This window comes from Leptidea sinapis, chromosome 32, assembly GCF_905404315.1.
Source record: "Leptidea sinapis chromosome 32, ilLepSina1.1, whole genome shotgun sequence".
Classification (NCBI taxonomy): Eukaryota; Metazoa; Arthropoda; class Insecta; order Lepidoptera; family Pieridae; genus Leptidea; species Leptidea sinapis.
Window position 1 is genome coordinate 6,839,836 of NC_066296.1, and position 222,793 is coordinate 7,062,628.

At 36.6% G+C, this 222,793-nt stretch overlaps 10 protein-coding genes across 16 annotated transcripts; 5 read left to right on the plus strand and 5 right to left on the minus strand.

Annotated features, from left to right (window-relative positions):
- The first annotated feature begins 4,872 nt into the window (after positions 1–4,872).
- LOC126974409 (SR-related and CTD-associated factor 4) lies at positions 4,873–39,795 on the plus strand. Of its 4 annotated transcripts, XM_050821891.1 has the most exons (23): positions 4,873–5,029; positions 5,102–5,392; positions 7,434–7,572; positions 8,028–8,125; positions 8,699–8,967; positions 9,054–9,135; positions 10,203–10,271; positions 10,643–10,764; positions 12,314–12,439; positions 13,266–13,372; positions 16,831–17,039; positions 19,311–19,502; positions 20,960–21,119; positions 21,156–21,330; positions 22,213–22,265; positions 24,432–24,556; positions 25,209–25,310; positions 27,219–27,559; positions 28,429–28,530; positions 33,032–33,216; positions 34,728–34,844; positions 36,745–36,792; positions 37,015–39,795. In XM_050821891.1, exons 1-23 carry the CDS (start codon positions 4,994–4,996, stop codon positions 38,580–38,582), a joined length of 4,716 nt encoding a protein of 1,571 aa, XP_050677848.1. In that variant the 5' UTR covers positions 4,873–4,993; the 3' UTR covers positions 38,583–39,795. The 4 variants fall into 4 exon arrangements, with proteins under 4 accessions (XP_050677848.1, XP_050677845.1, XP_050677846.1 ...); XM_050821888.1 differs by having other exon boundaries at positions 20,960–21,330; XM_050821889.1 differs by having other exon boundaries at positions 20,960–21,330; positions 34,740–34,844.
- Positions 39,796–56,127: 16,332 nt separating this feature from the next.
- On the plus strand, positions 56,128–60,171 carry LOC126974480 (tubulin-folding cofactor B). The gene is made up of 5 exons (XM_050821993.1): positions 56,128–56,344; positions 56,462–56,661; positions 57,240–57,383; positions 58,214–58,372; positions 58,857–60,171. Exons 1-5 carry the CDS (start codon positions 56,222–56,224, stop codon positions 58,972–58,974), a joined length of 744 nt encoding a protein of 247 aa, XP_050677950.1. The 5' UTR covers positions 56,128–56,221; the 3' UTR covers positions 58,975–60,171.
- Positions 60,172–61,557: 1,386 nt separating this feature from the next.
- On the minus strand, positions 61,558–71,428 carry LOC126974453 (pleiotropic regulator 1). The gene is made up of 8 exons (XM_050821948.1): positions 71,126–71,428; positions 70,863–70,990; positions 69,485–69,706; positions 68,896–68,982; positions 68,574–68,659; positions 66,129–66,323; positions 63,790–64,110; positions 61,558–61,777 (listed from the first exon to the last, which is right to left on the minus strand). The coding sequence occupies exons 1-8, from the start codon at positions 71,239–71,241 to the stop codon at positions 61,586–61,588; spliced, it is 1,347 nt and encodes a 448-aa protein (XP_050677905.1). The 5' UTR covers positions 71,242–71,428; the 3' UTR covers positions 61,558–61,585.
- Positions 71,429–73,084: 1,656 nt separating this feature from the next.
- Positions 73,085–82,612, minus strand: LOC126974474 (uncharacterized). 2 transcript variants are annotated; one of them, XM_050821987.1, is made up of 4 exons: positions 82,530–82,612; positions 78,392–78,594; positions 75,261–75,366; positions 73,085–74,804 (listed from the first exon to the last, which is right to left on the minus strand). In XM_050821987.1, exons 2-4 carry the CDS (start codon positions 78,591–78,593, stop codon positions 74,333–74,335), a joined length of 780 nt encoding a protein of 259 aa, XP_050677944.1. In that variant the 5' UTR covers position 78,594; positions 82,530–82,612; the 3' UTR covers positions 73,085–74,332. The 2 variants fall into 2 exon arrangements, with proteins under 2 accessions (XP_050677944.1, XP_050677943.1); XM_050821986.1 differs by having other exon boundaries at positions 75,261–75,369.
- A 7,775-nt stretch (positions 82,613–90,387) lies between these two features.
- Positions 90,388–147,999, plus strand: LOC126974459 (potassium channel subfamily K member 1-like). 2 transcript variants are annotated; one of them, XM_050821964.1, is made up of 7 exons: positions 90,388–90,518; positions 100,450–100,554; positions 108,260–108,364; positions 134,247–134,387; positions 141,696–141,905; positions 145,129–145,317; positions 146,782–147,999. In XM_050821964.1, the coding sequence occupies exons 2-7, from the start codon at positions 100,455–100,457 to the stop codon at positions 147,078–147,080; spliced, it is 1,044 nt and encodes a 347-aa protein (XP_050677921.1). In that variant the 5' UTR covers positions 90,388–90,518; positions 100,450–100,454; the 3' UTR covers positions 147,081–147,999. The 2 variants fall into 2 exon arrangements, with proteins under 2 accessions (XP_050677921.1, XP_050677920.1); XM_050821963.1 differs by lacking the exons at positions 90,388–90,518; positions 100,450–100,554; positions 108,260–108,364 and adding an exon at positions 114,349–115,034.
- Positions 148,000–150,638: 2,639 nt separating this feature from the next.
- Positions 150,639–153,623, plus strand: LOC126974425 (bifunctional lysine-specific demethylase and histidyl-hydroxylase NO66). Its single transcript, XM_050821914.1, has one exon. It carries the CDS (start codon positions 150,791–150,793, stop codon positions 152,555–152,557), a length of 1,767 nt encoding a protein of 588 aa, XP_050677871.1. The 5' UTR covers positions 150,639–150,790; the 3' UTR covers positions 152,558–153,623.
- Positions 153,624–171,025: 17,402 nt separating this feature from the next.
- Positions 171,026–174,480, minus strand: LOC126974496 (protein PBDC1). The gene is made up of 3 exons (XM_050822012.1): positions 174,304–174,480; positions 174,111–174,209; positions 171,026–174,038 (listed from the first exon to the last, which is right to left on the minus strand). Exons 1-3 carry the CDS (start codon positions 174,304–174,306, stop codon positions 173,649–173,651), a joined length of 492 nt encoding a protein of 163 aa, XP_050677969.1. The 5' UTR covers positions 174,307–174,480; the 3' UTR covers positions 171,026–173,648.
- Positions 174,481–178,142: 3,662 nt separating this feature from the next.
- Positions 178,143–200,299, plus strand: LOC126974417 (nucleolar protein dao-5-like). Of its 2 annotated transcripts, none has more exons than XM_050821901.1 (8): positions 178,143–179,928; positions 181,183–181,298; positions 184,436–184,599; positions 186,482–186,655; positions 190,187–190,293; positions 193,787–193,963; positions 197,765–197,873; positions 198,524–200,299. In XM_050821901.1, exons 1-8 carry the CDS (start codon positions 178,717–178,719, stop codon positions 198,604–198,606), a joined length of 2,142 nt encoding a protein of 713 aa, XP_050677858.1. In that variant the 5' UTR covers positions 178,143–178,716; the 3' UTR covers positions 198,607–200,299. The 2 variants fall into 2 exon arrangements, with proteins under 2 accessions (XP_050677858.1, XP_050677859.1); XM_050821902.1 differs by having other exon boundaries at positions 178,147–179,928; positions 193,787–193,933.
- A 162-nt stretch (positions 200,300–200,461) lies between these two features.
- On the minus strand, positions 200,462–203,635 carry LOC126974421 (zinc finger BED domain-containing protein 4-like). The gene is made up of 2 exons (XM_050821910.1): positions 202,838–203,635; positions 200,462–202,271 (listed from the first exon to the last, which is right to left on the minus strand). The coding sequence occupies exons 1-2, from the start codon at positions 203,055–203,057 to the stop codon at positions 200,566–200,568; spliced, it is 1,926 nt and encodes a 641-aa protein (XP_050677867.1). The 5' UTR covers positions 203,058–203,635; the 3' UTR covers positions 200,462–200,565.
- Positions 203,636–213,879: 10,244 nt separating this feature from the next.
- LOC126974500 (60S ribosomal protein L26) lies at positions 213,880–216,245 on the minus strand. The gene is made up of 4 exons (XM_050822016.1): positions 216,111–216,245; positions 215,717–215,898; positions 215,086–215,226; positions 213,880–214,048 (listed from the first exon to the last, which is right to left on the minus strand). Exons 2-4 carry the CDS (start codon positions 215,882–215,884, stop codon positions 213,911–213,913), a joined length of 447 nt encoding a protein of 148 aa, XP_050677973.1. The 5' UTR covers positions 215,885–215,898; positions 216,111–216,245; the 3' UTR covers positions 213,880–213,910.
- Between the last annotated feature and the right edge of the window lie 6,548 nt (positions 216,246–222,793).

Below are 222,793 nucleotides of genomic sequence, written 5' to 3' on the forward strand. Positions count from 1 at the left end.
CCACAGGCGTGCCACTATATGGACAGATGGATGGTGGTTACTGGGCTGATGAGTCATGGCTGGTCTTAACTGGAAGTTGGGATCAAAGCAGTGTTCACAAGCTGAGGCCAGCTATCGAAACCAGGGCCGTAAAATTATAGTACATGGATCAAAAATCGTACCCATATGGATAATGACTTAAAATTTGACAGTTGAAATGACTACATATGAAATATGCCAATAATCGAAACATTGAACGACCATTAGTTTTTTTTTTAATATTAAATGGCTCCGTAGACTGAATGTCGACGATTCGGACAACGTCAAGGTGCAAAGATTTTTTATTTTAATTTAACTAGTTGAAGTATATAAAGAGCTGATTAAAAGGAAATGATCGGTTGATATAGCTGTGGTTTTTTTGTGAACTGAAGAATAGGCAACAAGAGTTAGAACGGTTAGTAATAAACACCCATAATATGCCTTGTTAGTATCTAATCTAAATTTAAGGGATGTATTGGGATGGATGGGGATGGATTTAAGAAATGTGTGAATGTATGTGGGAATATGTGCCTAATAGAAGCGTTGAAAGTATGGAGGATAGAAATTACACTTTAATTAAAAAAAAATATTGTGTTGATGGGGCGAGGGATATCCTTCGGAAGAAGGTCATATAAAGGAATTGACAATTTAGGGCAATAGAAAAAAATATGTTCAAGAGTCCTCAAGGGCACATTCACATATAGAATGGTTCTTTATCCGGATCTTGGCTAAAATACTGGGGAACAGACAAATCCCAAGCGAAGTCGTGATGACAGAAGTGAAAAGATTATTTTGTTTTTTTTTTAGGAAAGAACCAGGGCTTAGAGGAGATAAAGGGTTGGATAGAACCATAGAATTTACCATTAGTTTGTTTTATGGTTTGCCATAAAACATTTCATGAATCAACCAGAATGGGTTTAGATATAGCGCGTAGATCTCGAGGAAAACAGAAATTAAATTTTAATGTTCCAGACTGAATCGCGTCTTTAGCGCACGAGTCTGCAATTTCATTGCCAGTTATCCCTAGATGGCTAGGTATCCAAGCTAATGCAACTTCTATTCCCATTATGTGACATCTGTACATGGATGGCTTTGTTCTTAAATTAATTATGAAGTTGTTTAAAGATTTGAAAGGATCTTTTGTTAGGCCCATCAAGCAGCTTAATGAGTCAGACAGGATTAAAGCCTTGTTGATCTAATGTGATTCAACATATGACACCGCCTCTGACAGGGCAATTGATTCGCTAGTAAAGATGGAATTCTGCGGGGGCTTTTGTAATTTAAAATTATATGGTACTTAGGGATCCAAACTGCAGACCCGACCCAGCTATTGTTCCAACAAATTATCCATAATTTGGATGCGTCCGTGTACAACGTCACCCAATCATACCAATCAGAAGATATAATGGAATTAAATTTTCTAATGGCTTCAGGGCAGTGTTTACTAATTCCAAAGTCAAAGAAAATTTTAGGTTGGAAAATGAGAGACTGATATTCTACTTCAAAGACTGACAAGGCTTTAAATTTAGTATAAGAATTAATTAACGGAGGCGGATCTTTATGAGACCAATATAAAGAAGTTTGAATAGTTAGAGACAAAGAGTGCAGAATATCAAGAAGGGGGTGTGCGCTAAATTTGATTACGTTAGTTAGGAATCTATCGGCTAGGTACTGACGGTGAAGTTGAAGAGGTGGGTCTACACACTCCATTTGGAGAGCGTTGACGGGAGAACATTTTAGAGCACCAGTTATGATTCGTAAGCATTTGGACTGTATTTTCTCCAATTTGGACAAAGCTATTTTGCTACACGGCTCACGTAGAAAACTACCGTTATCAAAATTACTACGAACGATAGCATTGTATACAAAGGTAAGACCTTTCCTAAAGCCATATTGGCTACTAGAAAGGAGATTTTTATTTTCTTTTATCCATTCTAATCTGTTCTTTACCAAATTTTACCAGAACTGACGACAAAGCAATGGGACGATAGGAGGAAGAAACCAATGGGTCCTTGCCAGGTTTAGTATGGGTATAATAATTTGTGTTCTCCAAGAATTCGGGATTACACAGGGGGAGTAGAACGGATTGAGAATATTAAGAAGGACTTTTTTTTGCTAGTGGTAGAGGATTTACAAATGAAGGAATAAGGTGTACCATCCGCGCCAGGAGAGGAATCACGAAGGTGATCAAGAACAGATGTTAGTTCGGAGAAGGAAAAAGGATCGTTCATTTTGTCTGAGTCGGAAAGGGGAGAAATCTGATCGGGGGTAAAAAGGCAATCAGATTCAGGGACGTTGGGAGGAGCTAGATGGCAAAAGAAGTCATTATTAAAAGAGTTTGGGTCATTTTTTGAAATGTCCGGCATGTCAAAACCTCTACGATACGTTTTTATATTTTTCCAAACGAAGGAAAGGGGGGAACGAGGAGATAAGAATTCACAGAATTGACGCCATCCAAGGGATTTCTTTTTTGGAAGATGTCTTGATGTGCGAGCAGAAATCTGTTTAAAGGAAATAAAATCTACAATGCTACAAGATGTGGAGAATATTTTCTCAGCTTCTTTCGCGAGCGGACCATGGCGGTCTTGGCTTATTAAACCTGGTTGAGGCTTCCGAATAACTTATATTTTCCAGTGACATAACAAGTTTAATCCATTTTTGGCGAGCATGTTCGGGGCATTTAGTATCGATGGCCTTATGACTTCCACCACGACAAAGGAAACAGGAAGCCTCCAAGTCACTAGTTGAGTCTCCGGAATGAGGTTGAGCGCATTTATAACATCGTGGCTGAGAATCTGCAGCAGTTATGGCATTGAATCGTGGGAAGCTGGTAAAAGGAAACTGGGAGAGAAGCATGGTGGCAATATACTTTATCGGGCAGGGATTGGCCCAAAAAAGTTAGTACCACTGAGTTGGAAGGTACCCATGTGGTGATGCCATCATTCCTAACCTTAACATTTAGCCTTCTCGCTCGAATAACCTCACCACAATTTAATGGTAACACTATGACTAGAATAAGTTCTTCGAGGGACCACCCCCATACGAAATATTTGAAATTTCGGAATATACGCCATAATATTTGTTACATTCTAGAATATCCAAGTCTAAGAATATTTTAGCTTTTTCAGCTGAAATAAAATCAACTGATATCTTATTGCGGCCAAGTTTCTTATTAGCAACCTCTTTTATACCGGTTATATTACTTTTATGGAGGAATTGTGCAAATTTAAGTATTTTAAATACATGTATCCCGACGCGGGGTCTGGTTTAGTTTTAGAGACATAGACAGGGAATGGGCCTTTGTCTCCATCAGAGTATTTAATTTTACAATCAGAGTCAAAACCAGGTTTGGAATAAATTGATTGAATTGATTCTGCCGGTGTCCTAATCTTCTTGCCATCGGGTTTAGTTATCTCCATCTCTGCCGTTCTTTTCAAAACTCTTGATTTGTCTGGGGGTATCCCCCCCCCCTATCATCAGGCGGCTCCTCCATACTCACTTCCACTTATAATTACAAAAATACCATATACTTACCTAAAATAATTATACCACCACCAAAACAACACTAACAATTAAATTCAGATTCACAAACTTCCCGATCAGCATTAACCGAAAGATTAATGATTTCAACAACCTTTAACCAACCAACAAAGATTAAAAATTCAACAACCTCTCTCAACCACGCGTTGAACCGAACTCACGATAAGTTTAACCAGGGGTGGGACAGACGCCTTAAAGTGACGTTTTCAGAAGACTGTATTGCCTGTCTGTTGTTGGCCCGAAAATGAAAGCTTTGTCAGCTGTCACTCGCTTTGAAACAGTTAAACTTTTCTATAATTGTGTCAATGCCTACTGGTCATAAAATGGCGGCTACTAATAGCGTTTGCACATGCATGTAGCTCTCGTGTTCCATTTTGCATATTTACACTACTAAATCTATCCTTATGTTCTATGTTGTGACAAAATTAAACAACTAACTCTACGCGCAATTTCAACATGTTAAAAAACTGCAATACCTTCATTAAAAAGTAGAGTTAGCTATTTAATGCGTCACAAGTCACATTAAAAATGAATTTTATAATTTGGAGCTTATATATAATTACTTTCGGGGCCAATCTCCAGATGGCGCTAGTTTTCAAATAGACAGCTCATAATGCGGGCTAATAAAGAGGGCTCTCTTTTCCCTATATATTATTATACTCTTTCCGCTTTATTCATAATAGTCTGATAACTTAATGCATTGCTAATTCTCACTCTGTCTTCTTCTATTGACCTAAGTCAGAATGAGAAAAAACCCTCCAAAGCGGCTGTTTAAAGTTAGCGGACCATTATGAATAAGGGGGTTTGAGTTTAACAAACAGTGTTCTGCAGACGATATCGATCGCTGATTGGCAGAACGTAGCAAGAGCATTGAGCAAACAATGACAGGATTCGCCATAAAGCAGCAGCATGACGTTTTCACCTAACGGTTGTTGTTCCCACAAACTTAGTATACCACGTTCCTAAGGACGAAATGAGTCAATAGATGGCGCTGACTGGCAAAAACAACTGTAATTGTTATATTGGGCTATTGAGTAGTAGTAAAATTTTAAATTTTTGCATAATGGAAATTATCGTATACCCTGTGTACGATAGTAGTGTACTATCGTACATCGTAATTCGTATGTAGAATATGAAATTATCGTACATTTACGATTATTACGCTGAATCAAAGACGAACCACAAAGTCAAGGTGACATTAAACCACAGACTATGTAAACTAAGATCAAATGCCAATGGTTCATTGATATGATTTGTCATTACTCAATAGATTATTTAATATATAGTCTTTGGTAAACTGTAAAAACTCGCCATCTTGTAATATTTCTGAACAGTGAACATGTTGATGTTCATTCATAAATTAAAATGTTACTGTATATGAATTTAATATATTAAATGTTGTAGTTAAAAGTTAAATGTATTGTAGGAAATAAACATGGATATGTCTGAAGTTAAAGCATTCAACGCGGAGGTAATTTGCAGTGTATCTTATTGAAATGTCGTATCCCGTGGCATCTTCTAAATATTTGGATTTTTCTTTCAGTTATCCGCGTTGTACGAAAATAAGCCTCCTATATCAAAGGCGAAAATGAGTGCTATAACTAGAGGTGCTATCAAAGCCATAAAGTTTTATAAGCACGTTGTACACAGTGTCGAAAAATTTATCCAAAAGTGCAAACCAGAATATAAAGTTCCGGGCTTGTATGTGATAGATTCAATTGTAAGACAGTCGAGGCACCAGTTTGGGCAAGATAAAGATGTGTTCGCCCCCAGATTTGCTAAAAATATGCAGCAAACTTTTGCTAACTTGTTTAGATGCCCACCAGAAGACAAGGTTAGATAAGTAAATTAATATTTTAGGTTATAATCAAATAATTATACCACCATCATTAATTGTTATCAGTTACTTTAGAAGATGCATAGAAGCACAAGAAACCGAGATAAGGCTCCCTTTGGCTGATCTATTATTGTATCATTGATAGTTTTTTAATTGAAATAAATAATGCACTCTATTTGAATTCATTCAAAAACTAAATAAATAAAGTCAATTAGATAATTGATGAATTAAGTACAACCATTTGCATTGATCAAATACATATATTGGTTTGAAGGGTGCTAAGAGTTATTTTATTAGGTATATACCCAGACTCACTTCATAGAAGAAGCCAAATGTATATTCTGTTGAAAAACTTTACTTATTTTAAGATCAATGACTGTTAATAATACACTATCTGAGTACATTTTGATATTACAAGTCTTAACAGTAACATCAGTTATCAATTCTAAATATTTTTATCTAAGTAATTCGTAAAGTCGTAAGAGTCGTAAATCACATATGTATATAGGAAAATGGTTTTAACATTGATGGAATAGGAGTAGAGTGTACCATGGTATAAAGTGATCACCTCAGCTATTGATTTGTCACTCATCAATCAAAATCTTAATCTTCATCACCATACAGGAAATAATACTTCATAATATTCTCTACAATTTAAAGCTTATTCTTATTTGAAATATTTGTTGTGAATTTATATTATTATATAAAGTATTTTTTTTATGGAATAGGAGGACAAACAAGCGTACGGGTCACCTGGCGTTAAGTGATCACCGCCGCCCACATTCTCTTGCAACACCAGAGGAATCACAAGAGCGTTGCCAGCCTTTAAGGAAGGTGTACGCGCTTTTTTTGAAGGTACCCATGTCATATTGTCTTGGTAACACCGCACTGTGGAGGACCGCCACACATCCAGATGGTGGGGATGATATCCTAATTTGTGGCGTGTTGTGCAAAGGTGGAAGTATATTACTTTTATTGAAATACATATAGTTCTATTCTATTCTTCCTTCTGTGGCTTCTGTGGAAGAGACACCACAGAGATTTGCCAGTATCATGTTTACCTTCCGAAATTGGCAAGAGTTCCCACACCGCAATATACCCTAGATCTGCATGAGTTTGGTGTGCTCACAGTGGTCTGTCAATGCATATTTTTTTACGTGTATTAATAGATAGCTAATAATAATAATGATTTGAGTGAATGTATCAGAATGCTATTGAAACAATCTATAAGACCATGCAAAATAAACCGTCTTATAAACAAAATAAGGGTCAGAACTTGGTCAGGGTGTAGTGAGCCGTACAGCATGTTCAATTTTGGTGTATCTGAAAAATCTAGTGCATTGCGGTACTTGCCAATTTCGGAAGGTTAAAGTAGACTACCAAGCTTTGAGTATGTGTATCCTAAGCTTAATGGTAATGACCTGTGTTAAGATTACAGGATAGGATTACATTACATAAAAAATATGATAGTAGTTATCTACTCTGTGGTAATCACTCACTCACTCAGGCCTCTTCTGATCACTTACAAATGATTAAGTACAATTGTACATTGCATAGGAATCTCATTTTCCAGATCAATGGAATATGGTGATTTTGTTCTTGCAAGGAATGCATTATAGTTCCTAATCTATGCATACTAGTTTTTATAATTTGACTAATGTTTTTGAGCTTGCTATAAATCTTAATCTACATAAATCTCCATGAAACTTTACACACCAGACTTCATAATTTTATTAATATAATTATTAAACCTATTTATTTTTGTTCTATAGTCCGAACCCCTTCTAATCCGAACACCTCTATAATCCAAACTCTTTACTCACCAAAGACATGCCTCGAATGGGCTGACCAAGTAGACATTCCTCTGCAAGAAATAATGAAATGAAAAAAGAATTTTCAGAGTTCGGATTAAAGAGGTCATGCTCTAAATAACTAAAAAAAATATTATAATCTCAATATATTTATGAAATAAACTACCTAGTAAATGAAGACTTGACTTTAAACATAAAGATTTAGACTAATAAAGTTTACATTTCAGCGCAACATAATTCGTGTGCTGAATCTATGGCAGAAGAATCATGTGTTTAGTTCAGAAGTAATTCAGCCACTGTTGGATATGGCAGATCCTAATCATCCATTACATCAGGAAATACAGCAGCAACAGAATAATACAAATGGTAATCAACAATTCTTCTAAGACAAGCATCTTAAGAATCTCTAGGCAGTTTTTTCTCCTTTGCCATACTGATTAGTTTTTGTGATGATTGCCAATTTTGTGTCATGTTATATTTAAGAAATGTGAAAACGATCATAGTAATAAATTTAGTTTACAAAATCACCCCTAGCTTTGGAAAGTTATAATATGACTACGTGTTGCAGAGACAATTTTAACACACTTGCATGTTTCAGCACTAAATGTGTAAGTTTCTCTTAATTTTCTGAATCAAAATCTGCCAAAGATCAAAATTATTTGAGCCTTTTATAACAAATATTCAGAAAAAAAATTAAGAATCTAAAATTAAGCTAATGTGTATTAGCTTTACATTATTTGTTGTACATTTGTTAGGAAAAAAGTGATACAATTTAAATGACTATGAATTTACATAAAAATCTGAACTTGACGTTATTTCAGGGAGTCTGCTTAATGTGACACACAACACAACAGACAGTAAGCTATCACCAGCTGCTGCACAACACACTCCTCATGCGTCTACACCAATGGGTGACCAGGTTAGTACATCAGGAACTTGTACCTTATACAGCTGTTGTTGTTGCTTCTATTACCCCAGTGCATTGGTACAAAATGCTATCACTTATACAACTGCATAAAATTAGCAGGCAGTTGTCTAACGGTGCTTCTGATTGGTGAATTTTAAGTTTGTGAAACAACAAGGGTGTAGAATCTTATTTGGACGTAGTTAAGCAGAAAGGACTCAAGCCACACAAAGGCACTTTTGAGTTATAGGCATTTCAAGTTTCAGCTTTAATCTTATCCATATAAAATATATCCAATAAAAAGCAGTTTCAGTACCTATAATACATTTTAAAAATAGTGTTTTCACTACATGACAGATTCGACCGTCAGGAGTGTGATGGCATACTTAACTCATTTTTTACATACATACTTAACTTATTTCCAAAGTGTGGTTTGAGTCCTTTCTGCATAACTATGTCCATTGTAAAGTTTGATTTCAAGCAATCAATACTAATTTTTAAATATAATAATTTTTTTACAATATAATAATTTTTTAAATAGAATTATAATATATTATTCATTATTTAATTCAAATTCTCTAATTTCAGTTTCAAGATCAATCTTCAGGGCCTCCGCCAGCTAAGTTTAACAGGAAATTATTGAATGATTTTGAGTATGAAAGTGGAGACGACTCTCCAGGCATGGAACATTCGCCTCCATCACACTCACACAATCAGAGCAGCCACACACACTCTCAGTCACACAACTCGTACTCAACGAATACACACACACAATCCCAATCACATATTAACACACACAATATGCAAAATAACCAAAATACTCAGTCAATGAATAATCCCGCTGATGCTCTTGGAAGGTATGTTATATTTTTTTGTGAGAAGTCTTGATATTTAATTTATTGACGTTGAATAAATTGTTGACCACTTTTTTGTCCTGTTGCAGTATTTTAACGAATCCAGAAATAATGAGACAGCTCCAGAGTCTGCAAGCACAAATGCAACTTGTTACTGGAATGCAAATACCTGTAAGTATCATTTTGTGGTTTTTGTTCAAGTAAAAGTTTTCTGCCTTATTAATTTACAAAATACTGCTATCACACCTCTTGAACATGAAATCCCACTAAAAAAAACATAATATCCGTAGTAATTGAAATAGGAAACAAATAGTTTTCACAGCTGTCACAGTACATCAGACTTATATATGATATCATATAGTATAGCATTATTCATTAGATCGTTTTGTTTGGATCATGAGCGTTGATTGAGCTGATGATAGGGCTGCTGTCTCACATCTAGGAGGTGCCGATTTTTAACTCATCTCATACAAATGTGCTTACGAACACATATGTATGTTTATTCGCTATATTAAATAAAATATCGTCAAGGACACAAAGAATGTCAGTGGTTGTGTGTGAGGTTGATCAACTCACACTGGGCCATCATGCTTGACTAGAAACTAAATGCTCAAAAGGGCTTACTTAAACTCAGGGCAGTTTCCACTCACTATAAGTGTACTATAGACATTGCATTGAGGAAAATAGCTGGTGAAGAATCTAACTACCTAATGCTTGAAAGATTAAATCCAATAAAATGGTCCTACTACCAAGTAATTATATGCTGGCGATGTTGCTCCCTTGTAACATATAGAATAACTAGCTGGCCTCACAGACATTGTTATGTACATAATAAACTAAAATACTGTTTTTTATGTAATTGTCAATAATATTTAATAACATTAAGAATTATTTCGTAATATATGCTCCCTGTTGTTATAATGAAATTGTTTCACAGCAGAACTGTCTGTGACACACAGTCAATACATTCTCTCATGGAAAATAAATATTATGTCAATATAAAAGAAATATTGGAAATAATTATGGGTCCAAATCGAAATAAAAACTATCCTATCTCTCAAGTTGGAATAAACTGCACTCCATGAAGTAATCCCCTTTAAAATCCGTTCATTAGTTTAGGAGTTCACTGGGAACAAACATCTGGATGTTGCATTTATACCTATATATATTAAGATATATGTTGATTAATTTAAACTTATTGATTTTATTATTATTGATACATCAATTGTATTTTTCAGAATCTGATGCCAATGATGACAGACATGCAGCAGATGCAGCAAAATCAAAACCAAAATGTTCCATTTCTTGTGAGTCTATGTTAATTTTATTTTATTTTCAAAAGGCAATATTGTTACATTTTGTTGTTTTGGGATAAATGATATATATTTTACAAACGCAAATAATCATAGAAATTTCAATATGACGGTAGTAAAATGCCCCAAAGGTAATTGATAGATAACTAGCGAGTGAATAGAGATTTAGTATTAATCAGAATGATGAACAAAATATGGATTTTTTTTAATGGTAAAGGAGGAAAACCAAAGTGGTTGAAGTAACCCACTTCTTATTAATCAAAACTTATCAAATAATTGTAGAGATGTGCCCACAGTTTAACTTTTGAAATTTATTGTACCATGTGTGGTAACCATTAATATGTTAATTTATATACATTTTTCAGAGTTCCCAGAACGACCAACAAAAGCAAATGGAATCGAAAGAAGATTTAGCAAATGAGTCCGATATAGAATTTGTGGATGCCGGTCCTCAAGTTATTGAGATACCCGACGCTAATGATTCTAGGTAAGCCCCAAATACCCTGGATATTTGTCGAATGTCTTATAAGCAAAGAAAAAAATTAGATCTTGCTCCTCTGGAGGAAAGACACCTCTGTAGTGACCTTGTAAAAACATACGAAATTCTGGCCTACCAGTACAAACTGCTTGAAATACAAGTTCTTTAAAAAGACAATCATGGGCATAATCATTTTTTTTAGCAATAGGTTAATTAGGTTAATAATTAATAAAATATTAATATTAACAATGGATGTGAACAAATCAGTCAACACCAGCTTTTCATAATAAAATACTAATATTTAAGTATTCCATTATCAACAGCAGCCATCGCATTTATAACAAGTTCAAATCCAGTTATACAATCCATCCACCAACCAATCCATCCATCAATCAGTTATAATATCCAGCTGGCAAAAATGCAATTTTTTTTCTGATGCAAAGAAATCTTAATAAAACCTGATACCTAGCTACCAAGTCCGCGAAAAAAATAAGTGAAATGGCGGGCTATGATTGAAATAACAACAATTAACGCCTTTCAAGTTTCATTTCACAAAAAATAAAAATTAGAAGTTTTTTTTAAGTTGTAAGAATATTTATACACTAGTATATAGTTATTTTATCTGTATTTGTAGTCTTTCGTATGTTAAAAATAATAACGCTAAGCAACATACGTGTTTACTGTTAAAAGAATATTCCTATAAGATATAGGAAAAACGAAACATTTTTTGTTGAATTATATGGGATAAATAAGTACACAGTAATTAGTTAGAACAAAAACAAATCTAGTTAAACACAACGACGAGTGTGACAGCTCAGCTTCATTTAGTACTTACAAAATGAAGTGTAAATAACTTTAACTGAAGTTTACCGCTAAAAAACCCTATTTGTTGTATAACCGCTCTTCGGCAACACCTCCCTTAAAGCCTCGCATAATATCGGAATACTGGGTCTCGAAATCTCGAGCGTTTGCCAATTCTGCGATCATCTGGAGGGCAAAGCCAAATTGGCTTCGAAGAAACTGGGCGTCATAAATAGATTCAAGCCAGCTCACATTCTAGCGCTCTACAAAGCGCAGGTCCGGCAACACATGGAGTATTGCTGTCATCTCTGTTCTGGCGGTATCAGACCCCAGTATCAGGTCGAACCATTGGACCGTGTACAACGCAGATCTCCTCGAATTGTCGGAGACCCAGTACTCTGTGATCGGCAGAGACATCACTTCATTGTGAGTCTTGTACGGCATTTAACACGGGGAGTGTTCCGAAGAGTTGTTTCACTTGATTCCTGCCGCTGAATTCCACTTTCCCCACCATCTGGATGTGTGGCGTCCACCAGTTTAGGTTTCAAGGAACTTTCTTCCACATACTACAAAGCTGTGGGTACGATACGACATTTAAAATAGAACTTTTCCTGTAATGCCAGCAACTCTCCTGTGATTCCTCTGGTGTAACAAGAGATTGTGGGCGGTGGTGATCAATTAATACCAAGTGAGCCGTACGCTCGTTTGTCCTTATTTTCCATAAAAATACTTTAATAAACTAAATTTGTTGACACAGGAGTCCGTCGCCGAAGTCAAGGCGGCGAGGTTCAAGGTCTCCGCGCAGACGCTCTCGACGATCCAGGTCGAGGTCACGCTCCCCGCGCCGCCGCCGCGACCGGGAGAGGGACAGAGATAGAGACAGGTAAGTTGTGTTATTATTAGAGCTATTTGAAGTTACACTTCTTTTGTCGCGTTAGTGAAAAATTATCAGAGTGAATTTAAACGACGTGTAACGAAAATTCGACACCCTGACGTTAGCTGGTCAACTAGGACCATTTATATAATACTTCAGCTACCAAGCCTCTTGTAACTCATATGTCTAAATGAACCACAACCAATGGACAAGAATTTAATAAATTTTATTACATAATTTTTATGATATAACAAGTTTTTAAATGAAAAAAATATTCTATTCTATTCTTTCTAGTGGCTTCTGTGGAAGGGACACCACAACTCGCCAATGTCACGTTTCAGTAGACCAACAAGCTTAGAGTGTGTCATTTGATCGGTGTAAACGAATTTACAAGTGATTATAGTAATGACCGGTGCCCAGAATCAAAACAGATTTATTTTCTTATTATACCTGAAACAAATATACATGCTGTTAGATTATAATGGACAAACACTGATAAATATTTCAGTCCAATTGTATAAAAATAATTTAATTGTATTTAATTACACGTTATTTAACTAAATTATGCGATATAATAATATGTTCATTTGTTGTATTTAATACTTTCTTTATTACAATATTGTGTTCATACATTAGTACACACACACACATACATTTTCTCTTTTTTTAATCACTAAAACGTTTGTATGTATCACAATATGTTTTCATATATAAATAAAATGTCGCTTTTACAACCGCGTGCTACCATTTATGTAATATGCATACACTATGTGTACACTAATGTGACAAATACTATGTTGAATACTAAGTATGAATGTGGATATAATCATTTCAGAGAAAAAGAAAAAGAAAAGAGTTACAAGGACAGAGAAGCTGAAAAGGAGAAGCAGAGGGAAAGAGAGAAGAAAGGGCTCCCACCAATCAAAAAGGAGAATTTAAGTGGTGAGATTTTAATGCATAACTTTACGAATGATTACAGACACAAAGAAACCGTGATCTCCTTTTTTCTGCGACCGAGTTTCAAATTCTGAATTACATTCTTCTAATGTGCGAGTTTTGCGTACAACGTCTTTTTAGGCAAATATATCATGACTTATATTTACATTAAACGCGATTCCTCTAAAAGGTATGGGTGTCACTGATTATTGCTGTTGTTTAGCATAAATAGTAACAGGATGATTTAGGATAGTGTTTCCCAAACATTGTTCTGCCATGGAAAGTAATTACACGCTTTTTATTAGCTTCACCTGTATGTTTTTATGTTTGTATGTTTGTAACCGACTTCTTTGGGCGCGATTTTGACCCACTTTAAACGGCTAGATTTCGTTCAACCTTTGTAGATTTATGGAGGACCGATGATATTACACTAATTTGATAAAATTATTAAATTTTTCAATTTGCAAAATATGATTTTTCTTAATTTATATAATTTTTAAATAAATAAATCACTAATAAGCGCCATCTAGTAATTTATTGTAAACTACAAAGGAAAGGCGCGACATGTCAAGACAGTTCCACAAAATTAAAGTATCTAATTCGTTTAGAAGCTAATAGATGGCGGTGAATTTATATTTCCATTATACATTATTAATGCGTGATTTAACTGAGCTAATTATTATAAGAGCTAGTTCGGGGATCTCGGGCTAGCTGAATTAAGTGATCTTTCAATATAACAATAATATATTTATTCGCAAATATTAAAATCCCTTCATTCAATCTAAAAAAATTAACTAAAAAATGAAAAATAAATAATAGTTTTAATAATTCTTCTACATCCCACGCTTTTTTTTTTAATGAAATATATAATATTATTTTACACTATTTTCAATTTAAATTTATTTTCTATTTTTTTGTTGAATTTTATATAAAGCGTGTTCTTTAGTTTTTTAAACTATTATTTATTTTAATAACTTAATACTTTTTATACAAGCTTCAATTAGGTTCCAAGTTCCATTAGGTAAAATAATACACATTGATTAGTAGTATAACTGCTATAAATACACTGGCCTGCAAAAGTATCACACTTTTCATATTATTTTTTTTCTTAACTATAGAAGGTAGAGATTTAAGATTAAAAACGTTTTGTTGCAAATTTTATAGGCTTTAATTCTTAGAAATTAAAATTATACATTAGTAACATTTTTAACTTAAAAAAGATAAAACAATGAAAATAGATATTTTTAGTTTTGTGTAAAAAAATTCAACTAAAATGTATTACATGTTATTTAATTTTTAATAACTGGTATTGCCTCCTCGAGCTCTGATTACAGCTTCGAGCCGGTTTGGCATACTGAACACTAGGTTTCGGAGCCGATGTTGGGGAATATTCTCCCATTCTTCTACCAGGGCCTGCTTTAGTGCCCTGAGGGTAGTAGGTGGTGGTCTGCGATTTCTGACTAGCCTCCCAAGCTCATCTCAGGCGTGTTCAATCGGGTTGAGATCAGGACTTCTTGATGGCCAAACCATCACGTTGATACCGACCTCCTGAATATACTCTTGTACGATATGAGCCGTGTGTGGCCGGGCATTATCATGCATCAGCATCGATCCATCACCCATATTTGCTAAATACGGCCCTGCATACTCATTGAGAATCTCTTGAGCATATCTTTGCCCAGTGAGGGTGCCATTTTCTATGGCTACTAGCTCTGTGCGACCTTCTGAAGATATGCCAGCCCATACATGCACACTGCCTCCACTGTATTGGACTCTTTCTGAGATGCAGGCTTGAAGGTATCGCTCACCAGGTCGCCTGTAAACACTTCGCCTTCCATCAGAAGTGTAAAGGAAGAATCGAGACTCATCTGCAAACAAAATTCTTGACCATTTTTCTTCATCCCACTGCATGTGTTCACGGGCGTATCGCAGTCTCGCTACTCGATGCTGTCTCTCGAGTTTTGGGCCACTCGCTGGTCTTCGGGGTTTCAAATTTGCTTCAGCAAGTCTTCTTCTCACTGTACTGTCACTAATGTAGTCCCTCCGGGTCTGAAGTAGCTGTTGCTGGACTTCAACTGCATTTTGGTGGCGATTTCTTAACACAGGCGAAATAATATAACGATCTTCTCGGGCACTGGTACACCTGGGTCTGCCATTACAAGGTCTCCTCAGATGTTGTCCAGTCTCTTCGTACCTCCGCTTTACCTTCTGGACCGTTCGTACCGTCACACCCACCATTCTTGCAGTGCGACGCATACTGATGCCTAGTTCCAGAAAAGCCATGATCCTAGCACATTCTTCAACTGAAAGAGGCATGATAAATAAATGTTATGTGCTTTTTAGCATAAATTTTTAAAACAAGACCCATCGATCTTGGAAAAAATTTAAAACAGAAAGAAAAATGTGAATGGTAAAATTGTAATTCGGAAACGTCCACTTTGAAAAAGGAATGGTTTTGTTTTTGAAGTTTTTTTTCAGCCAATTCTTAAAAGAAGGTTACCGACTATAAAGTTTTTATGTACAAAATTAAATTCTCTTAGGAGTCCTTTTTATTTCGAAAGTATATCTTGTGAACTTAAACGTTATCCCAATTTTAAAAGTGTGATACTTACTTTTGAAGTCCAGTGTAGTAAGAAGCGGGGAGTTCATTGCTTTTCATTTACTTTTTATGTACGTACCTTACGAATGAATTTACTATGCGCCGACCGGCGAGAATGACCCGGCAAATGGGAAACGCTGATTTAGGATAGTCTTTTACCGTCTCTTAAAAATATTTCTATGAGCAATAAACTGGGTTGCTAATGCGAAACGTTGTCGTCTGAAAGAAGATGTTGTGACAAAAATTGAGAAAGGTATGCTGAGATGGTTTGGACATGTCGAGAGAATGAATGAAGAACGATTGACGAAGAAAGTGTATAAGGCCAGTGTGAATGAAAGTGTTGGAAGGAGTAGACCTAGGAGGACGTTTCAAGATCAAATCAGGGACGTCTTGAAAAAAGGCCAGGTCAAGAGTACGCTAAACCGGAGAGCATGTATGAAAAGAATAATGAAAGTGGACGAAGCGAAACAAGTATGTAAGGATCGTAGCAAGTGGAAAGAAGTGGTCTCTGCCTACCCCTACGGGAAAGAGGCGTGATTTTATGTATGTACGTATGTATAATAATTGCAAGCTACTTAGCATATTGTATTAGTGATAATATCATCAGGTACTGTAGGCCACAGTGGCACAGTACAATTAATAGAACAGTTGCATAACTGATCGGTTTCCTTGAAATTTAACTCGGATAGCGGCCAGTCTCGATGGCGTACGGCGTGGCACTCATTACTTTTGTCTCCCCAAGATTGCTTAGTGGCCGTGTAATAGTGTGTATGTGTGCGTGCGTCTGTACTGTTCTATTACTGTATTGTGACTATTACCCAACTTCATAAAAAGGATCTATTTTATCTATTAATGTTCGCTACAGTGTGCAGTACAACGCTATGGGTGGGACACCTATCAAAGCTAGCGACCCAAGAAGAGCTGTCCGACCTGTTCGGTGGTTTTGGTGGATTGGTGTCTGTAGACCTGGTGCCACCGCGGGGCTGCGCTTTCGTGGTGATGGAACGTCGCCGTGACGCCGCTCGGGCCAAGCAGAAGCTCGACCGACATAAGCTGCACTCCAAGGAGATCACTGTAAGTGCCCTTATCCAGAAAGAGGATGCCTTTTTCTGTCAGTAATGTGTAAGCATTATTATTGTGTTTCGGTCTGAAGGGCCGCCATAGCTAGTGAAATTACTGGGCAAATGAGACTTAACATCTCATGTCTCAAGGTGACAAGCATAATTGTAGTGCTACTCAGAATTTTTGGGTTTGCGAGAATCCTGTGTGGCACTACATTCCTCGTCTCGTCCCTTATTGTCATAAAAAAATATCTCAAGAGAGCCAAGTTGCTATCTTAAGGCATGTTAATAATCGTAAAAATAAAATAGTCTGTTGGCGATACATACTGTTTGTCTTTCCAACTACTAGAATTTGAACACACACCACCGGCAGTATGTTACACCTCAACAGTGTGACACTGCAGACCCAGTATCTTGTGTTGGTGTGGTTTTTGTGTACATTTACGGCTTGAACACAATTTAGTGAAGGTTTTGTCCATTTATATACACATTTAATGCTTTATTTTGGACTTACATCTTTATTCCGTCACTCCTGAAAGCAAAATGTATTTCCAATTTTTCTTCTGTAATTATTTGCCCTTCATGTAAGTTTTTACTTTAAGACAGCCAAATGTTGATGAAAGAAATATACTAAAGTAAACAACATAAAACTTAAGTTCCAATGTACAGTGTTATTATTGTGTGATGGTCAAGTTGAGTCTGTACTGGCAATGAGTTTCTTGCTACTTCTTCTCATTAGCTCAACCCTTTACGAAGTAGCGGTAGATTCAATAAGAAAAATATTTTTTTGACATTCATAAGTGTCATTTCCGTGACCTACATGAATAAAGTGATTTTGATTTGATTTGATTAATTGGAACACTTAAATCATATATACGTCTAGATAGAGTATGACAGCTGTGAAAATGTCGCAAAAAAATTGAGTTTTGAATCTCTATTATGAGCAATGCACGCACACTAGCAAAATCGCGAATGTAATGTAAAAATAAATGTAAGACCTAGCTTGTCACGCACACTAAAACTAGTATTTTTGGCCTATTTTTATCAGTTGTCTAACTTTAAGAGGCTTCATCTAGACATATAAAATATCTAAGTTGTACAATTAGAAATTTCGCTGAATTAATGATTAATAAAATAAATACCTCTAGATTAAAATGTAGAGTCATCATCAGATTATGACCATGATCATTTGCCCACTAGCACGAAGATGGCACCCCATTGGCCTTTAATTATAAATTAGTATGTTGGCCTTCTATACAATAAATAACGGCCCATAGAGAAGAAAATAATGACCACTGTGTCACAATAGAGCTTCAGTATAATTAAAAAAAATATATCCAGAGGAAGAAGAAGTTGAATCCTATCTCCATGTCTTAAAAATGTAAAGCTTATAGTCCCTAGAAATAGACCAAGATTCCCAATCAATTATATTTTCAGCCCAACAATCATCAGAACTAACATAGCTAAACATACCCCCTTTAACAGACTAATGAGTTCATATCACTGCAAAAAATGGTAATATAGATATTTTTCATTGTTAATATCAATAAATATAAAACCTACTGCATTGAAATATTAAGATCTAAATTATGTGAGTTAAATATTAAAAGTGAATTATTATAACCCCGTCTTAGTTATATTCATACTTCTCTTTTTTTAAAGTAATTTAATTAACTCATTTTTCATCATAATTTTTGTTCAATTCTTCATTTCTTTAATTTATCAAGTACTTGCTGACCCGACAGACGTTGTTCTGTATATGTATAATAAATGAAATAATGTTTTTATATGAATTTGTCAATAATATATCATAACATCAAAAATTACTTCGTAAAATATGCACCCTGCTGTCGTAATGAAATTGTTTCACAGCAGAACTGTCAAACCGTGCGTCAATAAATTCTCTCATAGAAATTATGTATGGACACATCAAAGGTAAAACAAATTTGTTGTTTTTATTTAATTTAGTAGTTCTCCTTTTTATTCACCTTTTAAACCTTGTCTGGACTTCTACAAATAATTCAAGACCAAAATTAGCCAAATCGGTGCAGCCGTTCTCGAGTTTTATCGCGAGACTAACGAACAGCAATTCATTTTTATATATATAGATAAATTGTTCAACATTGTTATGCTTATCACACTTATTGTAAATGCTGTTTATATCTGTAAAGACATGTCTTAGTATACTATCCAACAAGTACTTGCTAAATTTTTAATTGTATAATGATGTGTTATTGGTGTAACTATCTACATAAATAAAAGTAATAATTTGTTTGTTGCGCAGGTGGCGTGGGCGGCGGGGAAGGGTGTGAAGGGTCGCGAGTGGAAGGACTACTGGGAGGCGGAGTTGGGCGTGGCTTACCTGCCTTGGAGCGCCTTGCACGCGCGCTGGACCATGGGAGCGCTGTCTTTGGACGCCCTGGAGGAGGGCGGCGCCGTCGACGAAGACACGCTGCCGCCTTGGCTGCCACCCAGGGTTAGTATACTATTAACTGAGTAAATTGACATTTACTATGGAATAGGATGACAAACGAGTGTATGTAGCGTGTTAAGTTATCACTGATGGCGAAGGAAGCAGCAGACTATAATTAAATATTTATTGACAGCGCAAAGTAACTGTTTATCGTATGCGGAAATATTATAAATGGTTGCCTCCCCTCTCCGCCGGCCCCCCTCTGGCGTCTGGGTACACAACCAGTTCAGCGGCCGCAGTTAAGGCGGCTCCAAAAATCACCGCCGCCCACGTTCTCTTGCAACACCAGAGAATTCACGGGAACGTTCCCTTTTAGCTTAGCTTAGCTTAGCCTTTAAGGAAAATGTATGTGCTTTTGTTGAAGATACCCATGTTGTATAATCTCGGAACGACACCATGATACAATTTTCTGACTTAGTATCATTTGGAACTTAAGATTGATATATTATGATGCAGATTCAGGATTGATAGTTGGATTGCCATATAATTTAGATTTTAAAAGCGGCTCTTTGATTTAGCAGTCAACCTTCAATTAAACTTCATCTATAAGTATGATATGTTTTGTATCAAGTTTCATAACATAACTCATTACCCCACATTGTTTTTCTAATGTTGGTATTCAGAAAGTATTCCACCTTCGCACGACACGTCACAAGTTAGGATATAATCCCCACCATCTGGATGTGTGGCGGTCCTCCACAGTGCGGTTTTCTAGGAGCTTTCTTCCACGTACTACAAAGCTGTGGAATGAGCTTCCTTTTGCGGTGTTTCCGGGACGATACGACATGGGTACCTTCAAAAAAAGCGCGTACACCTTCCTTAAAGGCCGGCAACGCTCTTGTGATTTCTCTGGTGTTGCAAGAGAATGTGGGCGGCGGTGATCACTTAACACCAGGTGACCCGTACGCTCGTTTGTCCTCCTATTCCATAAAAAAAAATTATTAAGTCATGCTGAAAATAGTTGTACATAAAAATCTAGCTAGACTATATCTTGTGTGATGTACATTCGAGTTAAATTTCTATTCGAGTAAAAAAAGTTGTTCAAGTGCCAATATGGTTACCTCGCTAGTAAAGGTGACTTGTATCATGCCATAAAATTTGCCTAATTAATAAGTATTTGAACCAAAGACACCATGTATTGTTTGGTTTTATACTGATGCAAGGGACACATTCCTTGTCTAAGGCCCGGTATCCACCAAAGAGGAGAGGAGATTTATTTTGATAACCAATCAGATTTCGCTATTTCCACATCTCTCCGCTGTGGTGAAAATAACCTGACATCTTCGCGGTTTATCTCCTCCGCTCCTCTCTCCGCTTTGGTGGATACCGGGCCTAAAACATGAAATGCATAACCTGCGCATAAGTTTTTACAACCTGTGTACGATTTTCTATAGATTTATTTGATTTACTTAAGGGAAAATATAATTAGCTTAATCGAGTACATTTATTTTTGTCAACAGATTATACCCAAAACTATCCAAGAGATGCCGATAATCGGCAACATTCCGCCAGTTTCAACAGGCATGATGATGCCAGTAATGCCCAACATGCCACCCGGCATGCCCAACATGCCACCTGGCATGCCCAATATGCCTAATATACCCAACATGCCCAATTTATCTAACATGACCAATATCCCCAACATGCCCAATTTACCCAACCTCTCCAACTTACCCAATCTCTCAAACATACCCAACTTATCCAACCTGTCAAACTTACCCAATCTATCCAACTTACCCAATATAGCAACGTTGCCTCAAACCAGCATAGCAATGTCGGGACCGCCGCCGGCTTCAATACCTTTGCCTGTGCCTAGGATGCCTCCACCAGGGTAAGATTGACAACCTTCACTTTTTTTTATGGAAGACAAAGAAAATAGTATAGTCAGCCTATATTTAGTAAAAACCGCCATTCTCTCCTGCAACAACAAATTAATTATTACAAATATTACCTCGAACACTTGGCCTTATGGAGAGTTCTTACTCTACCAATTTGTGACTGAGAGTGTTCCGAAGAGCTGGTTGACCCGATTTCTCCATTGCACAACATGCCACTAACTCAGGTATCATGTTAACAATCAGGTTTTCTGGCTTTTCTCGACAGCGTGGTTTTCTGGTAAAATATTTTGCGAGAGTTATTACCTGCTATCAAGTGAGCCTTAAAATGGTACATTGATAGCGAACAAAAAAAAACTATAACTATAAGGTGATATTCAACTTTTGAAAATTTTTGTTGTTTCAACTATTAATATGCTATTTTTTTTGTTAAATTATTTTGCCTTATAAATTTAGAAGGAATTAGTTTTATTTGATTATTCTTAACTTGTAAGTGAATCGAGATTTTCAGCTGTGTAATATTATTAAAGATATATTTTGCAAGAGTTATCACCTGCTATTAACTGAGCCTTATGATACATTCAAATCAAATCAAAATCACTTTATTCATGTAGGTCACGCAAATGACACTTATGAATGTCAAAATAAATTTTCTTTTCAATTTTCTTATTGAATCTACTGCTTCTTCGTAAAGGGTTGAGCTAATGAGAAGAAGTAGCAAGAAACTCATTGATATCAAACAAAAAAAAACTTGTAAGGTAATATTTGACTAATTCGAATTTTGTATGTTTTTTACAAAATTGATATTCATTCTTGATATTACAAGGAAGTGTGACAATTATACTTTTTTAATTCTCTCTTAATTCTCCAACTTCCAGCATACCAGGATCATTGCCCGGACTACCGCCAGGAATGAGACCACCTTTACCAGGTTAATATAGATATTTTATAATCATTCTACTGTTAATTGTTTTTAGATGCAGCAAGGGATAGGCCCGAAATTGTGAAGTCCGCCAAACTTCTGGTTCTCTCTGAAATTGTTCCAAATAGTTGCGCACTAACAAATAATAGGGGTCATGGTGGCGTGAATACCGAATGTTCTTGTGCAATCAGGTGCGGGTTGTAACTTCATAGTGAACGAGTAGTTCGGCGTGGTATATAGATGCCGAGAAGAGACTAAAATAAGCCTGAAATGAGGCACGGACGGAAAGAAAGCTTTACATCTTGCTCAGCTCTGTTCCAAGAATGATAAGCCAAAAAACGGGGGCCTAGCGAAACTCTAAAAAAAAAGCGATTGTATGAAACATGCAGCCATTGATAGATTGACAGATAACGGCTATAATCTTGTAAAAAACGGAGATAGTGGAAATATATTACGTTTTTAGCAGCTGTTCGCTTTCAAACTTAGCCGGATTATACTTCGTCGCCATAATATTGTAATAACTATTTCAAACTTATGTCAAATGACTGCATGTTTAATACTAAACTAAATTTTTTGTTTTACTTTGGCAATCTTTCCTCTTATTATTATTATATTTATTGATTTTTTTTTAAATTTGTTTGATTATGAGTCAGCATTAAAAAATATATACAACTTCAAATTTTCACCCATCTACGATCAACAGTTACTTTTGTATCGCGATTTTAATATCGGCAATACAACGTTTGCTGGGTCAGCTAGTGTAAATATAAAAATTGAGTTCAATTGAAAATGATGACCACAAACCATTCTATGAGTTATGTGGCCAGGTGACTTGCGCGGTGTTTCTGAGGTTTTCTCTGGATCATCTCAATGGTGACTGGCTCCACTGCACCTTGATATTTTCTGATGGCTCTGATTCTCTTAAAGTCAATTTTGATGTCGTATGTAGACTCTTAAACTTAATCCTAAAGAATCATTGAGAGATATATATAGATACCAGTGGGAGGCTCTTTTGCACAGGATGCCGGCTAAATTATCGGTACCACAACGGCGCCTATTTCTGCCGTGAAGCTGTTATGTGTTAGCATTACTGTGTTTCGGTTTGAAGGGCGCCGTAGCTAGTGAAATTACTGGGCAAATGTACCTAACATCTTATGTCTCAAGGTGACGAGCGCAGTTGTAGTGCCACTCAGAATTTTTTGGGTTTTTCAAGAATCCCGAGCAGCACTGCATTGTAATGGGCAGGGCGTTTCCATTACCATCAGCTGTACGTCCTGCTCGTCTCGTCCCTTATTTTCATAAAAAAAAATCATTGAGAGAAAAATTTAAAGAAATAAACATCTTGACTGTTGCCTCTCAAGCCTCTCAATTTATTCTTGATAATGTAATGTATGTTCATAGGCACATAAGTGAATTTTCTAGAAACTGTCATAACCATAATGTTCACACCAGGAACAAACATAAACTTAAAATGCCTAATACTAGGCAAAGTCGAGTTAGTAAGTGTTTTTGGGGCGTTGTATTTGCTTCTACAAATTTAAAAGAATTGTTAAAAAACGTTTGTGTTGTAACGGATACTTAATGATACCACAGATTGGAAATCGAGCGAACGCCAATAGTCTATAAAATAATGAATTTTATTGTACGATTTTACATTGTAACCATATTATTATATCAAAAAAAAAAGAAGCCCGCTGAGTTTGTTGCGCCCGTTCTTCTCAGGTCTGAGGCACACCTTTTGGAATGGGTGGTAGTTTTTGACTTTCAATAAGTGATTTTATATGCTATTTTGAATAAATATACATATTTGAATTTTATCTTCTATCTTACCAAAAGTGGACTGTTTGGGATTAAGATCGAAATAAGACAATTTATTTCTACCCTTAAACGGTATTGACTGACCATTTTTTTTAGTAAAGTAGGTAATGGTTATGGCTCTGTGCCTATATTTTTAATGGTATAGAACAGTCAGTATGTATGTTGTGACTAAGTAGACTTCTGAAAAAAAACTTTAGCCGTTATATGTTGCTTATGTAGGGTTCACTGAATGGCCTTTTGCTCTAAACTGTCAAAAATGACAATATTAGACCAGTAAGTTATTCCTGGTCTAATATTGTTATGTTAATTAGAATAAATTTGTATTTTAGTGATGGTACTAATAACTGTTAATATCAGGTATGGTGGGAGGGTTCCTGAGCGGGCTAATGGGGATGGGCGTGAATGTCGGCGGGCTCGTGTTGCCCATGGCGCACGCGCCACAACCGCAACCGCAGCCGCAGATACAGCAGTCGCATAACAATGTAAGTACAACGCTCATATTAAAAAAAAATAACAAAAAAACAACCGACTTCAAAAATACTATTTCAAAACAATAGATGTAATAAAAACTAAAAAGTATAAAAATATGTGCTTATTTTTATAAAATCTAATTAATTAATCTAATTCTAGTAACAGTTATTGTTATTTTTGGAATGGGTGTCCTTCCGTCGCGACCCGCTCTCGCCTCACGTCTCCTCACATCGGACGTGCGACTCAAGCACATCTCACCTATAACTATGTATGTAGGTTACATTTGCTGACACCGACTCCAAAAATAACAATAATCGTTACTAGAATTAGATTAATTAATTAGATTGTATAAACATACGCAATTATTTTTATATTTTTTAGTGCATATTATATCTTTTGTTTTGGAATAGTGTTATTGAAGTCGGTTGTTTTATTGTTAAATATTTTTGATTTTTTGATTTTAAGTGAATTTACTAAAAATTTGTCTAAATATGTGAGATATACTAAATTTTTCAATGCAGCAATGAACGTAAGCGCTATGCAATTTGATTACAGACAGAAATTCTGTCGCAGATCGCACCCTTACAAGACTGACTGCGGCTATCCTATAAAATATAGTCTCACCCGCATTTGACCTGTTTTTATGAGTTTGTTTTGTTACAGGAGGCGACGATTGGAGGTTTAGGTGGCGGCGGGTCGGTGAGCGATGACGCCATGGAGTTAGACACTGAAGACGCCCCGCCCGCCGACAGTATGCCTGATCAGGTACCGTATTGTTACCATCACAGAGTAGTAAAAAAAGGGGCCAAGTACGAGTCGGACTCGCCCATGAAGGGTTCCGTAGTAGTAAGTTAGGTTTATTTTTATGCAATTAAATGATTCTTTGTTCTACTTGATTTTATTGAAGGAAATGTAAATTGCGGCTTATGACGTATTAAAAACCAATTTTCCGTGGAAGTTTGCGTGGTAATGTACATCATATATTTTTTTTTAGTTTTATCATTCTCTTATTTTAGAAATTAGGGGGGGGGGGACATTTTACCACTTTAGAAGTGTCTCGTAGGAAATCAGAAGCATCAAGATCATTTTTGAAGACCTATCCATAGATACACCACTTACTTAAAACGTATGGGTTTGATGAAAAAATTTTTTTGAGTTTTAGTTCTAAGTATGGGGATCCCCCAAAATCTATTGATTGTTTTCTATTTTGGTGTGAAAATCTTAATACGGCTTAGATATATTCTGAGATATATCTACTTAACAAGTTTCAATAGTATAGTTCTTATAGTTTCGGAAAAAAGTGTCTGTGACATACGGACGTCCAGACAGACAGACATGACGAATCCATTAGGTTTCCGTTTTTTCCCATTTCGCTACGGAACCCTAAAAAAAATTACACCTTGTCATTTTACTAAGAGAACTAATGTCGCTGAACTTTCAAATTTATCTATTGAATATTTAGTATTCACACTTTTTCCGATGAGACATAACAAGAGTAACAAAATTACTTAAACCGCGCGACTTACTGAAGTGAAAAAGTAAAATACAAGGTATAATGCTTAGATAATTAATACGTCCAGATAGTCTCTTGTTATTAGACAACCGACAAAAAACAGGCCACGAATATTAATTTAGTGTGCGTGACAAGCTACGCCTTACACTCGCGATTTGTATGACACGTTGTGTTAGTGTGCGTGAATTGCTCAAAACAGAGATGCAGCTAAAATTATAATTTTTTCGACGATTTCAATGCTGTCATAGTCTTTAGGTATATAGTGTGTAAAATAGTACTAGACACTAAGGGAAACATATTTTGGCCTTTCAACTTAAATATTCATTATTTAGACGAAAAATAAAAGGATTAAATCGCGGGATTATATGAATTAAAGGATTTAAACTGAATTTTAATAATAATATTTTTCACTTACCTGATCTTTAATTAGTGTGTTGTTATTGCCTTATTATCACATTAATTTAAGCTACGAAAAAGGTTCCCTAATTAAATAAGTTATACATCGAGATAGATTCATTTTTATCATTATTGAGATAGAGACAAGCTACGTCTTACACTCGGGATTTGTTTGTCACTTAGTGTTAGTGTGTGGACATTGCTCAAAATAGAGGCTAACTGTCAACCTCAATTTATTTCGACATATTCACAGCTGTCACAGTCTTTCTCGATGTTTAAATGATATAAGGTTCCCTTATCGTGTAACGTAATAGACAATAACGTCCTATGCTTTTATAATAACTGAATTCACACAAAATCACTCAATTTCGTATTAAAAATCAGAATCTATTCAATTAGAATTTAAATTAAATAGAATGCACCATGGCAACCATTGTTTATCGGGAGCCGATGAACTGGGTCCAAACAAAAAAACAAGTAACTCGGAAAACGAACGAAATTAATTCAAAATGCGGAAATACTTCAGCGTATAATACGTTCCTTCGCAGCCATTATTATTATACGTCAAAATTAGTTCTCTGGACGCTGGCGAGTGGCGCTTCAAATAGGCACAAAATGACGTATCTATTGTTCATGTTCAATCTACGCCTAATAGTGATTCGATGATTTACGTAGCACACTCACTGGTTATGACACACAAACAGAAACTTTTGACGACACTTTGAAATGTATATCGTTGTTGCTGACACATACTATTTTTGCAGTTGCAAGCGATGATGTCAAAGCCGCCGCCGAACTTCAACAGTTCTGAGCCGCCGCCCGGCTTCAACTTGGAGAAGTTCGACTCGTCGCAGCCGCCGCCCGAGGACCGCCGAGACGAGCGAGAAAGAGACAGGGATAGGGACCGCGACAGGCGCGACAGAGACCGGGATAGACGCGACCGAGATCGGCCCGATCGCAGTGAACGGACAGATCGCACTGACCGCCCCGAGCGGACAGATCGCACCGACAGAGCTGACCGCCCTGATCGTGCCGACAGGAGGGACCGGGATAGGCGAGAACCACGCGACCGGGACAGGGATAGGCGCGACAGGGACAGAGATAGGTAAGCTATTGTATGTTATTGCTTTCGTAAAAATTGAACACTAAAACGTAATCCACGCCGAGGCAAGGGTAGTGCGGTAGAAAATGATACAACCTGTACTTTCCCTTTTGTAAACAACAGAGAGGCTACTATTATTTTCAGGAAACTTGTATTTGAACAATTTGAATTAAAAAAAACAAAAAATTAAAAAAAATTGTTTTTGTTCTTAAACTCGATGAATGTAGTAGTAAAAAGACGGAGGACTTTACTACGCAATGAGATTTATCTATATCACAATTAATAAACCAAACCTGAATCCACACTCGTGTTGGATGCCGTTCCTTATTTACACATACACTACAATTTTAGAAACAAAGTTAATATAAAAAAAAAGCGTGCGTACCAAGTACACATGTCAGAAGTGAAACCTGTATTGTGCATTAACCTCCAAACTGCATATGAAGTCCTGGTACATGTTGCTAGGATGACACAAGATTTCGACCGGTACGAAAGACATTACTATCACCGCTACCATATTTATATTCTCCTGGTGTCTATGTATTAATATGTCGTGGTCATGACGTCAGAATATATTAATGTATACTCGCGGCATACATAAGACAACCTCTTCTTCAACTATGATCGCCTGGTACCAAACAATGTATAATTATTCCTAACTCATTTTATCCCACGTTAAATCTTATGAATTTATGTGTCTCGCTTTTTCGTTGCATTGACTTTCAAATCACAACGATCCTAAAAAAGTTTTTATTTCAATAGCACCTACTTCTTGGCTGAATGGTATCTCTTTGAAATTGTGTAAATACTATGTGACGCAGCAATAGTAAGTAATACGTGAAGCAGTTTTAAACTATATTATGATGGTACAGGGGCGAACGAGATGAGCGGCGGGATCGTGACAGAGACAGAGATCGCGATCGTGGTCGGGACCGCCGCGATAGGGACAGGGAGCGAGACAGAAACACCAACAGGTATATTGTACTTGCTTTATGACGTTAAGGGACGAGACAAGCAGGAAAAACCCTTGAAAAGACCCAAAAATTTGCGGCACTACAATTATTTCTCTCGTCACTTTGGGACATAACATGTTAGGTTACAAGTAGTTTTTGAGGTAGATGTGGTCAAATACTTTATTTACTATTCGTTACTGGGAAGCCTGTTCAGCGTCTGATGTGCGCTGTAATAGTATATTATAATACAGCTACTGACATACTATATAACGGAAGTGGGTCATTTCAGAGAATGTGGGCGGCACTTAACACCAAAGTCAAAGTTTTTATTTGCATTAATTTGCACGTCATACATGTTCGCCACATGTATGACGTGCAAATTTTACAAAATACATTTCTAAATCATTAGTTACAATAATATCAATTTAACAAAAGATTAGTAGCGGTATTATTTATTAATATTAAATTATTTAAAAAAAAAATGTCAAGTTTTTAATTGAAAATATTCCTCTAATGAATATAAGCAGTTTTTAATAAGGTATATTTTCAATTTAGATGAGAAATTCCTATTTGACGATACCTCTCTTATTATCTTTGGGATGTGATTATAGATTTTTATGCATATACAAAAACAGTTTCTCTGAAATAATGTAGTTCTACAGCAAGGTACTTGTAGTTTGGTGGGGTCCCTGGATGGGAAAAGAGAAGTGTTTGCATGTTTACAGAATTCGCTAAAATTTTTTCGAACACACATACAGCACTCAAATATGTATAATTCAACAATTGTTAATAGGTTATATTTTTTAAATTTGCCGATTTTAATGACTTCATCATTTATGACCGAGTCGTAAGGTCTTTTTGAGTTTATGTCAGGGATAATTATTGTAATGTCATCAGTATATAACACACACTAATTTTCTGTCATATTTGGTAGGTCGTTGATATATAGTAGAAATAATAATGGTCCAAGTACACTTCCCTGAGGTACCCCGGCTTTAGTTTGATTCCAACTTGATTCATATCGTAGTATATTTGATCTTTTCAATCTGGACACACTGTTGCCTATTTTTAATATAACTTTCCAGCCATTTTTAAGTGACACCTCTAAGTCCATATAAATTACATTTGTTTATGAGAATTTCAAAGTCGACACAGTAAAAAGCTTGGGTCATATCAAAGAAAGTATTCTTTGTTCTTCCTGTTACTCTAATTTTTTTATCTATTTTTGTTATCAGATTTTTAACTTATGTATATGCGGCCATTGTGGTAGATTTATTTTGTTAAAATGCGTATTGTTCCGCTGTAATGACGTTGAATTTCGTAAAAAATAAGGTTAATCGTTTATATATTATTTTCTCAAAAACTTTTGATAGAATGGATATAAGAGTTATTGGTCTATAATTAATAAGTTCCGTATGAGTACCTTCTTTGTGAAGTGGTTTTATAATGGATGACTTAAGAGTTGTGGGGAATTGTCTTTGTTCAAATGATAAATTGATTAAATATGTCAGTACTGCAACTATTGCATTTTTGCATGTTTTTATAACATGGGTTGTTATGTTATCATGACCAACAGCCTTGGGTGTTATTTAAAGAATTGATTGCTATTATTACCTCGTTTTCCGTACAGGGTGCTAAGAATATGGAGGAATTCACCGTATTTATTAATTTGTAGTCTGGTTTTATTCCATTAATTTCTTACTCCTATTTATAAAATAATCATTAAATTCATTTGCAATCTCATTTGTATTTTGTATATTTTTCCACTATATATAATCTTGTCAAAATTTTTAGGTGTTATAATATTTACATCAACTTTATCTTTAATGAGATTCTAGACTGCTTTACCTTTATTTCTTGAATTTTTTATATATTCGTTCGCTACTATTTGTTTTGGCATTGTATATGCATTTCTTAAGAATTTTATATTGCTTATAATTGTTTTTATATTTAATCTTTCTAGTATTGTTTTTGTTTATGTAATATTGATGTATAAGTTGACGTTTTGTGTTGCAGGATTTTCTTATCCCTTAGTTATCCATTTTGGTATTATATTGCTTATATTTACTTTTATAGTTTTATAAGGAAAACAAACACTGCTTAAAAAACAGAAGAGATGTGTCATTAAAAATATTAAATGCATCTTCGCAACTGTTCTGAATATATACCTCAGACCAAGATTAGCGTGAGATATAATTATAAAAATTTTCCATATTTTCTTGGGAGAAATCTCTCCTAGTGAAATAATAGTGTGATTGAGGTTAAAGGGAAATTGTTTAGGGGATATTTTAATATTTGGCATGTGTTATGATCTGAGAGGAACGATGTTAATAGTTTACCATATGCCTGTTTTATATTACCAATTATGTGGTCAATACATGATTTTTTCTCGAGTAGGTTTATCAATGTATATTTGCAAGTTGAAGTTTAGAATGTCAGTATAAAGGTCACCACATATTATTATTTTTTTATTGTTAGTCATAAGCTTATGCAAAAGTAGCTGCAAACGTACAAATAATTCAGATTTATTTAAGCTATGAGTTCTATATAAGCAGATGATAATGTAATATCCAATATCTCTATGCCACAGTATTCAAATTTCTGATTCAATTCACTTTTGAGAGTTCATTACATAATTTACATAGTGGAGAGTATCTAATATAATCTTGTGTCATTATACAGACTCCACCTCTGTTTTCATTCTGTCTACAGAACGCCGATGCTAACTTATAATTTTTTTATTTTTATAATATTTGTTTCATCCCCTGTTTTGACAAATGTCTCTGAAAAGCATAATATATTTATAGCCATAGATTTGTCTTCCAATTCATTGAAGTATAAATCTATTTGTTCCCTTTTGTTCAGGAAGCCTGCTATATTTTGATGTAACAAATATCCATTTATTATTTCACTATGTAGGTTTGATTTTGATAAAAATCCTGATTATAAGTACTTGTTTGTTTCATTTTTATTTTTTGGAAATAAAATCGTATTGTTCCTTTGCATAGTGAAGATTTTTGAGTATTATTAACCACTGTTGTATATCGATTGTCAGCTACTATGGGGAAATAATAAAGTATGGTACCTTTGGCTGGTTTGTTTTTTATATAACGAATTGTTAGGCTAGATTTTTGAGGACCATTTGATTATTTTATCGTCAAATTTTTTTTACATTAATAGCCGCTGTTGTTATTTTTGAGATTACCCTCAGATCGTATATCGTCGTCAGATTGTAGATTCAAGTCAATGCAGCTATTGTTTATATTGTCATTATTTGTCTTTTGTGCAATAATGTGGCTATTGGTGTATTTATCATATTTTTACTAAGAAATTTTTTTGTGGAACTTCTTGGATGACCTTCGCACATTTTTTAAGGTTAGTGATTGTAATTTCTTGTTTTATAGATAATTTTTTTTAAACGCCAGGTCACCTCGTTTATCTCCTTTTCCATTAAAAAAAACTGAGATATTACAGGGCGTGTAGATTCCATAATAGTGCAGATAAAAGTCGTATACTTAAAGATTGATAATTAAAATATCGTTTAAAATTAGAAAGTATTACAAACATGGTTTTTGCCTGAACATCACCTTATAGCCCGCGTCAGACATTGTTTTAAAACTTAATTACACCATGTTTTACATAACAATATTTAGATATAAATATATCACATTATTAAGGAAATACGTTTACTTAAACATTTAATTTTTTCAAAACGTACGGACTAGTCGATTAGATGTGATGTATTTGAAATCATATGTCTATCCCTTAAGCTGCCCTGCCCTACTAGCAAGCGCTCAATAATTTAAAGCTGTTGATTATAACAACTATTTAACTGTTCGATCACGATATTATTTTGTGCACCAACGACGAACACTAGTCTTTCCGAATCCTCCGCTAGTGAGACCCGATTTGTACCACAATTGTTCCGTTATTATGTATGTTCTTCTCACGGGTTCTTCTTATTCTGAACACATAGATTACTATATTAACTGAATACTTTAGCGTACTCCTTGTGTTATGGCATAAAAACTATTGTAGTAGATATTAACTTGTAAAATTACCTACTATGTACTTTTTAAAAACTTTTGTAGAGTAGGTACCCTTTTTTAACATGGCGGCTATTTTGAAAATCGCCATCTGTTTATTATTTTTCGAAATAGGGGTAATATTATACACACTCCGTCAACAATTGAACTGTATAACAAATGCGGTTTATAAAATGCAGTCCGCTGAAGACTGTTACTTAGTTGTTGTTACCTTAGGGTACTTTCACAAATATTATTTAAAGTCAAAAACTACCACACATTCGAAAAAGTATGACTCACTTGAGAAGAATGGGCGCAAGAAACTCAGCGAGCTTCTTTTTTTCATAAAAATATGATTACAGTGTAATATCGTACAATAAAATTCGTAATTTAATGACCTGAGGGCTGTGGCTCCATTCATAATACTGTTACCCATTGCAAACAGATGTTTTTTTTATGAGTAAACTTTTAATTTTTTTTATTGTTTTGTACTGTAGTGTACAAAATGTTAACAGTGAACGCCATAAAGATAAGTCTCCGCGGCGCAACGAGAAGAGTCTACAAGAGCGGCTGTGGGAAATGGCCAACGGCAACGAGAGCTCGCAGAAACAAGAACAGCAGCAAGAGACGCCCAACCAGCCCGAGCAACAGCAGCAGCAGCAACCATCCGAGACAAACACTGGTATATATTATATTTATAAGGCACGGTATCCACCAAACCGGAGAGAAGAGGAGACGAGAGGAGAAATGAATGAAATGAATGAAATTAATGAAATGAATGAAATGAAATGAAATTTATTTATTGCGTCGAATACAGTAGATGTTAAATTTATTGTAGTGTCTTCTATTCGGCTAATTAAAATTAGCATGCAAAAAGTTTACTTACAATTTAAAAAAATCCTTAACACTATCAAAATTTTGTCGACTAACCATTTAAACAGGGGTCTAGTAAATCGTCTCTGTGGTAAGTTTTTTATTTCAAGAGGTAGATGATTAAATAATTTTATACACTTGCTTGCTTAAACATTGTAGCTACACAATAGCTACAATGTTTAAGCGGTCTAGAGTTACGATATTTAAGTCATTTGAGAAGACACCGGCTCCAGTACTGTGTGGTGTGTGGCTTTTGACCTATCTCTGTCACATCCTGACTTCATTGATACCAGACTTAGTTATCTTTTGCTTCAGCAGTAAGTCGAATAATAATTGTCTTTGATCGAATGCATGATGTCACAGTGTTCTGTCCATGGGTGCAAGTGTATGTGGTTTTTGTGTTTTCTTTTCACAATCCGTTTCCTCTTAGTGTTAAGGCGGCTTTCTTTGCCTCTTCGAGCAGGTGATGGAGGGGTTCTCACATATCCAGTAGCTTAATACTTTGGAGTTTCGCTTTCATTCGCCTCTGTATGTCCTGGGTCACCATACAATAGATCCGTAAGTCAGACATCCTAGGAAACATATTTTTTTTTTTATTCAAATGTAAAATTTGTTTTGTCTGACGTCTAATGTCGTTTCTGGGGGATGCGTTTGTATCTCCTGGTGATTGAATGAACTGTACAATGTGAAGCAACAAGAAAGATAATTGTTCATCAGAAGATAACGAAGATATTGTTAGTTCGCAATGATTTCCTAAAAATATTTTTTGTTCCCAGTTTAGTTCTCCTTAAATACCCTCAATAGTATAGTTTTCGATAAAGTTTCAACAAACATAAAGCAGACGTGAAACTGGCAGGATACGTTTTAATTTAGGCATCATTTGCTAACTTCTTGAGCCATTTAATACGCTGAATAGTTCCAATCGACACACTCCAAATATAGTATTGATATTATGATGATACACCAATAGTATCCAGCGTGATTGCTTCTCGTGGAATATGTTACTTAATTTTATTACCTTTTCTATTTGGAAGCTTGAGTCTTGAATGTTAAGGCTATGTAATCTATGTTGACATGATAGCGAATAGATAGTTGAATTACCGCATTGCTTCAGCCAGGTTTTCGGCCGTATCTCTGTAATGTGATAATATAGGGCTGACGACAATTTTACAACACACATACTGCATAAGCAATGTATGCAAACCGTCAGTAGGGATTGATCTATAGACCAAATCAACATCTGTGAAATAGTGATATTAACTTGCAGAATGGATATTAATGGGGTTTTGAATGGGTCAGTAGCCAAAAGTAATATTGCAGTTGATATTTCAGGTTCAGAAGGAGGAGCGGCACCGGCGGAGGTGACCAACGCTGAGGGTGAGGGCGGCTGGAGTCAGCTGCCGCCGCCGCTACAGGCGCCACCTATGTTCCGAGCGGGTGAGTGGTGGCACATTATATAAACAAAATATAGTACTTAATTATTAAAGAACATAGCTAATAGGTAGCGATGTGCCGACTACTCGCTTCTGGTACTCGAGGCAGGAAAATCGACTTTGCACTCGCTGACTCGATTCTATAATAGCTTCAAAAAAAACTTTTTTTATGTAATGAATCTTTTAGAATTTGATCTCATTTCTGGTTCCTAGACACCTCCTAAGTATGTGCTACAGTGTTTTTTTTGTAATGTTTAAAAATATTTTCATTTAAACTCCATTTCGATTATTTTTCTTGTTCTAAAATTGGTAAAGGACTCAAATTTCCAGCGTAGAGTTCTGGATTCGAGTCAACCCAAAGGCTCGAACCGCTAATTCGAGTCAGACTCGTCCGGATTACCCGTTTTCACGATTTTGGAGACATCCCTGCTCTTCTAAATTATGCGAAGCATAATTAACCGCCTGCTCTTGGTATACTTAGAGGGTCACCAGTAGTCACCCGAAAATGAGGCTTTCAACCATGTTCGGTCGGACCGCGATCTTCTTGTATACCTAACTCAAAGATGGGCGCTGGTTATCGAAAGCAAGGGAGAAGGTCTGGCAGTAAGTCTGGTTATAGGAAAGGCCTTCGATCGTGTATGACACAAGGCGCTCCTCTCGAAACTTTCATTAATTGTGCTTTTCGAGGGCTTATGCAAGTAGACCACCAAGTTCCTCACTGGTGCAGCACAGAGGTCGTTGTCGCGGATATTGCTCTAGCCCAAAACTTCTGTGTGCTTTCTCCTGCACTGCTTCTTGTGTATATCAATGATATCTTGGACAATTCCAACGCGCATTGCTATGCCCACTATGACACCACTGAAGATGCCTGCAATGCCATGCAAGTCTCTCTCAGGAAATCGTCGACCATTGGATGAAACTTGTCATAAATCGAGTCGTCTCTTGAGAAGGTCGCGGAATGTGGTAAAATTAACATGAGGTTTGCATTAACTATAATTCACCCAATTTGTCGTTTAAAGTTTTTAATTTTTTAAATTTAAAGACTCGTTATTAAGTCATCCGCAAGGGACAGCCAAATTTACTTCGAAGAAACTAGGGGCTTCAAATAGAGCAAAGCAATACTTCAAGCCCACTGCCTAAATCGGATTCTCAAAATCTTGAGTCATTTCGAAGGCAAAGCCAAATCGGCTTCGAAGAAGAAAACTGGGTGACTCAAATAAAGCACGGCTTTACTGCAAGGCTTTACAACAAAACGCTGGTCGGGTCACATAGTTATATTTTCTTCCCTCTCAGGGTGCTATTTGTTTCGGAGTGTTGGCATAAAATACAAGTGAAAGCACTAGCTTTTACTTGTATTTTATCAACGAAATTAAGAGAAAATTAAACGCCTTTCGTCACCTGTCACGTGTCATTCCACACTGGCCAGCTTCTGAGCTTCGGTGAGGTTGTTCGGCACACAGCGCCTAACCATCCTTTTCACTCGTTGGTGCTCGTAAAGAACCTTGTGAATGCTTCCCGATCCGATCTAAAATATTGTAATTCGTTTGTTTTCTTGAAAATAAATTTTTCACTGCTAGCACATTTGCCTTGGCTATTGCCCTCATGCCAATGTTAAAATATAATTTAAAAATTTAATACATAATATTATATTCATAAAATATCTTTTATGGCGTCATGTCAATACTGTCTGACAGTCAAATTCCCGTTTACTTCTGTATATCAAAATAATATATTAATATCTACTAGCGACATCTAGTATAATGTATGCAAGATTGTTCTTTTATCTACTCTGTAATTAACTTGAATAGATCTATTACTCTGTGCAAAACCAGTGTAGTTTTAATAAATCTAATCTCATAATTGTAATTAAGTAAAGAATAATAAATAAATAATTTAATTTACAGAGCTCAGAATGCGCGGTCCACCGCCAGGAATCAGGCTGCCAATAAGAGGTATGAATTAATAATTATACGATTTAATTAATATTTTTCTATTCGGATCTATCTTAATTTTTATACTGCATATAATTTACTGTAAACAGCAAATTTCTCTTTTTTATACTACCTTGAATTCTTATCGTTACAGTGTAATATTACGAGATATCTTATCATTGTGTGGTACTCATATTTTGTATGATTTGGATCACTTCCTAAAAAAAAACCTTCTTATTTCAGGACCTTGGATGGACCAAGGGCCACCAGGCTTTGGGCCGAGGTTTAACGGTATGGGACCTCCTCCATTTAATAGACCGCCATTCGATAGGCCGCCGTTTGATGGGCCGCCCATGTTTGATCGTCCACCTATGAATAGAATGCCTTTTGATGGATCAAGACCACCGTTCGATGGATCAAGACCAGCTTTTGATGGATCAAGACCACCTTTTGATGGACCAAGACCACCATTCGATGGACTAAGACCACCGTTCGATGGACCAAGACCACCGTTTGATGGACCAAGACCACCATTTGATGGATCGAGACCTCCTTTTGACGGGAAGCGGCCACCATTTGATGGTCCTAGACCTCCATTTGATGGACAAAGGCCCCCATTCGATGGGCAACGCCCTCCTTTTGATGGACCAAGGCCAAACTTTGATGGTCCTAGACCACCATTTGATGGCTCCAGATCAAGACCTCCATTTGACGGTCCCAGACCGCCGTTTGATGGTCCACGTCCGTCAATGGAAGGTCTTAGACCATCCTTCAATGGCTCTAGGCCGCCTTTCGACGGTTCTAGACAATTTGATTACGACGATAATAGATTTGACGGCCCACCAGAATTCTTTGACCGTAACAGGAGATTTGAAGAGAGGGACTCATACGATAGAAATTGGAGAGAACGGGATAGAAGAAACGAGTGGGATGATAGGAGAAGAGATAGAAGGAGCGGAGATGATGACCGATTCAGGGATAGAAATGATAGAAGAAGACAAGATGATAAAGGACAGCAAGACGATAAGGGAAGCGAAGAAGATAAATCTAGACAAGAAGATAAAGAAAAGATTGAAGATGCAGACAAACAAGAAGATAAGGGAAGGAATGATGACAAAAACAAACAACGGGATGAAAGAAGCACAAGAAGGGATAAAGATAGAAAATCTCGATGGGGTGTCGCCGACAACACTGTCGAGACAACTGAAGAACAAGCTCGGGAGCAAATTGATAATCTTAATAAAGTGGAAACTAGTCACGACACTACAATGGAGTTTGGCCACAGTGAAACTGTTGCCGAAACTGACCGCAGCGAGGCTGCTCAGAATATCGAGGATATTCCTGAAGCAAATGATGATACAAACAAGAATAGAGATATCAGTGAGTTCAACTTTTTAACAAGTAAAGACGATACACTCAGAGAACAGCAACAGTTGGATCAGTCACATAAAGAGGAGCAAAAGTTTGAACAGACAAACTTAATAGAGCCATACTTAGAACAAAAATGCATAGGTGAGCTACAGTTGGACCAGAACGAAGAGCAACAGATAGACCAGTCACAAATAGACCAAATTCGTAATGAATCATGCCAGACTCATCCACAGACGAACGAAACAGAACCAGTTAACACTGAAGCCGAAGAAAAAAATTTGCAGGCCGTCATACCAGAACTGTATGACGCTAATGTCGCAATAGATACAAGTTTCGGGAAGGCAACAGAAGTGCCGTCGCCAAAGACGGCCGCTCTAGAAGAACAAACCGACGAGATCTTCAATGAGGTGAAACCAATTGAGGAGAAAAAGGGTGTCTGACATCGGCGAATCAAATTCGGGTACTTCCAGTGGAACTGATTCGGGTGACGTCATAAGCCGGGGGTTTGCCAAGGGTCAGTGAGCATTATTACGCTATAAAGTCGCACAAACTCATAGAGGCGATAAGGGCGGTTGTTGATACAGATTTATAACGCCAAAGATTTTATACAATATACGTTTGAAATAAAGCGAGTGCCTTATTACTTACATATAGTGTTGCGGCGGAAGAGGAGACTCGCCTCGGCGCTCAAGTCGAGTGACCCGGGCCAGGTACGGTTATACATACATACAAACATACACACGCTTGTCTAAAACAATTTTTTGTTTACCGAAATCGAATTAATATACGATGCTTCATCACGGAGCTAGTCCGCACAGGCGAAGTTGGAAGCATAAGTTAATAATTTGGGAATTGTTTTCGGCGAGCGTTATTTGGACTGTTGCGTCGGAATGGTGTTTATGAAATGTACAAATTGTATTTAATATATTATCGTTGTTTGATACTAGAAACGCACCTTGCTTGTTTTGGATTAATTCTAAGAGATTTTCAAAAGGTTGAGGATAATTTTATCGATTGTTGAAAGTAAGGTGTGTTTACATTGAACAAAGTTGCGCTGATAAATAATAGAAATATGTCGAGTTTATGTTCTGTATAGATTGTGTTTATTTGAATGCTATTATTTAAAGGCGCGTATTTGAGATCCATTCTGACGTGACATGTCTATTGGCAGTGTGTGCAAAGGCCCCGGCGACGACTTCTACGAACTGTTACCCGAATCGGCACTGGAATTACAAGAATATGAAGAAAACGCCCGGATTGGATTATATGAATTATCACAATAAGATAAAATAATCACGCTTAGTGTAAATTCAAGGCGCTTTATAAGATTCGTCCCTACTTTGTCTAGGCAAGTTTGTTTATAATCGATCAATTTATCGATATTAACTTTTGGTTTCTTTTTTTTTTCTATTTTGGTGAAGGTAGGCGAATTCTTTTATAATTTTAGTCTTGTAGTACTAACAAAACAGTGTAGTTTATTTCAAGTGTTAGATGTAACTCTTTATTTTTTGAGTATTGATAAACGTTGTATAATAATTATAATATATCAATAGGAATAGGTTTTTTCGATAATGCAATAGACGACGTAGCTAATGAATAAACCTTAAGGATTGTCATATTAATTGTGCTTAAATAAATATTATTGAAATATGACCGCGAAACTTTTATTGTCTTTCTGAGAAGGTATTGACGGTGTCTTTGCACACATTTAAATTATTTATTTGCTTGTTTCTTGTGTGATTTTCAGCGGAGAAGCGGATGGAATGCCTGGGACCAGATCTGTTGGTGATTTTTTTTAGCAAAAGAGTATTCACCATCATAACGCATTGTCGTTGATCACCACAATTCATGATAAGGAATTCATAGAGTTAGTTACTTTAAACGTTGAAAATTAAAATGAGAAATTGTTGGGAAGTGTATTGAAATTTATGAAAGGTGTTTGCAATTCTAATTGATATTTACTCCGGCCATAAGCTATATTACAAATCAAACTGCATCGATTTATGAAGTACAGTCATCGTCTGAAAGATAGTGTCACTCATAGTATTCAAGAACATGCCAACATAAAACGATTCACGGAAATCACTTACCTCTACTATATACCACTGGACTGGCTGCTGTCAAAGTGCTTTTGTGCCTGTTTGATATTCGTCTTTTGGCGCTGTTTGCCATGTAGCGAGAGTCTGCGGTACTAAAACTATTGAAGACAACCTCAGCAAACATCGATAGATGATAGGAAACTATTTAAAAAAATGTGTACTTTATAAAATACGCTGATTCTTGATGTATAAATAACGCGGAAAACGAACAAATTTAATTCAAAATGCAAAAATACTTAAGAGTATTGTACGTTCCTTTACATCCACTTTGATTATAATCAAACTAATATACTAATACTGATTTTGACGTATACGTCAAAATTAGTTCTCTGGACACTTGCGAGTGTTGAGAGGCACAAAAAATTTACTGTCAAACATATGGAACAGCCTGTCCAGTGGTATTTATACAGGTCAGTGACCGAAAGTGACCCAATAGATAGCGTCCATCTGACTGAGTCGGGATTAGCACTTACTACATTATGTATACAATTTTTCAGATCGAAGAATGTTACCTAGGTAACTGAAAATGAAAAACGGCTTAATTTAGAAAGTTGCCAATACTCTTATTGTTTTTCGAAGTAATCTCCGTTCCTCTCTACACATCGTCGCATTCGATGGAACCACTGAGAAAAACCATTCTACCTTAGGGGTCTAATCTATGGCATTTTCGTACGCTTTCACCGCATCTTCAGGGCTCGTAAAGCGAATACCTCGAATTTTATCTTTAGTTCTTGGGAATACCTAAATAAAAGTAGCTGGGCGCCTGGTCAGGACTGTAAAGCGGATGACTTATTATCTCGACACCTGCCATAGTCTAATATTCAACAGTCCGTTTTGCGGAGTGCGATACTTGTCGTGCTGAAGGAGAATCCTGCTTCGAGGGCGCTGCTGTCGAATTTTTTCAAGACAACAGGCAAACAGCGATTGACATACCAGTCTGCAGTAACTGTCCCTCCATCTTCTAGCACAACTGTCACGAAATGACCGTTCCGACCAAAGAATGAGGCAATCATCTTTCCTTGACTTCTTCCTTTCTTTACCTTAGTTGGCCGATTCTCGAAAGGAAACGCCCACTGAGGTTTTGGTTTCGGGCTCGTAGTAATATATCCAGCTTTCATCACCTGTGACGATGTCAAATACAGCATTTGAGTCACCGCCGTTGAACTTATCTAACATTTGGCGACACCAGTCCATGCGAAGGTGTTTCTTGTCGTCGGTTAAAGTATGGGGAATCCATCTGGTACAAAGCTTCCTCACACCTACATGTTCGTGTAATATTTTTTGACTCATACCAATGCCTAGGCTTGCCCGTATCTGCTGATGGGTCACTCTTTTATCTTCCTCTATCATGCGTCGCACAGCACTGATGTTATCTTCAGTAGTTGCTGTTAAAGGAAGTCCCTCACGCGGATCATCATTGAGATTGCTACGTCCACGCTTAAACTCGGTAAACCAATTGTAAATAGTGGCACGAGATAGGGCTTCATTAAGAAATACTAATCGCAACCTATCATAGCTTTGTTGTTGAGTAAGCCCACAACGAAAGTGTTGCTTACAAAGTTGTGAAATTAAAACGCAAATTAATAGATATAGTAGCAAGGAGATCTTAAAACATCTCATTGTAACACTGTTGGACGCATTGGTACCTACTTATGTTCCGATATGCACTGAACGTAGTGTTTTTAATTCTATTTGAAATGCACTGCGAGCACTGCACAGTGTTATCACTAGAACATTTTGTTACGTTATGGACTGCCAGTATACTGCCGCAGTACCCTAGGGAAATATATGACGTCATAAATCGCTGCCATATTCTACTGTGAGCACTGGCGTTTTCGAGGTAAAGTACTCGCAGTACTTTGATCAGCTGATCATTCAAAACCACTCCTAAATTTTACCCTACACAACCTCTGCACATCAACACAGAGTTAATTTATATTAACTTACGTTAAGTAATGAAAAACTACCTACTTTTTTTATAATATTAATTCAATTTACAATTATTAATATTAAAATATTTTAAATTCAACAGTAGTACATTGAATGCTGCGTCAAAATTGGCGCTGACTTTACATATACAACCCCATGGGGTTGGGGAACACTAAAAGTTTTGCATTTCTATTTTTTTTTTTTTTTTTTTTCCTTCTTTTGGCAATAGCGTTTACTTTTTGCCAATAACGTAAATTAAAAGATTGGGAAACTAAGTTAAAAAAGGATACGGAACACGGGAAATGATCAGATAAGTAAAAGAGGATTGAAACGGATATTAAAAATTTCATAAATATATATATATACTTGCTACTTACACAACATTACAAATATTTAAACTTTGATATGATTCTGAAGAATGAAAGATGACAATATTTTATAAAATTTACATGGATACATAATTAGACAGGATATACAGGTAGGAAAAGGAACATTAAGAGATATTAGATCATTCAGGAATGAGGAGCGGTCGTATAGAGAACATGAAAAGAAAATGTGATCTAGATCACATTTATCGGATTCACATTCACACATGTCAGTAGATACAATGCCTAATCTATTAAGATGAACAGGAGTGCAAACATGACCCAAACGCATTCTTATGATAGAAGAACATACTAACTTATTGCATTTGGCACGGAAAAACCATGGTTTAAATGAAATAAGTGGCTGAAGGTTAAAATATTTCCTGCCTTTTGATTGACCAGTTTCAGTCCAAAGTCTATTCCAACAATCCTGAAGGTGAACTATAGGAAGAGCACCTAGATCCTGGCAAAAAACTTTATAAGGGAAAATGTCGCCATCGACCACGGCTTCATTAGCTAGTTGGTCTGCTTTTATATTACCAGGAATGTCGCTATGGCTGGGGATCCATACAAACAACACAGAAAGACCAAAGTGATTGCATTTATTTAATAGATTTCTTATTTCTATGACAACAGAAGAAATGTTTTTTGATTTAAATGGGAACCTATTGAGAGACTGTAAGGCACTTTTTGAATCAGAGAAAATTATTGTTTTTGGAAGTTTAAATAGAATAATATATTCAATAGCCTTAAAAATACCATAACATTCCCCAGTAAACACCGATGTTTCCGGAGGTAGTTTAATTTTCTGTGATATTTTAAATTGAGCGTGATAGACACCTACACCAACGGGATCCGAGGAGGAATGTTTAGACGCGTCTGTGTAAATATGATGGTAATCAACCCAAACAGTATTTTTAAGAAGATTAAACGAAAAATTTGTACTAATATCGTGCTTAATTAAATCTGAGTTAAAATTAATTTCTGGAAGCAACATTAATGCTTCAAAGCTAGTACTGAAAAGAGGATAATTAATGGATCGATGAATAGGAGCTTTTATGTTGATAAATTTCTTAAAACTATTGATTAGACAAGGTGGTTTTTTATTTGACCAATATGCAGATGAATCTATATAATGAGAAAGTTTCTGAAGTTTGTTATAAAGAGAGTGGTTAAGGAACTGAAAAGATCGGAATATAAATTTGTCTGCTAAATATTGACGACGTAGATGTAGTGGAGGATCACCACATTCTACTTGAAGAGCATTGATAGGACTTGACCGCATAGCACCAGAAACTACTCGTAAAGCTTTGGACTGTATGAGATCTAGTTTTTTAAATGCCTTAACACTACCAGGCTCCAGCAAGAATGTACCATAATCTAATATACTTCCTATAAGAGCATTATATAACAATTTCATGCAAAAAGGGTGCGCACCCCACCAAACACCTGACAGACATCTTAAAATATTAAGAGTACGCTCACATTTAGCATTTAGGTAATCACAATGTGGGATACCAGTTAGTTTCGAATCTAAGACAATTCCCAAAAACTTAACATTATCTTTAACTGGAATCTGATAACCCTCATAAAATATAGAAATAGGAGGAGGAGTTCTTGATCTCGTGAATAAAACTATTGTACTTTTTTCAGGTGATAGATCAAGGCCATTTAAGTCCAACCAAGTTTTTAAATTTATCAGCGGTTGTGTTATAGAAGAACTAGCTTTTTCAATAGAAATATCACGACAGTAAATTAATAGATCATCAGCATACTGAAGAACATTTACACAATTAAGTGATGATTTTAAATCGTGTGTATAAATATTATACAATATTGGGCTAAGTACTGATCCCTGGGGGAGGCCCTTTGAAACAAGTCGAGTAATTGACTTCCTGTCATCTAGTTTCAGGATTATGTATCTTTCGGAAAGCATGTTTATGATAAAATTTGTTAATAGCAGAGGTATATTAAGTTGTAAAAGCTTACTCTTTAAAATACTTATTACGACATTATCATAGGCACAATTTATATCTAAGAACGCAGCTATTACTGATTTATTATTTGAAAATGATAATTGAATATCAGAAATGAATATACTTAAGCTATCAATAGTACTTTTCCCACGTCTGAAACCGAATTGGGATTCACATAATAGACCGTTATGCTCAACAAACCATTCTAAACGATTTTTTATAAGATGTTCTGTAATTTTCATCAAAACAGAAGAAAGTGCGATTGGGCGATAGGCAGAATGGTCTGAAGAACACCTATTAGGTTTCAGTACGGGAATTATTTCTTGACGTTTCCACGTGGAGGGGATGTTACCAGATGTCACTATGGAATTTATAAGAGATAAATAATAAAATAAAGCATCATCATCTAAATGAGAGATAAAGGAATACGGAATACCGTCCAGTCCAGGAGCAGAATCCTTAACATGAGACAATACACCTTTTAGTTCAGTGAGAGAAAATATACTGTTTAAACCAAAACAGTTATCATTATTTATATTTATTACAGGGTAACCAATTATTAAGTCTTCAGGAACGAAAGGTGGAGCCAATTTATCTAAAAAGCTATTAACTAAATGAAAAGGGATTGATTTTGGGGATGAATCTTTGTATGCAGATCTAAACCTTCTTATATTTTGCCATACAAGAGATGGTTTGACATCAGGTGATATTGAATAGCAGAAATTTTTCCAGCCATCAAATTTCTTTTTCTTTAGAAATTTTGAAGTTTCTGACATACTCTTTGTAAGAATTTCAAAATTCTCATCAGTGGAACATTGACAGTATGTAATTTCAGCATATTTTCTTCTCTTTACTGCCACAGTACATTCGTTATCCCACCAAGGAGGAGAAGGAATAAAACCCAAAGAGCTATTTTTACTTGGAAATATCTCATTGGCAACCTCAATAAAGATTCTTGCTAAAGAAACTGCACACTGAGATTCTGTACCTGGATTAATTTTTGGAAGTGTAACAATTTTGTTTTTTATTAGATCTTTATATAAATCCCAATCAACATCATTAAGCTTATATTTTAAACGAGGAGAATAAGTTTTATGTAATACTTTATTGTTATTATTGCAGGTTGGAAATGATAATAATAGTGGGAAGTGATCACTACCAAAAGTAGATCGTAATGGATCCCAGGACAAAGAAGAAGCAAGATTAGGTGTAGTGACTGTTAAATCTGGAGCACTTGGGCCCTCGTCAGGATGAGAACGTCGTGTAGGACGACCATCATTTAATATACACAAATTCACTGAATCAAATATATCTATTAATGTGTTACCATAACTATTAGAAGATAAGTAACCCCAGGATTCATGGCGACAGTTAAAATCACCAAGGATCATAAAAGGCTTCGGAAGAATGGAAATAATATCTTTAATTTCATTTAAGATTGCAGAAGAAGGATGAGGTATATAAATAGATACATAACAGATATTTTCAACTAAAGCAGCAATAATAGAAAAATCATTACTGTGAGAAGGAATAGAGAAGAGAGAAAAGGAAAGAGGGTGTTTCACAAGCATGGCTACTCCGCCATGCCCATCCACACGATCTTCTCTGAGACATGAATAACCACGAATCTTAAACAAAGATCCTGGTTTCAACCATGTCTCTTGAAGAGCACAGATATAAGGTTTATATTTATTTAATAAATAAATAAGATCACTTTTTTTAGGAGTGATGCTTTGACAATTCCATTGAAGAACTTTGTCCATTATTTGGTTTATAAATTTGAGTAATTGCAGAAACTAATAAGGCAGCGTTGGACGGTGAAAATTCATTTGATTGACTAAGAGATTTTATAAGAGAAATAATTAAATCAATTACTGAGGATTCCAAAGGATTTTCATTTTCTTTGTTAATTAATGCACATCCATTAGAGGGTTGGGGAATATTAAAATCCCTTAAAATTTCTTGGTGAGCAGATTTGTCATATCCTTTGCTAAGTGTAGGTGGAGGCTTTGGTTTAACAAAAACAGTTTTTTTATATGAAGTATTGTTTATAGTTTTAGGTGTTGAATGTTGATGCTGGGTTGGAAAAGTATTAGGAGTGATGTTAGGTGATGAGAGTAATGTATCTGCATATGAAATTCGAGAGACAGATGGATGTATCTTTGAAGCTTCTGAATAGGAAATACAGTTTTTAGCCATTGATTCCTTTATAGCTCTTTGTCTTTCATATTCTAAACATTTTTTATCAGTTGCAATATGGGAACCTTTACATAAACAACAAGATATAAAATCATCTTGAACAGAGCAGTTATCACCACTATGTCCTTGACCACATCTAAAACATCTTGGTTTAGATCTGCATTGAGATTTCACATGACCTAACCGACAACAATTGTAGCATTGAATAGTAGGATATATATACAAGTCTACAGTAAGAGAAGTGTAGCACATATATACTTGTTTAGGCAAAAACTGTCCATCAAAAGTAAATACCACAGACTCAGTACATTTAAGATGGTTTTGTCCATCAATCATCATCTTTCGTTTTATTCTCCTAATTTTTATGATTGGACCACAGCCAATAGGAACAGAAACATTATCTTTTATTTCTTCTTCAGACCACTCAGCTGGTACTCCTCTGACTATTCCTATTCTACTCACAGAAAATGATGGAATAAAAGCCTTATATTTTTCATTTTCTAAATTTTTGTTTTCAACAAAGTCATTTGCATCTTGGTACTTAGAAAAAGAAATAGATAACCTATTCCGGCCTATCCTTTTTAAACTTCCATTCACAATATTTTTAATAGAATTTCTTTTGAGAAAACGACCAAATGTAACTGGATGTAAAGTAACATTATCATCGGGAGATGAATACTGTTTCTGAATGTGTACAACAAAAGGAGCAGCATCTAATGAGTTATATAACAGCCTTGCAACAGGGGGCTGTGGCTGTTGTGGAGTGTCTGTGTTATTTTTTTGAATGTTCTCTACTACTATAGAAGAATTATTGCAGGAATCGACTTTGGAAAGAATTTGTTTATCACTAATGTCTACACATTTGCAATCACTTTCCTTAATATCTTTCTTATCACCACGGTGTTTTCGTCGTCTTTTATTACAGTGTCTGCATATTCTGGGTCGAGCTGACACTCTTTTACGGCCACTAGATGTCTGAGACATAGAACCATCTGTATCCATCGTGCTACCTTCGTCATTATGAGAAATTGTCACTACATGACCTATATCAGGGGCTGTCCCCCCAGGATCATCCGGGGGGTCCATCATATAATAGAAATGTGAAGAAAAGAAGACTTACCAATAGGATGAAATTTACACAAATTAACACTTTAATAAAAACTAACTACTAAAATATATACAATCTACAACTTATCTGATCAAAATATCAAAATATTTACATGAAATTTAAAAATAAAATGAAAAATTATTAAAATTACGTGCGACCGATCTTAAGTTTCCCGCCCTTTTTTCTTTGCATTTCTAGCTAGTCGGAGCTATTTGAATTTCGAATGTTATATTTTTTTGAGCACCGTGAGGCGATGGTTTGCTGAATTTGAGAGAGGTCGGGTTTCTTAAATGACGAATTTCGTGAAGGGCGGCCTTCAACTGCCGTCAACGAAAATAATGTGGATACTGTTAAGCGGCTAATTGAAGAAATCCCGCGGATGACATAATATGAGAAAATTCTAGGACTATTGGGGATTGGTATGAGTCAAATTCAGAAAATTTTACACGAAGAATTGGAAGTTCGGAAAGTTTGTTGTGTTCGGGTGTTTGTAAATGAGAACAGACTAACAAAAGTGAGGCAGGCGAGGAACGTTGGTAAAAACTTATCGCATTTTTTTCTCAGCTACAGGTCCCATCTGCACATTTCCACTTTAAGATCAAAAGAGTGTTAATGCTGAGTGGTATTCTACCATTTGTTTAAAAAAATTCGCGAAAGACGATCAAAAAGCCGCGTTCTCCTACATCATGATAACGCTTCAGACACGACCAACAAAACTAAGTCATTTTTAGCTTCCGAAAAAGTACAACTCGTCACCCATCCCGCACATCGCCCCGACCTAGCACCCTGTGATTTCTGTATTTTCCCCAAAATCAAAGATTTGATGAGAGTTTTCCCTTTTACCAATTCCGAAGAGGCAGTGATAGCGTTCAAGCAGCACATAGAAAACATGCCTTCAGATCTGTGGTCCACATGTTTTAAAAAATGGTTCGATCGCACGAAAAAATGTTTCAAATGTAATGTAAAATAATATATTGGCTATAACATGTTGTTTTTTTAAGTTACGCAAAACTTTGAGTGTGCTCTGCGTATAGGGGATTGCGTTCCGTTATAAATCGTAACCAGTATAACTGACTATAAATGAATGGCTTCACAGTATACTAAATTGACGTCACAATGTATAGTGGTCGCAGTGCATATCGGAACATACCCTTAGATAATATTGTATTATACAGGGCTATTGGGAATTTGACGTATTCACATCCTAGTTTGCGTACGCAATAGGGGAAGTCCCTTCGAACAAGAATTTTAAATAAGCTAAATTGCAAAATGTAGGTACTAATAATTATAATTTATAACTACTAAACTGTTACTGATTCTACATTAATTGTATTTATTTTGGGTAGGTATTGTTTTAAATTAATTTTATGGAAATTTTAATAACCTTAAATATATTTTTTTTTCACTGTTTATTTGAATTGGGTTCCGAGTTTGTATGCATTGTTGGAGAGCGAAGCAAACGGTTACCTACATACGTTTTTAAAATAAACTGCAAATAAAGTTTCATAACGTTTTGTTTGATTACATATATATTAGTAGAAAAACATATTGCAATAATATCGTTTTATGACTCGCATTATTAAATTTTGTCTTATAATTATTGTTTTATATTGATAAATAAGCAGTGTTAAATGGTGAACGTTACATGTACCTACAAATATCGCACTGTTTTCGAGTCGTATAACTTTGTCTAATACTTTTTCTTAATAAGTTGCATGAAACGCTGTTTGCCTCGAATATGCATCTGGTCACTGCTTACCATAGGCATTTAGTACCAACTTAGCGTAAGAAAAATCTTACTGGCGGGTACATATTAAATAACTTTAGCACTTAGTATTGGCATATTTATTTAAGTTCTTATTGAGGTAGGCACTGCCTAATATGGCCCATCACCACCATGGAACCATCGTTTCTAACGTTTTCTTTGTTTTTTTATTGATTATGTATTTTGGAATTTTGTGCCTATATTCCATAAATATTTATGAAATTGGTTCTAAATTCGAGGCCTCTCAAAACAGTTATTATCGTAAGCTCACGCTTAATGTGTCGACGCAAGCTATTTCTTATTTATTTCTTTTTTTTTTAAGTTTTTCATATGTTTTATATATTTCTGAGAATGTCATTTCATTGCCATTATCATGACATAATGTGAAGGATAAAAAATTTCTTACCAATTCTCCTTTTTTACCTTACTCTACGTTTTGCTTCATAAGGTATAGTTTTCTTTATTAATGATCGGATCTAATATTATTTAATAAAAATCTAGACTAAATTTCCAACCATATAGTGTATAAATAAAATTCAAGTTACTAAGATCTATTCATTAAATGTTTTTTTTTGAAAAATGACTAGCTTTCAGCTAACTAGTTCATTAGCTTTTACATATATTCACTGAAAAAATAATATGCAATGACAGAACGCTACGCGACCGCCAAAATCGCGCCAATCTACACCATACTGCGCGGATAATAGAGCGCCGATCAGAATAGCCAAATATGATAAAGAACAAAACTTACTGATGTGCTATCAAAAATGGATCAGCTCAAATTGAGATGGACAAGTCACATGATGTGAAGCACCTAGTACAAGTGGAGGAAATTGGTGACAGAATAGCACCCCAGAAACGATAAAAGAAGTAGAGGCTGGCAGCACAAACGATTGTATGACGAGCTCGAGCTCACAATTAGTTCGAGTTGAATACAAGTTGTTAGGATAGGGTTAAATTCAAACTGTAAAAGGAGGCCTTTTCTAAGAAGCACACTGACCTCAGAGATATCCTGTAATTTAAGGTTTATTGAGTACAGTGGACGAGCCAATCGACGTAAATTATATAATACAAACATTTTAAATTCCTATTTAAAAAATTCGTATCGTAGAAATCGTATAGTATTTATCTTAATAAACTAATATATTATATCTTTTATTTTACCAAAAACCAGGATTCGACAGAGTCACCAAAATTTATCGAAGGTCACCCGCCCCACATCATCACCACAGGCAATAACTTAAACGAGCATAACGTAGTTTCCGGTGAAAACAACCAATTTTGAATGTTAATATATACCGGCAAACTACATTAACAGTACATTACCAGGAACAGTTACATGTTGTTTTTGGATTCTAAATATTTTCACAATATGATTCCAGCATCACGACAGTTGAAAATCATCCTTTCAGTTTTGAGAATAATTACGATCTCCTGATCCTAGAATCTACCGGCCAGCAAACTAGTGTCACTCAAATAATGAACTCGTGTCCTAGTGGAAATTTCATTAATCATATATACATAAACATCACTTTTGTTTTCACTTATACCTAACATGTACGACATTTTATTTTTTATTTTATTTATTTATTGGTTCCCATACAACATACATGTATTAATAATTACAAAATAACGCTAGTATAAGTAAATCATTATTAACATATACGTCAATTAAATGGAAACACTTATGATGGTAACACGTGATATTTAACTTAAATAAATGTAGAGTTATATAAAACAATAAATAATTTTATGTTACTATCACGACTTAGGAAAATGCATGTAACTTGTTAACTAAGATAAAAGAAACATTAATTTAAAACACACAAACTAAAATTATATCCTACATATTATAAGTATAACATACAATAAAGCGAAACTGATACAAATTTCAAAAAACATAAATATGAAGCACATAAAGATAAGCTAAGGCTCTAACAGGCGCAGAGTGTCTAAAACTAGGCGTCGAAAACTGCACAGACTATTAGAAAAAATATCTACACAGTTATTGATATTTGCTAAGTCATTATATGAACGAGATAATCTATTAACTGGTGCATTATGTGATGTCCACAAGCGAGAAGTTGGAACAAAGAAAGTCCTACAAGGATTACAGTATAGAGAAAACCTGGACAACAGTTTAGTATGAATATGATGATTTACAACTTTATACATGTATATTAGATCAATTAATTTACGGCGCATTTCAAGTGAGTCTAGATTAAAATATTTTAATCTAGCTTCATAACTATGCAATGATTTTCTAAGTTTGAAACGGTTACACAAAATTCTCAAAAAACGTTTCTGAACATTTTCCATGGTATCAATGTGGTTTTTATAAAAAGGTGACCATGCTACTGAACCATATTCTAAAATACTACGAACCAGAGATGTATATAATATTACAACACTATGCTGGCATTTGAAAGGTTTTGAAATGCGCAAGATAAAACCTAGCATCCGATTTGCTCTTTCAGCAGTAGTATCAATGTGTTCAATGAATGATAGTTTTTTATCAACAATGACACCTAAATCTCTAGTAAATTCTTTATGACTTAAAACTGAATTCGAAATGTGATAGGAAAAATTTACGCTATTTATCTTATTAGTGAATGTGGCAACATGACATTTGTCAACATTTAGTTTCATTAAATTATTATGGCACCAAGTACTGAAAGCAGAAAGGTCACGCTGTAGATTGAAACAGTCTTCAATGTTTTCAATTTTTCTGTATAGTTAAAGATCATCTGCACAAAACAGATATCTACTATTGCAAGTAAAACATGATGAGACATCATTAATGAACAAAGCAAACAATAAAGGACCGAGGTGAGACCCTTGAGGTACTCCAGATGGAACCAAAGTGGCTACAATTTGTGTGCGATTTTTAATATATGACGTGATCCAACGCATTAAATTACCATGTATACCACATTCCATTAGCTTTATAAGTAAGAGCTCGTGGTTGACCTTATCAAACGCTTTTTGAAAGTCTGTATAAATAACATCTACTTGTCCCTTGTCATCGATGGTCTCAAATAGATAGTCAATATATTCAGTTATGTGAGATGTTGTTGATTTACATGATGCAAATCCGTGTTGTTCAGGAATCAGTATAGGTTTAATAAAGTTGTAAATATGTCTATATATAACGCGTTCAAATATTTTCGCAAAGCAATTAAGTATACAAATAGGTCTGTAGTTACGAGCATCTGTCTTTTCACCAGATTTGTGAACAGGAATTACATGAGCAATTTTCCACTTTTTAGGAAAAGCTCCAGATGATAGGGATTTATTAAAAATAATAGAAAGGGGTGCAGAAAGTTCAACATGACATAATTTAACGAAATGTGACGGTATTCCATCCGGACCGGGTCCTTTATTCGGATTTAGGTTTTTCATAACTCTACTTAAATCATCCATTTGAACAACAATACTGCTGAGTCAGTCTAAATTACTATTATGGGCGTTAGTAACAAAATCACATGACATATTAGCCTCATACACAGTGTGAAAATAGTCTGCAAAAATTTGACATATCTGGTTACCATCTGTAGCAATTCTGTTATCTAATTGAACAGTAGGTGGAATAAGTGAGCATTTATTTTTATTTTTTACATAATTCCAAAATAACTTACTGCTACCTTTTTTAAGACTAGATTCGATATTACTTATATAAGTGATGTAACAATCTTGCATCATTTTCTTTGATCTTTTACGCAGAAAAGAAAAGGTATCATAATCCCGGGGGTTTTTTAATTTTTTGAACTTTTGGTGATATTTATCCTTTTCCTTTAAACATTTAATTAAAGAGTTGCTAAACCAAACTGGTATAGATGATCTACGTTGCTGTTTGTAAGGTGTATTATTTTGAATTACATTATTTAGAACTTTATAGAAGTTAGCCAGATCATTATCTATGTCAGTAGATGAGAGAAGTGAATGCCAATTGATATTATTAAGTTCTTCTTTACACTTTTCAAAGTTACACTTCCTAAAATTAAGTGTCTGACTACGTTGACAATATTTAAGTACTGGTTTAGAAATACCATGATTCACACTGACCTCAAAGGCAGGATGGTGTACATCTTCTCGAGACAAGGCTTGAGATGGCTCAAGTGATACGGAAATTTGGCAGGAGAAAAATAGATCAAGCGTATCATTATTTCTATTTTTAATATAATTATGTTGTTTAAGGTTGCCAATTGACATTAAGTCCAATAAAAATCTAACTCGTGTGTCCATAATTGCAAAATTAGACTCTACAGTTTTTGATACATTATCTATATGCCAGTTTAGATTGGGCGTATTGAAATCACCTAGTAAAATTAAAGACTCATCTGTGTTTGATAGAATATCACTAGTTTTATGATAAAACATTTTTAACTTTTCTATAGATAGGTCCGGCGGCAGATATACAAGACCCAATTTAGTACTTATGGTTTTGTGCTTATCTTCACTTTTAGTAACAAGATTAAGCCAAATACATTCAACATTACATTCCCAATCAGTAACCCTATTGGCTACAAAACATTTTTTTATAGCAACCAATACCCCTCCACCAGTAATTTTATGACTAGTGTTATCATCACGGTCTCTTCTGAAAATATTGTAACGATCGTCTAAGAACTCATTATCCCTAATAGAAGAGTTCAGATTAGTCTCGGTTAAGCAGATTACATCATAGTTGTTATTTAATACATTTATATAAAAATCATATAGCTTCTTTTTAAATTTGTTTACATTCTGATAATTGCTTATTATCTAAGAAATGCTTTTGAGCTTATCTAAGCTGTTAATATTAATAGCTGGAGAGTATTCGTCCTTTCTCATGTATACCTTACCGAATTTGACCCATACATACTTAAAATTCAAAACTTTTGAGGCTTTTCTTGCTTCCATATGCAGATGTTTAGCTTCAGGTGAAAGATTTTCAGCGACATATATTGGCTTTCTTTCTCCTATAATTCCAAGGTCCAAAGAACAAAGCATATCTTTTGGGTTAGCTTTATTATATCTATTAACCGCTGATAAAATTAAATCACGATGTTTCGGTGTCATAAGAGTAACTACAATGGTGCGGGGACGATCAGATACAGTACGTTTAGCTACTCGATTGCATGAGATAACAACATCATCTGGAAGTGACACAGATATTTTATCAAATATATTTTTTATAATTGTATTTAAATTTTCGTTCTTCCTTTCTGGCACAGCTTGTATTTCTATGTTGTGGCTTCTTGATATTCGTTCCAGTTGCATAACCTTACTCAGAAGGGATTTGAAATTGTGATCGAAAGTAGAGGAGTCATTCTTTAAATCTGAGATTATATAAGAATGGGATGAAGATTCAACTTGTAGTGCCTCAATTTTTTTGGAAACAAAATCTAATGAGTCATTGTGTTCTTTAATTTGACTTTGAATGACTCCAATTGAATTTACTGTGTCATTAAGAACTTCTGTATTACGATTGTTGTTTACTTTTATGTTATTTGAACATTCAATAACCGAATCGAGATCAGTTTGAAGTAACTGAAAACTTTTCCTCATATCAGCCAACTCAGTCTGCAAGGAATTAAGGCCATTACTGAAAGCATCAAACTTCTCCTCCTGACTGGTTAGTCTTGAATGCATTTCACTACGAAATGATTTAAGTTCCGACAGTATGGTAGAGCAATCGTTTGATTATTTATTATACTCGATGTCGACGGCGATGTCTCTATACGTAGGCCACTACGTGCAAGCTAAGAGTGCCAACTCTTATAGGTGTATTAGTGTTATCAGCACCCTTCCGAGTAACAGCAGTACATGCAGGGCACACCCAATTGATACGGGCTATTTGTACTGAATTTGAGGATATGCATTCAGTGTGGTATAAACCATTACATTTAGTGCATCTAATTCTTTTTTGTGTTACCAGAACACCAATATTACATGCCAAACACTCTCCAACCATGATTATTTAGCAATTGTATGGATACGGCATTGACGACGAAATAATACTAATATTATTACGAAAATTGAGGGTACATGAAAATTTTTTGTTCACTATGTGATTGTTTGCAAATTTAATAAAAGTTTATCACTGTAAATACTGTACACTTTCACAATATAACATTTACCAAGGTTCACAACACTTTATACTACAAATACTGACAGTTGATAAACGATGATGATAGACGATATATTTGATATTTAAATTTAACACAATGTTTTCGACTCGAAAATCCGATTGCTCACAATATAAGTACTATGTACCTACATATTAAGACGCTCATTAAATTTATCATATATCTACTATTCCAGATTACGTATAGCAACCAAACAATAAAAACCACTAAGCATGCACGCCTCTGCAATCACCCTTGGGTGGTGCTTGGACTGATACTTTCGACAATGACCTGTAATTTGCATCCTGTGCCATAATAATAAAAAAGTTTGAAGTTGAGGCTTGATTCTTGATGTCTATTGTCAGGACTGTCCAGATGGACGAACAGAACAAAAAAAAATATGTCTATTGTCAGACAGACTGACAGTAGATAAATGACAGGTCACAGCCCACAGGAAAATAAAAAAAAAAGAGTTGTTTACTCGTTTATAATCGTTTTCGTTTATAAATATAAAATCATTCTTAAATCATGGAAGATATTCAAGTTATAACTCAGGATTATGTTAACGTGCATATAACTAAATCAGATGCTGAAGACACACCCTCTGTAGAGCGACGATTTAAAAAATCTATTACAGTTGCCGATTTTAAGGTTAGTGTGATTCATGTTCAATTGTAAAACTTTTAGTCTACTTGGTTGCTAGGGTAAATTACTTAATCTGAGTTCAGATGATTCGCAGATTCTCAAAGGCTGTTTATCTTATTCCAGACGAAATTAGAATTAGTAACGGGAGGAAATGCGAAAACCATGAAGCTAAAGGTATACGACCAAAAAAACAATTTTGTATGTGATATTGACAATGATAATGCATTACTGGGCTCGTATCCCATAGATGATGGTATGAGGATACATGTAATTGACAAATTCACATTGGTCAAAGATTTCGAAGCGTCTGACAGTACTGAACGGTTTGTACAAATTTTTTTATAATTTATAACACGTAATTTTCCAGTGGGATATAATAAATATACATTTTCACATGATGGCTTATGACAACAAATATTAATTTACATGATACCATGAGACATGAGTATAATAGTGAGTTCCAAAGCTAAACATAAAATTGATATAGTTAGTGAAAGTATAGATGGAAATAGGTTTGAATTGTTTAATACAACAAGAAAAAATTTAGAAGTGAATATAAGTAGTGGTGTTCAAGGGTAGTAAAACTGTCACTATCCATAAATTAAAATGTTTGTAGGGGTTCTCAGTTCCAGGCAAGCTTAGATGGTATATCTTTGTCATCCTCAGGAGATGTTTACTCTCCAAATTCTAGCATGAGACTGAATTGAATGAGCTGGTAACCACTCTTATACCCTCGCCCCATGATTTAGTGCTCTGTGATTGGTCGGCTGTTCTTGACAACATTTGGTGAGTCAAAATCTCCTGAGGATGCCTCGTGTATAATTGAACAGTTATGGATTTCCGCAAAATAACACCTAATTCAGTAAATTTTCAACACTGTAGCTTGTAATACAATTTTTAGATTCAAGTTATCTGAGGAAGAGTATGAGAAAAAAGGTGACACATTAAGATCATTCTTACAAAAGAACAGACTGGGGAAGTATAATGAAGAAGAGATGAACAAAATGAAAGAGCAGCAACAAAAAGAACTTGAGGAAGAAGCAAAGTAAGTAATAGTGAACAATTGTTTGTGTGTTATTATTTGTTAGTTAGTGAAGTTATGGTGTTCACTTAAGGATGAGGATTTATGAAAATTCAGTTTAGTATGAAACATGCAGTGATTTGACATAAGTTTGAAAAAGTAATTACAATTGACTTGAAGAAAGTATAATCTGGCTAAATTTGAAAGCGAAGAGTTCCTTAAAACATAGAATTTGGCTATCTCCGTTAATTTATACATTATAACCATCATCTGTCAATCTATCAATGACTGCAAGTTTCATACAATCCCTTTTTTTAGAGAGTTTCACTAGGCAGACCATAACTTCCATAATTCTTAGTCAAATTTAATGATTCAACGGCACCAACTATTTTAATGAAATTTACCATACAGGTAGTTTCGGGGGCGAGAAATTGATCTAGCTAGGTTTGAATTTTAAAAAATGTTGTTTTATCCGTGTTTTAATGAGAAACTGCTACAATAACTATAGAATACAAAGGTAAATTTCGCCACTATATACAAGACTATAATCGCTCAGATGGGACATCGGGTGATTCGGAAAGCAGAAGACACCGGTTCGAATCTAGATGTCCTGTTAGTTTTTTTTTGTTCAAGTGTTATACCTTCTTAAAATACCGAGCATGGCTCGATCGTCCAGGTACTATTATTTTAAATCATTTAACCATTTATTTTCATATTATCATAATTCATTATTATCTCTGTTAGATAGGTTAAAGTCCCTTCTTAAGGTACACAAAGTGGTTAAACACATCTGTTTCTATTGAACAGTTACTTTTCTAGATAGACAGTTACTAGACAAACTGTGTTGCTTTCAGACTAGCAGATGCAGTACTTGTTGGGGCTAGGTGCGAAGTTCGGGTTCCGTCTCAGCCACCGAGGCGCGCCACTGTTAAGTACAATGGGCCATTGGAGGGAGCCAAGGGACTATGGATTGGAGTGCAATATGATGAACCTAGGGGGAAGAATGATGGATCGTTAGTATTTTACTTATAAAATAGTATCTTTAAGTACCCACATGTGGTTTATGTCTCTGGTGCTTGACAACTAAATGTTTCTCCACCTTTTCCATAAAAAAAAAAACAAAGTTATTATTTTGTATTATTAGGTACCTACTTATTACCTTAGATCATTTATATGTCTACATAGACTGTGACAGCTGTGAATAAGTCGAAAAAAATAGTGTCAAACTGCAAAAGTGCGAAAAACAAAGTGACTAATGTATGGCCAGTGTAAGACGTAGCTGTCATGCCCACTAAAGTTATAAACCTGGCCTGTTGTCTTGCTTTGCCTAACAATAGCAAGAGGCTCTATCTAGACGTATAAATTATCTAAGCTAATTACTTCACATATAATAAAGTTTTTTTTAAAATATTTTAGGTATATAAATATTTGTAATACTTATATTAACTCATATGTCTGACTTCACAAATACATTTTGTTGTGTTTAATTTGTTTCAGTGTAAATGGAAAACGTTATTTCACGTGTCCACCGAAGTATGGCGGTTTTGTAAAACCAGTTTACATTACCGTAGGAGATTTCCCAGAGGAAACATTTGATTTGGAAGACGAAATATAATCATAAAATTATCATTATTTATTGCTTTATAAATAATTAATTTTTGTCGCTGAGATCTAAACATGTCCATAAATTAAAAGTGGTTAGTAGCTTCTATTTCGCTTGTAATTGAAAATTTAACAATTTTTTTTATTTTTCACTATTGGTGATTTTAATAATTATTCTTAACTATAAAGTTAAATGGTGCAAATTTATAGTATTCGTGTAGCAATTGTAACTACATATTAGTCGATTGGTCTTTTTAACAATGATGGTTTTAAATAATAGCATATTTCCTGCGATATTTATATGATATATATACTAGAATATGTCAATTCCATTGTTGTTTTGTTTGACGAATCCAAATAGTGGTTATAATAAATGCGAAAAGAGCTTTGCTTAATATTTACTTCTTATCAAAAAATATAACCATTTCTGAAGTTTAGCATAACATGTGGTATTTAGTTTGACTATGCCCGTGGTCGAGGATAAAACCATTTGTGTTAGAAATCAAATTGGATATGTTGCACAGAGCTTAGTGAACAATCACGCTCAGTAAAAAAAGATATTGTATGCAAAAATGTGTGATTAAATGTAGAAATTCCGACGGAATATAATTAAAAACAATTTGTACATTAATATTTTACTGGATGAAAATTTAAAATCTACTGCTACTAAATACTGAACTGCCATCTATTTATTGGCGTATTTTTGAAGTAAAACTTCTTTAGAAGTAATTGGACGAGAATGCAACGGAAACGGAAGTCGGTTACGGCAAGATGGCGTTACGTTTCTGTACCGTCCATTATAAGGGCAGGCAAAGGGTTCGAGCCCATTCATCCATAATCGTTAATATTCAATAACAACATCATATTGGTAATTAATAATCTAACCTTCAATTTCTTATTTTTTAATTATATCAATCCTCTTTTAAATGCCGCCTAAACAAGTAGGTACCTCCCTAGTTGCAGTACTTCGATTTTTTGATGAGAAGTTCATTATACATATATTGATAGAAGACTGATGCATTTTTATAGGATCATGAGTTTTGTTTAAAAATCATGACAAATTATTTTTATATTTGATAGATTATGTTGTGTTTTAAAACTATTGCAGTTCGTTGATCAATCAACAAGCAAGTGTAAAAATATTATGTTTGCAATACATGTGATATCATTTTTATTTAATTAATTAAAAATATAACAATATAATCTGAAAGTCTCTGCATTTTTATTTTATGTCTTGTCTTCACAGTCGTTTTTAAATAATTAATAAAAACTAATAATATTTCTTTAAAATACAATATGGTCCTTGTGATTCCTCGGATGTCGCAGGACAGTATGGGCGGTGGTGATCACTTACTGTCAGGTTACCCGCCCAGTCGTCCTCATATTCTATTAAAAAAATAAAGTGTTATTTTCTCAACTGATGGACACTAAAGCTGCATTTGATTATAAGGTCCTTAGGGACTTATTTTAATTTTGTAGTGGCAGCGAACAGATGGCCGTGTTGGTAGGCCCAAGATGGACTGATGATCTGGTCAATATATATGAGATGGAGATCTTTGTCTAGCAGTGGAAGTCCTCCGGCTGATGATGATGATGACAGTCTCTTCTCGTTAGAAAAATTGTAGAAACATCGGACCGAAGTGAGGTACACGGGAAAGTAAAGACGCCTCCCGAAGAACTTCTTTCCATAAATTATCGAACAAGGAACCTTATAACCAGATTGTGCGTATGGTTACAAATTTTTGGTGTTATGGTGGAATTCAGTGGCAGGAATCGGGTCAAACAGGATCTTCGGAACTCATCGTGTTAAATGCGGTAGAAGACACACACTGTAGCGAGATCTCTACGCAACGCCAAAGAATCAAGACCTGGATCTTGGATGGTTTGAGTAGCGTGGCACGCTTTCAAAGGCTCGAGTTGGGGTGCACTAGTACAGAGATTATAGGAATAGGTATCTACTCCGTGTGTCGGAGGTCCGAACGGTATGTTTGAAGTAGTTTCTCGCTGTATTCATGATCTCTGAGTTTCTTCGACGCCAAACAGGCTGTGCCTTCTACATTACCTAGAATTAGTACTCGCTCAGGATTTCAAGACCCAGTATAGGTACCAGATACTAGACGAGGCATCTAGAAGTGTTGTCGAAGTACGGCGAATGTGTTTGAAGATCTTAAAGCCCATTTCTTTACTTTGTGGGTATTGAGACTAAGCTTTTACCGTCGTTCGGGTCAACTGAGCAGTGTTAACACCAATACTAGCTTTGTAAGCGATAGTTGAATTTGGTATTAATAGGCTCGCCTCACTGAAGTTTTTACCTATGTAGTGCGCTCTTAGCATACGTCGTTTAAATGCGTACCTCACACACTTGAGTCTTCTGGGGTTAAAACAAACAAGGTTAATTAGCCGCATTCCTTAACCTGCAAAAGATGTCGACAATAGTTTCTTTCGGCACTGGTCGACGATTTCTTTAGAAACCTGCATGGCAGGTGTATAACAACTCCAGTATTGTCATCTACATAAAAATGTATGTTGGAGACATCCAATTATACATTACCCTTTCCAGCAACTTTTAGTTGCTAGAAAGAATAAAACAAAGAAATAAAAAGTATAAACATCTATTTATTTTCTTAAAACTTCCTCCTCTTAAGTATTTCTGGTCTCCAGTTAATCGGGTGCGTTTCTTCACTAGCCGTGTCGTCCTCTTTGTATATCTTGATAGTTTTGTCAGCTTCTGTGGTGATGAGTCTCGAGCCGGACATGTCAAACGTCATCGCGAATATTCCCGCCTCGGAGTCCATTGACCCCGGTTGTACTGCCGACTGAAAAGTAAATTTGAATTATGGTTTGTGTGTTAACATACATGTGATGGATTTCTATAGATGTTCTTTTATTTAGGTGACTGAGTACTTAACATACGCACTGAACTAAGCAGCCAAACGAAACATACCAAACCCTGGAGGTCTACTCGCAAAATCGACAACGATACATTCGGAACGATACGATAATACTCCGAATATATCGCAACTACCCTACTCTAACAAATGTTCGAATTCCTTATCGTTTATCGTTACCATACCTAATATTTTGATTTTTTTACGTTAGTGTGAATAAAATATGTTCAAACCTAAACATAATCTGTGCTACGACGCTGTTCAGTGTCAAAAGTCAAAACATAGTTTAGGCGCTAAGGACCATGCCCGACTTTGCACCACCAATTTGGTATCATTAACACATAATGTAAATGTTAAAAAAATATGTAATGAATATTATATGACCATTTAAAATTGAATAAATAATACAAAACTCGCGGATAATAAAATGTAAAAAAAGTAACTCAACCCTTCTCGTCGACTTCCTATTTATCAGGCGGCCATTTGCATTATTTCTACGCATAAACGATCAACAAAATGACTTAGTAGTAAAAATATCCTGTTGAATAGTAAATCACATATAATTATTTCAATAATATTTATTAAGTATGTATTTTGTATGGCAAATATATCTATACAACTTGAAACGATATTAGTATCGACAGCCTAGAAGGTGTCGTTGAGATTATCGTAAAAGTGACGTTTGATTATTTGTGAAATTCGAATATTTGTCTCTGACATTTTCAACTAAGAGTAGGGTTAGGACCGATAATATCGAATAATATTTTGTTCGTTCAATCATCGTTTCGACATTGAATACGATGTAACTAAGAGTAGGATTCGACACGACTAATGCCACGATTTATCGAATATCGATTTTAGGAGTAGGCCCCCTTGTCCGAGTGTGCTATATCTATACATAATATCGTATTATTTATTACATATCCTATGTAATAATCCCCTCGCAACATTATCAAATTTAAATATTCAAAATTAAGCAATAATATACGGCTATAATACACGATTCCGAACCAACCTTAAACTTTTTATCCATAGATTGTTTTCCCAACAATCGCCGCATAAGTTACATCTACAAACTGTAAGTATTCATTTTTTCACAGGATTGTGCAAAATACGTGAAAACCGCACCTCTTTTATCGTTAAGCATAATAATATCTTGCCTCACTACTAGTTTCATGAAGTCCAATGAATAATCTATCATATCATATTATCACTTGTTTTTTTTTATTATTTTATGTATCTTGATTGTAATTACTTATAAATTTTATAAACTTACTGCTACTATACTTTAAAAGAGCATGTATTCGTTCTTTAATGTTCAATACTTGTAGTACTTATAGTATTTTCTTTGATAAACGCGAGTGTTACACATTTAAATAAAACTTACATTTTTATTTTAGCTAACCCGAAGTTTCAAGACCTTTCCAGATCTCATTTTCAGGGGGACGCAAAAATCTAATGTAAAAACACAGTTACAATTACACGCGTTTTAATCCTTTAAAATTTTAAAATATAGTTCCAGGATTACTTAGGATTATTAAAATGTTTTTTTAGGTTTTAATTTAATAATTAATCACTTTACTTAATAATGGCGCCCTCAACAAAACTTCCCTGGGGATATCCCATACGAGACTATATAGATAGTATATAGGACTGTTACCTGCCACAACGCGACTGTGATAAACCGCCTTCGTTGGTATGGGGACATGTCAAAAGACGAGAAAGAAAGAGACCACATAGTGCAAATTGCTCTAAACCTACCGGAATAGAAAAGAGGTAGAGGGTGTCCGCCATCGACCTGGTGGTCTAACATAAAACGAGGTCTCAAGAAAGCCCAATTGCCAGAACCGACAACCCAAGCTCGCTCGATTTGGTGCAGGAGAGTGAGGAGACCCGACCTCAAATAATTCAGGGAAGGCAGAAGAAGATAGGAGTTTTACCTGCAGCCGCTGGAAGTTGTAGCCAGTCCTCCAGTCCCAGAAGTACATGGTGCCGTTGTCGCCGCCGCTGACCAGCACGCCCTCGGGGTTCACGGCCATGCAGTTGACGATCGCGTTGTGGCCCGACAGGTTCTGGATGAACTTGCCCTCGGGACACTTCCACTGCTTGATGTTGTCGGGCGAGGCCGACGCGAACGTGTAGAGTGTGGGGTGGAGTGCCAGCGCGCGGACTGACTTCTTGTGGTTGGTGAGGGTGCACAGCGACTTGCCCGCGGCCAGGTCCCACAGCCGGACCGTGGAGTCGTGCGAGCCCGTTATTATCTGAAGTCATATCATAATAGTTATTTATGCAACTGTTGTGTAATAAGGGGTAGTAAAACACGAATGTGGATTTATCTTTATCTACACCCAGAATATGAATCCTCTAAAATATTCTGGAACAGTTAGCTTACTGCTAACATTAAAACACCAGTCCTAGTAGTAACCTAGTATCATTCATTACTGATTATATACAAATAAAGTAAGTATTAATGAAACAATTATTTATTTTAGTAGTAATTTACATTTTTTGTATAGTGCAATAATTAAAATTCATTCGAATATAATGTTCTTTCACAGCGTTTAAAATGAATCGCTCATTTTTTGTAATCAAAATAAAAATATCGATGAAAAATGGCGGGGATTCGAATAACCTACTTTTTTTTTTACGGCGCGCGACGTTCTGGTAGTGTGGAACGCGCGTAAACGAAAATGTTATTTTTTTGAAATTCATACAGAAACCACGCATCGTGCAATAAGAATGTGGCTGTCTGTTGAAACTATTTGCACGTGAAGGGATAAAAAAAAACATAGGAGTGTTATGAAATTCAGTACAACATTACAATACTCTTTTGGGTGATGTAATGGTTATTAGAACATTGGGTGTTTTAATGTTGGCAATAAGCTAACTGTTTCAGAATCTTTAATAGAGGATTTAAAGCATGGGTACAGATAATAATAATAATGAGAGAAGCGAGAGATAATACATTTATCATCTCAAGAGGCTCTCGCTTAGTCCAGTTAGGATTAAGGGTCTGATACCTGGGAGATAGTGGGAGGCCTCTTTGCGCAGGATGCCGGCTAGATTATGGGTACCACAACGGCGCCTATTTATGCCGTTTTTGAATAATTTAAATCACTGAATTTCATTACAACACTCGTTTGGATGATGTAATGGTTACTAGGACTGGCTTTTTTAATGTTGGCAATAAGCTAACTGTTTTAGACTTTTTAATATAAGATTTAAACTTTAAAGCATGGGTGTAAATAAAAAATATTGAATTCTTTTTTGTTTTATTTACATATTTTAACAATTAAACCTTAAACTAAAATGTTCCCTCTGGTAGATAGCCTGTTTTTCTTAATTGTTTTGTCTATTTATTGCCAAGTGCAGCTATACCATTTTGGATAACTTATTTAAATAATTTGTACAACATTTTTTTACCAAACATTTTTTTAAAAGGAGTGCTTCAAAGTTAAAAAGTCTTAGTGAATATTCTTCAATTCCGTACTTGCTGGCATTTTGAACTGTTAGCAATAGCTTCCATTATTGTTATTCATTGATATGTTTTGTAAATAAAAAGTGTGCTTTTTATAAATAACTTTATATAATACTTTACCAGTGGGAGTCTAGTTCTGCCTTGAAGCAGTAACGTATAAGCATTACTGTGTTTCGGTCTGAAGGGCGCCGTGGCTATTGAAATTACTGGGCAAATGAGACTTAAGATCTTATGTCTCAAGGTGACGAGCGCAACTGTAGTGAGAATCAAACTCAGAATTTTTGGGTTTTTCAAGAATCCCGAGCGGGACTGCATTGTAATGAGCAGGGCGTATCAATTACCATCAGCTGAACGTCCTGCTCGTCTTGACCTTTATTTTCACATAAAAAAAGAAAAAAACTCAATATCTCCAAAGCGGTTACGTTTCGGACACCATATTACACAATCAAATCCATCAGAGATGACCTGAAGAATAAGGGTCCTTCAATATTCTGTACGACTTCACTATAACCCTGTATTCTCATGCGAGAAGAGGCTGTGACTTTTTTTTTTTGAAAAAAGAGTACAATGAAAACTTAAGACTAAGATGCGCCACAGAAACCTGTGTAGGTTTATGCGTGCTGCAAATGCATCACTTCGCTCACAACTACTGTACTTAAGAAGTATTTATATCAATATTTTATTTTTATACATAAGAAGGTATACTGTTAAATAACAAAAGATGAAATAAAAAAAAATACCTAATAAACATAAATATTAAGAACAGTTAACACCAGCCATTACATCCCCTTTATTACTGACCTGGGGCTCGGCGGCCTGACATGCCAAGGCTGCCACGGTGTCGGTGTGGGCGGCCAGTGTGTGGACATTGGCCTTAGTGCGTACGTCCCACACGCGGGCGGTGCCGTCACGACCCGCTGACACCAGCACGTCGATGGTGGGGTGCAGCGCCAGCGAGTACACGGCCGACAGGTGCCCGTGGTAGTGTCGGATCACCTGACCACATACACAATATGATAACACTAGCTGACCCACCAAACGTTGTATTGCCAACTAAACTAATAAAAAAATCATTAAAATTTTTGGAGTATAAAAAATAGATGACGACCGATTCTCAGACCTACAGAATAGATCGTACATAAAATTTATCGTACTACAACAATTATTGTATTCGACTGCCATCTTGCAACCCTATTGCGGATAATAATATTAAAATCGCGACACGAAAATAGAAATGATTAAGGTGTAAGTATTTTTCAATACATGATCATTATAAAATAAAATAAAAATAACATATTTATTTAGGCGTGGGTTAGCCTTATCATTTAGGATGGCCGAGCCAAGCACACCGGTCAATGGGAAGAGTACAATTAAGCCCAATTCCTGTACAAAAATCTGCCGCGGAAAGGGTCGTTAAGACCGTAATCTAAGGATTCAGCTCTGAAATCAGATTGAACTAAACTTTACAGAACTGTGGTCGCAAGGTGCCTCCTCGCTGAAAATGCCGAATGGGCATTTCACCCACTCCGAAACTCAAGAGTCCCATCTCAACGGATGGTGCAGGAGCACAAATTGAACCCAGGCGAATAGTGGAAGGTGGCGGGTACAGTACGCTCTCTACACAAACTAGCCTGGGCGATAAGTAATTTCCTTCCCTTCAAATCCATGGGCCTGGAAAGAATCTTTCCTTCTCTTTACAGAAATGGCATTATGGGAGCATGCCCAACGGCAAGTCTGGCGTACGGATACGTCCCCGACACATGGAAATGGTCATTTTCATCAAAATATAAATACCTTGTCGAGGACCGGAGGCCATCCCTTCCCCCCCATATGTTGGACACCTCCAACATGCATTGCTATGCAAACGACAGCACTGGTGATGCCGTATACACGGGCCATGCAGGTCTCTCGGGAAATCGTCGACCAGTACCGGAAGAAACTTGTGTCTTCTATCGAGTCCTCTCTCGAGAAGGTCGTGGAATAGGGTAAATTGAACCTTGTCCAATTTAACCCCCAGAAGACTCAAGTTTGCGCGTTTACTACTAAAAAACCCCATTTGTCGTACCACCGCTTTTCGACAACACTTCCCTTAAAGCCTCGCCTAGTATCGGAATACTGGGTCTCGAGATCTCGAGCGATTGCCAATGTCGTGGCCATCTGGAGGGCAAAGCCAAATTGGCTTCGAAGAAGCTGGGCGTCATCAATAGCAACGCGTGCAACGCAGAGCAGCTCGAATTGTCGGGGACCCAGTGCTCTGCGAACGGCTGGATCACTTGGCGTTGCGTAGAGACGTCGCTTCATTGTGTGTCTTCTACCGCATTTATCACGGGGAGTGTTCCGAAGAGCTGTTTAACCTGATTCCTGCCGCCGAATTAAACCTTCGCACGACTCGCCACAACTTAAGATCATCCCCACCTGGATGTGTGGCCGTCCTCCACAGTGCGGTTTTCAAGGAGTTTTCTTCCGAGTACTACAACGCTGTGGAATGAGCTTCCTTGTGCGGTGTTTCCGGGACGATACGACATGGGTACCTACAAAAAAAGTGCGTACACCTTCCTTAAAGGCCGGCAACGCTCTTGTGATTCCTCTGGTGTTGCAAGAGAATGTGGGCAGCGGTGATCACTAGCACCAGGTGACCCGTACGCTCGTTTGTCCTCCTATTCCATAAAAAAAAAAGAAACCTCCCCAGCTTTGGTGTACATATCTGCCTTTCGGACTTTGACGCAAAAAGACTGGAGAAGCATTATACCTATTTTTGTATTTATTTATAGCAATAGTGTTGATAATTACAAAAAATGGCGAGTTAGTGTACCCATCCCATCAGTATAATTATTAAGTATAAAATTGTAATTTGAAAAAAAGATGTTTCATTTTGTGACAAGGACTGAGAAAGGGATGCCGAAATGGTTTGGACACATGGAGCGAATGAGTGAAGAAAGAATGACTTATCAAATATATAAGGCAAGTGTATGTGCGCAAGTCTGTCGCGGGAGACGTCCGCGTCGTAGGACATTCGTTGACCAAATTGTGGGCGTTTTAAGAAAAGGAATGGTACCAGGAACCGGCGAGCATGTATGAAAAAGAGTAATGAATGTAGAGGAACCGCGTGAGGTGTGAGTGTGTGCAAATTAATTTTCACTCATATATTCTATTTAAAACTGAAAATGCAATGAGGGTAGTCTGTTATTTACAATAATAAAATTAAATCATAATAAATAGAAATGAAATTGGATTAGATTACAATACCTTATTATATTCCAAGTCCCAACATTTGACTTGTCTGTCCTCACCGCAGCTGAACAGATATGGGTGCCGAGGTGATACTTCAAGACCTGATAGCAGAACATAAGAGCTGGGAAAGATTCTAGGTGTTTACAGTTATATTATTCAAATTCACAGGAGCTAATGTTTGACATGCATTCATATCATAATTTGGAAGGCTTTGAGCTTTACTAGATATATTTTGACTGTAAATACTTAAAAATTAAAACTTTATAAAAACAAAACTGTTATGTTGAAAGAAAAAGCTTTTTAAGTTTTTCATTAAAATATATGAAATTAGTAATACCTCTAACTGTACTAACATGTCCCGTGAGAGACACTTTCAATTTTCCGCTTGCCAAGTCCCAGACCTTAATAACTCTATCAGCAGCACCTGTAAATAATTTAAATATAATAAATAATACTTCCAAACAAAGAGTTACCATACCAATTGAATTACTTTTTAAAAAAACTAATGCATTACTAATATGTATTGACTACTGATTGGGAATGGGAACCCACCACAAAAGCAATTAATCATGGGAATTGTCTCGATAAATAATTGTTATATTATTTAAAAAATGTAGTAATCACACGCCTTTTAAGCTATTATTAATAAAATTGAGCATTTAAAATCTGAGGATTTTATCAAAAACAAATGATTTAAGTTTTCTTTAGTGTTAATTCCGCCAATATTTGTTTTACTACTTAACAAACTGAACTAACGATTAACTGATTTCATTTCAAATATCTTTTTAAGAGCTTAACCAAAAAAAATATTTTGTTTAGGAGTTCGGTCTCGCACACTGTGACACAAGAATTTAATATATTAGATATCAAAATAATCAAGGGCTACAAACAGGCTAAAAGAAGCTTTATTATATTTTACAACATACCTGTAGCAAACCATTCATTCCCTGGTTCCACTGCCACACATCTGACCCAACCCAGATGGCCTGATATCACTCTGCACAGTTTCCATGGGGCATGCCACTTGGGCCGGGGCATCACAGGGGCTTTCCGTGGCAGAGGTGCAATAGCTGTGCTGGGTGGTGGAGCGGGTCCGCTGTATGGCAACATTGCACCATCAGATGGTATAGCTGCTGATTCTGCTATTTCTGTTTGATTGTAAAACAAATTATTAAATTACTATTGTTACAAGATAACCCTCCTGGATGCTGGATGTGTACACCTTCCTTAAACGCCGGCAACACTCTTGTGATTCCTCTGGTGTTGCAAGATAGTGTGGGCGGCGGTGATCACTTAACACCAGGTGACCCGTACGCTCGTTTGTCCTCCTATTCCATAAAAAAAATGCTACAAAAGCACCCAAGCAAAATATAGATATAGTTAGCCAAATAGAGAATCACAAATGTCTCCAAATCAGTTCATTTTAAGTTTTACACCCTTAACAAGATTGCTCCACAGTCACTCTTAATGGAATTCAATTTCTACATCATGTACAATTAAGTACTAGGCATTCACTTGGACCCTAGAATTACTTGGAGGAAAAACAATTGAGACAAAATTAATCTCAAATACAGAGGTCTAAACTCTAAATTGTCAATGCATAATAAACTGCTAGTCTACAAAACTATCAAAAAAAAACAATCTAGACATAATATGCAGTATGTAGCTACAGGGTTTTACCCCCTTATTCATAATGGTCCGCTAACTTTAAACAGCCGCTTAGGAGTGTTTTTCCTCATTCTGACTTAGGTCAATAGAAGAAGACAGAGTGAGAATTAGCAATGCTTTAAGTTAGCAGACTATTATGAATAGGGGGGTTAGCATGTAGTAGTAGGGTAGCATCATGATCTTATTATGGAGAGCACAAAGATCTACATTCTAAAACTAGCATCAAATCAATAAAACCTATTTCTGCAGTGAAGCAGTTATGTGTAAGAATTACTGTGTTTCAGTCTGAAGGTCTAGTGAAATTACTGGGCAAATGAGAGTTAACATCTTATGTCTCAAAGTGTAGGTGCACAGTTGTAGTGCCACTCAGAATTTTTGGGTTCTTCTAGAATCTTGAGTGGCACTGCATTGTTATGGGCAGGGTGTATCAATTACCATCAGCTGAAAGTCCTGCTCGTGTTGTCCCTTATTTTCATAAGAAAATGCACCTTGTTTTACCAAAACAAACAGAGACTGGAGAAAAGTTGTAAATATTGTTTTTTATGAAAGCTCAACTTGTTCACTGGTTTAAAAAATCAAAATTTTGACATTTGTGAGTAATTTTTAGGCGTAAACGAATAAACGAACTCAGCATACCAGTGTTATGTGGAGTCTCCGGTCTACTCATTGATTCCTGTTGTTGCTTTACAGCTTGTGCCTTTTGAACAGCTGACATCACTTGTCCATAGCCATCCCTCGTCTTTATTGATCTCAAAATTGCCTCTCTACAATTGTAAACGTTTGGAAAATATAAAAATAATCTCCTTGAAACCAAACATGCTATTGTAGTTAATCATTAAAACACGCATTAGTTCAAGCAAACCAATTTTATTTCAGTGAGCAACTCTCGTTAAACTTACGCTTTGTCATCAATTGGTGGCAACAGTCCTTGGTTGGAGAGAAACATATCATGAGATCTCTTCAAAGATCTAAACACTAAAGTGTGTACAGAATGCTTAATTACTTCGTCAGTCATTGTGTCTTGTGATATAAACTAAAACTTCAAAATTAAAATGTGGACATTACCACATTACTTAATTATCACTCAAAGAAACATTATTTATTTGTAATCGTTTCAAACATAGTTATTAAAGTTTAAAATAATACATGAAGCATATTTTTGAGAAACGTAAACATTTATCACGCTTTATAAACTTGCCGATTGACATTTGACAAGCTGTTATATATTTTTTTCTTCCCGTTAATAGGAAAGGCAAAGGCAGAGCCATGCAGTCATCGTCAAAGGTTTTTTTTCAAGTCTCCTTTTAATGATAAGGTCGAAGCCAAGTTTTTATTCATTAGTGTTGTGCCCTATAAAATGTCTTTATTACTTTGAGAGCAAATAGAAAATTCAATTTTTTTATTAATTTGAATTAATTTCACTATTGATTCAACTACCATATTCGAAATAAGATCTGAGTTAAGTAAAGATTCTAATAAATAAGTTGGATTTTGTTTTAAGGGAGGAAATGACTTATCATTTAATCCAGCAGCATATGGCTAATTCTCAACTTTCTCTCTATTCTGTTCTATTTTTTCTTTTTTTTACTGGGCATTGAGGTGAGATGGCTATGTCATATTATATGTATATTTATGGAGGGTAGAGGCAAGGCAAGAATCATATGTATATATATATCTGTGTGTGTAAAAAGTGTCTGTCAAAGTTCATTAAATTAGGGTGGCGCCACTACTGCTAGCTACACGTTTTCTCATAATAACTCTTTATGGTTGTATTTACTACATTATTTTGTAAAACGTAAGTTGTGCAAATTTTTACTATTACTTTAGTCGACAATAATATTAAATTTTTTAACTCGGCATACTTCAATTCGTTTACAATTTTGCCACATTCACCATACTTCATACATACCCTGTGCACACACCAGCGCCATTGTGGAAGTTTTTTGAACTGCGAGTCCTTGCGCACCTTGGCTCACTCCTCAAGCATAACAAAGCATCTGGTTGACACAAAATCTCTCGTTCCGGTACCTTACAGATTCGCAACTTATCGCGTACACTCTCGTCGAGGGACCGCAAGGCTTGACTTGACGAGAGTGAGAGTGTACTTGTATCACTCGCTTTTAATTAAAATTGCCGTGACTTTGCACTTAACGAAAGTACGGAGCTAAATGCAATTTTTAAAATTCTCCATCCGCTCGGTACTCGGTCGCGGTACGCTCGAAAATGTTTGTTTTAACTGTTCTAACGTAACCTAACCAATTTTTATAAATTCTCGGTGATAGAGATTTGATACATGATTATAGTGCTACTAATCGATTTCCAATGCAGTTTTCAAGAAAATAACAAAAAAAAGTACAACCTCTAAACGGGTAACAAACGTAACACTTCGAAAAATGAAAGACAAGGAATGTGTGTGGCGGGGCAAATGAAAGGGAAGATAGACCATTGGCTGGCTTTAGTTTATTGTATGCGAACAAGACCTAAACCGAATGTTCTAGAAGATCTAGCAGTCCAGTATTCGCAGGATCTAAAAAATCAATGGAAGCATTCCAGGAAAGTACTCGAAGTAAGTCTGTCTACAAGTATAATTAATTATTTCGTTAAATATAAGACCTGTGAGAGTCTGGTCATTATTTATTCCATAATAATAAAAATGAATGGGTTGGTAAAATAAAAACAAGGCTGTATGCAATGGGAGATTAAAGAAAATTGACGGCGGGAGATTAAAGAAGAGTAAAAACAAAAAAAAATCATTAAAACGGCTCTAGCAGTTTAGGAGGAGTTTAGTAACATACACACGCACAGAAGTATTATATAAAGACAGGCGAAAATGTTAAGTTTAAACTAAAAGACCATAGTAAATAAAATCACGCAGCCAAATATAATTTATTGTATCGTACAAAATTAGCATTAATATTACAAACTAAATTATTCTATCATAGAATTATCATTTCAGTATAAATAATTTTTGTAACTTATCGGTGCTTGATTACGAAACTAATAAATAAAGAACATGACCTAGAGAATATAGACATCCATTGAGTATATAATTTTGAAATTTTTGACTTATATATGCTAGTGACTAGATAAAATTATTAGTACTAATTACACCTTATTATTAACACTTAATGTAGAATTTGTATATTTATTGTGATCTTTCTACCATAGCTTCAAAATATAAAAAAATACCAGTGAACCGATCTTTATTAAAGGTGCTTAATTAATTTACTTGCTGATTATTTTGGTCTTTACTTCCACAAAAATAGATATTACGTACTTATATTATAATAATGAAGTTATAATAATTTATATAATTCTTGAATATAATGTTCTTACGATCGCATTTAAAGTTTATTTTTACTTTTAATAAAGTAGGTACTTCTTTTTAACGATACATTAACCCAAAAATAAAATTAATCAATTCTAAAATTTTTGAACGCGGCTACCACTTCCTCTTAGGCTTACTTACTTACTAACTTCCCTTTAGTTAAGTGATTAAAATAAAATTAAAATCTCGACATGAAACTCTATATTTTGCCATTTGTTTCCGAAGCGGTAGTAGTATCTAGTATATATTAGAAATAACATCAAAAAAAAATCTAAAGGAATCAATTTTGAGAAAATAAATGCCTTTTATAAAACAATTTTTTTATCTATCGGAAATATACAATCAGTTTTGGGCAAACAATTACATAATGCTTTAATAAAAATTAATCGTACATATATGCCGAGTTAATAGTGAAATGAGCCTAAAATGGCATCCGTTATCAGTAATTTTCACTACTTATTGCATTCTGTATTCGCAGATGCAGCAAGACTGCGTTCAGCAAATTCCAGTTCTAAATTGTTAGCATAAAATCTATAGGACAATCTAAGAGCTGAATCGCAGGCAAAAACTAGAATTAGTTTTTTTTCCCTAACTGTAGGTACTGTGATTACAAGTAGAAGCTTTAATTTTAGTATTTTCTCTTATGGTTATACTTATGCTACTACTAAACCTTCCGTACGTAGTTTTATACTAATCGATCTACATTTGAATCGGCAATCGACCAATCGTAATCGACTTCAGTTGTATCGGCGACGGAAAATACCGCGCCATTCTCGGTTCAGATGGTCGCTTTCTCCGAATTATTCGCATCGCTAACTCGGCGTGAATGCGGAGCCCTCCGCAATGTCCTGGGCTGAAGATTCAGTGGCGGCAGATTTGGCCTCTCGATTCTGGTTGGCGAGGAAACCAGCGGTCGGTTATTCCTGCGCAGGGTTTCTATTCCATTGCGGAAATATTCTTCAGTCCTGTCCGAATAGCTTTCGATAAGGGGCGCGGGGTCTTCATATTCGACGTTGTAATGTCTGGTGATGGCCAGGTCTTCTGGAGGGCCGAGCTTGTATAGTGGTGGCTCCACACATTCGTAGTGATGGTCGTCGGTCTCATCATGAGGGTACGTGTCTGCCACGAAGTGGCGAGTTCCTCTGGGAGTCAATGCCGCCCAGAGCACGCGTGAATCTAGTGCAGCGCTGCCATATAAGGCGTTCGATCCACTGGCTTTTCCTGATCCAGATTTACAGCCTCCTCTCGCTCTGTACAGCAAAATAATACGAGAAAAATAAGAAATTCATAAAGTTACAGAGACTACATTTAATGAGTCTATAGGCCATAAAGTCACTAGTTTATTTAAAAAGAAATTGTAAAACTAACGACTTGAGTATAAAATTTTCGCTGTCAACTCAAGAGCAGACTAAACCACATTTCTTTTGTATTTTAAGTAGTTGTCGCAAACTGTTAAAAATTAATAATTTTTATTGCAAATACTTTACGACAGTTAATTTGTTAAACAAAAAATATGAGTTGAGCTGCTTTTGCTGGCTGACTGCCTCAATTATTTATTTTTGAAGTGAAACTTGTTTATCGACGTATAAGAGAAATTTTATAGCAAATCGTCACGATTTTCGGTTACGTGCCATTTTGTTTTTATGTAAATAGGCAGTTTTCTTCTTAGGGACAGTGGTATACTCTGAGAAATGGAAAGAACTTACTCTCTGCATTTGAACAGAAACAGAGCCAGTAGAGCTGCGATGCAGAGCACGGCGACGCAGCTGGTAATTAACACCAGGAACCACGTGTCGTCGCTAGTGGCCGGCTCTGCAACAGTTGTAAGCACAAAAGAGTAACTTGGTTACTAGGTCTGTCACTGTAGTTGTCTTCATTTGTGCTACTACAAGATGGTAGAGCACGGTTGTTGCTTTGCGAAACAGATGAAAGACGGTGGTTGAATACCTTATTCAGACCAGTAGAAGAAATAAGGGGAGGCCTGTGTCACGGAAAAAATAACCTGAACAAAAATGGTTTAAGAATTTGATAAAAGTTTAAAGAAAATTTTAATAAGAATAGAAGTGTAAATAGTTGAACATCGAAATCTTAACATGTCAATTGGTGAGCGAATAAAGGCTTTTTTGATGGCAACATCTTCCACGCTAAATGCGTATTGCCTCCCTTAGCTCTCTAACTATAAAAAAGATGCCACGCTACAAATTAAAAAACCTTCAACAAAAGCACGTAGACTTTTCTAAAAGACCGGCAATGCCCCTGTGATTCCTCTTGTGTTGCAGGAGAATGTGGGGGGTGGTAATCCCTTAACATCAGATGTCACATCACAAAAACACACAGTTATGAGAAAAATCTCACTTAATGTTAAAATATTCAAATAATAAAATACAATAAAAATATGTATGATATAAAATAGTTGAAAAAATTATCAATAGGCTCATTGGTATGATTGTCTCCGAATTAGATGTACCTTGACAGTCGGACAGACTGGTAGATACTTTAATCATTCCAGATTTTAGCACGAAAACATACGAATACCTAAACCACAGGTATGGTACCACTTGGACGGAACCCGAAAGACGCGGAATCGAGTCCCACATCGTTCATAAATTTTCGTAACAATATTTTAATTTGCATAATTATTTAAGTAATTTATACAGTTTTAAGCGGTAGCCATCTTGGATTACAGATATTATCCCAAATTCTGTCTCTGCCTTCCCGAGAACCTTCTAAATGATGCTCTTTTCTTCCAGAGCTTACTTTCACCATCATTTGTTCTAATATGTGGACAGTGCGCTCCCTCGGAAACAACTACAAAATTTCGGTATAAAATGTACCATTTCGTCTTTTTTGGTAGCCCTGACCACATTTTCACAAAATTTTATGATAATAGTTTGAATAGGTAGTTAATGCGTGAAAGCGAACAAGCAAACAAATAAATTCATATTTCCATTTATGGTATTATAGAAGTTTGTGGATGAAATTTCCTTTATGGCCTTGTAGATATTTTGGAATAAAACCTTCTTGTTGCGATATATCAAAGTGAAACTTTTTTAAGATGTCAGCTGAAACATTCTGATCTTAAAAATGACCAACATTGGATTGTTAGTCTTTAGAAGTCTTTAGGTTATTTTTATGGTGGGTAGAGGCAAGGATTATCATCTCATAAGGGAGAAAAGTTGAAAAGGTGTCCAGCTATAGTAAATAACAGTTCAAAAACCTTCCACAATGGCGCTGGTGTAGGCACAGGGTATGGTATGAAGCATTGTGGATGTAGCAATGGTAACGAATTGAAGTATGCCGAGTTGAAAAAAATAATATTATTGTCGACTAAAGTAGTTAAATAGTGAAAATTTCAACAACTTAAGTTGTACAAAATAATGTAGTAAACATAACCTTAAAGAGTTATTATGAGTGTAACTAGAGTGATTAGTATTATTTTAAATTTGGCGCTTCTTTTATGATTTACTCTGATGCTACTGTGGCGCCACCCTAATTTAATACATTTTGACGGACACTTTTTCATATACACACAGATGATTCTCTATGCCTCTACCCTCCGTAGTTATTTTTTCATTCGGAAAAATAAAAATAGATCTATTTAAAATGAGAGTAATTTTGCAAATGCAGCAGAAACAGCTCGAATTATCAATGTGTGTTTGAAGCGGATACGGCTAAAAAATGCACCATACGTTATTGATTTAATCGCGTTAAATGGTGAATTGTATGCGATGGTGGAAACTATTTTTGCATTTGGACCAAATCGGTAAAATAAATAGTAAATTTTACAAATCCATGCCCCATGACTTTACTGACGCATCTACAACGAGAAACATTCGTTGAAGCTTGTTCTACCATGTCAAACCAGCTTAGAAATTAAGGGACTTTGGGGCGAATTGTGACGTGTTAGGAAATATGGATTCTACTCGATAGTTGCAAGCGAACACCAGGTCAAACGCCGCAACAATGACTTAAAGCGAAGAAGAAATTTCGCGGTCACTTCATGCAAAACATTACAGCTTCCTCAGATCTGGTTAAGCAATAAGAGCAAATGTTTTCCGAACTGAACTTCTCCTCTGGAAACTCGTAGCAGAAGAAGACAGCCCCCTTTCGTCAACTGATCTTCACCATTTTTGATCCATGATATCGTAAGACCGCACACAGCTCGAGAAAGTTTAAGTCGGTCCTGTCGAGTTAAAACGGTTAACTCTACTCTCCGACATCCTCCGTTCACATCAAATGGACAATTTTCGAATGGTAAATAATTTTATTCTCAAGTATCAATAGAGCCTTCATAGAGTTTGATCAGTCCAGATCACCAGAGTTCTAACGCTAAGGCATAAATGACCATTCTGTGAGATGACAGAAATGTGTACATATCGAGGGATAATACTTAGATAAAATAAATATGACGGGGTGAGGTCGGTCACATGGATAGGATCTTCGTGGTTGTCCATTGTTCTGGGCGTAAAACACTACAGCAAGCATCATTATTAGCAACAAACGTTACAATAGTAATTGTAGGTACACTTCACAAAGCCTTATGATTTTGTAATCACAACTTCGTGTTCCCGGCACGCGCGTGCGACACAACCGCCTCGCTCGACAGATCTTCTCTGACTGCCTGCACGGGGGTGGCCCGCACTCGCACCGCATGGTTATTACACCCGAGCATAGACGACTACCGAATCATCGTCGTAGTCGTTTTTTGTGCCCGGAGTTCCTAACTACGACAAATATATGTACAACAAAAAAAAAAGATTAATTTTTCAGTACAAAACGGCAATATATATTTTAATCCGTCATGATAGTAAGGATTGAATGATGCGTTAATATCTACCATGACGCGGCAGCTCGTGGTACTCCACGCCAGGGAACAGCGAGTTATCCTCACTGTTGTGTTGTGGAGGACACTTGGAGGCGCGGCACGGAGGGGTCAAGTTCGCGACGTCCGCCAGAAACGCCGGCAGAGGAGGCGGCGGCATGTACACTATGGAGTCTGGGGGAGGACCCAGCGACAGACATTCTGGGCCACAAGACATACTGAAACAACCATTACACTTGTACAACTCAAAATGTTTTTATTTACGTAGGTTCATAAAAACACATTTAATTCTGCAATTACTTGAATTTTTTGATCGCCTGCGTCCTAGAAGGCATATAAAGGCATAAAAGGCATTTATTTTCTCAAAATTGATTCCTTTAGAATTCTTTTTGATGTAATTTCTAATATACTAGTTACTACTACCGCTTCGCTCAATGGTGCTCTGAGAGAGAAGAAGCGGCGGAAGAAACTCTCCCAGCATTTTTTTTTGGGCTCTTTTTAATAAAATGTACTTACAATATTTTAGTGTCATTGCTATTGCTATAAAGACTAAGAATATATTAGCGTATAGACTACCTGACAGCCTGATAATGCGTGAAAAATTTTGATTTGTCAATGTGTGCGTTAACTAGTGATTTAGTTTTTTTTTTATATGAGAGGGGGCAAACGGGAAAGAGGCTCACGGGATGGGGAGAGGTGAGGCAACCGCCCATGGACATCCACAACAACAGGTCTGTCAAGAAATGCGTTGCCGGCCTTTAAGGTGGGAGTATGCTTTTTTCTTGAAGGTCCCTAAGTCGTATCTGTTCGGGAAGACCGCTGCCGGTAGTTGATTCCACAAAGTGGCTGTGCGAGGCAAGAAATTTCGAAGAAAACGCGCGGTTGTGGAATGCCAGACGTCTACGTGATGCGTATGGTACTTTGCACGTAATGTCCGATGGTGGAATTCGGCCGCTGGAATCAACCCAGCTCCTCTGAGCACTCCCCGTGATAAATGCGGTAGAAGATGCAGAGAGAACCCACATCTCTACGCAATGCTAGAGAATCAAGCCGATCGGAGATGACTTGATCGTCGATGATTCGAGCCGCTCTTCGTTGTATGCGGTCAAATGGATGAAGCTGGTACTGGGGAGCACCCGCCCAGAGGTGAGAACAGTACTCCATGTGAGGCCGAATTTGCCTCTTATAAAGTTGCAGGCGGTGGCTTTTAGTGAAGTACTGTCTCGCCTTACTGAGTACACCAAGCTTTTTAGAGGCCAGTTTGGCCTTCTCTTCCAAGTAACCACGGAACTGAACGTCGATCGATATATCGACGCCAAGTATGCCAATTACAGGCTGTGGCAGTTAGAGGAGTGATCTCGAATCGAGGGGATACGAGAAAGGGAGACTTTTTAGTGGTAAACGCACAAACTTGTGTCTTCTTGGGGTTGAATTGAACTAAATTTTGTCGGCCCCATTCCGACTTTGCAAAGCATAGTCTCGATTTCAGACACAAGTTTGATCCGGTTCTCGTCGACGCTATCCCGGGACATGAAGGCACGGCCGGTGTAGGAAGCATACCCCGTGCTGTCGTCCGCATAGCAATGAATATTGCTGATTTGCAGCATATCATTGATATGCAGAAGAAACAGCGTAGGGGATAGCACACAGCCTTGCGGGACACCAGAGTTTATGGGTTTTAAGTCGGAGCATGCACCGTTGATAACAACCTTGATGCTCCGATCAGCCAAAAAGCTAGTGACCCATTTGCACAACTTCTCGGGAAGCCCATAGGATGGCAGTTTCGCTATAAGCGCTTTATGCCACACCCGATCAAAGGCCTTCGCTATGTCCAAACTCACCGCCAACGCCTCTCCCTTCGACTCAACCGCTTGCGCCCATTTATGGGTGAGGTACGCAAGAAGATCACCAGCTGAGCGACCCTGACGGAAACCGTACTGGCAGTCGCTGATCAGCTGGTGCCCCTCTAGGTATCCCAAGAGCTGGCGGTTGATGATCGACTCCATTACTTTGGAGAAAATGGAGGTAATGGCAATGGGGCGGTAGTTGGACGGATCTGAGCGTACACCTTTCTTAGGGATCGGGTGCACTAAAGCCGCCTTCCATAATTTCGGGACTACGCCTGATGAGTAGGAGAGCCGGAAAAGACGGGTAAGAGAAGACGGGTAAGACCGGCGCCAGTTCCGGAGCACATGTCCGCAGCAATATCGGGGGAATGCCATCGGGCCCGCTCGATTTGTGAATGTCCAAGGTGAGCTTAGTATTCAAAATACTAAGCTAGTGCCAAGCAGTTGCCAGTTGGTACTTTCACTTTGGCTGTTGGCAGTTAATACGTGGTAGAAAAACAATTGCATTCTTTGACATTAATTATAATTTGACAGTTGACATAAGATCCAACAAACAGTCACCATTGCGCCCACTGAGTATACATCATACAAGCACGGACGAGTAAAAAAAGAAACTCCGCGCCGTGATATCAGCAAGTGAAGCACCGTTATGCTAGTGTGTGTGCGGTTACGGGGGATACTAGTTACACAATTTTTTCTCCCTTAAATAATCATATATGGCCACAAATACTTATATAGTATCTTTTTTACACTTTTACACAACGCACGACGGCATTTTTAAAAATATTTTATTGAGACGCAAACTGATCTGTCACAGACGATGACAATTCTCATAATATGACGTATCACCACACGGGTTGATATCAACAATAAATTCCCGACGCTCCGACAAATCTACGAACGCAATATCAGGCTATTTACATCAAAGTTTTGTTCATGATCGGAGCATGCTTATGTACCTGTATATCTGATATAACTCTTTGAATAATCATAAGTTAACATACTAAGTAGTGCCTTCTGCCCGTGGGATGGGAAATGTTTATATCTGAATAGGTTAAGATCCCACCCACCTAGAAACCCAAACTCAACGATTATAAGCTTTCCTCAACAAGACCTTTCCAACAATATAGTTAGGGGGTCTTTACCTGTAGTGCTTGCTGAGGAATAAAATTTCCAAAGTCGTATTTTTTTAAGGTAAATATATGCACTGACAGATGGAAAGAGAACATCATTCGCCTCGATTGGAACTGTTATTGTTGGCTTTCGAATCGATTCTTTGATATAAGCTCTGTTTATCTTTGCACTCATGATTTGGCACCGTTTAAGTAGGTACCAGTGGGAGGCTCCTTAGCACAGGATGCCGGCTAGATTATGAGTACCACAACGGCGCCTATATCTGCCGTGAAGCAGTAATGTGTAAATATTATTGTGTTTCGGTCTGAAGGGCGCCGTAGCTAGTAAAATTACTGGGCAAATGAGACTTAACATCTAATGTCTCAAGGTGACGAGCACAGTTGTAATGCCGCTCAGAATTTTCGGGTTTTTTCAAAAATCCTGAGTGGCACTGCATGGTAATGGGCAGGGCGTATCAATTACCATCAGCTGAACGACCTGCTCGTCTTGTCCCTTATTTTCATAAATAAAAAAGGTACGACTAATGAGTACCATTGATAATATCTTGGTCCAAACCAACATTAACAACTCCAATTATTGTAAGATATATTTTTTATATGAACCATCAACTGATTGGCAAAGGTCATCTGTTTGTAGGCAAAAACCCATTCTAGCCCTGAGTTTAACTACGCACAATATGAGGGAGATATTTATTGTTTCCTTGGAGAAATTAATTCAATATTTTTACATCCCAACAATTATGAATACCTTACATGTTCCCGGCGGCTATAACTATTTTTTTCAATTATTTTATTCTTTGCTACCGGATTGCATTTTAAAACTCTTACCGGTGATGTTATGATTTATGAGGCATAGCAATTTTATTAAAATTAATGATCATTGGTTCAGACTCACACTTGGCTGATTTGTCTATGTTGAGGTCTCCTTATGGATTACAAACATACATAGTTAATACATTTCTGTGTTTACTGAGAACTTAAAGATATAGATTAGTTTGCATACATCTTAAATGCAGTAATTTAATTTAAGTTTAGAAGTAGTAATGGCATTTTTTAAAAGCAGCCATTTAATATATTGGTATCTATCAATTATGGCTAGCCATGATGTATAAATATTTCTCTATAGTTATAGTATTCTACATTATGTGAAAAATTAATAAGAAAATAACTTACATTTAATAAATTTAACACTTTTACACAAACAGTTCTTGTATGCATGTACTTTGTTACTGGTATGGACCAAAGATGCAAAGCGCATGCGTGAGCACCTACCACGTACGACAAACTCGGTATTTTGCCAGCAGTTTCAATAATTTACTATACGTTGCTAGTTTTGTGCGTTCGAACGCCAAGAAGGTAGAATAAAACTAGTAATGTATACTGACACAATTGTTATAATAAGTGGGGTTGACATACAATGTCTGGATAGTAACGAGGGATGGTATTGATTCGCGCAAGCGCGGGAGTTAGCTTGGGGTGAGATATTATCAAAAGATGGAGGCGACGTATTGTTTATGCTTGATGAATATCTATATCAGCTATGGTTAATCGTATCAAATTACATTTTAAAGATGTCTCAGATCTCAGAGAATATAATAATTTATACATTATATAATAAAATCGTTACTAATTTAAAAGTGTGGGTACATTGAATTTTTTTAAAGAACACTTGCTGTGAGTTTTATAAACAATGCCGAATCCAAAAAAAAGTACTTTATCGAATTTTTATCCTTTTTTTCCTTTTGTCTGTATAGTGTACATACTGAATAGATTTAATGCAAATTTTTCATGAATTATAAACAAGAAATTAGGACAATATAAATATAGGCAACATTTATCGTAACGATGATGACGTCACTAGATGCAGGTATACTTTGCTTTATAGCGTCCACCCAGACGACGTCACGGGCAGCAGTTAGTTAAGGACATATACATTCAACTAGTGACGACTTGTCCGACTCTCACCTGTAGGGTTACCATCCGTCCGGATCAATCCGGACATGTCCGGACTTTTAGACTCTAGTCCGGTTTTTTTTATGGAATAGGAGGACAAACGAGCGTACGGGTCACCTGGTGTTAAGTGATCACCGCCGCCCACATTCTCTTGCAACACCAGAGGAATCACAAGAGCGTCGCCGGCCTTTAAGGAAGGTGTACGCGCTTTTTTTGAAGGTACCCATGTCGTATCGTCCCGGAAACACCGCACAAGGAAGCTCATTCCACAGCGTTGTAGTACGCGGAAGAAAGCTCCTTGAAAAAAAATAAAATATTATAAACTAGTGTTTGGTGACTAGTTTGGCTATAAATATTGTACAACTTAAAACACCCATTGTAAAATATTCTATTTGATTGAAAAGAGTGGCCGTTGAGTTTCTTGTATGTATCTTCTCACGAGCTTTATTTTTTCCGAACATATAAGTAATGGTAGCTTCAGCAATTTAAAAAAATATTTATAGTGACGATTCAAGTCAAATAAACCTTATTCAAATAGGCTTAAATTAAGCGCTTTAGAATCGTCACTATAAATGTTTTTTTTAAATACTGAATCTACCATAATGTGTTCGGAAAAAATTGAGCTCGTGAGAAGATCATACAAGAAACTCATCGGCCACTCTTTTCAACCAAATAGAGTATTTTACAATGACTGTAATATACATAATAAATTAGTTTGTAAGGTGCTGCATGTAATATTATATGAATTGTGTTCAAAGTTAAAAACGTTTTAAATATCAATTTTTTCATAAAATGTAATAAAGTATCAACTGTATAAATATTATAAATTATCGTATATTGGATGCTGATGCCTCTTTTAGAGTTTAATTTCTTTGTTTACAGAACAACGTCTGTCGGGTCAACTAGTACACAAATAAAATTTGAAAAACAAAATTTTTTGAACGGTGCGGGATTCGAACCCACGTCCTCCGGCGTTCCGTGCCGGTGCTCTAACCAACTGAGCTAGCCGTTCGAGTACCGCCTCGCTATAAAATTCTGTTTGCTTTGTTCAACTCTCAGTTTGTGGCTTCATTGTTTTTCAAATTTTATTTGTGTACTAGTTGACCCGACAGACGTTGTTCTGTATATAATAAATAAAATAATGTTTTTATTAATTTGTCAATAATATTTTATAACATCAAGAATTATTTCGTAAAATATGCACCCTGTTGTTGTAATGAAATTGTTTCACAGCAGAACTGTCAAACCGTGCGTCAATAAATTCTCTCATAGAAAATACGTCCATACAAAACAAATATCGGACGACGGGGACACATCAAAGGAAAACCAAAATTGTTGTTTTTATTTCATTCCGAACACTTTCATATTTATTCACCTTTTAAACCTTCCCTGGACTTCCACAAATAATTCAAGACCAAAATTAGCCATATCGGTCGAGCCGTTCTCGAGTTTTAGCGAGACTAACGAACAGCAATTCATTTTTATATATATAGATTTTATATATATAGATTAATCCTAGAAGTGAGGGTTATCCCTTTAAAAAAAACATAACATATTGTTAAGAATGACGTATTTATTTCGTGTCCCATGTCTGAATGCCTCAGACCTGAGAAGAAAGGGCGCAACAAACTCAGCGTGCTTTTTTTATTATTATTTTCCAGACCCAGAGATCTAGCTTAGTATTTAAACATAGTCAATTTCATCTAAATGGTATAATCAGCAAGATGGTGGGTAACAGTTTATTGAAATAAAGGAAAAGTATTTTATATAGAATCGCACGAAAACACAGGCTTCACTTGTTGAACGTATGACGTCATAGCCAATGTGTGCGCAAAGTTTCCTTGGGCTAATAGTTGAATGTAGTTTCAATTAAGAACATTCATATGGCAAAACAAAAATGTAATTTCGTTTTATATACTTGCTAGCTGACCCGACAGCGTTGCTGTTGTAGAAGTGATTCCAGTAGGTTCCCAAAATACATTAAACACAGTTAAAACTTTGAAATAATTTTTTAAGGCTAGTACAATTGGCCGAAGGTTCAAGCAAGTTTATATTAAGATCTCCACACACTATAATTGACTTGCTGGTTTTGCTAAATTTTGATAGTACCTCCTCCATTCTATGTTGGAATTGTTCATATGATGCAGTGGGGGGGCGGTATACACTTACAATAATAAATTGCTCTAGTTCTATACAAGCTATTTCAATTAGTTGTTTTATAGAGAGATTAACAATATCTCTTCTATTTTTACATTTTAATCTATTATTAATAATAATTAGGGAACCTCCATGTACTTCTACAAAACAAACTGACTACTTTATGTTCTCTAAAACTAAACTGGAGCTGATGACTCGTACGCCAATGTTCTGTAATACGTAATATATCTATATTACAGCAGCTGAAAACAGTTCAATTTCTAATTCCTTACTTGAGATACCTTGTATGTTCTGGTGAACAATATTTATGAGCTTAAACTTATTCCTCAGACACTTGGCCCTTATCTAAAAACAATTGTGATATCTTCATTAAATATAAAGTTATTGCAGATTTATGAAACAAGTATTTTTATAAGCACTTTATAAGTACGCGGACAAAGTCGCGGATATCATCTAGTAATAAAAAAATTGTTCTACGAAGTAAATAATATGAAAAATATATTTTTTTAACTATATAATTACATGTACTAAACACTGAAGCAGGATTTCTTACAGTATTTTATTATGGTGAAAAATAATTGTGAATATGACTATTTTAATTTCTTATGTTAAGTTACCTCCATACTAGATAATTATTTTAGAATCAAATGATTGTTTCGGGGATTAATTACTCTAGACGAGCGCGGTTGTATTGCCGTACAGAATTTTTGGGTCTTTCAAGAATCCTGATTTCACTGCATTGTAATGGGCAGGGAGTATATTACCATCAGCTGAACGTCCAGCTCGTCTTCGTCCCTTATTTTCATAAAAAAGAACCCTCGGTGGGTGAGTCTGACTTGCACTTGTCCGGTTTTTTAATATTTGAGTCTAGACTGGTAATATTATAGAAACATAGATCTGATAGTAATAATAATAATATTGACACACTTTTACACAAATTATCTTGCCCCAAACTAGGCATACAATATACTTACTTAAACATACATAAATTATACGTATAAATATCCATGACTCGGAAACAAACATCCTTATATTTATTATTATAATAATCCCTACTAATATTATAAATATGAATGTAAGTTTGTTTGTTACGCTTTCACGCCTAAACCACTGAACCGATTTTTATGAAATTTAGTACAGAGATAAACAAGAGCTTGGGAAAGCGTCTGCATTGAGAAACAGGTCAAGAGTGTGTGAGTGCGTGAGCCTATCTACCATCATACAATAGAATATATCACTGTGCACATCACGGACTAGTATAAAAATAAGGACTCCGCGCCGTGATATTAGCAAGTGAAGCACCTTTATGCTAGTGTGTGTGCGGTTACGTGGATACTAGTTACACAATTGTGTCTCCCTTAAATAATCATATATGTTCACACATACTTTTATAGTATCGTTTTTACACTTTTGCACTACGTACGACGGCATTTTTAAAATATTTTATTGCGACGAAAACTGATCTGTCACAGACGATTGCAAATCTCATAATGGCGGCCGATCGGCTTGTATTAGTGTAAGGGTGTGCGTGGGGCTATGTATTTACTCGTTTACTGGCTGGTTTTGGTGCTTCACTGTTATGTAAGGTGACACGGAGTCCTTCTTTTTTTACTCATCCGTGTGTGCACACATACAAAATGCGTAAATTAAATTTGCATTGCCACTATTTTAGAATTCGATATTTTGTTTGGTATACTATACTTAGATAAAGATTAGATAGATTAAATACTTAGATTAAGGATTGGTCTCCGCTGCGCTCCTAGATACCGCAGGCGTAGTCGCAAAATGCGGCAACTAATACTACGCCCTAGTAGGCGTAATCGAGCCAGTCTCGAACAATGTGTGACGTTGACGTGGCACACATTCTGTTAAACTTTGCTAATAATTGAATCTAAAATGCCGGGTTGCGTAGTAAAACTTTGTAAAAATAATACTACAAGTAATAAGAAAGACACTGGGCTCATATATCTGATATCATCAGTAAGTATTTTGTATTTTATTTATTTAAATGTAAAATAACACGAAACGTATACTTAAAAAAGTTTGAAGATGTCATTGAGTGTCAATATGCCTCGCACACAAGCATCTAATAGTTGCCCAAATAAAAAAGCTATTGTTTTTAGGTAGTGCGGTATCAATCCTTAATCAAGTATACTAGGTACTCTATATTATATAATCGTAACATTGACAACAGTAACCCAAATACTTTCTGTCAAAACTTAAGCTGGATTTACCTATAATACTTCATATCGATTATGACATACAGCCTTGCTAATAATAATAGCATAATAAAAAACCTTACAGATATGTAGCGACTATTGGTAAGGAAAAATCTATAATTAAACTAATAACGCCGCCTTTTATTGTGTAATAAAGTTTCATCCTAAGTCTTATAGCCTTATAGCCTTAATTATACCTATTAATAGTAGGTATCCTAGATAATTCTTTCGGAAAACTATGCTTACAACAAACTATTTGAATTCATTTGACATTGAGAGATACTTTTAAAGTTTATGAAGCTATACATGTCCACATATCCGATTATGAACTAAGCCGCCTATATAAAGCTCGTGTAATTAAAAAGTTAGATCAACTCAACCGCCGCCGGGCAAAACAAATATGACAGCCATAACTATGACGTAAACAAGATGGCGGTTCCATTGATGAAGCGTCATGGTGATTGGCGTGATTTGCGCATACTCAGTTCCGAGTTATAGAACCATTGATAGATTGTTATTTCGTTTACTGTGTACGATAATTTTCGCATCGTACGACAATCGTTACAAACCTATCATCCTCACTATCAGTGCGGTTTAAAGGAATTTTTCTCTCGAGTATTATTAACCTATGGAATGAACTTTCTAGTGTGGTGTTTTTTTATGATAATAAGGGGCGAGACGAGCAGGTCGTTCAGCTGATGGTAATTGATACGTCCGGACGTTACACTGCAGTGCCACTCAGGATTCTTGTAAAATCCAAAAATTCTGAGCGGCACTACAACTGCGCTCGTCACCTTGAGACATAAGATGTTAAGTCTCATTTGAGCAGTAATTTCACTAGCTTTAAAATGTACTTGTTGTAATTAAGATGTTCTACTTGAAGTATCACAGGAGGATACAACGGTAGTAGGGAAGATGTTTTACTTACCCGGGGCCACTCGCTAAACTTGCATGATATAACGCTAGTAAGGAAGATGTTGTACTCACCCGGGGCCGCGCGCTTAACTTGCACGATACAACGCTAGCAGGGAAGATGTTCTAATTACTAGCGGCGCTATGTGCTTCATGCTACGTTCACCCTTTCTCAGTCTCTCCCTCTTCTTGGACAAAAAGTCGAATATTTTCGTGTCACTTTATTGGGTTTCATTCATATTTGACACTCATGCGCGTAAAGAAGTTTCACTTCAAAAACGGGTACTTAGGACGATAAAGGTGCACCTAAAAAGACGTCAAACCTCCTGTGGTCCCTCTGATGTTGCTAGAGATTGCGACAAGTTGTGGTTGCTAGAGATAATTGATTCCACAAAGTGGCTATGCAAGAGTTTGTCACAAAGAACGCGGTTGCAGCCTGTTTTTACCAGACGTCATTCCAACTATTTACTTTGCATGTACATTGTTTTTTTTTTATTACGTTTAAGTATTTCAAAGAGGATGTAAATACTACGTAATAAGAGGCGGGGCTGCCTAAGTTAAAATTGAAATTTAGTTTAGTATGAAACGTGCAGTCATTTGACATATTATGTTATAAATATGTTTGAAGTAGTAGTAATTACAGCATGACAATTCGCGAGAAAGTATAATGCGATATAACAATTTCGGCTATCTCCGTTTTATACAAGATTATAGCCGTCATCAGCTGTCAATCTATCAATGACTGCACTTTTTATACAATCAAGTGAATTTCTTTTTACACGCTTTTTATCAGCGTATGTATGTTTGTTTGTAAACGACTCATTTGGGCGCAATTATGACCCACTTTAAATGGCCAGATTGCGTTCAAACTTCGTAGATTTATCGGGGGCCGATGATTATACATTAATTTGATAATATTATTCCATTTTTCAATTTGAAAAATAAGATTTTTGTTAATTTATAAAATTTTCATCCATCGACTATACTTATTAATTTTTTTTAAATTTCAACAATTATCCTTATCTAATAATAGGAGATTTATGAATTCCAAACAGAATTTATAATTTAACAATGCAAATTATAGTTTAAAAAACACGGTTTTACAAGTACACCAAACTAAAAAGTAGGAAATATTTTCTATTTTTTCGTTCAGTTTGCTATAATAAGCGTGTTTTTTTTTTTAACAAATATTTAATCTTAGAGAGTTTCGCTAGGCTGCTCACTTCCTTTGACAAAGAAGGCTTACTGCAGAATAGTAGATTATATCGAAGATATTGGTTCTTATCTTGTTCTGCGTGGCCACCTTAAATGCTGAAATTGTAATCTATACATTTATACATCTAAATAAAATTGGAGTGTCTGTTTGTAATATTCAAATAACCGTTTTTTACTACATGTATATGAATATATATATATATATATGTTTGGTACATACACTAAAATAACATTTTACACAATTTTTATCTGTCTGTATGTCTGTTTGTTCCGGCAAATCTCTCAAATGGCTGGACCGATTTTGACGGGACTTGTATTGGCATGTAGCTGATGTTATAAGGAGTAACTTAGGCTACGTTTATTTTAGAAAAGTTCTTTTATTTTAGAAAAATAAAGTAATGTTGCAATGTCCAAGAAACGGTTTAACTCTAAAAATAGTTTATATGGCAAGACAACGTTTGTCGGGTCAGCTAGTTGTTTAATAAGTGTCGTATCGGTATGTCTAAATATCAACTGAAGGCTTTCACAGACAACCTACGTATAACGATATAGCCTCCAGCAAAGCTTCAGTAAAACTCAGGCCGGTATTGGTTTCAGCCGGCCCGTGTATAACTGGCCTTATACAGATCTATTTCGGCTTTTATATGTGTCATCAGCTGTGATGTTAACAACTTCATTTTAGGCGGGTCGACTTCGTAAATTTTGGGTAAGATAGCCTTTAGAATCTATCTATATATATATATATAAATGAATTGCTGTTCGTTAGTCTCGCTAAAACTCGAGAACGGCTGGACCGATTTGGCTAATTTTGGCCTTGAATTATTTGTGGGAGTCCAGAGAATGTTTAAAATGCTGCTAAATTAAATAAAAACAACAAATTTGTTTTACCTTTGATGTTTCCATACATTATTTCTATGAGAGAATTTATTGACGCACGGTTTGACAGTTCTGCTGTGAAACAATTTCATTACGACAGCAGGGTGCATATTTTACGAAGTAATTTTTGATGTTATGATATATTATTGACAAATTCATATAAAAACATTATTTTATTTATTATATACATAACAACGTCTGTCGGGTCAGCTAGTTTTATATATAAATGTAATAAATATATTCTTTTTTAATACCTTAATATTATTTTAGTCGGCATCGATAGTTGTATGTTGTTTCGACTTGTTACTTGGTCGCGGATTCGGCTGATTTTAGTTATGTTAAACAAAAAAAGTTTTTTGATATGAAAACTTCTTTATACACTCTGAGTACTTAAATTGTGGGTCTTGAATGAGACTCAGCTGTCACGCTAGGCTATGCAACGCGGTCATAACCCACCTCCTCATGGTTTTACCGACCTTTCGGTCATCAAGTAGACAACGGGACATGTACCGATTTTTTTCTAGATTTGAGGTAGGTACTGCGGTCAGTCAGAAAACAAATTACCAGAGTAATATTATACACAATGATAATCATTCTATTAGTATTATATAGTATCTAAATATTAATAAATCGAAAGCCGTTTTTGTTCGGTTATACTGCGAAAACTACTGAACCGATCCGAATAATACTTATACCATAAGATGCAGCCTGTTTTGGAGAAGGTTTTCGTATATGATATGTTGCGGATTACTCATCCGGAACCTATATTTTTAATAGAAATACCTATATGTTCGCAATAGAAATATCATTAGGTACATAATTATGACAATTTATACAATGAGCGGGCGCGGGGTACTTTAATACATTTTTTAAAACAAAGTCCTCTGCCACGTCTCTATGTCTGTCTGTTCGCGATAAACTCTAAAACCGATTTTCGTGCTTCACCAATGGATAGCGTGGCTCTCGAGGAAGGTTTTAGTATATAATTTGTTAAGTTTAAGTAACATATTTGTATACATTAACGATATTTGTTGGAGGTGTCGGAAAAAAATAAGCCGTCTGGGACCTTTCAACAAAAACGCTGTCTACGCCCTTTGAGATATAACAAAATAATGTATGGTGGAATTATGTATCTTATATAGGACAACAGAAAAGTCGACAATGGCATACGTCCATCTCTTAAGGATAACATACTATACTCATGTTAATACTTTAAAAATTGGCAATTATAAAGCGGTAATGTAAAAAATGTTTACACAAATACGAAATTAATCCTTATCATTTTATTACTAAATAATATTACAAATAATATTCGGAAATACGCTTTTGTTTCATTTTTAACTCACTAACTTCGATCAAATTAATCCTATGGCTTTAGACTACATTATTCCCGAATACTTACATCTTTTTTTTTCTATTGACAGAACAGAGTCTGTCGAGTCAGCTAGTTAGTTATATGACAACTCTATAATATAAATGTGAATGTAAGTCGTTTGTTACGCTTTCACGCCTAAACTTTTGATGGGGATTGTTCCGAAGAGCTGTTTCACCTGATTCCCTCCGCTAAATTCCTCCTTCTCACGATACGCCACAAGTTAGGATATCATCCCCACCATCTGGATGTGTGGCGGTCCTCCACAGTGCGGTTTTCAAGGAGCTTTCTTCCACGTACTACAAAGCTGTGGAATGAACTTCTTTGTGCGGTGTTTCCGGGACGATACGACATGGGTGCCTTCAAAAAAGCGCACAGTGCTTCCCAAAAGGCCGGCAACGCTTCTATGATTCCTCTGGTGTTGCAAGAGAATGTGGGCGGCGGTGATTACTTAACACCAGGTGACCGGTACGCTCGATTATCCTCCTTTTCTATAAAAAAAAAACCGCTGAACCCATTTTCATGAAATGTACTACAGAGATAGACAAGAGCTTGGGAAAGGACCTAGGCTACCTTTTATCGCGAATGAAACGGAGGAAATTTGTATGAAAGTTCGTCACTATCGAGGATAACACCATGAAAATTTGTATTTCGGCACTTGATAAGATATAAAAGAATATTTTTAATTTTTAATTTAGACCTGTGTAGGGATGAAAATGGGGGATGAAAGTTCTATAGTTGGTAGCGTATATAAATGTATGAACCACAGCAGTTTGCTGTGTATTATTTGCAAAGTGAGTATATTAAAAAAAAATTGCTGCCCTAGGTAACTAATGCACGCGCAAGAAGTCGCGGGTAAAAGCTAGTAATTTATAAAGAACAACAATATAATTGTATTAAGTATTAACCTTTATAAAGTTTTCACCTCTGTCGAGTACACAACGTTTATTTTATTTGCAAGAAACATTTCTGTTGAATGTGGTGGTAGTTGGTGAAGATGTCATAGATTTACCTACATGGTTCATTTCGACAGTCACGCAAACACGCAAACTCGTCTGGGACTATCTAATAACCTAAACACATGGTCAGATTTGATCCGACCGAACCAAATAATCTTTTCTAATAAATATAATTCTCGTGTCATGGTATTAAACATTGAACTCCTCCGAAACGGTTTGACCGAGTCTCATGAAATTTTGAGTGCATATTGGGTAGATCTCAGAATCGGGCAACATCTATTTTTCATCCCCCTAAATGTTGGTCCACACGAATTTTTTTTTTTTATTCTTTTTTTACATTTTTTTTAATTTGTTTGATTATGAGTCAGCATTAAAAAATACATACCACTTCAAATTTTCACCCATCTACGATCAACAGTTACTTTTGTATCGCGATTTTTATATCGGCAATACAACGTTTGCTGGGTCGGCTAGTAATTAAACAAATAAACAAAAATGTGAAACTTCATAGGCGTGAGATGTCAAATAAAATAAAGTCAATGAAACAACAATGTTTAATTGTGTATGCCAATTTTCTATGTGTTGACCGATTCTAGGGCTGCGTTAGTGTTAACGTATGTGTGTAAATGCTTGTGCTTATTTGACTAGGGCGTGTCTAGGGCGTGTAGTATAACATCGTGTGGCGACAGCTGTTGATCCATCAGATACGGAATGGTAGCGGACCATATTCAGTGGTATATTGCATTGTTGATTGCACAAAATTATAATAGTTACTAGATCTGATGGTTCGACTAATATTTTTCTACGAACAATGCCATACCATCGAATATCCTCCAACCAGACTGACAACGATGATTCGATCCGACCAAACCCGATCTGTATCTATTTATAGCTTATTGTAATGAATTTTTAACCTAACTTCTGGTAAACATAATGCGACCAACAGTTCTCCTATAATGTTAGTCGTACCTCAATTACAGTTATTATTCAAATCGGGTTGATTTTGACGATGACGAGCACGATGTTCAGCTGATGGTAATTGATACGCACAGCCCATTACAATGCAGTGCCGCTCAGGATTCTTGAAAAACCTCAAAAATTCTGAGTGGCACTACAATTGCGCTCGTCACCTTGAGACATCAGATGTTAAGTCTCATTTGCCCAGTAGCTACGGCGCCCTTCAGACTGAAATACAGTTATGGTTACAGAAAACTGCTTCACAGCAGAAATAGGCGCCGTTGTGGTACCCATAATCTAGCCGGCATCCGGTGCAAAGGTACATCCCACTGGTTATTTTATTTATAGACTCGTCATAAAAATTCTCCACGGTTATAACGCGCACGACAGAATCTGGTGGAGGCAGATCATCCGCTCCAGGTGCAGCTGTAATGCTAACCATGATCATCAAACTTGAGGAACCGACCCCAGATATAGAGAGAATTTCTATTTAACACAAAATCATAATCATAATAGAAAATTAATAACACGAATAATTAGAATGTTCAAATGAAGAACTTTATTTCGTCGCTCACGCCAGTTGTGTGCGTGTTATATTTGTGTCCGAGACTTCGATTCCCACGAGGGTCACGCCACTAACTAAATAATTGTCAGTCGTGTTATTTCAACTATCATTTTCGAATTCCGTACCCAAATTATGGTTAGTAACGGGAACCAAAGACTAAAGGTCGCCGCGGCCGAAGCCAAGATCATCATTACATTTTTAGACCCAAATGGTATTACCCGCCGCGATGGCCTTGGTGGCTTGGGCACGGGGAAGGGCGCTGGTGTGGGACGCGACTTGCTCCTTCTCATGCCAAGTTACATCAGTCGGTGCTGGGGTTGGTGCTTCGACTGCCGAAGACAGCAAACATCGCACTTATGTCGGTCTCATTGAGTCTTACATCTTTGTTCTGTTTGATGTCGAGATTAATATATTATATAGATATATTATAATATAGATATTTCGGTCAACGGACCAACCTAGCTATTCAACGTGGAAATGCTTCCAGTATTCTTGGTACCTACACTTCCCCGTAATGATAGTTTTAATTTAATGTAATCATAATATTGTTAATATAGTAATAGGATTTGTTTACTGTGTATTACTTTTTTTATATTTTTCTTTATGTTAGCTACCTAGTTCAAAAAGTGTTCTAAACAGCTTAATTAAGTATATACCAAGGCCGCAAACAGAGGCCTAGTATAATTAACGCCCCGTGCCTATTGCGGGTGAGATTTCGTAAAATCCGTTCATAACTGACCTCTACTCTACGAAAGCAATATTCTTAATAAATTTCAGTTCTCTGAACGATTACAACAGGTTCAGATGTAGCGATTTTAGTTGATAAACTGCTAAATCGCTTGCGTTTTCTACCGTCTGAACAGTCCTTGAAGAAGAAGCAACAAAAATCGGTTTGATATAAGTATGAGACCTTGCAACAAAAGTAGTTCTTTAAGGTCAGCAACGCTCCTGTGATTCCTTTGGTATTGCAAGAGAATGTGGGTGGCGGTGATCACTAAACACCAGGTGATCTGTACGAACAAACAACAGACTTCAAAAGTTAATGTTAATGAATCAAATTCTAGTTACGATTATCGTTATTTTTGGAATCGGTGTCCTCCTCACGATACAAGTACATCTCACCTATAACTATGTATGTAGTTACAAACCTATCATGGATGACACCGACTCCAAAAATTACAATAATCGTAACTAGAATAATTGGATTAATTAATTAGATTGTATAAAAATACGCAATTATTTTTATACTTTTTAGTGCATATTAAATCTATTGTTTTGGATTAGTGTATTTGAAGTCGGTTGTTTTTTTGTTAATTTTTTTTGAAGTCGGTTAAGAATGGTATAGTATGGAATGAATTTCCTTAAGCGGTGTTTCCAGCTACCTTTAAGAAAGCCAATACACTTACTTAAAAGGCAAGAAACTTTCCTGTGATTCCTTTAGTATTGTAAGAGAGAAACCATCGGGACAGGTACAGAAACCTCTTCGTTTGCCCTCTTAAAAAAAAGATTTAAAATCTGTCAATCGCTGTCAAAATATCGACGTAGAAAAACCGCGAAATAAAGTTTATTCCATAGTTTGGTTCAAAGTTCCTAGAATTGTGGAGGAATAATAGAAATTCAGATAATAAAGATGATTATAGAATTTGTGGTGTGTAGTGCATTGCTGGAATTCTATAGTCGATAGCAATCTAATGAATTGCTCTTCAGAACATTCCCCGTAATGTATGCGGTAGATGTTTAACGACAAAACGTCGCTTCGCCAGAGAACTGAGAATCCAGTTCTCTGGCGGTATAATTCGAACAGCTTGACGATGCACATCGTTAATGGCTTAAGCTGATACTGAGATGATACGACAGACCAGAGAGCAATACCCCTTATGATCATGTGCCTAAAATTAGGTTGAACAATTTTTATATTAAAAAAATAAACTACGTTTAAAAAAACCGTGTTCAAAAACTTAAAATTATAAAATATCTTAATACACACCTCTTATGCAAATCTTATACCTTTAAAATTAATAAACTACTATTATTTGTATGTGCTTCCTATTGATAGGGTTTAAGTAGGTGCTTGCCCGCTTGGGTTGTTTGGTTCTAGAATAATAGACCTGCCTAGACCAATATATATATATATTTGGCTTGGCACCTACTTCAAACCTATCAACAGGTAGCACATAAAAATAAGAGTATTTTATTAATATTAAATGTGAAAGATTTGCATAAGAGGTGTATTAAATTAAATCTCTATTCAGTTATTTTAAACTTTTGACTTTTTGAAGTCGGTTTTTTAAACGTAGATTATTTTATTTTTTGCCTTTTAGTGTCATTAATAAGGTAATCTAGAAGATTTCGTTGCTTTTTATTGTCATTTATTATTTTTTTTTAAGTAGCTAAGACCAAATGGCAGACATTCTGAATCAAGCCAAAGAAGAATCACGGAAATCGGATCATTAATCTCAGCATAATCATACATAAAAAAAATACCAATCGAATTGAAAACCTCCTCCTTTTTGAAGTCGGTTAAAAACTTAATTACTACAAATTGAAATTAGTAATGTGGCCAGTGAGACAAAGGGTAAATAAAAAAAGACTATATAAAAGTGCGTATTTTGAATTGACTGCGGGTTTTTTCGTCAGTTGTAAAATTGCTGGCAATTTTTACCTTTTCCTGAATTATTTCGCGCAAACCATTACGGTAATATGTGGATAATCAATCTACTGAGATCGATCCAAACACTCTTATTTCGTATTACTTTCTGAGTGATACATAAGTATTAAGTAAACGTGAAGATGATTGATTGTATACTTACAATATGTTGAATGAAATAGCATAAAAGGTAGATATATATTTTTCACAAAATTGATGGCTTTTTGATGTCAATTGAAGCACTACCACCGCATTGGAAACCAATGACGTGCTGAGGGAGAAGAAAGTTTCCCAATATTCTTAATGCGCTTTAAATAAATACTATCTATACAATAGTGTACTGTGTAATTCAATCGCTTAGATTACTGCTGTTGTACCTTGGGCTTTCAAACTGATCTCTCAAGGTCACAAGGCACGAACTAACCAAGCTTGACTGGGGATCATTTGGATATGGGATGGAAAATCAAATTCAAAACTTTTATTCTACATATTTTGATATTGTCAAAACAGAAACAACGAACAGAAATTCTAGAAAGAAGATACTTGGTGATTTATCTAGAAATTATCTTATTACTAAGTCTGGCCATAAATACTGTTACGATTAAAAAATAAACAAATTTGAATTTGGAATCTGTCATTTTTCTATGATTGTTCATTGAGTTTACACATTTTGGCGCCAATACATTATACAATATTTTGCGATATTAAAATGGAGTGGGGTGATAAAGAGAACCGAATCGCTGTGTAATCAAAGTAGGTATGGAACCAAATGCAATTTTTAAAACTCTCCATACGCTTGGTTTTAGTAAAATGTTTATGTACCGGGCTATTAATAGGTACAATGAGACCTCCTCTGTTTGTGACAGAAAAAGATCTGGCCATCCACCTTGTGTTCGTACGAAAAAGGTAATCAAAACGGCTTGCTCTAAACGCCATGATAATTCGGAATCCCTGAAACAATCCGTACGATTGTCAGTGAAGAATTTTCCCATGGAAAGAGTGCGTACTTTTATTGATAAATCAACGTTTAAAGGACTTTATTGCAGCCAATGGAGACCACTTCGAATAAGCTTTTCATATTTTAAATTGTTTTATATTTACGTATTAAACTAACACACTGTTAAAGTAATAAGTGTTATTTTCTATAGATTTTTATTTTATTTCATTACTAATGGCAACACTAGGTAGGTACATAGTACATAGTAGATATATACATATATAAAATAGCGCTAATGATTCGTATTTCTCAGTGTGCGCTGCTTTTTTAGAGGGCATTTCAATTAATAGATTATTTATTATGGTCACAGTAACAGTTTTCAGTTTATATTTTGAAACGTGTATTTATAAGCGTTATTATATTATAATATCTCGATACATAAAACAAAATTTCCTTTGAAATTTTTCCATAAATTCTACGAGGTTCGCTCATCGCCCTCTATTCTCAAAAGTTACGCATGCATACTTGAACTATGCGCTGAGTAGTTCCGTGCTGAGCTTGTTCAACAAGTTCACGAAATCTAATTGGATCGCAGGCTTCCAGCGGCTTTCGAGAGAAGTGGAGCGTTATAGTGTGACATAATTTAGATGACTTTCATAAGATTACTGCAATACGAGTTAACTATCGATAAACGAGTAACTGGCAATTTAACTGAACCATATCTATGAAATAATGCTGACTGGCTGAAATATTTTTACCAAACGTTAGTAGGGACTCAGAAATTTCAATCCAGATCAGTCTCATCGTCATCATATCAGCCAAAAGATGTCCACTTCTGGACCAAGGCTTCTTCCAAAGATCTCCACGATGATTGGTCCTGTGCTACCCTCTTCCAGCGATCTTGACCAACACTGCGTCTTCTGGTACTTGGTCGCGATTCGAGGACTTTTTTGCCCCAACCAATCTATCCGTCGAACTTTGTGCCCTACCCACTGCCACTTTAATATCGCAATCATTTGGGCTATGTCAGCGACTTAAGTTCTGCTACGCATCTCCTTATTTCTGATTCGATCTCGCAGGGAAACTCCGAGCATAGCCCTCTTCAATGCTCTCTGAGGAACTATTTTCTCATCAAGCCCATAGTTAGCTACAGTCTAATTTATTATAATGTGGACACAGGGGGGACTTATCCGACTAAAAATGTCACTTAGAGTCCCATCGTCAAGCCCTCTTGCAATGTAACCATTGCCATAAGAGAAGGCAGTCAGTTTTCCAGTGGGTGGCTCCTTTGCACAGGATGCCGGCTAGATTATTGGTACCACAACGGCGCCTATTTCTGGCGTGAAGCAGTAATGTATAAGCATTACTGTGTTTCGGTCTGAAGGGCACCACAAGGGTAGCTAGTGAAATTACTGGGCAAATAATACCTAACATCTTATGTCTCAAGGTGACGAGCGCAATTGTAGTGCCGCTCAGAATTTTTGGGTATTTCGAGAATCCTAAGCGGCCATTGGCAGGGCGTATCAATTACCATCAGCTGAACGTCCTGCTCGTCTCGACCCTTATTATCATAAAAAAAGCCATCAGAAACGACAACCTAATGCCAATTTCCACTCTACCAAGAGTGAACGACTAAGGAGAATTGATGGCTCAATTCTTATTCGCAGTTTCTGCTCTGAAAATTAATCAAAAAGAACGTCTAAGATAGCTTTGGAGGAATCGGTATAGGTTTTCCTGGACGATACGCTCCTGAGATCAATCTGGTGTTGCAAGAGATTATGGGTGGCGGTGATCGGTGGGTAACAATCACACCCGTACGTCACGTGACTCCCCTCTTGTGTCTCCATTTACATTTTTGAATTCGCTTTAGAAACTATCATGGTCATAAATCCTATTTGCGAGATATATACCCTGATTCCATGTATGATTTCTGATGTTTTTGCTTTGAGTAATGATTTTCATTGTAACATACGGCATGTTTAAAATTTTGAAATGTAATATTAAGAACGTTTATTTTTGCGGGTCTGGTTGCCAGTTGGCAAAGGCCTTTTTCAGTCTTCTCCATTCCTGCATTTCTACGGTTACTTTACGCCAGGTTTTTCCTGCCATCTGTCTAATTTCGTCATCCCATACTCTGTGGTCTGCCTCTTCTTCTTTTTCAATTCCTTGGGTGACTAATTTACTATTCAATTTATTACTCTTATCACATTATTATGTCCTGCCTATTTCCACTTTTGTATTATTATTTTCTGGGTTATATCTCATTTAAGTGGTATATATTTTAATTTTCCCTTATACATAATATAAATAATATTTTTGTTCAGGTAAAATGCGTCTCGTGATGCCAGGATTCGTAAGCCACGTGAGGAGCGTACCTGCTCTACGTGTCATGCTGCTGTTGACAGCAATGGTGCTCTACTTGTCTATGGGTAAGTCTTGTTTGTCAAAACGTGACGTAGTAACCTAAACAGATTTGTAGCACGTGGAAGAAAGCTCCTTGAAAACCGCACTGTGGAGGTCCGCCACTCATCCAGGTGGAAGGGATATAGATATCCTAACTTGTGGCGTGTCGTGGGAAGGTGGAATTCGGCGGCAGGAATCAGGTGAAACAGCTCTTCGGAACACTCCCTGTGATAAATGCGGTAGAGGATGTGTGAATGACAATCTAAACAGAATGAAATATGAATGAATATGCATTTTTCAACGCGCTCTTGGATTCTGGCTCAATTCATTCAAGGATGGGTGGACTTCCCTTGTTTCTGGAATACTAAGGTATCCGGAGAACATTGAAATTGTATAATTCAATTATTCTTTTTTGATGGATTGGACAATAAAGAAATAAATAAATAAATAATGAATGTTTCCGAAATTCATACCTGATTTCATACCGGTGCCTTTCATTCGGTTATTAAAATATTAGATTACTAAACCGCCTAATATTTAGTCCTTAGACTGGTAGACTACTGTACTATTGGTATCTTCCGAAGTCTGGAAAGATGGATATCTTTACCATTATGATTTCCCTTCCTTATCAGATTCAAAGAGGATAATACGTAATAAACGTGATAATACGGGACTGCCTATGTAAAAATTGAAATTTAGTTTAGTATGAAACGTGCTTTCACATAAGTTTGAAATTTCTTTTTCATTCTAGAGCTTCTGGGAAATTAAATTGAGTAAGGTTCATTTATCCCTTTCCACGAACTTCTCAAGAGAGGACAGATACAATTAGTTTCTTTCAATATCGTATATGCCCTGTGCTGCCTCGGGGCGTAAAAAGAATAGGGTAGTCCCAGGTCCAAGGATGTCGTAAGAGGCGACTACGGGCTTTTTGAAAGTGGGAGAGCGGTCCTAAAAAATAAATTACCCCAGGAGGGTACCGGCTCTTGTAGAGCCGGAGAATCCCTCCCCGAGCATTCGCGCTCGGGCTGCCCCTCGTATTCTGGGGAGGGCACAGTACCGCGTATGTCACAGGACAAACAGGGCAGCAACACCACGGCACCCCGCTCCACGCTTAATGTGGACTTTTGTAAAATCCGGGGAATTCACTCCAACTTAAACGCCGTCCACCACCACCTTGAGACGGCGCAGCCGGCCTTGTGTTTCCTTACGGAGACGCAGATATCTCGACCTAGCGATACGTCATATTTAACGTACCCCGGGTACAAAATTGAGCATAATTTCATGCCTCATGCCGGGGTATGTGTGTACGTTAGGGAGGATATCTGCTGTCGCCGTCTCGGCAATTTTGAGGGTAGGGGCCTGTCTACTCTCTGGCTCCAGATTTAGAGCTCTAGATTTAGAGGACCGCGTCCGCATCTATACGTGTGTCTACAGGTCCCATAGTGGTAACGCAGAAACGGATCACCTCATGGGCTGCGTTCAAGCGGCATTTGATGACGTGCTTGCTCAGATCCCCTCCGCTGAAATCGTAGTCTTGGGTGATTTCAACGGGCACAATGCCGAATGGCTTGGATCACGTACCACAGACTACGCAGGGCGATCTGTGCATAATTTTGCATTGGCGTATGGTCTGTCCCAATTGGTTGAGTCGCCGACGCGGCTCCCGGATGTGGATAGCCACATGCCGTCCTTATTAGATCTTCTGCTGACTACACATCCCGATGGTTACCAGGTCTCTGTCGACGCCCCTCTCGGAACGTCCGACCATTGCCTGGTCAGGAGTGTAGTGCCTATCCGACGCCAACGTCGCAGACCACCAGCGACCCGCCGCGTTTGGCACTACAAGTCAGCAGATTGGGATAGGATGCGTTCCTTTTTTGCATCCTACCCTTGGGGCAGGGTTTGTTTATCCTAGTGCCTGCGCCGTTGCAGTAGCCGATGTGATACTGCAGGGCATGGAATTTAATACCAAGCTCTGTAGTACCGATTGGTGGCAGATCACAGCCCCGGTTCGATGCGTCAGTTAAAGCAGCATCTGACTGCAAAAAACAGGCGTATCGAACTTGGGTTGCGGCGCTGGGCTCAAAGGATCCGAACTGCAAAGTTCTGAAGAGGAAATATAACCGTGCCTCCAGATTTTTTAAGCGGCAAATCGCCCGTGCGAAATCGAAGCACGTCGTCAAAATTGGCGAGCAGCTTTCCAGTTACCCGACCGGAACACGCAAGTTCTGGTCGTTGTCGAAAGCTGCTCTTGGTAACTTCAACCAGCCGTCCATGCCGCCGTTGCACATGAGGAATGACACCCTGGCCCATACGGCAAAAGAGAAAGCCGATCTCCTGTGCACTCTTTTTTCCTCCAACTCGACTCTTGACGACAACGGAAAAACACCGCCGACCATCCCGTGGTGTCAGAGCTCCATGCCTGAAGTACAGTTCCGACAGAAAACTGTTAGGCGAGCTCTGTTTTCGTTGGACGTCAGGAAGTCGAGCGGGCCGGATGGCATTTCTCCAATCGTGCTTAGAACGTGTGCCCCTGAGTTGACGCCGGTGCTAACGCGTTTATTCCGGCACTCTTATTCAAAAGGCGTAGACCCTGATTCATGGAAGTCAGCCCTTGTCCATCCGATCCCAAAAAAAGGAGACAGTTCGGATCCGGCAAACTACAGGCCTATTGCTATTACCTCCCTACTCTCCAAAATTATGGAGAGCATAATTAACCGCCAGCTCTTGGTATACCTTAAGGGTCACCAGTTGATCAACGACCGGCAGTACGGCTTTCGCCATGGTCGGTCGACTGGCGATCTTCTGGTATACCTAACACACAGATGGGCGGCGGCTATTGAAAGCAAGGGGGAAGGCCTGGCAGTTGGTCTGGATATAGCGAAGGCCTTTGATCGTGTATGGCACAAGGCGCTCCTCGCAAAACTTCCATCATTTGGGCTTCCCGAGAGCTTATGCAAGTGGACCTCCAGCTTCCTCACTGGGCAGCATACAGGTCGTTATCGACGGTTATTGCTCGAATCCCAAGTCCGTGAACGCTGGAGTGCCCCAAGGCTGTGTGCTATCTCCCACGCTGTTTCTTCTGCATATCAATGATATGTTGGACACCGCCAACATGCATTGCTATGCAGACGACAGCACTGGTGATGCCGTATACACGGGCCATGCAGGTCTCTCTCGGGAAAACGTCGACCAGTGCCGGGTGAAACTTGTGTCTTCTATCGAGTCCTCTCTCGAGAAGGTCGCGGAATGGGGTAAGTTGAACCTTGTCCAATTTAACCCCCAGAAGACTCAAGTTTGCGCGTTTACCACTAAAAAAACCCCATTTGCCGTATCACCGCTCTTCGAGAACACTTCCCTTAAAGCCTCGCCTAGTATCGGAATACTGGGTCTCGAAATCTCAAGCAATTGCCAATTCCGTGGCCATCTGGAGGCCAAAGCCAAACTGGCTTCAAAGAAACTGGGCGTCATAAATAGAGCACGGCAATACTTCAAGCCGGCCCACATTCTAGCGCTCTACAAAGCGCAGGTCCGGCCTAACATGGAGTATTGCTGTCATCTCTGGTCTGGCGCACCCCAGTATCAGCTCGATCCATTTGACCGCGTGCAACGCAGAGCAGCTCGAATTGTCGGGGACCCAGTACTCTGTGAACGGCTGGATCACTTGGCGTTGCGTAGAGACGTCGCTTCATTGTGTGTCTTCTACCGCATTTATCACGGGGAGTGTTCCGAAGAGCTGTTCAACCTGATTCCTGCCGCCGAATTTCACCTTCGCACGACACGCCACAAGTTACGATATCATCCCCACCATCTGGATGTGTGGCGGTCCTCCACAGTGCGGTTTTCAAGGAGCTTTCGTCCTCGTACCACGAAGCTGTGGAATGAGCTTCCTTGTGCGGTGTTTCCGGGACGATACGACATGGGTACCTTCAAGAAAAGCGCGTACACCTTCCTTAAAGGCCGGCAACGCTCTTGTAATTCCTCTGGTGTTGCAGGAGAGTGTGGGCGGCGGTGATCACTTAACACCAGGTGACCCGTACGCTCGTTTGTCCTCCTATTCCATAAAAAAAAAAAAAAAAAAAATGTACTGAAATGGAGAAGGTCCTACTAAATAATAAAGGGGTGCTTGTCAAGTCAAGGAAATATGGCAAATGGGGTTCGGAAATCTCCGGCTATCCATCTGGAAGAAGGACTTGATAATAATACTTTGAGGATCCGATATAATACGAACGTTATTTTTCTTTTCACCTTGATCGTTATACGATGAGAAATCGATATAATACGATCGTTAGTTTTCTTTCGACCCTGGTTTATTATACTATGAGGATCCTATATATTTCAACTGAATTTATTTCATCCTTTTGCGTACTACTTCGATCCTAGCTATAAATGGCGCGAATCCATTATGCCTGTCGGCTATATCGATATTTAAAAGGAAACTGATTATTTTTTAAATTTTTTCATTCTTTATCGATAGGTCAACAAGTTATTGCCGATTTCTTAATAATCAATGATTTTCTTACCGGGAAGTCAAAAATTAGGTCGGGCGGGTCACCGGATGTTAAGTGATCACCGCCGCAAATTCTCTTGTGACACCAGAGCGTTGCCGGCCTACTAAGAAACTGTACACACCACTTAATTTAAACAATCTGATCAGCCTAGCGAAACTCCCTGAGAAAAAAGCGATTCACTCTATTGTATGAAACGTGCAGTCATTGACAGATGACGATTATACGAAGGTTAGCTTTCTTTTCACCTTGATCCTATATGACGAGGAAAGAACCTCTGTATTGTTTTCAAAAGGTGTGACGTCATTACTGTTGACATCACAATTGCTATCTTACTGAAGATCACTCATTGGTTCTTCCAAATAAAACTACACGAGTAAGTATTTTATTACTTTCGTTTATTCAACGGGCAGCGTTACAACGTCCGAGAGAGGTCCGTACCGTACGACAGCCCGAGCACGACTGACTCAAGTGTCGACCGTGCGGCTGTATTTAAAAGACGTGCTAATCCTCGTGTTTTGAAATGCGGCCGTATTTATGGGGCTCGGTGCACGTGCACGTGTTTTCAATTCGTGTTGTAGTATTTGCGCCTATATATATAATTCGACTGAATTTATTTCATACTTTTGCGTATCGATCCTAGCTATAAATGGCGCGATCCATTAAGTATGCCTGTATCGATATTTCCTAACCGTCGTACTCGTATGTAACAAAATTAAACTCAGAAATAAAAGTTTACACCCGTACGCTCGTTTGTCCTCCTATTCCATAAAAAAAATACAACCATTATGGTTTAAGATACGAAATACATGGACGATTTTATTTAGCTACATAGCTCATTTATATCTTGTTATGTATATATACATATCTAGATAGGATTTCCACCTATATATTGACTCATCACTTTATCTCTGGAACCATAAGGCGTAGATACTTGAAATTTGGTAGGAATATTCCTTTCGCCAAGTAGAGGTCAGTTAAGGATTTTACAAAATTCCACCCGAATGAGTTTTTTTTATTACGAACAAAAGTCTGTCAGGTCAGCTAGTTTATTATATAAACAATTTGTTATGTTTTTAAAGTGATAACCCTCACTTCTTGGATTAATTACACAAATAAAACTGAAAACAAAATTTTATGAATGATGCCAGACTCGAACCCGCGCCCTCCCGCGTTCCGTACGAGCGCTCTTAGCAACTGAGCCAACCGTTCGAGTCCCGCATCGTTCATAAAATTTTGTTCTCAGTTTTATTTTTATTAGATAAGTTATGTACAAAACTATGAAACATTACCTATTCAGTACCACTTATTAATCGAAGGTCAGCTATTTCAAACGATATAACCACAAAGTTATACAGATTATACTTAGCTACGTAATTTAAGTACTTGACTATGATTATTAGAACACGATCCATTTAGGAATAGAAGGTGATTAACTAATTTCCATACTGTCATGTACATAATATACCTATACAGAGAATTCTGATTCTGTGGCAATCAACTTTCCTACTTAGTTCGCCCGTCTGTTATTACATTTATCGGACATCGAAAATCGTCAAATTGTAACCGTTGTTTTTTCTCATTCTGACTTAGGTCAATAGAAGAAGACAGAGTGAGAATTAGCAATTATGAATAAGGGGGTATATATTATAAATAACTGATACCCGCGTCTTCGTCCGCGTACATAGAGGATATATTATATCATCATGGATATATAAAAGAACATATCATATGCTGTCGCGATACGTTTTACCCGCCTTAAAGGAAGCTGTATCTATTATTAATAATCATAACCTACTTTTATGATAATACTAGGTGATACTCCGCGATTTCGTCCGCGTACTTACAGGACAGACGAATTAATTTTTTAAAATAACACTACACATGTTGTCGCGACAGTTTTTGTAAATAATGGTGTGTTATGTAAAGTCGTAATACACTATTTTAGTTTATAATCACTAGTTTTCGCAGCGCACGCGATGTAAGAATATTTTAGGTTATTTTTTTACACCTTGGGTTAGTTATAAGTGGAGTTTTAGTAAGGATACCTACCTAATTTGGGATAGTGCAGCTTCCCAACAATCAAATCTTTCCTCTTTATAATAATAGTATATTACAAAAAGTACAGCATTAATCCCTCATTCTTCTTTCGTTATTTTTTTATTTATTTAATCTGTACCCTCTATCTTTAATATACATAAATCCAATTTTACTGATGTTTGTTTCCATTGAACGTAACTAAAACTAACGAACGGATTTTAATGCTGATTAGGTACTTCATGGATTGCAGTTTAGTCCAAGTCCAAAGAAAATTTATTGACGCACGGTTTGACAGTTCTACCGTGAAACAATTTCATTATAACAATAGGGAGCATATTGTGCGAAATAGTTCTTGATGTTATATGTTATTGACAAATTTGTCGCATCACCGCTCTTCGACAACACTTCCCTTACAGCCTCGCCTAGTATCGGAATTCTGGGTCTCAATATCTCGAGCGATTGCCAATTCCGCGGCCATCTGGAGAGCAAAGCCAAATTGGCTTCGAAGAAGCTGGGCGTCATATACACCACGGATATACTTCAAGCCGGCCCACATTCTAGCGCTGTACAAAGCGTAGGTCCGGCCATATATGGAGTATTGCTGTCATCTCTGTTCTGGTGCACCCCAGTATCAGCTCGATCCATTTGACCGCGTGCAACGCAGAGCAACTCGAATTGTCGGTGACCCAGTGCTCTGTGAACGGCTGGATCACTTGGCGTTGCGTAGAGATATCGCTTCATTGTGCAGCATTTATCATGTTCCGATGAGCTGTTTCACCTGATTCCTGCCGCCGAATTCCACCTTCGGACGACACGCCACAAGTTAGGATATCATCCCCACCATCTGGATGTCTAGCGGTCCTCCACAGTGCGGTTTTCAAGGAGCTTTCTTCCACGTACTACAAATCTGTGGAATGAACTTCCTTGTGCGGTGTTTCCGGAACGATAGGACATGGGTACCTTCAAAAAAAGCGCGTACAAGGTGTAAGGGCCTTAAAGGCCGGGAACGCTCCTCTGATTCCTCTGGTGTTGCAAGAGAATGTGGGCGGCGGTGATCACTTAATTTTATTTATTATGTACAGAACAACGTCTGTCTGGTCAGCTAGTAGGAATATAAAAATATTATATTGAAACATTTTATTTTTATGTATATATATGCCTAATAACAATAGTGTGTTTTTAGGTGCTAAGGTATTTCAAGCTATCGAGGCCCCGAGAGAAAAGGCTAGAGAAGAAAAACTTGAGGAGGTGAAGAACTTCTTTCTCCAGGATCACCCTTGTGTGTCAGGTGAGTAATGTTGGTGTGACGTGAAACAATTGTTTATTTATTTTGGAATATGTTTAAATATTTCCATATTTCTGTTTCCGTTTTAATTTATTACCTTAAATCATTTATACGTCTATATAGACTATGACAGCTGTGAAAACGTCGAAAAAAAAATAGAACTAACCTCTATTTTGACCAGTTTACGCACACTAACACAGTGTCATATAAATCGCGAGTGTAACTTTGTAAGACATAGCTTGTCACGCACGCTAAAATAATATTCCTGGCCTGTTGTTATCGGTTGTCTAACAGCAAGAGACTCTATGTACACCTCAGAATACAGAACAAACTAGACGTATTAATTATCTAAGTTTTTTTTTCTGAAGAAGCGTAGCGATAACAATATCGATAATGAGACTGTCTGTGTCGAGAGCCAAATACTGAATGAATGAAGTTTACCGTGAGGATTTAATCATATCAAATCAAATCAAAATGACTTTATTCATGTAGGTGATGGAAATGACACTTATGAATGTCAAAAAGTTTTCTTTTATTGTAACATTTACCACCACTTCGGAAAAGGTTGCTTTAATGAGAAGAAGTTGCAAGAAATTCGTTGCCACTCTTTTAAAGCAACGTACAGATTCATCGTTTTACAAATCATTTCAATTACAATTTAAGTAAAGTATACTCAATGACTTCTGATGCAGCGCTAACGCGGCTGATGGAAGTAAAACTGTGGGTATGTTATAAAATGGTTAGAGTTACTTATAGTTATTTATGCAACTGTTCTGTAATGATAGACCAGGATCTATAATTTTTTAAACCAAAAAAAATAAAAGTAGGATGAAACCCATTGGAAAAGGAAGAGAATATAACAAACATGAATGGAAAAATAAATTACGGGCGATCTGAGGTCGGGAAGTGGAAAAGGGGGGTTGTTTTAGGGTAAAAAATGGTTTATCTCGATTTCCGTCAATACTACAAGTCCTATGGCAAAAAGTTAAATGGCAAAGTTGTAGATAATAAAAAGATCTAAAATTTTTGTATTCACACTTTTTTCACATAACCTCAAAGTTTATGTGAAAAATTCAAAAAACCAAGTTAAGCATACATTTTACATCAAAAAAAAAAACAAAACGAAAAATTGTGGTTTGTTCAGGTTTATTATGTTCTTTTCTGGTTAACAGTGTACCTATTGGTGGACATACTTATCTTTTATATATCGTTACATAGGTTTATTATATATTTTAGAAAAATAATTTCACAATCAAATCCGTTAAAAGATACGGCCATTTGAGCATTATATTTTAACACGATAGGTAGACAAACAATTAGGAAAATTCTCACTGACCTGAAATACAAAAAAAAAAGTTAAATGCGAACCATTATTATATTTATAAACCATTATTTGATGTTCACTACCATCTACCATGCAGGCCTAACTAAATCATAGCTTATCGGTATATCTTATATTCTATACAGCCACTATAGTTCGTGTTTCTCGTGGTAGGTAATATGTTTTACTACAAGTAATCACATTTTATTTTATTTTCAATATTAACTATTGTAAATATAGTTATAAAGATATGGTCAACTATTATATTTATAAAGGAGACAATTTTTTTTGGGACCACTGGATATTGTGGATATTTTTTGGGACCAACAGGCCGTATTTTATTGTGAAATCTAACCGGGATCATGAAATTATAATAAAAAGGTAAACACTGGATACATTTCCTGTATCCAGTTATGGTCAAGAAAACATAAGATACTAAACTAAATTGTACAGTAGACACATAAGTGTTACATTTTAGAAACAGCGTGTGTTTGTGAGGAGCTGTGTTGACCTTGTATTACAGATTGCCAGGATCTCAACTATTTTTTTTTATGTAAATAAGGGACGAGACGAGCAGGGCATTCAGCTGGTGTTAATTGATACTCTTGGGGCACTACAATTGCGCTCGTCACCTTGAGACATAAGAATATGTTAAGTCTCATTTGCCCAGTAATTTCACTTGCTACGCAACCCTTCGGACCGAAACACAGTCATGCTTACACATTACTACATCTCAATCTAGCCGGCATCCAGTGCAAAGGAGTCTCCTGTTGAACTAATAACAAAGTATACATTTCATTTCGACATTCGAGAGAGAGAAACGCTTGTCTTTGGGGAAACAACTATTATCTATTCGGTCACTATTATTAGAGCGAGTTTGTGCCCCACTTGCGTGACAATACAGTCACGTGTTACGTAGCGTCACGCAACACGTGTCACGTTACGATCGTGCCAGCCTAGCTAGCCGGCTACTTACAACGTGACGTCATTACGCTTGAATTTATAGTTGTCTATGGGACCACGTACCTACATAAATTACCATCGATAACATAAAACATGTGAAAATAGGAGCCAAATTCAATGCTTTGACAATAATGGTGTGGTTTGCGACTCCACCAACAAGACTTGAGATCTAAATGGATACCAAATTGAGATCTAAGTGGGGTATGGGTATTATTTACTCAACGTTTGTAAATAATATTTTGACCAAAAATTTTATCGTTATTTTTATTATGATTCAGCATTGAAAATTACGTACAACTTCATATTTTCACCATTCTACGATCAACATCAATTTTTGTATCGCGATTTTTATATTATTATGTTCCATCCACAGTCCGCAATAGGGTTGCACATCGGATGGGGATGGAAATCGAATGCAAATTGTAGTACGATAAATTTTATGTACGATATATTTGGTAGGTCTGAGAATCGATCGTCATCTACTTTTTATACCCCAAAAATTTTAATTATAGATTTTTTTTTATTAGTTTAATTGGCAATACAACGTTTGTTGGGTCAGGTAGGTTAATTTATGTATTCTTTCGGCCATACAAATAACTGATGATAAACAAAGAAAATGCAAAATGTTTACAATATCGTTGACAACACTGTCAATACAATGATAATTCGGCCTATGGACTTGCATCCCGTGCCACTAAATAAATTTAAAAAAAAATGATAATTCTGAAGTTTTCTTAATGACAAGCTGCCTTGCAAATAAACGCGGGAAACGTTATACGTCCGAACAAACCATACGTAAGCAAAATGTCTATTTGTAAACATTTTACATATTCTTGGTTTATGATTAGTTATAGCTTTATGCCAATTTTATTTATGATGCTGTTTAATTTCAATGTTATAAAGAATCATTTTGTGTTGCGTCATTCGAAATGTCATTCTGGCATTTTTCAAATCCTTGCTAACGGTATCCATTTTATACTCGTTTTGTCATTAAAGGCATAAAAGGCATTTATTTTCTCAAAATTGATTCCTTTAGAATTCTTTTTGATGTCATTTCTTATACTACTAGATACTACTACCGCTTCGGAAACAAATGGCGCTCTGAGAGAGAAGAAGCGGCTCAAGAAACTCTCCTCTCTCTCTTCTTGCACTTGTTGTTTAAGTATTTATTTAAGCTGCAACTTGTTGTATCGTATGTAGGTAAGTAATATCGATAAAAATGAACTTTCCTAAGAAACATCTACGCTATTGCCTAATGCTTTGGGAATGGAATTTATCAAATTCGCACTTATTGACGTTGAGTGAAAGTCCAAAATTGCTTGCTGTAGACTTGTTTTCCATATAACAAGCACCTACCCCTATGTGAAGTCTCTAATATTTCGTATTGAGCCTGTCAGGTAGTGTAGTCATACCCTAAAAAGGTTGAGACATTCCCACATCCGTATTCCCACATACTTTTGGATACCTCTTTACCTGCTTGGAATTTATAAGGAGGTAAGTAGAAGGTCAATTAGTAGTCTTAAAATGGTGTACACAATCTTGCCCCCGATGTGATTTAAATGACAAAGGCTGGAAGAAATCTGGATATTCCATTAAAAGGTTGTAACATAGGCAAATAAGTAAATTGCCAGAAACTGTCATAACCATAATCTTAACACTAGGAAAAAACATAAACTTATAATGCCTACTTCTCGGCTAAGCCCCAGTAAGTCTTTTGTGGGGTGATGTAGGTATACTGATGCTAGGGCACTGCTGAATATCTAAATGATCGGACAGCCTGGGACTAGATTGTGATTATTTTATAGCGATAGAAATTATTGTACAATATTTTTATTGAAAAGAGCGCGAAAAAAAAGTATGCTGGGAGAGTTTCTTGCGCCGCTTCTTCTCTCTCAGAACGCCATTTGTTTCCGAAGCGGTAGTAGTATCTGGTAGTTATTAGAAATGACATCAAAAAGAATTCTAAAGGAATCAATTTTGAGAAAATAAATGCCTTTTATGCCTTTTATATGCTTTTACAACAAGATCCCAGAAGCTGTTCATAACAAAAGTATTACGATAATCAAAAGAATTGTTAGAAAACGTTTGTGTGGTAAAGGTTACTATAATTTAAATGACTTTCTTAATTCCACAGATTGGGAAAGGAGTGACCGACTTTTAATAGTAAGGTATTACTTGTAACCATATATTTATGAAAAAAAAAGAAGCCCGCTGAGTTTGTTGCGCCCGTTCTTCTCAGGTCTGAGGCATACTTTTGTATTGGGTGGTAGTTTTTGACTTTCAGTGATATCACATCCTATTTTGAATACAAATATTTGAATTTGAATATTACACCTGATTTTTATTGACTATGCCATTACCAGGTGAGTTGATGTCTACTTCTGCTGCTTTCACGGATAGGATTGTTTAATTGTCGATCAGGAATTCAGGCATCTCCATAGTTCATTTGATCAAATAATAAATATATGATATCTCTTTATTTTCTCCTCAAAAAGATCTTAAAGCAAAACAGTACAGTAGTGTTAAATTTTTACTAACAGCTGGTATTTTGTGAGGAGCTGGTGTCTGAAGTAGGTTGACCCTGTATTACATCACCAGGACCTCACACATGATCACAATTATTAAAATATTATACAATATCTATACTAATACCTAGATAAGCATTAATGATAACAATAGATTACTTTAAACTTGAAAATTACCAGCAATATAATGTGTGTGTCTGTGTGTGTGTGAGTGTGTGTGAGTTTACTCGTTGTGTGTTAATAATTCTAAACATCGCTCTTTTTGATCTTTAATACCGAAGCATATTCCTTATTCCCTAGCAACTCTCTACCAAAATGTCAATTATTATAGCTAATCCATCTAGCGATGACTAATAGTGAAGCGATTTTGTGTGGGTGGCTGTCCCATCCATTAGACCTTCAGTCTCGTATCCTCCGTTGTAAGTGCGATGATTTTCTTAAATAAAACGTCTTCATAATTTAGATATCTTATCAAATGAGATCAGAAACATCTTTTGATAGTATGCACTCTTGTGGTGGCTTCACACCGCAACATTTTATCGCAGCGGTTTATCTCTGCAGCCCTGTTACACAGTTTTATAGAACGTGTGTATGAACATCGTTGCTGATTATTTCGTGTGTACAGATGACTGGTGCTAGTAATTTCGTATTCGGAAAATTCTTTACGTTTTCACAGTTTTAAATTTACAATTTAAGTAATAATTCTTAAACTGTCGTTATTTTTGTAAATCAGTTAATAAACTAAGAGAATATACGTTTTACAAGCTAGTCCATATAACATCATTGTCGACAGACAAAGAACGGTGATCGAAAGGTATCTCTTTTCTTTCACTTGCATCACATACTTCTTCTCATTCGTTCCTAATTCGTTATATTATTACGTGGAGTCAGCATCATCCAGCCCTACGTACAAGAGCGTCTTCATTATCTCTGATAACCTTTTTCACTCTAATAAACGTAGAAAGGTCATCAGATATAACAGATTTACCAATTCAAAACGCTACGTTAAAATATTATCGTTTTCTGTTGCTGTGTGTAGCGACCATTAGTCATGCATGGCTGCAACGATGCGCGAACGCCGCTAGCCTGCCAACACCAACCAATCACCGACCGCGATACGCATTGTTGACTTCGCTGTCAATGACATAATTCCCCTGCCCCCCGTTAATTTACTTTTAAGTTTCAGTTGCTTTCTGAACGCGAAGTTTACTGGTCGTTAAACTTTACAATCGGTTTTACTACTATCGGACATCTTTAACATTAAAATGTATCAAAATGACACCTAAATTGTTTCGAGTCACGTTGAAGGTTAGCTTGTTCTTCGAATCGAATCATCCTAAAAGATTTTTTAAATACAGTTGACCGTAGCCGCAGCCGTTACGAGAGATTAGTAACGGACTAGAAAATATTTATGATTTTTTGACGTAATTATGAACTTTATATTAAACTAAGTGCGTCTCGTTTAAGTGACTTTTAAAGGATATTTAGTGATTCAAAATGAGTAAAACAGATAAACCGAAATATGCTAGGATCCAGTCGTATGGTAGTATGAGTTCAGCGCGAAGCGAGGACGACATGACAGTCCACAGTCAAGTGTTTCCTTATCCGAAAAAAATGATTGTCGAGCGGGAGATACTGTATGAAGAGGAGCACCCACCATTCCAGCCTCTATTCGCGACGACGAAGATCTTCGGGAAGGCGAGGTTCGCATGTTTGCTGTTAGTCTATCTGACTTTCTACGCGACGTATTTGCTGTCGGGGGCTCTGGTGTTCTCGGCTTTGGAAGCGCCATTGGAAAACCAGATTAGGTTGGAGGTGATTCGCGCGAAACAAGACTTCGTTGCTAAAAACCCCGGTGTCTTAGGTAAGGCCATAATTCATAAATTTGAATAAAACCATAATTATTATTATCACAAGTATCAGCTGTCTCTTTTATACACTATTGTTTAGACAGAGATGAGACGCATGAAGATAGTCATAAAATCTATATTCTATGCTTTGTTCGTTAAAGGCATACACCCACCTATCAAGTATTTTTAGCAGTATTTTAGGTAACTTTAAGATACACACACTCTTCGATACATAATTTAAAGGTACCTACCCAAATTAATCGAATATTTATGTTTAAGAAGCAAGTAAGTCACTTAAGTTAAGTAAGTTACCTACCTATATGTATTACGAGTTGTGGTGCTAAATAAAAAAATTGCGGGTTAATTTAAATAATAAAATCCAACGTCTTATAATAAATTACCAGCAAAAAATATCGGATTTCAGAGCTGATATCATTGATAACGATTCATGATTAGTCTAATTCTCTTGGAATATTTCCTGTTTATATAGATAGACGATAAATATAATATATTGTCGCGTACCTAAGTACCTACATAAGGGATAAAAGCTGACGTACGTAAAAGGTACCTACGTAAGTTGACGTAACATATTGAAGGTATCGTCTTAATTTTTACCAAAACCGGTTATGTTCGAGTGGAGTGACCCTGTGTACCATAATGTAATATTATTATGGGCTTGGTTTGTCATTTTAACATATCTGCAAACAATTTAGATTTGTTCCTATTACCAACGTCAATAAGAAATAATACAATAGTTACATATAGTAGGTATGTAAGTAGGTACATAACTATCAAGGATTGTGGTAACACACCATAAAAATATATAAAATCAGGTCAAGTGTGAGTCGGCACATACGAAGGGCTCCGTCCAAACAAGATTTTTTTTTATTTGCATAGATACATAGTTTCAGCTGTCTTTGTGTTCGCAATAGCGGATTGTTATATAAAGCCCGCTGCCAGGAAGACACCTGCAGAGTTCGTTCTGTTGTCCATGTAGGGGCCGCTATAGTAATAGCACAGAGTATAGATAAAAAATTAACAAAATAGGTATCTGCATTTCAATAAAAACAGTGCAAATATTTTGTTTTTTTGGACCAAAGCTGACGTACGTAAAACGTGTGTTAGTTGACGTAAGTAAGATATTGAAGGTATCGTTTAAATTTTTGCCAAAACCGGTTATGTTCGAGTGGAGTGATTATGGGCTTGTTTTGTGATTTAAGATATCTGCAACTACAATCTTGTTCCTTTTACAAACGTCAATAAGTAATAATACTACAGTTACACATAGTAGGTATGTAAGTAGGTATCAAGGATTGTTGTACGCAAGTATTCTTGGGTAACACACCATAATAAATAAAATCAGGTCAAGTGTGAGTCGGGACATACGAAGGGCTCCGTACCATTAAACCAGATATTTTTTTACATGGTTCATATATAGTTTCAGCTGTCTTTGTATTTGTAATAGCGAATTGTTATTTATAGTCCACTGGCAAAAGACACCTGCAGAGTCCGTACTGTTTTCCGTGTATCAGCTGCTATAGTAATAGCACAGAGTATAGATAAAAAATTAACAAAATATCTACATTTTAATAAAAAAAAGTAAAGATGTTTTGTTTAGGTTTTTCTTGTACGGAATTAGTTCTGGCCGCCGAAGTTCGGTTAAACCGAATATAAAACGAAGTTCTGCGCATCCCTAATACATCAGTAAGTAATAGGGTGCTTACTTAAGTAACAGATAATATTAATAGTAATAAAATCTTTGTTTGTTGTAAAAAGTAAAGGGTACTTACGATACGTAAGTAATGGGGTCTAAAATTAACGTTTAGTAAAGATGTCCATGATAATTCATTAACAGATCCCAGCGCTTGTTACGTATGGAAAATAAAAATGAGAAATAACAAGGTTTAAATGTTAAAAATATAATCTATATTATTCAAATTCAAATATTTTTATTCAAAATAGGATGTGACATCACTTATTGAAAGTCATAAACTACCCATACCAAATTGAATGCCTCAGACCTGACAAGAACTGGCGCAACACATGTTTACAAAGTAATATTGTACAATTAGACTTATTATTTAATAGGCTGAGGGCGGTCACTCCATTCCCAATCTGCGGTATCATTAAGAAAGTCATTTATTACTATTACTTTATGTACCTATATATATATTACTTTCGTACCTTATTTGTTTCACAAATGTTACGATTTGCAAATAATACTTAAAAATTTATTGAAGTAGGCGTTACTTTGCGGAAATCCATAATAATTATCCAAATGATTTGAGTTTTCTTTAGTGTTCATCCCGCCAATATTTGTCTTTAAACAATTCGAAACTGGTAAGTTACGAGTAATCCTCAGGACATGTTGACTCGCCAAAATCTGGCACGAGACTCAATTTGATAAATAAAGTAAAAAATACCAACCTTCCACCAAATGCCAAATTATTGTCTAGAGTCAACAACGTCCTGAGCATGCCACGTGTAGAGGCGAAACACGTGTCGAATTTTTTAAAGACAAATATTGGCGGAATTAACACTAAAGATATCTCAAATCATTTGGATAAATAATACTTGCTTAAATTAATAAATACAAAAATTTATGATGTATTTATTAATTTAGTGATTATCTGAATTTTATTCTTCTACAATTACGCAGCATAATCTTTTTAATATCTATACTTTATTGTACATATACCTATATTATATCTACACTTCAATTCCTGTATCGTATCAATTTAAATCACACGAATAAAATATGTATATGTGTCAAGAAACAGAACCAACCGGTTGTTCGAGGGTAAAGTTGAAAACAGGTTTAGTCGTAATAGCATGCCATAACATTATTACACAGATTTGTTGCTGAACATAGTATATTCATAATAATAAGGCATAAAAAGGCATAAAAGGCATTTATTTTCTCAAAATTGATTCCTTTAGAATTCTTTTTGATGTCATTTCTTATACTACTACCGCTTCGGAAACAAATGTACAGTTTTTGTACAATATTGTATATTTTTATTGTAAAGAGCGCAAAAGAAAGAATGCTGGGAGAGTTTCTTGCGCCGCTTGTTCTCTCTCAGAGCGCCATTTGTTTTATTTTATTAGCGCCATTTAATGAACTTGTAAACGGGTCCTGTCTTGCGTCTATACATTAAAATATATTTGTATAGCACACAAATTAAATTTATAAACAAAATTGATGCACGATACGGGACTCGAACCTGTTTAAAAAAATAACAAATTCATTTGATTTGGAAGAGCGACATTTCAAGTCAATTTCCTAATATGCAAATATTGGGATTGAGCAGGTTATCAACTGTAAAGTAGATCAAATAGTATACAAGATTTATCAACGACTAGTTGACCCGACAGACGTTGTTCTGTATACCTATAATAAATAAAATAACGTTTTCATATGAATTTGTCAATTATATATTATCATAACATCAAAAATTATTTCGTAAAATATGCACCCTGATGTCGTAATGAAATTGTTTCACAGCAGAACTGTCAAACCGTGCGTCAATAAATTCTCTCATAGATATTATGTATGGACACATCAAAGGAAAAACAAATTTGTTGTTTTTATTTAATTTAGTGCTGCTAAATATTTTCCTATTTATTCACCTTTTAAACCTTCTCTGGACTTCCATAAATAATTCAAAAACAAAATTAGACAAATCGGTCCAGCCGTTCTCAAGTTTTTGCGAGACTAACGAACAGCAATTCATTTTTATATATAAAGATAGATACGTCACTCGAACGGTTGGCTCAGTTGGAAAGAGCGCTCGAGGGTTCGAGTCCCGCATCGTTCATAAATGTTTATATTTTCTAAATGTAATTTGTGTAATAAATCCCAGAAGTGAGGTTTAAAAAATAACAACTTGGTTATATTTGTATACTGTTACCGATGCCGAAAAAATAGTTTTTACATTTTGGAATGTGCGTGGGTGCACTAAGTAACGGCTAAAATTATTTTGATGCGATTTCCACTAATAGATTGTTGCAATCTCCACATAACATTTCAAGAAAGAAGAATATGATTCCACTGTCAATGCAATGAAATACTTGTCATTGAACCTTTCCGGTTGCCAATTCTGGTCTTCTTCATAAGATCCATTTCTCCGTCTGTGTTTGATTTGTTGTTAAAAACACCAAACTCAATTTATGCTATTAAAACATCGATTCAGAAATATTTCCTTTCAAATAGTAAAGAGTTTCAAAATGGCTAATTCTGAGGAACACCCAAATACTATGACATAAGTATTTTGAGAAACTGAAGTGGCAGTGGGCAGGGCACATAGTTCGACGGACAGATGGCCGGTGGGGCAGAAAAGTCCTAGAATGGCGACCACATACCGGAAGACGAAGTGTTGGTAGGCCTCACACAAGGTGGACCGACGATCTGGTCAAGATCGCCCAGTTGAAATGAAACTTTGCACATAAAGGACGAGATCACTATTCCCACGAACATAGTTACGTCAGTGGAGTTATAGTTGGCGCTGGTGGTAGTGATTTTTATTTTTTGACCCAAAGTTCGAATTTATATGAATTTACTAGCTGACCCAGCAAACGTTGTATTGCCGATATTAAAATCGCGATACAAAAGTAACTGTTGATCGTAGATGGGTGAAAATTTGAAGTTGTATGTATTTTTTAATTTTGACTCATAATCAAACAAATTTAAAAAAAATGTCAAAAAATAAAATTTCGTGTACCACATTTAGGGGGATGAAAAATAGATGCTGTCCGATTCTCAGCCCTCCCCAATATGCACTCAAATTTCATGAGAATCGGTCAGGCCTTTTCGGAGTAATTCAATGTTTAACACCATGACACGAGAATTTTATATATTAGATTAAAATAAAAGCCGTTGAGATAACTTGATGCAAAGACATCTTAACTTATCAGATTAAACTTGGATTAAACTGATAATCCGCTTGTTAGCTAACCAAATGGATTTTGAAGCATTAACGTATAGCCTAACTAGTAATTACAAATGTTTACTGTATCGAATGCCGTATTTCTTACTCCGATAACTTTATCATTAAGTTATCATAATTATTAGTATTAATGATAGCGCGCTTAGTGATAACTGCTGATATGACCGCATTATGTCAACATAAATAATTAGTCAGTCACCCAAATTAACAGATCAATATATAGATAAATTATACGTCTACATAGACTCTCTTGCTGTTAGACAACCGATAAAAACAGGCCAGGAATATTAGTTTTGTGTGCGTGACAAGCTACGTCTTACTCGCGATTTGTATGACACTTTGTGTTAGTAACTAGGGCCGAACTAGCACAATGAAAGACAGCTAATAAACGTTCTGAAATCAAGCTGGGAACAGATTCCTCAAGAAACAGTGGTACACCTGGTGGAGAGTGTACCTTCTAGGCTTCAAGAGTGCATTAGTAATCGAGGACGGCATACTACATATTGAGGAAAGTCATAAATCAACCAACATTTTATGTTTTTTTTTTTTCAGAATTTTTTTCCTAATTATTATTGCAAAAATATTAATTTTTAGAAAAAGTGGAGAAAATTTCTTTTTTTAATGGAATGCTTCATTATTTTATGCTGTCTACAATAAAAATCAATCAATTTATCTAATTGAATCATTGATCAACCTTTAAACCTCAAGAATTCATGAGAATACTGTAAAAACGTGGTGGCCCTTATTTTGTTTTGACTAGTATATAATATCGATCTATTATCTTTGTATGCGGGCGCTCGCCTTTCAAAAATCACGGCCTTGTTTGAATTATTAAAGAATCTCGAACGGCTCTCGAGTAACGGAGCGAGAAACACGCAAATGGAAAGTTTGTGTTGACCGCCATTAATGATCGAAAGACATAAAACAGGCGTCGATAACCTGCTGGGGCTTGCTTCACCTTACTCTTTATCAATTCAGTGATTGTAAAAAAATTCCTCTCACATAATTAATACGTACCAAATATATAATATATATATACTTAGTCTGGCCATAAATACTGTTACAATTTAAAATAAACAAAATATTAAATTTGAATTTGGAATGTGTCATTTTTATATGATTGTTCATTGAGTTTTCTCATTTTGGCGCCAATACATTGTACAATATTTTGCGATATTAAAATGGAGTGGGGTGGTTAAGAGAACCGAATCGCTGTGATTCTATTACACAAAGTAGGTATGGAGCCAAATGCTGATGAGCTTGGTGTTAGTAAAATGTTTGTGCACCGGGCTATTAATAGATACAACGAGACCTCCACTGTTTGTGACAGAAAAAGATCTGGCCGTTCACGTAGTGTTCGTACGAAAAAGGTGGTCAAAACGGATTGCCCTAAACGCCATGATAATTCGGAGTCCGATATATAGTATATAGTCATAGAAAATATGTCCATACAGAACAAATATTGGAAATAAAAAATAATTATGGGTCCCAAATCGAAATAAAAACTATCCCATCTCTCAAGTTGAACTCAACTGCACTCCATGAAGAAATCCCCATTAAAATCCTGACTTCACAGGAAGTTTTCTCATTTTGGCGCCAATACATTGTACAATATTTTTATAAAAAATTTATAAAAAAATTTTGAAACAAACTATGGCGTGCTGAAATTCGTTCGAGCATGAATTAAGTTCACAGTTCCCCGCGTCGGACCAGTGGGTAAGAAAAAGATTATGGATATATACATTATCTTGGTTCGCGATATTATCGCAGACGAAGTCGCAGGCAGAATAACTATACAAGAACGCACACAATATAAAATATCAGTTGTTGTAGCAAAGTTAATATTCCCTGAAGAGTCCAATTTATTTTCGCAAAACTTTCAGTAAATTGATTTTATAAGGCCAGGTGAGCCAAACTTACGAACCCTTGTCAAAATATTTCAATATTATTCCCGGCACAAATTAAATATTTGAAAGATTTTATTGGAGATGAGAATCCAATTAGTTTCCCTCGTGCAGATGAAATATTGGTTAGCTTAAAATAAATTAAACCCGTTATTATTATAGCATTAAATATTTTAATTAAAACTGTTGTTTCCAAAAAGTCTATTAAATACGCAAAGTTGGCTAGTTCTACTTCCAGTATCACCAGTGGTTTACCAGTGGGAGGCTCCTTTGCTCGGGATGCTGGTTATATTATGGGTTGAATTTAGGAGGTATTCAGAAGGCTACGTAAAATTTTCCCCGTATTATTTTTACTTTTTTGCCTTTAACTAAGTGCTATAATATAAATCGCTTTATTTATCATAACGCAACCTCCTTTTTACTAATAAATCAGTATTGCTCAATGATATTAATTAACAATTAAACATCAGTAATGAGTCGTTATGACAACCGCACTACATTGGGTTTAACGGAGTAATTAACTGCCTTGTTTACGTACAATTATGCAATATGCATACCCACAGCTTGTGTTTCATAATACAGTTTATAGATAAGGCGTTCTATATCGGGGGCAATTTTATCCGCAACGGTAGTTTTTTTTTATGAAAATAAGGGACGAGACGAGCAGGACGTTCAGCTGATAGTAAATAATACACCCTGCCCATTACAAACGCTCAAGATTCTTGAATAACCCAAAATTTCTGAGCGGCGCTACAACTGCGCGTGTCACCTTGAGACATAAGATGTTAAGTCTCATTTGCCCAGTAATTTCACTAGCTACAAGCTAGAAACACACTAATGCTTATACATTACTGCTTCACGGCAGCGCAAAAGCGCCGTTGTGATACCCATAGTCTAGCCGGCATCCTGTGCAAAGAATGCCGGCCTTCTCCCACTGGTCAATGCTCTTAATCGCCTCTTACGACACACTTAGGCCTGGGACTTCCCTATTCTTTTTATACCCCTTTTTTTATGGAATAGGAGGACAAACGAGCGTACGGGTCACCTGGTGTTAAGTGATCACCGCCGCTCACACTCTCTTGCCACACCAGAGGAATCACAAGAGAATTGCCGGCCTTTAAGGAAGGTGTACGCGCTTTTCTTGAAGGTACCCATTTCGTATCGTCCCGGAAACACCGCACAAGGAAGCTCATTCCACAGCTTCGTAGTACGAGGAAGAAAGCTACCCCGGGGAAGAGCAGGGCAAAGGGAGAAAAGACAAAAAGCCCTTATTTCTGTTCGATTGTCTCATGCTTTTTTTCTACTTATGTAATAAAACGTCACTCTTTTTAATGATACTTCTATCTGTAATATAAAGTTTTTCGTTTTTTCTCCTCTCCTCTCCGATTTGGTGGGCCTTAATAATGTCCGCCGTCCACGCATACCTTATCTCAGACGTAATAAATTTAGTTGATGTAATGCTAGTGATATCGCGCTATATATCGCAATAGTCGCGGGGGTCTGTGCGGGTCGAGTTAGATGCAACAATGATGACAGTATCTCTTGTTGTGATTCACTGACCCTTTGAGAACTGAAGCACTGACCTCTATAATATAATAGCACGATGAACACACTATGGGTATGTTCCGATATGCACTGCGAGCACTGCACAGTGCTATCACTGTAGAAAAATTCGTTCCGTTATATACTCGCAGTATACTGCCGCAGTACCCTAGGGAAATATATGACGTCATAAATCGCCGTCATATTCTACTGTGAGCACTGGCGTTTTCGAGATAAGGTACTCGCAGTACTTTGATCACGTGATCAGTCAAAACCACTCGAGTGCCTAACGTTTTATGAACAATACCTACAGTTTAATCCCAAATATTTTTAATTTGGCAGTACTCCAACAACAGTTTTTTTAATGAACTAGAAAACTTTAATACACTCAATTTGAATGCTGCGTCAAAAATGCAGCTGACAGTATACGGGATTGCGTTCCATTTCAAATAGTAACCAGTATAACTGGCTATAAAGGAACGGCTTCACAGTATACTAAATTGACGTCACTCTGTACAGTGGTCGTAGTGCATATCGGAACATACCCTTTAACTTACATAGTGACAAAGCTACTCGGTACTTAGCAAAGACTTATAGCTCAAACACATGATCGGATTTTGCACGCCCGAACCATCGAACGCGGTCTGGTAGCGAACCATATTCGATGGTATGTCGTAATAATAATTCTTTATTTGCATAATGTGTGTATAAACGTTAACAAAAAATACAATACGAATCAACGCATTAGCCAAAAAGGGCATGCAAATTACATCGGCTCCATGTCATTATGTATAATAATAAAATTCTAATATTTATACAAGCACATAATATTTCATTGTTACATCATATTAAAATCTACACAAAATATGTAATGGGTAGTCAAAGTTGAACACAAGATTGTAAAAATTATAAACACAAATTTCAAAAAAAGTTTAGTTTTAAAAGGACCGATATTCAACATTTTAATAGCATCGGGAAGTTTATTAAATATTTGAATACACATGGCATGACAAGTGTTGAGTTTTGTAAACAAGTCTATTTGGATGTCGAAGGTCGCGGCAAGGAAATGTATTTCCTTGGCAGAGGTAAAAATATATTTATGTCTCTCAAAGCGCACGCACAGCATATACGTATTGTCCATCGCACAAATTAATTATTATTACCATCCAGACCGTACCGAGTACGACGCCGGATCAATTGGTCCGAGGCGCCCACTGGACCGTCCGATGGTCCGGCCGTACCAAATTCGACCATGTGTTTAGGCTATTAGAATATGAAAAGGCAGGAAAAGAAGAAGCGGCGCAAGAAACTCTTCCAGCATTATTTTTTTGCGCTCTTTTGAATAAAAATATACAATATTGTACAATCATTTCTATCGCTATAATATAATCACCCGATTGAGCGTGACCAATTTGGATTTGTCAGTGTGTGCGTTTCCTAGTGCTTTTATATTCAGAATACTAAGGCTGTTTTGCAATATAACTTGTTATAATTAAGGTTGTAGTCAAATTGACTTAAAAATAGATTGCGGAATGTATTGCACCATCCTTAGCACAGTTAAAGTTAAAAAATGAAATATCAAGTCAATATCGAATTTTTATTGGAAACGTTTGACATCTCGCTATTTAACTATTTAAGATCAACAGTTGCATTAACCGGCGAAGATTAAACGGTGACGGTTAAAGCTATGACGTCATCTAAACTTTTTTATCGGACATAAGTTTTAACGGATTTTAATTAAAAAATATAATGGTGTCGCGTTCTGTGTTAGATTGTGTTGTTATCTACAGTAAAAATCCAGATAAAGAAACATTTCACAACTAAATACTGATACTTCTAAACTGCTTTCCTGGTGCTTATATCCGTAGAACAGATTATTCGCTGAAATTGTAAGTATAACACTTAAAACACGCAGTAAACACTCTATTTTCTAAAGATTGTATTAATAAAAAAAATATGTGTTAGATAAAAAATATCTGTTAGATAATAAAATATTGTATACATGAATATGATGCCGTTCATCAATATTTGTCATAGGGATTGACCAAAAGCAAAATACTACATACTTCACAAACTCACTAACACATCTGTAAAACAAGCACACATGAACATTTTAAATGAGGAGAGTGTTTGTCGATTACGCTAGTATAAGTAGAGGTGGGCGTTATAACACATTATATTACAATATATTTTTAAAACAGTATAACACATAAAATTTGACACTAGACTGTTATAATATAAATTATTTCCATAGTAGTGTTATAATTCGTTTGAAATTTATTTACAGCGCCATCTATGCACACGAGCGAAAAGTGGTGCGTTTCTTTAATGAAATTAAAATTTTGTAAATTTAATATTTTTAACAGATGGCACTTTTTCTAATTCGCTTTATTAAGTGCTTAGTCTTCAAAGTAATGAGAACACTTCTCATATCACAATAAAAGCTATTTTTACTTGCGACGAACAAATATAAAATGATTAAATTGTTGTTTTAGATTGAAAAGTATTGTAAACACTCTTGCTATAAACATTAGAGCTATTTCTACTTGCGATGAGCGAAGATAATTAACATTTTGGATAAAACAACACTTTCATTCATTATATTTCCAATGAGAATATTATTTGCGAGTTTTTAAATTGACAAACTGCTAGTTGTGTTTCGAAAATTATTATTATAATTTTTAAAGTAAAATGTTTGTAAAATAGTATGAATTGTAAATTAAATGGATATGTGTATTATATAATACGTCTTAAGTTGTTTTTATTTTTTTGTATGCAAATAGACAAGTGTTAGTGTAAAAATAAAAGTTTTGTGAATAGTGTAAATATACGTTTAGTTAATAGTTTCTTTAACTCATTAGTCGATAAGATTGTTCTGTGTAGGCACACAGGTAAAAAAAGCTTTCTAAAAAGCACAACAAAAAATACCATCTACCTAGTATCTACTTAGTGTTAAAGTAATTATTCCTCTTCAAATATGTTATATTATAACACTAAATAACTTGAAATCGCAACAACAACTATCAGCGTAAATAATTTCGATTAAAAATTATTACGTCTAATATATATTATAACAGTTTTCAACAACAGTTAGAAATATATAACACAACAGTATAATTCATTGAAAAATTATAGCAGTTTAGCCCACCTCTGAGTATAAGTATAGTATATAAGTTTATGGTCTATACGTTAGTATTTTGTAATTTCGTTATTCATTGCCGTCAGCGCCAAAATGGCGAATATCAAATGAAATCAGTTCAATAGTGACGATAGCCTACCAAGCGTACATAAGTTATAGAGGTTATTTATCAGATTACATCATAAATGAAGAAATTGACCAATTGACATAGTATCTACGTATATGAACTCTATGAAGTTACGTACGTAAACAAGTTGTTTTGTTTTGTATTATAATTGCCATTATACGTATTATATAAATCATAAATAACAGCTTTTACTCGCTGAGCAGTTGTGGAGATGTTTGGATAAATACGGATAGTTTTATAATTTTATTTGACATTTATAAAAAGTCAAAGTTCTGTATTTGCAAGAAACCGTTACAGCTGAAGTTGTTACAAATTTACTTTATCTACACCCATGCTTTAAATCCTATATTAAAGATTCTGAAACAGCTAATTGCCAAAATTAAAACATCCAATGTTCTAATAACCATTACATCATCCAAACGAGTGTTGTAATGTTGTACTGAATTTCATAACAACACTCCTATGTTTTTTTTTCGATCCCTTCATGCGCAGAGTTTCAATAGACAGCCACATTCTTATTGCTCGATGCGTGGTATCTGTATGTATTTCAAAAAAAGGACATTTCGCGCGTTCCACTCTACCAGAACGTCGCGCGCCGTAAAAAAAGTAGGTCAATCGAATCCCCGCCATTTTTCTTATATATTTTTATTGTTTTGTTTACAAAAAATGAGCGATTCATTTTAAAAAAAGAACATTATATTCGAGTGAATTTTAATTATTGCACTATACAAAATGTAAATACATAACTACTAAAATAATTAATTGTTTCATTAATACTTAGTTTATTTGTATAATATAATCAGTAATGAATGATATTAGGTTACTACTAGGACTGGTGTTTTAATGTTAGCAGCAAGCCAACCGTTTCAGAATCTTTTAGAGGATTCATATTCTGGGTGTAGGTAAAGTCTTGTATGCAACTGTTGATAACTAGGTATTAAAACACACATGTTGTTTTAATACCCCTTATTACACAACAGTTGCATAAATAACTATTACTTAACTTATTTTAATTGTTATTAACTTATTTACTAAATTATTGCTTATAATGTTTATCAGCGATAAGGTCGTATATATTTTATATTTAAACTCACTTCAATAACATAAATTTTATCTGGATACCTTATCATAAAATATAAATCATGGGATTGCTTAATCTCTGATATTAATACTTCTAGAATATTTATACTTGAAACAAATTATAGTTCGGCTATTTCATCTTTTTGATCATACGGTCATTGGAACAGTGGTTGAATCATTGTGATTGCAAAGCCGAAACACCGCGAGGTCGAGGGATCGAATCTCAGCCGAGAAATATTTTTACAAGTTATTTGGTTTTTAAGGTTTGTCATTAGCGAATACTCTCTTAGGCGAGTGAATTCGTTGACAAAAGAAAACCGAAAAAAGTTTTTTTTCGGAATTACTTAGAAATTTTTGAAACTCAAAGATTCTTTCGGTGGCCCAAAAAACTGCGTCTAAACGCGTGAAAATCGGTTTATTCATTCAATAGTTATTGCCGTTTGAAAATGCAAAAAAAATAAACAGCTTAACTGGTTGTTTATTATGTAACAGCAAGTCATGTCATATTCAACCTTAAATTGATAATAATAAGGTTCAATTCAAAAGAGATCCATTTCATCATCATCATCCAGCAAGACAAATAAACATACTGTTGACAGTGACAGGTGGACAGGGTGAAGATGTCTATAAAAGGCGATGTCTCCCTAGCGTCGACACATGACACCAGCTCCTACAACAAGACGAGGAATATGAAACTACCCACAGTGGGTATTTTGTAGGTACCCGCAATAACTACGAAGAGTTGTTGCGCCCAGAATGCAGCAATCTTGAGCCACCCCCACGACCAGAGGACGTGCTGGTACACGATGACACCACACCTATGGCCTCAGCAAATCAAACCCAGCCTCGAGAGGCCATAGGAAAGAAGATATCCAAAAAGAAGTCCAAGAAACAAAAAGAGAGCATCCACATAGCAGAGGAACCAGCACCACAAATCGTGGATATAAGCGATGGGGCATGCGACTATATTATCGTAGACGCTATTCAAAAATATATAAAAACCCTGACTCCCATAAAGGATTCATGAAGCCGAAGCTGAATGAAGCTGAAGAACCTCGCCGACCAGCTGATTGCCAGGGACTTTATCACTGGGGACGAGTGTTGGTGCCACTAGAAGCCAAAAGAACATTTTAAACAAAAAAGAAATGGAAGGAAAAATGTCATGGGGACGCAAGAAGCCCACCCCGACGACCTGGACATATTAATGTCCAGCATTTGAAACTTGATGCAGGAGGCTATTTGCCTCGATCATTATCCCGCACGCGTGAGTAGACATCACACGACGACGTCGACACATTACCGCTGCAACCGTTGACGAGATAGAACGTTACTCTGCCCAATTTCTGTTCCAATATTAGTCATTGTGTTATTGAAAATTTATTCTTAGAGGCTTAGAAATTTGTTGTATTCAATTTTACAGTTAGTTATTTAGAATGGTGGTAATAAAATTTGTTATAAAAAACCCCTTTTGATCTTATTTCCTTGAATACATTATACATGGCTCTATTTGATCGAAAGTCAACAGTCGATAAATTAATCGTATTTATTAGTTGATATGAAGGCAGGCGGCATTCGACATACTTAGAGGGTGACTGTGATATATTAGGTTCGGCTTAAGGCATGTTCTGGGCTCGGGCCAAGAGGGCATGCTATCACTCGAGATGTCTTCACCTTGCTAAATAATAGCGAGTGAACTTTGCTGTGATCTGCTCGTGTTCATTAGCTTGATATATTTTTTAATACAATAAGGTACGAGACGAGCAGGACACTGCAGTGCTGCTCAGGATTCTTGAAAAACCCTAAAATGCTGAGCGGCAATTGCGTTGGTCACCTTGAGACATAACATGTTAAGTCTTATTTGCCCAGTAACTTAGTGAAGTTAGTAACAATAATGCTTAGGTATATACACATTACTGCTTCACGGCAGAAAAAGGCGCTGTTGTGGTAAGCATAATCTAGCCGGCATCCTGTGCAAAGGATCCTCCCACTGGTAAGTACTGATGTGAAAAACAAGATATCTTCTTAATATATAAATCCAGTGTCCTGATGTTTGTTTCCAGTGAACTCCACAACTAATGAAAGGATTTTAATGGGGATTACATCATGGAGTGCAGTTTAGTGCATCTTGAGAGATAGGGTAGTTTTTATTTCGATTTGGGATCCATAATTATTGTTATTTCCAATATTTGTTCTGCATAGACATATTTCCTATGAGAGAATTTATTGATGCACGGTTTGACAGTTCTGCTGTGAAACAATTTCATTATAACAACTGGTAGCATAATATTTTATGAAATAATTCTCGATGTTATGTAATGTTAGTGAAAAAACAGTATTTTATTTATATTTATATATTAATTCTTCTTCTTCTCAATCGTTCACTCTTGTCAGAGTGGTCGTGGTTGCCAAGATGACGCAACATTAGTCGCCGTTGTTATATATTAATATAGATAATAAAAGCTTGTTGATTAGAACAGAATAAAATTTAATTAAAATCCATAAGGCGAGCGGAGAGCCATGAATAATGTATTGAGTCTACCTCAATACTAAGGCTGCAGGGTTGTCACTGCGTTGAAATAAATTAAAATATTAAAATACCTATAGAGATATGTGAAAAATAGTTATAACATCTACGGGTAAAATAAGAACGTCATTTCTAACGGACTTTTCAATTTGAAATGGGTTTTCAATGTAGATATTTTTATTAAAATAGCTAAATTAAAACCATACATAAATGGCGAAGATCTATCGGGAACTATAACGTTTCATTGACCCTTTTTCCACCTTTACGGATATTCTTAAATATTTTTTTTGAAAGAATTACCTTGTGATAATACAAGAAGAATCAATATGTCGCTTCACAATAAATCACAAGGAAAAATACAGAAGTTTTGAGAATTATATCTTTATTTCAGGCCGGTTGAAAGTATATTCTTATTTTGCCTGTATTTTGTAGCAAAACTGTTACTTTTTTTACTGTGAAGAAAATAATCTTTTATTTTTCAAATATTTTAGTTATGATTATGTTGAGGACAGTGCTTAGTCTTTTATTTTAAGAATATCTTACCAGTACCGGAGGCTCCTTTGCACAGGATGCCGGCTAGATTATGGGTACGACAACGGAGCCTATTTCTGCCGTCAAGCAATAATTTATTTATTTATTAAGGCTTACCAACTAGATACATAATTTTACATATACGAAAAGTTAAACATTAATAAGAGTTACTATTTACATATCTAAATTAAAGGTATGCACATCGTTACTAAACTAAAAAACTAACGCTAAAAACAAATTAGAAAAATAACAATAATGAATTTACTACTAATACTACATAGTTACTAATCTATATTTAAGCCTTTTAATGACAAGGACACCTGTTTTTTTATAAAAGTTAATATTTGAAAATACATGCATGTTATTAATGTGTAAGCATTACTGTGTTTCGGTCTGAAGGGCGCCGTAACTAGTGAAATTACTGGGCAAATGAGACTTAACATTCAACGAGCGCATTTGTAGTGACGCTCAGAAATTTTGGGGTTTTTCAAGAATCCTGAACAGAACTTCATTGATTATTCATGCGGCAGGTTGTCTCAATTACCATCAGCTGAACGTCCTACTCGTCTCGTTGCTTATTTTTCATAGAAAAAACTTAAGTTGGCCAACCTTAAGTTATTTTTATCGGCAGTAATTCTACTTATCGACAGTAAGGCTACCTTTGAAGATATAAAGTCAATGATCAGTGTCTATTGAATACACCGTGATAATTTATGATAAGATTAATTTTTGAATTAATAAAGACGTTTTTTTAATCATTAATAGCCGATAAAAATGATCTCTTCATTCAAAGTTATTCGTTTTACCTTTCTGCAATTACACTGTCCTCGTCACATTCATGAAAATGGATCTATAGTCTGTGATCTACAGTTTTTGCATCACGTTTATATATAAATAAGTATAAAACAAGCATCGATTTACTATGTCGTTACTCGAAATGAGATAGATTTTTTAAAGAAAAGGGTGTATACCAGTGGCGTACCGCGTAGCGTAATATTTATCAGTCACTTTTTACAAACAATTCAAATTAATTAAACACTCTCGTTTTCTTTTTTTTCGGCAAGCAGCAAAAGATTTTAGTAATTTTTGGTTTACGCACGTCAGGGGCCCCCGTGGCCTGGGGGCCCCGTATAATTGATACTCTTTCTTAGGCGACAACGCTCTCGTGATTCATACCTTTAATAAAAGCTCGTCTTTCGTTTGTAAGTGGAAATGCCAAATAATTTGATATTCATATCAAACAAATTTAACAAATTTATAAGGAACCGTCACCTTTTGTTAAAACTTGTCATTTTCTGACAAGTACAAGATATTTATTTTACAAAACAACATTGCCAATACATGTTACAACAAAATTTTGTATTCAAAATAGTTTTAACTTTTAATACTGCGGACACATTGCCGCGAGAACGCGAAGATTTTCAATGTGCTGATTTGATGATAAGAAATTTCGTCATAATATAATTTATTAAACAATAAAAAAATATTGAAGTAGGCGTTATTTACGAGACCTATCTCGTGCCAGAGTTTGGCGAGTCAACATCTCTTGAGGATGCCTCGTGTAGAGGTGTCGAATTGTTTGAAGACGAATATTGGCGCAATTAACGCTAAAGAAAACCTAAAACATTTGGATTATTTATTAAATTCTTTTAATATTAAAAAAAAAGTAACTTTTTCTAAGTAAGAAATCTTTGTCTGGTAATTGAGAGAAGGGGTATACCCCGAACAAATGGTAGAATCAGTAAAATAATGTTAAATGTAATAACAATTCAAACGAGCTTATTTTAACCCTGTTTTAATAAAAAAAAAATTGAGATTGAAATAATTATAGTGTAGACAACCCTATGCTTAGTACATCATCACATATTGTAAAGATCTGCAAAAGCTTTTAAAGCGGAGTGACGTCATCGTAATATATATTGTGCATGCTTTCATCGCCAGTATTTCCACTTCATTAAATTACCTTTGATTTTTTTTTAATTTGAAGAGATTTTTGGCTCAGTAGCATAAATGCCTTCTTATCGAGTTGCGGGTTCCTTTCATGCTGAAAATATCTTAATATAATATACTAGCTGACCCAGCAAACGTCGTATTGCCAAATGCCAAATAACATATTATAAAAAATCAATTATTAAAATTTTGTTGCAACCGATTCTCAGACCTACCAAATATATCGTACTACAATTATTGTATTCGATTGCCATCTTGCAACCCTATATCGGTTTGGTGGATGGAACAGGATAATATAAAAATCGTGATACAAAAATAGTTGTAGATCGTAGAAGGGCGAAAATTTAAATTTGTATGTATTTTTCAATGCTGAATCATAATTAAATAAAAATAAAAATAAATTCAAAAAATTAAAAAAACCATTAACTTTTAGAGGGATGAAAAATACATAGAAGCCGATTCTCAGACCTACTGAATATGCATATAAAATTTGATAAACATCAGTAAAGCCGTTTCGGAGGAGTAAGGTAACTAACATTGTGATACGAGAATTTTATATATAAGAAGAGAAGATAAATCCAGTGTCCTGATGTTTGTTTCCAGTGAACTCCTAAACTAATGAACGGATTTTAATGGAGAGTGGGAGTACTTCATGGAGTGCAGTTTAGTCCCACTTGATGGATGGTATTTTTTTTCGATTTGGGACCCATAATTATTTTTATTTCCAATATTTGTTTTGTATGGACATCTTTTCTATGAGAGAATTTATTGACGCACGGTTTGACGGTTATGCTGTGAAACAATTTCATTATAACAACTGGGAGCACATTTTACTACATAATTCTTGACGTTATGAAATATGCAATGATGCTCATATGTTTTGAAAACCCAACATCCTTACTGATATTATACTTAATCTCGAGACTTCACAACATTATCTTCTCTTAGTCATCATCATCAGCCGGAACACGTTCACTGCTGGACAAAGGCCTCCCCCAGACATCGCCACGATACGATGATCGGTCCTACGCTGCCCTCATCCAACTACTCCGGCGATCTTGAGCAGATCATCGCTCCATCTTGGGAGACTACCAACACTGCATAATGCAACTGCATGCAAGTCCTCGAATAGGTACGTGGTCGCTATTCGAGGACTTTACTGACCCAACTGCCTTCTATCGAGTCCGTCGAGCTATGTGACCTGCCCTCAGCCACTTGAATTTTGCAACCATCTGAGCTATATTGGTGACTTTGGTGCTCCTACGGATCTCCTCATCTCTGAATTTGATCTTGCAGGGAAACTCCGAGCATAGGCCTCTCAATTGCCCTCTGACTTACCATTCCTAATATTTTACTACGTAGCTTGCATGAAACCGAAATACAAATAGGAAGTACTCGCAAACTGTAGCATGAATTACTTGGTGGCAAAAAAGTTGCTGCGGTGGTCATGAATATAAATATATTAATAGTGGGTTTTTTTCAGCCGAAGATCTGGAATCGTTACTGGATGTGGTGATCAGCGCCAGTAACCGCGGTGTTTCGGGTTCGAGGAACGTCAGTGGAGGACCCAACTGGAGTTTCGGACAGTCCCTGTTCTTCGCCTCTACTGTTGTCACTACAATTGGTTAGTATAAGCTTATGTTTTTTTTTTCCGGTGTTTCCGGGTCGATACGACATTCGTACCTCAAAAAAAGCGCTTACACCTTCCTTAAAGGCCGGCAACGCTTCTGTGATTCCTCTGGTGTTGCAAGAGAATGTGGGTGGCGGTGATCACTTAACACCAGGTGACCCGTACGCTCGTTTGTCCCCTTTTCCATAAAAAATGGATATATATATATAGCTATTATCAATAGACGATCCAAACAAAAACATTGCTATCATGACATGGGAATTATATTTGGAAAAAATCCGCTATCCCAAGAAATCGTCTAAATAGCGCATAATTGAAACCATTTCTTGACAGTTTATATAATGCTTATATTTAAAAAATATATATATATATATGTACAGAATATGAGAAGAAAATTAATTTTTTCTTTACATTTGTATTTTTATAGACAGTGCGAAAAAAAATCACCAAAGCACCCCCAATTTTTACAGTTGGAGCCATGCTAATCATTCAATCCAGATAAAAATTGTACGAAAATTTATTAATTTTACACCAATACTATTTACCATGTTACTACCAGTTTTGTTAGTTTTGTAATAAATTAAAAATGCTTCTAATTCTGAATTAAAACTATGGCGATCTTGTGCGAGAGATGTAACCTAGCTCCGCTCGATTCCTCAAAGCCGTTGGCTCGGTCTTCAGCCTTAAAAATATCTCTACAGTTATTTAACTTATTCACTATTCCGGCTTTACTCGCATTTTATCAGTTTGGGTACCAACTACAAGGTACAAAAAACAAAACATAAGGTAGTATTGTTTGCGGACGACACTTCACTGATTTTCAAAGTGAAAAGAAACCAAGCTATGTATGACGAAGTGAACGATATTTTATCTGACATCGTGTACTGGTTTAGCGCTAATAACCTATTGTTAAATAGCAAGAAAACTAAATACATTAAATTTATCGTACCAAATGTCAATGTTTTGTTAAACGGAGAGGTGATAGAACCGGTGGAATCTGCTATATTTCTTGGCATAACTCTAGATTCCAAATTACAATGGGGCCCCCATATTGAAGGATTGGCGAACAGACTTAGTTCTGCAATGCTGCACGCGGTTAAAAAGATTAGACAATTAACTGACATAGATACGGCGCGACTAGTATACTTTAGTTATTTCCATAGTATTATGTCCTGTGGTATATTGCTATGGGGCAACGCTGCCGATATTAATACAATATTTGTGCTGCAGAAGAGGGCTATTCGCGCTATTTATAACCTAGGTCCTAAAGAATCATTGAGAGCAAAATTTAAAGAAATTAACATCTTGACTGTTGCTTCTCAGTATATTCTTGATAATGTAATGTATGTTCATAGGCACATAAGTGAATTTGCCAGAAACTGTCATAACCATAATGTTAACACCAGGAACAGACATAAACTTATGATGCCTACTACTTGGCTAAGTCGAGTTAGTAAGTCTTTTGTGGGGCGATGTATATTGCTTTTACAACAAGATCCCAGAAAATGTTCAAAACAAAAGTATAACGTTATTCAAAAGAATTGTTAAAAAACGTTTGTGTGGTAAAGGTTACTATAACATAAATGACTTTCTTAATGATACCACAGATTGGGAATGGAGTGACCGCCCTCAGGCTATTAAATAATAAGTCTAATTGTACAATATTACTTTGTAAACATTTGTTGCGCCTGTTCTTCTCAGGTCTGAGGCATTCATTTTGGAATGGGTGGTAGTTTTTTAATTTCAATAAGTGATGTCACATCCTATTTTGAATAAAAATATTTGAATTTGAACTAGTTTCGAACCTTTCGGAGGGGTGAGTGTAGTGGGTTTGCGATAACATCCCGTCTCATACTGCGGACTTGTGCTCGTAGTGCGCGGCTGGACAGGACGGGGGCTTTTAATAACTTAAAATGAAGTTAAGTTTGTTGAAGTTCTAACTTTAATTAATGATTGTCCAATAATACCATACCATGTCGGGGCGTTACTTATATAATTCTTCATCAGCAGTGGAATCTTTTGACAGTTTAATGAATTAATTTAATGTATCTATTGTTAAATTAGAATTACGCAGACGTTTTTATGATGCGATATATATTATTATAAACTTTTTAGATTCTTTCACTGTGAGCGTTTATTATAGGCGAAATATTCGCAGGGGATTAGGGATGCCCAGTTTATAGGTATATATCTATTTGATGATTTTCATGTAGTTGAATCGATTGCATCCAAATACACGATCTGATTTATTGTTCGACGCATTTGTGTCTGACATCGTGGATACCTTCGGAAAATACTGTAGGCACCTACTCTCCCTTAAACACTTGTTATTTCGCAATGGACACAAGCTTGACATAATAACATAGATTAAGGATTGGTCTCCGCTACCCACCAAAAAGATACCGCACTACCTAAGAAGAATAGCTTTTTTATTACGGTAACTTTTATATGCTTGTGTGCGTGGCTATATAGTGCTATATATTATATTTCAAATTTTGTAATACGCTTCGTGTTCTAAACTACAAAATAATTACTGATGATATGTGATCCCAGTGTCTTTCTTATTTCTTGTAGTATTCTTTTTACTAAGTTTTACTACGCAACCCGCCATTTTACTTTCTAATATAAGCAAAGTTTAACAGAACATGTGGCACGTCAACGTCACACATTGTTCGAGACTGGCTCGAGTACGCCCACTTGGGCGTAGTATTACTTGCCCCACTTAGCGATTACGCCTGCGGTATATATAGTTGGAGCACAGCGGAGACCAATCCTTAATCTTAGGCTACTCATCTAAACTTGAGTTATTGGGTTCGTACAGCTGTAGGTCAATCCACACTTTGATCCTTTATAGTCAAATAGCCCAAAATATTAAATTTAATATTAAAAGTCGGACACGAACAAAACTACGTTCCAGTTTAATATGCATGAAAGTTCCGAGTCGATCCATCTCGTATCACATATGCGGTCTGTGTGCGAAGGGATTATACTTTATAGTATAAAGAACTAAGCGTTAAACGAATTAAAGAAAATCAAAAAAACGACCACAGAATACCGTCTCACAAGAAGGTGAAATCAAATATGAAGTCTAAATCTGTAGTCTGATTGAAATTTGAAACAGGCCAAAGTTGTAACCAGTGGGAGGGTCCTTTGCACACGAAGCCGGCTATATTATGGGTACCAAAACGGCGCCTATTTCTGCCGTGAAGTGTTTCGGTCTGAAGGGCGCCGTAGCTAGTGAAATTACTGGGCAAATACTTACATCCTCTTTGGTTACTTTACCTTCATATACTAGGTAAATGAAATACTTAAATATATGTAATAGATTTTCAAAGATTAAAACTCGTGTTTTATAATAGAATTTTCACATTAGGTATTTGCATAAAAGTACTATTTTGTTTCTAAATTTAGACCAAGTTTTCGAAGTCTTTGCCGGTCAACGAGACAAAAACTCAATTATAAATTACATGTATAATTTAATCCCTTAAAAATTTTAACTTTTTTATTTAAATGTGTAATACTCGCGTTAATCAAAGAAATCATTACAGTCAAATTTTCCTAAATTTTAGCTTATAATCTCTCATATAACATATCAAACAAAACACACAAAGGCCCGGAGCCTTTTAGTACCGGATACTATCGTATTTCGATCCAACATATTTGTTTTGGTCACAAGTTTATACGGCGAGGCTTTGTGGGTGAATTGACAAATATTAAACTCTTAGATCCGAGGTGTACCTAAAACTAGCCATAGCTAGAGTACCGACCAAGGATAACAACATCTGTCTCAAAACTATAAACACCTTTTATTATATTTAGCGTGACGTCACCAAATGGCCCAACTGAAGACCAGCGTTTGTTTTCACACCAGCAAACATGCTCAGTTGGGACCATTTTTGTAACGGTAGTATTCTTTCAGATTTTGTTTGTTTCTTGTTTGTCTCCTTTATAAGTATTATTTTAAGTTATTTGTATATTTATGTGTACTATACGTTTCTAAATAACATTTTTCATTTCATTTCAATACGTAATTCGAGATTCTATTTTGTCTCTTTTATGCATAGTTATACCCTTCATAAGATACATAATAGCTTTAAGGGTAAATGTATACACTTCTATAATAAAGTCCCAGCCACTGTTCAGGCATTATCTATAAATAAATTAAAATGTTTTATAAAAAAAATGGCTCTGTCGTAAATCCTATTACTCCACTGCTGAATATCTAAACGATCGGACAGCGTGGGACTAGATTGTGATTATTTTATAGCGATAGAAATGACTGTACAATATTGCATATTTTTATTGAAAAGAGCGCAAAAAAAGAATGCTGGGAGAGTTTTTTGCGCCGCTTCTTCTCTCTCAGAGCGCCATTTGTTTCCGAAGCGGTAGTAGTATCTAGTAGTATAAGAAATGACACCAAAAAGAATTCTAAAGGAATCAATTTTGAGAAAATATATGCTTTTTATGCCTTTTAAACAAATGACCGGATTTGGTACGGTCGAGCCATCGGACGCGGTCTAGCCCTATTCTCGGAACAAAACATGAATGGGATCGAAGCGACCTTATGTCAAAATGTTTAGTTTTGTATTCTTGTAACACAAATTGACAGTTCAGTTCCTATTGTGGTGGGGTGACGTTCCGATTTAGTGAAGTCGTATGATGCGTCACAAGATCGAACGTCAATTTTTGGGAGATGAGTATTTTTGCAAAATTGACGTTTGGTTGATTTGACAACTTTCCCTGTTAATAATAATAAGTGGAAATATTTTAACCGACTTCAAAAAAGGAGGATGTTCTCAATTCGTCGGTATGTTTTTTTTATGTTTGTTACCTTAGAACTTTCGACTGGGTGAACGCATTTTGATCAATCACTTTTTGAAAGCTGGTGCTTTCCTTGTAGTCCCATTGTAATTATATTATATTCGGCTAATTTAAACTAACATGCAAAAAGTTTATCTACATAAAATTTAAAAAATCCTTAACACTATAAAAAATGTCGATTAACTATTTAAACAGTAGTCCAGTAAAAAAAAGAAAGTAGTCGTTTTTGTGGTAAGTTTTTTATTTCTATAGGTAGAAACTGTCGCTCATCCTGTCAATAACAACAATCAAAGAAGTGTCGAAGGCAAATTTTAATGCTCCTTGATTTAAAAAAAATCCACTAATTGCCCAAGTCACTTAGAAGAGAAGGCCAAAATGACCTTCTAAAATGAAAGACCTGTAATTACATAAGGCGGAAATTCGGACTTACTTGAGAGTGCTATTCTCATCTGTGGTCTCCCCACAACAATATTAATATTATAATACAACCGACAACTCTCAATCGAATATAGATTAAACATCATTAAATATAATCCCGTCTTCGCTGACACGGATAATTTAGATAGACGCGACTCGACCGACCAATGAATTTGTAATTGAGGTTATAGCTACGTTATATGATAGACTTTATGTCGTTGTATTACGAATTCCTTTTAAATAATTATTTTCTACTTTCTAAAGCGTATTAATAATTCTATAAACTTTCGTTTTAACGTATTGTATTAGTTCCAAATACGTTTTTAATTGTAACAATACCTATTATAAACCATATGCTGTCAGGGCAATATTTACGTATACCTGAGGGTATAAGGGTACTTTCACGTCGGGATTCGGGTACCTGTTTGAGTAGCAGTCAAAGAGAATATGAACACTACGTAGCAGTTATAATTAATATTGATTTTGAACAATATTCTATATAGTATACACGGACGAGTAAAAAAAGAAGGACTGCGCGCCGTGATTTTAGCAAGTGAAGCACCGTTATGCTAGTGTGTATGCGGTTACGGGGGATAGGTACTAGTTACACATTTATCAACTAATTTTAGAGTAAAATTATTTATTAATATTAAAATCAAATATTCTCGTTTTGAGCTGTTCCAATTGTCGGTGATTCCCTTCTCCGTGAACTAATAGATCGTTCGGCGTTGTGTAGAGACTTCGCTTCGTTGTGTCTTTTACCGAATCCATATTAGTGGTTCCGGAGAGCTATATGAATCTCACCTGTAGTGAAACATTGTAAAAATAAAATTAAAGATAATAATTATTAAATTTAAGGATATTAATATAGTTCTGAGGTAACAAACATAAAAAATAGAACATACCAACGGATTGAGAACCTCCTCCTTTTTGAAGTCGGCTAATGAGCTTCCTTTCGCGAAGTTTCCAGAACAATACATGGGTACCCTCAAAACAAGCGCGCACACCTAACCCAAAAGGCCGGTAACCTGTGACACTTCTCATGACGCTCACGTACGGTCGTTTGTCCTCAAATTCTTTAAAAAAAACCGCGATTGAGAATTGTAGATTTACCTACGTGTGAACATACCCTAACTTTAACTAAATTGTATTGATTTTCTTCAGAGTTTAATTTCGGCCTCAATTTGCTAAGCGACTTTATCACAGAATAATGAAATACATATTTTATATCTCCAGCGCTCTATGAAGACAATAATAATTGTCAATAAAACCGTGGTTTTGGCGAGGGTATTGAATTGTTCGCTCATTTCTGTACCTGTATATACAATAATTTATATTTATGTTGATAATAATAAGTAATAGATTCTTCATCATCATCATCATCAGCCAGAAGACGTCCACTGCTGGACAAAGGCCTCCCCCAAAGATCTCCATGACGATCGGTCCTGCGCTGCCCTCAGCCAACGTATTCCGGCGATCTTGACCAAATCGTCGGTCCATCTTTTGGGGGACTACCAACATCTGCCTCTTCCGGCACGTTGTCGCCATTCGAGGATTTTCCTGCCCCAACGGCCATCTGTGCGTCGAACCATGTGCCCTGCCCACTGCCACTAAAATTTCGCAATCATTTAGGCTATGTTGGTAACTTTGGTTCTCCTACGGATCTCCTCATTTCTGATTCCATCTCGCATCCACCATCGCAAACTCCGAGCTCCCTCCATTGCCCTCTGAGCGACCATAAGCTTTCTCATCAGGCCCCTAGTTGCGACCAGGTCTGCGTACCATAAGTCATCACTGGCAACACACACTGGTTGAAAACCTTCGTCTTCAGACTGTTCACTGTGGTATTAATTTAATAAATTTTTAAATAAGCGATATCCAAAATTTTATGTTGGATATTTTATATAACTCTATTGCAAGTGAAAATCTGGAAAGAAAACGAAATATAATATACATATATTGGGATAAATATACAATGAAAAATTTCGGTTGATATAAACATTCGCTTAAACCCTATAAAAAGTATTTTATTGAAAGTCTTAACATTGATATGTTATATTTCAGGGTACGGCCATGTGACTCCGCTTTCGAAGCCCGGGAAGCTGTTCTGCATCGCGTACGCTCTGTTGGGGATCCCTCTGACCCTGGTACTCATGTCGGCCCTGGTGGAGAGACTCCTGCTGCCAGCAACGGCCTTGCTGCGGGCCCTCAACAGTTCGCTCGGTCACCTCTACAGACCGTTCACAATCCGGCTTGTGCATCTCAGTTTTATTGGTAACATTAATTCATTTACTAATTTATTTATTTATAAATTTTAGATGGAGGTACCAACAGTAACAATAACTCAACTTAACATTAACAATTGATTTGCATTTACATACTAATTCTACGTTGGTTATTCTAATTTTTAAAATTATACACGGATCCTTAGAACCTAACATAATGTCTAACTTAAATTTCTCCATGCCAAGATGATTACCAAGACAACCGATTAATAAAATATTTTCAAATAATTACTCTAGAAAGAATGTGAAACAATACGGTCGTTATAATAGAATATCTACAACATTCAATGATATCAACGTTCATGACGTTGACATTTTTCACGACACGTTTAAGTCATTTAGAAATAAAGTTTTAGAAAAAATAACGACCACGGTAGATAATAGTTTGTATTAGATTGTTAATGACTTATTAATTCTTAATTTTATTTATATTATATTTATATTCTATTAAAAGGACCGTATTGCATCACATTCGTTCTAGAATAATTATTTGAAAATATTTTATTAATCGGTCGTCTTGGTAAACATCTTGGAATGAAGAAATTTAAGTTAGATAATACTAATTCATAATATCATACATATATCATACAGAGTAAGCCATAATAAATTTAACGTTAAAATGCTTAAATATTGTCTAAGGCTGACATCTTTAGAGCGTACATAGACGTTACTTACGAAAAACTTAGTTGACTGTGATAAAACGCGTACTTGACTTTTGCATTGGGCATCTTAGCGCTCACCGTAATTTCAGCTGTCAAATGACTATATCATGGTAATGAAAGATTATGCTAAGCTCACTTTCAGCTAAGTTGTACTTAAGGCGACACTAAATGCCAGCGACCTTGAGCGATATGAGTTCACGGCTGCCGGCCCGCCATCTATGTAACAAAGCCAGTACATATTTTCAAAATTCTTGCGTGGAAAGCAGTTTATATGCTTACAATCCTCGTTATTCACTACTAATCTGAATAAATGAACCTACACAAAAAAGTACAAGCTATAAGAATAACTTTTCTGAGAGAAGTACCAAAAAAATGCGTCACGCTATGCCAAAAAATTTGTTTAACTTCAAAGAAATGTGGTAGTTCAAACAGGCACGGCAGTGTTAACTATAACCAACAGCAAGCATTAGCAACCTACAAATAAGACTTAAGGATATGTGTAACAGGATTAAGTAGTGTTCATAGCTCGAAATGTTATACTTTCACCACAAAACTTGGCTAAAATCACCATGTTCGCGTGTTTTCTGCTTACTCTTCGCCTTAAGTAAAGTCTGAGCAAAGTCTAAGTACGCTCTACAGATCTCAGCCTAAATTTCGTGTACATTGACGGGACCAGTCCTCCGGACAAAATCTCAGACTTTCGAACTTTCGTATGCAATTTGCTAACGAGATGGCCCCCAATTTCATGACCGAAATGTTTTCTTTTAATCGCTCAAGGGATTTTTATTAAAACTCTGCCCATGAGATATGCCACAGGGCACAGTAAGTCAGGACTGTGTGACGGCCATTCAACGTAGGTAATGTATGTACTGGCTATACATGTGTGACATACAGCCCCATCCTGATAAAACCATATCATGGGATTCTATTTATTATTTAAGACCAAAATCTTACGTCACGGCTTTATTTCGGTTGATTTAAATCAGAGCAATTCAGTTTTCTGTATCACCTCAATCTAATTTAATATCACAAGAAAGGGTTTTAACCACTGACCTCTACTATATACCACTAGACTGGCGGCTGTCTAAGTGATTTTGTGTTTCTGTTTGATATTCGCCATTTTGGCGCTGTTGGCCAAAGCGAGAGTCTGCGGCACTACATGACAACCTCAACAAACATTGATAGATGTGAGAAACTATTTACAAAACAAAAATGTGGACTTTATTACGTTGAATCTTGAAGTATAAATATCACGGAAAAATAACGAAATTAATTCAAAATGCTAAATACTTCAGAGTATTGTACGTTCCTTTGCAGCTATATTTTGTATTTTACGTCAAAATTAGTCCTCTGGACGCTCGCGAGTGGCGCTTCAAATAGGCAAAAAAAAGGCTGCTAACATATGGCCATATATATAAGCCTGTCTGTCCATAGATTCGCGCGAAAATCAGAGTGAGAACACGCTGTGAATATAACAATAAGAATGACTGGTTCGATATTCAAACGTAATGTTATTGTTTCTTTTTTAAGTGTAACAGTGTTTATGGTTTTGCATTAATTGTCGCGAAAGAAGTTGAATGGTGGACTAACCTACCGAAATTTGTTCTACCCTTATGGTATTTTGGTAACGCTTGAGCCTTTTGTTTTGAACAGTAATATTGTTCGTGTTATCATTTCAATGCTCTAAATAAAAAAAAATAGTATATATGAGCAGTCTAAATAAATATACATAGAAAAACTTAAAAACCAAATTTTGTCTAAATTATTAGAGCTGCTTCCGAGACATTTAAACATTTTCAAATTATTTTAATGTTGTAATCTAATAACAATATTTACAATACTATGATTACAATAAATTAAAGCTATCATTACATAGTGTACCAAGAATACTGGCAGCATTTTCGTGTTGGATAGCTAGGCTGATCCGTTGACCCAAATAGCTGCCAGCGCTTGAGTTTCCAGAACCGCTATTGAGGCGCGAAGATAGAACTTTGTACATTCTCCGCACCTCTGGGCTCCATGGGCCAAGTGTCTCGACACCAAACGGAAGACTCACTGAGACCGACATATTTGCGATGTTTGCTGTCGTCAGCAGTCAAACAGAAGCCCCAGCACCAACTGACGTAACCTGGACATGAGAAGGAGCCAGAGTGTCTACGCAAGTCGCGTTCCACACTAGCGCCCTTACCCGTGCCCAAGCCACCAGGGTCATTCCATCGGGGCGCGTTACCACTTATTGTAAACCTGTTCATCATCATCATCCTAAAAAGGCCTACCCCAAAGATCTCCACGACGATCGGTCCTGCGCTGCCCTTATCCAACGTATTCCGTAGATCTTGACGAGATCGTCGGTCCATCTTGTAGGGTCCATCCCAAAACTGCGTTATTATTGCGCCAACGGCCATCTGCCCGTCGAACTATGTGCCCTGCCCACTGTCACTTCAGTTTCTCAATCTTTTAGGCTATGTCGGTAGCTTTGGTTCTCCTATTCATATTAACAACCTGTTAAGATTTTTAATAAAATAAATTGATCGTGTTTTATTGTGGCAGTGACAATGCTGCTAGTGTTCTTCCTCGCCATTCCGGCCGGAATATTCGCCGCGATCGAGCCGGAGTGGGACTACCTGGACTCCTTCTACTACTGCTTCATATCGCTCACCACTATCGGTCTGGGCGACTACATCCCAGGAGACTACCCTGATCAACCATACCGGCCCCTGTATAAGGTTGCCACTACGTGTAAGTGCTGCTTTAATTATTCGATTTATCCTTTAAACAATCATTTAATCAACTTACAACTAAGTTAACAATATGGCTTAACTTTGATTAACGATTGGTCTCCGCTGCGCGCTAGATACCGCAATATCTAAGAACAATCGCTTTTTTATTACGGCAACTATAAGATGCTTGTGTGCGTGGCATCTTGGACTCAATGGCATCTTTAAAATTGTGTAACATACGCTTCGTGTTGTTGTGATATGTGATCCCAGATCCCATGTCAGCATTTAAGTTTCAATTATTAACAAAGTTTAACAGAACATGTGGCACGTCAACGTCACCCATTATTCGAGACTGGCTCGAGTACGCTCACTTGGGCGTTGTATTAGTTGCCGCACTTTGCGACTACGCCTGCGGTATCTAGTTGAAGCGCAGCGGAGACCAATCCGTATTCGAAGCTTATCAATAATTGTTTTTATTCATTAAATGACAATGTAATTTAAGGAAAATTTACACATTAAAATTGACGCGATTATTTTTTATGAGAATTTTATATAAATTTTCTATTACTTAGAAGTTTATCCTTAATACTTATTGGTTAGTTTCAATTTTGTATAAAATAAAATTGTATACTCAATATTATGTTTGTATACCTTGGAGGTAGAATAAGAAAAACTAATCTAAAATAAGACCGATTGTAAAACTGACCTTATTCAAATGCAAATAAAGTTTATTATTATTATGAAAGAATCAAAAAAGGTGTGGTAAATAAAGCAGTCAAGTGTGTGTCGGACGTTACGTACCTACTATTTTTACACCAGATATTTACATAAATTAAAAAATAACAATAAAAATATGTAATTATTTTAATCTATTAACAATACTTTTCGTAGCGCACGCGATTTAATGAATATTTTAGGTACTTTTTTACACCTTGGATTATATTTTTTGAGTCTAAGTAAGGACCCCTTTTTTTTTGAAAATATAATAAAGCCTAGCCCGCCGGGTGACAACCCGGGGATAGTGCAACTTCCGACCAGTGAAAGAATTTTTTGAATCGGTTCAGTTGTTTCGGAGCCTTTTCAATGCAAACATACAAACAATCATATCTTTCCTATTTATAATATTAGTATAGATGACCACCTGTTTCATGCAGCCCAGCGAGACTTTCTAAAAAAAAGCGATTCACTCGATTATATGAAACGTGCTGTTATTGACAGATGACTGCTATAATCTTGTAATAAACAGAGATATCCACAACGTTTTAAGCAACTGTTCGCTTTCAAACTTAGCCGGAATATATTTCATCGCCTTAATGTAATTACTATTTCAAACTTATGGCAACTCTCACTGCACGTTTCATACTAAACTAAATTTTAATTTTTTACCTAGACAGTACCTCTTATTACGTAAAATTTACATCCTCTTTGGTTCATGAGTCACTAACAAAACAAAAACAGCATTGATGTTTTTTTTCTTTTTCAGTCTACCTGTTGATGGGTTTGACATTCCTCATGCTCACATTAACCGTCTTCTATGACATTCCTCAACTGAACCTAAGCAGCGTTTTCTCCTCAATGAAACTCGACGAAGATCCGGAGAAGTTACGCCTGAGTGGTTCAGGATTGTTACCGGGGTACGGCATTGGCGGGCTGGTGATGAGAGATGATTACAACCATCATGATCAACGGCGCTCCGTGGTGCACGTCAGACCTCACGTTGATGACAGTCCGAGCCCGGAGGACACAACACCAGTCCATGCTAAGGATATGCGAGTGCACTAACTTGCCATACTTACAATAACTCTTTGATTAAATATATTTTAGTTGGACAAACGCCCTGACCAATTTGAAAATAAATTCAAAATGGCGCGCATTTATTTTTAACCCAAATGAGATATTAAGTCATCCTTCTGTTTGAAATAACAGAATTTTATGAAGTTTATTCGAGACAATCCATCTAATTATGTATTTAATCAAAAATCAGTTCTAACAAAAGTACGTAAAGTGAAAAAATCTGTTCTTTGTAACGACGTAGATAATCATGTGGCAAGTATAAGGCAAGTATGTCGATTGATCGCATTTGCTATTAATGGGAAAAAATATGAAATGTTATAGATTTGTAGAAGGTTATTAAACCACAGTGGATATGTAGCCCTTGCATTATTCATAAGAAAAAAAAAATGTTTTGTCTATGGAATAAGACAGACTTTGTAATTTTGTAGTTTTTCCAACATTTTTCATAAAAAATAACTAATTTCATTGTGACTCTGAATTCCGATAAATAATCATAGGTATCTGACGCAAAATTATAACATAAATATTATCTATTAAATCTACAAGTTCCTTCAAGTTCCTTTTTTTGTCTGTGGTTTTCACTAGGCGAGGCGCACTTGAATTTATATAAATTTTGACTATGATAAAATATTATAATTAATGATTGTAAAAGAGCTTTTAATGTAAACTGTAACCCTGTCTACAACCAAATGAAATATCTTTACTTATAATATAGAATAATATATTTTATAATGTTACACAATTTCAGATGTTTAGATTTTTAATGTAGGTAGTAATAATGTGTGTAGGACTTTATTATTTATATATATTATACAGAAACATATTTGCAAACGTATCAAATTTATATACAAGATTTAATAGACGTCATTTTAAAATATCCTAAGACCTCTTTGAAACTGGAAGCCAAATAAATGTTTTCTTCGAATTGCACAGATATTTTATTAAAACGTAAATGTTGCAAAGTTGCCTACCATTTTAGTGTCTACTACTACGTCTTGACTACGAAATAATTGGTTTTAAGATAAAGATAATTAATCAGTATGAATGAATATAACCACACCTATATAGCGTCCTATATAAATAAATAATGTATTTTAAAAAAAAAATTGTTTGTTTTATTTATATCCATGCTAATATTGGAAAAGTTTATTTATTAATGATATGACTTTGCTCATGCTTTTCACTCTTGGACTTGGATGTTAAAAAAAAACTAGAAAGAATTGATTTTTTTGTTTTTCTTTATGAAAGGGCATGTCTACAAAATAATTGCAACTCAACTTAAGTGTTACAATAAGCCATAAAAAAACCTCTTATCCTAGGTTGTCACTAAAACATACATAAATATAATAACAACCAAGATTCGAATAAAATATATTATACATAGACTGCACTAAAAGTATCGGGAATGGAATATTTCCACTGTTCCTGTCATATTAAAATCTTTTTAATTGAAAACTCTTTGGTTTCAAAAATCGAATACCATTTATTTATTTAAAAAAAGATTCTCGGTCTTATCACAAGGTCTTGTCAAACTTGTTTAGTCGTTGAGAAAATGGAATTGACTCGAGAAAATTCTAGAGCGATGATTTATTATGACTTTCGAAGTGGTTTAACACAAACACAGTGTGTTGACCGGATGATTTCTGCATTTGGTGATGAAGCCCCATCCAAAACCACAATTTATCGCTGGTTTGCTGAATTTCAACGTGGACCTGTCAAGCTCAGTGATGATCCCCGTCAATGTCGTCCAAAAACTGCAGTCACCAAAAAAAATGTTGATGGTGTGCGTCAGCTGATTGAGGAAGATCGACATGTGACATACCGCGATATTCAGGCAACTTTAGACATTGGCATGAGTCAAATACAAAATATAATCTTGCATTAACAAATAGGTTTAAAAAAGTTTTTTCCCGATGGATACCGCATTTGCTCTGTAAAGAGCAAAAAGCGGCTGGCGTTACTTGGTGCGTCAGAATCCTTGAAAGATTCCACGCAGGATCCTCAAATGCTGTAACAAAATCGTATCAGGTGACGAATCCTGGATATACGCGTACGAACCCGAAACAACCAGTCACGAGTTTGGGTGCTCGAAAATGAGTTAAAGGGAACAAAAGTTGTTCGTTCGGAGTGTTGCAAAAAAAATGGTTGCCACGTTTGTCTCCAAAACCGGCCATGTTGCGACTATTCCTCTTGAGGGACAAAGAACGGTTTATGCAGAATGGTATGCTAGCATTTGTTTGCCACATGTCATTTTTGAACTCCGTAAAGAGAACTGCAACCGTCACATCATCCTCCATCACGACAATGCGAGTTCTCACACCGAACACAGAACAAAAGAGTTTTTAGAGCAAGAAAAAATAGAACTATTAGACCATCCGCCCTAATGATTTCTATACTTTCCCTAAAATAAAGAATAAATTGCGTGGTCCGAGATTTTCATCACCTGAAGAAGCTGTGGACGCCTACAAAACGGCCATTTTGGAGACCCCAACTTCCGAATGGAATGGTTGCTTCAATGATTGGCTCCATCGTATGGAAAAATGTGTCAAATTTCGCGGAGAATACTTACTTAGAAAGGCAATAAATACATTTTTAAATAGTAATGTTGTGTCACTTCCTTGATTCCCGAAATTTTCAGTGCCGCATAAGGGTACCTATTATAAAAAATAAAAGAAAATAAACATATGTAAATGAGGTATAATATTGTTACTTATTTTGGTAGGGTTGTCAAGTTAATGGATAAATTATATCTTATCGTTTAGTTTAGGTATTTGAAAGATATATATATTTTAAAAGCATATTGAAAAAAATACCTTATTCGCTCCTGCAATTGCAGGAGATGTAATAACTATTTCCAAGGATGTTTTGGAGGAATAGAACATATTGAAGCAGCTTTATGAATGGTGAATAATAACTCTCCACCAATGGCAAAAAAACAAATAGTGCTAAAGAATTTTAGAGCGAAGTTTCAAAATACAAAAACCCAGCTAGGATGTTGCATTCAGCAATATTATGAAATCGCCATCTACCTGCTAGGCTTGCCATTTTCTATTGAGCGTTGTAAAAAAAATAAACAGAAGAACAGACTATTTACTACGACTGAACATATAATGACAGTCACATAATAATAAGTGCGTCATACCGACAGTAGGTTAAGTTTAGTGATTAGGTTTCAACCCACCGTTGAAATGAATGGTTCAAATCAAAAGTATCAGAAATTTCAAACGATTTACATGAGTCATCTTAAGTATTTAAATCACGATAAGCTTAATATGATTCAATTTGTTTTATTTCCTGTTAAAAAAAAATGTTGCAAATACATATAATTTTGAAGAAAACATACTTGAATATGGGGGAATATGAAATAAATCAATCTAGCAAACCTGAGACTCAACTAATCTTAATGATCCCGTGCCCCGTGCCACCAATAAATTTAAAAAAAACTGATCTTTTATGTTTGTCTATAAACTTGTATCCCGTGCCACTAAATAAATAATAAAATAACCTAAAACCTAGCTTCCATGGTCATGAAAAAAAAAATACATAACCTTAAAGTAAACCTATATTTTTTCGCGACTTAGTGCTCGCGTCGCGTTGATATTATTATTGAATATTTTTCGAAAGAACTTATTAATTTATTAGGAACATTGAGATACATATCCTATCAGGTTCTATATCATATTTTTAATAGTTTAATCATGGAATCACCTGTTTCGGCGTTTGCTATTTACAAATCTCATAAAGCAAATAACAAACAGAAGAAAGAGTCTAAGAAAGCTAGGAAAAATAAAAATAAATATCCAACTCCATCAAGACCGCTTACCGAAGAACTTCGTGCTGAAACAGTTATGAATATTGGAAAGAAACTTAAGCAACAAAACAAAAAAATCAAAGACTCAAAAAACTTAATCAAGAAGAAGTCACATAAAAAGAAAAAAAATAAGCTAAGTGAGAAGTTTAAAAATCATAAAATAAAGTCTGACGTTAGTGCTAATCTGTCTGATAATGAAGATATTCCTGTTCTTATACCAGGTCCTTCTAAGCCAATAGCTAGTGCATTAGATAATACTGATAATTGTTCACACTCTAGTGATGGTATAGAATTTATCCCAGTGCAAACTGACAGCTCAGAAGAGGGTCTCAAGCTTTTCAAATGGATGATAGCACCTTATAATCCTGAAGAATTTCTGAACAAAATTTGGGAAAAGAAACCCTTGCATATATCAAGAAAGAATTCTAATTATTACAAGGATTTAATTACAACACCCATGATAGATAATATGTTAAGGAATGAGAGTATACAATTTACAAAAAATATTGATATAACTTCATATATTGATGGCAAGAGGGAAACACACAATCCTGAAGGAAGAGCTCATCCACATTTGGTATGGGACTTTTATTTGAATGGTTGCAGCATTCGTTTGTTAAATCCACAGACTTATATTCCTCAATTACATTTGCTAAATGCAACACTACAAGAATTCTTCAACTCTTTTGTTGGTGCAAATGCATATTTAACCCCACCTGATAGTCAAGGATTTGCTCCTCATTATGATGATATTGAAGCATTTATCCTTCAAACTGAAGGTAAAAAACACTGGCGTATTTATAGACCTAGGGAAGAAAATGAAGTATTACCTCGAGTTTCTTCAAAGAATTTTAGTGATGAAGAAATTGGTGAACCTATTCTTGAAATTACATTAGAAGCTGGAGATATGCTGTACTTTCCGAGGGGTTATATCCACCAAGGCATCACTATAAATGGTGAGCATTCGCTGCATGTTACTATCAGTATGTACCAGAAACATTCATGGGCTGATTTGTTTGAGAAAATGATTCCTGCAGCACTCCAAATGGCAGTTACCGAAAATATAGACCTTAGAAGTGGACTACCATTTGATCTTTATGATAACTTTGGTTTAGTTCATTCAGATGCTAACACACCAAGAAAAGCTGAGATAATGCAAATTATCTTGACAAAATTTGATAAAATTAAGCAATATTTACCAATCAATGAAGCTGTTGATCAAATGGGTAAGAATTATCAAAGAGATGCACTACCTCCTGTTTTGAGTGATGTAGAAAAAGCTGTGACAGTATTTGGAGATACAGATGTTATGATTGATGGGGGTAAAGTGATAAATAGAGTGGAAATGAGTTTAGATACTAAAATAAGATTGTTACGTAAGAATATACTGAGGATGGTATCAGAGGATTGCATAAGGCTTTATTATTATGCTGAAAACTCTTTAGAATACCATGGAAATGAACTGACATTTTTAGAGATTGATGATGATATGGCGCCTGCTATAGAAAATTTAATAATATCTTATCCAGAGTATGTAAGTATTGAAAACTTAGATTTACCAAATGATACTGACAAGTTGCAAATAGCTGATGCTCTATGGAACAGAGGATTGATTATGACTGAATATCCTTTGGAAAACATAGATGAGGAATAAACTATTTTCAATAACTTAAGTACAAATATATTTTTCTAAATACCCTGTAACCATTATGTGATTCAAATATGCTATTTTGCTCAACATATTCCATACTAAATAAACAGTAACAAACATAAAGAACACAATCGAAGTCGATAATTGATTTGAATGGATTTGATTTGAAACACTATTACAAGTAATATGTATATCATACTATTATAATATGATAATAATAATAATATTGACACACTTTTTACACAAATTATCTTGCCCCAAGTTAAGCATATATAGCCTGTGTTATGGGTTACAAGACAATCATATATTTAATACAATAATAATAAATTCATATAAACATACATAAATACATTTAAACATCCATGACTCGGAATCAAACACCCATATTCATTATATAAATGCTTGCACCTACCGGGATTCGAACCCGGGACCTCTAGCTTAGTAGGTAGGATCACTAACCACTCGGCTATACAGGTCGGTCCTTTTTTTTTTAAATAATATGATGTCTCATATAATAAAACTGTGTTTTAGCAATAGCAACATATGGAATATTGGATTTATAGTCCAAAATCAACCTTTTCGGGTGTTTTGTCTCTCTAAATAGCATATGGCAAGCAATGTTACGTTCCTGCACAATTTTTTGTATACCTCTGTGGAGTGTTTGATTCTATCTGTTCAAAGCTATACCCACATTATTTGCCTTCATTCTATTATAACTTCAAAGGGACATAGCACTCCTCAATAACAAAATAAAATTAGAAATCGAATGAGGTTGTGTGGATTTCGTCATTAAGTTAATTATCTTACTCGGTACTCAAGGGGGTTATCATGTTTACATGGGCTATAATATCAGTATTCAGTATACAGAATTGAATAACTTACTAAATTTATTGAATGAGCTAATATTCTGGCAAAGCAAAGACACTCTGCAAAACTTTAATTATGTTGAAAATCAAATGCATCAAAATTCTGTCAAACCAAAATAAGTGAATACTCTAAACAACATAATTAAAATTACATTATGTATTTAATTTAATTTATAAATGTATAATTTTATACCTACATATTATGTAGTATGTTTTATTTCCCTATCCCATATAATACGCTTTCTGGCTTAAGACACATTGTTGGTTGGTCCCTTTGAAACTGAAGCGGGTTTTACTGTATGTGATAATGGCACTAACATAAAACCCTAATAGCAAAGTATCTCATAGATAATATTATTTTAATCAGATTATAAACTATGAGTATAAAAAGTGTTCAAGTGCCTAGACTTCACAACCCTCAGAATCCTATATATCTGTAAAGAATCTAGAGTATGCAATTTAAAACTGCTACATAGTAGGGGCACCTGGTCCCTAATTGTTAGCCTCAATTTCCATGCCTTTAGAAGTTATGGGTAGCTGAGGGCATACACTCAAACAAGCATGGGGCATAAATTTATTTAAAAAAAACCTATACTTATAAAAAAGGATTTTTTTTCATTATTCATCACATTACACAGTTAGCTAAATTGAAAATTTGGACCGCCCTTCTTGCATAAAGACTCTGTTTTATGATTTAATCACAAATGTATAATTTTCAGATTTTCCTTATACTTGAGTATAAGACTGTATTACTTGCCAAATTTCATAGTTCTAGGTCAATGGAAAATATCCCATAAATTATGATTCCCTGAGTTTTTGCGGTTCATGCCGCAGTTTCATGCGGCCGTTTTTTTTATGTTAACTTAGTTTGATTTTTTTCACAGCTTCAAGAAACTAGACTTAAGTATATCGTTTAATTTCAACTCAATACCTCCACGCGTTCCCGAGATAAAGGTTCTTGACAGACAACAAAGTGATTCTATAAGGAACGGAACCATAAAAATTTACGTAGTTAAGCTGAAAAGACTCAAAACTTTGGTCAAAATAGAGTTAAGTATGCCATCTTATTCTTTCCAGGCATGTGGACCACGGTGCACAAATCGACGTCATACATACAGACAGATTTTTCTAACGCTTTTGATAAATCGAACCATCATGTCCTATTAAAAAAAATTGCCGGGTACGGATCACATGGAGCTCTTTTAAATTGGTTTAAATCATATCTCAATCAGAGGCCTCAAGTAGTTTCAACTGAAATGGATATGACTCGGATACTATAATTGCTACTTCTGGCATCCCACAAGGATCGCATCTTGGACCCATTTTATTTACTATATTCATTAACGACATTACCATATCCATAATTGTCATGCTTCCCTATTTGCCGATGATCTAAAAATATATAGAGTAATAAGGCTGACCTTAACAACATACAGGTATGGTGTTATAATAATAATATGGTCCTAAACAAAAAAAAATGTTTTGTGATGAGGGTTACTAAGAAAAACATTTCTACTGTATGTAAATATTACCTAAATAACTCTGAGCTCGAAGAGGTGTTTGAAACAAAGGATCTCGGAATTATAGTGGACTCAAAATACAATTTTAAGACACACAGATTCTCTAGTTTCAAAGGGTGCACAAATGCTGGCTTTTGTTTAACGCAACACGAAAGACTTCAAACTAATAAATACTAAAATCACCTTATATAATACTCTAGTTAGAAGTATCTTAGAATATGCTTGCATAGTCTGGAGCCCAAGCTTGTAGCTGTACCTACAACCAATAATATCAATTAATACAAATGTCTAATACCTAACTTGAAACGTAGCATTATAGATCGTAGAAATAGTAATCGTGCATAATAACTGTAATAAGCGTATGCCGAAAGATTCGTTCTGACAAGAACATTTTATTTTATATAACGTAATATTAGCTCTGACAAGAACATTTTATTTTATATAACGTAATTATAGCTCTGATAAGAACCATTTCATAATGCTGTACATCAACTCATAGAATCATACAGATCACCAGTAGTAGATCTCAGTGAAGTTTCAAGCATCGTACTTTCTCTCGACGATCGCAGACATACTCACGTGATCAGTCATATGCTCCGCGTTACACAACCGCGCAGCAAGGCCGAGTGTCCTCGAATGACGCGTCGGGACTCGGGCGTCGATCGATATTCATGCAATTTTAATCAATGAGCAATAGCGTAGGTGCGGAATGCTCATTGACATCGTATGATCGAGCTTCGACGCGACTTTACACAAACTGCGATAGCATTAGTTTTAGAGCGAGATAGAACACATAATATTATTCTCAATTCTTAGTGAATGAAACGTTTTACTATTGGTTAAAATGTAAGCTTTAGTATTGGTGCGTATTTTCTGAACTTGTAAATATTTTTTAAGTAACGATTGTAATTGGGTAACTAGTTTTAAGGATTTTGTATATATATCGTGTAACTTTTTAATAAATCACATTCTCGTCTCGGCCCCCGCGCCGAGCAGACTACTACACGCGCCTGTGCTCACGCTCCGCTACGCCGCCACGCTACGCCCAGTGCTACGCTACGCAGCTCCGCTACGTGTGGTACGAGGTATACTACGCCAAGTTCGACTGGTTACGTCGAATTCGTTCCGGCCCGCAGCTTGTTTACAGCAATTTTTGTTGTAGTAAGTGAGTTGCGTGCCATCGCGGTTGAGCTGAAGGATACCTAACGGTGACAACTAACTCGGCTAACGTTGACCCGGTGCGTTTCTCAGGCCTCCTGACCTGAGAGAAACCGGACGACCCGATCCCATTGCACTTGGGCTTTCCCAAGGGTGACGGTTCGCGGCTATAACCATTAGGGATAGCCGCGCCTCTTCCAACCCTCGTTGCTCCCTGCCCTCGGCGGGGAGGCTCCATCAGTATGGCTCCATCAGCGGACCTTCTCAACGCCATTATAGCCCAGTTTGTGGCTTCGCTAAAAGCCGCAAATATCCACGTCGACCACTCAGTATTCGAGAACCTCATCTCCTCCGCGGCCAACACTCAAAGTCGGCCCCTTACTGACTCCCCCGCGTCCCCCGATGAGCCCTCCGCTCACAAATCTGCTTCCGAGGACATGGAGTTCTCCGACTCCGCCTCCTGCGACCGCAAGCGGCCAGTCCATTCCTCCTCGGAGGAATCAGATAACGGAACACTCACTGGTTCCGTACTCGACACCTCTCTCCGTCCCTATCGTCCCTCAGACGACTCATTCCAACTGGTTCAGTCCAGAAAGAAACGTCAGGCTAAGCGCATCGCGTCTGATAAGGTTTTAACCTCCTCTTCCTCCCCAGTACCACTAATGTCCCTCGACATTAGTTTACCCCCGGACTCGGTCCCCTCCTCTTGCCAACCGGCGACACGCTCGCCCGTCCACCCTAGCAACAAGCCTCCACCGCCAATCTTTCTCCGTGATAAGGCAAAGTGGACATATGTAGCCCAACTTTGCACCGATCACAAGGTGCGATACACCCGTGCCTCAAACACAGGTGAGGCAATACGCATAGTCGTACCGACCACGGACGACTTTCGCAACCTCACCCTCCTCCTCTCGCGTAACAACGTGCCTTACCACACCTATGCGCTCCCGGAAGAGCGCAAGGTCAAGGCTGTCCTCCGAGGCCTCCCGTACGAGCTCTCTAATGAGCTCATACAGGAGGACCTTGTCAAGAAAGGCTTTCCGGTCGAGGCTGTACATAAAATGTACAGCCGTACCGGGAAGAAATACCCGTTAGCGTTAGTCATTCAAACTAACGTCCCTGAAGCCAGGGAACTCTTCAAAGGAGAGTTCACCGTATGTGGGCTCTCCAACATACGTGTGGAAGCCCCACACAAGCGGGGGTTCCCCGGTCAATGTCACCGCTGCCAGATGTATGGCCACGCAGCGGCAAACTGCTCTGCTCCTCCCAGGTGCGTAAAGTGCCTCGAACCCCACAGCACCAAAGAGTGCAAACGCACTCGCGACGAGGTAACACCTCCCGCATGCGTGCTCTGCGGGCAGGAGGGCCACACTGCGAATTATCGCGGATGCCCTTGTGCCCCCCGTTCCGCCCCGAAGGCTACTAATAAGCAGACTTCCAGGCCGCCAAAACAAAGGCCACCTCTGGCCTCTAACCTCACCCAATCCCACTTCCCTCATATGAGGAATAAAACTGTCGGGCCCCAACTCTCCACCTCATGGAGACAATCAGCCCCTCCCTCTCAGGCATTCAATGTCTACTCCCGCCCCGCCCCGGCCACCTTCAGTGGCCCCAGGCGGGCAGTACCTCCCCAGGCTCAATCACAGGTGCAAAGCACCCTGAAAGACCTGGAAGAGATTTACGCCTCACTAGGCGAAGTTGACATTCAAGAGATATCCGTCCTGGCACGGAAACTCAGGACGGCTAAGTCCTCCAAGGAGCGCCTCTTTGCGCTGGCAGAGCACCACCATTTGGTGGCCTCCTTGTAATTCCTAAAGCGCTTACCACATAGTGCGGTACGAGTGAAGCCTAGGGGCGTATCACTCGAACTAACCAAATCACTATTTTTAAATTTCTCCTCTCTCAATCTTTCGTCTGACCTGGATTGACAGGTACCAGATACATGTAGCCTCACCTCCCGTTTGTGATCATCCTTCTGATGTCGCCAAGTCTCTATTAGACAGCACCTTCTGTGCATTCCCAGCGAACACTCCCTAGGGAGTGCCGCTTGCGCCTCTCTTCCCCGAGAGATGGTCGCCTACGATGAAGGCTTAGAGGGCACACTGCCCAAAGCCAACCTCAGGTGGTGTTTAGTGGGTAGGCACTTAGGTTCTTACGTGAGTCCCACATAACCAACGCAGCCTTAGGCTGCGTTGGTATGCATGAGCATTCACCACCCTTCCCCGGATTCCCTTCGTAATCCCGGAGGGTAGCCCTTTCCCTTTGTCTGGGCGCAAAAAAAAAAAAAAAAAATTAATAAATCATATCTTCCATATATCTTCCACATATTCCTCACAGTCAAGCAGTTGTTTTATTTAATCGCCAAACGCTCAGTCTCTAAAGTGGTTACCCCGAACAAGAACGCCGACGGAAGGAAGCCAGAACAGAATACACCAAACCTCTGCCCGGCTACACATTGAAGAACAGCTTCACCAGCTCGCCGAAACGACGAATTCCTGTTCGACGAATCTCTGCTCGAGGAATATCAACCCGACGAAAAAATGGAAGACACAAACCAGGCTCAGCCACTCCCAGCGCCCACCGCGACAGAAATCTCCACCATTTCACTGTCGATGCGCATACCACCATTTTGGCGGGAAAATCCGCGATTGTGGTATCACAGCTTTGAAGCCGCCTCCGATGACCTCAAGAGGAGTCAAGCCCAGCTGACACAGATGGTGCTCGTCCAATTAGAAAAGGCTGACATCGAACAAATCTCCGACATCCTATTTAACATACCGAGAGACAAACAATATTCAGCAATCATGGAACGTTTCATATCAGTGTATGAAGAATCCGACAGCCGCAATTTCCAGAAGCTACTCGCCGAGATGGAGCTTGGAGATCAGAAGCCTTCACAGCTACTGCGACGCATGCGTAACCTTGCAAGGGACAAGGTTACCGACTCCACCCTCCGCATGATGTGGAGTAAGCTGCTGCCAGCCCACGTCCGCTCCGTACTCGCCGTCAGCGAGTCATTCAGCGCGAAGTCCACGCTGGAGGAACTAGCGTTGCTTGCTGACACGATGATGGAGCAAATCCAGGAGGTAGCAGCCGTCTCCAGCCAGCCACCAGCCGTCTCCAGCCAGCCACCAGCATCAGGTCCAGAATCATCGACGTCAAATCAGGTAGATCACACACAATTCCTTATTAACGATATACGAAAACTATCACTTGAAGTCGCCGAACTCAAGTCAAGGCCATCTCAACACTATCATCGCCACCGATTTCGCTCGTCATCTCGCAATAGAACTTCGTCACAACACCGTTCCCGCACACTCAATAACTCACCAACACTTTACGGCTATTACCATCGCCGATTTGGTAGTGAAGCACGACGTTGTACTACGCCCTGCAGCTTCAAGAAAGAGCCATCGGGAAACTAGAACGGACGTTAGCTGCGGCGGAACCCGGCGTCCTTCACACTTTATACCGCCTTTTTCTTTTTGTCACAGACAAGAAAACAAAGATGTCATTCTTAGTAGATACCGGTGCTAATATATCCGTCCTACCAAGAAAAATAGGCCTGAAAGCAACGTCTCTACCATTTAAATTGTACGCTGCAAACAACACAACAATTTCAACTTATGGTGAGAAAACATTAGAACTCGATCTCAACCTCCGTCGACCATACAAGTGGAAGTTTATTGTAGCTGACGTCACGAAACCAGTATTAGGTGCCGATTTTCTCAACCACCATCAACTTATCGTAGACTTAAAAAATCGAAGATTAATTGATGCCGTCACAAATTTAAAAATCAACGCGCCAATAATGTCAACGACCTCACCCACAATACGAAGTATCGATATACAGGCCCCGTACCACGCGATACTCGCCTAATTCCCCGGTACCACGAGATTAACATCGATGAAATTATCGCCAAAAATTAACGTGGAAAATTATATTGAAACACAAGGACCTCATCCACCTCATCGTTATGAAATAGTGAAGAAAGAATTCGAAAACATAATGCAACAAGGACTCTGCAGACCGAGTAAAAGTCCATGGTCTTCACCACTCCATATAGTATCTAAAAAGAATGGAGATATACGGGTATGTGGTGATTATAGACGATTGAACAGCATAACCAAACCCGATCGTTATCCAGTGCCGAGAGTCAAGGACTTCACCCATCATCTGTCTGGCAAAACAATATTCTCCACAATCGACCTCAACCGCGCTTACCAACAATTGAAGACCAGGGAACAAGACATAGAGAAGACAGCTATCATCACACCAATGGGTTTATTCGAATTTCCTCACATGTGTCCAGGTCTGAAGAATGCGGGACAAACATTTCAGCGATTTATTCACGAAGTGCTCCGTGGATTAGACTACGTTTTCCCATTCATCGACGATTTGCTCATAGCCTCAGCAAACGAGACTGAGCATCGCGATCACATAAGAACAGTACTTAGAAGATTGGAAGAAAACGGTATTACTATCAACCCCGCGAAGTGTAACTTAGGCCGAACGGAAGTAAAATTTCTTGGATACATCGTATCAAAAAACGGTATACAGCCACCAGAAGAGAAGATTAAAGCCATTACCGAATATTCAAAACCGAATACTATAGAAGGTTTAAGACGATTTTTAGGCATGTTAAATTTCTATCGTGACCACATACCGAATGCCGCATCAATACAAGCTCCGCTAAACGCTTACCTACACCATGTCAAGAAACGTGATAAAACAATAATTGAATGGACCGACGAAGCATCAGAATCATTCGAAGAGTGCAAGAATAGTATATCCAAAGCTACCTTACTCGCTCGCCCATCACATGATGCTCCTATCGCAATATTCTGCGATTCGTCTGACAATGCAGTAGGTGCAGTCCTACAACAATACATCGAAAATAATTGGCAACCACTCGGTTACTTCTCAAAGAAATTCTCAGAGGCGGAGAAGAAATACTCAGCGTATGACAGAGAACTCTCAGCCGTCTATAAGTCAGTGAAACATTTCTGTAAGATGTTTGAAGGACGTGAATTAATTATATTCACAGACCACAAACCCCTTACATTCGCTATGATGAAAACACATACTGCAAACGAAACGCCACGCCGAACGCGCCAATTATAATTCATCAGTGAATTCACAACCGATATTCGACACATCAGTGGAAAAAATAATATTATTGCCGACGCATTAAGTCGAATAGAAACAATAACAGTGTCACCTACGATCGACTACAGCGAATTATCAATCGCACAAGAGAGAGACAGCAGCATAACACAACTCATTCAACAACCAAACTTAACCTTCAAGAAAATAAATGTACCTAACACGAACCTAGAATTTTATTGAAAAACATCAACAAGTCATGTACGTCCTTACAAACCTACAGAATTCCGCAAACAAATTTTTAATAGTGTACATAATATTATTCACCCAGGAATACGAACATCACGTAAATTAATATCTCAAAAATTCTTTTGGCCATCAATGAATATCGACATCGGGAAGTGGAGTAAAACTTGTATAAATTGTCAGAAAAGTAAAATACAACGCCACACAGTCAGCAAAATTCAATGTTTTGACGCAAGCGATCGTTTTCAGCAAATACACATAGATATTGTTGGACCTCTACCTACCTCTGCTCAAGGACATCGTTATCTGATAACAATGATCGACAGACATACTGGTTGGCCTGAGGTAATCCCTAGCGACAATATTACAGCCGAGACAATTGCAGATATCATATACAATCACTGGATCTCAAGATTTGGATGCCCAGCGACACTAACAAGCGATCAAGGTCGACAATTCGAAAGCTCTCTGTTTACCAACCTTATGAAAACTATGGGAGTTAAACGGATACGAAGTACTAGCTATAACCCAAAGAGTAACGGAAAAGTAGAACGCTTTCATCGTTGCTTGAAGACAGCCCTTCGTTCAAGGTTAACGAACACCTGTGCATGGGTCAATGAACTATCAACCGTATTATTAGGCCTGCGCGCAGTTCTACGATCGGACACAGGCGTTAGCGCCGCCGAATTAACATACGGCTATAACCTTCGTCTACCAAGTGATTTCTTCGACATAAACACACAAACATCATCTACCTCATTGGATCATACCTACTTTGATAAGTTACGTACCCATATCGCAGCTAATAAACCACACTCACCTACTTCACATCGTAATAACAAACATATTTGTTCATCAAGACTTACATACATGCAGTCATGTGTTTATTAGAATAGATTCAGTAAAACCACCATTACAAACACCATATGAAGGACCGTACCGTGTTATCAAACGAAGCGGTAAAGTTTATACCATTCAGTTACCAGGTCGACAAACAAACATATCGATCGACCGTTTAAAACCTGCATATTTATTAAATGAAACTGATGTGAAACAATACATTATATTCATTACCTTTACCTGTACAAGTTACCGAAAACCTTACCGATACCATACCTAACAAACATACCACCAATACCCAAAATACCACGTTACCGGACCCTACGAACAACTTGACGTCCCAGCCTATCAAAATGTCAAGGACAGGCCGACTCATCAAGTTGCCGGTGCGTTTAACTTGAAGGGGACTCCTGTAGCTGTACCTACCTGTACCTACAACCAATAATATCAATTAATACAAATGTCTAATACCTAACTTGTAACGTAGCATTATAGATCGTAGAAATAGTAATCGTGCATAATAACTGTAATAAGCGTATGCCGAAAGATTCGTTCTGACAAGAACATTTTATTTTATATAAAGTTATATTAGCTCTGACAAGAACATTTTATTTTATAAAACGTAATATTAGCTCTGATAAGAACCATTTCATAATGCTGTACATCAACTCATAGAATCGTACAGATCACCAGTAGTAGATCTCAGTGAAGTTTCAAGCATCGTACTTTCTCAAGACGATCGCAGACATACTCACGTGATCAGTCATATGCTCCGCGTTACACAACCGCGCAGCAAGGCCGAGTGTCCTCGAATGACACGTCGGGACTCGGCCTTTTTTTTTTTGAGAGGAGGAAATACTGTATTATCCCTGTATTGCCCCGTTCCGGGGCGTAATATGTCGGACTCGAGTGTCCGCGTAGCGGACACCCCATACCGACTAAAACCTCCTCTGTGCTGTTAGCAGCTCTGGCTTTCACAGCGAAGTAGGACGTGGGCCGTGAAGGCCGCAAAGATTACGCAACAACAGTCGCGGGGCGTCTCCTAAGGAGACTCCAACCTCAGACCGGCTGTGTGCTTGTGGGAAGGAGAGAGAATGAAAATGAAGATGAAATTAAGATGAAAAGGTGATAAGAACACACTCGCCGGCGAAAGTGGTGATGTTTTGTGTAATGTATGTAAGTGTGTATGTATGTGTTTATGATTGTATGTATGTTTGTTTGTATGTATGTAAGTAGTGTAAATGTTAGTGTGCATGTATGTTTGTGTCTGTTTGTGGAGTGTGTTTGTGATTGTGTAAGTGATGTATGTCAGTCCGTGTGTGAGTGAGTGTAGTGAAACGATTACAGGACGAGGACTAGCGTCTCGTCGGGTATCAAAACAATGTGTGGTGTATCTAGGGTGCGGGCCGCTGACCATCGTCAGAGTGACGAGTGCCAGTGGTTTGCGGTGGTTGACCTGCGAAGGCGGTGTGTGCGTGTCTGTGTCGGTGTTTGTGTGGGTGTCGCGTTCGCGATGGTGATGTCGTCATCCGGGTCTACCGTTACGTGTCTGGGACGTCTTATTGGGTTGAGACTATGGTGAAGGGGGGTGTACCCGCATGCCTTCCTAACCAAGATGTTGGGATGGTTAGGCGCCTTGTCAAAGAAGCGTCGCGAGATCTCTTTAAAGTGTTGAGCTATCGTCGGAAGCTCTAGGTCGCGGTGAAGGTCAACGTTTCGGATGAACCACGGGGCTCCGGTTGCCATGCGCGTGAATTTATTTTGAACTACTTGCAAACGACGTAAGTAGCTCGGTCGGGTGTGCGCGAAAACGACGCTTGCGTATGACAGTATGGGCCGTACGATGGTTTTGTACAGCGTCACTTTGTGTTTGAGCGGAAGTTTGCTTCGCCCACACACAAGTGGATAAAGGCGACTGAGGACAAATCGGACTCTATTGCATACCGTATCAATATGTTTCTTGAAGTTCATATTGCTGTTGAACGTGACTCCTAAGTATTTGTAATCCTTCACCCACGGTATGGGTGTTTCAAACAGTTTAATAACGTCGGTCGGTTGTTTTTAGCGCGGATGCTATTCGCGTTACCGAAGAGTACCGCTGCACTCTTGGTGGGGTTCACTTCAATCCGCCATTTTCTGAACCAGTTGCCTAGTTCATCGACGGCGGCTTGAAGCACTTTAATGCTCAAGGTTGAGCGGTTGGAGCCAAAGTAGAGTGCCGTATCGTCAGCGTACTGAGCGAGCTGGACACTCGGAAACTTGGGAATGTCGCTCGTGAAGAGCGAGAAAAGAGTGGGAGAGAGGACCGAACCCTGTGGCAAGCCAGACCTGATGGGTCTGGGTGAGGATTGGGTGCCCTCTACTCGATATCGGAAGGAGCGATCAGTAAGGTAGGCTCGAATGATGCGCACGAGCCTGTCTGGCACTCCCAGTTGATACAGCTTGAATACTAAGCCGTTGTGCCATACCTTGTCGAAGGCCTTCGCAAAACACGGCTGCCGTGGTAGCGTGAAATTGACGCCGTATGAGAATGTACTCGGTGAGTCGGTGAGCCTGCTGGGGACACGAGTGAGCGGTTCTGAATCCGAACTGTATGTCGGGTATCAGGTTAAGCTCCGCGATGTAATGATTAAGACGCGCGAGAATAAATCTTTCGTAAAGTTTCCCGATCGAGTTAATTAAGCTAATAGGCCTATAGCTACTCGGATTAGCTTTAGGTTTATTGGGTTTTGGGATACCGATAACAATGGAATCCTTCCATTGTTCGGGGAACGCGCTATTAGACAATAGAATATTTAAAATGGTAACCAATAAAGTAATAAGAGTCGAGGGTAGGATTTTAAGAACCCTATTGTTTATAGTGTCGGGCCCCGGGGCCTTCTTGGAGTGAAGCTCCTTAATGATTAGCTTCACCTCTTCGTAAGAGGTGGGTTTTATTACATCGCCTGAAGAGCTCAGAGCGGAGCGACGTTCAACTTCACTATCAACTTCGTCAACGTGTGTCGGGTCGGCTGCTGCATTTGGAGAGCACTGACTCTCGAGACTATCGGCGAGGCATTCAACCTTCTCACCGTCATCGAGCGCCGGCTGCAGTCCCGGTCTGTCCAAAGGAGGCATGACAGTGGGCGGCTCCTGTTTGAACGCGCGAGGCAGCTTCCAGAAAGCCACATGTGATGGCTTAAGGTTGCCGAGCAAGCGGTCCCAACGTTCGCCGCGGAGTTCCGCGATACGTTCCCGTACCACCCGCTGTAGGTAGCGGAGGTGGCGCCTAGTCTCGAACGACGGATACCTATCGTAAAGTCTAGTGGCTCTGTGCTTCTGTGTGAGTAGGTTCCTGACCACTGGAGGCAGGTTTAGGCGATGCGGTTGCATCGTCGGAACCTGCCTGGAGCAGGCCTTGATCCTATTCTGTATATGTGACGTCACATGAGAGATAGCACTGTGAGCCGTGTCGACCGAGTCGATGACGTCCGGTATAAGGTCAAGGTCGTCGGACTTGATAGACTCGAGATCCTTTTCCAGCCGTTGCCAGTCGATCACTGTTTTCGTCGGTGGTTGAAAGTTAACCGGTGGGCCTAGATTTAGGACGACGGGCCGGTGGTCTGACTCTAATTCGTGAAAAACCTCGATTGAATTTACATTGAGCGTTACGTTTTTAAGTAACGCAACGTCTAGAATGTCGGGTCGGTGCGCGACGTTATCCGGATAACGTGTTGGTTCGTCGGGTGCTATTACTGAAAAGTTCAGCGTGTCTGTGAGAGAATCTAATAAAATTCCGTTTCTATTTGTGGCTCTACTGTTCCAGCTGGAGTGTTTGGCGTTAAGATCGCCGCCCACTATGACTGCGGCCCCGTGGCCGAGTAATGCTTCTATATCTGTGTCTAATATTTGTTTGTTCGGCGGAAGATAAGCTGAAATAACAGTGATCGGCTGGTGATTCGCCATACTGACTCGGATGGCAGAGGACTCGATGTTAGTGAGGACCGGAGGATCTATAGGTATACAGTGTAGAGACCTTTTAAAATAAATGAGGGTACCGCCCATACGGGTGGTGCGATCATTCCTGACTAAGTTATAATTAGCGATACGCGGATCGCGTATACGTGGTTTTAGAAATGTCTCTTGCACTAAGAATAGGTCTAATTGATGTTCGTGAGCGAACTCCTTCACCAAGTCTAGTTGTGGCTTAGCGTTGCCGTTGCGTTAGCCTTGGGCGTTAAAATACGCTATACGGAGCGTATGTGGTTTAACCCGTCCGCTTACGTAATTAGGCATCGCGAATGTTTTTATACTTTCGCCCTATATCGGTGAGGGCACGGAATATTTTGGCGTTGTCTGCCATAACTTGCAGGAGCGACGGCGGGTCGTCCCGGACAGCCTCGAGCCTGCTGGCCAGGGCTGTAATATCGTCGATGTCGAACAGCTCTGAAAGCTCAAACATGAAGGCAAAGGCGCTGCCGCCTTGGTTGCCTGTTCACGCGGACGCGGGCGCCGGTGGCCTCGGTCGCGGGCCCGACGCCGCCGGGCGGGACGCTAGCGGTGGCCGGAGGGGCGCGGGGGCCGCGAGAGTGGCCTCTGTGGCAGCGTTGGCAGCCGGAGGAGACCTCGCCCAGGCGTTTACCTTCGGAGGCGGCGCAGGTTTGAAGGTCGGAGTGAACTCCACCTTCTCTGCTCTGCCTTGCGGCTGGCGGCGCCCTGGGTGACGCTTGTGTTTGGGTGCCTTTGGACACCCGCGATAGCTCGCGGCGTGCCCCTTCTCCCCGCACAAGACGCAGGCCGGGGGCTCCGCGCATTGCGCTGGTCGAGGGCACTCCGGCGTGCCATGTTTGCCGAGGCACTTCACACACCTCGGGGTGTGTTCACAATTGCGTGCCGAGTGCCCGTATAACTGGCATCTGTGACACTGACCGGGCCTCCCGCGGTTGCGAGGAGCTTCGGCCCGGATGCCCTGAAGGGAGCAAGCCGATTTTATATTAAAAATTTCCTTTCCCTCTTGCGTGAGGTCGAGGACGACGAGAACCATGTTAAATGGTTCTTTGTTGTTGGTGCCGCGCATACGGTGCACCTCGTGTGCAGGGTAACCCTGCTCTTTGAGGTCCGACAGAATGTCGGCCTCGTCTCTCTCGGGACGTTCTTAATAACGACCCTCAGACGCTTCTCCTCAGGCAGGGCGTACGTGTGGAAACCCACACTCAGCTCTCTAAGAAGAGATGTCAAGGCGCGGTGCTCCGCTACCTCTTTGGTCTCTAATTTGATAAGAGATTGGTACGCCCTCGCCTGGAAGGAGAGCGTCTTTGGGATCCTATTTTTGATCACCAACCAGCGGCCTCGGTCACCTGTAAAAATAGGGGGCGGGCGCTTGGTCGGAGGCGGTACGCGGGCTTTAGCGGGCGCGGGCGCGGGAGTGGAGATAGTCGTGGCCGCGGCTTTCTTGGCGGGCGTGCCATCGACAGAAGGCGATTCGCGACCGCGCTTCTTTTTACGGCTCACGGTGGTGAAGCCGTCCGTGTCCGACGCGACACTCTCTGCTCTCGACGGTAGAGCGGTTTCCGGCTGGGCCGGTGAAGCACTGGAAGCCTGAGGGGCTTCCGTGCGGTCAGGAGTGACCGCGGGGACCTTAGGGGTCGCCTGCGCGTCAAAGTAAGCCTGAAGGACAGGCGGGCGGGCTGATCGGGTGATCACTTTCCTTGGTTTGACCGAAGCTACGGAGCTTGCATCGGAGTCATTACCTAATTCCATTTCGGATTCCCCGTCGGAACCCGAAACGTCAGATGACGAGTTATATTTTTTGGATTTCGCTCTAAAAGCCGGATCCACTGCCTGATCTATTGTTTCCTTAATTAGCGGAGCGATCTTCTCCGTGAATAACTTATCTAGTAGGGCGCTTAGAAGGCCCTCGTCGGCAACCATTGGTGAAGCCATGGTTGTCATATTTATTAACTAGGTTGAGCGGGCAACAACCCCCGCTGTCCGAGTCAGGCAGAGAGGGAATATAATTATTAAGTGGACAACTATAGTTAAGTTGTACACTTGCACATTAATAAATAATATTAATAATAATAAAATATGCAAAAATTAAAAGAAATTAATAATAGTAATTAAGCCTAAGACTTAGCTTTGCTGGATGTAGACTGGCTGGGCCGGAACCCCGATGCACGCTGTGCAGGCCCCCGAGGAGGAGACACACACGGCACGAACTGCAACTCACAAACACACACGATTAGCGTGCAGAATCGCGAAACACAGCACAGGTGCTAACTAACACGATCGTAAAACCGGGTAATTAACACTGATAATAACTAAGCTACGTTCCGCGAAGGAACGTAACAGGTGCGAGACTCAAAGAGTCCCGAACAATAGCGCGCGATAACAATAGCTAGCCCAGGTGGCCTGAGCACATAGTGCGATAACGCAGGTAATAAAAATATTCGAAGGAGGACAGATAACGCGGCACGTGTGCTCGCGTTGCCTGCCTGAATCGAACTCGTCGGGACTCGGGCGTCGATCGCTATTCATGCAATTTTAATCAATGAGCAATAGCGTAGGTGCGGAATGCTCATTGACCGATGTCAATGAGCATTCCGCATCATACGATTATGATCGAGCTTCGACGCGAGTTTACACAAACTGCGATAGCATTCGTTTTAGAGCGAGATAGAACACATAATATTATTCTCAATTCTTAGTGAATGAAACGTTTTACTATTGGTTAAAATGTAAGCTTTAGTATTGGTGTGTATTTTCTGAACTTGTAAATATTTTTTAAGTAACAATTGTAATTGGGTACCTAGTTTTAAGGATTTTGTATATATATCGTGTAACTTTTTAATAAATCATATCTTCCGTATAATATCTTCCACATATTCCTCACAGTCAAGCAGTTGTTTTATTTAATCGCCAAACGCTCAGTCTCTAAAAGCTCATAGGAGCATAGTATTCACTCACAAAGACTGGAAACCAAACAAAGGAGTTTTACTAAATATTTGGCATATAGGTAGTACTCAGGGTAATCTGCACAGAAGTTCTTACAGAAACAGAAATACATGTTTTGAACACTATAATCGACGAAATAATTTAGGTTTAGTTTTCTTGTATAAATTAATAAACGGTATTATTTATTGTCCAAAATTATGAGGGATGTATAATTTTACAGTTTCTATAGGCATATATTAATGCCTCGTAAAGCTAATAATTCATGGATTTTTGATATACCACGCTATCGAACAAACTTAGGTTCGTTTTCACCACTACCACGACTACTTAGGCAATACAATGAGATGAATAGAAAAATAGAGAACTTAGATAGGTATATGTTTCAATAGACCACAGGAATTTAAACGTAACCAACGAAAACATCCCAATTAATGAAAAACAACATGCATTATTTTTCTTTTATAATCTAATAATTGTAGTCTTTTATAACTAAAAGTCCATAATCAACTTTAAATTGTTATTTTATCTTAGTTTATATTATGTTATTAGTTAGTAATACCTAATAAGTTTGTAAGTAGTTAATTATCACAGCAGCAACTATGAATGTTGTGTACATCTGTTATTGGTACTCACATCAGTAATTAATTTCTTGTAATACTATATTATGTGTATGCTGTTGTGTATCATTAAGAATAAATAAATAAACTCATAACCCCGGTTTGCTCGCATAATGCCCTTATTTATTTGCAGTGTGTGGTTTGTTGACGTATAATATTCTCAATAACTCCTGTGATTTAACTTTATTAATTTACATTTATTTTATTAACTTGAGAGGAGGACAAACGCGCGTATGGGGTCACCTGATGTTAAGTGTTAATAGATATAATTAATTAATTTGTGAGATGAAGCTGTAAATATTTATTTAAAGAGTGGTAATGAGTTTCTTGCCACTTCTTATTAAAGCTCAACGTTTTGATATTCAAAATGTCATTTCTTTGACCAAAAAGAATAGAGTGATATAGATTTGATTTATATAAAACAAGCACATATATCACACATGGGCAATGTGCTTAAAATTCAGTATTGTATAGAGAATACCGCAGCAAATTATGGAATAATAATTATAGTTTATATTTTTATAGGTTTATTAATTCTATAGAATAAAGGATTATATAGATTATAATATAAAACAAGAAAAACACACTTTTTAGGTAACTACCTAAAAAGTATCACAATAATTACTGTAATACTTAGAGTTGTGTGATGTTGAACTTGAATGACATTTAAATTAGTAATTTTGGAATTAGGGAAGGATTAAAATATCAATTTAATCCACAATTATTATATCACATAAATTTCAACAATGAAGTACCTACCGACAACTATTGTCACCAGTGGAAGGCTCCTTTGCACCTGATGCCGTCTAGATTATAGGTACCACAACAGCGGCTATTTCTACCAGCAGTAATGTGTAAGCATTGCTGTGTTTCATTCTGAAGGGCGCCATACCTGGTGAAATTACTGGCCAAATGTGACTTGATATCTTATATCTCAAGGTGACGAGCGCAGTTGTAGTGCCGCTCACAATTTTTGGGTTTTTCAATAATCCAGAGTGGCACTGTATTGTAATGGGCTGGTCTCGTCCCTTACTTTCATAAAAAATATTATGTTTACACTGCTCACATGATCACATCGAAATAATGAAGTAGGAAGCAGTTATTATTTGCCACTGTTATTACTCAATGATAAAAATGGGCTCATGAAACTTAAAATATAATGTAGTATAATAAAAATGTCTTAATGTTTAATAAAAATTTATTATCAAAAAATGCATGAGCAATTGAGCACCTCATACATTTTTTTCCTTCCAGTACATAAAACATACTAAGATTATGGCATTAATTCTTAGCTTACCTTAAATACTATGAATATTTTGGTTTTAAACAATTGATATTCAATTTTTAGGATTATCATAGTAACACAAAAGGTTAACAGGAGTAAGTGCCTTAGTAAGGAACTTTAGTAGTGGATACAATAACATTTTTTGTGAACCATCAACACAAAGTATGGGTCTATGCTTAGATCATTTATATATCTAGATAGACTGTGACAACTGTGAAATAAATTGAGGTTGACATTTCACCTCTATTTTGAGCATTGCACACACACTAAAGTAATAATTTTGGCTTGTTTTCATCAGTTGTCTCGCAGCATGCTCTATCTAGACATACAAATTATCTTAGTCTATGCTACTGCTAAAAACCCATAAAATTATTTTGTATTATCTTTATCAGATTTACATATGATAATTTTGGATTTAATTATTAATAACATCCAAATAAAAAAATATTTTTTACATACATTATAAAAATTCAATTAATACATGTTACAATTTTATTCAATATGTGTTTTATTAAATCCGTACAATATCAACTTATTCCCATGCAGTTATTATTTATACTATGAGCAGTGGATTTAACAAGAGCTAATATTGTTTATTTAGAAAATTTGTTGTGAAAGGGACCCCTAGGAGTAGTTCCTATGTAATTTATGTTTAAACTGTGCATACTTTGGTACATTAATTGTATGTATTTTATTTATTAATACGGCTTTACTCACATTTTTGTCTGTGTCGGTACCGACTAGTTTCGGACCACTAACTTACACTAAGAGGTGGGACGTTATCGCAAACCCACCACACACACCCCTGATGAAGGACCTCCAAATGGAGCAAAACTAGTCTGTACCGACACCGAAAAAAAACGTCAGTAAAGATGTATTAATAAATAATTTAATAATGACTCACGAAAGTTATAATAATTCAATTGTATATATTTTCTTGTGAATTACAAGAAACATCAAAATAGCTTATACTTATTGAAATAATTATTCATAAGGCCACAAATGCAATGAAAAAAAGCTGGAATACTCATCCAACAAAAATTACGGAGGCAAAGGAACAAAACGTCCAGACTTATTTTTATGTACAAAGTTATTTAGCAGCTAGTGTACCTGTTGTACATAATTTTATTATGCTTGTAAGATAGCCGTAATATCGAGATGTATGTTCCTTAGGCATATTTATGGTACCTTGAGTTTTAACCTAAATAATTAGTACTATAATGTTATAATAACTTAAGATATATGTTAGTTTTATATATTATGAGTCAGGGTAAAAGTAACACTGGATTAATTACTACTGAATGAATCTAAATCTAATAAATAAAATTAAAAGAGAAGTAGCTGACTAAACTTTTGCAATACATCCAATAGTGATGTGTTCAGATATTTCATTTTTATTCTATTATTAACTGAGACTATGAGAACCATAGTGGCCCCAACTACATTTTAGCAATAATAATCTTATAATATCCAAGAGTTAAAATTAATTATTAACCAGAGTGTTCTAAAAGTAATTTAATTTGTTAAACTTGTATTTATTCACTTTGTACAAATATGATTAATTTAATGTAAAATGTAGTTATGGTACTCATGGCCTCAATTTCTTTATTATGAATATTCTATATATATAGCTAGATTAGTGGTTAATTGTTTGAATTGTGTTCTAAAAATAAATTATGTAATATTTTGTGAACTTTGTGGTAAAAGGTCACTGTGACTTTATTAATACATTATCACAATCCATGTGAAGGCATATTTTAATCAAAGCTTAGCACTCAAATGTGTGTTGTTGCAATTAATGCTAAGCATGGACTAAATGAGTTTAGTACAGCTGGCCAAAACTTGTGTTACAAACAATCTAACAGACATGCATCAAAATGTGGCAAATAAATGACAAACAAATACAAATGTGTACCCTTCCTTAAAGGCTGGAAACACTCCTGTGATTCCTCTGGTGTTGCAAAAGAATGTGGGTGGCGGTGATCATTTAACAGATGACCCATACTCTCTGTCCTCTTTTCCATTAAAAAAAATTAACGATATTTCTTAAGTATGAAGCATAAATTATATCAATGGTTTACAGGAGCTTCAATTATCATTAGCAACACAATAACAGTTTTTATGTTACTAGAATTTATGTAAAACTGACCACAAATTCTCATTGAGGTGTGAATATAACCACAGACAAGGAACAAATGTGAAAATATACTGAGTTTAAGTATAACTCACAGTCAAGGGTTAATTTTTTATTTATTTACAGTTTAAAATAATTTTTTTAATGTTAATTTAAACGGTTCACAGTTGTAAAACTGATATTTTGCATTTTAGTTAAGACATCAATAGAAATCACTGCAACTACATATTATTATGTGCAATATCTAGAAACATTACTGAATTATGAGATTATAAGTGAACTATCAACATAATACAACTCTTAATAATATATTTGATCAGTGTCTTTTGTCTCTCAAAATGGCAAGTCAGTTTCAGTACTGCCGAGTACTCTGCCACATAAGTGTTGTTCAAGCTGATATTTCTGTTAAATGATTATGTTGTTCCATATGAGCCTTTGAAGCACACTTGAAGAGCTTCTTCACTTCATTATTCAAACCTTCACGATTTCTCGCTATCTCTATAGCATAAAACTGAACTCTTGGAACCAATATAATATTCTGTTCCGAATAATCACCCTTTGTATCTGCTCTTAAAAGTGTGCCAAAATTGTAATCTTCCACCGTATTTTTGAATTTCTCACAATATGCGCGCCATTTAGCCTTGTTAACTTTGTTTTTTATTTCGTTTTCTATAATACTTGCAACATTTAAGTCTGGAAAATCTTGTCTGAAGTGTGTGTATATTAAATCATCATGTGGCGTTAATTTCAGCCATCTGGTATCTACTGAGCAAATGACCTGGATAAAAATACTTATTAAAGGTACATAATTTTATTTTTTATTTAAAGTAAAGAGGTTATAGAAACTCACGTTAAAATGTATATCGCTGTGTTCCATAGCTAGCGTAGCCCAGACTTGTTCCAGGGTTGCATCATTTCCGTATTCCTCGGCTTGTGTCGACAAAGTATCCTAAAAAGTGAAAACACAAGTTGAACTAAGGTCTCGATATGGTAAGTAGTTATGCATGTAAGTGAATAACAATGAGATGTTACAAAGCACAAACCATATTTTTAAATGGTATTTTATTGTAAATTACTATTTGATTTTCGATAACTACACACGGAATTAATAATATATAGGTCTATATGTAAATTTAGTAAAAAATAGCGAAAACGCCGGATTTTAAATAATATTCCATGAACAAGGAGTAAATAAAGATGAAATCACAGATGACAGATCAAATAACAAACACAGATTCAGAACAATAGTACGTCCTCCTGTTGGAATAGAATAGAAACTATAAACCATAGATATAGGGTAGTGGAACCAGAGAAATAAAAAATGTTGTCAGTATGGCACTTTGCCTTCCAATATTTTTTAATATTAATATCTTTAATGGTATTCTATAAATTGTGCTTCTGCCATTCTTAGGTACAGCTTCTTCGGGAGAGCTCTGATCATATTTTTTTGTCTTTTCGCGGGGTAGATAACACAGAATGTGTTAAAATGAAAAAGCGCAAAATGAAAAGCAAAAAATATTGATTTACACAATACCAAATTCTCCGTTCAGAATATGGTAAAATAAGTCCTAAAATTGAACTACTTTATTTAATTCGTTCATTATTTGGGATAAAGTACCGTAAAATGAACGTACAATATTTAGTTCAGCGTTCAGTTTAAGATGCGATACACAAAAGTTGAACGAATAAAAGTGAATATATTCCTTAGTTCAACATTTGGGCATGTAATCTAAAGTTGAAAAAGCAAGAAAATAAAGCCCTTAAAATAATTAAAAATGCGAAATTCTGTGTTCAACTTTTGGCAATTAGCCTCATACATTTGCTTTAATTAATTTGAGCTGTTTGGTTTAAATCTTAAAAGAGTTATTTTAAATATTACGATGGATCTAAAAACATGCCACGTCTCCATAAGTTGAACGGTGTTCATCTGCTGGATCACGCAAATAAAATTGAATCCATTACTTGAACGGTAAATATTTCTAAAACTACGGCGAATAATGTAAATATATTGTATTAATATAATCAATGACCAATATATCAAGATTTTAATCCAACCAAAACCTTTCAAATCTACCATTAATTCTTTCTTCAATCTGACAAAATTCTTAAATTTGGAGGGCACTCACCTTAAGTAAGTTTCCATATAAACCCATTTTTTGACGCGAAACACTCACAAAGTGACTAGCTACGCGTCCGAGGTGTGACCATCGATGTTGTTACGAAAACACGAAGAAAAAATATTGTTTTATATGGGAAAAAATAATGCACATAGATAAGTTGCGGAGATTTTTATAGTTTATGAGTTTTCAATCAAATGTTCATTTATTGGGGGTCGTTCAGATTTTAGTGACACTACCCTATTATCCTGTACTGACGTCTAACGCTCGGAGCAATGATATAAAGCGAGCATTTTAATTGAACATTTTCTGAGTAGTGGCACTCTCATCCAATTCCATTGTGCAATGAACAGTGTGCAAGAAAGTTTTTGTTTCCATACTAAAACGAATAATATTTTTATTTTTTAAATGTCTAATGCATGAATATTATTAAATTACATAGATGTATCGGTTTTCGCACGTAACTTGTAGTTGTCATTCGATTTGTATGAAAGTATTACTTTGCGACTGCATTTTTCAATTGTCATTGTCATACTCGCGAACGGGCGCTACTTGTGGTGGTAGGATGACCATAGATCTCTGCTCCATTATTTTGAAATCAAAGTTTTTTTTTTATAATTACTAATAACATGCTCGCAAAATACCTCTATTCATTTATGGCGTGTGCGGATTAATGCATCTACTGTACTCAATAACTCTTGTTTTTACGCATTAATTTACATTTATTTATTTTATCTTACTTTTGTGAAGCGTTGAGTATTTAACGTTTGAGTATTTTTGTTGCATCACTTTATGTATTTGGTAAATGAACTGATTTCAAAAAAGATAAACCTGTAAATGTTGATTTAAAAGAGTGGTCAAGAAAATGAAACTTTTCTTGGCTTATTGAAAATAAAGGGATTATTATTTTGTTTTTTAAAAATAGCTGTTTCAACAAAATAACTTCCAAACGTTACAACGTAACAATTACAACAAAAACCTAAAAAAGTACATTTGTACGCGTTGTGATCCTTTAAAAAGTATTTTATTTAAACAAAAGAGTGTGTGTGTCAGCTTCGACGCACGACTGCAGTTTACTCCTCAAGAACGATTGAATTTGAAATATTTTGTAAAACCATTAAATTATCATGGTTTAAAAAATTCTTTCAATTGGCTTTTGTATTGAGCGTTACTTCCGTCAAAAAAAAATTCTGAGTTTAATCAAAAATAAAGCATCAAAAATTTCGAATAATTTATTTAAATAAAAAATAAATTGCTGTAATTTCAAAATTTGGCCGAACAAAACTCCTGTTAAAAAATTCTACAAAAATCAAATAAATCCTTGACGCTCAAAATATATCAGGAAATGCCCTAACACAACTCCTGTTAAAAGCGAAACTCAAAACACCAATTTTAAAAGGTCCATTAAGGAAGTTACATTTTAGCACACCCTAATAGGTATATTATACTACATGCGTAAGCTATCACGCAGTAAACTGTATATACAGACACACACTCACACACACAACTGAAAAGTGAAAGGAGCGCGAGAAATGATGCACACCAAAATTGTTAGTATCCCATTTGATGAGTACGTTTTAGGTACGTAGTAGGTAGGGCGCCTTATATGAAAATCGATTCTTAAGGAGTAAACTCCAAAAACTTACCAAATATCTACAAAATGTACAACCTTAGTTAATGTTAGTTAGGATTAGTTGGGATATCAATCCACGTACATTAATAATGTTTTATAGTTTGAAAACCCTATCGGTTTTCAAACTAGTATTCTCGATAGAATGAGTGTTCGATTTGGAAATACTAAATAGTTTAAGAAGTGACACTAAACATAATACACTAAAAAAACCTTAGAAATAAAACTGTACTTTAACATCATACTCAAGCGCCTGAATCAACTCACGCACACTGCTCTGCTATGGGTATTTGAAAATTTTAAATCCGGTAAGTAACAAGGTAACGAAAATTTACAGCCAAATTTCTAGAAAACTATGGAGTTTAGAGAAAATCTACAAATATATTATTTTTAACCCAGTGTAATCAAAACGTCACCTCGTGACGCCCTCTTTTAAAATAATTGCTTATGTGCAATACATATTAATAAAATGATGAATGTACCTTACTAAAACATCGACCACGGGGTCAGCACTTTCTAAACAAATTTGATGGGGTGATAGCACACAATATCGACTCAACGCAATTTCGAGAGGCAAATGTATCTGTAACTAAATTTTATATCAAATGTAGCACTTTCGTGATACAAATCATAAAAAGGACTTACTTACTTTATAAAAAATCTTCTGTCCACTCAAGACTCAAGTAGAAAAACTCAGTATTTAATATTTTTTCGATTTCGATGCCAGCGGTTGTTTTGTCAAAACCAACAAAAATATGGTAAATACTTAGGGTAAAATATATCAAATGTATCATCACTGTAGATAGAAGATAAGGCGATGTCTTCCCCAAGTATTATTTTCTACAGAGACTAATAGTTCACCTATCTTTGCTTGAAATCACTATCTAAGAAAAGCCGTTTTAATAAAAACTATTTAGATTTGTTACATTTTCTCGGTAATTACAATAACCTCGCTGGACCTTTTAACTTATAGTAGATGTAAAGATTTTAAAAATTAAAAAAACACTATGACATTTGTTCTTTCATCTGTGGAAACTAGTTCGGAAACCATAGACCAAGTACCTATATGTCGGAAACGGTCGGCTCGGCAGTCGGTCGGCACTCGGCAGTCTGATCGAAGTTTGGTTTTTGTCTCCTTCTAATTTTGTGATTGGATGATGACCGATTAAGATGGTGCACGGAGCATGCGCGTTGAGCCGAATGCTGACGGCGGACGCCATCTCTAACTTGTGCTGATTACATACCTACTTGTTGAGATTTAACATTATTTTATTTTTTAAATCGTATAAATTTGTGATTCGTGTGTGCTAATTTAATGTTTTAAGTATATTGGAGTAGGGTTGGCTCATTGTTGTTTCTAACTGTTCAACGTTCGTTTGGAATGTTCACCAGTAACGGCGGGTATCGGTTCGAGGAAGTTAAGAAATTCATATTTCAAAGTTTATTTAATCTCAGCTCATAATGTGTGATAAGTGACCTCAATAAACTCTCTTCGTATTATTATTATTCCAGTTCCATAAACATTCGTCACTAAAAGTTCACAAGTGGAAAGTTAAATAGCGGGCTTTTGTGGCGTTCTATACATAGACATTTTAATGTTATGTATGAATTATTGTTTTGGGTCAAAGACATTTCAATGTGTTAACGTGTGTCAACATTGCGATCTTTATGTTATATGAGGGTGAGGGAAGTGGTGTTTTTGTTTGGAAATGTCATTGAATTCTGCTCTAAAGCCAGTGCTTCCACAGCCGGGGGTACCGCAAACTGGTAGTCAATCGAGTCCCGCCAAAGCGAATGTAGCGAACGCTAACCACGCAGTTGGTCTGCCTCAAGGAGCTCAGAATTCCGTACATCATGCTTCAAATAATCTTGTAGGCCAGAATTTGATACAGCACATTCCCAACACTCCACCCCCAGCCGTCCACGCAGTGCCGTCTATGGCGCCCGTCTCTGCGAACATGGCACAAATGGCACAGAATATGAGTCACCACGGCAACTTATCTCATGTAACACAAAACTCAGTAACTCCAGTCAATGTGGCAGCAAGTCCTACTAAAAGTGCAACCACAAGTGCTCCATTGAGCTTAGTGCAAGACAAAGCTTCACCCTCTCAACCTTTAGCATTAACTAGAACCCCAGAAAAGAAGGAGGTAGAGGCAGGTCTCCCAAATCAGTCAAATGGTACAATTGAGTCTCCAAAATCAGCGAGCAATGCAACAGTTCCATTAAAGCCCCAAAACCCTGAAAACAAAGACAAACAAGATATAGCTAAGGCTTCACTAAGTGCCACCAAGCCACCTGAAAAACCTCAGAGTGCCCCAAGCACCCCTCAGAAACAGGAAACTCCTAATCCAACCAGACAATCTGAAAGTCCTGCTCAGCCAAGAGTTGCAACTGCTAATGAAGCCCCAGAGAAGTCTCCAGTAAAGCCTACAGAATTAAAACCAACACAAACTGGTGATGTCGCACCAACTCAGAGTGACAGTAAACCTTTGCCAGAGTCTGCACATAATGAAAGTCAACAGCAGGAGAAACCCCAAGCACAACCAGTAGTAATTCAGCTAAAAGAGTCCGTATCTGAAGGTCCCAAACCAGAATTTTCCAAATCTGAAGAGAGTACTGAAAGCAAAGTAGTGAAAGCAATCTCTGAACCTAAACAAGATGTAGAAAAAGTAGAACCTCCAAAACAGGAGGAAAGTAAACTTCCAAAAGAAGAAAAAATTGAAGAAAAGGAAGTCAAAAGTACTCCATCAAAGGCAGAAGTCAAAGTAATACCAAAATCAACTTTGAAATTGGCAACAGTAACGCCTCCAATGAGGAAAAGACGGCAGGTTTCTGATAAACTGGATGGAGCAACACCAGCAAAGAAGGCAACCGAGGATTCAACACCTGAAGCAAAATCAAAGAGAAATAGAACTCAGGTTTGCTTATCATATCTTATATTTAGTATTGCTTCATTAATACACCATGCATACTATTAATGTCCACATTGGTCAATGTACTAGTGATCACAATTGGTGTTTGAAAGTCAAAATGATTGGTTTTACAAAATTTTATTCTCCAAATTTGTATTGTTACCTTAGATCTGCAGGTTCTAAAGTATGTAATTATATCGGAGTGTATATCCATGTAATGAAACACTTGATTTTCAAAATTGATTCCTTGAGAGTAAGTACTATTTGATGGTAATAAAATCACTACTGCCTTAGGTAGACGTTGAAACACCCAATATAACTTGTTGTACACATATGAAATAAAATAAATAACTTACCTTAATATTTTAAAAACTCAAGAGCTTAAGGGAAATGTTTTTTATCACATGGTATGATGACACGATGGGGTATGATGACTCATCTCACTAACATCATCTGATGGACGAGCAAATAATATTTACTATGGAAAACTACTAAAATACACAAGAGTGTTGAGGTGACAATGTATGTACTAAATGTATGAATGCTCCAAACTTGATGATGAATTTGTCAGAATTTATTTAAATAATAGTATATTGGGAGACTCCTTTGCACAGTATGCCGGCTAGATTATGGGTACCACAACGGCACCTATTTCTGCCGTGCAGCAGTAATGTGTTTCGGTCTGAAGGGCGTCGTAGCTAGTGAAATTACTGGGCAAATGAGGCTTAACATCTTATGTCTCAAGGTGACGAGCGCAATTGTAGTGCCACTCGGAATTTTTGGGTTTTTTGAGAATCCTGAGCTGCACTGCATTGTTATGGGCATGGCGTATCAATTACCATCAGCTGAATGTCCTGCTTGTCTCGCCCCTTATTATCATAAAAAAAAATTCAAAATAATACTAGTTACATCACTTTCTATAGATTTAATACATTTCTTCACAACATAACATATTCATAAAAAAAAAACATTATGCCTAAGTGCTTCAATTCTCTAAAATTATAGTTATAATTCACACTATTGTATGATTTAATATATTTTTGTTGGTAGGTTGGAGTATACTTTTTTTTTATATGACAGTAAAGGACAAGACAAGCAGGACATTCAGCTGATGGTAATTGATACACCCTGCCCATTACAATGCAGTGCCACTCAGGATTATTGAAAAAACCCAAAAATTAAAATTAAAACTTTACAATGTTTGATTCCATTATGTAGTGGTTATTCAGTCTATTGATTGTTAATGTATTGTGATTTCAGGTACAGTTATATCAATCCCCAACACCAGACATAGCAATGGCAACAAAGCTATCAGCGTCTGCTGGAAGATCGACACCAACGAAACCCAATGATGAAAAACTTATTGTATTTTACAAGTAAGCTATGTATATTTGTCATGTTTGCATGCGTAGGTGACGAAAACTGCCATGAATCAAATATCTTGTTAGTATCATCAGTGTTGATTAAAATCAAATTGGATGAAAATTTTTGTCGAATTCGAACAATATGTGGAATGACAGGGAGATAAGTCTTTACTTGTCCAATTTTTTACGGTAGGATTCTTAACATGCAATTATAAAGTGCATATAAATAACCTAATAAATGGCATTGCTTTATTGCATGATGAAGCAATGTGGTTGTAAAAGTAAGAAATAACATGTTGTCAACGTAAAAATTACTTTTGAACAGATTTACAACAAAGTTTGATCTAAATCTATACAGGGTGTCCCGTAATCAGTGGACCAACGGGATACCCGTGATAGGGGTGGTCATCATCTCTCGAAAACACCAAATTTTACTGTTCTAGGGCCAGTAGTTCAAAAGATATGATTTTTTAAGCATTATTTTGAAAATTCTACCCTTATCAACACAAAAGTTGAAAAAAAATATTTTTTATTTTTATTTTGCCCTGTTTCTTAACTTAAGGTGGCTGAGGAAACATGTGTCTTCACAATTAAATCCATTTTTGTGAATAAATATTGCCAAATTAAAAATTAAAAACCAAAACATGCGCAAATATCAAATAACTAAATTTGCAACGTGATGTTTGAAGCAAGCTAGTGCAAAAAAAATGTATGACAGCCTTGCGGACCATTATTTAAAAAACATCTGCAGTTCATACTGATTCCAAAAAGGTATAACAATATTACATTTTACAAAAAAAATAACTTAATAACCAATTTTAGACTCCAATTGCGAGAAACATTTAAGCGCTATCTATTCTGAGAATTATTTTGTTATCGAGAGAGAGATAACACAATATGCTATCTCTTTCTCGCTCAGGTACCTTTTTCGTTTACGGGGTCCTATTGGCCGACGCCTATGATCCCCACACCCTAATTTTTCAAATTATTCTTAGTTTCATCAGAGACTTGCTCATAGCTCGTAGCTGCACACGTGTTTTTTACTTCGCTACCATTACGACTCTTTTTTTTGGTGACTGACGCTTGAATTGGACCTTGTTTGTCTTTGTGATTTGGATACTGTTTGCCCGGATTTTATAAAATGCCTAATACCTATACTCCTCGTGAATATGCTGAGATGTATTTTATTTACGGTCTGTGTAATGCAAACGCTCGGCAAGCAGCCCGTACGTATCGTGAGCGCTATCCTAATCGCGACCGCTATCCGGATCATCGAATTTTTCTCCGTGTAAATAACGCGTATTTAGAAGGCAGAATTCCCGGAGCTGCAAACAACGTGGGAAGACCTAGAAGAGTCGATGAACTTCAAATACTGGCCGAAGTGACAGAAGAACCTTCTACGAGTGTTCGTCGTATTTCAAGACGTACTGGTATAGCAAAAACAACAGTACATCGCATTTTAAAAAGAAACAGTTTATACCCTTATCATATTCAACGAGTGCAGGCACTATTACCTGCTGATTATCAACGGAGGATAGATTTTTGTGCAGAGATGCTTCGCCGATGCCGACAAGATCCACTATTTTTCAATTCAATATTATGGAGCGATGAATCGTGTTTTAAAAGAGTTGGAGTGTTTAACATTCATAATTTACATGAATGGGCTGTTGTGAATCCACGTATTGTACGAGAAGATAGATTCCAGCACCAGTTTGGAGTCAATTTGTGGGCTGGAATCTTAGATGGTAAACTTATTGGTCCATTTGAGCTCCCACCGAGGCTTAATGGTGCTCGGTACTTGCAATTTTTAAGAAATGACTTAAGTAATTTATTAGCAAATGTACCACAGGAGGTATGTGAGAGGATGTGGTTACAGCATGATGGCGCACCCGCTCATTATTGCAGACAAGTGAGGGAATATTTAAACGAGTCTTACCCAAGTAGGTGGATTGGACGAGGAGGTACAATCCCATGGCCAGCTCGATCACCTGATCTTAATCCATTGGATTATTTTTTATGGGGATATTTTAAAGAATCCGTATATGAAACCGTTAACGATAACGAAAGACAGCTAAGACAAAAACTGAATGTGGTGAGTGAAAAAGTCAAAAATAATGAAAGGGCGTTAAAAAGTTTAAAAAGAAATTTTATAAGAAGATGCCGGCTATGCCTTAGAGTAAGAGGAAGACATTTCGAACATTTATTATAAGAAATAAATAAAAAAATTCTAACTATTTACTTTTGTTTTATTGTAAATTCCGCCAAGAAATTGCTATCTAATGTTGATTTAAAATAATTATTGTCTTTTATTGTTTCACAATAATGATTAATTATACCTTTTTGGAATCAGTATGAACTGCAGATGTTTTTTAAATAATGGTCCGCAAGGCTGTCATACATTTTTTTTGCACTAGCTTGCTTCAAACATCACGTTGCAAATTTAGTTATTTGATATTTGCGCATGTTTTGGTTTTTAATTTTTAATTTGGCAATATTTATTCACAAAAATGGATTTAATTGTGAAGACACATGTTTCCTCAGCCACCTTAAGTTAAGAAACAGGGCAAAATAAAAATAAAAAATATTTTTTTTCAACTTTTGTGTTGATAAGGGTAGAATTTTCAAAATAATGCTTAAAAAATCATATCTTTTGAACTACTGGCCCTAGAACAGTAAAATTTGGTGTTTTCGAGAGATGATGACCACCCCTATCACGGGTATCCCGTTGGTCCACTGATTACGGGACACCCTGTATATATAAAAATGAATTGCTGTTCGTTAGCCTTGCTAAAACTCGAGAACAGCTGGACCAATTTGACAAGTTTAGGTCTTGAATTATTTGTGGAAGTCCAGAGAAGGTTTAAATGGTGAATAAATAAAAAAAATGCTCAGAATTAAATAAAAACAACAATTTTGTTTTTCCTTTGATGTGTCCATACATAATTCCTATGAGAGAATTTATTGACACACGGTTTGACAGTTCTGCTGTGAAACAATTTCATTACGACAGCAGGGTGCATATTTTACGAAGTAATTCTTGATGTTATGATATATTATTGACAAATTCATAAAAAAAAACATTATTTTATTTATTATATACAGAACAACGTCTTTCGGGTCAGCTAGTAATAAATAAAAATTGTTAACAGGAATGAATATCTGGCAGTCCGCAATGCTGAAGGTGGATTCTATGTGTGCCAAGCATTGCATAATGTGTACAGAACCACACGCAAGATCAAGATACGTTGGCTATCTCAGGACAAGTCTGATTCATCTGGGGAGACTTACAAGCCTGATTTCTATGATATCACAGGCAAGTGGCATAGTATACTAAAATTATATAAATTCTTCTAGTTGTTAAGAGGGCGTCCATAAATTACGTGAGATGTTTAATGGGGGGAGGGGGTCTCAGTCGAGTCAAATCTCATCTAATCTTACGTTGGAGATGGATTGAAACAAAAAAATATACTATTTTGCTCCAATCAGATTGTACATGCTTAAGATTTAATCTTAAGCGTAATCGTAATACGATTAAGATCGTTCACTAATTCGTTCGAAAGAATATATTTTCATTCATACTTCGACGTTATACATCTACTGACTGTCAAACCACCATTTTTGTTTTATACCGAATAGCTCAATTTACATTACATATTTTTTCTTTCTTTTTACAATAACAATCCAACACAATGTAAGAAACCCACATTTTGAAAAATCTCACGTGAGATTGGGGGATGGGGGAGGGGGTTGAATAAAATCTCACGACATCTCACCAGGGGGGAGGGAGGGATAGCAAATTCAAAAACACACCTCACCTAATTTATGGACGCTCCCTAATGAGAGGGAGAATACACCAAGGTGGCCCATTGTGTTTATGTTATTGGTAAAATACTTGATGGAATGTTGCTCCCTCCAAGACATTAAGGATATGCAATCCAAATTAAAATAAATAAATTGGTATTCATAAACTCTATATAAATTATGAGCGACAACTCTGCAACACTTGCTGGGCGTATCCTCGTGCCTTCGGAACATTGCCAAGCTGCAGCTTGCTTTGGGCATTACATATGTTTATCGGTTTCTGTTGGGGACTAGTCCCATCACCTTTTATCTGGGAGTTGAAAGTTCCATCCCCGCTGCCATGTACCAATGTGTTTTTGTTTTACCAAATTCATATTAACGTTTATTCAATACTCTAATGGTGAAAGAAAACAACGTGAGGAAACCTACACACACATGGGAAGATATTCAAATGTAGTCTGCAAATAGGTCGAAAAATATGCCCACAGTATAAGTCTAGTTGCAGAAAATAGCCCATGTATACCATTTTAGCGTTACAATTTAATACATATTTATGCAAATGTATGACAACTTTTTAGTCCCCAATTAAGATGCCAACTGCATATTTATTAATAAGTTAATATCATTTTTTAATTTACTATGTGCTTTGAAAAAGTTCAATTAAGAACTTAGAAGTAACTCACCCCTCATTTTAATCATCAAGGTTATCATTATATACAGTCTCTCAAAGAAAAATTTAAAGAAATAAATATTATGACTGTTCATTCTCAGTACATTACAAAATTTAATATATGTTCACAAAAATCGTCACCTTTTTGCTCTTAATAGTGATTTTCATTATTATTACACTAGAAATAAGGGATTGCTTGTAACTAATTCTAGTAGGCTTCATAAGATACATAATAGCTTTAAGGGTAAATGTATACACTTCTATAATAAAGTCCCAGCCACTGTTGAGGCATTATCTATAAATAAATTTAAATGTTTTTAAAAAAAATGTCTCTGTAGTAAATCCTATTACTCCACTGCTGAATATCTAAATGATTGGACAGCCTGGGACTAGATTGTGATTATTTTATAGCGATAGAAATGACTGTACAATATTGTATATTTTTATTGAAAAGAGCGCAAGAAAAGAATGCTGGGAGAGTTTCTTGCGCCGCTTCTTCTCTCTCAGAGCGCCATTTGTTTCCGAAGCGGTAGTATCTAGTAGTTATTAGAAATTACATCAAAAAGAATTCTAAAGGAATCAATTTTGAGAAAACAAATGCCTTTTTATGCCTTTTATAATAATTGTTGTACATACACATTAGTATACGACATGCTGAGTTCAGTATACAAACAATAAAATCTCTGCATAATTATCGTTAATAATATAAATTGAATGCTTTTAGATATGGAGTGTGTGCTGACAACACTATCACTGACTCGGTCTAGCAGCGGAGGAGGAGCGTGGCTGTTGAAGGCGGGAGAGCAGGCCCGAGCCACCTCCATCCTGGAGCGAGCATTACGTGCCGAGCAGAGCGGCACCGACGCCACCCCGCTGACACCAGAGCACCCGGATGGACGTGAGTACACCGGACAATGAAAAGAAATAAAAAATTTAAAGAAATAAACATTTTGACTGTTGCTTCTCAATACTCTAGAAACTGTGACATTCATAATGTTAACACGAGGAACAAACATAAACTTGTTATGCCTACTACTCGGTTGGGTCGAGTTAGTAAGTCTTTTGTTGGGCGATGTATATGCTTCTACAATATGATCCCAGAAAATGTACAAAACAAATTTAAAAGCATTGTTAAAAAACGTTTGTGTGGGAAAGGCTAAACGAAAATTATAGCATAAACGATTTTCTTAATGACACCACGGACTGGGAATAAAGCGAACACCCTCAGGCTCTTTAATTATAAATGTTTATTGTATGATATTACATTGTAATCCATATTTTATATTAAAAAAAAAAAAAAGGCCGCTGAGTTTCTTGCGCCCATTCTTCTCAGGTCTGAGGCAGTCTCTTTTGAATGGGTGGTAGATTTTGACGTTCAATAAGTGATTTTACATCCTATTTTGAATAAAAATATCTGAATTTGAATGAATTGAGGCGGTTGAAAGATGTAGTTCACCGGTCTCAAAATAATACTCTTTCTCTTGCTTTCATTAGATTTATTTTGCTCTTGTTTGTTATTATATGCATATAACATTGACTTATATACAGGGTGTCCCAAAAGTAACTTTTACAAGAATTATTATATATTATATTCGGTACTGAACTGTACCAGATTGTCTATATAAATAATTTATAAATTCTTAATTATTAGGAGCTTGATCTGTACTCTGTAGGTCGGGTTGGTCGAGCGGCTACGGGTTGCGTTGCGGGTTCGATCCCCGCTGAGAATATGCATTTTTTTATGTTATTGGTTATAATAATTGTTATTTCAGTACAATGAATGAAGGCCATTGAAAGATGTTCACCTGTCTCAAAATTTGAGCATTTGAATCATATCGCCATAACCCTAAATAAAGGCTCTGTCGAAGTCGAGGTATTTTGAAATTTTTCATTCATTGTTTGGCAAAAAGTGTTATTTCTAAGAAGATTTGGGGTACATTAATTGTTGTGATTTTTTTTTGTGTTTAAAGATATGTTAATTAGGGTTATGGTGACTCGTTTCAAATGCACAAAATAACCAACAATAACTAAAATCACCGATTAATGGTTAAAAATAGAGGATTTTTTTTTGTTTAATGCCAATAATTTCTTAAGAACATGGGATGGATTTTTCTTCAGATTTTTGATTATATAGGAAATCTAAAAAAATACCTAGTCTTGCCATAAATACAGAAACAAAGAAAAAAAAATTAAAATTATCAGTTTAGAAATGACGTCTCATATAGGCTGCAAGTCCTAAGTCAATCTTTTAAATTACACAAATTGGTTCTAGGTGCTATCTTCATCTGCCGAAATAAACCACCGTTTTCGTACGAACACTATGTGGATGGGCAGATCTTTTTCTGTCACAAACAGAGAAGCTCTCATTGTGCCTATTAACAGCCCGGTACACAAAATTTTTACTAATACCAAGCATATGGAGAGTTAAAAAAATTACATTAGGCTCCATACCTACTTTGTGTAGTGCAATTACAGCGATTTGGTTATCTTTATCACCCCACTCCATTTTAATATCGCAAAATATAGTACAATGTATTGGCGCCAAAATAAGAAATTCAATGAACAGTCATATACAGGGTCTGTCGTAAATAATGGATAATCCGATAAGTGGAGGTAACCCCGATGTCAGGCTACAATAAAATCTAGTTTTTAAGTCAGTTTTACCAACAGTGTAAAAATGACGCATACTTTAATTTTTTTTTCTAAATTTTTGCTCCTTTGATCATTCAATCGGTTGCCATTTCTTTAAAATTAGGTATTTTTGTGTATTTTTTTTGGCATCGTACTCCCAAAGACTTGTTTTATTGAATTTTGTTGTTATCGTAAAATATTATTAAAACTAACATTTTAAGTAATTTATTTCCGTTTTTTTGTAATTACTTGTAGTTTTGACCCTTGATTGTGAAAAAAAAAGTATGGTGCTATAGCAATACTTTTTTTTCTGCTGCCCATTATCTTAAAAACATGGCTAGTATGTGTAGATTCTAAAAAGGTATGATAGTGGGTACCTTAGCAAATAATATTAGCTCCAGGAGCAAAAGAACTAAGCTAGGTCGGGATTTCAATTTCCCAAGTAATGTCATAATTTTCGTGATTCAAGCTATAACACACCAAGACATTATTTTATTCTATTAAGAATGCAATTTTAATCTAAATCGTATCTAATCATCTGTTAATTTGCATTCGTAAAAAATATATGCGACTATGTGTAACCAGTTACTACAAGTTTATTCCAAATTCAAAGAGATCTTCAGGTAAAAAAAAACAACAAAGACGGAGAAGTCCAATGGGTTTAGGTCTGGCGATCGTGGTGGCCATAAAATTGGACCCAAACGCCCTATCCACCGACCGGGGTACTCATTGTTTAAATGGTTCCGCACAGAAACAGCGTAATGCGCAGGACATCCATCATTCTGTGACCACATCATGTTTCGAGTCTCGAGTGGCACATCTTGCAGTAACCCGGGTAACGTACTTTCTAGAAAATTTAAGTAGATTTCCGCGTTTATTGTCGCTGGCAACTCATAAGGACCTATGATTTGCCCACCAATAATACCAGTCCATAAATTAATTTTAACTTGATACTGCGATCTGTCGGCGCGTATCAGTCTAGGGTTTCGTAGCTGCCAGCTGTGTAAGTTGTGGAGATTCAAAAATCCATCTTTTCGCCACGTTGACTCGTCACTCTATAAAATTTTGTTAAAGAAATTTGGATTTTCTCTAATTTTTCGTAGCATTGAACGACAAAATGTAACTCTTAATTCCGAGTCCCTTGGCAATAATGTTTGAACCCTTTGGTAATGATAAGGGTAGAGTTCGTGGCTTTTTAAAATTCGGTGCACTGATTTTGTAGGTATACCAGTACGACGCGAAATGGCACTTATGGACGTACCAGGGTCTTCCTCCACTAATTCCAACACTTCATCAGGATTGTGTCGTTGAGGTCGTCCTTCTCTGGCTCCGCCAATACCGCTGCCAGGATATCTTCCTTCTGAGAATGCATTGTGCACCCTAATGAACACTCTGTAGTCGGGATGCCGAGCATTTGGGTATCTTTCACGATAAACTGCAGCTGCTCTAGTAGCGTTGCCGTTGCATTCACCGTAAATGAAATGCATGTTTGCATATTCGGCCGGAGTGTATTGTTGAGGCATTACTCCATTACTCCCACAAATAAACAAGAGCAAACTCGAAGTCCGTTAATTTAAAAACGTAGAATAGCAAGAGGAATAAATCATTTTAATGATTTTTGCTTCGTAAGGCCAAAGATAACTTCTTGCGTGCATACATAAGTACACACACACACACTTTTTTTTGTATTTGTAATTGCCTTTGATAATATTGGGTGTGTAGGTTTTGTCACTGCATTCAATATGTGGCGTAAAATGGGTTTCCCTCTGTATGTAAGTAAATATATTATGTTTGTCAGTGGATCTCTCGCTGTACAAGGACGAGTCGCAGCTGGATAAGAAATCTCGAAAACGCAACCACTCCAAGGCCTCGCCTGGCGATGAAGAAAATTATGACGACTCCTCGGTAATTATTTAATATTTTTATTATTTCTCAACAAGGATTTTGACGACCTGTGTAGCCTAGTGGTTAGTGACCCTTGCCTACTGAGCTAGAGGTCCCGGGTTCGAATCCCGATAGGTGCAAACATTTATATGATGAATATGGGTTTGTTTCCGAGTCATGGATGTTTATATGTAATTATGTGTGTTTAAGTAAGTATATCATATTAATCGTTAATAAATCGTTGTCTTCTACCCATAGTTCAGGCTATGTCCAGTTTGGGCCAAGAAAATTTGTGTAGAAGTGTGTCAATCTAATATATAAAATTCTCGTGTCATGGTGTTGTTGAACTCCTCCGAAACGGCTTGAGCAGTTCTCATGAAATTTTGAGTGCATATTGGGTAGGTCTGAGAATCGGACAACATCTATTTTTCATCCCCCTAAATGTTAAGGATGGTCCACGCGAAATTTTTTTTTTAATTTGTTTGATTATGAGTCAGCATTAAAAAATACATACAACTTCAAATTTTCACCCATCTACGATCAACAGTTACTTTTGTATCGCGATTTTAATGTCGGCGATACAATGTTTGCTGGGTCAGCTAGTATTATATATATTATATTAAAGCCTTTGGAGCATTTTACTCGATACATATAAGCTATTATGGATGCTAATATTTGTACATAAGCAACAAATGTTGTAAACTGCTGAAATTATGTTGTTTAATATTTTTTTTTATATTTCGGTTTGTCTACATGTACATTGTTCATTTTCAATGCTATATCCAAATGCATATTCTGTTATTAAGCATATTTTATCTTTTTTATGCACACTCATGCAGGCAGTGATATAACACATTTGATCAAGGATTAGGCTATGAGAATGTGATGAAAATGGAGTTAAATGAGGGTGTGTTCCCTGACCTCATGAAATACAGCAAAGTTATACCTTTGTTTAAATCGGGCAGTTCTTTTGACCCTGCTAATTTCAGACCTATTTCAGTGCTGCCTGTTTTTAGTAAAATTTTTGAAAAACTTTTGCTTCAACAGCTACAAATGCATTTTTGTAAATTAATGAACAAAAATCAGTTTGGTTTCACTAGGGGCTTATCAACAATTAATGCGGGTACTAGACTCATTGAGCACATCTTTGACGCCTGGGAAGAGTCACAGGATGCATTGGGCATTTTTTGTGATTTGTCAAAAGCATTTGACTGCGTCCACCATGAAACTTTACTCCTAAAACTAAAGCATTATGGAGTGAAAAATAGAGCCCTAAATCTGTTAAAATCATATTTAAGCGAAAGAGTTCAGATAGTAGATGTAAATGGCAAACGGTCTTCGGGTAAACCTGTGGGAATAGGTGTTCCACAGGGTTCTATTCTCGGTCCTTTCTTGTTTCTTGTATATTAACGTTCTACCGTTTGTGGTAGATGATAGCCATGAGATTGTATTGTTTGCTGATGATACTTCACTTATTTTTAAAGTGAAGCGACGTGAGGATATTGATGACGAGGTAAGCAATGCACTCTCAAAGATAGTGCGTTGGTTTGAGACGAATAATCTGCACTTAAACAGTAAAAAGACAAAGTGTTTACGGTTCATTACACCAAACACAGCTGAGGTACAATCCAACGTATTTATAAATTCCCAGAGATTGGAACTTGTGGACACTACGGTCTTCTTGGGTATCACGTTAGATAAAAAGCTTCAGTGGGGTCCACATATTACCCATCTAGCAGATAGACTCAGCTCTGCGGCATATGCAGTTAGAAAGATTAGAGAGTACACGAATGTTGCGACCGCTAGATTAGTGTACTTTAGTTATTTTCACAGCGTCATGACGTACGGTATATTACTATGGGGTCATGCTGCTGACATTGATATAGTGTTTGCACTGCAAAAGAGAGCTGTTCGTGCTATATATCAGCTTGGTTATAGACAGTCTCTCAAAGAAAAATTTAAAGAAATAAATATTATGACTGTTTATTGTCAGTACATTTATGAAAATTTAATATATGTTCACAAAAATCGTCACCTTTTTGCTCTTAATAGTGATTTTCATTATTATAACACTAGAAATAAGAGATTGCTTGTAACTAATTCTAGTAGGCTTCATAAGATACATAATAGCTTTAAGGGTAAATGTATACACTTCTACAATAAAGTCCCAGCCACTGTTCAGGCATTATCTATAAATAAATTTAAATGTTTTATAAAAAAATGGCTCTGTCGTAAATCCTATTACTCCACTGCTGAATATCTAAATGATCGGACAGCCTGGGACCAAATTGTGATTATTTTATAGCGACTGTACAATATTGTACATTTTTATTGAAAATTGCGCAAATAAAAGAATGCTGGGAGTTTCTTGCGCCGCTTCCTCTCTCTCAGAGCGCCATTTCTTTCCGAAGCGGTAGTAGTATCTAGTAGTATAAGAAATGACATCAAAAAGAATTCTAAAGGAATCGATTTTGAGAAAATAAATGCCTTTTATGCCTTTATGCTGTGATGTCAGTGTTAAAGCCTGTATGCAAATATTACACATAGAGTTAGTAGAGATGAGATCGAGTCTAGGCATACACTACAAACATTGCCAATAAAAAAAACCGTTCGCACACTGGCAAATGTATTCTTACGTCACACACAATTTAATACGACACGTGTCTGGCTCTATACGACACGCGGGAAAGCAAACTTTTTTCTTTTATTCGTGTTTACGATGGGGTCTTCAGCCAATATAAATTGACCATACATGGCGGCCGTAAGCATATGTACACGCAAGATGTATAATTATGTAATATTGTTAATGATGGTTACGAAAATAAATCAAACATAAGTAATTTAAAACAAATTCAACTAAAAATATTATGTTAGTAGGTAAAACATGTCGCTATCGCTATTCTCCAGTTCCATGGCTTGAGAAACTCTTCTCTTCCGATAATTCAGATAAATTTTCATTCACATTCTCGCTCTTGTCTGCTTCTACCACAGTCACATGAATAATTAATTAATCAGTAAGCTCATATTTCAACAAATAACACAATCAATTTAAAACAACGAAACACTTTTCTTTTAAACTGTACTCGAGTGCAGTGGGAGCACGACAATGCTGCGACAGACCAATAGCGACTGAGCCAGGCTAGTGAAACTCTGTAAGAAAAAAGTGATTTAGTCGATTGTAGGAAACGTGCAGTCATTGACAGATGACGGCTATAATCTTGTAAAAAATGGAGATAGCCGAAATCCACTACGTTTTAAGCAACTGTTCGCTTTCAAACTTAGGTGGATTATATTTCGTGGCCAATCGCAATACTGCAATTACTACTATTTCAAACTTATGTCAAATGACTGCACGTTTCATACTAAACTAAATTTCAATTTCAACTTAGGCAGTCCCGCCTTATTACGTAGTATTTACATCCTCTTTGGACTGAGCGGCCTATCACGCGACAAGGGGGCTCCAATGGGAGATTTAAACGTGTATACGCATTGGTCAACTTTCATTAATTTTCAGAAAGAGGACACTCCGCCGAAAAAGGCTCGCACTACGCCCAAACGTAGCCCGCGTTCCCCGAAAAAGGGCAAGAAGACGCCGAAACCCGCGACCACTGCAACACCAAAAGGCAAAGGTAGTCCGCCCGTGGCGACGGGCGCGAGCAAGGTAGGCATAGTCCGACGGATTTATAGAAATGTACGTACCGCACCATCTCACTACATACATAACGCTTCCTTATTACATGCTGAGCGCTGGCAAGCAACACTCTTGCCTTGCCCATACAATAACTTACTGTTAAGTTGCCCATACAATATCTTTTTCTTTCTTTAATATCTTTCTCTTGTATATATATCTGAATGTCCGAAACGTCTCCAACGTTTTTCATAAAATTTAGTATTCAGGGGATTTCGGGGGCGATAAATTGATCTAGCTAGGTTTCGATAAAAAAAAAATGTGAGCCGTCACGGGACGCCTGGCAGATGTGAAACATCGACATTATTTTGTAAAAGTAATATGCAGAAAAGAACATATTGTGATAGGAACTAAATATGTCATAATGATAAAATAAAATATTACGATTTTTTTTCCAGATAACGATGACTATTTATTGAATAAACATTTATTTTCATTAAATAGAAAAATTGACGAATTTATTTCAAATCGTGACTACTTAATTCGTTTAATCAGTGACTTCGGTAATAGTTATATTCGATGTTGCCTCTGAGGACGGTATTACTGTGACAAGGCGACGCGTCGCCACGGCATGCGTCGCCATGCCAGAAATCGGTTTTACGTGCGGCTATAGATGTTTCACATCAAAATGTAGTTTTATCCGTGTTTTAATGAGAAACAGCTACAATAACATAAGAATACAGAGGTAAATTTCGTATATACAAGACTATAATAGCTCAGATGGGACATTGGGTGATCGGGAAAGCAGAAGACCTCGGTTCGAATCCAGATGTCCTATTAGTTTGCTTTGTTCAAGTTTTGTACATTGTTAAAAATCTGAGTGTTGATAAAAGTTATGACCAAATATTAATTAATTTATTGATAATATGGTGGTAACCCATATAAAAGTCCAATCTAATTAATATACAATAACAATATCAACCATTTATTGTTTGGTTAATCGATTTTTTTTCGTTTCTATTTATCATTATAGTCACATATAGTATTTGCAATGTGACTCATGCAAAACATGAAACATGTTAATTATTGTCAACAATTTATTGAGTTTAATAAAATAGAAATTTAGGCTGATACTATTCAGTTCAAATTAAAATATATCCGAACAACATATGAATGTGACCCAAAATATAGATTTCGTTTTATATACATAAAATAAAAATGCAAGAGTGTTGCTTCTTGTGTGTGTGTGTGAGTTTGTTTCTAATGACTCAGCATATGTTGTGAATGCAAAATTCCAGGGATGTATGACTTGTTCATATGATGATATTGTCTTGTAAAAACTATCTCTAGCCAATTATTAATTATAGATAAATTTGCTGTGATATTGTTTACTTTGTCGATATATTAAAAGAATAATAAAAAATTGTAATTGTGAGTGAAGGTACACAAAAATTGTATCACATTTTATTTTTAGATACTTTTGTTAAATATTTGAAAGCTCGGTTTTTTTTTATTATATACTGGCAAAAGAAATAAACTAAAAAATTTCAGCTATTGTCATGTTAGTTATAGGTTTGCCGTTAGTTACATTGGAGTGTGGAACCCTAAGTAATGATAATAATTCATTAAAGTTCTTCAAATTGCAAGAATTATACAAACAATAAAGTAACTATGTAGTTGAAAGTGTACGTTAATATATTATACTAGTAGTTGTTCAAGTGGAAGCTCACCAGTTGGTGTTATCCGACATGTCTTCAGATATTTTAGATTGAGTTTTAAGGTATTTTTTTGATTATTTTGTCATTGCATTCTCATTTTTTCCTTGGACATGTACCACACATTCATAATTTGATTTGACAAAATAGTGTGGTGGACTGTAATTATTAAGTGTTAGGTAAAATAAGGGTCTAATAGGGTTTGTTGCCCCATTGGAATATTGACCAGACAATAATCCAATAACATTATAAACAGACAGTAGTTTAAATACCATTATTTAAACTTCCAACCTTAAATTTCTCAGACAGGTTTGGCCACCACAATAATTTCAATCCTGTAATTGCTCTTGTGTAGAGAGGACGTGGTCTGGTAAAAACGATAACCATAGACCATTTGATGTCCTACTCCAAAAAAAAAAAAGTAATGGTCATACATTTCATTCTTTCTTTCGCCCTCCACAAATATTTAGCCAGTACGGTGCAACCCTATACCTTCCTCACCCAGCACTTTAAACGAAACGCGCGGTTTAACATCAGTACGATTTCGCGACCAACACTTACCGCGCGTGCTCCTTAAAATTAACAACATCTTTTAATTTATAGTAATTTCTGAACATCTTTCATTTAACTATTGTATTATACCAACAGCTCGTACATAGTCAAATTGGTCCTTCGAGCCGGAGAATGGATAAGTCATGTTGATATGTACACTATTCAAAGTTGTTAATATCCAAAATATCCGTCTAAATAGGGGTCAAATTAGAATGTTGACTGTGACAAAGTCTTAAGAAACATAATTTGAGAATGCAGCCATTTTAAAATATTTTTTAAGTAGTTATTGAAACTAACCCGACTAAACTTTCATTCACATATCATCCGACGTCGCTTGCTTTGTGTTTTTGGTGTTGTTTAATTACATAATTTGTTTGGTTTTTATATAGTTTATCGTGCATGTATCGGTATCCAACTCATAATTTGATTTATGCGTTATTTGCATAAAAATGGCTTAAATCCCACGTGATTTTTTAATGACCATCTGTCGTCTGCAGATATAATTGGGTTTCAAGGGCGCCGTAGCTTGTGAAGACGTAAAGGGCGGAGTGATAGCTTTTATTAAACCCCCCATAAGCAATAAAATAAGTAGCCGTAACATCGAGTTATCTGGTGGATACCATTTATAAAGATGTGATCAATTCAGAGTGTTTTAAGTGTTTGTGTGTTTCAATACGCCATCTTGTGTTTAGAATTGTTTCTCTATACCATTGTTTTTCAATCTCCCCAAATGTTTCACTATAAGTAAAAGTAATAGATTATCTTTTTGTGGGAAAAGGTGACAACGAGTATTATCAGGCCACGTCGTGAGTCTATGGTGGGATGTTGCGCCTTTCACCTTATTCAAATTCAAATGTTTTTTTTAAAATAGGATATATTACTCATTCAAAGTAAAAAACTCCCAGCCGTTCGCAAAAGTATGCCTCAGACCTGAGAAGAATGGGCGCAAGAACCTCAGCGGCCTTTATTTTATAAAAATGTGTAATGCAATGTAATATCGTACAGTTATATTTATATAGCCTGAGGGCGTTCACTCCATTCTCAATCTGCGGTATCATTCAAATATTTTTATTCAAAATAGGATTCAAAATCACATAAATACCGTCAAAAACTACCACCCATTTAAAATAAACTGCCTGTTAGTAAGTCTTTTATTGGGCGATGTATATGCTTTTACAATATGAGCCAAGAAAATGTACAAGAAGTATGTGTTGCGATTTTAAAAACGTTTGTGTGGGAAAGTTTTTTATAACATAATTCATTTTCTTTATGATACCACATACTGGGAATGAAGCGGACACCCTCAGGCTCATTAATTCTAAATGTTTATTATACGATATAACATTGTAATTCATATTTTTATAAAAAAAAACCGCTGAGTTTCTTGCTACTTCTTCTCACTAGCTCAATCCTTAACGAAGTAGCGGTAGATTCAATAATATTTTGTTTACATTCCTAAGTGTCATTTCCGTGACCAACATGAATAAAGTGAAAATCACAGATTTGATTTGAATATCGGATACAAAATGGCGTATTGTGATTTGCATCTAATTATAATTAGTCACAGTAGTTGGTATATCATGCGGCACGTCCACAGACTGCCACCGCGGTGACCGAGAAGGCCAAGAGTGCGCCGGCTAAGCAGACTCCGAGCAAACCCTCACCCAAGGAGACACCGCCCCGTCAGGGCCGTCGAGCGGGGAAAGGTATGCTCGTCTAACTTCGACATGATAGTCAAGAGAAAAAGGGTTTTGTACCTATAGATCTTAGATCTATTCTATTCTTTATCCGTCTATTCTCATCTTTGTCCCGTTTATTATCGAGACACTTGACCCGTGGGGTGGAGAGGCGCGGAGAATGGACAAAGTACATTCTCCGCGCCTCAATATGTATACTGGAAATCCAAATCCTGGCAGCTATTTCGGATCGGCCTAGCTATCCAACGCGGAAACGTTGCCAGTATTTTTGATACACTTTGCTGTATTGATAGTTTTAATTCAATGCAGTAGGTAAATATAATTATAAGATTTACCACATTTAGATTATTAGAGGCTACAACGGTGCCTATTTATGCCGTGAAGCAGTAATGTGTAAGCATTATTGTGTTTCGATCTGAAGGGCGCCGTGGGTAGTGAAATTGCTGGGCAAATGAGACTTAACATCTTATGTCTCTAGGTGACGAGCGCAATTATAGTTTCGCTCAGATTTTTTGGGGTTTTTCAAGAATCCTGAGCGGTATTGAAATGTAATGGGCAGGCCGTAGCAACTACCATCAGTTGAAGTCCTGCTAGTCTCGTCCCTAATTTTCATAATAAAAAAGAATAAATATTTATATGTGAATTACATATATTTCCAGAATCGAAGAGCGCGACCCCCATACCCTCGACGTCGACTGGGAAGGCCACGCGTACTCCGCGGAAGCCCCCCTCCAAGAAATAATAACGACTGACCGGCAACGGTCAGCCTTCATGGCACGGTTTTGTCAAGATGTTGATGTGCATTGTGTAGTATAGATTAAATTGTTGAGCTCTTCCTGTTACCACACGGAAGAAACGCGCAGCCTGTTGGAATATCATGCCAATTACCTGCATATATGGTTGGGGAAAGACAATAACAGTGATTACATATAATTTTTATTGACGAGAAAAAATAGACAAATAAAATTTTAAAAACAAAATTTTATGAACGATGCAGGATTCGAACCCACGACTTCCGGCGTTCCGTGCCGGTGCTCTAAAGCACTGAGCTAACCGTTCGATTACCGCCTCGTTATAAAATTATGTTTGCTTTGTTCAACTCATGCCTGAAGCCACGAGCATGAAGCCACAACCTGAGAGTTAAAATAATGAGAAATACATATTACAAAAAAGAATGTGTGTAATTCAGAATTCAGTACCTAAGACAATATATTTTTACCTGTCTGAAGTGTGTCACTGACACTATTGGTTGAAGCGTCTTTCGGGGATGATGTCATCAAGATGGCGGCCACGCCCACTAGCAAATTGCAGGGTTTTATCATAACCGCTCAAGTTGAGTGCTGGTTGAGACATGCAACATAAAATATAGAACGAATCAGGATAATTTAAGTTCAAAGACGAACAATAAATCATTTCGTTTAAACACATTGATTAAATTGAACATCCATTTTGGCAAAACCGTTAGTATAATAATCTTAAGCTCTGTTTAATTATTTGCATATTTTTTCCTTGGAATTATAATAATGACCGGTCCGTTATGTATTTGTTGTAACATAGATTTAGTTTTTACATATTATGACATAATAATTATGTATTTTAAAAGTGCGGTTTCTGTAAATAATAGCGAATGGTGTACGAAACCGACGAATAGTTTTTAGTTTAATGCATTAAGTTTTTTATTTATAGCACAAGATGTGTGGATACATGAAGGAAAACATTAGTGACGCCTAAAATGCAAATGTATTTTTAACTTTTATTATTGTATGTAAGCACAATGTTTGGCCTAAATACAAATTTTAAGAATAGATTTATCATTGCGTCTATTATTAAAATTTAATTTGTGTATTTGCTTACATGAAACACATTGAAAATTATTAGGTCCTTACATATGAAATTGGCGTTTTGTACGGTCGGAATATAAAGTTGTTTTTTTTTTCTAATAACATATTTCATTAATCAGAGTATGTACTTTGCCATTTTATAGGTTTCATTTATACCTTTATTAAAACTACGACGTAAGTAAGGACTTAATATATTTTACAAAAGTACTATAATATTATTAACTTTTCAACAGTAATGCAGTACAAAACCATTGATCGGTATCATTACTGTCTTTTTTTAAACCATATATAACAATGAGTTGGTAAATGTGTTCTGATATTAGGCATGTTTGTGTTTGAGCACATTCATTTTTTAGAGAAGGATTTTTACTGTTTAATATCAATCACCGCGATATTATAACCAGCTAAGTTGCAACGTAACTTGCTTAGTTTTATCATTAATTATACAACAGTATAATTTTACGTTAAAAATATCCAACCCGTTGAATTCGAGTTAGTTGTTTTGTATCAAGAAATTTAAAACCGTTGTTTTAATATTTTACAATTGTAATTTTTCTTCTAATAGTATAAAATTAATCTTAGTTCAGTATAGTTTCGTATCAGGGATGTTGCAGATGCCGATATTTTCACATCCGCGGATACGGATGCGGATGCGGAGTTTAGCAGGCTCACATCCGCGGATGCAGATGCGGATGCGGATGTATAAGATATTATGTAAATAAAGTCTATCCATGAAGAATTAAAACAATGACAACGTAATTATTAACATTTTTATTGTAATCAAACATAATTAAGTACTTATTTTTATGTTAAAAATATAAGTCATGTATAATGTAACTGAACACCTTCTGTTTTTTATATCAGTAGTTGAATTTAAAAATAGGAGCATTATACTTGATGAAGAGTAGTATTGCCGCCTTTTCTGGTTCTAGTCTGTTACGCAGAGGTTCGTAAATTAATCCCGCGCTACTAAATAGTTGTTCGCTAGGAACACTGCCCGGTGGAGCAGATAAAAATCTTCGTACTATCGGCGATAATACCTTGAATTCCCCTCGATGTACACTCCACCAGTTTAAAGGATTTTCACTCACATTTATTCTTTTTTTAGTACGGTAAGCAAGTAACTCTTTTTTTAATACAGCTTCAACGCTACTATTTTCTGGCTCATCTTGACTTTCGTCTTCACTCGACGAATCTAACATCATAGCCAGGTCGTTTTTTAAGCATGGCTTTTTGTTGAAACCTGAAGTCCCTGGTCCTAGTTGTTCTGTTTCATTTTCCATGCAATCAGTTATTTTAGCCCTTTTGGCATTGGTATTAACTGATTCAAAATTGTCATTCTCAATATTTATCATTTTTAAAATGTCATCTTTAATCTTTTCTTCAGTCACCGGTGTGAAAAATTTGTGCTTATAGCGAGGATCTAAGTAGGTAGCGATGGTATATAAATTGTTTTCTCCCAAGCTAGAAAACTTTGTAGAAAGTTCGTTTTTCAAAGTCGTTACAGCCTGACGAATCGGATCAAACTCTTGCGATCTTGTTAAATATAAATAGTCATCAACTTTTTTTTCAAGCATTTGTATTATCGGTATCACAGATGAAATAAGAGCAGAAGAGCTGCTCAGTTCCCGTGTTGCTTCCTCAAAAGGTCCCAGTAATTGAATGAAACTTTCAATCATTTTCCATTCTTCTGGTAGAATAGGGTCAATTTCATTATCATTCATGTAAAGGCTCAGAGCATCCTTTATCTTTGAAAAACGCTCGAACATGTAGAATGTACTGTTCCATCGTGTTACACAATCTTGAAACACTTTCAGGTGCGGTTGATTCAGTCTGTCCTGAATTGATTGCAGTTGTTTCTGGGCAATGGTAGAGTGATTGAAATGGGTCGTAATTCTCTTACATTTTTGTTTTAGTATTTTTATGTTTTCTTGAGAACCTAAACAACTACGGATAGCCAGTTGTATCTTGTGAACAGTACAGTCTATATCATTTAATGCTGCTAATCGCGCGGCTCGTTTCATATTAGACCCTTCATCTCTGATTAGGCAATGCAGTTGTTGTTTTTTAATGTTCCATTCAGAAAGCATGTTACTGAATTTTTCAGCAACTATGTCACCAGTGTGACGGCCGTCAAATGTCTCACATTTCAATATTATCGATGATCTATCAAAGTTTTCTGCAATTCCATGGCAAGTCAGGCTAAGCAAAGAAGCGTTTGAGCTAGGATCCGACCAAATGTCAGACGTAAACGACATGTTATCAAAATTTTCGATTAATCCTTTAACTTTTTGAGCCACTTTGCTATATAATTCCTTGCATACAAAATCTGTAAAAAAATTGCGTCCCCTAAAGTTATATCTTGGTGCTAATTCTTGCATCAGTCTACGAAAACCTAGCCCTTCAACAAAATTAAACGGCAAATTTTGAAGTGCAATCATTTCTCCAATGAGTTTATCAATTTTTTTAGAATTCAAGTTATTGACGTCCCACTTCTTTTCTTTTAGAACCATTTCCTCTAATGAAAGTTGTTTCTTTGATTCTTGCAGAGGAGTGGTAACTTTATCTGAAAAATACACAAATAAATAAAAATTTTCGTTGTAAAAAACTATTTACTTAAAAGTAATTAAAAAGTGAGGACATTTTAAAACACCAGAAAACCTTTCTATCAAATGTCCAACTTATATTGCAAAAAATAAAAATAAAAGGAGTTTATTCCTTATAAATATTTATAAGAAGGAAGGATCCCTAATGTTTTCTGGCATTAACATTAAATATAGCGTGAAGCTAAACTACACTAAAAAGAAAAGGTACACTTTTTGATAGTGATAAAATTTTTGCAATCAGCCGAATAGTTTTTGAGTTAAGTAATTCACTATTCATATTTTAATATCATATTAAAAATATACATTTATGTACAGGTTGTTTTATTTTGAAACAATAAAAAAGTAGATAAATGAATTACATATATTAGTCTTTTTACAACTGACGTTTTATATGACAGCAAATAACTATAATATTGAGTGGAAACTTAGCCAATAAACCACAACTAAAACTATTCTTTTATTAAACTAACCAAACAATGCCTCAAGTAAATATTAATTAATTAAAACTATTAATTATGAAACTTACTTGCGTCAGATTTCATCTGTTGTAATTTTTTTTCTTTACTAATGTTCTCAAATGTAGAAAATTCTTCTGAGTGCATCGACTTAAGATGGTTTTTTAAAGACGACGTGGTGCGGCCCTTGCGAGAGTAGCTTTTTTTGCATATTTTACAATCAGCTTTATCCTGGTCTTCTTTATTTGGTTCAAAATAATCCCATACATTACTTTTGGTCGGTGGTGACATTGTTGACTAAATAGTTAGATAGATAAACTATCAATAACGGGAATCACACTGGAAAAATAACGAATTTCGTCATAAAACGATATTTTTTCCTACAATAAAACGTATTACCGGCGTAATATAATAGAAGTTACCCTGTGATCTTATGGATATTAGTCTTAAATAATATAAAGTTTTCTTGTAAACTCTTCTTATTTACACACTGTATCACAATAACATTAAAAATACCTATTTATCTTTATGATACGATAAGTAGTTCACTTTCACTTCACAACGCAAACAAACACGTATTTATTCACTTCCACTTGCAAGGAAAGGAACAAACAAATGATGCACTAGCGAAAACAAACAAACGTGTCGAATCTTGTCACTAATTTCTTCGCTCCCATTGGTTATTGTCACGTGCGACCGGCACGCGTCAATCACCGGCCCCGCCCAATTTCTTTCTTGTCGCTACTTGTATAATATTCGCATCCGCATGAACATTCGCATTGATTAATGCGGATGCGGAAGCAGATGCAGATGTCCAAAACAATGCGGATGTTCCGCATTTGCGGATGCAGATGCGAATGTTCGCAACATCCCTGTTTCGTATTATATTGAACTCGTCGCACGAAATTAATATAGATTTTATATTTTTAGAGATTTTTGTTTTATATTTAACATGGCGGTGATTTATCGTAGTGATGTTTACATATTGTGTAAATAACTATTGGTATTATAGAATGTTGCAAAGTCTGTCTTATAGTAATTATACAAGTATGTATTTATTATGTCGGGATAACAGTTAGCTGGCCAACAGACTGGAAGTTATGGATTGCATTGTTTGGCATCGGTTTGCAAGTCTAATGATCAAAATGTATAATGAATGGGACAGCATTATTGAAGTGAGAAGTGGTGATACCACTTATTAACAAGAATTTCAAGAGTTTCTGACTGTAACATATTATATGTATAAAGGCTTCAAATGTTTGCCTTGTAACATCCAGTGGTACGTAGTCTAATCTATTAGCAAATAACACTCGATTTTATTAGATTAAACGACAAGATTTCTACTAAGTTAAATCTTAGTGGCTATTTAAAAAATGACATGTCTCACTCTATTTTACCCATAAAAACAGTGAAATAACGGTGTTTGTAAGACTTGAACGTTAAGCAATAGTTATTGTTAGAATAAGAGTTATTTCATAAATTCTAAAATATACTGAGATAGTATTTCGATTAGTTTTAGATTGTATATAAGTACAAAATTATATACAAATTTTTGAAGGACTGTGTGGTGTCGGGAAATTATCATTAACTGGACCAAATGTTGTTATAGCCAGGTGGACCTCTCCATCCAATAGAACGACGCGTCTGCTGAGGGTTGATGCTGTGTTCTTTTTGGAACATTATTGTCAAAATATTCGAAACCTGGTCAGAGGTTTAATGTTTAAATATAGCTAGATATAATTTTTAACAATTACCAGATTGCTGATGACTCAAACTCACAATAGCCGATAAGGTTTTTACAAGTTCCATACATACGTTAAATTATTAAGGTCATATTTAATCATGAAAGTTAAATAAATGGTTATTGTTAACCACACCCCTGCTATAAATGTGAAGGTCAGATAATTTATATGTCTAGATGGAGCCTTTTGCTGCTAGACAACCGATGAAAACAGGCCAGGTTAATAAAACATAAAGTAATAACTTTAGTGTGCGTAACAAGCTACGTCTTACACTCGCGATTTGTATATCACATTTTGTTAGTGAGCGTGCATTGCTTAAAGTAGAGGCTCACTATCAGCCTCAATTTTGTAATTCTCAAAATAGAGGTTAACAGTGAACCTCAATTTTGCATTGCCCAAAATAGAGGTTAACTGTCAAACTACATTTTGCATAGCTCGAAATTGAGATTAACCGTCAACCTCAATTTTGCATTGCTCAAAATAGAGGTTAACACATATGTTATTGGCACTTGTGCTGCATAAGGTGGTTGGTACCCTATTTCTTTGTGTGATAAACACTGAATTGTTTTGTTCTGTGTGGATATGACATATCTATTGTATAATGTCATTGGTCAGGTCAGTCTAACTAAGGTAGACCAATCATTTGACAACGGCAGGACCGATTTCGGCCACATAAATTATGTAAGAGTTTGTTTGGTCCAGTTAGATTTATTACATTTGCCTGAAATATTGACAAATCTTAGAAACTTTTTTTATACAAAGTTAAATATGCGTATATTTTTTTCTTATTTTAATCTAAAAACTTCTGTCGACGGTCAGCTAGTTTAGTAAAGAGTAATCTACTCCATACTTCACACATTAGTCCTCATGACCTCGGTACAATGATCAAGAAGCACAATGTTTATTACATACTGTTAGTAGTGTCTCTGTTTTACTGAGTACTGTTGCAACGAGCTCGTTTCGAGCGCTATGTGGGAATTAGCTAGTAAGTACCTAAACATACGGATCTATTAGCTTTTAATAATTTGACGTAAGAATTAGTTGTAAATGTGAGCGTGCATTTTGTGGTATTTTACGAGTGGCTGGCATCCGGTTCAATAGATGTAAATCATTTTAGCGTTTTATACAAAAATATATTATTGTAACAGAATGTCCACAGATTACCTAGACGCAATTTTAAAATAAATAATATCTAATTTAAGGCATAAGTGGTTTCATTTTGTAACCCCTAATACAAGTATCCTTACACCGCCATCTTGAATGGTGGCCGCCATTTTGAATAGTGGCAAACTAAACTTTACTCAAGAGTCATCAAGATTTATGACATCTCTGTTATCGTTTACGAATTCCTGTTAAGCCAAATAACCTATATGTTTTTAAATGAATCACGAATGCTAATAATTTCACCTTCGCACGACACGCCACAAGTTACGATATCATCCCCACCATCTGGATGTGTGGCGGTCCTCCACAGTGCGGTTTTCAAGGAGCTTTCTTCCTCGTACCACGAAGCTGTGGAATGAGCTTCCTTGTGCGGTGTTTCCGGGACGATACGACATGGGTACCTTCAAGAAAAGCGCGTACACCTTCCTTAAAGGCCGGCAACGCTCTTGTGATTCCTCTGGTGTTGCAGGAGTGTGGGCGGCGGTGATCACTTAACACCAGGTGACCCGTACGCTCGTTTGTCCTCCTATTCCATAAAAAAAAAATATGCTAAAATTTATTTATTTATTTATATATAGGAAAGAAACAGTATTATGATACTTAAATATTAACAAACCTTAAAACTTACAATTTTACCAGTGAAGTTTCCAACAATTTATACGAAACTTGTAGTTAAAAGGTAAGCAACGGTAAGATAAAAACCACAAAACAAAAGTAATACAAATTAACAACTAATTACAAGCTATATAAGTTACACAATACTATACACGCCTATTATACAATACTATAATGAATTATGTAGTTACAAATGAGTTAAGTATTCAGAAAAAAAATATAAGAATGGGGTTAAAAAAAATCAGTAATTATTTAAATTATCACAAACCAATGATCTGAAAACATTTAACTTTTCATGAAATATGTCAATATGACTGTATATATTATAACAGCTATATGCCCGAATTATAAACCTGTTCTTTCCATGTACTGTTCTCGCATAGGCAATATCTACATCGGGATGTAGGCCTTCTGCAGTGTTATCCTATATAACTTAAAAGATATGGAGAATCAGCTATATCATATAATAATTTATATAAAAATATTATGTCTCTGGGTTCAACGGTCTTTCAAAGAACTTAAATCGTTGGAGAGAAAATTAAACGTGGGATCTAAATGTTGTGGGAATTCTAAATGCTTAATGAATTTATTTTGAATACGTTCCAAGCAGTTTATATGAATATTATAGCAGGGGTTCCAAACAACTGACGCATACTCAAGATGTGACCTGACAAAAGCGTTGTATAAAATTAAATATGTATGCGATTTTTTAAACTCACTTCCCTGTCTTAAAATGAAACCAAGCATTTTATATGATTTATTAATGATACGATCATAGTGGGTTCTAAATGTGAATTCACTATCCAGAATTACCCACAAATCTCTAACCTCTTGAACTCTTTTTAATTTTGTGTCATATATCTGATAATTATACAGTATTGGATTAGATTTTCTTGAAAAACTTATGGCACAACATTTTTCAATATTTATAGTGAAACCATTTTTTACGCAGTAATTACCAAGGTTATTCAAGTCAGTCTGGAGGAGGATGCTATCATCTGTTTTTTTTTATTGAATAGGAGGACAAACGAGCGTACGGGTCACCTGTTGTTAAGTGATCACCGCCGCCCACACTCTCTTGCAACACCAGAGGAATCACAGGAGCGTTGCCGGCCTTTAAGGAAGGTGTACGCGCTTTTTTTGAAGGTACCCATGTCGTATCGTCCCGGAAACACCGCACAAGGAAGTTCATTCCACAGCTTTGTAGTACGTGGAAGAAAGCTCCTTGTAAATCGCACAGTGGAGGACCGCCACACATCCAGATGGTGAGGATGATATCCTAACTTGTGGCGTGTCGTGCGAAGGTGGAATTCGGCGGCAGGAATTAGGTAAAACAGCTCTTCGGAACACTCCACGTGATAAATGCGGTAGAAGACGTCTCTACGCAACGCCAAGTGATCCAGCCGTTCACAGAGTACTGGGTCCCCGATAATTCGAGGTGCTCTGCGTTGCACGCGGTCAAATGGATCGAGCAGATACTGTGGTGCGCCAGACCAGAGGTGACAGCAATACTCCATGTGTGGCCGGACCTGCGCTTTGTACAGCGCTAGAATGTGGGCCGGCTTGAAGTATTGCCGTGCTCTATTAATGACGCCCAGTTGCTTTGAAGCCAGTTTGGCTTTGCCCTCCAGGTGGCCACGGAATTGGCAATCGCTCGAGATTTCAAGACCCAGTATTCCGATACTAGGCGAGGCTTTTAGGGAAGTGTTGTCGAAGAGCGGTGATGCGACAAATGGGGTTTTTTTAGTGGTAAACGCGCAAACTTGAATCTTCTGGGGTAAAAATTGGACAAGGTTCAATTTACCCCATTCCGCGACCTTCTCAAGAGAGGACTCGATAGAAGACACAAGTTTCTCCCGGCACTGGTCGACGATTTCCCGAGAGAGACGTGCATGGCGCGTGTATACGGCATCACCAGTGCTGTTATCTGCATAGCAATTAATGTTGGAGGTGTCCAACATATCATTGATATGCAGAAGAAACAGCGTAGGAGATAGCACACAGCCTTGGGGCACTCCAGCATTCACGGGCTTCGGGTTCGAGCAATGTCCGTCGATAACGACCTGTATGCTGCGCCCAGTGAGGAAGCTGGAGGTCCACTTGCACAAGCTCTCGGGAAGCCCAAATGATGGAAGTTTAGAGAGGAGCGCCTTGTGCCATACACGATCAAAGGCCTTCGCTATATCCAGGCTAACTGCCAGGCCTTCCCCCTTGCTTTCAATAGCCGCAGCCCATCTATGTGTTAGGTATACCAGAAGATCACCTGCCGACCGACCATGGTGAAAGCCGTATTGTCGGTCGTTGATCAACTGGTGACCAGTGGGTATACCAAGAGCTGACGGCTAATTATGCTCTCCATGATTTTGGAGAGCAGGGAGGTAATAGCAATAGGCCTATAGTTTGCCGGATCCGAACTGTCTCCTTTTTTTTGGATCGGATGGACAAGGGCTGACTTCCATGACTACGCCTTTGGAATAAGAGTGCGGGAATAAACGCTTTAGCACCGGCGTCAACTCAGGGGCACACGTTCTAAGCACGATTGGAGAAATGCCATCCTGCCCACTCGACTTCCTGACGTCCAACGAAAACAGAGCTCGCCTAACAGTTTTCTGTCTGAACTGTACTTCATGCATAGAGCACACCGCGGGATGGTCGCCGGTGTTTTTCCGTTGTCGTCAAGAGTCGAGTTGGAGGCAAAAAGAGCGCACAGGTGATCGGCTTTCTCTTTTGCCGTATGGGCCAGGGTATCATTCCTCATGTGCAACGGCGGCATGGACGGCTGGCTGAAGTTACCAAGAGCAGCTTTCGACAACGACCAGAACTTGCGTGTTCCGGTCGGGTAACTGGAAAGCTGCTCGCCGATTTTGACGACGTGTTTTGACTTTGCAAGGGTGAAAAATCTGGAGCCACGGTTGTATTTCCTCTTAAGAACTATGCAGTTCGGATCCTTTGTGCCCAGCGCCGCAACCCAAGTTCGATACGCCTGTTTTTTGCAGTCAGATGCTGCTTTAACTAACGCATCGAACCAGGGCTGTGATCTGCCACCGATCGGTACTACAGAGCTTGGTATAAAAATATCCATGCCCTGTAGTATCACATCGGCTACTGCAACGGCGCAGGTACTAGGATCACCCGAAGGGAAACAAACCCTGCTCCAAGGGTAGGATGCAAAAAAGGAACGCATCCTATCCCAATCTATCGACTTGTAGTGCCAAACGCGGCGGGTCGCTGATGGTCTGCGACGTGGGCGTCGGATAGGCACTACACTCCTGACCAGGCAATGGTCGGACGTTCCGAGAGGGGCGTCGACAATGACCTGGTAACCATCGGGATGTGAAGTCAGCAGAAGATCTTATAAGGACGGCATGTGGCTATCCACATCCGGGAGCCGCGTTGGCGACTCAACCAATTGGGACAGACCGTACGCCAATGCAAAATTATGCACAGATCGCCCTGCGTAGCCGTGGTACGTGATCCAAGCCATTCGGCATTGTGCCCGTTGAAATCACCCAAGACTACGATTTCAGCGGAGGGGATCTGTGCAAGCACGTCGTCAATTGCCGCTTGAACGCAGCCCATGAGATGATCGGTTTCTGCGTTACCACTATGGGACCTGTAGACACACGCATAGATGCGGACGCGGTCCTCTAAATCTACGCGGAGCCAGAGAGTGGACAGGGCCCTACCCTCAAAATTGCCGAGACGGCGACAGCAGATATCCTCCCTAACGTACACACATACCCCGGCATGAGGCAAAAAATTGTGCTCAATTTTGTACCCGGGGTACGTTAAATATGACGTATCGCTAGGTCGAGATATCTGCGTTTCCGTAAGGAAACACAAGGCCGGCTTCGCCGTCTCAAGGTGGTGGTGGACGGCGTTTAAGTTGGATCAAGGCCGGTATTCTGTGCGAGTGTGGTAATTAACCCGGACGAGTCTGGCCCGATTGTGCTGTGTACTCTCCCACTTCTAAAAAGCCCTTAGTCGCCTCTTACGACACCCATGGGCCTGGGACTCCCCTATTCTTTTTTGCCCCGGGGAAAGTACAGGGCAAATATCTTAATTTGTGTAAATATTTTATTATCATCAGCGTATAGAAGAGAGCTTGTATTCCGAAATATATTGTCTATATCGTTGATGAAAATATTGAATAATAAAGGGCCAAGATGAGATCCTTGGGGAACACCAGAAGTAATGGGGACAAAGTTGGAAGTGAAAATGAGTGGTATATACCATTTGCCACCATTTAAGGTAATCTTGGCATAGCATTCACATAGGTTTATCAACTTAAACTGCAGCAGTCTTAGATGAAAAACCTTTGTGCCAACAGTAGCTGTTTATTGCTTTTTCATGTAACGAATTATTTTATTAGTAATATATTAGGCGTGATAATGTCAAAGCTATGAAATTATATACGAGAAAGAATGGACAATACAAACAAAAACTTACCTAGTCGTAGGTTTTTTTCGATATGGTAAAATATCTGGGATCACTTTAGAACAGAAACTTACCTGGAAAAGTCAAGTGGGCGGTATTATGCAAAAGGCACAATTTGCCTTAAGTAGTTGTAGTCGTCTTGTTGGCCAAAAGCCCAGCACGGCTCTTTGGCTGTACACAGTCATTGTAAGACCACTTATTTCATATGGCTCTGTGCTCTGGTACCTACCTACTAATTTATTGAGTGACATTCAAGTTGCCCTCGGCAAGGTTGTTCCCTAAAATAACATTTAGCTGAGTTCTCTTGACTCTTTCTAAGTTTCACTCAACACTAGTTCGTTCAGTTGATCATTGTAATATTTCTTTAGGTATCTACTTCATCAATAAAAACTTACCCTTCATGTTATTTTTGCATGAACAGCACGAAGTAGGCTTAGTGCTGGTAATTGATCACCGCTGCCCAGCAGGAGAGCATATCTCCTACAACGGTAGCGAAATCACGACCACGACTTTTAGAATTCCAGCCTATTCGGTTAACAAATTGAAAAAGAAAATGTAAAAATATTTATTTCAGTAACACAAAAATGGTACATAATAGTGGATGTGACCTTCTATTAAGTGAGGAACACCTGTGCCAGAAGGCCACGCTCATCCATATCAATTATTAAAATTAACAGTTCCAAAAACTAGGGATCACCAATTAAGTCTAAAAATATAATGTAACAAAACAATAATATTATACAAACAGGATGTCTGTGTGTGAGCATGTGTGCGGTGTAGCAATGACACACTCATTGTTACTTTTCGTAAAACACTACTTATTGTACTATCAAGAAGGTATAGCTAAAATTTACTCCGTGTAGTTAAATAGCTCTTCCATTCCACATAATTCATAGATTTCAACCAAGTGGTTAAACTTCGTCTACATTCCACTTTCTTAAGCGATCTTGAGTTTTTCATTAATAAGGTTATAAACATGTTCTGATTGTTTCGTAAACTGTCGCTTTGCAAAAGTGGTTTTACACTAGTTGTCTTAATAATAACATGTTTTCTCCTTTTCAAAAGGTAAGAAGGATCAGGGGTAAATAAAAACATTGGGCGCTGAAACACAACAGCTGTGGTTAATCGACTGACGGTGTGGTCCGTCATCCTCACAAGTGTTGCGTTTACAAAGAAATAGAGGGACTGCAGCGGCTTTACACGCAGAGTGCGTTGTTTAGGATATCGAGGTCGATATACAGGGTGTCCCAAAGTTATGGGACATGAAGGGAAAGTACCTTAAATATCGAAGATAGGCTATTTTACTGAAAGAAGACTATGTTATTTTTAAAAGTTAGTACTTCTGCATTCAAATATTTTCTAAAAATTACTAACCTCGTCTGGGAATCGAACCGACTGAAATGTAAAAAAAACACCCCTACTTTTATAATAATAATAAATCTTTGTAATATTACTAATCCTAGAATAAGTTAATACTAACAATGCTGCCTGAAGTAAATAAATTTATTATTATAATGCCAATCGAAAGAATGGCCAAAAACTAATAACTCTTCTTAAGTAACATAGTATTTTAAAAGAAAGGAACAACGTAAAATGAATGTTTTCCTACTTGGATTGGTACGAATGGACCGATTAGATGGCCGGCCAGATCCCCGGACCTTACACCATTAGATTTCTTCTTTTGGGGATACGTGAAAGATATGCTATACAAAAAACGATAGGAGAACGTGGGCGAGTTACAAACAGAATTGTGCCATATCATACCGAGTATTCACCATAAAATGATAAAAAAATCAAAAGGCAGCGGACTCATTAAAAGATTGGCGATTTGGGTAAGACAAGAGGTGAAATGATCACATTTAGAGCATTTAATTAATTAATTTACAAAAAAATACCCACTTAATCGACTACTTCCTTTTAAAATACTATGTTACTTAAGAAGAGTTATTAGTTTTTGGCCATTCTTTCGATTGGCATCATAAGAGTAGGGGTGTTTTTTTTCTTACATTTAATTCGGTTCGATTCCCAGACGAGGCAAGTAATTTTAAGAAAATCTTTGAATGCAGAGTTACTAACTTTTAAAAATAACATTAAGTCTTCTTTCAGTAAAATAGCCTATCTTCGAAATTTAAGGTACTTTCCCTTCATGTCCCATAACTTTGGGACACCTGTATACCTAGCATGTCGCAAATTGCTCAACGGGGTATTTTGTAGTTTAGATAACATAAAGTACCAACGTTACATTATAGACCTTGAAGTACCGCGGATAGAAATTTTCCCCAGTTAGGTAGGTAAGATGTATTGTACATTACAGGATGAGGTCAGTGGAGTAGATGATAGTCTTTCAGTAAAAGTTTGCAGCGTATAAAATAATAATTAGAAAGCTAGAATGCCGTATTGCAAATTATTTTAATTTTACACTAGTACATACCTAAGCCTTTGAAAAATATATTGGTTGGTATCTAATCGTCAAATTCGAAATTACATATGATTATTTAGGTAATAATTATTAGGTAGCCCATGAACTAAGTTATAAAAAAAGCAATTATTGTAAATCTAAGACTTACAATATACTAGCGTATTACCACCTGACAGCCGATAATGCGGGACTAATTTTATCAATGTGTGCGTTAGTTACTAAACAAAATACTAAGGAGCTAATGCCAAGCACGGCGAACTGTTTACGACTTGTCAATAAAAATAGGTTACATTATCAATAGATTTGCTTTCTTCATTAGATGTTAATTTGTCTATGGTTGTATGTACCTAACCTTGTTCAATAGGGCTGTTACAATTTCAAATAATTATTGTATTTATTGGGTGATGGTTTGCTAGAACATCTGAAGTTTTAATGTTGATCGATTGTGGCATTAGTAGGTACCTATTGCCACAGAATTTTCAAAACGTGAAAAAATGTAAACAAATGACAATCAGTAAACTAAAAATACCATCTACCCTATTTCTATATTAATCTCAAATATATATATTTTTTTAAATAATTGTTTAACAAATGGGCAGTCCAAAAACTTTCAGGTTGTTTGTAAAATGTGACACCTTTATTATCTCTTACTATTTATTTTATGTGAATTATGGTGGTGTTCAAATTTGACATACAACTATTTAATTCTAATGAGATAAAAAATAAAACAATTCAATTCTTTTAACATTTTAATCTTAAATCTAAATTTACGATGCTTCCATAGCAGTTGCTGTCTCCTCTGTGTATTTGCCTTTGTCCTTTTGGAAGGCTGCAAGACGGCCCTTTGCTCTGCGATCTAAGATAGCTTTACGGTCCTTGTTCATTTTTAGCTTTACAATTACACACTGTAAGAGGGAGAAACAATTACTAAATGTATTTGAATTCATTTTTGCTTAGAAGATAATAATATTCGGTATCAGAGCCATGGAAGTGTCTCAGCAGTGACTGAATCTATGTCATACTAATATTTTCATAATGTATGCCATATGATAAAGTCTAAGTAAAAATATATCATCATTTGTAACATGTTTGAAGTCCTAGATGGGCAGTTATTTGTGGTCTCCATAGGATAGTAATAATGTAAAAAAATCACTAAATCTTTTAGTGTTTTCCAAAACAAATACTATTTTTTTTATGACAATAAGGAACGAGACGGGCAAGACATTTAGCTGATGGTAATTGATACAATCTGTCCATTACAATGCAGTGCCACTCAGAATTTTTTGCGACATAAGATGTTAAAGTCTAATTTGCACAGTAATTTCACTAGCTATGGCACCCTTCAGATCAAAACAGTCATTCCACATTACTACTTCAAGGCAGAAATGTGCAAATGAGCTTCCCACTGGTAAAATAACTAAATTACTACATAAATGTGTAACTTGTAGTTTACACAATACACAGTGCATATACAATATTTGTATTGTAGACTTATTACTCCTTAATTAATTGCTATATTGTTTGTTTGTTTGGGCTGAAACTACTGGTCAACATTGGAGAAAGCCTATGCCAATAGGCATTTTGATATCAGACTTAAAAATTTAAGTGAAACCTTAACCTCTACTGAAGAAAAAAACAATCTTTTAATATTCCAGCTTGTATAATATTATATGTAGTACTCAGACTGAAGATAATAACTGGTATTTTTAATTAGTTTTCTATTAGAATTGCTCCGAGGTAATTTAAGTGTTAAACAAAAAAGATTTGAAACATGAGATTGAATTATATGCTACTTGAATCACATTGTGTTCATAAAAAATATGTCATATGAAGGACATTTATTTCATATTTGTAAGTACTACTTAAGATCATTATTATATTATATGTATTTACCGTAAAGATACTTTGAACCATATTCTGTAAGAGTGTATATAATACAAACCTTTGAGGGGTGAATTCCAACATATGCGCTGGCTCCATTAGCTTTCTCTCGCTGGATTCTCTCAATGTAGACAACAAACTTCTTCCTGTACACTTGAACTACTTTGCCAACCTGTTGGCCCTTGTAGTGTCCTCGTACAACCTGTCACAGGATGTTGAACTATTTTTAAATTATCTACAGATATATTCAACCATATTTCTGACTTTTTGTAGAAAATAAGAAGGGAGCAGTTACATAAAAATATTAACAGCAAAAAAATTCTAAATTGTTTAAAACTGTCCTTAGTTTTGAAAGATTTTCAACCACATTCCTTCAAAGCTATATTTAGAAAATAATTGGAAATGTTAAGCAATATTTCAATTTGGATATGAGGGTTATGTTGTAAATACCAAATATTAGGAGTGTTGTTGGTTAATGAGTGCATGAGGAGGCAAAATAATCAGAGCCATTAATACACCATGGCACAAATTAGCCAATACTCTCAAAGTAACATAAAGAAAACCTTTATATCGCCTCTCGAGTGATGGCAAACATTTGTGGTCTAAGAATGGTTTTTATCATCATAGTATTTTGCCAAGGATATTTTAACACGAACAAGTGATAAAAATAAATATATTGAGAAGATATTCACCTGCACTTCGTCGTCTTTGCGGATAGGCATAGATTTAACGTTAAACTTTTGTCTGAGTTCTTTTGAGAGAGGTGAGGACATGAGCACTCGTCTGATGTGGGAAGGGGCGCTGAAATGCCTCTTCCTGTTTTTCCTTCTCGAGGACGTTACCAGTTTATTAAACTTCATACTGGCTCTCTTCGCTGAAATCCAAAATAGCACGTTGTATTACACTATAGGTTACCGATTGCATGTCCGAAAGGGACAACTGGCCAATGTTTATTTGTTCATTAAACATTTTATTTACGAAAATAAACTTTGGAATACTATATTTATACATAGTTCAACTAAATTAAAAGCTTTTAGCTTCACAGAATTTCAAACTTGCAAAGATTTTCGAAGATTAAATACCAACCCGAATCGACACGGCTAACAATGAAGTCAAAAAGAATTGACAAACAAAATTTGACATTAGAACAAGATTTAGTGTAGCCATATTTAAAAAGAAAATTAAAGTAGCTAGGAAAACGTAAGCCGTAGATAGACAACATTTATTATGAAAAATAAAAATAAATTACATTTAAATATTATTATAATACTGTCATATTATTTTTATTTATTATATGACGATGAATGTTTGTCCTTTAGTCAGATTAATACAGTGGTTATTAGAAAGGTTAGGGTTGGCAGATTACAATATAGTAGTTGAACAGTCCTTTTCTGTTGTGTGTTGCGTTTTTTAGCGTTATTTTATTTGATGTTCTATAACTTCAAGATTTTGTACATACATTGCTATTACTATTGCTACAACAGCACAGGTGATGCCGTATACACGGGCCATGCAGGTCTCTCTCAGGAAATCATCAACCAGTGCCAGGAGAAACTTGTGTCTTCTATCGAGTCCTCTCTTGAGAAGGTCGTGGAATGGGGTAAATTGAACCTTGTCCAATTTAACCCCCAGAAGACTCAAGTTTGCGCGTTTACCACTAAAAAAAACCCCATTTGTCGCTCTTCGACAACACTTCCCATACCTCGCCTAATATTGGAATACTGGGTCTCGAAATCTCGAGCGATTGCCAATTCCGTGGCCATCTGGAGGGCAAAGCCAAATTGGCTTCGAACGGCAATACTTCAAGCCGGCCCACATTCTAGCGCTGTATTGCTGTCATCTCTGGTCTCGTGCACTCCAGTATCAGCTCGATCCATTTGACCGCGTGCAACGCAGAGCTGCTAGAATTGTCGGGTACCCAGTGCTCTGTGAACGGCTGGATCACTTGGCGTTGCGGAGAGACCTCGCCTACCACATATATCAGGAGGAGTGTTCCGAAGAGCTGTTTAACCTGATTCCTGCCGCAGAATTCCACCTTCGCACGACACGCCACAAGTTAGGATATCAATCACACCCTCTGGATGAGTGGCGGTCCTCCACAGTGGGGTTTTCAACTGTTGAATGAGCTTCCTTGTGCGATGTTTCTGGGATGATACGGCATGGGTACCTTCAAAAATTTTGCGTACACCTTCCTTAAAGGCCGGCAACGCTCCTGTGATTCCTCTGGTGTTGCAAGAGAATGTGGGCGGCGGTGATCACTTAACACCAGGTGACTCCTATTCCATAAAAAAACAATGTTTTTTTGTGAATTGGGTGAAACTGGTGCGATCTTTGACTTGTTGCATGTGTGAACTGTTGATGTAAAGGATATAGATACCTTCACTTGTTCCTTAAATATGTATAGTGCTATCAAATTATGGGAGTTTCTACTACACCACAATTATCATTAACTTAATTTATTCGTCTAATGTTCAAAACAAGTGTATTTCGAAATTTAAAACTATCGTTATAAAACGTTTGTGTGGTTATGGTTACTATGTAACTTAAATGAGATGAGAGAGGAGCGACAACCTTGAGACTATAAAATATTTTTTATATGAAAATAAGGGACGAGGCGAGCAGAACGTACAGCTGATGGTTATTGATAAGCCCTGCCAATTACAATGCGGTGCCCCAAAAATTCGCTATTGCGCTCCTCACCTTGAGGCATGATGTTAATTCTCATTTATCTCTATCTCATTCACCCTTTAGACCAAAACACAGTAATGCTTACACATTACTGCTTTACGGCAGAAATAGGCGCCGTTGTGGTACCTACCCAAAATCTAGCCGGCATCCTGTGTAAAGGAGCCTCCCTGGAAACATCAGGACGTTACAGACCGACAGCGTGTACGGAAATGGTCTCGTCTGTCTATCTCACTCTAACACACTCTTAATGCTGACTCTTTCGCATTGCCAATCTTTCACTTCAATATTTCTAATACATCGTAATAGTTTTATATTATTTGTTTAATCTCTAATGGCTTTGTTTAAGATTATCGTTAACTTCTCACACTAAACATACTCGCACAGAAAAGCGGTGTCAAGTAGCGGCCTTGTGCCGTTATGTTTCGTATCCCCATCCCTCCATCATAATATGACAGCGGTCCTCAAAGAGATGTTACCCCTGGAAGCTACCGGCTCTACCAGAGTCGCAAAATCCGTTCTCGATCATCCTCGCTCGGGCTTTCCGTCGTATTTGGGCAGGGCAAAGGACCACGCATGTCTGAGACTAGCGAGGCATCAACACCACGGCACCTGCTCCATGCTTTGTGTAGACTTTTAAGCATTAGGGGAATCCACTTCGCTTTAAACGCCGTTCACCACTATCTTGATATGGTACAGCCGAAAAGGCAGGCAAAGCGTCTGTGATTCCTGTGGCATTGCAAGAGAATGTAGACACAGTTGATCACGTAACATCAGGTGACTCGTTTGTCCTCCTTTTCCATAAAAAAACCATAATGATAACTATACGTGGCGGCTATCTTGGATCTGCCAAGAGCCTAGAAAACTCTATCTATGAAATGATGATCCATGAAAGGATAAAATACTGCGGCCATTTCGGATCTCAAAAAAAATCTCAATTTCGTTTCCACTTCCCCAAGAACCTTGGAAACGATAACCAAATTGTTGAAATCATCATGATCGGTTGACTAGACAAAGCGTGAAAGGGCAACATGCAAACTCTTTTACCAGTGGCTTTATTGCACGTCTAGATGGGTATCCAGCGGTTCCTTTCTCTACCGTTAAGCACTTGTGTTCCAGTACTACTTGTGTTTCGGTTTTCATTAATTTAATTTATTTAAATGTTAGTATTGAAAATCGTATGTGTGGGCGTGGTAATACCTAGTCTTGCCATAAGTACTGAAACAAGGAAAAAAAAATGTCTATAGCAAACATTTATTACTTTTACAGTGCGTTAGTTTCATACATAAATATAAAACAATTAAAAATATAAAAAGCTTATTTGAAATGTCCTTTAAACAGTCCAGTGAACAGTCCTTTAAACGTTGAGGCCAGTTATCAATAGAAGCATGCACTCTTTCCATGGGGAAATTCTTCACTGCCAATCGTACGGATTGTTTTAGGTACTCCAAATTATCATGGCGCTTAGAGCAAGCCGTACTCTCTAAAACTGACCATAAATCGGTCATTGAGCGTACATACGATCATTTTTTTTTTGTTTGTTAAGATGTTGCTCAATTGCAAAAAAAATACGGTGCCCATTACACCGAACCATTAACAGTGCTTTCACTTTGCTGGTTGGTGACAGAAAATGATAAGCCCTGCTAAAAGCTTCCCTCTGGTGAAAGTGAAGTAAATGTGCCAAAAGCGATGCAATGTTGTTGACGGCCTTTTTAGATCTTCGTGGTATAAAAAAATAATATATAATAAACTTAGATAATTTATACGTCTAGATATCGCCTCTTGCTGTTAGAAAACAGGCCAGGTTTAAAATATTTTTGTCTTCAGATTACTGAATCTACCATAATATGTTCGCAAAAAGTAGAGCTTGTAAAATAACATACAAGAAACTTAAAGGCCATTGAAACTCCGATACCCGTGATAAGATCTAACTAAATAAGAAATCCAATGTTTTAATTATCAGTACTGCTCGGGTTTCATAAGCGGGCTACGGCGAATATTCGCCATCGCGGCACTGTCGGTAAATGGGCGCGTATCAAGGGATTTTGTCGCGACAACATTCCACGCTTCATAATAGCCTAAACGCATGATCGGGCTTGGTATGGCCGAACCATCTGACGCGGTTCGGTAGCGGACCATACTCGATCACATGTTTTTTTTCTTTATTGTTCACAAATAAAAAAGTAATACACAGAATATACATATAAAGTCACCCACAAGAAACCATGGAAGGTTTATCCGTGGGGACGAGACCGCTCTTAATTACTTACATTATTACCTTATTGATATCTTATACTAATTATATTAACACGCCTGATAATACACATAATTACATTAAAAATTGTTTGTTTAATATATACTTTGCCTTGTCTGGTTTTTTTCTCAATGCTTTCTAAAACGGTTGCAGGCAAACCATTTAATGTGTCTGGCAATAAATACTCCCATTTACGCCAACCATATTCAATGTTACATTTAGGTAATATGTTGGTTTTTAGGTAGGATAGACTACGGAGGTTTGATTGGCGTGACCGATGATCGCACAAAATTGTTATTATTACCGTCCGGACCGTACCGATTACGACGGCGGACCAATTAGTTCGTACCAAATACCACCATGAATTTAAGCTATTATAATTCTCGTCGATCGCCCGGTAGGCGATCTAGTTGACTGCGTAGATGTAGCCACAACAACATAACATCATGTGAACCCGTACTGATGTTTTTCGCGGACTACACGAAACATCGCCCGCTAGTGAAGCCACACCATTACGAATTAAAACAGCGTATATGTCGGCAAGTCCACTTACTTATTGTAATTGAAAAGCTTCGAAGCGGAATTAACATCGCCATAGAAGGAACTTTCCATTGCCGTAGCTAGTGAAATTACTGGGCAAATGAGACTTAACATCTTAAGTCTGAAAGTGACGGGCGCAATTGTTTGCAACAGAATTTTCGGAGATGTTTTTTCGAGAATCCTGAGTCTTATAGGATCACTTTGTTACCCGTCCGCCCGTCTATCTGTCTGTCTGTTTCCCTTTATCTCGGTAATTAAAACTCCATACTTTCTACATTTACCAGTGGGAGGCTCCTTTGCACAGGGACCACTTATTAAAAAAAAAAAATCAAGCTTACAGTCTTTTGAAGCTCAAAAAATCAACCATCTAAGTAAGCGTAAAAGTAAGAAACGACCGTTAATGCCACAAGAAACGTATATTTGGACACTCTCAAGGGAATTAAAATTTTTAGGGAATTTCCTGTTGACCTAGGACTTATTTATTTATTTATTAAGGAAACAAACAGATACACCACTATAATAAAAATGAAGTTGAATAAAATATAAAAATTACAATATTGGATAAATCCTAGAACAGTTTAACACAAAGAATACAATTAGACAGACATGACAACAGAACGTAAAGATAAAAAAACAATAGAATAATTAGGCGAATACACAATATTATATAAATCAAGACACCGACAGACATACTAATGGTTATTATAATGAATAAAGATACAAGGTTTAAGGTAAGGACAGCAAGTGTTGTTTTAACTTATTCTTAAATGACTCAGTAGAGGAGCGCGACAGGTCGACATTAATGTGAGAAACCAATGAAGAACACATTCTGTAAAGAGGCGCGCGAAACCCCACTATTGCTTCTAGGAGTCGGTAGGTTGAAAGTTCTGTGCGTGCGTAAAGACCTGGCAGGAACATTGAATGGTAAAAGCTCGAGATGTTTGAGACATGGATTATGAAATTTGGCAAGTAATACCGTCGTATAGTACTACAAGTATAGGGAAAAGACTGAAAACTATACATTAGGCTATTCTTCGAATTTTTAAAATATATAAAATTTTATCGTAAAGATTCGATAGCCAACTGGTATTTTTTGTTCCTCAAAATAATTTTTATCACTTTATGCTTAAAAAAATTGTTTAAATTTAAACGATCAATAGTCGCGCCGAATAGGGAGCCGCCATGATCGTGACGTTATAATAACATAAACAAAGAAACGTCAAATGTCCAGTTATTCATTTTTCATTTCCGTATCGTTGGTGTGTTGCTAAAAATAATATTAATTTGTTTCTGCTTTAGCAGCGACGTCGCAAAATTGTGGTCGGCGTCTTCGATCACGTGACACACGGATAATAAAAATATGATTTTAATTTTGAAACTATAAATAATTCTAATCTTTTCTTAACAAATTAGTATTCAATCCGTATTTATTAAGGTACAAACTGTCTTTCAAACTTTCGTAATTTAATTTTGATAGATGAAACTGGCCTATTGTGATTGAGTAATTAAAAACAGGAACAGGAAACAGATAATGGCGGTTCGAGTTTTGAAAAGTAACATATCACGTGGGGTATCGTAATAGAGGAGTTCATTGGTACAAGTTAATACGTAAGTATCCATCTCTACTCTGTGGTACAAGCTTAAACATATTTTTAATTATTTTTATGATGTATATGTTTTCGATATGGGTCGAAGAATGCAAAAAACCTCTTCCTATTTTGAACCCTCTGTGGACGAAACTGACCCGCACTTGGCCGGTATTTTAAATTACTTCCTACTGTCTTTAAGCATGTTTCAAATATTATATTAGTAGCAACCCTAGTTTGTCAGTCAGGCTTCTGCAATAACGTCGTAATCAGCTGCTAACATACAGCTTGAATTAATTTCCCGGTGAGTGTTATACGATGACATCTTTAATTAAAACCGGATATATTCGTAACCCATTTATACTTACAGTACCTACATGCTTATTGGTTTCCATACTAATCAATTGTTTGTCCGTCTTCTTCTATACCAATTACCAACCAACTGTTGGTCAGTCAGGCAGGGGATTGATGCCTTGGAGATGTGGTGCTGGAGACGTATGTTGAGGACACCTTGGACGGCCAAGAGAACAAATGTGTCGATACACTCACAGCTCAAAATAATAACCCGTCCGTCCACGATATGCCACCAACGAATTCTTTCGTATTTTGACTACATAATGCGAAGGGGTAATGAGAGCCTGGAGAAATTGATCGTAGTTGGGAACACAAATGGCAAGAGAGCCCGAGGCCAATAACCTACCAGA

Excerpts from the sequence above, each read along its gene's own strand:
- LOC126974409 (XM_050821888.1), top strand. The coding sequence starts at position 4,994 with ATGGATATGTCTGAAGTTAAAGCATTCAACGCGGAG. Across the intron at positions 10,272-10,642 it reads ACCAAAATGTTCCATTTCTT|AGTTCCCAGAACGACCAACA; the intron begins GTGAGTCTATGT and ends TACATTTTTCAG. Across the intron at positions 12,440-13,265 it reads AGGGACAGAGATAGAGACAG|AGAAAAAGAAAAAGAAAAGA; the intron begins GTAAGTTGTGTT and ends TAATCATTTCAG.
- LOC126974480 (XM_050821993.1), top strand. The coding sequence starts at position 56,222 with ATGGAAGATATTCAAGTTATAACTCAGGATTATGTTAACGTGCATATA. Across the intron at positions 56,662-57,239 it reads GCGTCTGACAGTACTGAACG|ATTCAAGTTATCTGAGGAAG; the intron begins GTTTGTACAAAT and ends TACAATTTTTAG. Across the intron at positions 58,373-58,856 it reads AGGGGGAAGAATGATGGATC|TGTAAATGGAAAACGTTATT; the intron begins GTTAGTATTTTA and ends AATTTGTTTCAG.
- LOC126974453 (XM_050821948.1), bottom strand. The coding sequence starts at position 71,241 with ATGACTGACGAAGTAATTAAGCATTCTGTACACACTTTAGTGTTTAGA. Across the intron at positions 66,324-68,573 it reads GGGACTTGGAATATAATAAG|GTGATCCGACACTACCACGG; the intron begins GTATTGTAATCT and ends GTATGTGGTCAG. Across the intron at positions 61,778-63,789 it reads ACAACTTCCAGCGGCTGCAG|TCGGCAGTACAACCGGGGTC; the intron begins GTAAAACTCCTA and ends TTTACTTTTCAG.
- LOC126974474 (XM_050821986.1), bottom strand. The coding sequence starts at position 78,593 with ATGTCTTGTGGCCCAGAATGTCTGTCGCTGGGTCCTCCCCCAGACTCC. Across the intron at positions 75,370-78,391 it reads CCACGAGCTGCCGCGTCATG|CAGAGCCGGCCACTAGCGAC; the intron begins GTAGATATTAAC and ends TTACAACTGTTG. Across the intron at positions 74,805-75,260 it reads TTTCTGTTCAAATGCAGAGA|AGCGAGAGGAGGCTGTAAAT; the intron begins GTAAGTTCTTTC and ends TTTGCTGTACAG.
- LOC126974459 (XM_050821963.1), top strand. The coding sequence starts at position 114,668 with ATGAGTAAAACAGATAAACCGAAATATGCTAGGATCCAGTCGTATGGT. Across the intron at positions 141,906-145,128 it reads TGTGCATCTCAGTTTTATTG|TGACAATGCTGCTAGTGTTC; the intron begins GTAACATTAATT and ends TTATTGTGGCAG. Across the intron at positions 145,318-146,781 it reads GTATAAGGTTGCCACTACGT|TCTACCTGTTGATGGGTTTG; the intron begins GTAAGTGCTGCT and ends TTTCTTTTTCAG.
- LOC126974425 (XM_050821914.1), top strand. The coding sequence starts at position 150,791 with ATGGAATCACCTGTTTCGGCGTTTGCTATTTACAAATCTCATAAAGCA.
- LOC126974496 (XM_050822012.1), bottom strand. Across the intron at positions 174,039-174,110 it reads ACAGCGATATACATTTTAAC|GTCATTTGCTCAGTAGATAC; the intron begins GTGAGTTTCTAT and ends ATTTTTATCCAG.
- LOC126974417 (XM_050821901.1), top strand. The coding sequence starts at position 178,717 with ATGTCATTGAATTCTGCTCTAAAGCCAGTGCTTCCACAGCCGGGGGTA. Across the intron at positions 181,299-184,435 it reads AAACTTATTGTATTTTACAA|GAATGAATATCTGGCAGTCC; the intron begins GTAAGCTATGTA and ends AATTGTTAACAG. Across the intron at positions 193,964-197,764 it reads TCCGACGGATTTATAGAAAT|ACTGCCACCGCGGTGACCGA; the intron begins GTACGTACCGCA and ends GCACGTCCACAG.
- LOC126974421 (XM_050821910.1), bottom strand. The coding sequence starts at position 203,057 with ATGTCACCACCGACCAAAAGTAATGTATGGGATTATTTTGAACCAAAT. Across the intron at positions 202,272-202,837 it reads ACAGATGAAATCTGACGCAA|ATAAAGTTACCACTCCTCTG; the intron begins GTAAGTTTCATA and ends TGTATTTTTCAG.
- LOC126974500 (XM_050822016.1), bottom strand. The coding sequence starts at position 215,884 with ATGAAGTTTAATAAACTGGTAACGTCCTCGAGAAGGAAAAACAGGAAG. Across the intron at positions 215,227-215,716 it reads GCAAAGACGACGAAGTGCAG|GTTGTACGAGGACACTACAA; the intron begins GTGAATATCTTC and ends ATCCTGTGACAG. Across the intron at positions 214,049-215,085 it reads TTGGAATTCACCCCTCAAAG|TGTGTAATTGTAAAGCTAAA; the intron begins GTTTGTATTATA and ends TCCCTCTTACAG.